Source organism: Coregonus lavaretus (assembly GCF_964263955.1).
Source record: "Coregonus lavaretus genome assembly, chromosome: 24".
Taxonomy (NCBI): Eukaryota; Metazoa; Chordata; class Actinopteri; order Salmoniformes; family Salmonidae; genus Coregonus; species Coregonus lavaretus.
The window spans coordinates 451,779-740,136 of record NC_140011.1 but is presented as its reverse complement, the minus strand read 5'-3'; the positions used below and the strand labels follow the sequence as shown (position 1 = coordinate 740,136).

At 43.6% G+C, this 288,358-nt stretch overlaps 2 protein-coding genes across 5 annotated transcripts in view; both read right to left on the bottom strand.

Annotated features, from left to right (window-relative positions):
- Nucleotides 1–53,869: 53,869 nt before the first annotated feature.
- Nucleotides 53,870–162,979, bottom strand: LOC311100232 (chromodomain-helicase-DNA-binding protein 1-like). Of its 4 annotated transcripts, none has more exons than XM_084141053.1 (37): nt 162,163–162,979; nt 160,334–160,467; nt 126,730–126,925; nt 126,235–126,339; nt 121,518–121,570; nt 121,287–121,433; nt 120,533–120,798; nt 118,430–118,655; nt 116,539–116,639; nt 116,146–116,324; nt 105,840–105,964; nt 98,624–98,840; nt 94,748–94,837; nt 94,209–94,399; nt 93,704–93,892; nt 89,560–89,722; nt 88,722–88,874; nt 88,098–88,169; nt 87,716–87,865; nt 85,603–85,751; nt 84,236–84,332; nt 83,971–84,066; nt 83,063–83,239; nt 80,999–81,159; nt 79,135–79,176; nt 78,903–79,036; nt 78,543–78,681; nt 76,301–76,451; nt 74,971–75,093; nt 71,785–71,919; nt 68,062–68,310; nt 67,711–67,848; nt 66,963–67,141; nt 56,515–56,614; nt 56,300–56,351; nt 55,819–56,077; nt 53,870–55,504 (listed from the first exon to the last, which is right to left on the bottom strand). In XM_084141053.1, the coding sequence occupies exons 2-37, from the start codon at nt 160,384–160,386 to the stop codon at nt 55,171–55,173; spliced, it is 5,391 nt and encodes a 1,796-aa protein (XP_083997179.1). In that variant the 5' UTR covers nt 160,387–160,467; nt 162,163–162,979; the 3' UTR covers nt 53,870–55,170. The 4 variants fall into 4 exon arrangements, with proteins under 4 accessions (XP_083997179.1, XP_083997182.1, XP_083997180.1 ...); XM_084141056.1 differs by having other exon boundaries at nt 67,711–67,845; XM_084141054.1 differs by having other exon boundaries at nt 162,674–162,975.
- Nucleotides 162,980–285,434: 122,455 nt separating this feature from the next.
- LOC311099780 (zinc finger and BTB domain-containing protein 43-like) overlaps nt 285,435–288,358 on the bottom strand; it is a 3,165-nt gene continuing 241 nt past the window's right edge. Inside the window, exon 2 of the mRNA XM_084140526.1 lies at nt 285,435–287,053. Within this exon, the coding sequence (XP_083996652.1) occupies nt 285,619–287,034 (1,416 nt within the window). The 5' untranslated portion in view covers nt 287,035–287,053 and the 3' untranslated portion in view covers nt 285,435–285,618. The remainder of the gene's footprint in view (nt 287,054–288,358) is intronic.

Below are 288,358 nucleotides of genomic sequence, written 5' to 3'. Positions count from 1 at the left end.
GATCTGCATGGAGGAATGGGCCAAAATACCAGCAACAGTGTGTGAAAACCTTGTGAAGACTTACAGAAAACGTTTGACCTGTGTCATTGCCAACAAAGGGTATATAACAAAGTATTGAGAAACTTTTGTTATTGACCAAATACTTATTTTCCACCAGAATTTGCAAATAAATTCATTAAAAATCCTACAATGTGATTTTCTGGATTTTTTTTTCTCATTTTGTCTGTCATAGTTGACTTGTACCTATGATGAAAATTACAGGCCTCTCTCATATTTTTAAGTGGGAGAACTTGCACAATTGGTGGATGACTAAATACTTTTTCCCCCCACTGTACAGGCCTGTCTGAAGTTCGTCAATGAACATCTGAATGATTCAGAGGAGAACTGGGTGAAAGTGTTGTGGTCAGATGAGACCAAAATCGAGCTCTTTGGCATCAACTCAACCCGCCGTGTTTGGAGGAGGAGGAATGCTCCCTATGATCCCAAGAACACCATCCCCACCGTCAAACATGGAGGTGGAAACATTATGCTTTGGGGGTGTATTTCTGCTAAGGGGACAGGACAACTTCACCGCATAAAAGGGACGATGGACGGGGCCATGTACCATCAAATCTTGGGTGAGAACCTCCTTTCCTCAGCCAGAGCATTGAAAATGGGTCGTGGATGGGTATTCCAGCATGACAATGACCCAAAACACACAGCCAAGGCAACAAAGGAGTGGCTCAAGAAGAAGCACATTAAGGTCCTGGAGTGGCCTAGCCAGTCTCCAGACCTTAATCCCATAGAAAATCTGTGGAGGGAGCTGAAGGTTCGAGTTGCCAAAAGTCAGCCTCGAAACCTTAATGACTTGGAGAAGATCTGCAAAGAGGAGTGGGACAAAATCCCTCCTGAGATGTGTGCAAACCTGGTGGCCAACTACAAGAAACGTCTGACCTCTGTGATTGCCAACAAGGGTTTTGCCACCAAGTACTAAGTCATGTTTTGCAGAGGGGTCAAATACTTATTTCCCTCATTAAAATGCAAATCAATTTTTAAAAAAATGGACATGCATTTTTCTGGATTTTGATGTTGTTATTCTGTCTCACACTGTTCAAATAAACCTACCATTAAAATGATAGACTGATCATGTCTTTGTCAGTGGGCAAACGTACAAAATCAGCAGGGGATCAAATACGTTTTTCCCTCACTGTACATATATATACAGTGGGGAGAACAAGTATTTGATACAATGTGGTCTGATGAGACAAAAATAGAGCTTTTTGTCTAAACTCAACTCGCCGTGTTTGGAGAAAGAAGAAGGATGAGTACAACCCCAAGAACACCATCCCAACCGTGAAGCATGGAGGTGGAAACATCATTCTTTGGGGATGCTTTTCTGCAAAGGGGACAGGACGACTGCACCGTATTGAGGGGAGGATGGATGGGGCCATGTATTGCGAGATCTTGGCCAACAACCTCCTTCCCTCAGTAAGCATTGAAGATGGGTCGTGGATGGGTCTTCCAGCATGACAACGACCCGAAACACACAGCCAGGGCAACTAAGGAGTGGCTCCGTAAGAAGCATCTCAAGGTCCTGGAGTGGCCTACCCAGTCTCCAGACCTGAACCCAATAGAACATCTTTGGAGGGAGCTGAAAGTCCGTATTGCCCAGCGACAGCCCCGAAACCTGAAGGATCTGGAGAAGGTCTGTATGGAAGAGTGGGCCAAAACCCCTGCTGCAGTGTGTGCAAACCTGGTCAAGACCTACAGGAAACGTATGATCTCTGTAATTGCAAACAAAGGTTTCTGTACCAAATATTAAGTTCTGCTTTTCTGATGTATCAAATACTTATGTCATGCAATACAATACAATGTGATTTTCTAGATTTTTGTTTTAGATTCCGTCTCTCACAGTTGAAGTGTACCTATGATAAAAATTACAGACCTCTACATGCTTTGTAAGTAGGAAAACCTGCAAAATCGGCAGTGTATCAAATACTTGTTCTCCCCACTGTATATACACTACCAGTCAAATGTTTGGACACACCTACTCATTCAAGGGTTTTTCTTTATTTTTACTAGAATAATAGTGAAGACATCAAAACTATGAAAGAACACATATGGAATCATGTAGTAACCAAAAAAGTGTTAAACAAATAAAAATACATTTGAGATTCTTGCCTTGATGACAGCTTTGCACACTCTTGGCATTCTCTCAACCAGCTTCATGAGGTAGTCAGCTGGAATGCATTCAATTAACAGGTGTGCCTTCTTAAAAGTTAATTTGTGGAATTTCTTTCCTTCTTAATGCATTTGAGACAATCAGTTGTGTTGTGACAAGGTATGGGGGTATACAGAAGATAGCCTTATTTGGTGAAAGAGCAAGTCCATATTATGGCAAGAACAGCTCACATAAGCAAAGAGAAACGACAGTCCATCATTACTTTAAGACATGAAGGTCAGTCAATCTGGAACATTTCAAGAACTTGAAAGTTTCTTCAAGTGCACAGTCGCAAAAACCATCAAGCTCTATGATGAAACTGGCTCTCATGAGGACCGCCACAGGAATGGAAGATCCAGAGTTACCTCTGCTGCAGAGGATAAGTTCGTTAGGGTTACCAGCCTCAGAAATTGCAGCCCAAATAAATGCTTCACAGAGTTCAAGTCACAGACACATCTCAACATCAACAGTTCAGAGGGGACTGTGTGATTCAGGCCTTCATGGTCGAATTGCTACAAAGAAACCACTACTAAAGGATGAATGGACAAATTTGAGATTTTTGGTTCCAACCGCTGTGTCTTTGTGAGACGCGGTGTGGGTGAACGGATGATCACTGCATGTGTAGTTTCCACGATAAAGCATGGAGGAGGTGTTATGGTGTGGGGGTGCTTTGCTGGTGACACTGTCTGTGATTTGTTTAGAATTCAAGACACACTTAACCAGCATGGCTACCACAGCATTCTGCAGCGATACGCCATCCCACCTGGTTTGGGCTTAGTGAGACTATCATTTATTTTTCAACAGGACAATGACCCAACACACCTCCAGGCTGTGCAAGGGCTATTTTACCAAGAAGGAGAGTGATGGAGTGCTGCATCAGATGACCTGGCCTCCACAATCCCGCGACCTCAACCCAATTGAGATGGTTTGGGATGAGTCGGACGGCAGAGTGAAGGAAAAGCAGCCAACAAGTGCTCAGCATATGTGGGAACTCCTTCAAGATGGTTGGAAAAGCATTCCAGGTGAAGCTGGTTGAGAGAATGCCAAGAGTGTGCAAAGCTGTCATCAAGGCGAAGGGTGGCTATTTGAAGAATCTAAAAAATAAAATAGATTTTGATTTGTTTAATACTTTTTGGGTTACTACAGGATTCCATATGTGTTATTTCATAGTTTTGATGTCTTCAATATTATTCAACTTTGTAGAAAATAGTTAAAATAAAGAAAAACCCCTGAATGAGTAGGAACTTTTGACCTGTTAGTGTATATTTTTTAAAGCGGTACTGATTATGCAAGTGAAGTATTTCAGGCCCCAAAAATGTAACAATCCTCTGGGCACAGACGTCTATTCAACATCTATTCAAAGTTGGTTCAATGCAATTTCATTGAAATTACAGTTGAAGTCGGAAGTTTACATACACCTTAGCCAAATACATTTAAACTCAGTTTTTCACAATTCCTGACATTTAATCCTAGTACAAATTCCCTGTCTTAGGTCAGTTAGGATCACCACTTTATTTTAAGAATGTGAAATGTCAGAATAATAGTAGAGAGAATTATTTATTTAAGCTTTTATTTCTTTCATCACATTCCCAGTGGGTCAGAAGTTTACATACACTCAATTAGTATTTGGTAGCATTGCCTTTAAATTGTTTAACTTGGGTCAAACGGTTCGGGTAGCCTTCTACAAGCTTCCGACAATAAGTTGGGTGAATTTTGGCCCATCCCTCCTGACAGAGCTGGTGTAACTGAGCCAGGTTTGTAGGCCTCCTTGCTCGCACATGCTTTTTCAGTTATGCCCACACATTTTCTATAGGATTGAGGTCAGGGCTTTGTGATGGCCACTCCAATACCTTGACTTTGTTGTCCTTAAGCCATTTTGCCACAACTTTGGAAGTCTGCTTGGGGTCATTGTCCATTTGGAAGACTCATTTGCGACCAAGCTTTAACTTCCTGACTGATGTCTTGAGATGTTGCTTCAATATATCCACATCATTTTCCTTCCTCATGATGCCATCTATTTTGTGAAGTGCACCAGTCCCTCCTGCAGCAAAGCACCCCCACAGTATGATGTTGCCACCCCGTGCTTCACGGTTGGGATGATGTTATTTGGCTTGCAAGCGACCCCCTTTTTCCTCCAAACATAATGATGGCCATTATGGCCAAACAGTTATATTTTTGTTTAATCAGACCAAAGGACATTTCTCAAAAAAGTATGATCTTTGTCCCTATGTGCAGTTGCAAACCGTAGTCTGGCTTTTTTGTGGCGGTTTTGGAGCAGTGGCTTCTTCCTTGCTGAGCGGCCTTTCAGGTTATGTCGATATAGGACTCGTTTTACTGTGGATATAGATATTTTTGTAACTGTTTTCTCCAGCATATTCACAAGGTCCTTTGCAGTTGTTTTGGGATTGATTTGCACTTTTCGCACCAAAGTACGTTCATCTCTACGAGACAGAACACTTCTCCTTCCTGAGCAGTATGACGGCTGCGTGGTCCCATGGTGTTTACACTTGCGTACTATTGTTTGTACAGATGAACGTGGTACCTTCAGGTGTTTGGAAATTGCTCCCAAGGATGAATCAGACTTGTGGAGGTCTACAATTATTTTTTTGAGGTCTTGTCTGATTTCTTTTGATTTTCCCATGATGTCAAGCAAAGAGGCACTGAGTTTGAAGGTAGGCCTTGAAATACATCCACAGGGACACCTCCAATTGACTCAAATGATGTAAATTAGCCTATCAGAAGCTTCTAAAGCCATGACATCATTTCCTGGAATTTTCCAAGCTGTTTAAATGCACTGTCAATTTAGTGTATGTAAACTTCTGACCCACTGGAATTGTGATACAGTGAATTATAAGTGAAATAATCTGTCTGTAAACAATTGTTGGAAAAATGACTTGTGTCATGCACAAAGTAGATGTCCTAACCGACTTGCCTAAACTATAGTTTGTTTACAAGAAATGTATGGAGTGGTTGAAAAATTAGTTTTAATGACTCCAACCTAAGTGTATGTAAACTTCCGACTTCAACTGTATGTGGGAACAATGTTGATTCAACCAGTCTAACAACTAATAAACATAATGAAAGTGAAGCATATTGTAAGGATAAGACACTGACCTGTGCAAATGGCGTGACTATCAGGTAATCTCCATGGCTGTAAGAGAGGAAGAGGAGAAGGAGGAAGATGGTTTATTTACAATGTGAAAATATACACAATCATGGCCCTCCTTTCTCATTGGAAAAATAGCAATGTGAAAAATCTCATTCATCTTAAAGTATCACATGCATTTGTCAACACAGATTTAACCATATACGGAGATAGAATTCAATATACAATTATGTTTTTATGTATTTATGATTATATTTTCTGGAAATTTTAAATGTAGATGTTCTATATTGGAATATAGGGTTTGTCTGTGTGACAACGTACAGCAAGGCAGGGGAAAATAAACACTGTCAAACATCATCAAATCATGAGTAAATTAAAAGTCATCCTTTTGCACCAGTTAATGCAGAAGTATCAGATGTGTGGGGAGAGAGGGAGCAGATCCATTGATAAAGCCTGAATGCTGACATCCTGGCTCGGGAAAACATGAAGTGTCTTATGTCTTCAGTTGCTGTGCCATCGAGTGTGCATACAAGTGTGTTTGAAGCACAATCAACTATGAAATAAAACAATCTAATGCACTGTACAAATGAAAACGTGGCAAAAATATCAAATAGAAATTCAGATAATATACTGCAAATCATATCATACCCTTGTTGAGCTGAATCTAACTTTGAATGGCCCTAAATTTGGATTCCTCAGTCCATTATTTATTAGCAGGAGAGTTAGTTAGATCTTCCCTGAGATTCGGCACAGTTCACTTGTCCCAATCTGCCATTGACAACAACTGTCAGTCAGTCAGTCTGTCTGTCTGTCTGTATCTCTCTCTGTCCTCTGTCTGTCCATATTGAAGAGCTGGGGAACTCTGAGGCAATGAAGGACTTGTACTCTCCCAAAGGACAGGGCTAAATCCATCCGCTGACAGAGAGACAAGGACAGTTACAGCCGCTAAGAAACCTATTCTCTCTCCCAGTCATTTCTTTCTATGGCCTTCTATCTTTGCCCTTTCTAAACTCTCCCTGGCTCCCCTACTCCCTCCCTGGCTCTACTCCATCACTATCTCAGCCTTCTGTATCTCTTCAACTCCTTCACTCGTCCCTCAAGTTATTCTACCTGTTTTCTTAACCCTTTTATTCTCAGCAAATCTGGTGTCCACAGTGGGGATCTAAGACCATCCTCTCTCAGCTCTATTGGTTTTTGTTGAACAAAACCAATCTCTCTTCCTTTCTCATCTATTTGTTTCTATACCTATCCCTCTCTACCTCCCTCTTTTTCCTCAGCTCTATAAATTCTATCCCTCTCTGCCAAGTTCTCTCTCTCTCCTTCGCTCTCTCCCCTCAGTAGCTCCTGACTGTCTCTTGATTGCCACAGTAGAGACGTCAGAGCTTCTTGGATTTGTTCAATAGGAGAACCAATTGATTTTCCCCAAATTGTCTTTGGCGTTGTGATCCTTGCTTAGTTGAGAAAAGCATAGTCATATTACTGCTGTGTGGAGCTAAAGTTTGAGTTTAGTTAGAGTATTGGCATAAAAGGTTCTAACAACATGCAAGTTCCACAGCTGTGGTAATGTTCATGGATCATAGATGGGTTAAAAAGTAAACCATTCTTTGTCCAATTCAATCTGACCCAATAAACAGAGGTAGTTTAACTTGGCAACTTGATTATGTTCGAAGCAATAAGACCTGGCTTTAGCCATAATAAGAGTGTGATGTGTATAAACTCTACTAAATCAAAGTCATGATTTATAAGTGGGAGGGAAGGATATGTTTTGCAACAGATAGCATCTCCCCCAGAGAGAGAAACAACCCTGGCGTGTTTCTTGGAGAGTTCTTTGGCTTGTCCAATCATTCGTACAGTATAACACTTTTTTTTCATGAAGACTTTTTCATGCAGATATTACAGATGTGATTTTTTAAACAAAAACTGGACAAGCAGATTTTCATCAATAACAGGTGAGAAGGATGAACACAATATCTTCCCTTGCCACAAGTTTCTCAACAACAAAAGTGTAACTTTTATCAAGCTTTAAGTAACAAGTGAATGGTTGGCCAAGTGCTTGTTCAGTTTAGCATGTTAGGCTGCAATGAATTGGTGGATTCCCATAACACAGCATGCATGCATTCCCTTGCTAACACACTGAAACTGCACACTGAAATTGTCCCAAGCATGGATGTGTGTGTACTCAGAGGAACCACACACAGTGGAGGAATCGGGGGGCAGCTTTGCGATAGCCACCCCAGGAAGGAGTGCTCTTATGTAGGCATTAGTGCAGGTAGAAGCAGGGTGGGGTAAGGGAAGATAGAGGGTAAGGAGGCTTCAGCTCAGTTCAGATAGAGTCAGTGTCCTTCAGTCCTGGTCACGATCCAGACAGGGTATGCAGACTTTTGTTCTAGCTCTGCACTAATACACCTGATTCAACAGTGTTAGGTTAAAACAAAAACCATCATGCCCTGGAGAGCCCAAGGACCAGGAATGAAGAACCCTGCCTCAGAAGGTCAATTCCAAAGGAATGAAATATCACTATCAAAGTGTTCATTGAGCATAGTCACAGAAGTATGTTTTTCCCCCTTAAACAGGAATTTTCCGTATATGTTGCAAAATAAATTGAAAGTAGCCTGGATGTAGTAGACAGACTGTCTGAGCAATCGACAAGGCTGCATGATTTCCAACAATGGCTATGAAGGAATAATACACTGGCACCCAGGTTAGGTTGAAAGCGCCAAATGGCTTAAGGTCATCCATCTTCAACTCCTTCAGGCCACTGGAGACATATCCGTTACATGTCATTATGGCATCACCTGATAGCACAACTAATTCCCTTTTCGCATATCGGGCAGGACTACAGAGCTCCCATGGGCCTTTACATTATGCATACAGGGTTTTGACTTACCACGAATGAGCAAACAAGCCTCCTCTGAGCAAAAAAAACAACAACATTGTACACTGTTGTTCATTTTGTCGAAAAGCCACTGTCACCTTCTCAAATTAATTTGTGCATACCACAATATTCTATATGTTTTAATGTAGTTTTGGTTCTGATAGTGTAATGGCTTTAGATTTAGTGTAACATGTAGCCCCATCTGCTGACACAGACTGATGGCTACACATTCCAATTCTGTGGATGTTTGACGAAGCAAAATTGTGTTTAACATCTGTAGGTATCTTGCATCTTCATGTATATATGAGAATTCTGAATGAATAAATGACCAGTGTACAAAAACATCAAAACGCCTAGCTCTGGTCCACTACTTAGTAGAGGAACGCACACTAACGCGCACAGGACCACAGCAACCAAACGCCTACTACTGGAATGTTCAAACGAGTATATGGAAAGAGGGGTAAACAAATTATCAGGATGGAGTTGGAGTCGGAGGAAGTTTCTAAAACTACTTCTATACATGCCATGCAGTCTTCAGAGCAAATATGAGGCCCAGATTACAGTACTGATCTTGAGTCTAAACCCGTAAACCAGACTTTGATCCATCCATTCGTGCCATGGAAAGGTGCACCACTAGAGGAGGATTTGGGGGGGTGAGGTTTCTAATGTCCAGAATACTAAACCATGTCTATTAATCTCTGGCTGTCAATCCATTTAGGGAGACAGATTTTCTGAATTCTTATTCAATCTGGTTATTTGTTATTGTTTTTTTAAACCATTCTGCGCGTTAAAGATGAGGGTGCGTATGGATACATGTGCACATACTGTGATTGGCTTGTAAAGTGTGAGAAGCAAGGCAGAGACAGGCACAGCATTCGTCCGTAAGAGCATGGTCAGCGCGTGCTGTTAGTGTGGTGGGGCCTAACACTTTAGCAGACGCCTCCGTTATAAGGCCTTCATAACACTGTCGTAAGCATGACATAACATGACATAATGATACCATAATTAAACAAGCCTTTGATGTGGCAGACAACTGAGCTCTTGCCGTGGTCATCAAAACAACGTTGCTTGGGAGAGGTTGCAAACTAGCTAGCTGGCTTACTCTGTGTTTCCCAAAAGGGTCCTTGGGGACCTATAACTATTTCACATATTTTTTCAACTACATTATTAGCACACCTAAATTAGGCATGTTCGTTCTCAAATAGACCAAAAATGTGCAACAGCTGGGGTCCTTGACAAACACGTTGGGTGACATTGGGCTAGATTACCAAGATATAGAGAGCAATAGCAATGGCATCTTTTTGTAGACACTAATGGAGGCTAACCCACCATGGCTCGTCGTTTTTGGGGGGGATAAACGCAGAAAATAAAGTCTGTGGTAAACACAGGTTAGGTGATCTTATACGTTTTGTTCTATGCGATAATCTTCATCAGCTAGCTTCACTTTCTGTGAATTTTTAAGCATTTATGTAATCAAAACAAACGCATAAAACACATAAAGGCTTCATAATTCATAAAGGTCATGTTAAATGACTGATATTATCTCATAGAATCAAACCCCATTCTTTTCCCATTCATTTCCACCATAGGAATGGCTGAACGAACCAGAGGTTAATTTCAGTTTTTAGGACTACTATACAAGCTGGCGAGCACTATAGCACTTGCTAACTAGGTAGCTAGTTTGCTTAAACAACAGTTTGTGTTATGACTGTCAGTAGTAAGGTGAACATGGTACTGATTGTGTCATAACCACGGCAGTGCATTGGCGCTTATGAAGGAGGTGTGAAACCGACTTGACTTCATCCGCAGGGCTGTCACTTACTTTCCACTAATGATGGGCTCAGACCATAGCGAGGTAGGGCCTGGCCTCTGCAGGTGGTTATTCCTATCGATAAGGCACAAAATGTATTTAGTCAGCCACCAATTGTGCAAGTTCTCCCACTTAAAAAGATGAGAGAGGCCTGTAATTTTCATCATAGGTACATGTCAACTATGACAGACAAATTGAGATTTTTTTTCTCCAGAAAATCACATTGTAGGATTTTTAATGAATTTATTTGCACATTATGGTGGAAAATAAGTATTTGGTCACCTACAAACAAGCAAGATTTCTGGCTCTCACAGACCTGTAACTTCTTCTTTAAGATGCTCCTCTGTCCTCCACTCGTTACCTGTATTAATGGCACCTTTTTGAACTTGTTATCAGTATAAAAGACACCTGTCCACAACCTCAAACAGTCACACTCCAAACTCCACTATGGCCAAGACCAAAGAGCTGTCAAAGGACACCAGAAACAAAATTGTAGGCCTGCACCAGGCTGGGAAGACTGAATCTGCAATAGGTAAGCAGCTTGGTTTGAAGAAATCAACTGTGGGAGCAATTATTAGGAAATGGAAGACATACAAGACCACTGATAATCTCCCTCGATCTGGGGCTCCACGCAAGATCTCACCCGTGGGGTCAAAATGATCACAAGAACGGTGAGCAAAAATCCCAGAACCACACGGGGGGACCTTGTCACGATCGTTACATGATGAAGCGGACCAAAGCACACACGAACAAAACAACAAACCAAATGATACATGAAGTCCTAGGTTAACACCAAAACAAACCTTACGGAACAAGATCCCACAATGACTAGTGAAAACAGGCTGCCTAAGTATGGTTCCAAATCAGAGACAACGAGCTACAGCTGCCTCTGATTGGGAACACCCTGGCCAACATAGATCTAAACGATCTAGAATGAAAACATGGAACAACTAAACATAGGAAAATCCACACCCTGGCTCAACATTTAAGAGTCCCCAGAGCCAGGGCGTGACAGTACCCCACCCCCCAAAGGCGCGGACTACGACCGCGCCACACCAACACAAGAGGGTAGGGGCCGGGTGGGCATTCCGCCTCGGAGGCGGATCCGGCTCCGGGCGTGACCACCCCTCTATCTCTACCCCCCCGTAGCGCCCCTGGTCTGGACTAGCCCCGCTGGCCGGAGCTGGACTGGACACCGGTGGAGCGGATTGCTCTGGCTCCGGTGTGGAGCAGCTGACCGGTGCCGGACTAGGCACCGGTGGAACAGGCACGGACCGTGCAGGACTGACGACGCGCACCACTGGCTTGGTGCGGGGAGCAGGAACGGGCCGGACCGGGCTGATGACACGCACCACTGGCTTGGTGCGGGGAGCAGGAACGGGCCGGACCGGGCTGACGACGCGCACCACTGGCTTGGTGCGGGGAGCAGGAACGGGCCGGACCGGGCTGATGACGCGCACCACTGGCTTGGTGCGGGGAGCAGGAACGGGCCGGACCGGGCTGACGACGCGCACCACTGGCTTGGTGCGGGGAGCAGGAACGGGCCGGACCGGGCTGACGATGCGCACCATTGGCCTGGTGCGGGGAGCAGGAACAGGCCGGACCAGGCTGGCGACACGCACCACAGGCTTAGTGCGGGGAGCAGGAACGGGCCTGACCGTACTGGGAACACACACCACTGGCCTTGTGCGGGAATCAGGAACGGGCCGGACCGGACTGGTGACACACACCACTTGCTTGGTGCGAGGAGCGGGACTGGGTTTCGTCATAAACCTCCGCTCCCTCTGCTGCCTAACCAGTTCCTCTCGCCGTGCCTCCACACTCTCCTTCTCCCTCGTGACCAGTGGCCCTCGTAACCTGGCGGCCTCCTCTGCTAACCTGCTGAACCGCTCTATCGCGGCCTCCTGCTGCCTCGTCGTCCACGGCGTGAGCCCCCCCCCCCCCCCCCCCCCCCTAAATTTTTTTTGGGCTTGTCTATCCCCCGTGAACATGGCCTCCATGGCTCTCGCCAGACTCTCACTCTTCTCCTCCCAAGTTCATCCTCTCTCCTCTTCACGCTGCTTGATCCAGTCGTGGTGGGATCTTCTGTCACGATCGTTACATGATGAAGCGGACCAAGGCGCAGCGTGATAAACATACATCTTTTATTGAAGTACACACACGAACAAAACAACAAACCAAACGATACGTGAAGTCCTAGGTTAACACCAAAACAAACCTTACGGAACAAGAACCCACAATGACTAGTGAAAACAGGCTGCCTAAGTATGGTTCCCAATCAGAGACAACGAGCTAAAGCTGCCTCTGATTGGGAACCACCCTGGCCAACATAGATCTAAACTTTAAAAATTTTTAAAAATTTAAATTTAAATTTATCTAAACGATCTAGAATGAAAACATGGAACAACTAAACATAGGAAAATTTAAGAGTCCCCAGAGCCAGGGCGTGACAGACCTAGTGAATGACCTGCAGAGAGCTGGGACCAAAGTAACAAAGCCTACCATCAGTAACACACTACGCTGCCAGGGACTCAAATCCTGCAGTGCCAGACGTGTCCCCCTGCTTAAGCCAGTACATGTCCAGGCCCATCTGAAGTTTGCTAGAGTGCATTTGGATGATCCAGAAGAGGATTGGGAGAATGTCATATGGTCAGATGAAACCAAAATAGAACTTTTTGGTAAAAACTCAACTCGTCGTGTTTGGAGGACAAAGAATGCTGAGTTGCATCCAAAGAACACCATACCTACTGTGAAGCATGGGGGTGGAAACATCATGCTTTGGGGCTGTTTTTCTGCAAAGGGACCAGGACGACTGATCCGTGTAAAGGAAAGAATGAATGGGGCCATGTGTCGTGAGATTTTGAGTGAAAACCTCCTTCCATCAGCAAGGGCATTGAAGATGAAACGTGGCTGGGTCTTTCAGCATGACAATGATCCCAAACACACCGCCCGGGCAACGAAGGAGTGGCTTCGTAAGAAGCATTTCAATAGTTGACATGTACCTATGATGAAAATTACAGGCCTCTCTCATCTTTTTAAGTGGGAGAACTTGCACAATTGGTGGCTGACTAAATACTTTTTTTCCCCACTGTAAGTATTGTATTCGACTGAGCCCGGTGAAGCACAAGGCTAGCTAACCCACTACCTGGACTAGCTAGCGGGTAGCTACTGGTAACTATTAGCAACTGTGGATAGTTGTTTCACGCTTGAGAGTACCTGTAATTATGCCAGCTAGCTGCCTACCATTCAGCAGTTTTTTTAACCTCATTGTCTGAAGCGTTGGCGTTAGGTAGTTAGTAGCTACTGTGCTCGAAATGTAGCTAGCTTGTTAATACCTGGATAGCTAACTAAACAATAGCTGGAACGACCTAGCGAACAGACGCGAACTGGCTCAGTCAATTCAGTGGCTAGCTTTGCACTTGGCTGGCTAACAGTAGCTGCTAGGGGTAAGTTATAACCTACATTTGTGTTTTGTTTTTACTTACTGGTAACCAGAGTCATTCAAGGGAATTCGGGACATGGGTGACTAGTTAACGTTAGCTTGGCCCTCTCTGTGTGTTCGTGCCGTGGGAGGAGTATATATTTTTTTTTTTGGGCAGAGAGCAATGGCTAGCTAGTATGCTAACTATTCTAGCTAACTAACTGGCTGAATAAATTGACGACAGACTCGCTCAAGCTGTCGGGACTAACCCAGAACTTTATACAACGTTAGACACGGACACAAATGATCTGCTTGGCGTGTTGACACACTGGTGGTTTGTTGTGGCCGAGTATTGGTGCTAAACCGTGTTGTTGGAGGCTGGCATGCTAGTTGGCTGTGGCGTCATAGGATTCGGTGCCCTGGACGGTTTTCACAGAAGAATACTGTACCAAGTTAGCTAGCTGAATAAACTAAGTTAGTCTATTCCTAGAAAATATTGAACCTCTGTAGTTTACAACAATTATAGTTTCAGAGGTGGACGTTGGGAGAGTTATATTTGGGTGTTTCAGTGAAACGTAAGTGAGGGAGGCCCCGCTCTCTCGCTTTCCCAGATGTTTAGTTCATTCCATTCAGATCTCCTTTGCATTATTGTAGCCATTTTCTGTAGCCTGTCAACTATGTGTCTGTCTATCCCTGTTCTCTCCTCTCCGCACAGGCTATACAAACGCCTCACACCGCGTGGCTGCTGCCACTCTAACGTGGTGGTCCCTGCACGCACAACCCACGTGGAGTTCCAGCCTCTGGAACTGCCATTCTGCGGCCAGCAAGGCAGAGTTCATCTCAGCCTATGCTACCCTCCAGTCCCTCGACTTCTTGGCGCTGACGGAAACATGGATTACCACAGAAAACACTGCTACTCCTACTGCTCTCTCCTCGTCTGACCATGTGTTCTCGCATACCCCGAGAGCATCTGGTCAGCAGGGTGGTGGCACAGGAATCCTCATCTCTCCCAAGTGGACATTCTCTTTTTCTCCCCTGACCCATCTGTCTATCTCCTCATTTGAATTCCATGCTGTCACAGTCACTAGCCCATTCAAGCTTAACATCCTTGTCATTTATCGCCCTCCAGGTTCCCTTGGAGAGTTCATCAATGAGCTTGACAAGTTCCTTTCCTGAGGATGGCTCACCCCTCACAGTTCTGGGTGACTTTAACCTCCCTACGTCTACCTTTGACTCATTTCTCTTTGCCTCCTTCTTTCCACTCCTCTCCTCTTTTGACCTCACCCTCTCCCCGTCCCCCCCTACTCACAAGGCAGGCAATACGCTTGACCTCATCTTTACTAGATGCTGTTCTTCTACTAATCTCACTGCAACTCCCCTCCAAGTCTCAGACCACTACTTTGTAATCTTTTCTCTCTCGCTCTCCTCCAACACTACTCACTCTGCCCCTACTCAGATGGTAATGTGCCGTTGCGACCTTCGCTCTCTCTCTCCCGCTACTCTCTCTTCCATCCTATCATCTCTTCCCTCTGCTCAATCCTTCTCCCTCCAATCTCCTGATTCTGCCTCCTCAACTCTCCTCTCCTCCCTTTCTGCATCCTTTGACTCTCTATGTCCCCTATCCTCCCGGCCGGCTCGGTCCTCCCCTCCTGCTCCGTGGCTTGACGACTCATTGCGAGCTCACAGAACAGGGCTCCGGGCAGCCGAGTGGAAATGGAGGAAAACTGGACTCCCTGCGGACCTGGCATCTTTTCACTCCCTCCTCTCTACATTTTCTTCCTCTGTTTCTGCTGCTAAAGCCACTTTCTACAACTCTAAATTCCAAGCATCTGCATATAACCCTAGGAAGCTCTTTGCCACCTTCTCCTCCCTGCTGAATCCTCCTCCCCCTCCCCCCTCCTCCCTCTCTGTGGATGACTTCGTCAACCATTTTGAAAAGAAGGTTGACGACATCCGATCCTCGTTTGTTAAGTCAAATGACACCGCTGGTCCTGCTCACACTGCCCTACCCTATGCTTTGACTTCTTTCTCCCCTCTCTCTCCAGATGAAATCTTGCGACTTGTGACGGCCGGCCGCCCAACAACCTGCCCGCTTGACCCTATCCCCTCCTCTCTTCTCCAGACCATTTACGGAGACCTTCTCCCTTACCTCACCTCGCTCATCCTTGACCGCTGGCTATGTCCCTTCCGTCTTCAAGAGAGCGAGAGTTGCACCCTTTCTCAAAAAACCTACACTCGATCCCTCCGATGTCAACAACTACAGACCAGTATCCCTTTCTTTTCTCTCCAAAACTCTTGAGCGTGCCGTCTTTAGCCAACTCTCTTGCTATCTCTCTCAGAATGACCTTTTTGATCCAAACCAGTCAGGTTTCAAGACTGGTCATTCAACTGAGACTGCTCATCTCTGTGTCACGGAGGCTCTCCGCACTGCTAAAGCTAACTATCTCTCCTCTGCTCTCATCCTTCTAGACCTATCTGCTGCCTTTGATACTGTGAACCATCAGATCCTCCTCTCCACCCTCTCCGAGTTGGGCATCTCCGGCGCGGCTCACTCTTGGATTGCGTCCTACCTGACAGGTCGCTCCTACCAGGTGGCATGGAGAGAATCTGTATCCGCACCACGTGCTCTCACCACTGGTGTCCCCCAGGGCTCAGTTCTAGGCCCTCTCCTAATCTCGCCATACATCAAGTCACTTGGCTCTGTCATATCCTCACATGGCCTTTCCTATCATTGCTACGCAGACGACACACAATTAATCTTCTCCTTTCCCCCTTCTGATAACCAGGTGGCGAATCACATCTCTGCATGTCTGGCTGACGGATCACCACCTCAAGCTGAACCTCGGCAAGACAGAGCTGCGCTTCCTCCCGGGGAAGGACTGCCCGTTCCATGATCTCGCCATCACGGTTGACAACTCCGTTGTGTCCTCCTCCCAGAGTTCGAAGAGCCTTGGCGTGACCCTGGACAACACCCTGTCGTTCTCCGCTAACATCAATGCTGTGACTCGATCGTGTAGGTTCATGCTCTACAACATTCGCAGAGTACGACCCTGCCTTACACAGGAAGCGGCACAGGTCCTAATCCAGGCACTTGTCATCTCCCGTCTGGATTACTGCAACTCGCTGTTGGCTGGGCTCCCTGCCTGTGCCATTAAACCCCTACAACTCATCCAGAACACCGCAGCCCGTCTGGTGTTCAACCTTCCTAAGTTCTCTCACGTCACCCCGCTCCTCCGCACACTCCACTGGCTTCCAGTTGAAGCTCGCATCTGCTACAAGACCATGGTGCTTGCCTACGGAGCTGTGAGGGGAACCTCACCTCCGTACCTTCAGGCTCTGATCAGTCCCTACACCCAAACGAGGGCACTACGTTCATCCACCTCTGGCCTGCTGGCTCCCCTACCTCTGCGGAAGCACAGTTCCCACTCAGCCCAGTCAAAACTGTTAACTGCTCTGGCACCCCAATGGTTGAACAAGCTCCCTCACGACGCCAGGACAGCGGAGTCACTCACCACCTTCTGGAGACACTTGAAACCCAACCTCTTTAAGGAATACCTGGGATAGGATACAGTAATCCTTCTACCCTCCCTTACCCCACCCCCCAAGAAATAAATAAATAAAACAATTGTAAAGTGGTTGTCCCACTGGCTATCATAAGGTGAATGCACCAATTTGTAAGTCGCTCTGGATAAGAGCGTCTGCTAAATGACGAAAATGTAAATGTAAACAAAAGATTTACAGTAAGTGTCTTTGAACAGTGTATGGTAGTAGGTGGCAGGTGCACTGGTTTGTGTCAAGAACTGCAACGCTGCTGGGTCGTTCACGCTCAACAGTTTCCCGTGTGTATCAAGAATGGTCCACTACCCAAAGGACATTCAGCCAACTTGACACAACTGTGGGAAGTATTGGAGTCAACATGGACCAGCATCCCTGTGGAACACTTTCATTGAGCTTTTATTTTTATTACTCTTTTTATACTCTCTGTGTACTCCATGTGTATATGACAAATAAACAAATGTGAACTTAGAAGGGAAGGGAGTGGGCAGCCAGAAAAGGCGGGAGGGAAAGATGGCTAGCTTTGGGGTTAGATTGTAAAAAATATTGAAAAGACATAGGCCCTCAAGTTATGTGTCCTCAAATGTTATGTAATCTAAAAATATCACATTAGCTGGTAGAAAAGACTAAATTAATCATAACTAATTCCTTTCTAAAGGTAATACTTTTTTGGCTCATGTCTCTTTATATTAATATAGCCTGTAGCTTCTTATCTGTCATGTCGATGAGTTGTGTTGCTCTGTAAGTCGTACACTTGTATTTTTCTTTACAGTTGAGTTACCCTAGTCATGGCAGTATACAGTAACTTTAGAGCGCAACTGCCCCTAAAAACCAACTTCTCATTGGCATCGATATGAGTAAGAAACATTTATTCTACTGTCCAAATTCACTACAAAGTGTAAATAGGACCATTTTGGTCATAAAGTCAGTTTTGTCCAAAACTGAGTTTTGTGAGACTTGTGGTCGTAACTGCATCACAATGTAAATTAATGTTGGGTTTGTTTCCATCCTGCACACAGCTGGCAGCACACAACTAATAATCAATTCGGCAGCTGCACGCGACATAATCCTGTGGTACACTTGGGTTGACTTTGTTTATCCCTATTGGGCTAGTTAGGGACCATCAGTAAATAACACAATGTGCATGGGACAATATGTTAAAATTCCAATACCTCCAAATTTCAATGACTTAAAAACCTCAAACCAACTATAAATTGTAGACATTCATTTACAGTGGGGAGAACAAGTATTTGATACACTGCAGATGTCGCTGGTTTTCCTACTTACAAAGCATGTAGAGGTCTGTAATATTTATCATAGGTACACTTCAACTGTGAGAGATGGAATCTAAAACAAAAATCCAGAAAATCACATTGTATGATTTTTAAGTAATTCATTTGCATTTTATTTATAGACATAAGTATTTGATACATCAGAAAAGCAGAACTTAATATTTGGTACAGAAACCTTTGTTTGCAATTACAGAGATCATACGTTTCCTGTAGGTCTTGACCAGGTTTGCACACACTGCAGCAGGGATTTTGGCCCACTCCTCCATACAGACCTTCTCCAGATCCTTCAGGTTTTGGGGCTGTCGCTGGGCAATACAGACTTTCAGCTCCCTCCAAAGATTTCTATTGGGTTCAGGTCTGGAGACTGGCTAGGCCACTCCAGGACCTTGAGATGCTTCTTACGGAGCCACTCCTTAGTTGCCCTGGCTGTGTGTTTCGGGTCGTTGTCATGCTGGAAGACCCAGCCACGACCCATCTTCAATGCTCTTACTGAGGGAAGGAGGTTGTTGGCCAAGATCTTGCGATACATGACCCCATCCACCCTCCCCTCAATACGGTGCAGTCGTCCTGTCCCCTTTGCAGAAAAGCATCCCCAAATAATGATGTTTCCACCTCCATGCTTCACGGTTGGGATGGTGTTCTTGGGGTTGTACTCATCCTTCTTCTTCCTCCAAACACGGCGAGTTGAGTTTAGACAAAAAGCTCTATTTTTGTCTCATCAGACCACATTACCTTCTCCCATTCCTCCTCTGGATCATCCAGATGGTCATTGGCAAACTTCAGACGGGCATGGACATGCGCTGGCTTGAGCAGGGGGACCTTGCGTGCGCTGCAGGATTTTAATCCATGACGGCGTAGTGTGTTACTAATGGTTCTTTGAGACTGTGGTCCCAGCTCTCTTCAGGTCATTGACCAGGTCCTGCCGTGTAGTTCTGGGCTGATCCCTCACCTTCCTCATGATCATTGATGCCCCACGAGGTGAGATCTTGCATGGAGCCCCAGACCGAGGGTGATTGACCGTCATCTTGAACTTCTTCCATTTTCTAATAACTGCGCCAACAGTTGTTGCCTTCTCACCAAGCTGCTTGCCTATTGTCCTGTAGCCCATCCCAGCCTTGTGCAGGTCTACAATTTTATCCCTGATGTCCTTACACAGCTCTCTGGTCTTGGCCATTGTGGAGAGGTTGGAGTCTGTTTGATTGAGTGTGTGGACAGGTGTCTTTTATACAGGTAACGAGTTCAAACAGGTGCAGTTAATACAGGTAATGAGTGGAGAACAGGAGGGCTTCTTAAAGAAAAACTAACAGGTCTGTGAGAGCCGGAATTCTTACTGGTTGGTAGGTGATCAAATACTTATGTCATGCAATAAAATGCTAATTAATTACTTAAAAATCATACAATGTGATTTTCTGGATTTTTGTTTTAGATTCCGTCTCTCACAGTTGAAGTGTACCTATGATAAAAATTACAGACGCTTTGTAAGTAGGAAAACCTGCAAAATCGGCAGTGTATCAAATACTTGTTCTCCCCACTGTATATTACAAGCATTTAATGAGACAAAAATTTGTACAACATGGAAATATTGTCCCATTTTACATTGTGTAATTTATTGACAGTCCCTAAACAGCCAGGACATAGGCTATCCAAAGTCAAAGTCAGGTCGCACACCAGCCAGCTGAAGTTAATTGGCAAAATAATTTGGCTAACTCTTCCCACCTGCGAACACACAAACGAGACACCCACATCAAACCACACTCAATCATGGCTGCTAGCATTTCATAATGAACCAAATCTAAATTGAGTTAGTGCAGTCGCCCTTTAAAACAAACTAATGACATGTTGTACCTCTACCTTGCTACCTTGTAGATGAGGAAGAGAACAGATGAGAACAGTAGGCCAGTGGAGCACTTAAAACAACAGCAGCCAGGGGCAACTGATAGGGAAGAGGATGATTTAAGTTAAGTTAAGCTACCGCAGTATCCCCTTGACCATTTTTGGATTGCAAAACTAAAGAGACACACCAGACAAGACAAAGAGATAGCAACAGAAGAATAGGATATGATGGAGAGAGACACACAAGACAAGACACAGAGACAGCAACAGAAGAATGGGATATGATGGAGAGAGACACCAGAAAAAAACTATTGGAACCAAGATTTAAAAAGAACTGATGTTGACACAAGATGGAGGGAAAGTTGGAGCATAACTAACAAAATTACAGTTAGCAAGAATGTACGCTTAATCCAGTATAATGTATAGAAAATTCACAAATTCTACAGCAAAACGGCAGAGTTATGTCTCAAGTGTAAAACTAATAATGACTAAATAATCCATGCTTTCTGGAAATGCCATAAAGTTCGGAAGTTGTGGGCGGAGCTAGAAAGTTGGCTGTCAGAAGTATTACAATGTAAACTTTTTTTTTTTTTTTTTTTTTTTTTTTTTTCGGGGGGATGGATCAGCTTAATATTGCAGATAGATTGTATCTTCTATCAATGTAATTGTCTGCATCACTTCCAATCCCCCATGTTTTTTTTTATTTTTTATATATATATTCCCCTTTATTACTTTTCAACCCCACCATCCCTTCCCCACCTGGAGCAAACTAGTGAACAACAACGCCCAGGCCTCCACCTCTGGTCCATACCCACTATCTACACCTTATGGACAGAGTTAATTTTACAATAATTCTATATCTATATCTATATATATATATATATATATATATATATATATTTATTTATTTTTTTGCTCCTGAACTTCTTCTACTCTCAACCTCTCCGATCATTTTCATGATGTCCATCCGGTTTGCTTCTAAATGCCATATCTTTCTAACTGTGCTCTTTCCCAAAAGCTCCCAACATACAATCTATATACTTATTATGGACACAGTATGCTTACATTATTAGCTATCTTTGTTATTATTTGTTGTTATTTGTTATTAGTCCCATCCTTCAACTCTATTCAATACCTCCCATCTATCTCTTAACACCATCCATATAGGATTTCTATTTGCCATATATATTTCAACCATACTGTGATGTTTTACAAAAGTTCTGAACCTTTCTATTCTCATTGCTTCTACAGATTGTGAATTAAAAATAAACATTTTTGCTAAAAGTATTATTATATTATTGATTGATTGACTATGACTTTTCAGATCACCCAGTAATGCTATCTGCAAGGTTAGTTCCAGGTAAATATTGCAATCCTTTAGCCATTCCTGGACCTGTGTCCAAAAACAAGCTACAAATGGACAGAACCAAAACAAATGATCTAATGATTCTATCTCTTCACAGCAAAATCTGCAGAGCTGGGAAGATTGTATCCCCCATATAAATAACATTCTATTGGTAGCAAGAATTTTATATAATAATTTAAATTGAAAGATTCTAATTTTTGAATCCGGTGTCGTTTTGCGTGTCAGTTCATAAACACTATGCCATGGGATCGGTACGTCAAAGATCTCTTCCCAACTATTTTGCAATCTATATGGGACTGCTGTCAATCCTTTGGTCCTTAAGTGAAACTGATATACTTTTTTATTTATCACAGTTTTCCTTAACCAATTATGTTCTTTAATGCAAGGCCGACAGACAAGTTCCTTACTTTCTCCCCCTTCAACTTTCCTCTTCCACTTTTGCGGTAAGGCTGCAATTATTTGGTTGTAATTTTGGGTAGAGCAGACATTTCCATATGTTTTTGTTAGCTGCATGTGCGACATAACTCCACCAGTCCTACCGATGATATCATTTACGAAGATTATACCTTTTTTTAAACATTCTGTCAAAAAATAAAGGTTTTTTGTCAATTAGTATATTTGAATTTAACCACAATATTTGTTGCATTATTTGTTCTGTCGTTTCTGGAGGATTAAATTGAAATTGCAACCAACTTTCTATGGCTTGTTTTAGAAATAGTGACATTTGGGAGATTATTTCCTTTTCAAATAACTGAAAGTGAGAGGTTGTAATCTGAATAAAGGGAAAAAGGCCTTTCTTGAACAGTGGGTGAGACAATCTTACTAATTTGCTTGAGAACCAGTTCGGATTTAAGTATAACTTTTGGATGACTGAAGATTTTAGTGATAGGTCTAATGCTTTAATATTTAATAATTTCTGTCCTCCGAATTCATATTCATTATATAAATATGCTCTTTTAATTTTGTCTGGCTTGCCGTTCCAAATAAAATTGAATATTTTTTTCTCATATAATTTAAAAAACTGTTTGCTAGGCGTAGGCAAGACCATAAGCAAATAGGTAAAATGGGATAATACTAAAGAGTTAATCAGGGTGATTTTTCCACAAATTGACAGGTATTTTCCTTTCCATGGTAGTAAGATCTTATCTATTTTTGCTAACTTTCTATTAAAATTTATTGAAGTGAGATCATTTATTTCCTTTGGGATATGTATTCCGAGTATATCCACATCACCATCAGACCATTTTATTGGTAAACTACATGGTAATGTAAAAATTGTATTTTTTAGTGATCCAATACGTAATATAGTACATTTGTCATAATTTGGTTTTAATCCAGAGAGGTTAGAAAATGTATCTAGATCCTCTATGAGGCTGTGGAGGGATTCTAGTTGTGGATCTAAAAGAAAACATGAATCATCTGCGTACAATGACACCTTTGTTTTTAAGCCCTGTATTTCTAATCCTCTGATATTATTATTGGATCTGATTTTAATAGCTAACATCTCGATGGCCACAATAAATAGATATGCCGATAGTGGACAACCTTGTTTCACTCCTCTTGACAGTTTGAAACTTTCTGAGAAATAGCCATTATTTACTATTTTACACCTAGGGTTACTATACATGATTTTGACCCATTTTATAAGAGATTCTCCAAAATTGAAATGCTCCAGGCATTTATATATAAATTCCAGTCGAACTTTATCAAATGCCTTTTCGAAGTCTGCTATGAATAGCAGGCCTGGTTTCCCATATTTTCCATAGTGTTCTATTGTTTCCAATACTTGCCTTATATTATCTCCAATGTATCTTCCATGTAAAAAACCTGTCTGATTAGAATGAATAATATCCGACAATACCTTTTTAATTCTATGCGCTATACATTTTGCTAGGATTTTTGCATCACAACACTGAAGTGTAAGGGGCCTCCAATTTTGTAAATGGACTGGATCTTTATATTTTCCACTTGTATCCTGTTTCAGTAATAATGAGATCAGACCTTCTTCTTGAGTGTCAGATAATCTACCACCAGTTTACAATGTAAACTTACTTTTAATCCGTCTGTCTGCATATTTGTGTAGTGAGATACCCGATGGGCTGGACGATTATTTTATCATCACTCATCTTGAAAAAACGTATACAAAAAACTTGGAAGTCAACCAGTCCACCATCATTGACACAATGGAAAAACCTTATGATTTATTATTGAAATATTGAAATAGCATGGGCGACCGAAAAAAACAAATTGGTAGAATTTAAGGCCAAGTTGCAAACAATAATGCAGGCACTAGGGATGGGGGTGTGAGCATGCGGGTCTGGGCAGATGAGATGTTTTCATTGTTTGTGTGTGTCTGTAAGTTGTTGTTCATATGTTTATACATTTGACAAAGGAGACAAACAAGAAACTGAGACAGCAACAGACAAGGCACAGAGAAAGTGACAGAAGAGATGGAGAGAGAACAGAGGTGGGATGAGCACACAGTAGACTGTATCATGCAAGCTGCTCTATAGTTTCTAATTAGTTTTATTTATTTGCACAAATTGTAACAGGTGAAATACAGACAGTGAAAAAGTAAATCATGGTTTACAAAGAATTTGCAGGTGAGGTGAAAAAGCTTGTGAAATTACTATTAAAACAATTGTTTACTTTTACACTTTTTACAACCAGGACAAGAGAGGAGGGTAGACTAAGAGACCGCAACAGACGACACAGAGAAAGCGATGGAGAGAGGAAGATGAGGGATGAGCATACAGTAGACTGTCTCACTTAAAGCAGCGCTATGGATTGTAATTACTGCCCAGTGTGTGCGTGTGTGAACGAGAGAGAGGGTGTTCGGGTGCTGGGATTCTTGAATCATTTTGGCTCATTGAACAGGTCAGAGTCTATGTTTGAAGTTGTTGAGTGGTATGGAGGTTTTTGGCAGTACACCATAGATGTATGTGTTCCAGAGTAAAGAGTGTTCCAGAGTAGAGAGCCCCACAGTAGCTATTGTAATTGAGTACTGTGTCTGCTGTGGCAGGTGGGAAGGTGCAAATTACCTGAAAAATACAGTGGGGGGGAAAAAGTATTTAGTCAGCCACCAATTGTGCAAGTTCTCCCACTTAAAAAGATGAGAGAGGCCTGTAATTTTCATCATAGGTACACGTCAACTATGACAGACAAATAGAGAAAAAAAATCCAGAAAATCACATTGTAGGATTTTTAATGAATTTATTTGCAAATTATGGTGGAAAATAAGTATTTGGTCACCTACAAACAAGCAATGATTTCTGGCTCTCACAGACCTGTAACTTCTTCTTTAAGAGGCTCCTCTGTCCTCCACATGTTACCTGTATTAATGGCACCTGTTTGAACTTGTTATCAGTATAAAAAACACCTGTCCACAACCTCAAACAGTCACACTCCAAACTCCACTATGGCCAAGACCAAAGAGCTGTCAAAGGACACCAGAAACAAAATTGTAGACCTGCACCAGGCTGGGAAGACTGAATCTGCAATAGGTAAGCAGCTTGATTTGAAGAAATCAACTGTGGGAGCAATTATTAGGAAATGGAAGACATACAAGACCACTGATAATCTCCCTCGATCTGGGGCTCCACGCAAGATCTCACCCCGTGGGGTCAAAATGATCACAAGAACGGTGAGCAAAAATCCCAGAACCACACGGGGGGACCTAGTGAATGACCTGCAGAGAGCTGGGACCAAAGTAACAAAGCCTACCATCAGTAACACACTACGCCGCCAGGGACTCAAATCCTGCAGTGCCAGACGTGTCCCCCTGCTTAAGCCAGTACATGTCCAGGCCCATCTGAAGTTTGCTAGAGTGCATTTGGATGAACCAGAAGAGGATTGGGAGAATGTCATATGGTCAGATGAAACCAGAATATAACTTTTTGGTAAAAACTCAACTTGTCGTGTTTGGAGGACAAAGAATGCTGAGTTGCATCCAAAGAACACCATACCTACTGTGAAGCATGGGGGTGGAAACATCATGCTTTGGGGCTGTTTTTCTCCAAAGGGACCAGGACGACTGATCCATGTAAAGGAAAGAATGAATGGGGCCATGTATCGTGAGATTTTGAGTGAAAACCTCCTTCCATCAGCAATGGCATTGAAGATGAAACGTGGCTGGGTCTTTCAGCATGACAATGATCCCAAACACACCGCCCGGGCAATGAAGGAGTGGCTTCGTAAGAAGCATTTCAAGGTCCTGGAGTGGCCTAGCCAGTCTCCAGATCTCAACACCATAGAAAATCTTTGGAGGGAGTTGAAAGTCCGTGTTGCCCAGCGACAGCCCCAAAACATCACTGCTCTAGAGGAGATCTGCATGGAGGAATGGGCCAAAATACCAGCAACAGTATGTGAAAACCTTGTAGAAACTTACAGAAAACGTTTGACCTGTGTCATTGCCAACAAAGGGTATATAACAAAGTATTGAGAAACTTTTGTTATTGACCAAATAATTATTTTCCACCATAACTTGCAAATAAATTCATTAAAAATCCTACAATGTGATTTTCTGGATTTTTTTTCCTAATTTTGTCTGTCATAGTTGACGTGTACCTATGATGACAATTACAGGCCTCTCTCATCTTTTTAAGTGGGAGAACTTGCACAATTGGTGGCTGACTAAATACTTTTTTCCCCACTGTATGTACTCTCTCAATGTTCTAATCTCTTAATGTTAATCTCAAAGTGAACCAAATTCATGCATTTAGCTGTTGAAATGCCTCTTTTTTTTTTTTTGCCGGAGAGGATGCCTCGGGACCCCCTACTGATTTTGGGCTAAGCCACTAATGTCTTCAAATCCTAGAAACACCCCTGGTCATCAACCTATCCTTTTAATCAGTAGGGTGTCCCGGGGCAATCCCCACATCAATGAAAACCAGTTCAATCAAACCTGTACAAAATAAAAACTGGCCTCGACCCTGACACACTGAATAATTATAGGCCCATACCCAACCTCCCTTTCCTTTCTAAGGTGATGGAACGTGCTGTGTTCTCCCAACTACAAAATCACCTCACGTCCTACAAGCTTCTTGACACTTTCCAATCAGGCTTCAGGTAGCAGCACAGCACTGAGACTGCCCTAGTCAGAGTAGCCAACAACCTCCCACTGGCTGCTGATTTGGGGCACATGAGCATCCTGATCCTCTTGGATCTCAGTGCAGCCTTTGACATTGTGAACCACAACATCCTACTTGAAAGACTGGAGCAGTTCATTGGTCTCACTGGCCTGGCCACTGCCTGTTTCAAATCTTAACTCACAAACAGACAACAATTTGTCACCATAGACAGTCTCAAATCCACCTCAACTACTGTTCTGCACGGCTCTGTCCTTGCTGCTATTCTCCATCTACACGCTCCCTGTCAGATTATTCATAACCTTGGACTTAACTCTATGGTGATGACACTAAAATATACTGTACATCAGAACAAAATCTGACACCTCCTTTGCCCTGACCCAACTACACAGCTGCCTTCATACAGTTAGAGCATGGATGCACAACAGCTTTCTCTTAACTGTGAGAAAACCGCTGTCCTTCTAATTGGTTCAGAAACCCTCAACAAAACCCCAACAAAACCCTGTTGAACATTGAGGAGGCCACAGTCAATGCATCTCCCCATGTCAAAACCTAGGTGTTGTCATGGACTCCTATCATTTGAATCCCACATAAATAACACCAGACGTCTGTCCTTCGTCTATCACCAAAACATCGCCAGGATTGTCCCATTCCAGCAGCATACCACCCTGCATCCCACTGATGGCTTGTCTCTGAAGCTAAGCATGGTTGGTCCTGATTGGTCCCTGGATGGGAGACCAGATGCTGCTGGAAGTGGTGTTGGAGGGCCAGTAGGATGCACTCTTTCCTCTGGTCAAAAAAAATATACAGTATAGCCCAATGCCCCAGGTGCCGTCTTTCAGACGGGACGTTAAACGGGTGACCTGACTCGCTGTGGTCACTAAAGAGCCCATGGCACTTATTGTAAGAGTACGGGTGTTAACCCCGGTGTCCTGGCTAAATTCCCAATCTGGCCCTCATACCATCATGGCCACCTAATTATCCCCAGCTTCCAATTGGCTCATTCATCCCCCCTCTCATTTACATTTACATTATAGTCATTTAGCAGACACTCTTATCCAGAGCGACGTACATGAGCAATTAGGGTTAAGTGCCTTGCTTAAGGGCACATCGACAGATTTTTCACCTAGTCGGCTCGGGGATTAGAACCAGCAACCTTTCGGTTACTGGCACAATGCTCTTACCCACTAAGCTACCTGCCGCCCAAGATGGTCACTCTGGCAGAGCTCCAGAGTTCCTCTGTGGAGATGGGAGAATCTTCCATAAGGACAACCATCTCTGCAGCACTCCACCTTTTGGCCAGACGTAAGCCACTCCTCAGTAAAAGGCACGACAGTCCGCTTAGAGTTTGCCAAAAGGTCTCAGACCATGAGAAACAAGATTCTCTAGTCTGATGAAACCAAGATGTAACTCTTTGGCCTGAATGCCAAGCTGTCTGGAGGAAACCTGGCAACATCCCTATGGTGAAGCATGGTGGTGGCAGCATCATGCTGTGGGGATGTTTTTCAGCGGCAGGGACTGGGAGACTAGTCAGGATTGAGGGAAAGATGAACGGAGCAGGGACGGCCTGTTCAATAGGGCGATATGGGCGACGCACTGCCAAACGGGAAAAGGAAGGGATTTTTTTTCTAATCAATTATATCACGGCAACAGTAGTTATCAGTGTTCACGTCTGATCTGCCAGCCACTAAATGTCAAATCAGGCTAAAGTCGTGCTTCAAATGGCCCCGCCCGTTTTTGGGGCGATTTCAGTCAAGTTGAAAATCGCCCAGAAGTCTCTCATAGCCTGTCATGTAAAATCTATTTTTTTCAAATTTCAAAGCTTTCAATACATTCTCTATGGGTATTGCACTTACGCGCTTTCGTCATACGTGACGTAACCATGAACGTAACTAAGACAATAGCGGCTAGCAGCGTCTCTGTTGCGACCTGCAATGTGGCGTTATTTTATGTTTTTAATTTGTAGACTTAGTTTACAAACATTCTGCCAACCATGGATTTCCAGTGGTTGGTTTTGGACTGATCTTGTTGATCGTGTACATACCCGCTACGAACGGACTAAATAATGAAAACGCTGCTGGCAGCGGAATCCCAATACAGCTGGGAGACTTGGCTGGATGACAGAGTCCCGGACAGAGAAGTGGAGCCGGCCGGCTTCACCCTGGTCAGAGCGGACCGCGATCCTGGTAAGAGAGCGACTCTGTACCCCGACATTGAACTGCTTTCTGTGTCATTGCGACCTTACTATCTGCCCCGTGAGTTCCCCCAATTGTTTGTTACCGTTGTGTACTGTTGATAATCACAAGTTTACTGGAGAACTGAGACCAAGTAGAGACTTTGGACAGGGTGGATATGGTATAATAAAGGCAGTTTATTCAGAGGTAAAGATATCTGGAATCGCGTGCACGGACTCGTTCGTCAAACTCTTAGGGAGAAGAGAGCCCCGAAAACATTGTGTGCAGACATTTTATACAATAAATGATGTAGGTTGAATCTAGTAGTTCTGATCTTCTGATTGGTCCTGATGAGTTGGGCGAGGTCCCCTCCACTGTTGCATTGGCTCTGAGTCGGGTTCTCTGTCTTCAAATGTTCAGCCTAAAGAGAGGGGATTTTTGTGTGTGTGTGTGTGTGTGTTTAACAGTGATGATGTGTGTGTGTGTGTGTGTTATCAGTGATGATGTGTGTGTGTGTGTGTGTGTGTGTGTGTCCTCAGAGCAAGAACTCGTGAGTTGGAAGAACTGAGAGACCTATGGCGTGGGTGTTGTCCTTGGCCACCTGCTGACAAGGCTGACAAGATAGGACTCTTTTGTCCATTGTTATAGGATAGGAACAGCATTGATTGAAAACAAACGCCCAACACAAAATGGGTCATGCACAAGATTTTAGTCAGACCAAGCTATAACATTATATATTTACTACGACAGTACATTCAACCAAAAGCTAATATAACAAAGGCATCAGAGATTATTTATAATCTGTCACAGAAACTGGAATCCATCTCCCCAGATCAGTCAATAAATGCTTCTGGTATTGACTTATATGCTGCCCCTGTCTTCATGTTGTTGCTGGACATATCTTTTTTAAAATGTGTGTAGGTCACCTAAATCATCAGAAAAATTGCCCCTCCTGAGAATTTTTTCAGGAGCCGCCACTGGAACGGAGCAAAGTACAGAGAGATCCTTGATGAAAACCTGCTCCAGAGTGTTCTGGACCTCAGACTGGGGCAAAGGTTCACCTTCCAACAGAGCCCGGACTTGAACCCGATCGAACATCTCTGGAGAGACCTGAAAATAGCTGTGCAGCGACGCTCCCCATCCAACCTGACAGAGCTTGAGAGGATCTGCAGAGAAGAATGTGAGAAAACTCCCCAAATACAGGTGTGCCAAGCTTGTAGCAACATACCCAAGAAGACTCAAGGCTGTAATCGCTGCCAAAGGTGCTTCAACAATGTACTGAGTAGCCTCCCGAGAGGCGCAGTGGCTGTGCCACTAGAGATCCTGGTTCGAGTCCAGGCTCTGTCGCAGCCGGCCGTGACCGGGAGACCCATGGGGCGCAGCGTCGTCCAGGTTAGGGGAGGGTTTGGCCGGCAGGGATATTCTTGTCCCATCGCACACTAGCGACTCCTGTGGCGGGCCTCTCCCCTGTAACTATTCCCCAGGTCGTTTCTGTAAACATCTTACCTGGTAAAATAAATAAATAAATCCTCTCCTTCACGATGCTGAAAAACAAATCCATGCATTCATCCTGTCGTTTGGATTACTGCAATAGGTTCCTCTATGGTGTCCCCTCCCACCTAGTTAACAGACTCCAACATGTCCAAAACTCAGCTGCCTGCCTCGTCACATCAACCCAATCCTCCAGGACCTGCATTGGCTTCCCATGAAGGAGAGGATAGACTTCAAATTGCTGCTCCTCACATTCAAGGCCCTACATGACTCTGCCCCCTCCTACCTCTCACAGGTCCTCCATTCCCACTGCCCGGGCCACTCCCTACTCTCTTCTGACTCGGGCATCCTGATGGTCCCCAAGACCAGGCTTCGCACCATGGGCAACAGGGCCTTTGCCTCTGCCCTCTCATGTCAGAGCTGCCGATAGCATTGCTAGTTTTAAAACCAGGCTTAAGGGACACCTGTTTCAAGAGGCTTTTAAAGTGTAGGCCTAATACTATAGATGTTTTAACGGACTTCTCTCTAGCCATTGTAGGCCTTTTGTGTCTATGTGCTGCGCTATGTGTTTTTATTTATTTTAATTTATAATTTTTGGGCACTTTGGGTTTTGAAAAGCGCTTTACAAATAAAATGTACTATTAGTGTGGAAGGGATAGAACACTGGGGGCCACACAGACACTCAGGGTCTGCACTGAGGGTGTGACATTTTAGTCACATCTTTCTCATACATTTCTTTATCAATCCACCCTTTGACTAAATTTCACACACACATTTAAAATACATTCTTGTAAAATGAAACACACAACAAGGCATACAACTTGTTTTGCATATTAAATGAATCACTAGTACAAAACACACTATAAAAATACAATTTGTCTTGCATTGCTACCAAATTTTACTTCCAACCACAACTCACTCTCCTTGTTAGGATTTTCACTATAACTTTCATTGAAAAGATAGTATAGTAAACATAAAACATGGTCTCATTTAATCCAGGTTCATCAGGATTGAAATCTTCTGCATCCTCCACTAGAGCGGGAGGATATAGGTCGTCGTTCCATCGGTCTGAGTAGGGGATGGGCCCATAGCTGGGCTACTGCAGTCACGTTCGTTGAGTACAGGATTGGACCAAGGTGCAGCGTGGAATGCATACATGTTTAATTATAAAGTAAACACACGACAAAACAACAAAAGCAATGTAACGTGAAGCTCACAATGGCTACACACACACAAGCCAAACAAGAGTCAAGATCCCACAACAAAGGTAGGCAAAATGGCTGCCTAAGTCTGATTCCCAATCAGAGACAACGATCGACAGCTGCCTCTGATTGGGAACCACACCCGGCCAACATAGACACACACAAAACCTAACTTAACAGGGGAGGGTCCAGGTGGGCATCTAGCCTCGGTGGCGGCTTCGGCTCCGGCCGTGACGTCCTCTCCCTTACTGCCTCCCCGTTGCACCCCTGGTCCGGTCTGGACCTCGGCGCGATGCTTCCCCGACCCTGGATAGGGGCCGACCTCTGGGCCTGGACCGGCAATCCCCCCGCGATGCACCAAGCCCTGTCTGGACCCTGGTGTGGGAGGCCCCGACTCTGGAGAGGGGTTGACGTCTGGTTCTGGAGTGGAGCCGCTGACCGGAGCTGAACTCGACCCCGGTGGAGCGGACTGCTCTGGCTCTGGACTGAAGCAGGTGACCAGAGCTGGACTGGACCCCGGTGGAGCGGACTGCTCTGGCACTGGAGTGGAGCAGCTGACCGGAGCTGGACTAGGCACCGGTGGAGCGGACTGCTCTGGCACTGGAGTGGAGCAGCTGACCGGAGCTGGACTGGGCACCGGTGGAGCGGACTTCTCTGGCACTGGAGTGGAGCAGCTGTCCGGAGCTGGACTGGACACCGGTGGAGCGGACTGCTCTGGCACCAGCTGTACCGGGCTGGGGACACGCACCACTGGTCTGGTGCGAGGACCAGGTATGGGCCGCACCGGGCTGGGAACACGCACCACTGGTCTGGTGCGAGGAGCAGGCACGGGCCGTGCCGGACTGGAGACGCACACCACTGGTTTGGTGCGAGGAGCAGGCACGGGCCGTACCGGACTGGATACACGCACCACTGGTTTGATGCGAGGAGCAGGTACGGGCCGTACCAGACTGGATGCATGCACCACTGGTTTGGTGCGGGGAGCAGGTACGGGGCGTACCGGGCTGGCGACACGCACCACTGGTTTGGTGCGGGGAGCAGGTACGGGGTGTACCAGGCTGGCGACACGCACCACTGGTTTGGTGCGGGGAGCAGGTACGGGACTGTGGAGGCGTACTGGAGGTCTGGAGTGTAAAGCTGGCACAACCCGTCCTGGCTGGATGCCCACTTTCACACGGCACGTGCGGGGCGCTGGCACAGAACGCACTGGGCTGTGAACGCGCACTGGCGACACAGTGCGTAGGACTGGCGCAGGATATACTGGACCGTGGAGGCGCACTGCCAACACAGTGCGTATCTCCGCATACCTTGGTTCCTCAATGAACACACGCTCCTTTTGTTGCCTGACCAGCTCCTCTCTCCGTGCATCCACTACTTCCTTCTCCCTACGGGCCTCCTGCAGCGCCTCCTCTTGAAGGGAGCTCTCCTGCTCTATCCTCGTTAACATCCCCCGTAATATGGTGGCCTCCTCTCTTAAACTGCTGATCTGCAGGTCTTGGAGGACCTCTAAAATAGCCCTTTCACGGCCTCCTGCTGCTTCGTCGACCACCCCATGTGCCCCCATCCAAAATTTTCTTGGGGCTGTCTCTCGGGCTTCCATCATTGTTGGCGCCGCCGTTGATCCTCTCCTACCTGGGCTTCTACCTTCGCCCAGGGTCCTTTACCCGCAAATATCTCCTCCCAAGACCACATCTTCCCCACCTGTGTCCAGGGTGTTTGCTCCTCCTGGGCACGCTGCTTGGTCCGTTGGTGGTGGGATCTTCTGTCACGTTCGTTGAGTACAGGGTTGGACCAAGGTGCAGCGTGGAATGCATACATGTTTAAATATAAAGTAAACACACGACAAAACAACAAAAGCAACGTAACGTGAAGCTCACAATGGCTACACACACACAAGCCAAACAAGAGTCAAGATCCCACAACGAAGGTAGACAAAATGGCTGCCTAAGTATGATCCCCAATCAGAGACAACGATCGACAGCTGCCTCTGATTGGGAACCACACCCGGCCAACATAGACCTACACATACTAGATCATACACATAGATATACACATAGAAACTCACACCCTGACCAAACCAACGAGAAACAACAAGCATTTACAGGTCAGGGTGTGACAACTGCATTCTCCAATGCCTTGCTCACCAACCCTCTGACACAGGGAATAAGACAACATCCACAAAGAACAAGCATACCCATACAAGCTATAGCTGCACCCAGAATAGTTGGAACAATAGTTTTCCATTTACCAAAAATGTTATCAAACCATCCAGTCATTGATGTATTCACCCCCCAGCTCTCAGCCCATTCTTCACTTAATGCTGTGAGACTGGCCAGTGCTCTAGTTACTGTACCCTCTGGGGCTGTATTGTTGGGGATAAACGTACAACAATGACCTCCCACCATCTTGCAAACTCCCACCCTTCTCTGCTAAAAGCATATCGAGAGCCAACCTATTCTGCCAGGTCATGAGTGAGGTGGCAGATAGTTGGTCTGAGATTCCCTTTACTGCATCCCTTGTCTAATTAACACACCTTTGTTGATTGTAATAGATGTAATTAATCCAGTCAACATTTTTATTAATTGTAACCCACCAGAAAAACGTTGTTGTAAACCCTTCTCCAATTTGATCTGCGATTCGCATTACTTTGGTGTCTATAACATTGATAATCTCCGGGGGTCATGGTGAATTGGGGTGGCTTAACATTCTCTTTTTTAAGAGCAGATATTTTAATATCAGAACAATTAGGTGAGGTTTGGTTTGATCCCAAATCTATCACACAAGAGAACATGGTCTGAGGCATAGGTGCAGTTAAAAGGACTGGCCTACCTGTTGAACAGGCATAGTTTGACCCAACGCCCTAGCTGTGTAGTTCATCCACTTTACTCAGAACTTCTCTTTTGAAATTCCTTCTACTTCTCCTTGGTTCATTTCCTGCATGAGGAAATATTCTACCCTTGGTGGTTTAGTGCTATTTAGGATTCCTTCTGAGGGCCTTCCAAAGGGTGTTAGACTAGTTTTTGATACCTCTCGTTATAACATTGGATCTACCTGCTGTTCTGTCTCAGGGGTGGAAGATTAATTTCTCTCCTGAAAAATGAGCCTCACACATGTATCTTCCCCGACATCATCAACACAGACTCAATAGTTCCTTGCTATGTCATCTTGCATAATTGACTTTACCGTTATCACCAGTTCCGTTTTACATTCATCATGGGTTTGTTTAATTCCCCATTGGTGTGCTGCGTCCATTCCATTCTCATAGTATGTAACCCCAGGTATGTTTAAACACCCTTGCCCAAGGACATGAGCGTTCCCCAGTGCAAATGTATTTACCATACCTTCTAGGACCTAACTTTCTTGTACACGCTCCCTTCTTACCAAAGCCCCCAAAACCTCCTATCTCTTCATGGGAGAAGTCGAATGGTATCTTGAATCCCCCATCTTGTCCTAAACTGACTTTAACTATAAAATAATAATTCCCCCAATAGTCTTTCTTGGTTTCAGTATTTCTACGAGATCGAATTAGTGCCTTGGTATTATTTTGTTCATCATTTCCCTGTTTAGGTTGACCTGGATTAATCCAAAATATGGTTAACACGATGATGCAGCTCAGAGTCCCCCAAAATCCCCAAAGCCGCCACCCCAATCCTGTCCCTGACCCACCTGCCTGGTACTTCCCCATACCCACACCTCTATAAACACTGCACAGTGATGAAAGGTCGGGGTAGGGTTTCTTCGTTAACAGAGTTTACCCCTCTCTTCATGGGAGAAGTCGAATGGTATCTTGAATCCCCCATCTTGTCCTAAACTGACTTTAACTATAAAATAATAATTCCCCCAATAGTCTTTCTTGGTTTCAGTATTTCTACGAGATCGAATTAGTGCCTTGGTATTATTTTGTTCATCATTTCCCTGTTTAGGTTGACCTGGATTAATCCAAAATATGGTTAACACGATGATGCAGCTCAGAGTCCCCCAAAATCCCCAAAGCCGCCACCCCAATCCTGTCCCTGACCCACCTGCCTGGTACTTCCCCATACCCACACCTCTATAAACACTGCACAGTGATGAAAGGTCGGGGTAGGGTTTCTTCGTTAACAGAGTTTACCCCCGAACCCTAGTGGGTCAGTTCTTCTCTTTAACTCTGTGTGTGTTCAACAGTGTTGGTATGTGGGCCTACCTTTTTCCAGTGGGTAACGTGGACCCAAGTGGCTCTCTCAGCTATTCTTATAGCGAAGGCAGTTACCAATAGGACTTGGTATGGTCCCTCCCAGCATGACTGCTTTCAATCCTTTTTCCTCAACGATTGGATCCACACCCAGTCTCCAGGTTGTATACTATGAGTCACCTTCTCCTTTAATTCTCCTGTAGGACACAAATTCTTAGACATACAGGTATGGTTAACGAACAATATTCTCATGTGTTCTGCTAGTGTATTCTCTAGTTCTATGTCTGCCTGTTCTGGTACTGCCAACTGTGGCATTCTGTAAGGTCTTCCAAACACTTTCTCAAAGGAGGACAATCTGTTCTTATCTGGCGTTATTCGGATAGTCATTAGTACGATTGGCAGACATTGTACCCAATTTCTTCCTTTCACTCCGTGATAACTCTATAAAATCAATTTCCAATTGCTGGACTGGATATTTTGCCAGGGGGATATTCCCCCTGGGGTGCTCTCTGTCTATCTTGGTGATTATTCTGTGCAGAGATGACACATCTGGAACCCAAAAATATATTTTTTAGGAATTCGTTATACCATAGGCCACAAAGTGTTACCTAACCTGCTCTACCATCCACCTATTGACACATTGCTTTACCCATGTGTCAATATTTCCGCATATCAAAACAGTGACTTTAATACATTTAATAATTTATCCTTATGCCAGACATTCTCGTAGGATTGCCCCTTTCTTTATAGTATGAAAATGTATTCACTCACCAACTCTAAGTCGCTCCGGATAAGAGCGTCTGCCAAATGGCCAAAATGCAAAATGTAATCAAGAACATAGGAAATATCTGTTTCCCCGTATATTGTTCCTGTCACCCTTCTTAATGTCATATTTCACTCATTTGCCAATATAATCCCTTATTTTGTATAAGAAAGCAGTGATATTTTATTCCAGGCATCTATTAAAGAAATGTTGATACGTTGTCTCCTACTGTCTCTTAACATATACTGTAGGGGTCTTCCGTCAACCTGGGAAATAAAGGGGAAAAAAAACCTCAGAACACATCGGATAACTCCACGTTTCATTAAATTCACTAAACCTATAAATAACAAACCCATAATCACTTTCCGGTAATCTACTGATTTAAACCTGTTGCATTAATTTATTAAAATATAAACCTATTGTTTAATAAATCCAGAACCTACGAAAAATGTTTACTACACCATCAGCCTAATAGTAAAAACGATCTCCCATTGTTCAACGTGAACTGTCTACATAACTCACTGTTGTATAAACAAACTATTCAGACATCCGCTTCACATTACCCTCTGCTTCGTTTACTAAATCCTGGCATTAGTAAATTCTATCCACACACCACCAAAAATGAATAGCAAATTTGCATACACATAACTAGAAAGCATTAATTTAATACCATTCTTGCTTAAACAATGCAATTCAACATTTCTCATCACCCAATTTCTATTACTTTTTTCACACAGGAAATCCTCTACAATCTCTACCCTCATCTAAATGTACCACGGGAATTGAATTGGCTCTCCAATTCAATTTCCAACGATACCTATCCGTGGATGTGCTGTGCTGATTTCCATTCTCAATGTTGACCCAATCAGTCATCCTCTTACCCTTGGACACCCACTGGCCCATGTCTTTCCAGTCCTCTGCTGGCTCCTTTGCTAGGGACACATGTGAATTCCATTTCTCTCTTAACAGTCTCTGACTTTGGGGCCCTAGTTCCACTTCCACTGCTGCGTGTGTGTTGTCATAGTGAAACCATTTTAGTGCTACAGTTCTTTCTGTGGTTTTAAATAGTGCTTCCTCATAGATTGAATCTGGACCTGGGTGTTGGTTATACCAGAGAGTACAATGTAGGTCATCAGGGGACATTTTAGTGGGGCCTGGTACCACATCATCAGCAAGTTCCATTAATGTTCGGGGAATATCAGTTATTCCCCCCCTTAACAAGTCTTGACTATACCAATAACATGGTTCCCCTTCCCCACAAACCACCATATTGTCTCTGACTATGTGTGCTTTCATTCCCCTCTCAGTGGAAACGACGGCCACATTCAATTCAGTCATTACATCACGTCCTAGTAAATTTACCAGACACAACTTAGATATCAGGACGGGTATGGTTGCCTCTCCTCCTGATTGGTCATGTTTTAGGGTTATTGGGGCTGATAACCTTTCAATAAATTCATGACCAGAGGCAGATCGCACTATGATTTTCTCCCCATCAACCCTCACTCCCTCTGGTTTGTCTGCTGAACAGATTGCGGTCCTGCATGCCCCTGTATCACATAGGAATTACATTTTCTTACCCATTACTGTCAATGTCAAATAAGGTTTCTGTTCCTGTTGAAGTGCTAGGTCAATAGTAGCCAATTCAAACACCTCACAACTTGGATCAATGGGCTCCTCAGTCTCCTCCTCACTAGAATCTACTCTCCCTCCCTTGAGGGCTAGTCACGCCTCATCTCCCTCTTCCTCATGCTCAAAGCTGGGGGATGGACGTCTGTTAGGCTTCTCTCTTTTCTCTCCCCGGTTACCCTTCTTGCCCTCTCCTTTATGTTTGCAGTGGAAAAAGTTATGGCCCATCTTGCCACAGTATTTACACGGGCCTCACATTCTTTGGCGAAGTGCCCTCCCTTGTTACAGTTAAAGCACCTATTCCCCCCGCTGTAACCTTCACTTTTTCCTGGGTTTCTACCTTTACCCGCTATCTCCCCCAGAGTGGCCATCAGGTACTCTGCTCCTTTCTGCTCTTTCTTGGCTCTGTCCTGTCTGTTATTCTGCTCATGATGGATTGCATGTCTCCTAACCTCAGGTAGTGGTGTCACTCCCCACCCTATCAAAGTATTTTTAATGGTTCTGCTTATCTCTGGTCTCATTCCACTGAGGAACGCTATCTTTAGTTGCTGATGGTAGGGCGTATCACTCCCCTGTCTCTGGTCTAGCTCGGGTATGCCACTGTTTGCGTTGAACACATCCTTAAGCCTCTCTAAGTATTGGCTAACAGTCTCACTATCCTCTTGTTTACACTCATGTACTTTAGAGAAGTCTGCATGACGATGGTAATGTTCCCTGAGGCTATTACACAATTCAGTTATTTTCCCAACATACTCTCCGTGATTGGCCCATGGCAAAAGTGCCCTCTGGGCATCCCCTGAAAACCACTGCCCTCTAACGGCAGCCCAATCCTTTCTTGGGGTGGGTCATTCCTTCTACCACTCGGGCCACGTCCCTCTGTGTCCATGGCCTGTATACATCTAAGGTTGCTGGGGCCCCTTCATTCCCTGCCAATAGATTAGGTAAGGCTATCATTGGGTACTGGCCCCCTCCTACTCTCTCATCTCCTGACTCATACTGACTCCCTCTTGAGCTCAGCTCCTAACTGGAATTTTGTTGTGGGGTTCAAGTCTCCTCAGGGACCTGGGTCTTCCACCCTTCGGTCCCTTGACCCCCCTATTGTACTCTAGTACTCTAGTTACTTTCTTAGCCTTCTCTTTCTGGCTTTCTGCTTCTTTCTCTTTAACTTATTTTTTCTGTCTCTCACCCTCCTCTCTCTTTCGAGGCTCCGAGAGCCACACCCTGGCCATATCTAGCCCTTCCACTCGCTCTCTCTCTACTCTGCCTTTACACACCCTGTGCATCTGTTTTACCATGGATTCGAGTTTGTCTGCATCCAGACGTCCCTCAAAACCATACCTCTCCCTCCACCTGGTCACGTAATGGAGGTTTCTTTCTCCTATCCCTGGACTTCTTTTCTATATAACAAGTAATTCAAAACAGTTTCACACAACACCTGGAATCACCCCTCCCTGTTTAAGTAGTCTTGACTAGTCCCCCAGAATTATCTCATACTGTTACGGAGGAATTTATCCCCACAATGTAATCTTGACAATTCCTGACAGTCTCATACAACAGGAATGGGTTCTCCCTCTTTTCTAGTGATCTTAACCGTCCAAATTTACTCAATTATATTAACCTTATTTCTCACGCGACCTATTTCAGTCCATTCTTGATATTTATTGACGTTCCCGGACCGTCTCACTATCACCTCTCCCTCGAATAATTATATTATGACTGTTGATAGATTATTAGGTCTCACTAATTGGGTATGTTTTAATAGTCTTCTTACAAACGCCTAAGTATGGTTTATAGATAACTTATACTTAGAATCTCTAATAATTATTTTATCACTTTTAATGAATTGTTTGGTGTCAAATTATTTTACATGTTTTTTAATGAATTATACGTTTTATCGTATATTCCTTCCTTGAAACAATTAATTATCGCGATTAATATATCTATTTCACAAGTCAATAATTATTCCTTCCTTGAAGTTTCACCCCCGTTTTTTTTATTTATCTAGAATACTGGCGCATTGGGTTTTCTCTAGATAAAACGTCTAAAAACGCTGAAGTTGACTTCCTTCCTGTGTACTCTTGTCAATCCTAGATTAGATGCAACACAAGGTCAGTTTATTTTTAGTAATGCCCCCCCCATTTACCTAAGCATATTTGCTATACCACTTGCATTTTTTTTATCTATCTAGAATACTGGCGCATTGGGTTTTCTCTAGATAAACGTCTAAAAACGCAATGGCCAAGACTTACTAGATTTTGATAATCATTCTCTGCCCTTTACAAGAATTACAGATTATTATTGCAAGTTCAGATCTCTTTCCACCAAAATCCAATGAATAAAGATTACTGACCTTATTTTTGCATCTCAATTTTGGTTGGATATCGTCACCGTTTCTGTCGTTTCCAGGTTGTCACCGGCCTGTACTTAAACCCCCAATCTCAGAGGGCAGGTCTTTGTCTATACGGATGTATCATCCACCCGTGCACGGTTTTCGGTGTCCTCCGGAACGACAGAGGACGGTATTGATATCCGGCTCGAAGGACCAAGCTGTTATGAGAATTTTGTTATCTCAATGGTTGAAGTCAACTACTTCTTAAATCTTTGAATAATTCCCAAAAGGTTGTAAATCTCTTAGTTTAAATAAATTAAACAAAGACCCAATTCTGCTCATGGTCAACATATTTATTAATGAGAGTGCTCTGCAACAAAATGGTCGTACAATATTTTTATACGCACACGTCAGAGGAAAAATCCCACCCCGCTGTAGGCGGGCTGTATTTTTCCACTGTACACATCTTGTAAGTTCACACCTGGGTCTAGCTCATGTGATTTTCCTCTGCTCTCCTGACCATCAGGTCTCACACACACACACACGCACACATTCTTATCATAGTCTACTCCTTGCTCGGGCAGGCTGCATTCAGTTATTGCGTCCTCACAATATCCTGAAAGCCTTTTCACTCCCCTTTCCCTGTGTGTTTTGGGAACCAGTCTCCTGTTATTTGGTTTCAATTGTTTTGCACTTCTGCTTGCCTAATTACAAGACACAAATACTCTGTTGCTGGGATATAAACACATTTGATTAACTCTCTAAGCTCTAGTCTACTAATTAGTCATACATTATTAGTTTAACTGAGGGTGTGACATTTTAGTCATCTTACTCACACATTTCTTTATCAAGTTTGGACACACCTACTCATTCAAGGGTTTTTCTTTATTTTTAGTATTTTCTACATTGTAGAATAATAATTAAGACATCAAAACTATGAAATAACACATATGGAATCATGTAGTAACCAAAAAAGTGTTAAACAAATCAAAATATATTTTAGATTTTAGATTCTTCAAAGTAGCCACCCTTTGCCTTGATGACAGCTTTGCACACTCTTGGCATTCTCTCAACCAGCTTCATGAGGAATGCTTTTCCAACAGTCTTGAAGGAGTTCCCACATATCCTGAGCACTTGTTGGCTGCTTTTCCTTCACTCTGCGGTCCAACTCATCCCCAACCATCTCAATTGGGTTAAGGTCGGGTGATTGTGGAGGCCAGGTCATCTGATACAGCACTCCACCACTCTCCTTCTTGGTCAAATAGCCCTTACACAGACTGGAGTTGTGTTTTAGGTCATTGTCCTGTTGAAAAACAAATGATAGTCCCACTAAGCGCAAACCCGATGGGATGGCGTATCGCTTCAGAATGCTGTCGTAGCCATTCTGGTTAAGTGTGCATTGAATTCTAAATAAATCACGACAGTGTCACCAGCAAAGCACCCCCATACCTCCTCCTCCATGCTTCACGGTGGGAACCACACATGCAGAGATCATCCGTTCACCTCCTCTGCGTCTCACAAAGACACAGCGGTTGGAACCAAAAATCTCAAATTTGGACTCATCAAACCTAAGGACAGATTTCCACCGGTCTAATGTCCATTGCTCGTGTTTCTTGGCCCAAGCAAGTCTCTTCTTCTTATTGGTTTACTTTAGTAGTGGTTTCTTTGCAGCAATTTGACCATGAAGGCTTGATTCACGCAGTCTCCGCTGAACAGTTTATGTTGAGATGCATCTGTTACTTGAACTCTGTGAAGCATTTATTTGGGCTGCAAATCTGAGGTGCAGTTTACTCTAATGAACGTATCCTCTGCAGCAGAGGTAACTCTGGGTCTTCCTTTCCTGTGGCGGTCCTTGTGAGAGCCAGTTTCATCACAGTCTTTGATGGTTTTTGCGACTGCACTTGAAGAAACGTTTGAAGTTCTTGAAATGTTCCAGATTGACTGACCTTCATGTGTTAACGTAATGATGGACTGTGTATTTTACCAAATTGGGCTATCTTCTGTATACCACCCCTACCTTGTCACAACACAAGTGATTGGCTCAAATGCATTAAGAAGTAATGAAATTCCATAAATTAACTTTTAACAAGGCACACCTGTTAATTAAAATGCATTCCAGGGGACTACCTTATTATTATTTTGTATTTATTTAACCTTTATTTAACCAGGTAAGCCAGTTGAGAACTAGTTCTCATTTACAACTGCGACCTGGCCAAGATAAAGCAAAGCAGTGCGATAAAAACAACAACAACAAAGAGTTACATATGGAATAAATAAAACGTACACTCAATAACACAATAGAAAATCTATATACAGTGTGTGCAAATGTAGTAAGTTATGGAGGTAAGGCAATAGATAGGCCATAGTGCAAAATAATTACAATTTAGTATTAACACTGGAGTGATAGATGTGCAGAAGATGATGTGCAAATAGAGATACTGGGGTGCAAATGAGCAAAATAAATAACAATGTAAATAACAATATGGGGATGAGGTAGTTGGGTGGGCTAATTTCAGATGGGCTGTGTACAGGTGCAGTGATCGGTATGCTGCTCTGACAACTGATGCTTAAAGTTAGTGAGGGAGATACAGTGGGGAAAAAAGTATTTAGTCAGCCACCAATTGTGCAAGTTCTCCCACTTAAAAAGATGAGAGGCCTGACATTTTCATCATAGGTACACGTCAACTATGACAGACAAATTGAGGAAAAGAAATCCAGAAAATCACATTGTAGGATTTTTAATGAATTTATTTGCAAATTATGGTGGAAAATAAGTATTTGGTCACCTACAAACAAGCAAGATTTCTGGCTCTCACAGACCTGTAACTTCTTCTTTAAGAGGCTCCTCTGTCCTCCACTCGTTACCTGTATTAATGGCACCTGTTTGAACTTGTTATCAGTATAAAAGACACCTGTCCACAACCTCAAACAGTCACACTCCAAACTCCACTATGGCCAAGACCAAAGAGCTGTCAAAGGACACCAGAAACAAAATTGTAGACCTGCACCAGGCTGGGAAGACTGAATCTGCAATAGGTAAGCAGCTTGATTTGAAGAAATCAACTGTGGGAGCAATTATTAGGAAATGGAAGACATACAAGACCACTGATAATCTCCCTCGATCTGGGGCTCCACGCAAGATCTCACCCCGTGGGGTCAAAATGATAACAAGAACGGTGAGCAAAAATCCCAGAACCACACGGGGGGACCTAGTGAATGACCTGCAGAGAGCTGGGACCAAAGTAACAAAGCCTACCATCAGTAACACACTACGCCGCCAGGGACTCAAATCCTGCAGTGCCAGACGTGTCCCCCTGCTTAAGCCAGTACTTGTCCAGGCCCATCTGAAGTTTGCTAGAGTGCATTTGGATGATCCAGAAGAGGATTGGGAGAATGTCATATGGTCAGATGAAACCAAAATAGAACTTTTTGGTAAAAACTCAACTCGTCGTGTTTGGAGGACAAAGAATGCTGAGTTGCATCCAAAGAACACCATACCTACTGTGAAGCATGGGGGTGGAAACATCATGCTTTGGGGCTGTTTTTCTGCAAAGGGACCAGGACGACTGATCCGTGTAAAGGAAAGAATGAATGGGGCCATGTATCGTGAGATTTTGAGTGAAAACCTCCTTCCATCAGCAAGGGCATTGAAGATGAAACGTGGCTGGGTCTTTCAGCATGACAATGATCCCAAACACACCGCCCGGGCAACGAAGGAGTGGCTTCGTAAGAAGCATTTCAAGGTCCTGGAGTGGCCTAGCCAGTCTCCAGATCTCAACCCCATAGAAAATCTTTGGAGGGAGTTGAAAGTCCGTGTTGCCCAGCGACAGCCCCAAAACATCACTGCTCTAGAGGAGATCTGCATGAAGGAATGGGCCAAAATACCAGCAACAGTGTGTGAAAACCTTGTGAAGACTTACAGAAAACATTTGACCTGTGTCATTGCCAACAAAGAGTATATAAAAGTATTGAGAAACTTTTGTTATTGACCAAATACTTATTTTCCACCATAATTTGCAAATAAATTCATTAAAAATCCTACAATGTGATTTTCTGGATTTTTTTTCCTCATTTTGTCTGTCATAGTTGACGTGTACCTATGATGAAAATTACAGGCCTCTCTCATCTTTTTAAGTGGGAGAACTTGCACAATTGGTGGCTGACTAAATACATTTTTCCCCCACTGTAAGTGTCTCCAGCTTCAGAGATTTTTGCATTTCGTTCCAGTCATTTGCAGCAGAGAACTGGAAGGAATGGCGGCCAAAGGAGCTGTTGGCTTTGGGGATGACCAGTGAGATATACCTGCTGGAATGCATACTACGGGTGGGTGTTACTATGGTGACCAATGATCTAAGATAAGGCAGGGATTTGCCTAGAAGTTATTTATAGATGACCTGGAGCCAGTGGGTTTGGCGACGAATATGTAGTGAGGGCCAGCCAACAAGAGCGTACAGGTCACAATGGTGGGTAGTATATTGGGCTTTGGTGACAAAACGGATGGCACTGTGATAGACTACATCCAATTTGCTGAGTAGAGTGTTGGAAGCTATTTTGTAAATGACATCGCCGAAGTCAAGGATCGGTAGGATAGTCCGTTTTACGAGGGCATGTTTAGCAGCATGAGTGAAGAAGGCTTTGTTGTGAAATAGGAAGCCGATTCTAGATTTAACTTTGGATTGGAGATGCTTAATATGAGGCTGGAAGGAGAGTTTACGGTCTAACCAGACACCTAGGTATTTGTAGTTGTCCACATATTCTAAGTCAGACCCGCCGAGAGTAGTGATTCTAGACGGGCGGACGCAAGCAGCGTTCGATTGAAGAGCATGCATTTAGTTTTACTTTTTTTTTAGAAGGAGTGTTGTATGGCATTGAAGCTCGTTTGGAGGTTTGTTAACACAGTGTCCAATGAAGGGCCAGATGTATACAAAATGGTGTCGTCCGCATAGAGGTGGATCCGAGCGTCACCAGCAGCAAGAGCGACATCATTGATATACACAGAGAATAGAGTCGGCCCGAGATTTGAACCCAGTGGCACCCCCATAGAGACTGCCAGAGGTCCAGACAACAGGCCCTCCGATTTGACACATTGAACTCTATCTGAGAAGAAGTTGGTGAACCAGGCGAGGCAGTCATTTGAGAAACCAAGGCTATTTAGTCTGCCAATAAGAAAGCCTTGGCCAGGTCGATGAAGACGGCTGCACAGTACTGTCTTTTATTGATCGCGGTTATTATATTGTTTAGGACCTTGAGTGTGGCTGAGGTGCACCCATGACCAGCTCGGAAAACAGATTGCATAGCGGAGAAGGTACGGTGGGATTCGAAATGGTCAGTGATCTGTTTGTTAACTTGGCTTTCAAATACTTTCTAAAGGCAGGGCAGGATGGATTTTCTAAAGGCAGTGGGGAGAACAAGTATTTGATACACTGCCGATTTTGCAGGGTTTCCTGCTTACAAAGCATGTAGAGGTCTGTAATTGTTATCATAGGTACACTTCAACTGTGAGAGATGGAATCTAAAACAGAAATCCAGAAAAACACATTGTCCGATTTTTAAGTAATTAATTTGCATTTTATTGCATGACATAAGTATTTGATCACCTACCAACCAGTAAGAATTCCGGCTCTCACAGACCTGTTAGTTTTTCTTTAAGAAGCCCTCCTGTTCTCCACTTATTACCTGTATTAACTGCAACTGTTTGAACTCGTTACCTGTATAAAAGACACCTGTCCACACACTCAATCAAACAGACTCCAACCTCTCCACAATGGCCAAGACCAGAGAGCTGTGTAAGGACATCAGGGATACAATTGTAGACCTGCACAAGGCTGGGATGGGCTACAGGACAATAGGCAAGCAGCTTGGTGAGAAGGCAACAACTGTTGGTGCAATTATTAGAAAATGGAAGAAGTTCAAGATGACGGTCAATCACCCTCGGTCTAGGGCTCCATGCAAGATCTCACCTCGTGGGGCATCAATGATCATGAGGAAGGTGTGGGATCAGCCCAAAACTACACGGCAGGACCTGGTCAATGACCTGAAGAGAGCTGGGACCACAGTCTCAAAGAAAACCATTAGTAACACACTACGCCGTCATGGATTAAAATTCTGCAGCGCATGCAAGGTCCCCCTGCTCAAGCCAGCGCATGTCCAGGCCCGTCTGAAGTTTGCCAATGACCATCTGGATGATCCAGAGGAGGAATGGGAGAAGGTCATGTGGTCTGATGAGACAAAAATAGAGCTTTTTGGTCTAAACTCCACTCGCTGTGTTTGGAAGAAGAAGAAGGATGAGTACAACCCCAAGAACACCATCCCAACCGTGAAGCATGGAGGTGGAAACATCATTCTTTGGGGATGCTTTTCTGCAGAGGGGACAGGACGACTGCACCGTATTGAGGGGAGGATGGATGGGGCCATGTATCGCGAGATCTTGGCCAACAACCTCCTTCCCTCAGTAAGAGCATTAAAGATGGGTCGTGGCTGGGTCTTCCAGCATGACAACGACCCGAAACACACAGCCAGGGCAACTAAGGAGTGGCTCCGTAAGAAGCATCTCAAGGTCCTGGAGTGGCCTAGCCAGTCTCCAGACCTGAACCCAATAGATAATCTTTGGAGGGAGCTGAAAGTCCGTATTGCCCAGCGACAGCCCCGAAATCTGAAGGATGTGGAGAAGGTCTGTATGGAGGAGTGGGCCAAGATCCCTGCTGCAGTGTGTGCAAACCTGGTCAAGACCTACAGGAAACGTATGATCTCTTTAATTGCAAACAAAGGTTTCTGTACCAAATATTAAGTTCTGCTTTTCTGATGTATCAAATACTTATGTCATGCAATAAAATGGAAATTAATTACTTAAAAATCATACAATGTGATTTTCTGGATTTTTGTTTTAGATTCCGTCTCTCACAGTTGAAGTGTAGCTATGATAAAAATTACAGACCTCTACATGCTTTGTAAGTAGGAAAACCTGCAAAATCGGCAGTGTATCAAATACTTGTTCTCCCCACTGTAGGTCTGTAACAGTTTGGATCTAGAGTGTCACCCCCTTTTGAAGAGGGGGATGACCGCGGCAGCTTTCCAATCTCTGGGGATCTCAGATGATACGAAAGAGAGGTTGAACAGGCTAGTAATAGGGGTTGCGACAATTTCGGCGACTCATTTTAGAAAGGGTCCAAATTGTCTAGCCCAGCTGATTTGTAGGGGTCCAGATTTAGCAGCTCTTTCAGGACATCAGCTATCTGAATTTGGGTGAAGGAGAAGCGGGGGGGCGCATGGGCAAGTTGCAGCGGAGGGTGCAGAGCTGGTGGCCGGGGTAGGGGTAGCCAGGTGGAAAGCATGGCCAGCCGTAGCAAAATGCTTCTTGAAATTCTTGATTATCGTAGATTTATCGGTGTTGACAGTGTTTCCTAGCCTCAGTGCAGTGGGTAGCTGGGAGGAGGTGCTCTTATTCTCTATGGACTTTACAGTGTCCCAAAACTTTTTGGAGTTAGAGCTACAGGATGCAAATTTCTGTTTGAAAAAGCTAGCCTTTGCTTTCCTAACTGATTGTGTATATTGGTTCCTGACTTCCCTGAGAAGTTGCATATCGCGGGGTCTGTTCGATGCTAATGCAGTACCCCACAGGATGCTGGTCAAGGGCAGTCAAGTCTGGGGTGAACCAGAGGCTATATCTATTCTTAGTTCTGAATTTTTTGAATGGGGCATGCTTATTTAAGATGGAGAGGAAAGTGTTTTAGGGAGCGTTTGACAGTGATGAGGGGTGGTCGGTTGACCGTGGACCCATTACAGATGCAGGCAATGAGGCAGTGATCGCTGAGATCCTGGTTGAAGACAGCGGAGGTGTATTTAGAGGGTAAATTAGTCAGGATGATATCTATGAGGGTGCCCATGTTTACGGATTTAGGGTTGTACCTGGTAGGTTCCTTGATAATTTGTGTGAGATTGAGGGCATCTAGTTTAGATTGTAGGACGGCCGAGGTGTTAAGCATATCCCAGTTTAGGTCACCAAGCAGTACGAACTCTGAGGATAGATGGGGTCAAGCAATTCACATATGGTGTCCAGGGCACAACTGGGGGATGAGGGGGGTCTGTAGCAAGCGGCAACAGTGAGAGACTTATTTCTGGAAAGGTGGATTTTTAGAAGTAGAAGCTCAAACTGTTTGGGCACAGACCTGGATAGTATGATAGAGCTCTGCAGGCTCTCTCTACAGTAGATTGCAACTCCGCCCCCTTTGGCAGTTTTATCTAGACGGAATATGTTATAGATCGGGATGGACATTTCTGAATTTTTGGTGGCCTTCCTAAGCCAAGATTCAGACACTGCTAGAACATCAAGGTTGGCAGAGTGTGCTAACGCAGAGAATAACTCAAACTTGGGGAGGAGGCTTCTGATGTTAACATACAAGAAACCAAGGCTTTTACGGTTACAGAAGTCAACAAATGATAGCGCCTGGGGGGTAGGAGTGATACTGGGGGCTACAGGACCTGGGTTAACCTCTACATCCCCAAAAGAACAGAGGAGGAATAGAATAAGGATACGGCTAAAGGCTTTAAGAACTGGTCTTCTAGTGCGTTGGGTACAGAGAATAAAATGGGCAGATTTCTGGGCGTTGTAGAATAGATTCAGGGCATTATGTACAGACAAGGATATGGAAGGATATGAGTACAGTGGAGGTACACCTAAGCATTGGGTAAGTATGAAAGAGATATGGGGGGTGGGACAAAGGAGCTCTCTGAGGCTGGTTGAGCGGAAGTTGGGGCTCTACAGTGAAATTGTATAATAAGAACAAACCCAAACAGCAATACGCTAGGCATATTGACATGGGAGAGAGGCATAGCGCAATCACATGTGTTATTCGAGAGTGCTAAGACAACAACTGGTAATGGCGACGAAAGTTTGGGCTGAGGCTAAACAGATAAACAGGATGGGGTACCGTGTAAAGGAACAGTCCAGCAGGCATTAGCTGTGTAGCTGAGTGATCATAAGGTCCAGTGAACAGCACTAAGTAAGTCCGGGAGCAGTTCGTAGGCTGCTAAAGCACAGGCGAGCAGGAGGCACAGCTGTTGATTGCGCGTGCTAGCGGGCCGGGGCTAGCAGATGGATCTTCGTGGTCGTCACAACGGAAGCCTGTTGAAACCACATCAGACGATTACGTCGGCAGACCAGTGGTGATGGATCGGCGGGGCTCCGTGTCGACACTAGGAGGTCCCGTCCAGTTGACAGAGAGGTAGATAGCCGGGTGATGGGCCTGGCTTGAGGCAAGCTCAAGGCTAACTGGTACGTCGGGACAGTGGTGATTAGCCAACAACAGCCATTCGGTTGCAGCTAGCTAGTTGCGATGGTCCGGTGTTAAGGTCCAGTGATTCCGGCAGAAAATCCGATATGCTCTGGGTCGATAGCACGCTGTGCAGACTGGCCGATAATTGTCCAGGCTAGAGCTGGCTGGTAGGTAGTGCAGGCCACAGACAGTAGTGAAGACCACTAATGGTGGCTAATAGCAAGTAGCTAGTTAGATTCAGCCGTAGGTTCTTGATTTTGTAAAAATTATAATAGAATCCATTCCACATTGGTGAGGCGGGTTGCAGAAAAGTATATTTTGTTAAAGGATGGAAAGTGAGATAGAGAAATATATACAAAAAGACAAAAAAAACTGGCTATTTACACGAGGACACAACAGAATACATGACCGCACTACTACGCCATCTTGGAATATGAAGCTGGTTGAGAGAATGCCAAGTGTGCAAAGCTGTCATCAAGGCAAAGGGTGGCTATTTGACGAATCTCAAATATAAAATATATTTGGATTTGTTTAACACTTTTTTGGTTACTACATGATTCCATATGTGTAATTTCATAGTTTTGATGTCTTCTCTACTATTCTACAATGTAGAAAAAAGTAAAAATACAAATAAAAACCCTGGAATGAGTAGGTGTGTCCAAACTTTTGACCGGTACTGTATGTAAATAAGGTATTTCTGTTTTTTATTAGTAATACATTTGCTACATTTTCAAAAAACCTGTTTTCGCTTTAGAATAAGGCTGTAACGTAATAAAATGTGGAAAAACGGAAGTGGTCTGAATACTTTCCTAATGCACTGTACATTTAGAAAACAGCCTGTGGCATCGATATGAGTTAGAAACATTTATTAATTGTTTACAAAGTGTAAACATTATAATTTTGGTCAATGTCAGTCTCGTCCAAAAGTTTTGTGAGACTTGTGGTCATCACAATGTAAATGAAGATTGGGTTTGTTTCAATCCTGCCCACATGCCTACAGCTGGCAGCACAAGTAATCATCAATTCGGAGTGTAGCTGCATGCGACCCAATCGTAATGCCCGTGGTTAATTTGGGTTGACTAGTCCCTATGGGGCTAGTTAGGAACCATCGGTAAATTACACAATGTACATGGGACAATATGTTAAAATTCCAATAACTCCAAATTTCAATGACTTAAAATCCTCAAACCAACTATAAATCGTATAAATCCATATACAAATATAGAAAGCATTTAATGAGAAAACTAAAAGGTGTACAATATGAAAATATTCTCATTTACATTATGTAATTTATTGACGGTCCCTAACTAGCCTCGGAGATAGACTATCCAAAGTCAAACCAACTTTGCCACGGTCGCACACCAGCCGGCTGAAGCTAATTGGCTAAATAACTCTTAATAATTGGGCTAACACCTGCGAACACACACAAGAGACACCCACATCAAACCACAACACGTTTTAATTCAGTAATATTAAAGGAAAATGCCTGAACATGTTTTTTAGTCTAGGACCAGTGGTTATGGTATGTCAGTTTATCTACCACTTGGCGAATGACACGGTAACACTCATTGGAACATGTCAAATGTGTCCTATACAAAACAGTCCCTGGTATAAAACTGGTGACTAAATCGGTTTGTGTTATTGACAGTTAATCTCACTATAATCTCAAAGTAATTTAAATGAGCAACACATAATCCATTTCAGATTTGGGCATGAAATTGAAACATGCCAATATCGGCTACATTGACTTCCATAGAATTTTGTTAGAAAATGCTAAAGTTAGCGGTTGATGACAGTAGGTAAACACAAAGTGTGGATTGCATTCCGTCCTTGTCCATAGACAACTCTCATTGTAAGGAAACAAAATACATTTTGCAATTTGGGTGAATGATCTACATTGAACAAAAATATAAAAGCAACATGCAACAATTTCAAAGATTTTACTGAGTTATAGTTGAAATAAATTCATTAGGCCCTAATTTATGGATTTCACATGACTGGGAATACAGATATGCATCTGTTGGTCACAGATACCTTTAAAAAAAAAGTAGGGGTGTGGATCAGAAAACCAGTCAGTATCTGGTGTGACCACCATTTGCCTCATGCAGCGCGACATCTCCTTCACATAGAGTTGATCAGGCTGTTGATTGTGGCCTGTGGCATGTTGCCCAACTCACTCTTCAATGGCTATGCGAAGTTGCTGGATATTGGCGGGAACTGGAACACGCGGTCGTACACGTCGATCCACAGCATCACAAACCTGCTCAATGGGTGACGTGAGTATGCAGGCCATGGAAGAACTGGGACATTTTCAGCTTCCAGGAATTGTGTACAGATCCTTGCGACATGGGGCCATGCATTATCATGCTAAAATATGAGCTGATGGTGGCGGATGAATAGCATGATAATGGGCCTCCAGATCTCGTCACGGTATCTGCAATCAAATTGCATTCAATAAAATGCAATTGTGTTCGTTGTCTGTAGCTTATGCCTGCCCATAACATAACCCCACCGCCACCATGGGGCACTCTGTTGACAACACTGACATCAGCAAAATGCTCGCCCACACGACGCCATACACATTGTCTACCATCTGCCTGGTACAGTTGAAACCGGGATTAATTCGTGACGAGCACACTTTTCCAGTATGCCAGTGGCCATCGAAGGTGAGCATTTGCCCACTGAAGTCGGTTACGACACCGAACTGCAGTCAGGTCAAGACCCTGGTGAGGACGACGAGCACGCAGATGAGCTTCCCTGAGACGGTTTATGACAGTTTGCGCAGAAATTCTTGGGTTGTGCAAACCAACAGTTTCATCAGCTGTCTGGGTGGCTGATCTCAGACGATCCCCACAGGTGAAGAAGCCGGTTGTGGAGGTCCTGGGCTGGCGTGGTTACACGTGGTCTGCGGTTGTGAGGCCGGTTTAATGTACTGCCAAATTCCCTAAAACAACATTGGAGGCGGCTTATGGCAGAGAAATGAACATTAAATTTTCTGGCAACAGCTCTGGTGGACATTCCTGCAGTCAGCATGCCAATTGCATGCTCCCTCAAAACTTGAGACATCTGTGGCATTGTGTGACAAAACTGCTAATTTTAGAGTGGCCTTGTGTAGAGCCCCACAGTGGAGGTGTCATAATACCCATAAAACCTAGCGATCAAACAGGGAAATGCTTCCAATCTTTTTTCCACCATTCATTTTTCCCATAGGGGATTTTAGAAACACTTAAAAGAAGGGCTGTTTTTTGTGTAGGCTTACCCTGCTGTGACGTTTTGATAACCATGTAAATCTCTCTTGGACAAGGTGACTTTTATCAATATATTCAGCTCTATTTACTCTCAGATTCGAAAATGCTAATTAGCATCAAAGTAGACATCATGCAAAAATACAAATCCCTGCAAGCTCCTGAAAGTCATCTCTAGCTGACACCTCTGCTAACAAGTATTGTGTCAATTTAAAACTTGCACAAGACAGTTCACAGAATTGTCCATTTAAAGAAATGTAGCCAATTTATTTTTAGCTAACATTAGATAGTTAATCCAGAGATTCTTACCTTTGCCTCGATTTGGCAGTCTCGTCCAGATCATCATGGCATTTGAAGTTCTTTATGATAGCCACATTAGCAGCTAATTAGCGTTTCATTTTGGGGGGTAAATACAGGCAAATAATGATAAAGTTAACCTTGTCCGAGAGATTTACACAGTTATGAAAACATCACGCCAGGGTAAACCTACACGAAATACAGCCCTTCTTTTAAGTGTTTCTAAAAATTACATATTGTGGTACTCAATTTCCCCCAGCACAAGGTGCAACTGTGTAATGATCATGCCATGTAATCAGCTTTTGATATGCCACATGTCAGGTGGATAGATTATCTTGGCAAAGGAGAAATGCTCACTAACAGGAATGTAAACAAATTTGTGCACCAAATTTTGTGCATATGGTACATTTCTGGGATCCTTTACTTCAGCTCATGAAACATGGTACAAACACTTCACGTTGCGTTTATGTTTTTGTTCAGTGTATTTAAAACCTACAGCCGTGCATCCTAGTGACACAGTAACCACAGCTTTTATGCTTCCCTGGCCAATTGTGTCAAAAGGGTTGAGGAAGAGATGGATTCTGGGTCATAGGTTACAACATGGTAAAACCTGCCGACCACTATTTGTTACCTGAGATTATAGTCTTTAAACCAAAGACAAAGGGGGATATTTGTCTCCAGAATTCTAGTACTGCGACATACGCACCAACAGGAAGACCATGTAGACCACTCCAGATTACGAGTACAGTGATTGAGTTTAATTACTTTATAAACTATATAAAACAATTATCTTAAAAACCAATGCATTTTCAGTGTAAATACATTTTTGAAATATAGAGGAAATCTATGTACAACAGTGTGAACTGTAACAGCATCTTCTGGCTGTTCACCAGAAATACACTTGGCTGCATAGAAGATTTGACATTATTGCCTACATAAAAAGAAAAGAAAATGATTTCTGTAAAAAGACTAGTTTATTTGAGATCTAACAGGCGCTTTTATTTGATAGACCGCTCTCCTGGTTTTCCATGACGTTGTAGTAAAATGTGAGCGCTTTCAACTCGTCGATTCTGACACGTATTCACAACAGAGAATTAACATAAGAGAAACAGAAATAAACTAAGTCGTCCCTCTAGAGGAATAATAGGCTAATGGAATAATTTCCCCAGTTTACCAAAGTTGCATTCTGACTAGCATTTATCATTAAAATTAATTGTCGTATGAAAACTGACTCAATTTAAAACTGACAAAAAAAAAGCCTGAGTTGATGGGGAAAGAGTAGTAATAATAAAGATAAAAAAGCCTGAGAGGAAAAAGCCTATTGAGTTACTATTTTACAGTAGTATAATTCGTGAAAAGGGGACATTTTCAGTTGATCCCAAAAAAAAATCCAGGTTATTTTACAGCAGACAGAAATTAAATAATTCAAGCATGATGAAAAAAAAAAAAACTGATCGGCAAGGTGGGCACAAGAAACACTGTAAACAAGGTACTTTGGAAGGAGAGCCCAAGTCCTTCAGACTGCATTTTGATGAGACCCTAGCATCCACTCTTAGCATGATTTCCAGACAACTACATAATGTTACTTTACCTCTTGATTTAACACTTCTTTAAATAAGCTTGAGAACCACATTAAGAATGAGAGAAAACAAACAGTCAATAGCAGGATCCAGTGTTGTGGTTTGGTGAGATGTGTGGGCAGCTCTCGAGGGTATTTGTGTCTGTTTGAGTATTTTTTTTAAAGGCGTCCATTTTATAAAAATAAGAAAAGAAACTATGCTGCGACACCTATGGCACAGTGCAGCTTTCAACTCTTAAATAAAAAAATATTAAAATGTCTGTCATCCTGCTCCCACCCCTATCGTTCCTGGGATGTGGTGCACTATTGCAGAGTGGACACCACAGGTACGCTGAGCCCACAGATACACAGTGCACAGTACAGCTTTGTTTTCTTCCACATTCCCCATAAGGCATTTCCTGTGTTCAATGTGTGTCTATGGCTGATACTCTCGCCGCTAGGCCAGCTCCTTTGGCCCAGGCCGAAGCTGGCTGTTATGTCTTTCGGCTGCTCCAGATCTGCTCCGGCGTGCTCTTGTGGTCTGATGAGTACTCGAAAGGCGAACGGTGGCCCAGAGGCGAGCGTCCGTCATAGGACGAGCGCTGGTCGCACGGTGAACGGGGCCCGCTGGCCGACGCCCGGTGGTCTATCTGCCAGTCTGAGTGGTAGCGGTAGGAGTCGCCTCGTGATGACGACTTGTGCTCTGAGTATGAGCGGTGTTCGGAATGCGAGTGGTGGTCTGAGTTGAAGCGCTCCTTGCTGTCCATCCGTCTGTCTCGGCCTGACCGGTGCTCGTCCACCTTCCTGTGCTTAGTGTCGTTGTAGTATCTGTCAGAGAGATGGATGGGGGACACCATGAGCAAGACTGACCAGCACAGAAATCCAATATACAGAAATGATTAGTTACCTAGTTATCTGATCCACAATGGGACCAATTTGTTAAGAAACAAGGCATTGAGTTGCGCTAGATTCTAGAACTATAAAAAAATAATTAAAAAAAATCAATCAGTACAACAATAATCCAGTCAGTAAAAATAAAATCAACACAAAATAATGTCCCTTAATTACCACTAATTTCAAATTAACCCCTTACTAGTATGACAAAAAAAAGATACCTTTAAAGACTATATAGGTGGTCTTACCTGCTGTCCTGCCGGTCTGACCGGTAGTGGACTTGGTGGTCTTTGCCGTTGCTGAAGGACAAGTAGGGTCTCTTCCTGGATTCTCCCCCGCTCCCCCACTTCCTGTTGTAGGGGTCCACGGAGGTATGCCTGTCCCGGTTGTCACGGTCCTTGCTGCCGCTGTGCTCGTGGTAGCGTGACGAAGAGTGGTGCCGCTCAGAGCTGTAGCGGTCCCTGCTGCTGTCTTCGTGGTGAGAGTTGTCCTTCAGCCTCTCAATGTCTGGGCCAAGAGGAGAGGAAGAACAGCCAGGGTTAGTAAGGCTACACAGAATTGCTTTTTATCTCATTGTTTATTCATATTTTTACATGTATCCTTCATTTAACCTGGTTAAATTAATCGCATCAACAACAAAAAAAATCAAGAGACCAGTCCAAGATAGCAAACAAACACAAATCAATCCTAAAATAAAGACTGACTAAAAAGACAAGTGAAAGGACATACCTGTGTGTTTAAAGCCATGGGTATTTACAGTGCTAGTGTTCTGGTCAGCTGCCTGTAAAAGAGAAGCCTCATAAACCACTGCCATTAACACTCAATTTGGAAAGATAGGAAATGCAATCTGAATTTGTATCACTTTATTATTTAGCAGACCTTTATGAGGTCAATTGATGCACAAGAACAGTAGCTCATTCGGCAAGGCCCAGTGTTATACATACCTGAGCATTCTCTTGTCTTTTCTTGATTGCGTGCTTATACAATTTATGCAATTTTCTTGCATCAAATTCTGTGAACTTTGAAACAAATATCCACAGGTTTCTAAAAACAAAAAAACAGACATTTAAGTCAACACTCTGGTCCTTGATACAAGGAGCCCCATAAATTATGGTATGCATGCAATCAATGGTAAAGGTACATGTCCAGATCTGTTCAATTGCAAGAGGACATAAATCTACAGTGAGTATGTCACAGATTTATTTGTAGCTTGCCCTGAGCTACATTTCATAACCCCAGTGTTGGAGCCAAATTCCTTTACCTTAAGTCTCACCCAAAAAATAATATGTTGTGCCTAATTCGAATCAGGAAATATTGACTTATTGAATGGGGGGAGAACAAGCATTTGATACACTGCCGATTTTGCAGGTTTTCCTACTTACAAAGCATGTAATATAATAATATAATATAATATGCCATTTAGCAGACGCTTTTATCCAAAGCGACTTAGTCATGCGTGCATATATTTTGTGTATGGGTGGTCCCGGGGATCGAACCCACTACCTTGGCGTTACAAGCGCCGTGCTCTACCAGCTGAGCTACAGAGGACCCCAGGACCATGTAGAGGTCTGTAATTTTTATCATAGGTACACTTCAACTGTGAGAGACGGAATCTAAAACAAAAATCCACAAAATCATATTGTATGATTTTTAAGTAATTAATGTGCATTTTATTGCATGACATAAGTATTTGATACATCAGAAAAGCAGAACTTAATATTTGGTACAGAAACCTTTGTTTGCAATTACAGAGATCATACGTTTCCTGTAGGTCTTGACCAGGTTTGCACACACTGCAGCAGGGATTTTGGTCCACTCCTCCATACAGACCTTCTCCAGATCCTTCAGGTTTCGGGGCTGTCGCTGGGCAATACGGACTTTCAGCTCCCTCCAAAGATGTTCTATTGGGTTCAGGTCTGGAGACTGGCTAGGCCACTCCAGGACCTTGAGATTCTTCTTACAGAGCCACTCCTTAGTTTCCCTGGCTGTGTGTTTCGGGTCGTTGTCATGCTGGAAGACCCAGCCACGACCCATCTTCAATGCTCTTACTGAGGGAAGGAGGTTGTTGGCCAAGATCTCGCGATACATGGCCCCATCCATCCTCCCCTCAATACGGTGCAGTCGTCCTGTCCCCTTTGCAGAAAAGCATCCAAAAAGAATGATGTTTCCACCTCCATGCTTCACGGTTGGGATGGTGTTCTTGGGGTTGTACTCATCCTTCTTCTTCCTCCAAACACGGCGAGTGGAGTTTAGACCAAAAAGCTCTATTTTTGTCTCATCAGACCACATGACATTCTCCCATTACTCCTCTGGATCATCCAGATGGTCATTGGCAAACTTCAGACGGGCCTGGACATGCGCTGGCTTGAGCAGGGGGACCTTGCGTGCGCTGCAGGATTTTAATCCATGATGACATAGTGTGTTACTAATGGTTTTCTTTTAGACTGTGGTCCCAGCTCTCTTCAGGTCATTGACCAGGTCCTGCCGTGTAGTTCTGGGCTGATCCCTCACCTTCCTCATGATCATTGATGCCCCACGAGGTGAGACCTTGCATGGAGCCCCAGACTGAGGGTGATTGACCGTCATCTTGAACTTCTTCCATTTTCTAGTAATTGCGCCAACAGTTGTTGCCTTCTCACCAAGCTGCTTGCCTATTGTCCTGTAGCCCATCCCAGCCTTGTGCAGGTCTACAATTTTATCCCTGATGTCCTTACACAGCTCTCTGGTTTTGGCCATTGTGGAGAGGTTGGAGTCTGTTTGATTGAGTGTGTGGACAGGTGTCTTTTATACAGGTAACGAGTTCAAACAGGTGCAGTTAATACAGGTAATAAGTGGAGAACAGGAGGGCTTCTTAAAGAAAAACTAACAGGTCTGTGAGAGCCAGAATTCTTACTGGTTGGTAGGTGATCAAATACTTATGTCATGCAATAAAATGCAAATTAATTACTTAAAAATCATACAATGTGATTTTCTGGATTTTTGTTTTAGATTCCGTCTCTCACAGTTGAAGTGTACCTATGATAAAAATTAGACCTCTACATGCTTTGTAAGTAGGAAAACCTGCAAAATCGGCAGTGTATCAAATAATTGTTCTCCCCACTGTAAGTATCAATATTACATAATTCATTATGGAGTATGGTTGATGAACTCATGTTTTTGGTTTTCTATTATGGTTATCATGGGTTTTTAAAAGCAATATGGAGCCTCTCCTGGGCACACCCCTTTCCCCCCCATGTTCCCCTAGTAGTATGGCTCAGCCAGGCCTCAAGTGTGGTGGTACCTTACAGTTAATATTTGGAACTAAGAAAGCTGCTACTAGTCTATACCCGTTTGTTAACCCTTTAAATCCGATCGCTTTGGCTTTGGTCATGGATGGAACATAGCCTATGAAATTACCTTTGCTTGTAAAATAAATGTTTGTTTTTATACTATTGGAAGCTTTTGATTCTCCTTTTTTGGTTGCTTTGGAAGCGTATCTGACCGCAGCATCACACACATACCTGTAGCCTTGAGGCAAGTTTAGAATTGGATTACGTATTGCCTTTATATTTGTCAAAAACTATCGCTGGATGGAAAGCCGATTAATGGATTGGAGGTAAAGATTGAATTCGAACAAGGTAAAACAAGCGCTGCTACTCTACTGTATATTCCAAGTGACGCTATTGATTTATGCTATTGAAGCTCTGACTGTTTGATTTGCGCTTCTCACTGTGGAGAGAGGGGAGTGAATTGTGGTTGCTCTTTCTATTGCTCAATATGCTTGATGTGTTGTTGGATGAATTCATGGAACTTTTGAGAATTGGAGCTTGGAATCGCGTGTCTGTTGTTCGATTTGCGCTCGGAGTTGAGAGCTCACTGTGGAGCGGAGAGAAAAGTGGACGCTTTGCTGATTGGCTGTCGTATCGGTGTTGTGATAACGTCATGTGTTGGGCTCATTCATTAAGCTGCGCCGTGCTAAAATGTGTTCATACTGTGCTGACGGATGCAAATCAATGGAATTGAATGGGATTGATGTTCAGTGCTATAACCTGCCTTTACAATGGATCCAATGGAAACTTAAGGATCTAAAAGTGCTAAATTGGGTGCACTTACTAAAAAGATGTATGAGATCACAGCTTATATGGGATGATGGAAATGTTGAATTGGTTTACACAAAGATGTGCACAGGAGTTACATGGTCTCAATGAGTCAATAAAGGCTTTGTTACCTGCTGAGGAGGCAAAACAGGATCAGGTTGAATGGTATGGCCCAAACGCAGCAACACTGGATTATTTTGCAACCACAGTGGACAAATAGATGGAAGAAGCACAACAATGCACAGCGGCTAATAAAACTGATGAGGAGGTCCAGCCAAGAGATAGTTCCTCAAATGTCTCATCAAAATGTGGAAATTGATCACAACACAGCAGGCACTCAGAACAATCCACCACACCTTCTATCAGGCTCAATTTGGAGGCTGAAAAGGCAGCCTGACTGGTTAAAATTGAAGCACTGAAAATTAAACAAGAATTGGAGAAACAGGAGGCTCAAATCAAAGCACAAAAAGAATTGGAGCTAGAAGCTGAAATATTGGCTAACAGTGCTAAGCTGAATGTATGAAGCCACTCAAGGAATGGGAAACAAATCAGAGGAAGGAATGCACAATTACTTTAATTTAATGGGAAGGCCCGAGGATACCTCAGGGAAGGTTACTCAAAGAAAAAAAGGTGCCCACCACCACTCAGGTTGTCACAGGTCTCCATAGCAGACAATCACACACCATGGCTGACCTGGGATCCTCATTGTTCACCACGTCTGTTCATACTGCATAGGGCCAGGGTCAAAGTAGTATGTTGCAACAACGTGCTACCACCACATACCACCTGTTGTAAGACCAAAAGATAGGCCTTCCTCCTCTAGTTGGAAGTGGCAGCTGTCTATCAACCCAGATCAGGGTGGAGCTGACATGGGCAGTATCGTCAACATTATGCAACACCAAAATGATATCACTGAAACACTGGTAAGGCAGCAAAGGTTGTCCTCATTACCACCTCTTAGTGTACCAGTGTTTAAGGGTGACCCACTAGACTACAGGTTATTTGTACGTGCCTTTGAACATGCTATTGAAGATAGGATCAAGAACAGCAAAGACAGGCTGTCCTTTTTGGCATTTCACCATGGGGCAATCCAGAGATCTAGTCTGCATTTGCCAACATATGGAGGGTGACAGAGTATGCAGAGGCCAAACAGCTTCTGAAAAAACTCTTTGGAGATAAGTATAGAATCGCCAAAGCTTACATTGAGAAAGCTCTAAGCTGGTCACCAATCAAGGTTGAAGTTTCAGAATCCCTACAAGCCTTTGTAGTTTCTCTCACTGGATGCTGCAACACTATGGATACTGTTCAACATATGGAGGAAATGGTCAGCCCATCAAATATGAGAGCCATAGTCTCAAAGCTGCCGTATAATATGAAAGAAAAACAGGGAGGGGCGGCTTATGACCTACAGGAGAGAAATGGAAGGAGAGCCAGGTTTGCTGATCTGGTTACCTTTGTTGATCGCCAAGCCAGGATAGCATGTCATCCTGTATTTGTAAACATAACGGAAACCCCCACTGCAGCAGTGATGGGAGGTTCAGGACCTGTGAGTAGGCCAAGTGTTCTGAAAGTGAGAAAGTGGTTTTGGTTTTGCCACCAGCGTCACACCAGCTGTGAAAACAGAGAAGAGCTGGGTTGGCAATAACTCTGGTGTGGCACTCAGGCAGTGTCCATTCTGTCAAAGAGAACTAGGCACGTGCACAGAACTGAACAAGAAGTCACATCAAGAGAAGTTGGACTTTTTGAAGAACAAGGGAGTCTGTTTTGGTTGTCTGACCCCTGGACACATGAGCAAAGGATGCAAAGACTTCCTTGTAAAGTGTGTTCATGTAAACATCCAACCATGTTGCACATCACCTACAAAGAGGTTAACAGCTGCAAAAGCAATGAAAACAGAGAGCAGTGTTACCAGTGCGTTTTTTAAATTGGATGGAGATGCTGGGAGTCACACTTGGGCCGGGGATCCTGATTGCATCCAAGCCATCGTGCCTGTGAGGGTGAAAATGGAAAAAAGTACGAGAACAGTGGAAACATGTCTTTCTAGATTCGGGCAGTACAGCCAAGGAGAGGGCCTATACGCTGTGAAAACCACTGCGCTGGATTGTGAATGGGCCTCTAAAAAAGGGCAATGTCTCCACCTATGGGCAGTCTCATATAATGGCACACATAATCTTTGTCGTAGAGCTGGAAGAGCTGCTTCAGCAACAGGTTTTTAAGCATGGCTTCCCAGAGCGCCACCATGAGGAGCAGCTTGAAATGTCAAGAGAAGACCATCTCTTCATGGAGCGTGTCTCTCAGTCAGCCATGAATGAGGATGCTGAATTTCTTAACAACCACTGTGTGGCAGTACAGCGTGCTCTCAACCTGAAAAGAAAACTCAGCAAGAATCCTCAGTTCTGTGAGGACTACACCAAGTTCATGACAGACAAAGGCTTTGCAGTGAAGGTGCCAAGAGACTCTCAGAATGACAGCAGCAAGAGAGTTTGTTAAATCCCACACCACGGTGTATATCATCCCAAAAAGCACAAGCTAAGGGTGGTATTTGAATGTGGAGCCGCCTATCAAGAGACACCACTGAATGCTCAGCTTCTACAGGGCCCAGACTTGACAAACTGTCTTACTTGTATTTTGTCCTGATTTCGCCAAGAGCCTGTTGCCTCCATGGCAGACATTGAAGCCATGTTCCACCAGGGCAGGATACAGACCTTCTGAATTTTCTCTGGTGGCCAAATGGAGATCTGGAAAAGGAGCTGGAGGAGTACAAAATGGTGATGCATATCTTTGAGGCCATTTCATCTCCAATGTGCCAGTTGTGCTCTGAAGCAATGTGCAAAAGGACCACACAGACAGTTTCAAGTCAGAAGCAGTTCTGAGAAACTTCAACGTGGATGACTGTCTAAAGTCAATGGCAAGTGAGGATGAAGCCTTGACACTTACTCAGGACCTCACAAACTTGTGTGCTAAAGGAGGCTTAAGACTGAACAAATGGATCAGCAACAGTTGAGTTGTTATTGCCTCTATTCCTGAAGAGGAGACAGCAAAGGAGATAAAGGATTTGGACTTGGATCAGGACATGCTACCAGTAGAAAGAGCCCTTGGAGTACACTGCTGCGTTGAATCGGACTCACTAAAGTTCAAAATATTAATGAAGGACAGACCACTTAACAGAAGAGGCCTTCTTTCTATGGTGAGCTCTGTTTATGACCCGCTCGGTATATTGCAAGATCTGTGCAGGATGAAACTTGGATGGGATAAGAGCATCCCTGAAGTTCTGGTTCTAAGATGGTGTAACTGGTTGATGGATCTGAACCAGCTGTCTGACTACGAGGTCAAGAGATGCATCAAACTCAGTGATTTTGGAGAACCAGTTTTCGCTCAAGTCCATCACTTTGCTGATGCCAGTGAGAATGGTTATAGCACTGTCACTTACCTGTTGTTGAATAACAGAGAGCGTTAAGTTCACTGTGCTTTCATCATGGGTAAGGCCAGGGTCGCACCATTAAAAACAGTCACCATACCACGTATGGTGCTCACAGCTGCCACAGTTGCTGTACGTGTGGACAAGATGATGAGAGCAGAGTTGGAGCTATCACTCAAACCATCAGTTCTTTGGACTCACAGCACATCGGTCTTAAAATATGTCAGAAATGATACTGCAAGATTTCACACCTTTGTTGCTAACAGAGCCACTGCCATTAGGGAAGCTTCAGATGTGTCTCAGTGGAGACGTGAATACTTTGCTGAACCCTACTAACTATGCCTCCAGATGTGTCTCAGCAAAAGTCTTCCTGAAAAATGAGACATGGATTTCAGGACCAGACTTCCTAACGCAGCCAGAGTTGGAATGCCAGATCAAACTCTAACCTCATTTCTCACTACTTGGAGTGGCACCGCCTCAGAAGAGTGGTTGCATGGATCCTAAAGGTTAAAAGTGCATTAAAGCGTGTGAGAAAGTGTGTGAGAAAAGAAATAATCTAAGTTTGGGACAAAAAGATGAGGAAAACAAGAATATGATGGAGAAGCAATTGAAGGGCTAGAAAAGAACACTGTTCAAAAGGTCTCTGTGGACAAGCTCATGGATGCAGAAGATCAAATTGTTTGTTTTTGTCAGAGGAGAATGTATTCCATATGAAATGGTAGCTCTGAAGAAAGGCTCAATGGTAAAAAGGAACAGCCATCTTCAAACTGTCTCTAGTGTTCCAAGATGGTCTGATGTGATGAGAGTAGGAGGTAGATTGAGCAGGTCAGCTATGCCAGCACAATCTAAGCACCCAGCTATCCTGCTCCCGTGCACAAAGCGAGGTCGGTGTGGAAGAACTTGACTGGCCTGCACAGAGCCCTGACCTTAACCCCATCGAACACCTTTGGGATGAATTGGAACTCCGACAGCGATCCAGACCTAATCGCACAACATCTTTCCCAGAAGAGAAAAACCTTCCCAGAAGAGTGGAGGGGGGACCAACTCCATATTAATGCCCATGATTGTGGAATGAAATGTTCGATGAGCAGGTGTCCACATACTTTTGGTCATGTAGTGTATGTCTGCTGCTGGAGGCCCCCGCATAGCAAACCACACACCCCTTTTCATCCCCCGTACACCCACATGCATACTGACATTCCTTGGAACACACACATTACTAAAGATATCTATATTTTATTTTCTCCTAATGGACTATTGAACTTTGCCTCCCTCTATGTTTTGACAGTTGTAATTGTTTTGATGGGACTAGGGGCAGAAATGTTGGAGCCAAATTCCCTTACTTTCAGTCTCACTTTAATTGATTAGCCTAATTCGAAATCAGGAAATATTGATTTATTAAATATAAGTATGAATATTGCATTATAAATTATGGAGTATGGTTGTTGAACTCATGTTTTTGGTTTTCTACTATGGCTATCATGGGTATTTAAAAGCAATAATTTAAAAGCAATACGGAGCCTCTCCTGGGCACACCCCTTTCCCCTTTCGTATACATATTTAGTGCTTTGGTAGTATTGCTCAGCCAGGCCTCCGGTATGGCGGTACAATACAGTTTTTGACTGCTAATACTTGGAACTAAGAAAGCTGCTACTAGTCTATACCCTTTTGTTTACCGTTTATATCAGATCGCTTTGGCTTTGATCATGGATGGAACATAGCCTAGGAAATTACCTTTGTTTGGAAAATACATTTGTTTGTTGGTTTTTATACTGTTGAAGCTTTTGATTTTCCTTTTTTGGTTGCTTTTAAAGCGCGTCTGACCGCGGCATCACAAACAGTGGCTTGCGAAACTATTCACCCCCCTTGGCATTTTTCATATTTGTTGCCTTACAACCTGGAATTAAAATGGATTTTTTGGGGGTTTGTATCATTTGAAGATGCAAAATATTTTTTTCTTGTGAAATAAGAAGTAAGACAAAAAACAGAAAACTTCAGCGTGCATAACTACTCACCCCCCCAAAGTCAATACTTTGTAGAGCCACCTTTTGCAGCAATTACAGCTGCAAGTCTCTTGGGGTATGTCTCTATAAGCCTGGCACATCTAGCCACTGGGATTTTGCCCATTCTTCAAGGCAAAACTGCTCCAGCTCCTTCAAGTTGGATGGGTTCCATCGGTGTACAGCAATCTTTAAGTCATACCACAGATTCTCAATTGGATTGAGGTCTGGGCTTTGACTAGGCCATTCCAAGACATTTAAATGTTTCCCCTTAAACCACTCGACTGTTGCTTTAGCAGTTTGCTTAGGGTCATTGTCCTGCTGGAAGGTGAACCTCTGTCCCTGTCTCAAATCTCTCGAAGACTGAAACAGGTATCCCTCAAGAATTTCCCTGTATTTAGCGCCATCCATCATTCCTTCAATTCTGACCAGTTTCCCAGTCCCTGCCGATTAAAAACATCCCCACAGCATGATGCTGTCACCACCATGCCTCACTGTGGGGATGGTGTTCTTGGGGTGATGAGAGGTGTTGGGTTTGTGCCAGACATAGCGTTTTCCTTGATGGCCAAAAAGCTCAATTTTAGTCTCATCTGACCAGAGTACCTTCTTCCATATGTTTGGGGAGTCTCCCACATGCCTTTTGGCAAACACCAAACATGTTTGCTTATCTTTTTCTTTAAGCAATGGCTTTTTTCTGGCCACTCTTCCGCAAAGCCCAGCTCTGTGGAGTGTACGGCTTAAAGTGGTCCTATGGACAGATACTCCAATCGCCGCTGTGGAGCTTTGCAGCTCCTTCAGGGTTATCTTTGGTCTCTTTGTTGCCTCTCTGATTAATGCCCTCCTTGCCTGGTCCGTGAGTTTTGGTGGGCGGCCCTCTCTTGGCAGGTTTGTTGTGGTACCATATTAGTTCCATTTTTTAATAATGGATTTTAAAAATGGTGCATCGTGGGATGTTTAAAGTTTCAGATATTTTTTTATAACCCAACCCTGATCTGTACTTCTCCACAACTTTGTCCCTGACCTGTTTGGATAGCTCCTTGGTCTTCATGAAGCCGCTTGCTTGGTGGTGCCCCTTGCTTAGTGGTGTTGCAGACTCTGGGGCCTTTCAGAACAGGTGTATATATACACTGAGATCATGTGACAGATCATGTGACACTTAGATTGCACACAGGTGGACTTTATTTAACTAATTATGTGACTTCTGAAGGTAATTGGTTGCACAAAATCTTATTTAGGGGCTTCTTAGCAAAGGGGGTGAATACATATGCACGCACCACTTTTCCGTTATTTATTTGGTCGAATTTTTTAAAACAAGTTATTACTTTCATTTAACTTCACCAATTTGGACTATTTTGTGTATATCCATTACATGAAATCCAAATAAAAATCCATTTAAATTACAGGTTGTAATGCAACAAAATAGGAAAAACGCTATGGGGGATGAATACTTTTGCAAGGCACTGTACCTGTAGCCTCAAGGCAAGTTTTGAATTGGATTATGAATTGTCTTTATACCCATAGTAATGAAACGTTACAAAACTTCAAACAGTAAATGAACATTCAGTTAGTTTGCCAATGCCATGCCTGTCCAATTTCCCTAAGGATGTAATGACGTTGTTGTTTGTATTAATAAACCGGGTAGTTTGGATCCTGAATACAACAGCATTCCAGCTGTGTGTATATCAGACAATAACCAAAGGTATGACAAAAATAAATGTCAATATCATGTATTTCAAAGAGGGCTTGATCTCAATCTGCAAATTGATTATAACAAAACTTTGAACGTGCACTCATATCGTGAACTTATATTGTGGACCACAGGAAGAGTAGTTGCTTTAGTAACAACAGCTAATAGGGATTCTAATAAATAAATAAATAAAATATATAGAGCGCCTTACTTTCTCCACTGTTTTATCTGCTCGGGGTTGGAGTACTCCTTGAGACACTCAGTGATGTGGTCTCCGATCTTGATGAGGCACTGGCGCGTGTGCTCCAGCTGCTCGCGTTCCGATAGGCCCTTCTCCGGCCGGTCCAGCTGCTTCAGGGCCGCCTTGACCGGTCGCATCCTCTCCTTGCACTGAGGGACACACAGACAGGATATATACAGTGTTTGGAGGGCCAACATTGGCAAGATGGTATTTGAGTTACCATGACAAATATCAATACAAATACTAGATCAATTGGACAAATTTACAGCATTTTCTGACCATTGGAGTTTTGACTAGCTCCCTATACATTTTGACTAGGGTTTTGACTCGGTTCCTAGACGTTTGGACTCGGTCCCTAGACGTTTGGACTCGGTCCCTAGACGCTTCGACTAGGTCCCTAGTCAGGGCGGCATGTAGCTTAGTGGGTAAGAGCATTGTGCCAGTAACCGAAAGGTCGCTGGTTCTAATCCACGAGCCGACTAGGTGAAAAATCTGTCGATGTGCCCTTAAAAAAGGCACTTAACCCTAATTGCTCCTGTAAGTCGCTGGATAAGAGCGTCTGCTAAATCACTAAAATGTAAATGTAGACGTTTCGACTAGGTCCCTAGACGCTTCGACTTGGATCCTAGACGTCATGACTCATTTGTTGACATTTTGACTCACTGACTGAGTGGACGTTGTGTTTTTGACATAGTTGCGTCACTGACACGTGACTCACCACACTGAAGGTCTTCTGGTCGAGTTCCTCCGACTCTTCTGAGATGGGCACGTTCTCGTCTCCTGCTGTGATGTGGACTGGAGTGTCTGAGGCCTTCTTCACCTTATCTCGTACCTCAGCCTTCACCTCGCACGGCTGCTAACCACAAAATGACAATAAATAAATGACAATCGTAAAGATGAAGATTTTCTACGTAGAGAGACATAACTTATTATAAACCGTGTAATAAGACGCTGTAAAAGCCGTACCTGACTGACTTTAGTGCTTATTTATTTAGTTTCATATTTGCAGTGCAACGAACTGCACGTTTTTCAATCCTTTCTGACTATTCCCAACGTGGCGATGTCTTACCTTCTCCCCTGTGACCTCTTCCTGTTTATGTACTGGCTCCACATGCTTGGTGTCCTTCTTCTCTTTAAGCTCCTTCTCTTTCACCTCCCGGCTCTCCTCCTTCTCCTTTTTAATCTCCCTTTCTTTGGGCTCCCTTTTCTCCTCGGGCGGCGAGGGCACCTTCTCTGGCTCAGGCTTCTCCTCCTCCTCCTTCACCACCATGCGCTCCGCTCGGCCCCTTCTGGGCGGCGACTTCACTGGGACCACCTCCTGGGAGAGAGAGAGAGAGAGATGGTTAGCATAGCTACAGACTGCCTCGATGCATTGAAGGTCCCCTAGAACACTGTGGCCTCCATCATTTTGGAACCACCAAGACTCTTCCTAGAGCTGGCTGCCCGGCCTAACTGAGCAATCGGGGGAGAAGGGCCTTGGTCAGGGAGGTGACCAAGAACCCGATGGTCATTCTGACAGAGCTCCAGAGTTCCTCTGTGGAGATGGTAGAACCTTCAACAAGGTCAACCATCTCTGCGGCACTCTACCAATCAGGCCTTTATGGTAGAGTGGCCAGACAGAAGCCACTCCTCAGTAAAAGGCACATGACAGCCCGCTTAAAGGACTCTCAGACCATGACAATTCTCTGGTCTGATGAAACCAAGATTGAACTCTTTGGACTGAATGCCAAGCGTCACGTCTGGAGGAAACCTGGCACCATCCCTACGGTGAAGCATGGTGGTGGCAGCATCATTCTGTGGGGATGTTTTTCAGCGGCAGGGACTGGGAGACTAGTCAGGATCGAGGGAAAGATGAACGGAGCAAAGTACAGAGAGATCCTTGATGAAAACCTGCTCCAGAGCGCTCAGGACCTCAGACTGGGGCGAAGATTCACCTTCCAACAGGACAACGACCCTAAACACACAGCCAAGACAATGCAGGAGTAGCTTCGGGACAAGTCTATGGATGTCCTTGAACCCGATCGAACATCACTGGATACCTGAAAATAGCTGTGCAGCAACGCTCCCCATCCAACCTGACAGAGCTTGTGAGGATCTGCAGAGAAGAATGGGAGAAACTCCCCAAATTCAAGTGTGCCAAGCTTGTAGAAGACCCAAGAAGACTTGAGGCTGTAATCGCTGCCAAAGGTGCTTCAAAGTACTGAGTAAAGGGTCTGAATATTTATATGTAATATCTAATTTTTTTCCTGCTTTTATTTTTAAACCTGTTTTTGCTTTGTCATTATGGGGTATTGTGTGTAGATTGATGAGGGGAAAAAAACATTTTAATCCATTTTAGAATAAGGCTGTAACGTAACACAATGTGGAAAAAGTCAAGGGGTCTGAATACTTTCCGAATGCACTGTATAAGCTTTCCACAATCATAAGACCCACTAATCACTTAATTATTTGATCAAAATAGTTTAACCTGCTTTTTTGCAATAATCACTGATCTGGCTTTCAAGTCTGTCTATGAAAATGCCATTTATGTTATAAATTTGACCAGAACCATGCATAATGCACATTCACTAATAATGACCAACTCCTTGTAGCAGGCATTATAGAACATTTACACAGGTCTCATAAACAATCTCTCAAGCACAAGCCCACGTGCTAGTGAGTAGCAAGCTAATCTTTATATTTAAAGTCTAGCCAACTTGGATCTATTTGCTAGCTAACGAGGTAGAACAGTTGAATTGTTATGAACACACCCTTCTGTCCGTCTCCAACTGTTTGAACAGCGTGCACCTGTTGAAATCAAGCGGCCTACCTTTTTTCTCCGAATGAGAAAGAGTTGCAAATTCCTTACATAATTGTTTTTTATGCTCTTTGCACATTTATAAAAACACAGACAGCTAGTATAACAGTCTGTGGCTAAAATGCTATTAGCGGTACACGACAGAAACTGAGCATTCATTTTCCAAAATCAATTTTAATTGATCCTCCCGTATTATTAGGGTGTGCTAGTCGCGCAATTTGAGGAGTTGAGACATAAAAAGGGTATAGTTAGAAAGCTTATGTTCTCCTCTGTTACAGTAAAATAATGCCTCAATGTGTTTCGGTGTCCATATGAGCGATTCTGTTGGACCAAATCTCAAATGCAAATAGCGAGTGGCAGGGGCAAGAGCTTTGTGTGTGTGTGTGTGTGTGTGTGTGTGTAAATGGGAAGGTGCACAATCACAGCAGAAGGAGCGAAGGATACGAGACCAAATAGACAACACGAGAACAAGCTGACAAAATGAAGAAAATAAAAAATTAACTAGTTTCTTGCGATACAGGCATTTGTAAAATCTTGCTAAAACATCAATTCAAATTAATCTAATGAATTCGATATATCGCCCAGCCCTAGTTTGAGGTGTTTTTTTTTTAAGGGGTTTTGTCAAATGTATGCTTTGGCCGCAAATACAACTATACGGTGAGTCATCAACATTATTTGGGTATGACTTAACAGAATATTAGCTTTTAGAAGTGAGCTTTTCACTGGACAGTTACTTTAAAAACTGAATTATATAACCATGCTTGTGGGCAAATGGGTTTAGTCAAACTGCCATACAGAGCAGGCAATAACCTTAACGGACAACAGTACTGTAAGGCCCACACCCTAGACAAGGTGATTTTCAGACTGGGCCCATTCATTGAGTTTAGTTGACTGATTACTGAGTTTATTTGATCACTCACTCATTGCTATTTTTATTGTAACAGTCTACACTTGTGTTAAGTGGCACATTTAGATATGTCAAAAAAGGTTATTATTAGTATTATTAGTTATTATTAGCCCAAAAGAAGACAACAGGGAAAGGTAAAGGGATCCCTTGTCTACTATCCACAGCCTTAAGGAGTATTCTATCATAGTCGAAGTAGGGGGAAGTTGCCACTAGACCAGGGGTGTTCAATGTCAATCCTGGAGGGCCAAAACACTTCTGGTGTTCATCCTATCCTTCTAATCAGGGACTGAATCAGACCTGGGAAATCAGGTGAGCGCAATTATCTACCAGGTAGAAACAAAAACCTGAAGTGTTTCGGCCCTCCAGGACCGGAATTGAACAGCCCTCCCCTAGACTCTGATCTTGGGTCAGTTCTGCATTTACCCCACTAATGGTTAAAGTGGCACTCCAGGTATGTCATGACATGGTACGAGTGGGGGGTGAGCCTTTCCTCTTTTGTTCTCTATTGTTACTCAAGCAATGGGGGAGGCCAATGACATCACAAATTCCCATCAGACCAACTCCTTGAATGCTCTACTCCTTGAAGTTTGCAGTTGTGTCTAAAAAGAACACAACTTTTTTTTTTTTACCCTTTAGTGTGTGTACTGCATTTATACTTGGGATATCACTTTTACATTTTACATTTACATTTTAGTCATTTAGCAGACGCTCTTATCCAGAGCATACATTTGCATTTATTTATTTTTCATACTGGCCCCCCGTGGGAATCGAACCCACAACCCTGGCGTTGCAAACGCCATGCTCTACCAACTGAGCTACATCCCTGCCGGCCATTCCCTCCTCTAACCTGGACGACGCTGGGCCAATTGTGCGCCGCCCCATGGGTCTCCCGATCGCAGCCGGCTACGACAGAGCCTGACTCGAACCAGGATCGCTAGTGGCACAGCTAGCAATGCGATGCAGTGCCTTAGACCACTGTGCCAACAGGGAAAGTTCAAAATCACTGGAGGAAGTCCTTAAGGCTAGGATTGGGGGAGGGAAAGCTGATGAATGATCTATAGCTAGGGAAGAATCATTCTCCTACATACCTTTTCCTCCTCAATCTCGTCCTCTGAGGACTTCTCTGAGGGGGGCTCCGAGGACAGACTCTTCACCACTTCGTCCACTTCGGCTGGCTTCACAGCTTTGTTCTTCTTACTCAGTTTCCTTTTCCGCGAGTTGGCCTACAACAACAAAAGGTGAAAACAATCATAATTCTTTGCAACTCATTAAAAAAAACACGTGGGCCCCTTGAAATAGAATGTGTCCTGGGTTTTTGACTTTCCATGCCACACCAGACGCTTTTACTGGTACAAATCAGTTGCGATTTTGTTAATATGTTTAAAGTGTGTGAAAATGATCCTCCTGGTGATTATATTTGCCACAATTGGGAGTTAGATGTGTCTGATAGCCAAAGCCAGTTCAATCATTGGTCCATACAGTGAGAGAAAAAAGTATTTGATCCCCTGCTGATTTTGTACGTTTGCCCACTGACAAAGACATGATCAGTCTATAATTTTAATGGTAGGTTTATTTGAACAGTGAGAGACAGAATAACAACAAAAAAATTACAAAAAAACGCATGTCAAAAATGTTATAAATTGATTTGCATTTTAATGAGGGAAATAAGTATTTGACCCCTCTGCAAAACATGACTTAGTACTTGGTGGCAAAACCCTTGTTGGCAATCACAGAGGTCAGACGTTTCTTGTAGTTGGCCACCAGGTTTGCACACATCTCAGGAGGGATTTTGTCCGACTCCTCTTTGCAGATCTTCTCCAAGTCATTAAGGTTTCGAAGCTGACGTTTGGCAACTCAAACCTTCAGCTCCCTCCACAGATTTTCTATGGGATTAAGGTCTGGAGACTGGCTAGGCCACTCCAGGACCTTAATGTGCTTCTTATTGAGCCACTCCTTTGTTGCCTTGGCCGTGTGTTTTGGGTCATTGTCATGCTGGAATACCCATCCACAACCCATTTTCAATGTCCTGGCTGAGGGAAGGAGGTTCTCACCCAAGATTTGACGGTACATGGCCCCGTCCATCGTCCCTTTGATGCGGTGAAGTTGACCTGTCCCCTTAGCAGAAAAACACCCCCAAAGCATAATGTTTCCACCTGCATGTTTGACGGTGGGGATGGGGTTCTTGGGGTCATAGGCAGCATTCCTCCTCCTCCAAAGACGGCGAGTTGAGTTGATGCCAAAGAGCTCGATTTTCGTCTCATCTGACCACAACACTTTCACCCAGTTCTCCTCTGAATCATCCAGATGTTCATTGGCAAACTTCAGACGGGCCTGTATATGTGCTTTCTTGAGCAGGTGGACCTTGCAGGCACTGCAGGATTTCAGTCCTTCACGGCGTAATGTGTTACCAATTGTTTTCTTGGTGACTATGGTCCCAGCTGCCTTGAGATCATTGACAAGATCCTCCCGTGTAGTTCTGGGCTGATTCCTCACCGTTCTCATGATCATTGCAACTCCACAAGGTGAGATCTTGCATGGAGCCCCAGGCCGAGGGAGATTGACAGTTATTTTGTGTTTCTTCCATCTGCGAATAATCGCACCAACTGTTGTCACCTTCTCACCAAGCTGCTTGGTGATGATCTTGTAGCCCATTCCAGCCTTGTGTAGGTCTACAATCTTGTCCCTGACATCCTTGGAGAGCTCTTTGGTCTTGGCCATGGTGGAGAGTTTGGAATCTGATCGATTGATTGCTTCTGTGGACAGGTGTCTTTTATACAGGTAACAAACTTAGATTAGGAGCACTCCCTTTAAGAGTGTGCTCCTAAACTCAGCTCGTTACCTGTATAAAAGACACCTGGGAGCCAGAAATCTTTCTGATTGAGATGGGGTCAAATACTTATTTTCCTCATTAAAATGCAAATCAATTGATAACATTTTTGACATGCGTTTTTCTTGATTTTTTTTGTTGTTATTCTGTCTCTCACTGTTCAAATAAACCTACCATTAAAATTATAGACCGATCATTTCTTTGTAAGTGGGCAAACGTACAAAATCAGCAGGGGATCAAATACTTTTTCCCCTCACTGTACATAGAATTACATATAGAATCATTAGGAATGATACCGTTACCTTCTTATAAAGCTCCTTTCGGCAGCCAGCAATGCACTAGTATTGACTATTCACGATAGTCTTCATAGAGACACTTGACACGTTGTTTACATCGCAGGATGCCAGTATGAGACCGCAAAGCTGCAGTAAATTTGTCATAACTCACACTGTTTTTGACACCAACTAAAACCGGTTGACATGTTATTACGAGGAACTGGCACTCTGTCACAGAGACCAGGCATGACAAAGAGGCCTACTCTGACCAAATGGCACATTTTGTAAAACTCAGGAGAATCAACAACATTCTTTAGCTAGCCAGGGATTGGTACATCCATTTCTGGACTTAAAGGTAGAGTCAGCAATGCACAAAGTAAAACAGCAATATTGGGCTGACTTCTGCAACAACTAAGAGCGTGAAGCACGAGGCCAAACTTCTTAGCTGTTTTGGTCCTGCAGCTATCACATTGTTGCAGAGTGAAGTGCATCTCTGCATGAGCACAGACACTCAAAGAGCCTCGTCTTACATCGGGCTCATCTACAATATCTGTGATTCATCATATCGCTGAGTCTCAGTTTAACAGCCTTGATATAAAGCCATTGATTGTTGAATATCATAACTTATCAGTGCCTCATTAGTCTAGTACAGTCTTACCCGAACATATAACCTTGTTTACTCCATTGTTTGCAAACAATGTCATTGTAAACAATATATAGGTTCAAACCATGGTTTAAACTATAATTTTGGATCTGAAGGACTGTCAGTATCTCGAGCACTGTTGATGAATTTAAAGAGCTACATTTCCCTCGCCTCATTCCTCAGCTGTTTATCAAAAACAAGTGGCAAAAGCGTTGTGTTTTTCGAATCCCAGACTGTAGCTTTAATTCTGGACTTTTAGATAACAATTTAAGACTTTATTCAACGCTTCAAGACTATCCACATACTAGGATTTCACCAGGAATGCCTACTTTTAAATGTCCCTCAAATGAGTGGTTAAAACTTATCTTATTATAGTGGAACTGTAGGTTCAAAAAAAGAAACACATGGAGGTGGAATCTAATGATATTTGGTGAAACTAAAAATGACACGAGCCAATAGAAAAGGAGATGTACTATAGGACACAGACTTTGCATAGACAACCGTGATCCAGCCAGTCATGGCCACTTACTGTCCCTGTTTGCCTCTGTACTTCCTTTTTGGCCAGGTCCTTGCTCAATAATTTGATGAGGTAGTCCGCTCTCGTCTGCAGTTGCTTGGCCTGTGGCTTCTTGTCAGGGTCGTCTGGCAGGAGCTGGTTCACACGAAGCAACGGATGCGTAAATTAATACAACTATAACAAAGGCAATGACATTTTCAGTTCCCCTATAAAGTGAGACCCTGTGAGCTGGGACGATGAACCAAAAATGACCAACACCGAATGTACCGAGCAATTATTGATGACATTTTACTAATATTGTTAAAGGTCCAATGCAGATGTTTTTATCTCAATATCAAATCATTTCTGGGTAACAATTTTAAAAAAAATCTTGGCAAAGAGCAATTTCTCAAGCAAGAATTTTGCTAGAACTGTCTGGGAGTGGTCTGAGTTGGGAGGGGAAAACTAAAAACGAGCTGTTATTGGCATAGAGGTTTGGAACTCTATCTTATTGGTCTATTATCTAATTTACTGCGTCACCAGGCAGACCAAAACTCCATCCCACCAAAACAGGCAGAGATTTCAGGCGGTCTTTTCAAACAGCTCTTACACTAAAAGGGTACTTTCATAATTTTCACAATTTCACAGTATTATTACAACCTCAGTGTGGAAATACATATAACACACAGGAAAATCACATTTTTGACAGCACTGGGACATTAATTACGATAAGTAGCCTGTTCTAGAGAAATGTGAAATGTAATAAGTCTGCTAATACGGGTGATTGTGAACGGGACAATTAATAGCTACAACATTCAAAGCAGTAGTAGTATTCGTTTTGAACGTAATATAAAAAAGTAGCTGTGGTCCACATAAATGTTAGAAACATTTCGTCAAAGATGGTTTAGTACGAAGATAAGTAGAAACTGCTTCTACAATAGAAATCCCTGATCACGCTTGTAGGCAATGTCATGGCGACGTTAGCTAGCTAAGCTCATGCGCAGAAACACAAATTGGTCTAACGGTCGTGTAGCGCAGAACTGCGCATCTGCATGCCGTCAAATCAAAGGCACTTCTTTGATATAAAATCGTTTTGACGAAAATGAAAACATTTCAGTTTGTCACTTTGACGAGGTTGGAGTAATAACATTGCCTTTAGAAATTGAGAAAATAATTTTTCACTTCTCTCATCAACTTCTCAAACCACAAACCCCAGTCTGGTCTGCCGAGTCTGCTTCGCAAGCGTTCCTGGAAGTCTCACGATGTTGGGCCTCTGGGTTAAGAAATCGTTATCGTGATAATTCAGTCAATTTATTGTGATATGTATTGTAGTCCATATCGCCCAGCTTTTTTTCAGACTCACCTTGTGTGTCAGGTTGAGGTCGGGGTCCATCTTGATCATTTCCCAGCTGCCGTAACCGTACTCGTAGATTCCTATGAGCAGGCTGGAGTCGTCCTCCTTGCCCCAGTCAATGCCAAAGTGTGCTGCCTTGGAGTGAAACGGAATCGTGTACCTACAAAAAGAGAAGAGTTTGGATTCAGTATTCAGTAAGACATAGGAAGTGAGAGTAGGTGTCATTTCGTATCAAGTGGTCCTAAAACTATGCATGCAACAATCATATACAGTGGGGAAAAAAGTATTTAGTCAGCCACCAATTGTGCAAGTTCTCCCACTTTAAAAGATGAAAGAGGCCTGTAATTTTCATCATAGGTACACGTCAACTATGACAGACAAATTGAGAAAAAAAAATCCAGAAATCACATTGTAGGATTTTTTATGAATTTATTTGCAAATTATGGTGGAAAATAAGTATTTGGTCACCTACAAACAAGCAAGATTTCTGGCTCTCACAGACCTGTAACTTCTTATTTAAGAGGCTCCTCTGTCCTCCACTTGTTACCTGTATTAATGGCACCTGTTTGAACATGTTATCTGTATAAAAGACACCTGTCCACAACCTCAAACAGTCACACTCCAAACTCCACTATGGCCAAGACCAAAGAGCTGTCAAAGGACACCAGAAACAAAATTGTAGACCTGCACCAGGCTGGGAAGACTGAATCAGCAATAGGTAAGCAGCTTGGTTTGAAGAAATCAACTGTGGGAGCAATTATTAGGAAATGGAAGACATACAAGCCCACTGATAATCACCCTCGATCTGGGGCTCCACGCAAGATCTCACCCCGTGGGGTCAAAATGATCACAAGAACGGTGAGCAAAAATCCCAGAACCACACGGGGGGACCTAGTGAATGACCTGCAGAGAGCTGGGACCAAAGTAACAAAGCCTACCATCAGTAACACACTACGCCGCCAGGGACTCAAATCCTGCAGTGCCAGACGTGTCCCCCTGCTTAAGCCAGTACATGTCCAGGCCCGTCTGAAGTTTGCTAGAGTGCATTTGGATGATCCAGAAGAGGATTGGGAGAATGTCATATGGTCAGATGAAACCAAAATAGAACTTTTTGGTAAAAACTCAACTCGTCGTGTTTGGAGGACAACGAATGCTGAGTTGCATCCAAAGAACACCATACCTACTGTGAAGCATGGGGGTGGAAACATCATGCTTTGGGGCTGTTTTTCTGCAAAGGGACCAGGACGACTGATCCGTGTAAAGGAAAGAATGAATGGGGCCATGTATAGTGAGATTTTGAGTGAAAACCTCCTTCCATCAGCAAGGGCATTGAAGATGAAACGTGGCTGGGTCTTTCAGCATGACAATGATCCCAAACACACCGCCCGGGCAACGAAGGAGTGGCTTCGTAAGAAGCATTTCAAGGTCCTGGAGTGGCCTAGCCAGTCTCCAGATCTCAACCCCATAGAAAATCTTTGGAGGGAATTGAAAGTCTGTGTTGCCCAGCGACAGCCCCAAAACAGCACTGCTCTAGAGGAGATCTGCATGGAGGAATGGGCCAAAATACCAGCAACAGTGTGTGAAGACCTTGTGAAGACTTACAGAAAACGTTTGACCTGTGTCATTGCCAACAAAGGATATATAACAAAGTATTGAGAAACTTTTGTTATTGACCAAATACTTATTTTCCACCATAATTTGCAAATAAATTCATTAAAAATCATACAATGTGATTTTCTGGATTTATTTTTCTCATTTTGTCTGTCATAGTTGACGTGTACCTATGATGAAAATTACAGGCCTCTCATCTTTTTAAGTGGGAGAACTTGCACAATTGGTGGCTGACTAAATACTTTTTTCCCCCACTGTATTTACATGGAAGTTAAAAGGCAAGTGCAATGTATTTACATGGTAGGTAGAGATTTGTTTTAAAGTGCTTACAACATTCTCAAAGTCATGTCTGTCCTTTTATCAATTAATACATGTTGTGGATTTAGATAGGTCTATGCTACTTATCATGCCCAGGGATTTCAGGCTTCATTGTCTGCTATGTGAGTGTAAATAAACTTAAACTTTTAACTGTTGTGTTGGTTTTAGCAGAGTTAATACAACGTGTGGTAGAGGAGTAAAGTCAGCATTGCTAAATGGCTCCTATTGGCCCTGATCAAAAGGTCTTGCACTAAATAGGGAATAGGGTGCCATTTGGGACGCAAGCCATGTTTGAGGTAAGAGACTGAGTGGCGAGACGGACCTCTTCCTCTCCTCAGGGTCGGCAGGAATGGCTTTGTGGAGCGGCACCAGCTCCCTCTCGTGGGAGATGACCAGCTTGGCGTTCACCTGGACGCCCGAGATCCTGAACGTGGGACCTTTCACTTTCCCTCTTCTGCCCCCTGGTGGCGAGGCAGAGGTTTAATATTGGTGACCAGCGGCACTATAACAACACAACCTGCTCCAACCTGCTCTTGAGCAACTTGAGTGGATTTCAACATTGTTTGAAATAGCAGTAGAGTGAGGAGGATGAATGGGTGGACAGATAGGGATGGCTGGATAGATAGAGACACACAGAGAGACAGACCGACACAGAGACAGACACACAGACAGTGAAAAGTACCTGATGTCTTCTCTGGTCTGCAGGGGTTCTCCCTGAGGGTCTTCAGGCAGCCGTTGTGAACAGTCTCCGCCAGGCGCTTCAGGTCGTACTCAGACTTATCCACCAGCTCGGCATCGCGGGCGATAGCGTCCAATCTGAAGGAGACACACGTTTATTAGTCAGGCGGCATGTTGAGAAGAGTTGTCAAATTCAACGTTTTCTCCTCTCCAAGGCAATGTTTCACTGTTTCTACCTTTCAAGTGGTCCACCAAACTTCTTGTAGCTCTTGATAAATCTATGTAGAAAAAAGAAAGACAAAAAGAGTTGTGAGGTACAGTCTAGGCAACAGGACATTAGTGCATTTTCTACACTGCTCAAAAAAATAAAGGGAACACTTAAACAACACATCCTAGATCTGAATGAATGAAATAATCTTATTAAATACTTTTTTCTTTACATAGTTGAATGTGCTGACAACAAAATCACACAAAAATTATAAATGGAAATCAAATGTATCAACCCATGGAGGTCTGGATTTGGAGTCACCCTCAAAATTAAAGTGTAAAACCACACTACAGGCTGATCCAACTTTGATGTAATGTCCTTAAAACAAGTCAAAATGAGGCTCAGTAGTGTGTGTGGCCTCCACGTGCCTGTATGACCTCCCTACAACGCCTGGGCATGCTCCTGATGAGGTGGCGGATGGTCTCCTGAGGGATCTCCTCCCACACCTGGACTAAAGCATCCGCCAACTCCTGGACAGTCTGTGGTGCAACGTGGCGTTGGTGGATGGAGCGAGACATGATGTCCCAGATGTGCTCAATTGGATTCAGGTCTGGGGAACGGGCGGGCCAGTCCATAGCATCAATGCCTTCCTCTTGCAGGAACTGCTGACACACTCCAGCCACATGAGGTCTAGCATTGTCTTGCATTAGGAGGAACCCAGGGCCAACTGCACCAGCATATGGTCTCACAAGGGGTCTGAGGATCTCATCTCGGTACCTAATGGCAGTCAGGCTACCTCTGGCGAGCACATGGAGGGCTGTGCGGCCCCCCAAAGAAATGCCACCCCACACCATGACTGACCCACCGCCAAACCGGTCATGCTGGAGGATGTTGCAGGCAGCAGAACGTTCTCCACGGCGTCTCCAGACTCTGTCACGTCTGTCACATGTGCTCAGTGTGAACCTGCTTTCATCTGTGAAGAGCACAGGGCGCCAGTGGCGAATTTGCCAATCTTGGTGTTCTCTGGCAAATGCCAAACGTCCTGCACGGTGTTGGGCTGTAAGCACAACCCCCACCTGTAGACGTCGGGCCCTCATACCACCCTCATGGAGTCTGTTTCTGACCGTTTGAGCAGACACATGCACATTTGTGGCCTGCTGGAGGTCATTTTGCAGGGCTCTGGCAGTGCTCCTCCTGCTCCTCCTTGCACAAAGGCGGAGGTAGCGGTCCTGCTGCTGGGTTGTTGCCCTCCTACGGCCTCCTCCACGTCTCCTGATGTACTGGCCTGTCTCCTGGTAGCGCCTCCATGCTCTGGACACTACACTGACAGACACAGCAAACCTTCTTGCCACAGCTCGCATTGATGTGCCATCCTGGATGAGCTGCACTACCTGAGCCACTTGTGTGGGTTGTAGACTCCGTCTCATGCTACCACTAGAGTGAAAGCACCGCCAGCATTCAAAAGTGACCAAAACATCAGCCAGGAAGCAGAGGAACTGAGAAGTGGTCTGTGGTCACCACCTGCAGAACCACTTCTTTATTGGGGGTGTCTTGCTAATTGCCTATAATTTCCACCAGTTGTCTATTCCATTTGCACAACAGCATGTGAAATTTATTGTCAATCAGTGTTGCTTCCTAGTGGACAGTTTGATTTCACAGAAGTGTGATTGACTTGGAGTTACATTGTGTTGTTTAAGTGTTCCCTTTACTTTTTTGAGCAGTGTACATCTCCAAATGAAATCTAATGGGAAAACTTTTTCAGGGACATATTCCCACAGGATAGAAGACATTTAACAACATCACGGGTGTGTCCCAAATGGCACCCTATTCCCATTTAGTGCTATAAAGGGAAAAGGGTGCCATTTGAGATGCATCCCATATATAGTGATTACCTTCGTATCTCAGTGTCGCTGAAGCCCTTGATGTTTTCTCGTGGAATGGTCCGAGGTCGTCCTCGTTTCTTGGGCCTCTTGCGATCCGAGGCGGAGTCGCTGTCGGAGCCTGAGTATTGCCTGTTTCTGCTCCGTCGGCTATCATTGCCGTTAAAGCTGATCTGGATCCATAAAACAAACAAAAATGAATTATTATAATATATATTTTTAACAGTTTTATATACACTACCGGTCAAAATTTTAAGAACACCTACTCATTCAAGGGTTTTTCTTTATTTTTACTATTTTCTACATTGTAGAATAATAGTGAAGACATCAAAACTATGAAATAACATATGGAATCATGTAGTAACCAAACAAGTGTTAAACAAATCAAAATATATGTTATATTTGAGATTCTTCAAATAGCCACCCTTTGCCTTGATGACAGCTTTGCACACTCTTGGCATTCTCTCAACCAGCTTCACCTGGAATGCTTTTTCAACAGTCTTGGAGTTCCCACATATGCTGAGCACTTGTTGGCTGCTTTTCCTTCACTCTGCGGTCCAATTCATCCCAAACCATCTCAATTTGGTTGAGGTCATGGGATTGTAGCACTCCATTACTCTCCTTCTTAGTAAAATAGCCCTTACACAGCCTGGAGGTGTGCCTTGAATTCTAAATAAATCACAGACAGTGTCACCAGCAAAGCAACCCCACACCATAACACCTCCTCCTCCATGCTTTACAGTGGGAAATACACATCTGGAGATCATCCGTTCACCCACACCGCGTCTCACAAAGACACGGCGGTTGGAACCAAAAATCTCAAATTTGGACTCCAGACCAAAGGACACATTTCCACCGGTCTAATGTCCATTGCTCGTGTTTCTTGGCCCAAGCAAGTCTCTTCTTATTGGTGTCCGTTAGTAGTGGTTTCTTTGCAGCAATTTGACCATGAAGGCCTGATTCACACAGTCTCCTCTGAACAGTTGATGTTGAGATGTGTCTGTTACTTGAACTCTGTGAAGCATTTATTTGGGCTGCAATTTCTGAGGCTGGTAACTCTAATGAACTTATCCTCTGCAGCAGAGGTAACTCTGGGTCTTCCTTTCCTGTGGCGGTCCTCATGAGAGCAAGTTTCATCATAGCGCTTGATGTTTTTTGCGACTGCACTTAAAGAAACTTTCAAAGTTCTTGAAATTTTCCGTATTGACTGACTTTCATCGCTTAAAGTAATGGAGTCGTTTCTCTTTGCTTATTTGAGTTGTTCTTGAAATAATATGGATTGGTCTTTTCCCAAATAGGGCTATCTTCTGTATACCCCAGCCTCACAACTGATTCGCTCAAACACATTTAGAAATTCCACAAATTAACTTTTAAGAAGGCACACCTGTTAAATTAAATGCATTCCAGGTGACTACCTCATGAAGTTGGTTGAGAGAATGCCAAATGTGCAAAGCTGTTATCAAGGCAAAGGGTGGCTACTTTGAAGAATCTCAAATATAAAAATATATTCTGATTTGTTTAACACTTTTTTGGTTACTAAATGATTCCATATGTGTTATTTCATTGTTTTGATGTCTTCACTATTATTCTACAATGTAGAAAATAGTAAAAAATAAAAACCCTTGAATGTGTAGGTGTTCTAAAACTTTTGACCGGTAGTGTATATATATATATTTTTGTATTACCATTCAGGAAAACATTTATCAGTTCACTCATAAGAAAAAAAAAGCTATTTTTCAAAACATCCAACCGTGTTTTCTCCCTGAGGGTTTCAATTGGGCCACCCTGTTACACTCACATCATCCACTAACATCGGCAACTGACTGGGATGAGACCGTTTGGCACAACTTATTAATTCAGAAGGCAAAAATGCTAGATACATTGACCTTAGAATATATTGACCTCAGAAAAAACTATTTTAATCAATTGAAAAACCCAATCTCTGCATTGAAGAGAACTGACGTGTGTGTGAGTGACTATCTCAATTGGTCTTTCTGTGATTCCTCACATCCTATCTCCTAGTGACCTTCTCAACTGTATTGGATAAGAAGGTACACGGTCTCTCCCCTCGCTAACCTGTTTGGCACAGTTCCTCATGCGTGGCAGCAGGTAGATCTCCTCCAGCTCCTTCTGCCTCTCCTCCTCCTCCATCTGCCACCGCTGCGCCTCGGGGATGATGTCGTCCCAGCCCCGATGGTGGCGCTCAGAGTCCATGACGATCTCCTCCTCCTCCATCATGGAAAAGTTGGCCACCTGGCAGTGAGGGGTCAAGGTTAGGTCACAGAGGGTCAGCGGATGAATTATTATTTTCTAAACACTCAATGGAGAATCTCCATAAAACTACACTGAGTGTACAAAACATTAGGAACACCTTCCTAATATTGAGTTGCACCCCCTTTTGCACTCAGAACAGCTTCAATTCATTGGGGCGTGGACTCTACAAGGTGTCGAAAGCGTTCCATAGGGATGTTCCAATGCTTCCCACAGTTCTGTCAAGTTGGATGGATGTCGGGCCATTGTTGATACACACGTGAAACTGTTGAGCATGAAAAACCCAGCAGCGTTGCAGTTCAAACTGGTGTGCCTGGAATTTACTACCATACCCTGTTCAAAGGCACTTGAATCTTTTGTCTTGACCATTCACCCTCTGAATGGCACACATACACAATCATGTCTCAATTGTCTCAAGGCTTAAAAATCCTTCTTTAACCTGTCTCCTCCCCTTCATCTATACTGGTTTAAGTGAATTTAACAAGTGACATAAATTTGGGATCACAGCTTTCACCTGGATTTACCTGGTTAGTCTATGTCATGGAAAGTTCCTAATGTTCTGTACAATCAGTGTATATTTTTTGTCCAGTACTAGACTTAAATCAGCGTCCAGGAATCTGGTCCTCAAACACTGTTGAACTTATTCTTCTTGTCATTCTCACTAGTGGTTATTTTGAAGGTTTTACTTGCGATTAACGTGATACACTGTATACCTTGAATTGTGAGAGAAGCTCCTCTCCCACAGTGGAGGGGCCGGGGTCATTCTCTCTGGTCTCGGCTCTCTTCAGGATATCATCGATGTCCATATCCTGCCAGACGGAAACCAAACACTCAGTTTATGAAAAATGAAATCAACCTTATCGATCCGCAGCGGGGAAATTGGATTTGTCACCTTCATCAGACACACAAATGGAATATCATGGTATTGTGTTAGTGCTATCATGACAATTCTAATTTACGATGAGGTGTGTGACAAACCTGAGGCTCCTGCTCCTCCCCCTCCTGCTCTTTGAAGAGCTCCTCAGCACCAAACTTCAAAATGGCCGACAGTTCCTCCTTGTTGAACGGAGTGGCACTGCAAGTGATGGAAGTTCTAAATGAGTATACAGAAAACCTTGCAGGTGTGTGCATGATAATGTGAACACCTCAAAAGGATGGTATGTGTATTTGTAAGTAAGTATCTAAGGCAGGGTTCTCCAACCATGTTCCTGGAGAGCTACCTTCCTGTAGGTTTTCGCTCCAATCCCAGTTGTAACTAATCTGATTAATCTTATCAGCCAGCTAATTATTAGAATCAGGTGCGCTATATTAGGGTTGGAGCGAAAACCTCGCCAGGAACAGGGTTGGAGAGCCCTGATCTAGAGGGTATAGGGTGTTTGTTTGCGAGAGAGACTATAAGCACACTGAGAAAGTGTGTGTTTTTTTATGTAGTTGAGAGTAAGATTCTTCATGGTGGCAGGTGTCTGGTGTAACTGGCTGTAAGCACCTAGAGGTTTGAGAGAGTGTGTGTGTGTGCTTTCGTGTGTGTGTATTTGCGTGTTTGTGTATGTCCTAGTTTGTGTTTCAAGTTTCATTAGTCATATGTACGGGATACATGAGTATGTCAGTATGGGTGTGTGCGTGAGTGAGTGCATGTGTGCTAAGGCACGGACAATCAGAGCACGTGGTCAGTGCAGTTCAAGTGTTCAGCAGTCTGATGGCTTGTAGATAGAAACTGTCTCTGAGCCTGTTGGTATCAGACCTCATGCTCCGAGAACGTCTGCTCAAAGGTGAGTGAGTGAACAGCTCGTGGCTGGGGTATGTGGGGTCCTTGATGAAGCTGCAAGCCTTCCCCAGGCACCGTTTTGAGTAGATGTCCTGGATGGGTGGGAGCACGGTCCCAGTGATGTACTGGGCAGTCTTCACCATCCGCTCGAGGGCCTTGCGGTGGTGGACAGAGCAATTCCCGTACCAGGCCGTGATGCAACCGGTCAGGACGCTCTCGATGGTGCAGCGGTAATATTTGGAGAGGACCCGGGGTGGAATGCCTCTTGACAAGAGTGGTGGTGTTGTTGGTCCATGACAAATCCTCGGTGATGTGGATGCAGAGGACCTTAAACCTGCTGACTCGCTCTACTGCAGTCCTGTTGATGTGGATTGGGGCATGTTCCCTCCTGTGCTTCCTGAAGTCAACAATCAACTCCTTTGTTTTGCTGATGTTGAGGGAGAGGTTGTTGTCCTGGCACCACAATGCCAGTGTATGTATTTGTGTAAGCACCTAGGTTTCACCTAGGTTTGAGAGAGAGTGAGTGTCATTAGTGTTTGCATGTGTGTGTATTTGCGTGAATGTGTGTGTGTGTGTGTACCTGGAGGGAGCGGTGCCGGTGTGGAGGACGGTCTTTCCCGTGGTGTCCATCCTCTGGATGACCAGGTGGTCCAGCACCATCTTCTTCTTGGCCCGCTCAATGATCTCCTCCTCCACCGAGCTCTTGGTCACCAGGCGGTAGATGTTCACCTGAGAGACACACAGCAATGTTTTTTGTTGTGTTGTTACCTACCTTGTGCTGCATCACGCTATCTGCTGCTGCATCGCACCCCCCCGCCACCCCACTCTCCTTTGGAACTTTGAATCTCTGACTATGAAAAGCCAACTGACGTTGAATCTTGCAGTGTTGAAGTGTTGTGCCCTCCACAGCAATTATGGTTATTATCCAACCTTGTTGGTCAACTACGAACGTTAGAACGTCTTGAAAAACAACCTGGCCTTAATTGCCACATGTACTCTTAAATCTATACCAGGTACAGCCAGAAGAGGACTCTGGCCACCCCTTTCGTAGCCACTGTGCTTCTGCATCTGCATTGCTTGCTCTTTGGGGTTACAGGCTGGGTATCTGTGGAGCACATTGTAACAAATACTGATGTAAAAAGGGCTTCATAAAATAAATGTGATTGATTGATTGGATGAAGTTATATCTACAGCGCTGTAATGCTCCTCATTGGTGTATTTGAGATGTGCCCAAGACAACGTTTAATTGAACGATTGTTTAATGCACGATTGTTTAGGATATAGGTTTAATATGAAAAATCCTAGGAGATTCACACCTCTAATCCACCTCTAGATAATGCAATCAAATTCTAGATATTTGATTGCAAATTACCAATAGGACATAGCCTTACAAAACTTTATTCAATACAACTTGGACTCATATGACCATGTATGTTGGTCTGTATTGCCTGCTGTCAATTGGCTAACAATAAAGTTTGACCTTTTTTTTTTTTGTAATTTAGCAGACTTACAGTTAGTGAGTGCATACATTATTATTATTTGTAAAAAAAAATAATCATACCCCCCGTGGGAATCAAACCCACAACCCTGGCGTTGCAAACGCCATGCTCTACCAACTGAGCTACATCCCTGCCGGCTATTCCCTCCCCTATCCTGGACGACGCTGGGCCAATTGTGCGCCGCCCCATGGGTCTCCCGGTCGCGGCCGACTACGACAGAGCCTGGATTCGAACCAGGATCTCTAGTGGCACAGCTAGCACTGCGATGCAGTGCCTTAGACCACTGCGCCACTCGGGAGGCCTTAAACTTGACAAAGTGTGTTGTGCAAAAACATTCACGTGGTAAATTACCAATTACCAATAGCACATAGCTTTAACCCTATCAGTCCAGAGACCCCCAAAAAAATTGGCTTTTCATTTATCTGACTTTCATTTATCTGCATGTCCAGCCCTTAAATTTAGCCTCACAATTAAGTGTTTTACCATTTTCTTTTCAGGACAACCAGGGCTACAAGTAGAACATAAAACAATTTGACAAAAAATAAAGTTCTGCCAAAAACCTGATAAAAATGAATCTATATGAATGCTGTAAGTACAGAAATGGTTTGTGCACTGGGAAATGAATATCCAACTGGTCAGTGACAACTGCATGGTGCTTGGGACAGCAACACTGATCTTTTTACAGTATTATACACTTTGTCCTGGGATTTCCTATGATCTTCTATGTAGACGAACCCCTTACCTTCGAACGACTCTTGTGTAGCTTGTGAGCGTCATAGAGCACATGTGCGTGTTTGTGAGAGCCTCAGCGTTTCATAGACAGCTTTAAATAGTTTGCAGCTCAGAAATGTTTGTAAAAAAGACCCAGCCCCGGGCCCCTTCGGGATCTGCCCTTGTCTCACAAACACCGCTCTAGCTCAGCCCCCGTTAATCACACAGACTAATGGTTGATGTCTACGGGGATGCAGAAATAGACGAATCCAATGGTACAACCCAGAAGTTTGTAGCTAAACACACACTGTTTAAATGGAGTTAGAAGTCCAAAACGTGCCGGCATTTTGGTGGGACTCATTGGGTTAAAAACTATATTCATCGATGCCATGCATTTTGGTTTGTATAAACTACTTTGTCATGGGTAACAATAAAACTTGACTGAAAGTCAACTTGAACTTGAAAAGGTGATTGGTTGCACACCTGTCTCTTCTGGCCAATCCTGTGGGCTCTGGCCTGGGCCTGCAGGTCATTCTGGGGGTTCCAGTCCGAGTCGAAGATGATCACCGTGTCTGCCGATGCCAGGTTGATGCCCAGGCCGCCCGCCCGCGTCGACAACAGGAAGCAGAAATCCTGGGGAGAGGAAGTAAGATGTAATGAAGTGCGGCGTAATTATGGTTAATTCCATAGGTTTCCAATTCTATATTCACCACATCAGTGAACTTGATTGGATTATTGAGTTAAATTAGCACGGTTGGGGTCAAGTCAGTATTCAATTGCGTCAATTCAGGAAGTGAAAACTGGATTGATCCCAACCCTGGCTGTTAGAGCAATAGTAGATATCTATGGGGCATTCCCCACTTACCTCAGAGCCCTCAGCGTTGAAATGGTCCAGCGCTTGTTTCCTCATCTCTCCCTTGATGGAGCCATCCAATCTCTAAAAATACATATTTAGAGTCCTCGTCTCAGAAACAGTTACAGCAAATTCCCTTAATTTTTTTTTAATTGAAAGAGTTTTTGTATTTTGCTTATCTTTAGGGGGTCAAGTATGTTAAAACTTAACAAGCCTAAGTACTGTGCTTAGATAATAACTCGGATGAATCCTGACTAGGATTACTGTTTTTGGTAAGCCATGGTTCCTTTTGCCAATAGAAGATCTGCGCAATAAAATTATGTAGAGAATACAGACAGGTCTTCAGGTAGCAATAAGCCTACACAGCGCTTAAACCCACAACCCCGAAATACCTATAACGAGGGAAGCCTGTATGTGGGAAGGATACGGGGATGGGACTCTCTCAATCCATCTTTCCATGATTCCTCCCATCCTATCTCCTCACTGCCTTCTCAACCGTATTGGAGGTCCCTCCCCTCTAACCTTCATTTCCAATGTGTTTTGAGATGGAGGCAAGGAGAGAGGAAGCCAGGAATCAAGGAAAGACTAACGAGAAAGAGCCTGGGAATGTGGGTTGGGAGTGAGTGAGCTGCTGACCTGGAACAGGAACTGGCGGCTCTTCAGGTACTCGGCCAGGATGTCCAGCATCCGGACCATCTGGGAGAAGATAAGCACGCGGTGGCCCCGCCCCCGTAGACGCACCAGCAGCTTGTCCAGCAACACCAGCTTCCCACTGCTCCGGATCAGGTGCTGCAGTGGGAGAGGGGGATAGAGGAGGGAGAGAGAGAGACAGAGACATAGAGGAAGATAATAGTGTTAATCTACGCTGGACACAAAGCTGTGAAGGGAGCCCAGCAATGTAATCATAATAAAACACTGCTAGGTTTAACTCTGGAAAGAATTCTGCGTACACAGTATGTATTTTCTTAATCACAGCATTTTGGGACAAAACTCATATTTCTAGGTCACAATTAACATCAAAGTGGCCAATACAAGGATAACTATAGTGTCAATAGAGTAAACAAGTATTTGAAACAACAAAATTGGTGGCATGATATAAAACAAGAGTAATACCACCAACAGGTGTTGCCAAAACATTCATTGTGTGATTAAAGCAGAAACACGTGTTCCAAAAACAGAAACTGTTTCAAGCATGGCAATTCTTTAAGGTTGAGGTTTACACAACTAAGTCTTAGGTCTACGATGCTTTTCAGGCATTTTATCTTATTTGGAATAAAATATTAATTAAAATGTCTCCACCGAGCATACATTCTCATCCAGGACTAGGCTTAATCTGCGTCTGGGAAACTGGCCCACAGAGTTACTGTACGTTAATTTCCCCCCTCTCTTCCTCCTAAATCCAGATCTCCCTAATAAAAAGAGGTCGTCTGGCCTCAACGGCACTTCCTGTATAAATAAATGTTAAATAACTCACCTGTAAGGCCTCTTGTTTGGTGTTGAACTCGTTGTCCTCGGGGGGCTTAATAAGGTAGCAGTGGTTGCAGCACTTCTTCAGCTCCATCATGATGTTGAGGAAGCCCGACGTGCTGCCCTTGGTGCCTTTGCTCAGGGCCTTATAGTTCCTCGTCAGGATCCACCTGTTTGACCAAACAAAGGGATAGTAGTTTGTGAATAAAATAATTACCCAATTACATCATGATTCTGCAACAGAAAGTCAAGAAAAATAAAGTTTGGACTACCATTTTGGACTACCATTTGCAATGCTTTTAAATGTATTTACATTTCTTAAATCTGGATTAACTGATTTAGAAAAGGAGCACTCCAAACTAACTTTCAACTAATCTGGGTTTAGTTTATACCCTCACTTAGACTAGATCTAATTTTCACCCAGATTAATTAAAGTCTAGGGCTATTTTAAACCATGTTTGAAAAATAAAATGTTCAAAAGGTTGAGATAAAAAAATATGTTGTCCAAAACTAGGCTTAATCTCTGTCCGGGATAAGAAAACCAATCAATTTCCGCCATATACCCCTTTACAAGGGATATTGAGGTGAGGTGGCTGTCTGGTTTATTTACAGAACGGTGAAGTACACCTTCGATATCTAGCTGTTCGTTCTGCAACATTGCACACTCCCGAAGAAGCCCCCAAAGTCCCAGAGAAATTAAAGGGGTGTGTGAAGGGCGACAGGTAGCCTAGCGGTTAAGAGTGTTGGGCCAGTAACCGAAAAATGGCTGGTTCAAATCTCTGAGGTGAAAAATCTGTCGATGTGCCCTTGAGCAAGGCACTTAACAGTAATTGCTCCTGTAAGTCGCTCTGGATAAAATTGTCCGCCCCCCAGCCTAGCTGCCGACAGTAAAACTGAAGGTTGCTAGTGCAACAGGGAGCCTAGGGGAGCAGGTAGACTGCGAATGACTCAAGCACCTCGAACTGTACAGCCAGAAAGCTGCGGAGGGCCTCAAACCTGGAGCTGCAGCACTCAGAGGGATGCAAACAGGCGCAGAGATGCAAAAAGTTGCAGGGAGAGAGAGAGCGAAAGAGAGAGTGGGCGCCCCTTCTCTCTCTCTCTCTCCGCCTGCCCCCTTCTCTCTCTCTCTCTGCCTGCCCCCCTTCTCTCTCTCTGCCTGTCCCCCCTCTCTCTCTCTCTGCCTGCCCCCCCTTCTCTCTCTCTGCCTGTCCCACCTCTCTCTCTCTCTCTCCGCCTGCCCCCCCTTCTCTCTCTCTCTCTCCGCCTGCCCCCCCTTCTCTCTCTCTTTGCCTGTCCCCCCTCTCTCTCTCCACCTGCCTCCCTGCTCACTCTCAGCCCGTTTACATCCCTGGATAAACAGTGAGAAAGTTGTAAAAACAAAACGACATCTACTACACTTGTAAAATATGTGCAAGTATATACAGTACCAGTCAAAAGTTTGGAGACACCTACTCATTTAAGGGTTTTTCTTTATGTTTACTATTTTCTACATTGTATAATAATAGTGAAGACATCAAAACTATGAAATAACACATGGAATGATGTAGTAACCAAAAAAGTGTTAAACAAATACACATTTGAGATTCTTCAAATAGCCACCCTTTGCCTTGACGACAGCTTTGCACACGCTTGGCATTCTCTCAACCAGTTCATGAGGAATGCTTTTCCAACAGCCTTGAAGGTGTTCCCACATATGCTGAGCACTTGTTGGCTGCTTTTCCTTCACTCTGCGGTCCAACTCATCCCAAACCATCTCAATTGGGTTGAGGTCGGGTGATTTCGGAGGCCAGGTCATCTGATGCAGCACTCCATCACTCTCCTTCTTGGTAAAATAGCCATTACACAGCCTGGAGGTGTGTTTTGGTCATTGTCCTGTTGAAAAACAAATGATAGTCCCACTAAGTGCAAACCAAATGGGATGGCGTATCGCTGCAGAATGCTGTGGTAGCCATGCTGGTTAAGGTTGCCTTGAATTCTAAATAAATCACTGACACGGTCACCAGCAAAGCACCCCCACACCATCACACCTCCTCTATGCTTAACGGTGCGAACCACACGTGCAGAGATCATCCGTTCACCTACTCTGCGTCTCACAAAGACATGGCAGTTGGAACCAAAAATCTCAAATTTGGACTCATCAGACCAAAGGACAGATTTCCACCAGTCTAATGTCAATTGCTCTTGTTTCTTGGCCCAAGCAAGTCTCTTCTTCTTATTGGTGTCCTTTGGTAGTAGTTTCTTTGCAGCAATTCAACCATGAAGGCCTGATTCACACAGTCTCCTCTGAACAGTTGATGTTGAGATTTGTCTGTTACTTGAACTCTGTGAAGCATTTATTTGGGCTGCAATTTCTGAGGCTGGTAACTCTTATTAACTTATCCTCTGCAGCAGAGGTAACTCTGGGTCTTCCTTTTCTGTGGCGGGCCTCATATGAGCCAGTTTCATGATAGCGCTTGATGGTTTTTGCGACAGAAATTTCCCGAATTGACTGACGTTCATGTCTTAAAGTAATGATGGACTGTCGTTTCTCTTTGCTTATTTGAGCTGTTCATGCCATAATATGGACTAGGTATTTTACCAAATAGGGCTATCTTCTGTATACCACCCCTACCTTGTCACAACACAACTGATGGCAAATTTGAAAGATTCATTGTTATGTTAGGTATTTGTTTAATTTAAATGTTTCTCTTTATAATGATGATTGGGACCTGTTAGTGGCAGTAGCGGTGCGTGGGTAAAATCACTGGGGAAACCTGTTAATTCATATGCCTTGCGACCATGATATATAGGCCTAAAGGCTGAGACAATAAGAAGACACAGTGGCAGAATAAATTCAACCACACCATTGTTTTATCACAAAACCAGATAGCAACCTCTGTCCAGTGAAGTCCACAAAGCATATTGCATGTACAGTAATAGACAGTTACATGACCTACAGCATGGTTAATGTTTCCGACATTTTCGGACCACTAAACAACTATTCCAGCACCCTTTCAACTTCATCATCAAATCACCTCTGTTTAGTCTAATAACTAAAAGATACCAAAAACAATTTAGTCCAATCAACATAAGCAAAATATGATGTGGCTATCCATGGTTCGGATTTCTGTGCGTGTGCAAGTAGATAAACATGTTGACAAAACTTGTAGTGAAACGCCAATGCCATCCTCCTCTCTTTCATGTTGACGAAAAGGTCCATCAATGTCATACAGTATACGCTTACATTTTTTGTTGTCCTAGGCTACTTGGCTAAAATGCTTGCTCGCTAGCCTAACTTTGATTCATGGGCAATGTTAGCTAGTTAACATTAGCCTTCTACATCTAGCTACATTTTGAACTTCCATCCTCTCAGGTCAGGGGCACAACAAAGTATGAATTAATTGTTGGATCAGAATCGCTGTTATAATCATTGGCCAGTACGGAAAATTAAGTCAAACCACGTCCAAATCCCTATCTCTATCCATGGCTAATTTAGGAAAGGGCCAATTTGAGCTAGCTGACTAGCTAGCCACCGGAGGACAACAACAACAAGATGCAACAATTCAAGTTTTTCTGTCAATGACGTATGCTCTCAATGGGATTTCACAGGAGTGACGCCAAATCCAAGCTGTCTTCCCTTGACACTTTTTTTGGTGCGCCAGGACCATTCACAGTTGAGCTTGCTCAGTTTAGCTCAATGCTGATTGGCTACATTTTGTATACTTTTTTTGTCAAGGGTCGCCAGATGCTCGTTGGCTTCCCTTGCCTTCAATGCTACGGGCAGCAACATGTCATATTCGTTTGGACCAGACAGCATCAGATAGATGGCCTACACCTAGAGAGACAGAGGGGCGCTGTTTTGCTCGTTATATGCTTTCTCCTGTGAGATACATTCAGCCTCAACGAATTGAAGGAAAATTATGAAACACAGAGAGACAAAAGATAAATAATTTTCTGTTGTTAAATTTTTTTCTTGGTCCATTTTTGGGGGAAGCCTGGCATCCATCAATACACGCCACTGGTTAGTGGGTGTGTTAACGCAATTTCGCTTAAACATTTTAACGTTTACGTTCACACCCCTAACGTTAAGTATCCAATATGACGTAATAGTAGTGCCATTTCTGAATGAGTAGTATCCATCTTTTCTAGGGATAAGTACTGTCTGTTCTTACTTGTAGTATTGTTTCTGGATGGCGCTCATCTCCACTCGGAGGATCTGCTCCACTTTAGCAGGAAGAGACTTCTCCACATCCTTCTTGACTCTACGCAGCAGAAAGGGCTCCAGCTCCTTGTGTAGACTGGTGTAGCCAGAGTCCCTGCCCTTCCCATGCTCCTCCTCAAATATCTCCCACGAGTGGAACCTGAACAGACACATACACGAAGAGACACAGGGATACACACGGGCATGAGCGCAGAGAGACACACACACACACAGAGACACAGATGCACACACACACGCAGGCAGAGACAAGTACACACACAGGCAGAAGACCCGACATCAGCACTGCTCTCTGAGGACCGAAAGCCCCAGAACAAGGACGGAACATATTTCAACTAGGACAGTACCTTGATTCCCAGCCACCACATGAAATTATATAGGACAGTTAGTCTTAACACACACACACACCCCACCCACCCCCCCAACACACACACTGGTGAGGTAGCTAGGTGACCTACTTGTCAGGCATGATGAAGTGCAGCAGGGACCAGAGCTCTTTGAGCGAGTTCTGAAGCGGTGTGCCCGTGATGAGGAGCCTGTGGTTGGACTTGAAGTCCATCATGGTCTTGTATAGCAGCGAGTCATCATTCTTCAGCCGGTGGGCCTCATCCACGCCGATGAAGGCCCACGGCACGTTGCCCAGGAATCCCTGGATAGCGGACAAAAAAGTGTTAACTATACAATGTGGTGCCAATGGCTCATTGGGTTAGTTAGAGCCAGCTTGCTGGCGAAACCAGGGTTGTGAGTTTGATTCCCGCATGGGCAACATACTGTCACAATATTGACAGTAAGTCACTTGGGTACAGTCAGTGCATTTGACTATGTATGTCATTTATACTAAATAAAGATGCCAGAATTCGCAATTAACAACAGCTCAGGATTATTGCGTACATGATTTATTGATGAATGACGTTTATTGTCCTTCAAGAGGAATTTATTTCCACAGCTCACAAGTTACATACAAAGATGCAAGAAATTGCTGCTGCTTCTGGCTTACCTTATCTTTGAGGAGAATTTCATATGTTGTAAGCAGAATGTTTAACTTAAGTCTCTTGTTCTGAACGTGCATCCATTCATGCGTTCGGATCTAAAAACCAAAAGGATTTTGCAATTAAATGGAGTCTCAACTCAAGATAAGTCAAGGACGGGGTCAAAAATTTAATTTAAAAAACCACACTTCATTTTCTCATGTCAAATTCAGCTTAAACCAATAACAGAGAACATATGAAGACAAAATAAACCATAATATGCTAAACGCAGTAAGGACAATTAATCTACACTGAACAAAAATATAAACGCAACATGTAAATTGTTGGTTCCATGGTTCATGAGCTGAAATAAAAGATCCCAGAAATGTTCCATACGCACAAAAAGCTTATTTCTCAAAAATTGTGTGTACACATTTGTTTACATCCCTGTTAGTGAGCATTTCTCCATTGCCAAGATAATTCATCACATCACATCACATGTGTGGCATATTAAGGTGCAATTGTGCAGGGGACAATAAAAGGCACCTCTAAAATGTGCAGTTTTGTCACACAACACAATGCCACAGATGTCTCAAGTTTTGAAGGAGCGTGCAATTGGCATGCTGACAGCAGAAATGTCCACAAGAGCTGTTGCCAGAGAACGGAATGTTCATTTCTCTACCATAAGCCGCCTCCAACGTTGTTTTAGAGAATTTGGCAGTACGTCCAATCGGCCTCACAACCGCAGACCACGTGTAACCACGTCAGCCCAGGAACTCCACATCCGGCTTCATCACCTTAGGGATAGTCTGAGACCAGCCACCCAGACAGCTGATGAAACTGTGGGTTTGCACAACCGAAGAATTTCTGCACAAACTGTCGGAAACAGTGTCGGGGAAGCTCATCTGCAAGCTCGTCGTCTTCACCAGGGTCTTGACCTGACTGGAGTTCGGCATCGTAACAGACTTCAGTGGGCAAATGCTCACCTTCGATGGCCACTGGCACACTGGAGAAGTGTGCTATTCACGGCTGAATCCCGGTTTCAACTGTACCGGGCAGATGGCAGACAGCGTGTATGGTGTCGTTTGGGTGAGCTGTTTGCTGATGTCAGTGTTGTGAACAGAAGTGCCCCATAGTGGCGGTGGGGTTATGGTATGGGCAGGCATAAGCTACGGACAACGAACACAATGCCATTTTATCGATGGCAATTTGAATGCACAGAGATACCGTGACGAGATCCTGAAGCCCATTGTCGTGCCATTGATCCGCCGCCATCACATCATGTTTCAGCATGATAAGGAGTCCCGTGTAGCTCAGTTGGTAGAGCATGGCGCTTGCAACGCCAGGGTTGTGGGTTCGATTCCCACGGGGGGCATGTAAGAAAAATATATGTATGCATTCACTAACTAAGTCGCTCTGGATAAGAGCGTCTGCTAAATGACTAAAATGTAAATGTAAATAATGCACGACCCAATGTCGCAAGAATCTGTACACAATACCTGGAAGCTGAAAATGTCCCAGTTCTTCCATAGCCTGCATACTCAGATATGTCACCCATTGACGATGTTTGGGATGCTCTGGATCGATGTGTACAGCGCATTCGGAAAGTACTCTTCCTAAAGCTGGCCGCCCGGCCAAACTGAGCAATCGGGGGAGAAGGGCCTTGGCCAGGGAGGTGACCAAGAACCCAATGGTCACTGACAGAGCTCCAGAGTTCCTCTCTGGAGATGGGAAAAACCTCCACAAGGACAACCATCTCTGCAGCACACCACTAATCAGGCCTTTATGGTAGAGTACCCAGACGGAAGCCACTCCTCAGTAAAAGGCACAAGACAGCCCGCAGATCTGCAGAAAAGAATGGGAGAAACTCGCCAAATACAGGTGCGCCAAGCTTGTATCATCATAACCAAGAAGACTCGAGGCTGTAATCACTGCCAAAGGTGCTTCAACAAAGTACGGAGTAAAGGGTCTGAATACTTATGTAAATGTAATATTTCTGTTTATTTTTTATTAAGTTGCAAAAATGTATATAAATCTGTTTTTCCTTTGTCATTATGGGGTATTGTGTGTAGATTGATGAGGGAAAAAAATGATTTAATCCATTTTAGAATAAGGCGGTAACGTAACAAAATGTGGAAAAAGTCAAGGGATCTGAATACTTTCCGAATGCACTGTACGACCGCGTATTCCAGTTCCCGCCAATATTCAGCAACTTCGCACAGCCATTGAAGAGCAGTGGGTCAACATTCCACAGGCCACAATCAACAGCCTGATCAACTCTATTCGAAGATGTGTCACGTTGCATGAGGCAAATGGTGGTCACACCAGATACTGACTGGTTTTCTGATCCACGCCCCTACCTTTTTATTAAGGTATCTGAGACCAACAGATGCATATCTGTATTCCCAGTCATGTGAAATCCATAGATTTGGGCCCAATGAATTTATACTGAACAAAAATATAAAACACAATATGCAACAATTTCTACGATTTTACTTAGTTAACAGTTCATATAAGGAAATCAGTCAATTGAAATAAATTCATTACATCGGTTGGTCACAGATCCTTGTGACAATGGGCTGTGCATTATGCTGAAACATGAGGTGATTGCGGCAGATGAATGGCACGACAATGGGCCTCAGGGTATCTTCACGTTATCTCTGTGTTGTCCGTAGCTTATGCCTGCCCATACCGTAACCTCACAGCCACTATGGGGCACTTCTGCTCACAACACTGACATCAGCAAATCGCTCACCCACACGACACCATACAACGCTGTCTGCCATCTGCCCGGTACAGTTGAAACTGGGATTCAGCAGAAGAGCACACATCTCCAGCGTGCCAGTGGCCATCGAAGGTGAGCATTTGCCCACTGAAGTCGGATACGATGTCGAACTGCAGTCAGGTCAAGACCCTGGTGAAGACAACGAGCCTGCAGATGAGCTTCCCTGAGACGCTTTCTGACAGTTTGTGCAGAAATTCTTTGGTTGTGCAAACCCACAGTTTCATCAGCTGTCCGGGTGGTTACACGTGGTCTGCGGTTGTGAGGCCAGTTGGACATACTACCAAATTCTCTAAAACAACGTTGGAGGCGGCTTATGGTAGAGAAATGCTCATTCAATACTCTGGCAACAGCTCTGGTGGACATTCCTGCAGTCAGCATGCCGACTGCACGCGCCCTCAAAACCTGAGACATCTGTGGCATTGTGTTGTGACAAAGCTGCACATTTTAGAGGGGCCTTTTATTGTCCACAGCACAAGATGCACCTGTGTAATGATCATGCTGTTTAATTAGCTTCTTGATATGCCACACGTCAGGTGGATCGATTATCTTGGCAAAGGAGAAATGCTTGCTAACAGGTATGTAAACAAATTTGTGCACAACATTTGAGAGACAAAAGGTTTTTGTGCATATGGACAATTTCTGGGCTCTTATTTCAGCTCATGAAACATGGGACCAACACTTTACATGTTGCGTTTATATTTTTGTTCAGTGTATTCATTTCAATTGACTGATTTACTTTATGAACTGTAACTCAGTAAAATATTTTAAATTGTTGGATGTTGCGTTTTTATATTTGTTCAATGTATATTCGAATTTAAAGCAAAGTGTTATACAACAATGTTTTGTGAGCGCAGGCTCTAAAAGAAGGACGAACTTCTTAAAAGAGACCATTATCATCCTCTCATCAGTTTTGAGTTATTGTATGCATCCCAAATGGCATCCTGTTCGCTATATAGTGCACTACTTTTGACCAGAGCCATACGGGACCTGGTTAAAAGTAGTGCACTATAAAGCTGAAAATAATGCCATTTGGGATGCATCTATTGATGATGGTGTATCGACACCCATAGAATCAGAATACTGTATATCTATCATATCCATCCCTACAGCCATAACCTACCATGCCCCGGCTGCTGATGTCACCCAGGTAGACCACAACGTTCATGAGGGGGGCCCACAGGTGGATCTCCCTCTGCCAGGAGACTAGCGTGGACAGGGGCACCACCAGCAGGAAGGGTCCGTACAGCTGGTGGTCGTGGAACAGGTAGTTGAGGAACGAGATGGTCTGGATTGTCTTGCCCAGGCCCATCTCGTCAGCCAAGATACAACTGTTCCCCCTGGGGAAAGAGGAGAGGAAGGTGAGAGAAGTATTGGGGGCACCGACGGGATTATGAAAAACAGTACTTTGTTAAATATATATACAGTGCATTCGGAAAGTATTCAGACACCTCGACTTTTTCCACATTTTGTTACGGTACAGCCTTTTCTAAAATGGTTAAAAATCTCATCAATCTACACACAATAACCCATAATGACAAAGCGAAAAAACAGTTTTTTTGAAATCTTTGCAATTTGATAAAAAATAAAAATCAGAAATACTTATTTACCACCACAAAACGATGCAGCCACTAAGATTGCACTCAATGAGCTGTATAAGGCCATAAGTAAACAGGAAAATGCTCATCCAGAAGCAGTGCTCCTAGTGGCCGGGGACTTAAATGCAGGGAAACTTAAATCCGTTCTAACTAATTTGTACCAGCATGTTAAATGTGCAACCAGAGAAAAAAAAAAAAAACTCTAGACCACCTTTACTCCACACACAGAGTCGCATACAAAGCTCTCCCTCGCCCTCCATTTGGCAAATCTGACCAGCAAAAACTAAAGCAGGAAGCACCAATGACTCGGTTAATAAGGAAGTGGTCAGATGACGCAGATGCTAAGCTACAGGACTGTTTTGCTAGCACAGACTGGAATATGTTCCGGGATTCTTCCGATAGCATTGAGGAGTACACCACATCAGTCACTGGCTTCATCAATAAGTGCATCGATGACGTCGTCCACACAGTGACCGTACGTACATATCCCAGCCAGAAGGGTAGAGATGCCGCTTTCAATGAGCGGGACTCTAAACCGGACGCTTATAAGAAATCCCGCTATGCCCTCAGACGAACCATCAAACAGGCAAAGTGTCAATACAGGACTAAGATTGAATCGTACTACACCGGCTCTGACACTCGTCGCATGTGCCAGGGCTTGAAAACTATTACAGACTACAAAGGGAAGCACAGCCGCGAGCTGCCCAGTGACACAAGACTTCCAGACGAGATAAATCACTTCTATGCTCGCTTCGAAGCAAGCAACACTGAAGCATGCATCAGCTGTTCCGGATTACTATGTGATCAAGCTCTCTGTAGCCGATGTGAGTAAGACTTTTAAGCAGGTCAACATTCACAAGGCCGCAGGGCCAGACGGATTACCATGACGTGTACTCCGAGCATGCGCTGACCAACTGGCAAGTGTCTTCACTGACATTATCAACATGTCCCTGACTGAGTCTGTAATACCAACATGTTTCAAGCAGACCACCATAGTCCCTGTGCCCAAGAACACTAAGATAACCTGACTAAATGACTACCGACCCGTAGCACTCATGTCTGTAGCCATGAAGTGCTTTAAAAGGCTGGTCATGGCTCATATCAACACCATTATCCCAGAAACCCTAGACCCACTCCAATTTTCATACTGCCCCAACAGATCCACAGATGATGCAATCTCTATTGCACTACACACTGCCCTTTCCCACCTGGACAAGAGGAAAACCTAAGTGAGAATGCTATTCATTGACTACAGCTCAGCATTCACACCATAGTGCCCTCAAAGCTCATCACCAAGCTAAGGACCCTGGGACTAAACACCTTCCTCTCCAACTGGATCCTGGACTTCCTGACGGGCCGCCCCCAGGTGGTAAAGGTAGGTAACAACACATCTGCCTCACTGATCCTCAACACGGGGGCCCCTCAGGGGTGCGTGCTCAGTCCCCTCCTGTAGTCCAACATCATCATTAAGTTTCCGACGACACAACAGTGGTAGGCCTGATCACCGACAATGATGAGACAGCCTATAGGGAGGAGGTCAGAGACCTTGCCATGTGGTGCCAGGATAACAACCTCTCCCTCAACGTGATCAAGACAAAGGAGATTATTGTGGACTACAGGACAAAAAAAGTGAACTGAGCACGCCCCCATTCTCATCGACAGGGCTGTAGCGGAACAGGTTGAGAGCTTCAAGTTCCTTGGTGTCCACATCACCAATAAACTATCATGGTCCAAACACATTAAGACAGTCGTGTAGAGGGCACGACAAAGCCTATTCCCCCTGAAAAGATTTGGCATGGGTCCTCAGATCCTCAAAATGTTATGTTATACAGCTGCACCATCGAGAGCATCCTGACTTGTTGCATCACCGCCTGGCATGGCAACTGCTCAGCCTCCGACCGCAAGGCACTACAGAGGGTAGTGCGTACGGCCCAGTACATCACTGGGGCCAAGCTTCCTGCCATCCAGGACCTCTATACCAGGCGGTGTCAGAGGAAGGCCGTAAAAATTATCAAAGACTTCAGCCACCCTAGTCATAGACTGTTCTCTCTGCTATCGCACGGCAAGCGGTACCGGAGCGCCAAGTCTAGGTCCAAAAGGCTTCTTAACAGCTTCTACCCCAAGCCATAAGACTCCTGAACAGCTAATCATGGCTAACCGGACTACATGCATTGCCCCCCACCCCCTCTTTTACGCTGCTGCTACTCTGTTTATTATTTATGCATAGTCACTTTAACTTTACCCACATGTACATATTACCTCAATTACCTCGACTAACCGGTGCCCCGCACATTGACTCTGTAGCGGTAGCCCCTGTATATAACATCCCTACTGTTATTTTATTTTACTGCTGCTCTTTAATTATTTGCTATTTATTTTTTTCTTAACCTGCACTGTTGGTTAAGGGCTTGTAAGGACGCATTAGACTAATGTCTACAACTGTTGTATTCGGCGCATGTGGCCATTTTATTGTTGATTTTATTTTTCTTATTTACATAAGTATTCAGACATTTTGGTATGAGACTAAGTTCAGCTCAGGTGCATCCTGTTTCCATTGATCATCCTTGAGATGTTTCTACAACTTGATTGGAGTCCACCTGTGTTAAATTCAATTGATTGGACATGATTTGGAAAGGCACACACCTGTCTATATAAGGTCCCACAGTTGACAGTGCATGTCAGAGCAAAAACCAAGCCATGAGGTCGAAGGAATTGCCCGTAGAGCTCAGAGACACGATTGTGTCGAGGCACAGATCTGGGAAAGGTTACCAAAAAATCTCTGCAGCATTGAAGATCCCCAAAAACACAGTGGCCTCCATCATTCTTAAATGGAAGAAGTTTGGAACCACCAAGACTCTTCCTAGAGCTGGCCGCCCAGCAAAACTGAGCAATCAGGGGGAGAAGGGCCTTGGTCAGGGAGGTGACCAAGAACCCGATGGTCACTCTGACAGAGCACAACTGTGGAGATGGAAGAACCTTCCAGAAGGACATCCATCTCTGCAGCGCTCCACCAAATCAGGCCTTTATAGTAGAGTGGCCAGATGGAAACCACTCCTCAGTAAATGGCACATGACAGGCCGCTTGGAGTTTGCCAAAAGGCACCTAAAGGACTCTCAGACCATGAGAAACAAGATTATCTGGTATGATGAAACCAAGATTGAACTCGGCCTGAATGCCAAGCGTCACGTCTGGAGGAAACCTGGCACCAGCCCTACGGTTAAGCTTGGTGGTGGCAGCATCATGCTGTGGGGATGTTTTTCAGCGGCAGGGACTGGGAGACTAGTCAGGATCGAGGCAAAGATGAACGGAGCAAAGTACAAAACCTGCTCCAGAGCGCTCAGGACCTCAGACTGTGGCGAAGGTTCACCTTCCAACAGGACAACACAGGAGTGGCTTCGGGACAAGTCTCCTTGAGTGGCCCAGCCAGAGCCCGGACTTGAACCCGATATTTACATCTCTGGAGAGACCTGAAAATAGCTGTGCAGCAACGCTCCCAACCCAGCTTGAGAGGATCTGCAGAGAAAAATGGGAGAAACTGCCCAAATACAGGTGTGTCACAAAGGTGCTTCAACAAAGTACTGAGTAAAGGGTCTGAATACTTACATTTCTAAAAACCTATTTTTGTTTTGTCATTATGGGGTATTGTGTGTAGATTGATGAGGGGATTTAAAAAAAATTTTTTTGATCCATTTTAGAATAAGGCTGTAACACCACAGGAGGCCCCTCTAAACAGTTCTATGGGCACCATCCTGGCATTTACTACTCTTCCAGCTAGACGTCTTATACTATTTAAGTGGAAGGATTGGTTTCCTCCTACTTTTAACCGTTGGATAAAGGAAGTTATGCAACATCTCAAGCTAGAGAAAATACGCTACTCCATTAGGGGATCTGCAATTACATTTGATAATATCTGTCAACCTTTCTTATCCTTTGTAGAAGACATGGACCCAGCTAATTTCACAACTCCATAAACCAACACAAATTAGATTTCGTATCATTATTTGTACTATTTTGTTTTACTCTCTGTTTTATAATATCTTTGTCTGTTTTTTTACTATTTGATTATATTACTCATTGTATATCATGCCTGCTTTAAGTCTGGTTTTGGGGTGGGGCTCTATTAGAGCATGGGGGGGTTGGGGTAGGTTTGATTTGGTAGGGGATCCGTGTGTGTTCTGCCCTCTACCTGTTCTGTCTGTGTTATCTGTTAATCATAAAAAATGCCAAATAAAAAAACAGTTTAAAAAAATGTGGAGAAAGTCAAGGGGTCTGAATACTTTCCGAATGCACTGTATATGGAAAAATACACATTTTAAAATTTCAACCAATCGATTTTGACCAAGATTTTCTTTAGGCGGGGCCAGCCCTACTACTACAATACCCCGTTCAAAGGCACCTAAATATTGTCTTGACCATTCACCCTCTGAATGGCACACAAACACAATCCATGTCTCAAGGCTTAAAATTCCTTCTTTAACTTGTCTCCTCCCCTTCATCTACACTGATTGAAGTGGATTTAACAAGTGACATCAATAAGGGAACATAGCTTTCACGTGGATTCCCCTGGTCAGTCTATGTCATGGAAAGAACATTGTTCTTAATGTTTTGTACACTCAGTGTGTGTGTATACATACATACAGTGGGGAAAAAAGTATTTAGTCAGCCACCAATTGTGCAAGTTCTCCCACTTAAAAAGATGAGAGAGGCCTGTAATTTTCATCATAGGTACACGTCAACTATGACAGACAAATTGAGAATTATTTTTCCAGAAAATCACATTGTAGGATTTTTAATGAATTTATTTGCAAATTATGGTGGAAAATAAGTATTTGGTCACCTACAAACAAGCAAGATTTCTGGCTCTCACAAACCTGTAACTTCTTCTTTAAGAGGCTCCTCTGTCCTCCACTCGTTACCTGTATTAATGGCAACAGTTTGAACTTGTTATCAGTATAAAAGACACCTGTCCACAACCTCAAACAGTCACACTCCACTATGGCCAAGACCAAAGAGCTGTCAAAGGACACCAGAAACAAAATTGTAGACCTGCACCAGGCTGGGAAGACTGAATATGCAATAGGTAAGCAGCTTGGTTTGAAGAAATCAACTGTGGGAGCAATTATTAGGAAATGGAAGACATACAAGACCACTGATAATCTCCCTCGATCTGGGGCTCTGCGCAAGATCTCACCCCGTGGGGTCAAAATGATCACAAGAACGGTGAGCAAAAATCCCAGAACCACACGGGGGGACCTAGTGAATTACCTGCGGAGAGCTGGGACCAAAGTAACAAAGCCTACCATCAGTAACACACTACGCCGCCAGGGACTCAAATCCTGCAGTGCCAGACGTGTCCCCCTGCTTAAGCCAGTACATGTCCAAGCCCGTCTGAAGTTTGCTAGAGTGCATTTGGATGATCCAGAAGAGGATTGGGAGAATGTCATATGGTCAGATGAAACCAAAATATAACTTTTTGGTAAAAACTCAACTCGTCGTGTTTGGAGGACAAAGAGTGCTGAGTTGCATCCAAATAACACAATACCTACTGTGAAGCATGGGGGTGGAAACATCATGCTTTGGGGCTGTTTTTCTGCAAAGGGACCAGGACGACTGATCCGTGTAAAGGAAAGAATGAATGGGGCCATGTATCGTGAGATTTTGAGTGAAAACCTCCTTCCATCAGCAAGGGCATTGAAGATGAAACGTGGCTGGGTCTTTCAGCATGACAATGATCCCAAACACACCGCCCGGGCAACGAAGGAGTGGCTTCGTAAGAAGCATTTCAAGGTCCTGGAGTGGCCTAGCCAGTCTCCAGACGTCAACCCCATAGAAAATCTTTGGAGGGAGTTGAAAGTCCGTGTTGCCCAGCGACAGCCCCAAAACATCACTGCTCTAGAGGAGATCTGCATGGAGGAATGGGCCAAAATACCAGCAACAGTGTGTGAAAACCTTGTGAAGACTTACAGAAAACATTTGACCTGTGTCATTGCCAACAAAGGGTATATAACAAAGTATTGAGAAACTTTTGTTATTGACCAAATACTTATTTTCCACCATCATTTGCAAATAAATTCATAAAAAATCCTACAATGTGATTTTCTGGATTTTTTTTCCTCATTTTGTCTGTCATAGTTGACGTGTACCTATGATGAAAATTACAGGCCTCGCTCATCTTTTAAAGTGGGAGAACTTGCACAATTGGTGGCTGACTAAATACTTTTTTTCCCCCACTGTACATACATACAGTGCCTTCAGAAAGTATTTAAACCCCTAGACTTATTCCACATTTTGCTGTTACAGCCTGAATTGAAAATGTATTAAAATTAATTTTCTTCTCACCCATCTACACATAACACCCCATAATGACAAAGTGAAAACATGTTCTTAGAATTTTCTTGCACATTCATTGATGTGTGAAATACAGAATTTAATCAATTTTAGAATAAGGCTGTAACCTATACACGGTCAAAGAAACATAAATGTGGAAAATGATGAAGTATTTTTCACCTTCAGTAAACACATTGTGTTAAATTTTTTATCGTCTGGTTTTAGATAGTGAAAAGTTATATCTGAACTAAATTGAGGATGTTTGGGGCTCGAACAGTGGATTTGAATTTGTATGATTTACTTTATTTTTGAAACACCTTCAGTAAACAAATGCTGAATTTAGCAAGAAATTATAATACAATAATTTGGCAAAAATGTATACAACAATGGAAGTTCAAGAAGACTACGACATACTTGCACCAGGAGTGAGCCATCCAGTTCAAGCTGTCCAACTGGTAGTCTCTGAGCTCCAGTCCATCTCCTCCGATATAGGATGGCTGTTTCTTCATGGGCATAAACCTCGGCCTTTGCTTCAACACCTTATGAGACAGGAGAGAGAGATGGAGCGAATGAGAAAGAGTGAAAGACCATGAGTTTGAAGTGCAAAATTCACAATTGAGTTGTTCTCTGTCATTCCAAAAGGGTCTTGGGGCGACTGCTCTAATAAACTACTACCCGATCCCAAGTCCCTACACCTGGGTCTTTGCCAGCTCGTCACAGTTTTTAAAGGGATAGGATAGGTGACTGCAATAGGAAAACATTGCTGATTACGCCCCAATCCATTCAGATCTGCTTCGCAAGGACAGACCATGAAGGGCCTAAGGGAAAGGGACTAAGGATATTTCTCAATTAGTCTTTCGTCGATTCCTCTCTCCTCGTCTCCATCTCAAAGCACATTGGACAAAAAGATCCAATGTCCCTCCGCTCAGACTTTTTCCTTCAATGTATTTTCAGAAGGAGGGGAGGACAGAAGAAGCAAGGAATTGAGGAAAACGCTTAGGGGTCCATTTCGGACAGGTCCTACTATCTTTTCACCATTACATGACCCCTGACCTCTGTCAAAACACAACAGAAACTGGCTCAGACAGGAAATGGGTAGTTAACTAGCTAGTTTCCCCTAGGTACAGATCTAGGATCAGCTTACCCTCCCCTAATCACAACCTTAACCATTAGTGGGGGAAATGCAAAACTGACCCACAATCAGTAGGCCTGGGAATTGCCAGGGACCTCACGATACAATATTGTCACGATACTGAGTGCTGATATGATATGCATAATGATTCTTATGTATTGTGATTCCATACATCGATTTCATTGCGATTCGATGTTCCAAACATTTTGCTCACTATATGTCTGCTGCAGAGGGACAAGATAAAGCCATGAGAAGACGGAGAACTAGCTATAAGATGATAAATAGGACAAATAAGCACCCACCAAATTATTTAAATACCTGTTTTGGCGCAGGTTAAACTAACGTAGCGGGTGTAAAAGAAACGCCTGAGCAGGATGCCCCACATTCTGGTCATGACGAGAGAAAAAAAAACTGTTGGGGGAGTTTCTCTTCTGCACTGTTCAACCAATCCAGTAAATGTGGAGGTGGAGTTAAAGGCAGCGTAGCACTTATTTCTCAAGGCCAGAAACGCATATAAGTGTAACTTAGAGCACCCGAAGAAAACAAACTCTTAAATCAATTTTAATCTATATAATATTATTCTAAAAGTTGGGTTTGAGGTTTTCTCCAAATCAGCTCTAACTTCGTAAAAAATCCCACAAAACCCCGCGGTCCAGGGTCACACAATGACAGAAAAACTTTGCAAAAAGCAGGATACATTTGTGAGAATGAGGCGGGTTGAACTGAATCACTGGACCTTTAACACCGCAACTAGCTAGCTGCAACCAAATGGATGTTGTTGTTGGCTAATCACCACTGTCCCGAAGCTAGCACCAGTTAGCCTTGAGCTAGCCTCGAGCTAGCCTCGAGCAAGGCCCATCTCCCGGCTATCTACCGCTCTGTCAACTGGACGGGACCTCCTAGAGTCGACACGGAGCCCCGCCGATCCATCACGACTGGTCTGCCTACGTAATTGCCTGATGTGATTTCAACAGGCTTCCCGTTGCGACGACCACGAAGATCCATCTGCTAGCCCCGGCCTGCTAGTACACACAATCAACAGCCGTGCCTCCTGCTCGCCTGTGCCGTAGCAGCCGTCGAAATACTCCCGCACTCACCTATTGCTGTTCCCTGGACCTTATGATCACTCAGCTACACAGCTGATGCCTGCTGGACTGTTCCTTTACACGGAACCCCATCCTGTTTATCTGTCCTGTTTATCTGTTTAGCCTCAGCCCAAACTTTCATCGCCATTACCAATTGTTGTCTTAGCTCTCTCGAATAACACGTGATTGCTTTATGCCTCTCTCCCATGTCAATATGCCTTCCCTATTGCTGTTTTGGTTAGTTCTTATTATACAATTTCACAGTAGAGCCCCCAGTCCCGTTCAACCTGCCTCAGATAGCTCTTTTGTCCCACCCCCCACACACGCGGAGACTGGCTCAATCGTTGCCTCCAGTGATGCTCTCTTTCATCGTTACCCAACGCTTAGGTTTACCTCCACTCTACTCATATCCTTCCATATCTTTGTCTGTACAAAATGCCCTGAATCTATTCTACAACGCCCGGAAATCTGCCCCTTTTATTCTCTGTACCCAACGCACTAGAAGACCAGTTCTTAAAGCCTTTAGCCGTATCCTTATTCTACTCCTCCTCTGTTCCTCTGGTGATGTAGAGGTTAACCCAGGCCCTGTAGCCCCCAGTATCACTCCTACTCCCCAGGCGCTATCATTTGTTGACTTCTGTAACCGTAAAAGCCTTGGTTTCTTGCATGTTAACATCAGAAGCTTCCTCCCTAAGTTTGAGTTATTCACTGCGTTAGCACACTCCGCCAACCCTGATGTTCTAGCAGTGTCTGAATCCTGGCTTAGGATGGCCACCAAAAATTCTGAAATGGCCATCCCCAACTAAAACATTTTCCGTCTAGATAGAACTGCCAAAGGGGGCGGAGTTGCAATCTACTGTAGAGATAGAGCTCTGCAGGCTATCATCCTATTCAGGTCTGTGCCCAAACAGTTTGAGCTTCTACTTCTAAAAATCCACCTTTCCAGAAATAAGTCTCTCACTGTTGCCACTTGCTACAGACCCCACTCAGACCCCAGTTGTGCCCTGGACACCATATGTGAATTGCTTGCCCCCCATCTATCCTCAGAGTTCGTACTGCTTGGTGACCTAAATTGTGATATGCTTAACACCCCGGCCGTCCTACAATCTAAACTACACTGCTCAAAAAAATAAAGGGAACACTTAAACAACACATCCTAGATCTGAATGAATGAAATAATCTTATTAAATACTTTTTTCTTTACATAGTTGAATGTGCTGACAACAAAATCACACAAATATTATCAATGGAAATCAAATTTATCAACCCATGGAGGTCTGGATTTGGAGTCACCCTCAAAATTAAAGTGGAAAACCACACTACAGGCTGATCCAACTTTGATGTAATGTCCTTAAAACAAGTCAAAATGAGGCTCAATAGTGTGTGTGGCCTCAACGTGCCTGTATGACCTCCCTACAATGCCTGGGAATGCTCCTGATGAGGTGGCTTTCATCTGTGAAGCAACGCTCCCCATCCAACCTGACAGAGCTTGTGAGGATCTGCAAAGAAGAATGGGAGAAACTCCCCAAATACAGGTGTGCGAAGCTTGTAGCGTCATACCCAAGAAGACTCAAGGCTGTAATCGCAGCCAAAGGTGCTTCAACAAAGTACTGAGTAAAGGGTCTGAGTACTTATGTAACCTGTTTTTGCTTTGTCATTATTTGGTTTGTCATTATGGGGTATTGTGTGTAGATTGATGAGGGGGGAAAAAAACTTTTAATCCATTTTAGAATAAGGCTGTAACGTAACTGTGGGTGGGGACTGTGGGATAGTCTGTACCACCTATTCTTCAAGCTTTTTAAGAACCTCCTTCCAAAAAAGGGAGCACCATGGGACATTCCCATTTAGCATTCAAAAAGGTACCTACTTCACCCTTGCATTTCCAGCATACATTATTTTGCAATAAACCCATTTTATGTAATCTAATAGTAGTACCTATGAACAATCTTGTGTGTAAATTTACCCCTTGTATCCCTGGTACACCACCCTACATCGGAAACAAAAAATTTCCATACATCCTCCTCAATGTCACAATTAAGATCACTCTGCTAAATCAACCTTAAATTCTCACAATTTCCATATTGTGCATTTGAGACTCTTTTATAAAACATAAGCAGTGTGATATTCCTGGTAACATGAAATATTTTTCTAACAAGTTCTCATCTCTCTGGAGGTTTATACTCATAAGAGACCCAAGAAAGCTCCTTAGTTTTTCCAGAAATGTCCCTTATCTGGTAAATTATATTTCTCCTTCAGGTCCTAATAGGACATACGCATTCCTTTCTCATATAGATCCCCTAGTGTATGCAGGCCTTGTCTAAGCCATACCGCCCAGATAAATGAATGTTTTCCTATGTAAACTGATGGGTTGTGCCATATGGAAGAATATTTTTGTTTATACTGGGAAATTCCAAGCATTTTATGAATCTTAACCCATACCTCTTGGGAATGTTGTAGGATTAGGTTTGCCTCTTCAGTTGGCTGTCTCTGAATATTTTTTTGTGATAAGGCCTCAATAGGCTTAAACGGAGCTGTGATAGACCTCTCAATCTGAGTCCATACCAAATGGGAATCATAATTGCCCCAGTGTCTGGCCAATTTGGCTACTTCAAATGATATGTTGTATAGTTCTACATTGGGTAACGCTATTCCTCATTTATCCCTTGGCGCATATAACTTGTTCACATTTATTCTGGGGTTTTGCCCATCCCAAAGATAATCCTTAATCATTTGATTGTACTGCTTAAATAGTAAGGGAGAAATGGTCACAGGGAGCATCATGGAGATATTATTAAACTGTGGTACCACAACCATGTTAACCGTATTTATTTGGCCCCATAAAGTAAGATTAAGCAACCTCCATTTATCAAGATTATTATTTCTTTTTTGTAGTAGTGGCATATTAATTTGCATGATATTCTGTAGTTAGTTGCTCAGTCTTATACCCAGGTATTTAATCCCAGATGGCACCCATGTTAACTGAAATTAAGTAATTGCAACAGGAGGATATACTTTGGATACAGGCATAGCCTCTGACTTCTGCCAATTAATCTTATAACCAGATATTTGTGAGAACATGTCAATTGTGTTCTCTGGCACCTCCCATCACTCCTTTGATTCCTGAATCAGCTCTGATTGCTGCTGCCAAGGGCTCCAAAAATAGAGTAAAAAGGAGAGGTGAGAGAGGACTACCCTGCTGGGTTCCCCTCAACAAATTAAAAAATGAAGAGATCAAATCAAATCAAATTTTATTGGTCACATGCGCCGAATACAACAGGTGCAGACATTACAGTGAAATGCTTACTTACAGCCCTTAACCAACAGTGCATTTATTTTAAACAAAAAAAGTAAGAATAAAACAACAACAAAAAAAGTGTTGAGAAAAAAAGAGCAGAAGTAAAATAAAGTGACAGTAGGGAGGCTATATATACAGTAAAATAAAGTGACAGTAGGGAGGCTATATATACAGGGGGGTACCGTTGCAGAGTCAATGTGCGGAGGCACCGGCTAGTTGAGGTAGTTGAGGTAATATATACATGTGGGTAGAGTTAAAGTGACTATGCATAAATACTTACTTAACAGAGTAGCAGCAGCGTAAAAAGGATGGGGTGGGGGGGCAGTGCAAATAGTCCGGGTAGCCATGATTAGCTGTTCAGGAGTCTTATGGCTTGGGGGTAGAAGCTGTTGAGAAGTCTTTTGGACCTAGACTTGGCACTCCGGTACCGCTTGCCGTGCGGTAGCAGAGAGAACAGTCTATGACTAGGGTGGCTGGAGTCTTTGACAATTTTGAGGGCCTTCCTCTGACACCGCCTGGTATAGAGGTCCTGGATGGCAGGGAGCTTTGCCCCAGTGATGTACTGGGCCGTACGCACTACCCTCTGTAGTGCCTTGCGGTCAGAGGCCAAGCAGTTGCCATACCAGGCGGTGATGCAACCAGTCAGGATGCTCTCGATGGTGCAGCTGTAGAATTTTTTGAGGATCTGAGGACCCATGCCAAATCTTTTTAGTCTCCTGAGGGGGAATAGGCTTTGTCGTGCCCTCTTCACGACTGTCTTGGTGTGTTTGGACCATGATAGTTCGTTGGTGATGTGGACACCAAGGAACTTGAAGCTCTCGACCTGTTCCACTACAGCCCCGTCGATGAGAATGGGGGCGTGCTCAGTCCTCTTTTTTTTCCTGTAGTCCACAATCATCTCCTTTGTCTTGGTCACGTTGAGGGAGAGGTTGTTGTCCTGGCACCACACGGCCAGATCTCTGACCTCCTCCCTATAGGCTGTCTCATCGTTGTCGGTGATCAGGCCTACCACTGTTGTGTCGTCGGCAAACTTAATGATGGTGTTGGAGTCGTGCCTGGCCATGCAGTCATGGGTGAACAGAGAGTACAGGAGGGGACTGAGCACGCACCCCTGAGGGGCCCCCGTGTTGAGGATCAGTGTGGCAGATGTGTTGTTACCTACCCTTACCACCTGGGGGCGGCCCAGGTGGTACCATTTGTGAGGACTGCTGCTCCTGGATTGGAGTATAAATACCTTAACCCACTTGATAAATCCAGGGCCAAAGTCAAACTTTTCAAGGGTATATGTCAAAAAGTCCCCCTCCACCCTATCGAATGCCTTCTCCGCATCTAGGGAAAGGGCTGCCACCTGAGTGTCCTCTTTTTGACTCAGCCACAAGAGGTGAAGCAAACATCTAAGATTGTCTGTGGAGGTTCTACTTTTTACAAATCCCACCTGATCGGTGTGAATAATATGAGGTAAAACCTTCTTCAGCCTCATAGCTAGTATTTTGGAGAGCACCTTACAATCAACTCCGATTAAACTGATAGGGCGAAAACTCCCTGGGTCAGTGGGTCAGTCCCTATATTTCTTGAGAATTAATGAAATTAGTGCCTTATTAAAAGTGTCAGGTAGCTGCTCCAGTTCCAGAGCTTCCGTGTACACCCGTGTTAATATAGGAGCTAATACGTCAATATTCCTCTTATAATACTCAACCGGGAAGCCGTCTAATCCTGGTGACATTCCAGACTTCATTGAGGTGATGGCTGTTCTTATCTCATATTCTAGTATAGGAGCATCCAAATCCTTTATTTGATCTGGGGACACCCCCAGAAGCTCTATAAAAAAATAAATTTAAAAAAAGGCATTCAATTTAGCTGGGTCAAAGTTACATTCAGACTTAGAAAGAGTCAAATAAAAGTCACAAAACACATTGTTAATATATTTTGTACCAGTCAGTACCCTCCCCACTTCCATTTTTGATAGTTGGTATTACAAAACTGGCATCTTTTTGTTTCAATTGTCTAGCCAATAATTTAGAGGTTTTTTTCACCACTTTCTCATGTAATTGAAACTTCAGATCAAAGATATAAGCTTTAGAGGCCTCCCACGCCGTACTAAAGTTATTAGTGGAACAAATGTTTTTTTGGAAAAAAACACGAGGTCTTCATCGAGGGAAACATTTTATGTTTTGTCTTGGAATAAAGACGTATTCATCCTCCATCTAATGCTTTTCTTAGCCATATCAGCCTCAACTGCTATACATAATTACACTGTTGCGTGGTCAGTCAAAGCAATAACCCCTATTTTACAATCTATCACTTCTTTAGTCATACTCTTAGAAATTAGGAAGTAATCTATCCTGGAATGAGATTTATGTTTATGTGAATAAAATGTATATTCCTTCTCTCTAGGATTGACAAGTCTCCATATATCTACCAGACCCCCTTTTTCTCCCCAATTTCGATCTCCTAACGGGCTTGGGAGGCGAAGGTCGAGTCATGCGTATTCCGAAACATGACCAACCAAACCGCGCTTTTTAACACCCACCCGCTTAACCCGGAAGCCAGCCGCACCAATGTGTCGGAGGAAATAAGTAGCTTTATCAAGGATACCATCTTGAACCTGGTTAAAGTCTCCCGCCACCACTGTATTGCCACCAATGATTTCCCCCATAACCTTATGGGAAAAACCCAGCCTTCACCTTGTTTGGTGCACAAATATTACACATATTAACCTTGTTACCATTTACCAGAGCCTCAACACAAATCATTCTTCCTTCCGCATCCTTATGTTGCTTTAATATGACAAAATTCAACTTTTTATGTACCAAAATTGCAACACCATGTTTTTTCCTTGAAAATGAGCTATGAAATAATTGCCCAACCCAATCCCTTTTCAATTTAGCAGCCTCTGAATCAACCAAATGAGTTTCTTGGATAAAAGCTATATCAGCTTGTTGGGATTTGAGATAACAAACATTTCTTCCTCTTAACAGGATTCTGTGAACCGTTGATATTCCATGAAATTATCTTTGTATATTTTTTAGACATTTATCAAACTTTGCATATTGGGGGTTAGAATTATATTGAAAATCAATCATTTTCGGTGCTGTCATGCTGTCACATATTACAACAACCTTTGTTGCGCTATAAACACTTGCATGAGCCATGAACCTAACGACACAATACAAAACACAAAACAGTAACCACCCCACCCCTCTCCCCTTGTTTTCTACATGAAGAGAAAAGCCCTCTCTCACCCTTGTCCCAAGCCACCCACCCAAATTAAAGGAAAGGGGGAAAACAACATTTTCTATGAAACCATATAAAATCAGATCAAAAAATGATTAAAATAATGTCAAGGTTGTTAGTTACATCTACTTAATTTACCGACATCTTTGCTTAAGGGTAGTTTTGACCAGGTAACTTGAATACAGTCACCGGCTAAACCTCCAGTGACAAAAATAGCATTGTAGCTATACAGTCTGTAATAGCCCAATAGCTAAATACTGTAGCTATTAGTTTGCCGAATTGTCATTTCACAGTGTCTTAGCAATAGTGTCACATAAACACTGTCCCATATAGAACTCAACGGCCAATATAGCTATGCCATCCATGCTCTTATTTCTGGTCCTCTGAATTTTTCTTGAGGAATTCCATCGCCTTGCAATAGTCAAAGCTCTATCTTTCCCCCTTACATGTAAAGCGTAGCACAGCTGGGTAGGCGAGTGTGAAACGTACATCCAACTCATGCAGCCTCTTCCTTGTTGCGGTAAAACACCTTTTATCTGCCAGCTCCTTGGTCATATCGGGAAAGAATGATAGCTTGCAGCCCTTCCAAGTCACCTCTCTCTTATCCCGATACATTCCCTTCGCAGCGGCCAGCACACTCTCTCTCTCACTCTCTCTCTCTCTCTCGATCCCTGAGAAAGCAGATGATTGGTCTAGGCGGCTGATTCTCGCGTGGTATTGGTAATAGGGAACGGTGGACTTCTTGAAGCTCGTATTCGTCCAGATCCACCCCCAGAGCCTCCGAGATAATTTGTCTCACGCAATCCCGCGGCTTGCCATCCTCCAGACCCTCCTTGACCCCTAAAAGTCTTAAATTGAGGCGCCTGTCTCGGTTAGCTGCGTCTTGCACACTTCTGTGGAGATCCTCATACAGTTTGGCGTTCTTCTCGGCTTTCCTAATCAGTCGGTTGTTGTCGTCGTCCAGCGTTGGTATCCAACCCTCTGCCTCATCTAGCCTCTGTAATATGACAGATACATCTTCATGAATATCCATCAGATTGCTTGACCTGAGAAACATCTGATTCAAGAATGGTGCTGACTCTACCCATTTCGTCCATGGACTTCTGTAGGGATGATTGCAAGGCCGACAACGCACTGGGTTCTATGTTCTGCCCTTTCAACGTCATGCTTGCTGAAGTGCTAGCAACAGAGCTAGCCCAGTTAGCCGCTGCGCTAGCGATCGTGCTACGTGTAGAAGCTGAATTCAATGCAGACATTGTTGAAAAACTTTGATAAAACAAATAAACGTAACTTTCCCCTCAAAAACATTTATACTAAATTGGCTATTCTATCAGACTGAGGAAATTGGGAGGGTTTTTAATCGGGAGGCTCCTTTCAGACAAACACCTTGCTTCGCAGCATCACATGACTCCCCTTGTGTTACTATTTTTTAAACTCTGCATCATTGGGAAGGGCTCGTAAGCAAGCATTTCACGGTAAAGTATACACCTTTTGTATTCGGCGCATGCGACAAATACAATTTGATTTTATGTCTATTTCTATGGGCACAAGCACTGTCCATGACGAACTGTTCATACCCCTCTTGTTGGCAGAGACAACACTTAGCAGGTTTAAAGATCGTTTCCTGAAATTCTATACATTTTGCCATGGGCTGGAGAGAAATTTGCAGTTTTAAAGCTCATTTCCTGCAATTCTTCACATTTTGCCAATGGGCTAAAAAACCTAGCTAAAAATAATTAGCTGGCTAATGATATGGACAAGTTATAAATAGCTCTAAGGTCGGCAATGACTGACATGAGGAAAACTGCTGATGCACTTCCCAATTTAGAAATTGCAGCTTGTGCATTCAACTATTACATCTTTCAAGAGTTCCTTGGGCCTGACAGTTCCTTGGGAAATACTGCTCTACTGTATCGACTTTGTGCCACATCCCTAATGATCAGTGTCTAGGAGCAACATAACCCTTCTCCTTACCTTGCAATCTCTGGAGGGAATGGACTTGGACTGGTTTCTGCGCATGTAGTCATCTATGCTTTTCTGGTACTTTCTGGAGATGAGGGCTCCGTCCTCCCAGCTGCACTCAGAATACGGCAGGCCCTGCCATTTGCACAGGTAGTCCGGGAAACCTGCCGCCGACTTCTGATTCGAATGCCCTGGGTGAGATCAAATCAAAATACATGTTAAAAAAGTGCAATTCCCAATCAAAACAAAATGTTTTGACGATACTTTAAGAATGTTGTTTATAGAACGACCACAATATTTTAAACTTTGCATGTAGTAGTGTAATCTGCTCTATACATCTCAATTCTACGTCCGAGTCACAAACTATTTACAACGGAAGGAATGCTTAGCAGTAGGACATCTCACCAATTATCCTCTCCACCAGCTGATATTGTGAGTGCAAATCATCCATGAGCTCCTGTTGACAGTTAAAGTACTCCACATCCTCTGGTGAAGAACATTGAATCCTGAGGAGAAGAACAAAATATGGTGAGAAACCATACAGTGAGGGAAAAAAGTATTTGATCCCCTGCTGATTTTGTACGTTTGCCCACTGACAAAGAAATGAGCAGTCTATAATTTTAATGGTAGGTTTATATGAACAGTGAGAGACAGAATAACAACAAAGAAATCCAGAAAAACGCATGTCAAAAATATTATTAAATCGATTTGCATTTTAATTAGGGAAATAAGTATATGACCCCTCTGCAAAACATGACTTAGTACTTGGTGGCAAAACCCTTGTTGGCAATCACAGAGGTCAGACGTTTCTTGTAGTTGGCCACCAGGTTTGCACACATCCCAGGAGGGATTTTGTCCCACTCCTCTTTGCAGATCTTCTCCAAGTCATTAAGGTTTCGAGGCTGACGTTTGGCAACTCGAACCCACAGCTCCCTCCACAGATTTTCAATGGGATTAAGGTCTGGAGATTGGCTAGGCCACTCCAGGACCTTAATGTGCTTCTTCTTGAGCTACTACGTTGTTGCCTTGGCCGTGTGTTTTGGGTCATTGACATGCTGGAATACCCATCCACAACCCATTTTCAATGCCCTGGCTGAGGGAAGGAGGTTCTCACCCAAGATTTGACGGTACATGGCCCCGTCCATCGTCCCTTTGATGCGGTGAAGTTGTCCTGTCCCCTTAGCAGAAAAACACCCCCAAAGCATAATGTTTCCACCTCCCTGTTTGACACTGGGGATGGTGTTCTTGGGGGCATAGGCAGCATTCCTCCTCCTCCAAACACGGCGAGTTGAGGCCAAAGAGCTCCATTTTGGTCTCATCTGACCACAACTTCACCCAGTTCTCCTCTGAATCATTCAGATGTTCATTGGCAAACTTCAGACGGCCCTGTATATGTGCTTTCTTGAGAAAGGGGGACCTTGCGGCCGCTGCAGGATTTCAGTCCTTCACGGCGTAGTGTTTTACCAATTGTTTTCTTGGTGACTATGGTCCCAGCTGCCTTGAGATCATTGACAAGATCCTCCCGTGTAGTTCTGGGCTGATTCCTCACCGTTCTCATGATCATTGCAACTCCACGAGGTGAGATCTTGCATGGAGCCCCGGGCCGAGGGAGATTGACAGTTCTTTTGTGTTTCTTCCATTTGTCACCTTCTCACCAAGCTGCTTGACGATGGTCTTGTAGCCCATTCCAGCCTTGTGTATGTCTACAATCTTGTCCCTGACATCCTTGGAGAGCTCTTTGGTCTTGGCCATGGTGGAGAGTTTGGAATCTGATTGATTGATTGCTTCTGTAGACAGGTGTCTTATACAGGTAAAAAACTGAGATTAGGAGCACTCCCTTTAAGAGTGTGCTCCTAATCTCAGCTAGTTACCTGTATAACAGACACCTGGGAGCCAGAAATCTTTCTGATTGAGAGGGGGTCAAATACTTATTTCCCTCATTAAAAATACAAATCAATGTATAACATTTTTGACATGCGTTTTTCTGGATTTTTTTGTTCTTTATTCTGTCTCTCACTGTTCAAATAAACCTACCATTAAAATTAGACTGATCATTTCTTTGTCAGTTGGCAAACATACAAAATCAGCAGGGGATCAAATACTTTGTTCCCTCACTGTACCTAGTCAAACTCTTATCCCAAAAACACAAAAATGCCTCTTTCACCAATAGCCAAGGCCACCTCACCATCGGACAGTTGACTTCTGATGTTTTTACCTTTTTCATCATTGATTTTCTTTTTTCGTGACTGTGAATACGCTGATGATTGACAAACCAATTAAGCATTTCTTATCTTACCATTTCCGCTTGTCCGATTCCTTCTTCTTGAAGTTATCCAGTTTCTTCATGCCCTTGACGTTCTGCAGCTTGAGCGTCTCCTCCGTCTCCCAGGTGTTGTGGATGTGGGACCAGCCTTTCCACTTTATCAGGTACTGCTGGTCACCCGCCTCCTTGCTGACATTGAAGTTGGCGTTGGGGTCTCCGTCTGCCTCCACTGCGTACACTGTGGTGGTGCCTCCCGTTGCTTTGGGGGGAAAATAATGAGTGTGAGTACAAGTATGGGAGCGGGTAGGGTTCGAATGATACATTCACTGCAATTCACACCTACAGTGGGGAGAACAAGTATTTGATACACTGCCGATTTTGCAGGTTTTCCTACTTACAAAGCATGTAGGGGTCTGTAATTTTTATCATAGGTACACTTCAACTGTGAGTGACAGAATCTAAAACAAAAATCCAGAAAATCACATTGTATGATATTTAAGTAATTCATTTGCATTTTATTGCATGAAATTTGATACATCAGAAAAGCAGAACTTAATATTTGGTACAGAACCCTTTGTTTGCAATTACAGATATCATACGTTTCCTGTAGGTCTTGACCAGGTTTGCACACACTGCAGCAGGGATTTTGGCCCACTCCTCCATACAGACCTTCTCCAGATCCTTCAGATTTCTGGGCTGTCGCTGGGCAATACAGACTCTCAGCTCCCTCCAAAGATTTTCTATTGGGTTCAGGTCTGGAGACTGGCTAGGCCACTCCAGGACCTTGAAACGCTTCTTACGGAGCCACTCCTTAGTTCCCCTGGCTGTGTGTTTCGGGTCGTTGTCATGCTGGAAGAAACAACCATGACCCATCTTCAATGCTCTTACTGAGGGAAGGAGGTTGTTGGTCAAGATCTCGCGATACATGGCCCCATCCATCCTCCCCTCAATACGGTGCAGTCGTCCTGTCCCATTTGCCGAAAAGCATCCCCAAAGAATGATGTTTCCACCTCCATGCTTCACGGTTGGTATGGTGTTCTTGGGGTTGTACTCATCCTTCTTCTTCCACAAACAAGGCGAGTGGAGTTTAGACCAAAAAGCTATATTTTTGTCTCATCAGACCACATGACCTTCTCCCATTCCTCCTCTGGATCATCCAGATGGTCATTGGCAAACTTCAGACGGGCCTAGACATGCACTGGCTTGAGCAGGGGGATTTTAATCCATGACGGCGTAGTGTGTTACTAATGGTTTTCTTTGAGACTGTGGTCCCAGCTCTCTTCAGGTCATTGACCAGGTCCTGTCGTGTAGTTCTGGGCTGATCCCTCACCTTCCTCATGATCATTGATGCCCCACGAGGTGAGATCTTGCATGGAGCCCCAGACCGAGGGTGATTGACCGTCATCTTGAAGTTCTTCCATTTTCTAATAATTGCGCCAACAGTTGTTGCCTTCTCACCAAGTTGCTTGCCTATTGTCCTGTAGCCCATCCCAGCCTTGTGCAGGTCTACAATTTTATCCCTGATGTCCTTACACAGCTCTCTGGTCTTGGCCATTGTGGAGAGGTTGGAGTCTGTTTGATTGAGTGTGTGGACAGGTGTCTTTTATACAGGTAACGAGTTCAAACAGGTGCAGTTAATACAGGTAATGAGTGGAGAACAGGAGGGCTTCTTAAAGAAAAACTAACAGGTCTGTGACAGCCGGAATTCTTACTGGTTGGTAGGTGATCAAATACTTATGTCATGCAATAAAATGCTAATTAATTACTTAAAAATCGTACAATGTGTTTTTCTGGATTTCTGTTTTAGATTCTGTCTCTCACAGTTGAAGTGTAGCTATGATAAAAATTACAGACATGCAGACACTCTACATGCTTTGTAAGTAAGAAAACCTGCAAAATCGGCAGTGTATCAAATACTTGTTCTCCCCACTGTATGTGCCCACGTTAATCTTTGCATGGTTATGGGGGGGGGGGGTGCCCTGACTTGTTATGGCGTGCATGGGCATATCATCAAAATAACAGTTTATATTCATATATTTTTTTGAGGTGACCATGATTTGTTATGGCAGTGCCTGGCCTCGCCAACACCCCTGTAATTTGAACCCGGGTTCCACAATACATAGCTTTGCTCCTTACCTCCTCTCCTCCCTAGCCGCGTCTCCATCACTCGCTCCAGGGTCTCAAACTCATTCTCATCCGGCGGGGGTACGTCCTCCCCGCACACCTCCACCAGGTCGTCTGAGTCTGTCTTCGCCTCGTCGTCCTCCTTGTAGCTGACGTTCTGCGTGGCCTGGCGCCTGGGCCCCTGGTTCGATGACGATTTCTTGCCGTCGTCCGATGACGAGCCCGCCGAGGGCTTTTTCCTCTGCACGTTGCTCTTCTTCTCGTTTCTGGTGTTTGCCCTGAAGGGAGAGAGTGGACGGACGCATGACTTCTGGGCGATTGCTTTGAGAATATTAGAGTTGCACAGTACCAGACAGTGGTGCTCCAACATATGGACCCAACATTTAATTTGATAATGCATTGCAATCCATCAGGGTTCTGGCCAATGGCTGAGAGAGTGTAAACTCTCGTCTCCCATTAGAAAAGGTCATTTAGATCTTTAGTGTCAGTGTGCATTGAGAGTCTAATTGATAAATTGTTGCTGAGCATCCATTCTAAAAGGATTGGTTTGCATACAGAAATAGTTACCATGCTGATACTAGTGCTAAATCAAACTGATCCAAGACAACAATGGACCTAATAGGTATGAGGCGATAAAGGAACTTAAATTGAAAATTGACTATTTCCACATTGAAAGGGTGAAAAGTAGAAGTCTTAATGTGATGATAGAAATAGTCATTATTGTATTGGCATGAAACAGCTTTCAAAGGAAAAACCAAACACTTACTTGGTTGGAGGCTTTCTACTTTTGACTTTGTGACTGGGGTGGTAATTGTCGGACTCTTCGCTGCGCGCCTGTTCCTGTGCTGATGAGTCAGAGCCGGAACCACTCACGGACCCTGATCCAGACCTGGAGGACGATCCAGAACCTGATCTAAAGATGGATGGAGAGAAGCATTATACCAATGAACAGTCAGTCTACAGCGCAATTGATTTTATGTCGGGGAGCACAACTAACTTTCTTCTCTTTCCACCTGATGAGTCATCTGAATTGTCACTGCTGGACGAATCCTGAAAAGCAATGGAAAAACGATTATAAAAACACAAAAAAGTCCCAAAAAACAAATATTGTGCTGGCCTACCTAGGTGAAATATTGTGCGTTATATCCTATACTAGCACAAAATAATGAGTTTCCCAATCAATGAAAACCGTCAAATGAAAGAATGCCCGAGAAAAATTACTACCACCAAACACCAAGCTATAAAACTGAGCGACATTTCATTCCAACTTTTAGATGAAAAATCTCCGGTGTTTACAGAGTTTGAGCCAAATAAGAATACACCTTTGCCAATGAACAGTGATGTACAGTGCCTTGCAAAAGTATTCATCCCCCTTGGCATTTGTCCTATTTTGTTGCATTATAACCTGTACTTTAAATGGATTTTTATTTGGATTTCATGTAATGGACATACACAAAATAGTGCAAATTGGTGAAGTGAAATTAAAAAAATATTTAATATGAAAAAATATTTATTTCTAAAAAATTTATAACGGAAAAGTGGTGCGCGCATATGTATTCACCCTCTTTGCTTTGAAGCCCCTAAATAATATCTGGTGCAACCAATTACCTTCAGAAGTCACATAATTAGTTAAATAAAGTCCACCTGTGTGCAATCTAAGTGTCACATGATCTGTCACATGATCTCAGTATATATACACACCTGTTCTGAAAGGCCCCAGAGTCTGCAACACCACTAAGCAAGAGGCACCACCTAGCAAGCAGCTCCATGAAGACCAAGGAGCTCTCCAAACAGGTCAGGGACAAAGTTGTGGAGAAGTACAGATCAGGGTTGGGTTATAAAAGAATATCCGAAACTTTGAACATCCCACGGAGCACCATTAAATCCATTATTAAAAAAAGGGAAAGAATATGGTACCACAACAAACCTACCAAGAGAGGGCCGCCCACCCAAACTCACGGACCAGGCAAGGAGGGCATTCATCAGAGAGGCAGCAAAGAGACCAAAGATAACCCTGAAGGAGCTGCAAAGCTCCACAGCAGAGATTGGAGTATCTGTCCGTAGGACCACTTTAAGCCATACACTCCACAGAGTTGGGCTTTACGGAAGAGTGGCCAGAACAAAGCCATTGCTTAAAGAAAAAAAATAAGCAAACACTTTTGGTGTTCGCCAAAAGGCATGTGGGAGACTCCCCAAACATATGGAAGAAGGTACTCTGGTCAGATGAGACTAAAATTGAGCTTTTTGGCCATCAAGGAAAACGCTATGTCTGGCGCAAACCCAACACCTCTCATCACCCCGAGAACACAATCCTGGTGGCAGAATCATGCTGTGGGGATGTTTTTCATCGGCAGGGACTGGGAAACTGGTCAGAATTGAAGGATGGCGCTAAATACAGGGAAATTCTTGAGGGAAACCTGTTTCAGTTTTCCAGAGATTTGAGACTCGGACGGATGTTCACCTTCCAGCAGGACAATGACCCTAAGCATACTGCTAAAGCAACACTTGAGTGGTTTAAGGGGAAACATTTAAATGTCTTGGAATCAAAGCGCAGACCTCAATCCAATAGAGAATCTGTGGTATGACTAAGATTGCTGTACACCAGCAGAACCCATCCAACATGAAGGAGCTGGAGTAGTTTTGCCTTGAAGAATGGGCAAAAATCCCAGTGGCTAGATGTGCCAAGCTTATAGAGACATACCCCAAGAGACTTGCAGCTGTAATTGCTCTACAAAGTATTGACTTTGGGGGGGGTGAATAGTTACGCACGCTCAAGTTCAGTTTTTTGTCTTATTTCTTGTTTGTTTCACTTTTTATTTTATTTTGCATCTTCAAAGTGGTAGGCATGTTGTGTAAATCAAATGATACAAACCCCCAGAAAATCAATTTTAATTCCAGGTTGTAAGGCAACAAAATAGGAAAAATGCCAAGGGGGTGAATACTTTCGCAAGCCACTGTAAGTACAGGGCTTGAAATTCAGGGCTGCCCGCTGGCCTGGCAATATCTAATCAAGCTTCATATGGCCCGCTTGGGCCAGAACATTTTCAAACACCAAAACAGAAAATTATGTATATTTATATTTAATCCTTCACAATCTCCCCGACATCTGACACTTCACACTTGTTTTCAACCAGCATTCAGTTTCCAAGCAGAGGCAAGAATGTCAAAGCCTTTCCTCTCGGTCTCGAGTGAGCCACGCCTCAGTACGGCCTGGATACTCGCGCAAGACCTGCATAGTTTAACATCGGCACACACATTCCCCAATCACAGAATAAAAGTTCTCCACCTGCTTTTCAGTCTTTTATATTAGACATCCTACACAGCAATGTCATTATTAGCAAAGAAAGATTTACACAAATCACTTGGTTAAAAAATACAGAAATGTTTTAATCAATATTGTAATAATGCTATTCTGTAGTCTATATAATTGCATAAAAAACAGAGCAATTCTCGAAGCTGTTAATGAGCTATGTCGTTTATTTATTAGCGGAATATCAACTGTCGGGTGGCAAGAGCGCGCAACTTCTCATACAGATGATTGCTGCATGGAAAGAAATGTGTTCTAATAAGCCCAGTCACTGCGCAACATTCCTAAATGCAATCTCGGGAAAAGCCAACAGTTTTAATGGTAATTATTGAAAAGAGCGGGATCCCAGCTTCCAGTGCTGATTTATTTATTTCTCAACTAAAATGTTTCTGCAATTGGCAGAGTGTCTGGCATGACAATAAAAAAAGTTCACGGCCATTCAAGTGCTTAAAACGGTAGGACTATATTCACTTATAAAACACAAGAAATCACATGATTTTATTAGGCTAGTGGCAATGGGAATTTTTTAGGACATTAAATATGCAACAAGCCTGATCTTGTTAATGATTAGCCCATGTAGCCACTATGCTGCATCAGGCTACATGTGATAATGCTTATTGCTAAAATAGCACACCTGCCTGCAATATGGACCAGGTACAGGCCCTAAATATATTACTTTTCATCAATATGTTATTGGGCTCATTTCTGGAGGGAAATATTACATTTTAAATGGTTTCATACAGTGGATATGGAAAGTATTCAGACCCCTTGATTTTTCATTTTAGTCATTTAGCAGACGCTCTTATCCAGAGCGACTTACAGTTAGTGAGTGCATACATAACTATTATTTGTATTTGTTTTATTTCATACTGGCCCCCCGTGGGAATCAAACCCACAACCCTGGCGTTGCAAACGCCATGCTCTACCAACTGAGCTACATCCCTGCCGGCCATTCCCTCCCCTACCCTGGGCCAATTGTGCGCCGCCCCATGGGTCTCCCGGTCGCGACGTTACAGCCTTATTCTAAAATGTTAAAAAAACTAAAACATTTTTCCTCATCAATCTACACACAATAACCCATAGCGACAAAGTGAAAACAGGTTTCTTGAAATTTTTGCAAACGTATTAAAAATAAAACAGAAATACCTTATTTACATAAGTATTCAGACCCTTTGCTATGAGACCCGAAAATTGAGCTCAGGTGCATCCTGTTTCCATTGATCATCCTTGAGATGTTTCTACAACTTGATTGGAGTCCACCTGTGGTAAATTCAATTGATTGGACATGATTTGGAAAGGCACACAATTGTCTATATAAAGGTCCCACAGTTGACAGTGCATGTCAGAGCAAAAACCAAGCCATGAGGTCGAAGGAATTGTCTGTAGCGCTCCGAGACAGGATTATGTCGAGGCACAGATCTGGGGAAGGGTACAAAAACATTTCTGCAGTATTGAAGGTCCCCAAGAACACAGTGGCCTCCATCATTCTTAAATGGAAGAAGTTTGGAAACACCAAGACTCTTCCTAGAGCTGGCCGCCTGGCCAAACTGAACAATCGGGGGAGAAGGGCCTTGGTCAGGGAGGTGACCATGAACCTGATGGTCACTCTGACAGAGCTCCAGAGTTGCTCTGTGGAGATGGGAGAAACCTTCCAGAAGCACGTCACCAATCATGCCTTTATGGTAGAGTGGCCGGACGGAAGCCACTCCTCAGTAAAAGGCTCGACAGCCCGCTTGGAGTTTGCCAAAAGGAACCTAAAGGACACTCAGACCATGACAAACCATGAGATTCTCTGGTCGGATGAAACCAAGATTGAACTCTTTGGCCTGAATGCCAAGTGTCACGTCTGGAGGAAACCTGGCACCATCCTGTCGGTGAAGCATGGTGGTGGCTTTACTCAAAGCCAGTGGCATGTTGTTAGTAAAGATTGAAAAAAAAAAACAGCTAGACAGCTGCCCTGGGGAATTCCTGATTCTACCTGGATTTTGTTTGAGAAGCCTCCATTAAAGAACACCCTCTGTGTTCTGTTAGACAGGTAACTTTATCCACAATATAGCAGGGGGTGTAAAGCCATAACACATACGTTTTTCCAGTAACATACTATGATCAATAATGTAATTGAGAGGGTGGATGGTTTTATTTTTGTTTTCCAAACAATCCGTTTAAATATCAGATCGTATGGTTGGCTACAGGCTATAAAAAGGTACTTGCCCAGACTGCAAATGAAACATGAAATCACCCATGATTGAAATTCTGTGTGCATAACTTGCTTTCATGTGATTTTGGCCCGGGCCAGTAATTTACTCATTCGGGACAGTAGTTTTCACTTGCTACTGGCCTGGTGTGCCACTGGCAAATTTACCTGAATGTCAAGACCGCAAGTAAAATGATTGACAACACCACCCACCGATCCGCTGTTAGAAGAGCTCTGTTGTTGTTGCAGCTGGAGTTGCTGTTTCCTGAGCATAGCGGACCTTTGCACTGCTAGGATACTTGGGTTGGACTTCCAAAACTAGAATTAAGATAGGGCAGAGTTATCCGTAAGTCAACGACAGTTCACCTGTGGACAGTACACAGTTCTAGTTAAATCAGAAATACATAATGGGGCTGTTGACCAAGGTCATATGTATCAATCGTCTCAGAGTAGAAGAACATATTTAGGATATATTTTGTATTTTATATCACAATGAGTACAAGGACAGGAGAGACCTGGTACTGGATCAGCACTCCTACTCAGATGCTTGATACTTACAGCCCGAGATCTAAAATGTTGTTTGAAATGTCCAATCTGAACTCTTTCACTTCAACCTGGCAGTATCACATTGTGCAAACTGCAGTGAATGAATCTAAAAATCACATTTCATGTATGCCAGGGGTTTCAGTTGAATGTCGGTATTCCTACCTCGGCCCCGTCGATCTTGGCTTTGCTTTCCGGTTCGTTCTTCTCCTTGGATTTCTCCGAGTCGGAATCGGACTGGCTGCCAGAATCCGAGCCGCTTCCTGAGCTACTGTCTGAATTACTACTACTGCTGCTGCTGGAACTGGAGCCTGAGCCCGAACCGGAACCTGACCCATGCCCGGACTCATCGTCTGAGTTACTGCAAGCAAACACACAATTTCTCAGACTTACATCAACACGATAACCTATGCTTGAAGTTGACTGAAATAGGTGTCATACCAATTTTGGGTGCCGATACCATTTAGGCAACGTTTTTAAGCCAGTACTTATGCAGTAAGAAATTTGAGGTACTGATACTCCATACTGGTGTGTTCTGGCCCAAGTCTAGCACCGATGATAACACAAAACTAAATGCACAGAACTCTGAGTGAATCCTAGTGCCATGTCTAAAGAAGTTTCATTTTAGATTACTCAGATGTGAGCATAACAGACCTGGGAAGAAAATTAGTTGTATTTTGTAGTTTATTTGTAAAAAATAACTTATTTGTCAAATGGTAGTCGAATATGGAGAATTAACTAAAGGCAATTATTTACTTTGATATTCAAATACAGGTCTCAGAAATACTAATCATATTTGAAGGTATTTCAATATATGCAAGTTATTTGAAAACAAAAACAAATATTTATTTGATGGCAGGTCAAATACTTGAAGTTAGTTTAATTAGTCTAAATATACAGTGCATTCGGAAAGTATTCAGACCCCTTCACATTTTGTTACGTTACAGCCTTATTCTAAAATTGATTAAATAAAAAATGTTCAAGCTTGGCACACTTGTATTTGGGGAGTTTCTCCCATTCTTCTCTGCAGATCCTCTCAAGTTCTGTCGGGTTGGATGGGGACCGTTGTCTTGGCTGTGTGCTTAGGGTCATTGTCCTGTTGGAAGGTGAAACTTCGCCCCAGTCTGAGGTCCTGAGAGCTCTGGAGCAGGTTTTCATCAAGGATCTCTGTACTTTGCTCCGTTCATCTTTCCCACGATCCTGACTACTCTCCCAGTCCCTGCCGCTGAAAAACATCCCCACAGCATGATGCTGCCACCATCATGCTTCACTGTAGGGATGGTGCCAGGTTTCCTCCAGACGTGACGCTTGGCATTCAGTCCAAAGAGTTCAATCTTGGTTTCATCAGGCTGACATGTGCCTTTTACTGAGGAGTGACTTGCGTCTGGCCCCTCTACCATAACGGCCTGATTGGTGGAGTGCTGCAGAGATGGTTGTCCTTCTGGAAGATTCTCCCATCTCCTCCACAGAGGAACTCTGGAGCTCCGTCAGAGTGACCATCGGGTTCTTGGTCACCTCCCTGACCAAGGCCCTTCTCCCCGATTGCTCAGTTTGGCCAGCTCTAGGAAGACTCTTGGTGGTTCCAAACTTCTTCCATTTAAGAATGATGGAGGCCACTGTGTTCTTGGGGACATTCAATGCCGCAGACATTTTTTGGTACCCTTCCCCAGATCTGTGCCTCGACATAATCCTGTCTCGGAGCTCTACGGACAATTCCTTCGCCTCAAGGCTTGGTTTTGCTCTGACATGCACTGTCAACTGTGGGACCTTATATACAGTGAGGGAAAAAAGTAGTTGATCCCCTGCTGATTTTGTACGTTTGCCCACTGACAAAGACATAATCAGTCTATAATTTTAATGGTAGGTTTATTTGAACAGTGAGAGACAAAATAACAACAAAAAAATCCAGAAAAACGCATGTCAAAAATGTTATAAATTGATTTGCATTTTAATGACGGAAATAAGTATTTGACCCCTCTGCAAAACATGACTTAGTACTTGGTGGCAAAACACTTGTTGGCAATCACAGAGGTCATACATTCTCAGGAGGGATTTTGTCCCACTCCTCTTTGCAGATCTTCTCCAAGTAATTAAGGTTTCGAGGCTGACGTTTGGCAACTCGAACCCTCAGCTCCCTCCACAGATTTTCTATGGGATTAAGGTTTGGAGACTGGCTAGGCCACTTTCCCTCACTGTAGAGAGGTGTGTGCCTTTCCAAATCATGTCCAATCAATTGAATTTACCACAGGTGGACTCCAATCAGGTTGTAGAAACATCTGTAGGATGATCATTGGAAAGAGGATGCACCTGAGCTCAATTTCGAGTCTCATAGCAAAGGGTCTGAATACTTATATAAATAAGGTATTTCTGTTTTTCTACAATCCTGTTTTCGCTTTGTCATTATGGGGTATTGTGTGTAGATTGATGAGGACATGTTTTTATTTAATCAATTTTAGAATAAGGCTGTAACGTAATACTTTCCTAATGCACTGTATGATCCTTAGCACATTGTTTGGAGCGCTTTCAGATATAAATCTTAATATATAGCCTACAATTAAATACTTAATAAAGAAAAAAATGTAAACATGCTAATCAAAAAACATCATGCTAATGCTAATTCAAACATGCTTACCGATCAAAATAATGGAAAACAATGACTGTAAAACCCAATAGGATTGTTGTTGTTGGCCAAAACAAAAATCAGATACAGGTCACTTTCAGGCATTAAAGAGGCAATCTGCAGTTGCTACATACATTTTTTGACTTATAAATGAATGACATGTACCACTTGATTCTTGAAGAATGAAACATATAAATGCCTCATGAGCTTAGTTCAACTGCCGTACAACATCAGAAACCAAAATATAAGCTTGTTTTACTCTGTTTGTAAAAAACATTTAGTAAATGTAACACTATGTAGCCTCAAAACATGATTAAAACTATAATGTTGATATCATGGATGGTCAGTCCTTGCATTTGAGTGATTACATTTCTCCAGCCCCATCCCTCAGCTTTTTACCAAAACAGGGGAGGGGAGAACGTTTATTGTTTCTTTAAGCTAGATCTAGGCAATCAGTTTGTGAGGGAAATGGACTCATCTCAAGATTAGAGTAGAACACTTGTGCATTTTCTAAATGACTAAGATATACACCATAATGAGTGAGACATAAGGTAATACAGTAACTTTGTTTTCTACAACAGCAACATTGTTACATAGGACCTTAGAAATTGCTTCATAATTGCTTTAATTATGGAGTTATTACACAAGTAGAATAAGGAAAAGTCACTATTCCTCATGTACAATAGTTAAAAACTCCCAACTCATTGCTATGCAATTAAAATGCAATTGCCCAAGTATTACATAACATGCTAATAAAATATGCTCTAAAAGTAATTACAGTGTTATTACACAGGAACTAATTTCTATGTCACAGAATGCTAACTGTTAAAATATGGCTGTTAAGGGTCTAAGGCAGTGGTCACCAACCAGTCGACCGCGATCGACTGGTTGATCTCCAAGCCATTCCTAGTCGATCACCAAACATTTCTGTGAAAACCCCAATGATAAAGCTTTGCGTTCCATTTTTTTGTATTCATTTAGCGCTGTTGATGGCAGGTGCACTTGATTCAGCAGCCCTAGCGCCGGGAAGGCAAAGTGTTCCCATTTTGAACCATTACATGTGTCTGAAGGTAGAACTCTGCCTACCCAGCAGACCCAGAGATCAAATCAAGTGCACCTATAGGCCTACGCACAGCAAAGTTGATAATGTAGATTTCATAACTTTTAAATCCAAGACTTTTATGAGTAAGTTCATGTTCATGTTTAAGTTACTCAGCACTGTCAACACTTTGTTCAACAGTTTAATAAGCCAAAAAAATTCACGTTTCGATAAGCTTGTGTTATCATTTGCAGCTTGAGTCTTTAATAGAGGAATATTTCACTTTCTCTGGTCATAGGAGTAACATGAATTGGTGCCCGGCAGAAGTAATGCCTTAAGTTTCGCCACCAGCTGGAAGACTGTGTCCCCTTTTCTCAGCAGCGGGAGGGAGAGAGGAGGGACGGTGAGTAGTGTGAGGCAGCCTCACAGCTGCTCCCTCCCCTCAGACTGACCATCAGTTGCAGGCCATCAGTCTGGTAAAAAAAATAAGCAAATGATTATGCTCGCACAGCTGTGCCTCACAAGAAATAATCTACTACCAGTGTGATCATATACCATACATTTTTAAATATAATTTCAAAATGGTCTGAGAAGAACATTGGCAGGGCAGTTCAAGCATAGCCAATATGCAGTGATAATGTATTGGGCCTACAGCCTACTGCACAAACCTCATTGCTACAGAAGTAGTGTTTAAAAAAAAAAATGAAAGTGATCTTGACTCAGAAAAGGTTGGGACCACTCGTATAAGCTAACTAAATATCCCAAAACTGCCTTCTTGAATCAACTACAGCCAAGGTGATGTAAATTTGTATTCTGAGTAAACTATCCCTTTAGAGGTGGTATAGTGTGTTTGAAACAAGAACAATCAGATGGACAAAGAGGTTTGAAGTTGGTTTTCTGAGCATCCAACCTCCTGTTTGCAAATGGCTTTGAATGTCTCCGCAGTATTTTCAGGCATCATAAATTAATTGCAGCTTTCGGCCTTTTCATTTGCATGTTGAAAGAGTGATACAGAAGTTGAGTGTCAGTTATTTATACTCATCTGCAAAAATAATTATTGGTTGATTGGTTTGACTTGATTATCTACACCTGGGGCCTGTTAAGGAGAATGGAAATGTACAGAATGTTCAGATCGATGTCAAACTCATTTTGCCCGAGGGCCGCATACATTCTTCAACGAGGTCCGTGGGGCCGCACTGAAAATGTGTTATATTTCCTCACCGTAAATATTTACAAAAGTAAATTGGTTTTGGAATTTTCTATACTCCCTGACTAGGGGTGTGACGGTACAGTGAGGGAAAAAAGTATTTGATCCCCTGCTGATTTTGTAATTTTGCCCACTGACCAAGACATGATCAGTCTATAATTTTAATGGTAGGTTTATTTGAACAGTTAGAGACAGAATAACAACAACAAAATCCAGAAAAACGCATGTCAAAAATGTTATAAATTGATTTGCATTTTAATGAGGGAAATAAGTATTTGACCCCCTCTCAATCAGAGAGATGTCTGGCTCCCAGGTGTCTTTTATACAGGTAACGAGCTGAGATTAGGAGCACTCTCTTAAAGGAAGTGCTCCTAATCTCAGCTTTTTACCTGTATAAAAGACACCTGTCCACAGAAGCAATCAATCAGATTCCAAACTCTCCACCATGGCCAAGACCAAAGAGCTCTCCAAGGATGTGAGAGACAAGATTGTAGACCTACGCAAGGCTGGAATGGGCTACATGACAGTCGCCAAGCAGCTTGGTGAGAAGGTGACAACAGTTGGTGCGATTATTCGCAAATGGAAGAAACACAAAATAACTGTCAATCTCCCTCGGCCTGGGGCTCCATGCAAGATCTCACCTCGTGGAGTTGCAATGATCATGAGAACGGTGAGGAATCAGCCCAGAACTACACGGGAGGATCTTGTCAATGATCTCAAGGCAGCTGGGACCATAGTCACCAAGAAAACAATTGGTAATACACTACGCCGTGAAGGACTGAAATCTTGCAGCGCCCGCAAGGTCCCCCTGCTCAAGAATGCACATATACATGCCCTTCTGAAGTTTGCCAATGAACATCTGAATGATTCAGAAAAGAACTGGGTGAAAGTGTTGTGGTCAGATGAGACCAAAATCGAGCTCTTTGGCATCAACTCAACTCGCCGTGTTTGGAGGAGGAGGAATGCTACCTATGAAACAAAAGAACACCATCCCCACCGTCAAACATGGAGGTGGAACCATTATGCTTTGGGGGGGGGTTTTCTGCTAAGGGGACAGGACAACTTCACCGCATCAAAGGGACGATGGACAGGGCCATGTAGCATCAAATCTTGGGTGAGAACCTCCTTCCCTCAGCCAGGGCATTGAAAATGGGTTGTGGATGGGTATTCCAGCATGACAATGACCCAAAACACATGGCCAAGGCAACAAAGGAGTAGCTCAAGAAGAAGTACATTAAGGTCCTGGAGTGGCCTAGCCATTCTCCAGACCTTAATCCCATTGAAAATCTGTGGAGGGAGCTGAAGGTTTGAGTTGCCAAACGTCAGCCTTGAAACCTTAATGACTTGGAGAAGATCTGCAAAGAGGAGTGGGACAAAATCCCTCCTGAGATGTGTGCAAACCTGGTGGCCAACTACAAGAAACGTCTGACCTCTGTGATTGCCAACAAGGGTTTTGCCACCAAGTACTAAGTCATGTTTTGCAGAGGGGTAAAACACTTATTTCCCTCATTAAAATGCAAATCAATTTATAACATTTTTGACATGCGTTTTTCTGGATTTGTTTGTTGTTATTCTGTCTCTCACTGTTCAAATAAACCCACCATTAAAATTATGACTGATAATTTCTTTGTCAGTGGGCAAACGTACAAAATCAGCAGGGGATCAAATACTTTTTTCCCACACTGTACATGTACTGTATATGTACTGTATATGTACCGAACCATTCGGTACGGGGACCTCTGTTCAGTCTGCACTGTGAACCTGGATACATTAAAATATATATATATACACACTGAGTAAAATAAACATCAACAACCTGCTCTTTCCATGACAGACTGACCAGGTAAATCCAGGTGAAAGCTATGATCCCTTATTGATGTCACGTGTTAAGTACACTTCAAATCAGTGTAGCTGAAGGGGAGGAGACAGGCTAAAGAAGGATTTTCAAGCCTTGAGACAATTGAGACATGGATTGTGTGTGTGCCATTCAGAGGGTGAATGGGCAAGACAAAATATTTAAGTGCCTTTGAACGGGGCATGGTAGAAGGTGCCAGGCATACAGGTTTGTGTCAAGAACTGCAATGCTGCTGGGTTTTTAATGCTCAGCAGTTTCCCCTGTGTATCAAGAATGGTCCACCACCCAAAGGACATCCAGCCAACTTGACACAACCGTGGGATGCATAGGGCCAGCATCCCTGTGGAACGCTTTCGACACCTTGCATGCCCCAATGATTTGAGGCTGTTCTGAAAGCAAAAGTGCAACTCAATATTAGGAAGGTGTTCCTAACGTTTGGTATACTCAGTGTGTGTGTGGTGTATACAGTGGGGGAAAAAAGTATTTAGTCAGCCACCAATTGTGCAAGTTCTCCCATTTAAAAAGACGAGAGAGTCCTGTAATTTTCATCATAGGTACACGTCACCTATGACAGACAAATTGAGAAAAAAATATCCAGAAAATCACATTGTAGGATTTTTAATGAATTTATTTGCAAATTATGGTGGAAAATAAGTATTTGGTCACCTACAAACAAGCAAGATTTCTGGCTCTCACAGACCTGTACCTTCTTCTTTAAGAGGCTCCTCTGTCCTCCACTCGTTACCTCTATTAATGGCACCTGTTTGAACTTGTTATCAGTATAAAAGACACCTGTCCACAACCTCAAACAGTCACACTCCAAACTCCACTATGGCCAAGACCAAAGAGCTGTCAAAGGACACCAGAAACAAAATTGTAGACCTGCACCAGGCTGGGAAGACTGAATCTGCAATAGGTAAGCAGCTTGGTTTGAAGAAATCAACTGTGGGAGCAATTATTAGGACATGGAAGACGTACAAGACCACTGATAATCTCCCTCGATCTGGGGCTCCACGCAAGATCTCACCCCGTGGGGTCAAAATGATCACAAGAACGGTGAGCAAAAATCCCAGAACCACACGGGGGGACCTAGTCAATGACCTGCAGAGAGCTGGGACCAAAGTAACAAAGCCTACCATCAGTAACATACTACGCCGCCAGGGACTCAAATCCTGCAGTGCCAGACGTGTCCCCCTGCTTAAGCCAGTACATGTCCAGGCCCGTCTGAAGTTTGCTAGAGTGCATTTGGATGATCCAGAAGAGGATTGGGAGAATGTCATATGGTCAGATGAAAGCAAAATAGAATTTTTTGGAAAAAACTCAACTCGTCGTGTTTGGAGGACAAAGAATGTTGAGTTGCATCCAAAGAACACCATATCTACTGTGAAGCATGGGGGTGGAAACATCATGCTTTGGGGCTGTTTTTCTGCAAAGGGACCAGGACGACTGATCCATGTAAAGGAAAGAATGAATGGGGCCATGTATCGTGAGATTTTGAGTGAAAACCTCCTTCCATCAGCAAGGGCATTGAAGATGAAACGTGGCTGGGTCTTTCAGCATGACAATGATCCCAAACACACCGCCCGGGCAACGAAGGAGTGGCTTCGTAAGAAGCATTTCAAGGTCCTGGAGTGGCCTAGCCAGTCTCCAGATATCAACCCCATAGAAAATCTTTGGAGGGAGTTGAAAGTCCGTGTTGCCCAGCGACAGCCCCACAACATCACTGCTCTAGAGGAGATCTGCATGGAGGAATGGGCCAAAATACCAGCAACAGTGTGTGAAAACCTTGTGAAGACTTACAGAAAACGTTTTACCTGTGTCATTGCCAACAAAGGGTATATAACAAAGTATTGAGAAACTTTTGTTATTGACCAAATACTTATTTTCCACCATAATTTGCAAATCAATTCATTAAAAATCCTACAATGTGATTTTCTGGATTTTTTTCCCTCATTTTGTCTGTCATAGTTGACGTGTACCTATGATGAAAATTACAGGCCTCTCTCATCTTTTTAAGTGGGAGAACTTGCACAATTGGTGGCTGACTAAATACTTTTTTTCCCCACTGTATATACACACAGTGCATTCGACAAGTATTCAGACCCCTTGACTTTTTCCACATTTTGTTTCGTTAGGGCCTTATTAAAAAAAATATATATCCTCATCAACCTACACACAACACCCCATAATGACACAGCTAAAACAGGATATTTTTTAATTTTTGCAAACGTATTCAAAATAAAAAACAAATACCTTATTTACATAAGTATTCAGACCCTTTGCTATGAGACTCGAAATTGAGCTCAGGTGCATCCTGTTTCCATTGATCATCCTTGAGAAGTTTCTACAACTTGATTGGAATCCACCTTAAATTGACTGGACATGATTTGGATGGCACACACCTGTCTATATAAAGGTCCCACAGTTGACAGCGCATGTCAGAGCAAAAACCAAGCCATGAGGTCGAAGGAATTGTCCGTAAAGCTCCGAGACAGGATTATGTCGAGGCACAGATATGGGGAAGGGTACAAAAACATTTCTGCAGTATTGAAGGTCCCCAAGAACACAGTGGCCTCCATCATTCTTAAATGGAAGAAGTTTGGAACCACCAAGACTCTTCCTAGAGCTGTCCGCCCGGCCAAACTGAGCATTCGGGGGAGAAGGGCCTTGACAGAACTCCAGAGTTCCTCTGTGGAGATGGGAGTACCTTCCAGAAGGACAACCATCTCTGCAGCACTCCATGGAAGCCACTCTTCAGTAAAAGGCACATGACAGCCCGCTTGAAGTTTGCCAAAAGGAACATAAAGGACTCTCAGACCATGAGAAACAAGATTCTCTGGTCTGATGAAACCAAGATTGAACTCTTTGGCCTGAATGCAAAGCTTCACGTCTGGAGGAAATCTGGCACCACCCCTACCGTGAACATGGTAAATGTACATGTAAATGTACTTGGCGGGTAAGGTGATCCTGATTCTTGAATGATTGCTTTTAAGTGAATCTGCTGCCTGAACATGGCACACATAGGTCTACACAGAGAAGGAGAGCCAGGGACAGAGGTCCAAGGGTCCATGGAGAATTGCTGAGGGCCAGTGAAGAGACAGGGGCCCATGTAGCGAGCAGGGCAAGAGGATCAAACAGGGCCAGGGGAGCGAACAGGAGGAGAGATAGAAGGGGCAGAATTGGGGAAATATCCCTGGCTGACAGGGAGAGGATTGATCATCGTCGTCAAGATAGACGTGCACAGGTGGAGGTTTGTAAGCCACATTACACCATGTCTGATTAGACTAAACCAAATCTAGACCAGATTGTCACCTCTGGTACTCATTAACTTTAGGTGCATCTTGAACAGCTGTTGGAGAGAAAGAGGCATGGTGTCTTGATGATGATGCTGGAGAGAACATTTTTGATGTGGTCCGACTATTCTGTGTATATCAATGACGTTGCTCTTGCTGCTGGTGACGCTCGGATCCACCTCTATGCGGACGACACCATTTTGTATACATCTGGCCCTTCATTGGACACTGTGTTAACAAACCTCCAAACGAGCTTCAACGCCATACAACACTCCTTCTGTAGCCTCCTACTGCTCTTAAACACTAGTAAAACGAAATGCATGCTCTTCAACCGAACGCTGCTTGCACCCGCCCACCCGACTAGAATCACTACTCTCGGCGGGTCTGACCTAGAGTATGTGGCCAACTACAAATACCTAGGTGTCTGGTTAAACTGTAAACTCTCCTTCCAGACTCACATTAAGCATCTTAATCAAAAGTTAGATCTAGAATCGGTTTCCTATTTCGCAACAAAGCCTCCTTCACTCATGCTGCTAAACATGCCCTCGTAAAACTGACTATCCTACCGATCCTTGACTTCGGCAATGTCATTTACAAAATAGCCTCCAACACTCTACTCAGCAAATTGGATGTAGTCTATCACAGTGCCATCCATTTTGTCACCAAAGCACCATATACTACCCACCATTGTGACCTGTACGCTCTTGTTGGCTGGCCCTCACTACATATTCGTCGCCAAACCCACTGGCTCCAGGTCATCTATAAATCACTTCTAGGCAAATCCCTGTCTTATCTTAGCTCACTGGTCACCATAGCAACACCCACCCGTAGTATGCGCTCCAGCAGGTATATCTCACTGGTCATCCCCAAAGCCAACACCTCCTTTGGCTGCCATTCCTTCCAGCTCTCTGCTGCCAATGACTGGAACGAACTGCAAAAATCTCTGAAGCTGGAGACTCTTATTTCCCTCACTAACTTTAGGCGTCAGTTGTCAGAGCAGCTTACCGATCACTGCACCTGTACACAGCCCATCCAACTACCTCATCTCCATATTGTTATTTATTTTGCTCATTTGCACCCCAGTATCTATTTGCACATCATCTTTTGCAAATCTATCATTCCAGTGTTAATACGAAATTAACTATTTTGCACTATGGGCTATTTATTGCCTTACCTCCATAATATACTACATTCGCACACACTGTATATATATTTTCTGTTGTATTTTTGACTTTATGTTTTGTTTACCTCATATGCAACTCTGTGTTGTTGTTTTTAAATCGCACTGCTTTGCTTTATTTTGGCCAGGTCGCAGTTGTAAATGAGAACTTAACTGGTTAAATAAAAGGTGAAATAAAAAATAAAATATCTAATCCAGGCCAACAAGGGAGGTGGAGGTGCCTTTTGGTGCACCTGTGGCAGGTGCTGTGAAATGCCAACTGACATTGAGAAGAAGTGCTGTGGTGGAGGGCCAAACACCTGCATCAGTATAACATCGCACATATACACTTACTGCCTGGAGCCTGGAAACCTGAGGAACATCAGGGTTTGCAGGAATGATCTGTTAGCCCTGGATGAGAGCGAGGAACAGGGAGAAGACCATTCGGAGAACAGGCATGCTGGCTCCCGGCAGTTAATCTGTTGACAGCATGGCACTTTTCGGCACGGTCACAGAATTGTTATTCCAAGCTCCTGCATGTGGCGCATCGGAGATGCTTTCCCTGACCCTAATTGCCAGTATAAAGGATTCGATCTTGGCTGACTGATCTAGAGAATTCTGTCCATGTATTTTTAATTGTTTTGTTTGTTTTTGTGTATGTGTTCGCTAACCCTAACCCACTGTTTAATAAAAACAAATGTTACAGAAAAAGGTTGAAATACTGTAAGTGCAAAATTATTATGAAACAATCATAGAACAAATAATTTGACAGTGTGTAACTATAGACAGAAGACAACATTCTTGAGTGACAAAGTATTCATCAGGTCTATTTACAGGTGGATTGAGTAGATGACTGTACAATACATTATCAATAACATGAGGTTATTTACAATTGCTATTCATAAGCAAATTAGGTTTATTTAATTGCGTAGAGGAGATTGTACAATAACAATGTACAATACTATACTGTATAATGGTGGTTATTTGTAATTGTTATTTACAAGAAACTATAGGAACTAATTGTTAGCTATTGCTATTCAGTGTGTATGTCTGCTTATGCGTGTGTGCATGCAGACATTGGGATTCCAGTCTGTAGAATAGCTGTCCAGATCCTGGGGAGAGGGAGGAAAATATACGTCTAGAAACAACCTGTACGACCCTACCTCACTTTTTAAAAAGACAGTTGTATTTTTTCTCTCATACCAAGCCCTCGGCTGACCCATCTCCAGGATGGGTGGTGGTATGTCAGGGAGAAGGTCAAGATTCCTTGGGTTACTGGCTACACGAGGGATCATCGTTGGCATTCCTACGTTGGATGCCAACATCAGGGGTGTAACTGTAGGGTTTTGGGGTCTTCTTCGCAAGCACTGTCCATCTTCGCTCTTTTTATTTATTTATTACGTTTCTGTAGTAGTTGAGGATATAGAACAGAGAATGGCAAAGAAAGAGTAATTAGTATTACAATATCAAGATACAAGCAATAAAATGTGATGCTGCACTGAACAAGTTCGGGCAGGTTCTGAACATAGATGTATAGAATAGTCTGCATGCCCAGAAAAGGCAGTGAAACAGGAAACACTCACATCTTGTTGCCAGCTTTGTTCCTCAGAGAAGGCCTCTCTCGATGTTTATTGTAGTCCAACACTGCCAGGAGTGTCCTGGCCTCATATATGGGTGGTGTGAAGGTGATCCTCTTACTGGTATATATCAGAATATGATTCTGGACAGCTCTGCAGTTGTCCTGTGAAAAGCGTCACAATTAGCCTTGTGTGTGTCATCTCATCAAACATACACTGAACAAAAATATAAAACACAACATGTAAAGTGTTAGTCCCATGTTTCACGAGCTGAAATAAAAGATCCCAGAAATGTTCCACATGCAAATGTTGTGCACAAACTTGTTTACATCCCTGTTAGTAAGCATTTCAGCATGATACCTTGTGCTGGGGACAATAAAAGGCCACTAAAATGTGCAGTTGTGTCACACAACACAATGCCACAGATTTCAAGTTGAGGGAGCCTGCAATTGGCATGCTGACTGCATGAATGTCCACAAGAGATGTTGCCAGTGAATTGAATATTCATTTCTCTACCATAAGCCACCTCAGTCGTTTTAGAGAATTTGTCTGAACGCCCAGCCGGCCTCACAACAGCAGAACACATGTAACCACGCCAGCTCAGGACCTCCACATCCGGCTTCTTCACCTGCGGGATCGTCAGAGACCAGCCACCTGGACAGCTGATGAAACTCTGGGTTTGCACAACAGAATAATTTCTGCACAGTCAGAAACCGTCTCAGGGAAGCTCATCTGCGTGTTCGTCACCCACGCAAATGTCTTGACCTGACTGCAGTTCGGCGTCGTAACTGACTTCAGTGGGCAAATGCTCAACTTCGATGGCCACTGGCACACTGGAGAAGTGTGCTCTTCACAGATTAATCCCGGTTTCAACTGTCAGAAGGCGTGTATGGCGTTGTGTGGGCGAGCGGTTTGCTGATATCAACGTTGTGAACAGAGTACCCCGCAGTGGGGTTATGGTATGGGCAGGCATAAGCGACAGACAACGAACACAATTGCATTTTACCGATGGCTATTTGAATGCACAGATATACCGTGACAAGATCCTGAGGCCCATTGTTGTGCCATTGAGCCGCTGCCATCACCTCATGTTTCAGCAGGAGTGGGACAACATTCCACAGGCCACAATCAAAAGCATGATCAACTCTATGCGAAGGAGATGTGTTGCGCAGCATAAGGCACATGGTGGTCACACCAGATACTGACTGGTTTTCTGATCCATGCCCCTACCTTTTTTTGCAGGTTTTCCTACTTACAAAGCATGTAGATTTTTATCATAGGTACACTTAAACTGTGAGAGACGGAATCTAAAACAAAAATCCAGAAAATCACATTGTATGATTTTTATGTAATTATTTTGCATTTTATTGCATGACATAAGTATTTGATCACCTACCAACCAGTAAGAATTCCGGCTCTCACAGACCTGTTCGTTTTTCTTTAAGAAGCACTCCTGTTCTCCACTCATTACCTGTATTAACTGCACCTGTTTGAACTCGTTACCTGTATAAAAAGACACCTGTCCACACACTCAAACAGACTCCAACCTCTCCACAATGGCCAAGACCAGAGAGCTGTGTAAGGACATCAGGGATACAATTGTAGACCTGCACAAGGCTGGGATGGGCTACAGGACAATAGGCAAGCAGCTTGGTGAGAAGGCAACAACTGTTGGCGCAATTATTAGAAAATGGAAGAAGTTCAAGATGACGGTCAATCACCCTCGGTCTGGGGCTCCATGCAAGATCTCACCTCGTGGGGCATCAATGATCATGAGGAAGGTGAGAGATCAGCCCAGAACTACAAGGCAGGACCTGGTCAATGATCTGAAGAGAGCTGGGACCACAGTCTCAAAGAAAACCATTAGTAACACACTACGCCGTCATGGATTAAAATCCTGCAGCGCACGCAAGATCCCCCTGCTCAAGCCAGCGCATATCCAGGCCTATCTGATGTTTGCCAATGACCATCTGATGATCCAGAGGAGGAATGGGAGAAAGTAATGTGGTCTGATGAGACAAAAATAGAGCTTTTTGGTCTAAACTCCACTCGCCGTGTTTGGAGGAAGAAGAAGGATGGGTACAACCCCAAGAACACCATCCCAACCGTGAAGCATGGAGGTGGAAACATCATTCTTTGGGGATGCTTTTCTGCAAAGGGGACAGGACGACTGCACCGTATTGAGGGGAGGATGGATGGGGCCATGTATCACGAGGTCTTGGCCAACAACCTCCTTCCCTCAGTAAGAGCATTGAAGATGGGTCGTGGCTGGGTCTTCCAGCATGACAACGACCCGAAACACACAGCCAGGGCAACTAAGGAGTGGCTCTGTAAGAAGCATCTCAAGGTCCTGGAGTGGCCTAGCCAGTCTCCAGACCTGAACCCAATAGAACATCTTTGGAGGGAGCTGAAAGTCTATTGCCCAGCGACAGCCCCGAAACCTGAAGGATCTGGAGAAGGTCTGTATGGAGGAGTGGGCCAAAATCCCTGCTGCAGTGTGTGCAAACCTGGTCAAGACCTACAGGAAACGTATGATCTCTGTAATTGCAAACAAAGGTTTCTGTACCAAATATCAAAGTTCTGCTTTTCTGATGTATCAAATACTTATGTCATGCAATAAAATGCACATTAATTACTTAAAAATCATACAATGTGATTTTCTGGATTTTTGTTTTTTGTTTTTTCTCTCACAGTTGAAGTGTAACTATGATAAAAATTACAGACCTCTACATGCTTTGTAAGTAGGAAAACCTGCAAAATCGGCAGTGTATCAAATACTTGTTCTCCCCACTGTATATATACAGTGAGGGAAAAAAGTATTTGACCCCCTGCTGATTTGGTACGTTTGCCCACTGACAAAGGAATGATCAGTCTATAATTTTAATGGTAGGCTTATTTGAACAGTGAGACAGAGAATAACAACAAAAAAATCCAGAACACATGTCAAAAATGTAATACATTGATTGCATTTTAAATTAGGGAAATAAGTATTTGACCCCCTCTCAATCAGAAAGATTTCTGGCTCCCAGGTCTCTTTTGTACAGGTAACGAGCTGAGATTAGGAGCACACTCTTAAAGGGAGTGCTCCTAATCTCAGTTTGTTACCTGTATAAAAAGACACCTGTCCACAGAAGCAATCAATCAATCAGATTCCAAACTCTCCACCATGGCCAAGACCAAAGAGCTCTCCAAGGATGTCAGGGACAAGATTGTAGACCTACACAAGGCTGAAATGGACTACAAGACCATCGCCAAGCAGCTTGGTGAGAAGGTGACAACAGTTGGTGCGATTATTCACAAATGGAAGAAACACAAAATAACTGTCAATCTCCCTCGGCCTGGGGCTCCATGCAAGATCTCACCTCGTGGAGTTGCAATGACCATGAGAACGGTCAGGAATCAGCCCAGAACTACACGGGAGGATCTTGTCAATGATCTCAAGGCAGCTGGGACCATAGTCACCAAGAAAACAATTGGTAACACACTACGACGTGAAGGACTGAAATCCTGCAGCGGCCGCAAGGTCTCCCTGCTCAAGAAAGCACATATACAGGCCCGTCTGAAGTTTCCCAATGAACATCTGGATGATTCAGAGGAGAACTGGGTGAAAGTGTTGTGGTCAGATGAGACCAAAATGGAGCTCTTTGGCATCAACTCAACTCGCCGTGTTTGGAGGAGGAGGAATGCTGCCTATGCCCCCAAGAACACCATCCCCAGCGTCAAACATGGAGGTGGAAACATTATGCTTTGGGGGTGTTTTTCTGCTAAGGGGACAGGACAACTTCACCGCATCAAAGGGACAATGGACGGGACAATGTACCGTCAAATCTTGGGTGAGAACCTCCTTCCCTCAGCCAGGGCATTGAAAATGGGTCGTGGATGGTTATTCCAGCATGACAATGACCCAAAACACATGGCCAAGGCAACAAAGGAGTGGCTCAAGAAGAAGCACATTAAGGTCCTGGAGTGGCATAGCCATTCTCCAGACCTTAATCCCATTGAAAATCTGTGGAGGGAGCTGAGGGTTCGAGTTGCCAAACGTCAGCCTCAAAACCTTAATGACTTGGAGAAGATCTGCAAAGAGGAGTGGGACAAAATCCCTCCTGAGATGTGTGCAAACCTGTTGGCCAACTACAAGAAACGTCTGACCTCTGTGATTGCCAACAAGGGTTTTGCCACCAAGTACTAAGTCATGTTTTGCAGAGGGGTAAATAAACCTACCATTAAAATTATAGATTGTCTTTGTCAGTGGGCAAACGTACAAAATCAGCAGGGGATCAAATACTTTTTTTCCCCTCACTGTGTGTGTGTGTGTGTGTGTGTGTGTGTGTGTGTGTGTGTGTGTATGTATGTATGTATGTATGTATGTATGTATGTATGTATGTATGTATGTATGTATGTATGTATGTATGTATGTATGTATGTATGTATGTATATATATATATATATATATGACACACACAATTTACAGTCCCTAAAAGCCAGGTATTTGGGGATATCTTCAAGCTACCTCTTGTTGAGCACAATTTGAGCCTGAGTCTTGTGGCCTGCTGAAGCTCTCTCCATCCATGATTTTGTACCAGACTCAGGCAAACTGTCATGCTGACAGCTGCCGAAGGCCCATTCGTGTTCCCCTACAACAGTGAAAACCAGAGGTTCTACAACAGTGAAAACCATTTACCATATGATTAATCCCTGCAATAGCCTGCCATGTGATTAATCCCTGCAATGACATTGCTGAAATGTACGGTCAAGTATGACACCAGCCATTACAAATATAAATCATCCAATAGTTGGATGATTTATAGTGTTTCACTTACAATTAACTCTTCATATGTCCCAGCCTTCTTACAGCACCACCAAAAGTGGTTGATAATGTCCTTACTCCACTGGAGGAGGATGGAGTACCCTGCCTGCTGCCCAGCCTTAGAGACAATGTTTTGAGAAGGGGTTATGATAATTCTCTCAATTAGGCATTTTAGTAGAAACATAAAGTAAAAGATAACAAGCGAAGTGGGGATTGCATAACTTCCTCAATATAAATAACTTTCAGCATAAATATTTTTGCCCAAGTTCTTTGCCCCCATGCCACACATCAAGCGAGTGCTTCACTTCTTTGTATCAGACTGTCTCTGGTTCTGAGGAGAAAAACATGCACATTACTGTGTGTGATGTTTGAGAATTTGAGTCTATGCAATTACACAATTTGAATTCAACTGAGAGATGAAATTATTATTGTTGAATTACTATGAGTTGACACTATTGGAGCCACGTATTATCTGTTGTCTAGTTGTGTTTGGTTATTGTTACATTCAAAATAAACCTAACTTACTCATTAGGGCAGAAATGTGGGTGTGTTCACACCAGTCAGTGAGACCTGGGTCACAAGCTTGTCTCTTGTCCTTATAAAGCCCTCTTTCTCCATTCTGCAGGAGCTCTGCTGGGTTTCCTTTTTGTCGATGGTCACGACGGAGGGGATTTCCTTGGTCTCATTCATCATTGCTGTATAAGAACAGTACTGGGCACAATCGCCAGGACTGTCCATACGACCATCAGCTGAAACACCAAATACGATTTTAAAATGCCTATTGTATGTAATAAGGGTGATTTCACACCAGGAAGGCCAGACAAATGTTTTGGTATGCCAGATTATTTTGGCAAATCTCAGAGACTTCATTAGGAGGAAGTATGTCTGAAATGCTTTTCACATTTGTTTCACAAACCATGAGAAAATCATGAATTTTGAAGATATGACGTTGGCTGGGAGTTCCACTTCCAAACTGTGTGACCATTGGAACATACAGTACCAGTAAAAGGTTTGGACACCTACTCATTCAAGGGTTTTTCTTTATTTTTCATTGTAGAATAATAGTGAAGACATCAAAACTATGAAATAACACATGGAATCCTGCAGTAACCAAAAAGTGTTAAACAAATCAAAATATATTTTATATTGGATATTCAACAAATAGCCAAACTTTGCCTTGATGACAGCTTTGCACAGTCTTGGCAATCTCTCAACCAGCTTCATGAGGCATGCTTTTCCAACAGCCTTGATGTAGTTCCCACATATGCTGAGCACTTGTTGGCTGCTTTTCCTTCACTCTGCCGTCCGACAAATCCCAATCCATCTCAATTAGGTTGAGGTCGGGGGATTATGGAGGCCAGGTCATCTGATGCAGCACTCCATCACTTTCCTTCGTGGTAAAATAGCCCTTACACAGCCTGGAGGTGTGTTGGGTCATTGTCCTGTGGAAAAACAAATTATAGTCCCACTAAGCCCAAACCAGATGGGATGGCGTATCGCTGCAGAATACTGCGGTAGCCATGCTGGTTAAGTCTGCCTTGAATTCTAAATAAATCAGTGTCACCAGCAAAGCACCCCCACACCATAACACCTCCTCCATGCTTTACGGTGGGAATTACACATGCAGAGATCATCCGTTCACCCACACCGCGTCTCACAAAGACACAGCGGTTGGAACCAAAAATCTCCAATTTGGACTCCAGACCAAAGGACAAATTTCCACCGGTCTATTGTCCATTGATCGTGTTTCTTGGCACAAGCAGGACTCTTCTTCTTATTGGTGTCCTTTGGTAGTAGTTTCTTTGCAGCAATTCGACCATGAAGGCCTGATTCACACAGTCTCCTCTGAACAGTTGATGTTGAGATTTGTCTGTTACTTGAACTCTGTGAAGCATTTATTTGGGGTGCAATTTCTGAGGCTGGTAACGCTAATGAACTTATCCTCTGCAGCAGAGGTAACTCTGGGTCTTCCTTTCCTGTGGCGGTCATCATGAGAGGCAGTTTCATCATAGCGCTCGATGGTTTTTGCAACTGCACTTGAAGAAACTTTCAAAGTTCTTGAAATGTTCCGTATTGACTGACCTTCATGTCTTAAAGTAATGATGGACTGTCGTTTCGCTTTGCTTATTTGAGCTGTTCTTGCCATAATATGAACTTGTTCTTTTACCAAATAGGGCCATCTTCTGTATACCACCCCTACCTTGTCACAACACAACTGATCGCCTCAAACGCATTAAGGAAAGAAATTCCACAAATTCACTTTTAACAAGGCACACCTGTTCATTCCAGGTGACTACCTCATGAAGCTGGTTGACGGAATGCCAAGAGCGTGCAAAGCTGTCATCAAGGCAAAGGGTGGCTACTTTGAAGAATCTCAAATATAAAATATATTTTGATTTAACACTTTTTTGGTTACTTCATGATTCCATGTGTTATTTCATAGTTTTAAGGTCTTCACTTTTATTATACAATGTAGAAATTAGTACAAATAAAGAAAAACCCTTGAATGAGTAGGTGTGTCCAAACTTTTGACTGGTAGTGTATCTGAAACAGAAATATAATGTTTTTCCTTGAGGCAATACTAGTGAACATGTCGCTACCAAAGAAAGGAATTTTCACCCATTCTATCACAGTTGCTGTGCCTTTTGATCTAACTCTCACTTCCAAGGGTGCTGTGGCTTTACCAGCCCTCTTCTGGCAGTTAGCAATTGTGAGTCTGAGAAATGTCACCAATTCCTTCAAGTTCAGGTCATATGCAATAGATGCATGTTGTCTAACAATGTCATCTTCGCACAGGACCTGATACTTGTCGGGAATTTGTGACATTTCATCATCCTCCCATGCAAATCCTGTGAGATGATGATGATCAAGCACAACTCATTGAGGCTAAGGACTTGGAGTACATGCACCTCCTTTGCTAAGGCACTGTCAGTTCTACAAACATTGTAGTAAAACAAGCTTATGTTTTGGGTTCTGAAAGGGTACGAAATTTGAACTAAGCACGAGGCATTTCAATAGTACATTTTAATAAGGAAAGCACTCAATCAGTAGGTCTATAATGTAAAAAAAAAAAAAAACCTACCGCACACAAAAAGGAGAGATGTAGTCAGAGCTTTCCTCCGATGTCACTTCCTCATCCGATGGTATCCAACTGTCGTCTGATGACATACTCTTCCATGCCCTCTTCGAATGGCTTCCTGATGTCCTCTACCCAATCAATACTACAAGATATAGCAGAATAATGAAAAGGGTGCATTAGTTGATGATCACATATGGTTCTAATAGCAATTAAAACAGGCCTGTCATTTGTTACAGATTGAAAGACTGTAGTTGCAGGAGACCATTCAGAGTAAAAAAAAAAAAAAGTACAACATAAAGCTACTAAATTGAATGTAATAACACTGTTGAACTAATTCTCATCCACGCTGATGACACTGGCAGTGTCCATCACCAATACTCATTTGGTTCATACTTAAGTGAATAAGAACGATAGTAATCAGTATCCTACGTTGTATCATAGGCCAATAGAATGTATGTTTGAATGAAATGTTCATTTTTGCAAGTTTTCTAAAATGCATTCACGATACCTTACCCGTCATGTATTTATGTAATTTATGACTATATCAGGATCTTCTTTTAAGAAGTTATCCCCACTGTAAAATAATATAACATTGAATAGGTTAGCAATGCATACAAGTAAAAACTAATACAAATATAACTATTATTAGTTCCAAGTCATGCCAACTTACCTGACCGACACAGTCGAGCTTGAAGCAATGCCAATGCTAGACAGAGCATGCACATCGAATGCTCCATATTTGGCAGGGGTGCAGGTGGATGGACCTCTTCGTCCCTTCTGGTAACTATGAGGAAAATATGAAAAGGTATTGCCGCTGCAATATCAACCACATTCTCCAAATTACAGACACTATTTGGCAAAATATCCTGGCATTGTAAATGGATTGCACAATATTTACATAATGTTAGCAAGATAGTGTCTGTAGTAGTAATGTTACACATCACACAAATGGGATGCTCAACGTTTACATAACGTTAGCTAGCTAGCTAGTTAGTAACGTCACACACAACAAATTGACAGTTGATGTAGAAAGCTGTGGTTTCATTGTAGCTAGCTAGCAAAGAATAACTGAGCATAGCATGTCACTTTGTAACAACTTTGTAACCATTTACAACTTTGTTTCAAGAGTGTCACTATTAGAAGTAGACGTTACTGAAATGGTTCGCTTAATTATGTTATTCTGCCAGCTAGTCATTGACGAACACATTAGCTAACGTTAGCTACAAGCAAGAAAGCGGTTGTATGTCAGTGTCAAGCTTACCTGTCCAGTAGAAACAATGCCATTTCGGCATCTCGGATGGGGTTGACTCCAGAGCTCCCGCCACCTTTCAAAACTGCCATTAATGAGCTGTTGTCGCGAGAACAACGATTCAGATATCCTCGCTGTGTATGTCTGACGCAAACATATTCCGTTGATTTGGTATGTCACAGCAACAACTAATAATTAATATAAACAAACTGACTTTGAACTTACACTTACTGAGTCTGGCTTTAACTATCGTATTCAAAGCCCAAGAAATCTAAAAACAAATCTACTGATTACTGTTTCAAAGCCTTGGGCTGTAGTGCCTAAGTTGACTTTGCACAAAGTGGTATGGTGATTTGGACCAGTTTTTAGTAGATTTTTGAACACATCTTGAGGTTGGAAAGAGCTACAGTTAAGCTACTTTAAAACACAATTTCAGGACTAGTCTCTACTACTATGTCTTCATATTTTACACACAGATCAGGGGTAATTCCATAAGGATGAATGGGACATTTTGAAGGCCCATTTACCAAATCAATAACATTTATTTACTTACATTACGGTTTTCTAGCATTAAATGGTTCACAGGGGGACATGGGATGTGCAAATAGACATGAATAGATAAGTCAGTCACGTTACAAGAAAGCGCTTTTGGTGAAAATGTTGTTACATAGAGGCCCTATAGAGTTCTATCCTATCAAGTAGTAGAGGCCCGATCATGGTAGCAGAGAGGAAATGTCAGTATCAGAGGCCCTAAAAGGTATCAAAGAGGCCCTATTTCAGGTTGCATAGAGGCCTTTACAGATCTCTCTCCCCCTGCCTCTAGGTCAGTGAAAGCGAGTGAAGTGCTGTGGAGAGTCAGGGCTCAGCAGTAAAAGGCAGGGAGGAAGAGGAGTTAGAGATGATTGGAGGGATAGCGATGTGGAGGGAGAGACGAAGAAGAAAGTGGACAGAAAGAGGAAGAGCACACCAGAGAAGGGAGCCTACGTTTCCATGGAGTGTGTCTGCCCCAAGTCTCACCATTCACACTTACAGTTTAGTCATTTAGCAGACACTCTTATCCAGAGCGACTTCCAATTAGTGAGTGCATACATTTTTCATACTGGCCCCACTTGTATCGCACAGCTTACTTGGTGCGACTTTTCCATCTCATTTGTTGAATTTGGATGTACCTACATAGCGGCTCAAAAGTGGTGTACCATACCTATGTATGGTACACTGAGGGCGGCATCAGTAGACCAGTGTTGGAGACCCTGCAAAGGACCCTTCCCAAAAATCACAGGTGCTGGTCCCTGAAGGCATTAAAAATGCAGCTTGTTCATTCACTTTGTGATGCTACAGTGGCAGGAAGCGGGAAGCCAAGAGTGTGGCACCAGGGGGTGTGGACCAAGTTGTTACTCATCATTTGAAAGCAGGTCACTGCCTGGTGAAGTTTGAAGAGCACAAGAGGGTGTGTGGTGAGCATCCGGCGTGGACTCAGGGCAAAGACTGGGAGATGTGTAGAAACCTCCTTTGGATGCTCTACGTGTTCTGTGCCACTTTGCAGGATGGGGCCGTGCTTCCAGAAGTTCCATAACATGTTGTAGGCTAAATGCAAACACTTAAGTGACAGTGTGAAATATGAATTTGTTCTACAAATCTTATAGGGAAATTGTGTACTTTTTAAAATTGTGTTTTGTATCTCTGTATCTGTCTTCATTCACTGAATTGCTGTCAAATTAGGCTCCTATTTCCACATTGTGTCAGGCCTAGTCCATACTAAAATCTTATTGAGAGCGGTTACCTACATTTTTAAATAGTCTCTGAATAGTTGTTTACATTGTTACAGAAGTAAGAATCTTTGTAAATCCAATAGCCTACTTTGTGTGGGTGCATTTAGATGTTTTTCTCTGAATCTTTCTCTAATACTTGTTTCATTTACTGAATAGTTGTCAAAGTACTCTTTTTACATTTTGTGCCACATTGTAGGATGGGGCAGTGCTTGAAGAAATGTCATGGCATGTTGTAGGCTAAATGCAAACACTCAAGTGACAGTGTGACATGAATTTGTCCAACAAATCTTATAGGGAAATTGTGTAATGTTTTTAGTTGTCTCTGAACAGTAGTTGTGTTAGTATCTTCTCATTTGTCTAATACTTGTTGCATTCACTGAATTGTTGTCAAAGTAGGCTACTACACTGAGTGTACAAAACATTAAGGACACCTGCTCTTTCCATAACAGGCTGACCAGGTGAAAGCTATGATCCCTTATTGATGTCACTTGTTAAATCCACTTCAGATCAGTGTAGATGAAGGGGAGGAGACCGGTTAAAGATGGATTTTTAAGACTTGAGACATGGATTGTGTGTGTGATATTCAGAAGGCAAATGGGCAAGAAAAAAGATTGAAGTGCCTTTGAACAGAGTATGGTAGTAGGTGCCAGGCGCACCGGTTTGTGTCAAGAATGTCAACGCTGCTGGGTTTTTCACGCTCAACAGTTTCCTGTGTGTATCAAGAATGGTTCACCACCCAAAGCACATCTAGCCAACTTGACACAACTGTGGGAAGCATTGGAGTCAACATGGGCCATCATCCCTATGGAACACTTTCGACACCTTGTAGAGTCCATGCCCAGACGAATTGACGCTGTTCTGAGAGCAAAAGTAAGTAAGTGTTGGTCCCATGTTTCATGAGCTGAAATAAGACTTTGGCAGTAATTTCTTTACATCCCTGTTAGTGAGCATTTCTCCTTTGCCGAGACAATCCATCCTCTGACAGGTGAGGAAAATTAAGAAGCTGATTATACAGTAATTAAAATGTCATTATCATTACACAGGTGCACCTTGTGCTGGGAACAATAAAAGGCTACTCTAAAATGCGCAGTTTCATCACAACACAATGCCACAGATGTCTCAAGTTGAGGGAGCGTGCAATTGGAATGCTGACTGCAGTAATGTCCACCAGAGCTGTTGCCAGAGATTGTAATGTTCATTTCTTTACCATAAGCCGCCTCCAAAATCGTTTTAGAGAATTTGGCAGTACATCCAACCGGCCTCACAACAGCAGACCCCGAGAAACCACGCCAGCCCAGGACCTCCACATCCGGCTTCTTCACCTGCGGGATCTTCAGACCAGCCACCCGGACAACTGATGAAAGTGGGTTTGCACAACCAAATAATTTTTGCATAAACTGTCAGAAACCGTCTCAGGGAAGCTCATCTGCGTGCTCGTATTCCTCACCAGGGTCTTGACCTGAATGCAGTTTGGCATCATAACCGACTTCAGTGGGCAAATGGTCACCTATGATGGCCACTGGCACGATAGAAAAGTGTGCCCTTCATGGCTGAATCCCGGGTTTCAACTGTACCGGGCAGATGGCAGACAGCGTGTTTTTGATGTCAACTTTGTGAACAGAGTGCCCCATGTGGATAGTGGGGTTAAGGTATGGGCAGGCATAAGCTACGGACAACGAACACAATTGCATTTTAAATCGATGACAATTTGCATGCACAGAGATACCGTGACGAGATCCTGAGGCCCATTGTCATGCCACTCATCCGCCGCTATCACCTCATGTTTCAGCATGATAATGCACAGCCCCATGTCACAAGGATCTGTACACAATTCCTGGAAGCTGAAAATGTCCCAGTTCTTCCGTGGCCTGTATACTCACCAGACATGTCACCCATTGAGCATGTTTGGGATGCTTTGAATCGACGTGTACGACAGCGTGTTCCAGTTAACGCCAATATCCAGCAACTTCGGACAGCCATTGAAGAGGAGTGGGCCAACATTCCACAATCAAATGCCTGATCAAATCTATGTGAAGGAGATGTGTTGCGCTGCATAAGGCACATGGTGGTCACACCAGATACTGACTTTTTACTGATCCACGCACCTACCTTTTTTTTTTTTTTTAAAGGCATCTGTGACCAACAGATGCATATCTGTATTCCCAGTCATGTGAAATCCATAGATTATTTATTTCAATTGACTGATTTCTTATATGAACTGTAACTCGGTAAAATCTTTGAAATTGTTGCATGTTGTGTTTATATTTTTGTTCAGTGTAATTAAAAAAATAAGTAATTCGGTGTAAGCAAGACCATAAGTAAATAGGTAAACTGGGATATGACTAAAGAGTTAATCAGGGTGATTTTTCCACAAATATACAGGTATTTTCCTTTCCATGGTGGCAAGACCTATTTTTGCTAACTTTCTATTAAAATGTATTGTAGTGAGATCATTTCTTTCTTTCGGGATATGAATACCCAGTATGTCCACTTCACCGTCAGACCATTTTATTGGTAAACTACACTGTAATGTAAAAGTTGTATATGGTGCACTTACAGTAATTCGGTTGTAATCCAGAGAGGCTAGAAAGATTATCTAGATCCTCTATGAGGCTGTGCAGGGATCCAAATTGCGGATAAAAAATAAAATAATGAATAGTCAACATAAAATGAAAGTCCTGGATTTCTAGCCCCTTGATATTATTGTTGGATGTGATTTTAATAGCTAACATTTCGATGGCCATAAGAGATAGATATGACAAAAATTTAAATAGTCCATGCATTTATATATAAATGGCATATTATTATTATAAATTCCAGTCGTACTTTATCAAAAGGCCTTTTCAAAGTCAGCTATGAATACCAGGCCTGGTTCCCCAGATGTTTCATAGTGTTCTATTGTTTCCAGTATTTGTCTTATATTATACAACGGGTGGGTCTAATCCTGAATGCGGATTGGTTAAAACTGCATTCCAGCCGGTGTCTATTCCACAAGTTACCACCAGCTAAATCTATTACTTTAAAATGCCTATTTACTCTGTTCCATCTGACTGCACAATCCACTGTCTAATCAGCCCAGCCAGGCAATTTATATATTTGATCTCCACTATAAAAAAGCATCTAGACATTATCTCATTTCTTTTAGACTAACATTTAGTCTCAACAGCGGAGATTTGAATAAACCTTGTGGTCTGTCTCTCCGACAATTGCAACATTGTTTCAATATTTAAATTCAATCTCCAGCTGTCCCATAAACATAGTAATGAACATGTAGGGGTCGGGACGAGACAGGCAGAGTTTCTCAGCCAGTCGAAATCATGAATCAGCTGGCATCATTTTTATGGATATATACAAAGAAATGTCAATTGATAAAAAGGTCAAACGAAACAAAGTGCAGCAAATTTGCAGTCTTTCCAGCTTCAGTTTGAAGTGATTGAGTTAGATTTGTTGTTGGCTAGCTCCTCTGAACAACAGTGTCCTGAAAAGTGAGCACATTTTCTATGCCAGGAGAAATCCCACCTCATTAGCACATTGTTATGGATGTATCCAAATAAATGTCACTAGAAAACAGCTTAAACAAATGCAGCTACTTTGCTGTTATTCTGGCTGCACTTTTTGACGTGAGTGTTAGTTAGCCGTAGTTGTCTAGCTAGCAAGCAAGGGATAAGAACGTTGCCAGACAGTATGGCAATGGAACATTTAGAACGAACGACTGGGTCGCGTCCATAGATACAGAACAAAAAGACTGAACGACTGGGTCGCGTCTCTGGCAACCGAAACGATAGAACGAACAACCAGCCGGCTTGGGTAGCAACCCTTGATTTGTGACGGGACTATATCTTGTGGAAGGATGAAATCGTATGAAAAATTCATAAAAATAAAGTTAGTGAAAAAGTCAATCATTATTTGAATATTTGTATTTATTATGGATCTCCATTAGCTGCTGCCAAGGCAAAATTAAGGCAGTTTTACAAGTTTAAAAACATTACATTCATAACAGATTTCACAACACACCAAGTGTGTGCCCTCAGGCCCCTACTCCACTACCACATATCTACAACACAAAATCCATGTGTACGTGTTTGTATAGTGTGTGCGTATGCATGTGTTTGTGCCTATGCTTGTGTTGCTTCACAGTCCCTGCTGTTCAATAAGGTGTATTTGTATATTTTTTTTTTCTACTGCTTGCATCAGTTACCTGATGTGGAATAGAGTTCCATCTAGTCATGGCTCTATGTAGTATAGTGCGCCTCCCATAGTCTGTTCTGGACTTGGGGACTGTGAAGAGACCTCTGGTGGCATGTCTTGTGGGGTATGCATGGGGGTCCGAGATGTGTGCCAGTAGTTCAAACAGACAGCTCGGTGCTTTCAACATGTCAATACCTCTCACAAATACAAGTAGTGATGAAGTCAATCTCTCCTCCACTTTGAGCGAGGGGAGATTGACATGCATATTATTAATGTTTGCGCTCTGTGTACAGTACCAGTCAAAAGTTTGGACACGCCTACTCATTCAAGGATTTTTCTTTATTTTTACATTGTAGAATAAAAGTGAAGACATCAAAACTATGGAATCATGTAATAACCAAAAAAGGGTTAAACAAATGAAAATATATTTTATATTTGAGATTCTTCAAAGTAGCCACCTTTTACCTTGACAGCTTTGCACACTCTTGGCATTCTCTCAACAAGCTTCACCTGGAATGTTTTGAAGGAGTTCCCACATACGGTGAGTCCCAATTTGTAAGTCGCTCTGGATAAGACCGTCTGCTAAATGATGTAAATGTAAAATGTGAGCATCTGTTGGCTGCTTTTCCTTCACTCTGCGGTCTAACTCATCCCAAACTATCTCAATTGGGTTGAGGTCGGGTGATTGTGGAGGCCAGGTCATCTGATGCAGCACTCCATCACTCTCCTTGGTCAAATAGCCCTTACACAGCCTAGAGGTGTGTTGGGTCATTGTCCTGTTGAAAAACAAATGATAATCCCACTAAACGCAAACCAGATGGGATGGCGTAACGCTGCAGAATGCTGTGGTAGCCATGCTAGTTAAGTGTGCCTTGAATTCTAAATAAAATTACTGACATTGTCACCAGCAAAGCACCCCCACACAATCAAACCACCTCCTCCATGCTTCACGGTGGGAACCACACAGGCAGAGATCATCCGTTCACCTACTATGCGTCTCACAAAGACACAGCGGTTGGAACCAAATCTCTCAAATTTGGACTCATCAGACCAAAAGGACAGATTTCCACCAGTCTAATGTCCATTGCTCGTGTTTCTTGGCCCAAGCAAGTCTCTTATTCTTATCAGTGTCATTTTGTAGTGGTTTCTTTGCAGCAATTCGACCATGAAGTCCTGATTCACGCAGTCTCCTCTGAACAGTTGATGTTGAGATGTGTCGGTTACTTGAACTCTGTGAAGCATTTATTTGGGCTGCAATTTCTGAGGCTGGAAACTCTAAATGAACTTATCGTCTGCAGCAGAGGTAACTCTGGGTCTTCCTTTCCTGTGGCGGTCCTCATGAGAGCAAGTTTCATCATAGCGCTTGATGGTTTTTGCGACTGCACTTGAAGAAACTTTAAAAGTTCTTGAAATTTTGCAGATTGACTGACCTTCATGTCTTAAAGTAATGATGGACTGTCATTTCTCTTTGCTTATTTGAGCTGTTCTTGCCATAATATGGACTTGGCCTTTTACCAAATAGGGCTATATTCTGTATACCTACCCTACATTGTCACAACACAACTGATTGGCTCGAGCGCATTAAGGAGGAAAGAAATTCCATAAATTAACTTTTAACAAGGCACACCTATTAATATAAATGCATTCCAGGTGACTATCTCAACGAAGCTGGTTGAGAGAATGCCAAGAGAGTGCAAAGCTGTCATCACGGCAAAGGGTGGCGACATTGAAGAAACTCAAATAGAAAATATATGTTTTGGTTACTACATGATTCCATGTGTTATTTCATAGTTCTGATGTCTTCACTATTATTCTACAATGTAGAAAATTGTAAAAAAATAAAATAAAGAAAAACCCTTGAATGAGTAGGTGTCCAAACTTTTGACTTGTACTGTACATTCAAGGGTCAGCCATTCTGCCCTGTTCTGAGCCAATTGCAATTTTCCTAAGTCCCTTTTTGTGGCACCTGACCACACGACTGAACAGTAGTCCAGGTGCGACCAAACTAGAGCCTGTAGGACCTGCCTTGTTTATAGTGCTTTTAAGAATATAGAGCAGTGATTTTTTATGGACAGACTTCTCCCCATCTGTTGTATCAATATGTTTTGACCATGACAGTTTACAATCCAGGGTTACTCCAAGCAGTTTAGTCACCTCAACTTGCTCTATTTCCACATTATTTATTACAAGATTTAGTTCAGGTTTAGTGAATGATTTGTCCCAAATACAATGCTTTCAGTTTTTGAAATATTTAGGACAACTTAACCCTGTTAAGTTTCACAACGGTTCTGAACCTTTCTATTCTCATTGTTTCTACAGGTTTTGCTTAAAGTATTATTATATTATTGATCGATTGACTATGACTTTTCAGATCACCCAGTCATGCTATCTGCAGGGTTAGCTCCAGGTAAATATTGCAATCTTTTAGCCATTCCTGGACCTGTGTCCAAAAACAAGCTACAAATGGACAGTACCAAAACAAATGATCTAATGATTCTGTCTCTTCGCAGCAAAATGTGCAGAGCTGGGAATGTATCCCCCATATAAATAACATTCTATTGGTAGCAAGAATGTTATATAATAATTTAAATGGAAAAATTATAAGCTTTGAACCCGGCATCGTTTTGCGTATCAGTTCATAAACACTATGCCATGGGATCGGTACGTCAAAAATCTCTTCCCAACTATTTTGCAATCTATATGGGACGGCTGTCAATCCTTTGGTCCTTAAATTAAACTGATATACTTTTTTATTTATCAGTTTTCTTTACCAATTATGTTCTTTAATGCAAGGCCGACAGACAAGTTCCTTACTTTTTCCCCCCTTTCCACTTTCCGCTTCCATTTTTGCAGTAATGCTGCAATTATTTGGTTGTAATTTTGGGTAGAGCAGACATTTCCATATATTTTTGTTAGCTGCTTGTGGGACATAACTCCACCAGTCCTACCTATGATATCATTTACGAAGATTATACATTTTTTAAACATTTTGTCAAAATAAAAAGTTTTTTTATCAATTAATATATTTGAGTTAAACCACAATGTGTTGCATTATTTGTTCTGTCATTTCTGGAGGATTAAATTGAAATTGCAACCAACTTTCTATGGCTTGTTTTAGAAATAGTGATATTTGGGAGATTATTTCATTTTCAAATAACTAAGTGAGAGGTTGTAATCTGAATAAAGGGAAAAATTGTTGTACATTGGGTGAGACAATCTTACTAATTTGCTAGAAAACCAGTTAGGATTTAAGTATAACTTTTGTATGACTGAAGCTTTTAGTGATAGGTCTAATGATTTAATAATTTCTGTCCTCCAAATTCATGTTCATTATATAAATATGCTCTTTTAATTTTGTCTGGCTTGCCGTTCCAAATAAAATTGAATATTTTTTTGTCATATATTTTAAAAAACTGTTGGAAGGCGTAGGCAAGACCATAAGCAAATAGGTAAACTGGGATAATACTAAAGAGTTAATCAGGGTGATTTCCCAACAAATTGACAGGTATTTACCTTTCCATGGTAGCAAGATCTTATCTATTTTTGCTAACTTTCTATTAAAATGTATTGGAGTGAGATCATGTATTTCATTTGGGATATGTATTCCGAGTATATCCACATCACCATCAGACCATTTAATTTGTGGTCCTCTGTAGCTCAGCTGGTAGAGCACGGCGCTTGTAACGCCAAGGTAGTGGGTTCGATCCCCGGGACCACCCATACACAACAACAAAAAAATGTATGCACGCATGACTAAGTCGCTTTGGATAAAAGCGTCTGCTAAATGGCATATTATTATTATATTATATTATAATTTGTTAACTACATGGTAATGTAAATTTTTTATATTTTAGTGATCCAATACGTAATATAGTACATTTGTCATAATTTGGTTGTAATCCAGAGAGGTTAGAAAATGTATCTAGATCCTCTATGAGGCTGGGGAGGGATTCAAGTTGTGGATTTAAAAGAAAACAATCATCAGCGTACAATGACACCTTTGTTTTTAAGCCCTGGATTTCTAATCCCTTGATATTATTGCTGGATCTGATTTTAATAGCTAACATCTCGATGGCCATAATAAATAGATATGCCGATAGTGGACAACCTTGTTTCACTTCTCTTCACAGTTTAAAACTTTCTGAGAAATAACCATTTACTATTTTACACCTAAGGTTACTATACATGATTTTAACCCATTTTATAAGAAATTGTCCAAAATTGAAATGCTCCAGGCATTTATATATAAATCCCAGTCGTACTTTATCAAACACCATTTCGAAGTCTGCTATGAATAGCAGGCCTGGTTTCCCAGATCTTTCATAGGGTTCTCTTGTTTCCAGTACTTGCCTTATATAATCTCAATTTACATAGGAGTGGTTAAAAAATGCTAATAACGGTCCACCCCCCCCAAAAAAAAAAAATTATAATAATAATAATAATAATAATAACGGTCCTCTGAGTATATCAAAAAAGGTTTGACATACCTCGACTGGTATGCTATCCAACCCTGGAGTTTTCCCAGACTTAAAGTCTTTAATTGCATCCAGAATTGCACCCCTATCAACACTTTTTTAACTTTTGGTGCCAACGAGAATGACATAAGAAAGAAGTCAATACAACTAGCTTGATTGAGTCTCCGCCGTGTATGTCTCACTAGATCAGGATAGTTAAGCCTCCATATATCTACTAGTTCTAATGTATCCATGACATTCACGATTTCCTTAAGAGCATGAGGGTGATTGTTTGTAGTGTGATTTCCTTTATGGTCCATTGAGCTATTTAAAACGGTATTATAATCTCCCACCATAATAATAGAGTCTTGCATTGCTTGCAGGGTTGATCATTTATTATATATATTGTCAAAGAAGCGTGGATCATCATTATTTGGTCCGTAAAGGTTAATGAGCTATATCGGTTTATGGTCAAATAACATATTTAAAATAATCCATCTACCTTGCGTATCTGTTTGGACAATTTGCACATTCGGATCGAAATTACTGTTCATTAATATCATCACCCCTTTTGAGTTTCTTTGCCCGTGGGAGAAGTATATCCCCCCCCCCCCCCCATTCCTTTTTCCACACAACTTAATCTAGAATTGTTGAATGAGTTTCCTGTAAACAATAGATATTATATTCCTTCTCTTTGAGCCATGTAAATATTGTTCTTATCTGCTAAGCCATTACAATTATAACTGGCTATACTTATTTCACCTGTTCTAATTATGTTTGCTAACCAGTTTATAATAGCAATAAGGCACCTCTGGGGTTTATGGTGCCTAAGAACTGCCCTTAGCCATGGTATATTGGCCATATACCACACCCCCCTCCTGCAGTATTGCTTAATTAGAAAACAGCCTGTACACTGAATGGATTGACACTGACAAGGACAAACAAGAAAAGCACGACTCAAAAAGCCATGTCATCGTGACAGCATTAAACATTGACCAATAACACTATTGTTTTTTGTAAGTGGATAGCTAAATTCCAGGTTACATCTAGAAGCACATGGTGGTTTCGTTTTATGTTCATATCAACAAGGACACGAAACAAGTTGCACATTCGCTTACAGCTTTCAGTAGGCATTGTTCCAAAACAATGGCTAACTAGTTATCAACATATTGGCTAGTCCACACACACCTTTGCTCTAATATGTGCATCGTGCATAACTGAAGATCCATGTACAGTATTTATAAAGAAGAATCAGTTAGCCTAGTCCTCAATGAAAATCAAATGTGGGGTGTATTCTCTAGGAACCAAATGTAAGCAAACGGCCTGAAACGCAATGGGAGCTAGCTGAACTTGTCCAACAACAAACTTGTTTGTCGCAAAATGTTTTCTATGGTTTGCACTAATGAATACAGCCCTAGACCATTTGGTGGTTACAGCAACTCATATTCCCAAACAGATGAAAAGCCACATTACCTTGATTCTCCACTGCTGTTGTTCGCACTCTCTTCTTCACTTCGCTCAGCCATGTCCGAGTCCCAAATATATACACTTCAGAGAAAAATTTAATGATCCAAGATGCCCTGGTTTACGTGTTGGATGCCGCTCACCTGTAAAATGAGCACAAACTAAGTAAAAATACAATACAATTTTAGAGTGATGCATATTTTGGAGTACAAACTTGCTAGCCATGCTGTCAATAGTGCTCAGAATAACATTTCATTGCTGCATGTGTTTCAGATTCGCAACGTGGTTACAAACTGAGTAACATACAATTTGCCTTACAATTCCGTTCATTGTTTTATCTTAAAGTTGATACCAACGTCTTCTGGTTATGGAGTGACTGCTTGCTAGTGCCCAGGTAGGCTAGGTAGCTCAGCTGGTAGAGCACGGCGCTTGTAACGCCAAGGTAGTGGGTTCGATCCCCGGGACCACCCATACACAAAAATTTATGCACGCATGACTGTAAGTCGCTTTGGATAAAAGCGTCTGCTAAATGGCATATTATTATTATTATTATAGAAGAAAAACGGCATTCTATAAAACCGGTCTGCATGTTATAGGAAACTAGTTACTCATCATTAAAAGAAACGTGTTTGTTTAGCCTAATAAATATGTTAGTGTAGTAGCTAAATTGAACTACAGAGCAAAATAGCTAACTAACGATACATACATTCTGCTGTTTCCATCCCTGTCACGTTAGCTAGATTGCTAGTTCTGAATGAAAAAGTCAGCGGTAAGTTAGCAAGCAGGCGCTTTTCCAACCTCACCGGCCTGTTGTGAGGCCTGCATGGGATGCGAGTTTCACGCGTACTGTCCTGTACAATGCTCCGCACACGCAAGATAGCATGCCTACAAGTATTATCTTCTCGCATACACCGACAACTACAATTGAGCCAATAGCAAACCACGCTCTGTACGTGTGCAGAATACATTTATTTTGGAGATGTTTAACTGCATTTAGTGCATCATTCCAGAAGCTAGCTAGCTGGTTATTGGTGGTACACTTCAGTTCACTGCTGATGGGAACTACCTAGCCGCATAACTAGCTAATATGTACCAAGCCGTCGTGAGCTAGCTAGCTAGATGCAAATCCATATTTTTCTGTAGCCCCTTAAAGTTGTTTGCTAACCTAGCTTCCTAGCGGATGTTCTAGCTAGCTAACGTTAAATAGCAAACGGGAGTAAATACCACTACTAGTTAACTAGTACACTGGCCTGGAAATACAGGAAAAAGCAACTGTAAGCCACGTGAAACATATCTAGTTAGGGACGTTTAGCAAAATATTTTCCACCTGTGGCCAATATTTAGCCAGTTATGCTTTGTTTTCATATGTGGCCTTCTGATTGAGCTAGCTTGCTTACCGTTACTAACTAGCTAACACATTTTAGTAAACAAATAAGCTAACGAGTTACATTAGCTATCAAGGCTAACATACAGCATGGGTAAATTGTTTGTCAGGTTTTTACTTAACCTGTGGCCAACTGTGATTGTACCATTGTTTCTGACAGTGATCTGGCCCATATATTCATATCCCAATTACCTCGAACACAATCACATACCCATCACGTTTTATAATCATCCCCGCCAAGCTAGCTCCCTTTTATCCCATTAATAAACGCTAACTGCTTTCGTGTCTATTTATAATAGTATCTTCTGACGGGGAAGTTTTGTTAAGCGCCGATGCTCGCTCTAACATTAACACGAATCGCTTCCGGTACGGTTTTGGAAACATAAGCAACGTATCTTTCATATCCGTGAGAAATAAATGTTCTAAAAACAAAAAGGTTAAAATTACTACACACCTTTATAGGGTTAGTGTTTCCACACAGGTCATATATCCATGTTACATCGCTTGTTTACGGAAGACAGGAGGCCACCTGTGTTAGTTATCTAGCCTGCTCCGAACACCTGTGTGTAGTTAGGCTTAGCTAACAGGAACGCAGGAGGTAGTGTAGTTCTTCAACTGGAGGCACACGGCTTGTGGATCTGTGCAAAACTGCTACAGTAACTAAGCGGCATATCAATATGTTTCGAAAACCGTCCTGAAAGCGATGATTGAGGTTTCTAAACGTTAACACAGCGTTGGAATTGTAGTTCACATGGAGGCAACAGTGGGCGAATGTAACCGCAGAAAACCCTAGATAGCTATCAAGAGCGTTGTTTTCATCAGTCACTTCCCAAAATCTAGCTAGGTGACATGTTCTTTGCTTTCTATGAAGTTATGACTAAACTAGCTGAGCAATCATATCCATACAGATGCGTCCCTTTTAGCAAAAAAATTAATTAAATCAGGTGTTCAGTATTTTTGGCTACCTTGATAGCTACAGCGAACTGCTACTCTGACTCTGCCGTCCGACTTCTGTGGTCCGTTTCTCTTATTTTCTTTGGCTAGCAGCTAACGATAGCTAGCTCCCAGAGAGCAGCCCCAACCGATCTTACGGGAACTCGAGACAAGTTTATTGATTTCTTCCTCCAGATGCGTAAAATAGGTTTCCCCTTTAATTTTCCGTTGTGAATTCGAAACAAAGTATTGTTTAATCGACTGCGAGTGTAGATAGCATTTCTGCTGAGGGTCCTACTACACAGCCGGCCTCCGCCATGACACCGACGAGTTCACCTGTGTGAAGCTAGTCACAATAAGGATTAAGCCCAATGGTGGAACTTGCTGTTTGTCTTCAAAATAAAAGTCTCTATTGAAACATCCAAACAGATACAACTAGTGGAAAAATGCCATATTTGGACTAGATACGCTAAACAAGGTTGGAATGTTGTTATATAACTTAATACATACAATAATTAATTCGACAAACTAAAAAATAAATAATAATAAAAAGGTAAAATCCCACTGTAGATGTATTAGACTGCATAATTGCATCAGGGGCATACATATGCACTGTACAGGCAAATCTTTTTTTATAACTAACCCAAGATAGACCAGAGCCTGTCGTTTCCAATGGGCACAAATTCATCATAGTGGGCAGAACAAGCAAGGAGCCAAGCATGAGCTAGTGAGATTCTACTTCTTCTTCGATAGGGTTTAATGGTGGTTGGCATCCAATGTTAATGGTACATTACCGCCACCAGCTGGACGGGGTATTGAATAAGAAACTAAAAACACATTGCGGGAAAGGGGGAAAACAACATCATACAAAATATCAAATGAAACACGTCATCTAACAAAACCCATCCCACTTCTTCAATCACAGTCCACTCCAAAATACATCCCTACACAGGTTCAGGTGCCTGTGATGGCGGAACATTCACTGACAGGATTTCTTGCACGGCCTAGGCTATGAAATCACGAAGACCCCAAAAACATTCAGTTGCATTCACAATGATTCCAATTTTCCTAGACTTCTTCTCCGCTTGTGCTGTACAGTTTATGACCATTGCAATAAATAATACAAAGTCCACCTTTTTAACATTTCACTATCCCCCGGTTCAGGAGAAACCTTCACTGGTCGTGGTGGCTCTACTACCATTGCTTCTTCCCCGCCACTCATTCCTTCCAATCTTCTCACCGCCTCCAGATAGGAGACACGCTGGACACTCCTTACCCTTGCCACCTCATTCTCATTCACCCTAACAGGGCACTCCAGGAATTATGGCGCATGTTCACCTCCACAGTTGCAGCATTTCACTTCATCTGGCATATGATATTCTTCCCTTCTGCACACACTTGACACATGACCAAATCTTTTACATTTATGACACTGAAGGGGCTTGTGCACAAAAGCTTGTACAGGGTATCTCATGAATCCTAACTTTATATGAGAAGGGAGACTCTTCATCAAAGAACAGTAGCATGGATTAAGTGAATATCTTTTCTCTATCTACCATACAGGTCAGTCGACATGCACCAACCACTCCATCGATGTCTTCAATAATATCCTCTGCCTGTATTTCTTGCGCCACCCAATAAATAACCCCCTTGATAGGCACACTGCTACAAAGATCCATACAGGAAACATTCCACTCCATTATCTTTTTAGTCTTAAAACATGCTTATTCTGCTCCACAGACACACAAAAAATCAAAATAAGACTAGTGAGATCCTATTGACGTGTTCAAGCATTTATTTGCATATTTCTGTTAGGGAACTGTGGGGGGAAATTAAAAATTAGACATGCTATGCTGTTTTTTACTTAGAGAATTGTCTATTGTTATTTGTTAGTGTTTTGTACTGATACAAACTTGTGACTTAGTCATAAGTCTGGGCGTATAGCTAAGAGCCGTTTGGGTGTGACCGCAGCATGAGACACATCCCGTATTTTACTATCTGCAGGAACTCAGCTGTGTGGAAACATGGAGGAAGGAACAGACAATGGTGTGAGCTGTGGCAACATGAGCTATCTTAATCTGCACAGACAAGCTAATCACCTTTTACACTCTGTTCCCCGCCCCTGTTTCCACACATCTGTTATATGCCACATAGACAAAGAGATTGTACTTTCTATAAAAGCTGAGACCCAACTCTATTCATTGGGCTCTTAACTCTGCACCATTGAGTGATTGTTAACTGCTCCATTTTTGCAAATCTTATAAAGTTGTTGTTTGAAGAATCTACGGTCTCTCTTCCTTTTGGTTAGAATTTCCATGACAAAACGCCAACTCTGCGAAGTGTGCATGTACAATAACTCAATTCGCCCTTGCACTCCTTCTAAACAACACCATTTTTAAAAACTTGGGCAAAGGGTAAGTCTACAAAATGCAGTCCACTCTGTTTGTTACAGATCCTAGTTTTGGAAACAGAAAACTGTATGGAAATCAAATGTTTCATTGATGAGAAAATTTGAAGAATGTTGGCTAAAATCCATCTCGCTCCATCTTCTCCCACTGCCGGCTACTGGGCTTCCTCTCATCACCATATTTGGTAGTGAGTGAAACGCCAACCGGATGCTTCACATTTATACATCCGGTGAAATATCTAGCTCATTGTTCTATCTGGTGTACAGCCTTACCCCATTTCATGGGTGCACACTCCATAGGTATCGGCCTACTAATTTATGAGGTAGTGGAAATGTGGTAATAATTCATGCTCATGGGGAAAATCCTACAGATTCCCATCTTTCAATGAGAAACTCATTTTAATTAGATCAGATAGTTGTGTTGTAACTGTTGCCAAATAATAACAATTACATATTTTGCTAAGAATGTGAGCGTAATGTGATTCCCCTACCGGGTCTCGAACCCAGGCCACCAGTACCAATGACGAACGCCCTAATCACTGTAATCTCTAGGACATGTGCTTATTGGGCCATTATAGTTAGGTCCTGTCCAGAAAGAAACCTACCCCCTCCTCCCTAGGCACTTGTGTAGATCTGAAACAACTTGATATGTGTAAGGCTGTATGCAATAAGGTGAATGCACTTTGAAGTTGCCAACAGACAAAAAGCTATGAATGGATCAGTGATACAGTGGGGAAAAAAAGTATTTAGTCAGCCACCAATTGTGCAAGTTCTCCCACTTAAAAAGATGAGAGAGGCCTGTAACTTTCATCATAGGTACACGTCAACTATGACAGACAAATTGAGAAAAAGAAATCCAGAAAATCACATTGTAGGATTTTTAATGAATTTATTTGCAAATTATGGTGGAAAATAAGTATTTGGTCACCTACAAACAAGCAATATTTCTGGCTCTCACAGACCTGTAACTTCTTCTTTAAGAGGCTCCTCTGTCCTCCACTCGTTACCTGTATTAATGGCACCTGTTTGAACTTGTTATCAGTATAAAAGACACCTGTCCACAACCTCAAACAGTCACACTCCAAACTTCACTATGGCCAAGACCAAAGAGCTGTCAAAGGACACCAGAAACAAAATTGTAGACCTGCACCAGGCTGGGAAGACTGAATCTGCAATAGGTAAGCAGCTTGGTTTGAAGAAATCAACTGTGGGAGCAATTAATTATTAGGAAATGGAAGACATACAAGACCACTGATAATCTCCCTCGATCTGGGGCTCCACGCAAGATCTCACCCCGTGGGGTCAAAATTATCACAAGAACGGTGAGCAAAAATCCCAGAACCCCACGGGGGGACCTAGTGAATGACCTGCAGAGAGCTGGGACCAAAGTAACAAAGCCTACCATCAGTAACACACTACGCCGCCAGGGACTCAAATCCTGCAGTGTCAGACGTGTCCCCCTGCTTAAGCCAGTACATGTCCAGGCCCGTCTGAAGTTTGAAAAAAAAAAAAAAAAAAAAAAAGTTTGCTAGAGTGCATTTGGATGATCCAGAAGAGGATTGGGAGAATGTCATATGGTCAGATGAAACCAAAATATAACTTTATGGTAAAAACTCAACTCGTCGTGTTTGGAGGACAAAGAATGCTGAGTTGCATCCAAAGAACACCATACCTACTGTGAAGCATGGGGGTGGAAACATCATGCTTTGGGGCTGTTTTTCTGCAAAGGGACCAGGACGACTGATCCGTGTAAAGGAAAGAATGAATGGGGCCATGTATCGTGAGATTTTGAGTGAAAACCTCCTTCCATCAGCAAGGGCATTGAAGATGAAACGTGGCTGGGTCTTTCAGCATGACAATGATCCCAAACACACCGCCCGGGCAACGAAGGAGTGGCTTCGTAAGAAGCATTTCAAGGTCCTGGAGTGGCCTAGCCAGTCTCCAGATCTCAACCCCATAGAACATCTTTGGAGGGAGTTGAAAGTCCGTGTTGCCCAGCGACAGCCCCAAAACATCACTGCTCTAGAGGAGATCTGCATGGAGGAATGGGCCAAAATACCAGCAACAGTGTGTGAAAACCTTGTGAAGACTTACAGAAAATGTTTGACCTGTGTCATTGCCAACAAACGGTATATAACAAAGTATTGAGAAACGTTTGTTATTGACCAAATACTTATTTTCCACCATAATTTGCAAATAAATTCATAAAAAATCTTACAATGTGATTTTCTGGATTTTTTTTTCTTCATTTTGTCTGTCATAGTTGACGTGTACCTATGATGAAAATTACAGACCTCTCTCATATTTTAAAGTGGGAGAACTTGCACAATTGGTGGCTGACTAAATACTTTTTTCCCCCACTGTAGGTGTATGGATCAGTGGTTCACCAATCAGGGTCTTGATTGGTTCGGCAACAGTAACATTCTGAGGACAAAGCAACCATGTTCTGTGTATTTTTGTTGGGATGTTGAAGGAATATTCTCCTATCCCACAGAAAACTGGACACATGAATGTTCTTGCAACGTCCCATGACACGTGTCTAGAACATTCATATTGTATATTCTGAGAACATGGTAACCACGTTCAGGGAATGTTCTCCTAACTAACACCAAAACATGCTAAAAAGGTTCTCAGAAGGTTTTTGATAACATAGATAGAATGTTCCCATAGCTAACGGGAAACTGGACACTCAAATATTAGGAGAACATTACGGGTAACATTACAAAAACATTATTGATACACACGGGAAACCGTTGAGCGTGAAAAACCCAGTAGTGTTGCAGTTGTTGACACAAACCGTTGCGCCTCGCACCTACTACCATACCCTGTTGAAAGGCACTTAAATATTTTGTCTTGCCCTTCACCCTCTGAATGGCACACATACACAATCCATGTCTCAGTTGTCTCAAGGCTTAAAAATCCTTCTTTAACCTGTCTCCTCCCCTCTACACTGATTGAAGTGGATTTAACAAGCGACATCAATAAGGGATCATAGCTTTCACCTGTATTCACTTGGTCAGTCTGTCATGGAAAGAGCAGGTGTTCATAATGTTTTGTACAGTAAGTATGCCCTCAGTGCAATTATGCAGTCTAATGCATCCATAGTGGGATTTGAACAGTTTATTGTCAAATTAATTAATTATTGTATTGATTTTTTAGTTATATAACAGCATTTCAGTTTCAGTGGGGTATTCTTATTTTGAAGGCGAACTGCAAATTCCACTATTGTGGCTAATCCTTATTGTGGCTAGCTTCACACAGGTGTCGAGTTCACACTATAGCCACAGATAGAACAATTAGCCAGATGTTTCAACAGATAACTGATAAATCTGAAGCATCCGGTTGGCGTTTCCACTCACCGTCAAATATGATGAAGAGAGGAAGTCCAGTGGCCGGTAGTGGGAGAAGATGGAGCGAGATTGGTTTTGGCCGAAATTCTGCTACATTTCCCATCGATTAAACATTTGATTTTAATAGTTTTCTGTTCCAAAATCTAGAATCTGTCTAACTTTGTAGACTTTACCCTTTGCAAAGTTTAGAAAAATTGCGTTGTTTAGAAGGATAGCAAGGGCGAATTGAGTTTTTGCACACACGCGCTTCACGGAGTAGGCGTTCCCTAACAGAAATACGCAAATGCATGCTAGAACACGCCAATGGGATCTCGCTAGCTCGTGCTTGGCTCTGCACACCTCCTTGCTTGTTCTTCGCATTATGATTAATTTGTTCCCATTGAAAACGACAGGCTGTGGTCTATCTTGGGTTAGTTATAAAATTATTTGCTATAGCGATGTCGAGTGTGGAAACTCCGGGTAGTGACTAAACGACGATGCTTTGCAGTCTCCCTTTAAAAAGGTTGTCACTAGTTAATACAGCCACAGTCTTAAACCCCGCCCATTTCTACAATTTCTCTAATTAAAATCTGATTTTAACCATAACCTTAACCCTAACCTTAACCACACTGCTAACCTAATGCCTAACCCTCACCTTAAATGAAGACCAAAAAGCTCATTTTTGTTTTCATGAGTTGAACGATATAGCCACATTTTACTTTGTGGCTGTGCTATCTAGTGGAACCCCTAAAAACTACAACAGACAATACTGACAATGGACAAAAAGTGACAAAAATGTGAAATATGATTTTATTATAAAACCTCAGAAGTACCTTACCTAGTAGTACAGAGAATAAAATAACATTGGGTTGAGTGCTGATTAGTGGCTAATTGACATCATTCACTGCAATGCTTGCTTCAACCAAGCATTTAGGTCCAGCTTCAAATTACTAATTCCTAATTTACCTATTTGTACAAAAACTTAAAATGACCCTCTACATCTACTTATAATGGACATCATCACCAACATTTGTTATCTTGATGCTGTAACCGTTTCTGGAACACCCACTGTCAGAGGAGAATTACATTATTTGGAAAATCAGGCCTCCTGAAATCAAACAATAAGACAAACAAATGCAAATGAAAATTGTAACACTATAAAGAATGTTAAACATATTTAAATTGTTATTTAATTAAAATGAGTGCAGATTTCTACAGGTTATGGTCAGGGAGATCTAGCAGAATCGCATTAGACACATGGTCAAAATTCAACTGTGGCGGTAATACAACCGGTACTGGTATGATTTTATACGGACCCAAAGAAACTAGCCCAATGGCTGTCAAACCTAATTTGAGACTTGTGGTAAAGAAAATTACAAAAGAAAAGTATAACAGTATAACTGTGGGGCATATTATCTTGGGGCCTCTATCCACTATTGTTATTCAGACAACAGGTCACGTGACATTACCTAGATTTCTTACGCTCCTTCTGCTCCCCTTTGGTTGTATGTCTGTAGCGGCTTTTGTGTACTGTATTGCCCTCTTGACGGAATCTTTAGAAAGTCAATTAACAGTAGTATGAATCACTTTAATGTTCTAGTCATCAATATGGAGTAACAAAGAGTACTGGTACTTTTGGGGAATTAGTAATATATTAATTGAATTTTGGCAATGACTTAAAGTGTACATAGACAAGTTGACAGATGCACTTTTATTGAACCAGGGAGTTAAGCACCACACAAGGCAACTCAGTGCTACAATGTCCTCCAAGAGATTAAATTGAGTTACAATGCTACATTTTTGTAATACAAATATATAAATTGAAGCTATTGCTTTTATGAATGAAGCAGTTCTCTTTTCAAAGGTAGTTATGCAGAGATGTTGTTCAATGTCCAACACTGCCTGCATAGGTTTCAGAACACAGTAACTTTAACACATTTGAGGAATAAAAATAACATAAACATATAGAATGCCATAATATAGTTTCTTGACCAGTGGTAGTTGTCATATGTCCTCTTTTTCTTAGTTTTAAATCCTCAAGCTAAAATAAGCTACTAATTATTATTACTGTGTAATCATTGTGATTTTAAAAAGGGAGTCAACAGTAAACAGTAATGACTGACCAGATGCAGTATTGCAATGAAAAACAGGGTATTATTTGAGATATGGATAATAAATACATACCCAGGGGTGACATTTTTTACAAGGAGCACCGTCATGTGCTCCTAAATTGAAATATGTAGGGGCACACAAAGAAATGTAGGAGGACAATGACAAATATTTCAGGTAATAAAGCAGCAATCCACAGTTGAAACAATACAACATAATCTCCTGGAAAAGCTCTCCCTTTTCCTGTCTTTCTGTGCCAACACGTTTGCATACTACGGAGGCTGCGGGACAGCAAAGAAATCATTACCACCATTATTACCTGGGTGTTTATTTTTCTAAGGGCACTGGTGCTCCCAAAAAAAAAATCCAGGTAGCACAGCAAAAATATTTAGGATAATATGCCCCCAAAATGGGAGCAGTGTAGAGCCCTGGTACCACAGACTAAATCAGAGTGAAATAAAAACAATTACATACAAAATACTAATATTATACTTTCTGCATGTAAGTAAACAGTCCAAAACGTGTATCATATCTGAAGAGATTTGAGCAAAAATAACAACTTCCAATATAAACCAGGAAGCTGAAAGCACTGTAAGAAATAAGTTTGTCATGTTCACATACCTGTGTCTATTCGGCTCTCCTGCCAAATGCAGGTTGACGTTTATTGTCATGAATCTTGCCCTGGAGGCAGAACTGAGTGATTTCCACTAGATGGGCCAGCTGCAAAGTCAAAATTGTCTAGATTGTGAAAAATGAAAATATTTGTTTTGCTTTTTGGTCTTAATTTAAAGTTAGGGTTAGGCATTATGGTTAGCAGCATGGTTATGGTTAGGGTTCAAATGAGATGTTATGAAGTTGTGATGGTGCCAGCTAGTGACCAGAGCTTCATCCAGGACAAGATTCATGACAATAAATGCCAACCTGCATTTCAAACACTGCTGTCAAAGGCCTTAAAGCGGAATTTCACCCTGGGGGAATCCGGGCTTGTTTTCATCATGTCCAAGGCATTTATAGGTCAGTGAGATGGGTTTCACACATACGTGCCCAGGAGGATGGCAGGTCTGGGCTTCACGCGCAGAATGATACACCCTATGACGGCGTCTGGTGTATTGATGGGGTGGGCGAGATCTGAAAATAAATATAGTCCTGCTTTGTGGCATTTCTCAAAGGCTCTATGTGATACTGATCGCTCTATACGTTTTTGTGTGTGTAGATATGGTTGTCCTTGTTTGATAGAGCCATTTGACGTCTTTCAGCGATGTTCCTATCAGCGGATTCATTGCTAAATATACAATCTGAGTGGAAACAGGAGTCTCATAAAATGTCTGTGTCCAGTTGCAGGGGGTCAGTTTGAATTTAGAAAATGCTCAGCTATTAAAATAAATACTTATTTTGCTCCATGAACAATGTGTACACCGCCATCTTGTCCATTTCAAGTCTTCTCTCATTGATTGAGACTGGTGTCTGTCATCATGACATGCAGCACTTTTGGGTGGACACTCACCTGTCTCGATCAATATGAGAGGACTTGAAATGGATAAGAATGGCGGCGTGCATTGTTGGATTAGTTCATGGAGCAAATAATTATTTATTTTAATAACGGAGCATTTTCTAAATTCAAACTGACCCCCTGCAACTGGACACAGACATTTTATGAGACTCCTGTTCCCACGAATCAAGGACGAAGACTGCATCGCCAAGCTAAAGCTGGTTGAAAATTCTCTGTGTTACACCAAACAGTACCTATCCTGTAACTCCCAGTAAAGGATACCAAAAATCTTTGGTTAAATCACATGATCTGTTGTAACAATCTGTAGCTACAGTTCTCTGCACTTTACTACACCTGAGACACACTGAATTGTAGTACTCTGTTCGTACTGTATTTTTTTGTATGTTACTTTTACCGCATAACATTCTTGTTGAATACCCAGTTCTCTTTTTGAGTTGGCATCAGTGGCGGCTCCTGAAAAAATTCTCAGGAGGGGCAATTTTTCTGATGATTTAGGTGACCTACACACATTTAAAAAAAAGATATGTCCAGCAACAACATGAAGACAGGGGCAGCATATAAGTCAATACCAGAAGCATTTATTGACTGATCTCAAAAGTGTTGGCTTACCAGGGTTGGTGGAGCCCTCAGTTTCATCTTTGCCTCGCAAAGCTAACTCAAACACTCCGCAAAACTTCACACACTGGATTAGCCGGCTGAGGATGTGGCGGTTCTTGCTAATGTCGTAGTAAATATATTTGTTATAGTGAATATGGAATATGATATGTTGAGTAAAATGTTGTGCTAAGATCTATTTAGGTCAGGAGCTGGTTATAAGTTCTGTTCCTATCCAATAACAATGGACAAAAGGGTCCTATCTTGTCAGCCTTGTCAGCAGGTGGCCAAGGACAACACCCACGCCATAGGCCTCTCAGTTCTTCCAACTCACGAGTTCTTGCTCTGAGGACACACACACACACAAACACACACACACACACACACACATCATCACTGTTAAACACACACACACCCACACACATCATCACTGTTAAACACACACACACACACACACACACAAAAATCCCCTCTCTTAGGCTGAACATTTGAAGACAGAGAACCCGACTCAGAGCCAATGCAACAGTGACAGTAGCCTGGAGGTGACCTCGCCCAACTCATCAGGACCAATCAGAAGATCAGAACTACTAGATTGAACCTACTTCATTTATTGCATAAAATGTCTGCACACAATGTTTCGGGGCTCTCTTCAGATAATAATAATAATAATAATAATATGCCATTTAGCAGACGCTTTTATCCAAAGCGACTTACAGTCATGCGTGCATACATTTTTACGTATGGGTGGTCCCGGGGATCGAACCCACTACCTTGGCGTTACAAGCACCATGCTCTACCAGCTGAGCTACAGAAAGTGGATACTCATGGATGCGCATTGCAATTGTAAAATGTCAACACAATTGGAGACACCACGTCATTTTTGGAGACATGTTATTGACAGTAAACTATTGTAGATGCGACTGCTAACTAAATAAAACATTTTAGCTGGCTAGCTAATCATCTTAGCTAAATGTGGGGCAAACAATTCAGTTATTTACCGTTAATTTGAGGGATTGGGGTGAAAGAAATCGAGTTACATAGTGATACTTTACGATATACTGTATTGACAATATCGCAATATTTTAGCGCTAGTTGGCTGTACCTGCACCAAAACACCATTATTGTTCCTTCATAGCTTGTTCTCAATCTTTTCACATTGGGAGCCAATTAGTTTTCAGCACTTTTATTTCCATGACTGATCAAAACTCGTTCTCATGGCTTTCTGATCCCTCTGCAACAGACATATGGTGCGCAATAAAATCACAGTATCGAATCGCAATACGTATAGAATCATGAGACTCGCAATGCTGATGCATATATCTTATCGTGAGGTTCCTGGCAATTCCCAGGCCAAGTTCATTTGCCACAACAAATCTCTTCGCTAGCAAACGCGATGTCTTCTCCAAAACGACAATGTGTCTCCAGCAATGTTTACTTTTTTGACGTTCTATGGCATCTCCACTTTCCAAGCATATATGACCACATGTAATATTTTGGTAAGTGATGCAAATAGTGAACTATGTAGGGCCAGGATGTAAAATATATGTAGCTGCAGCAATTTCTCTTATCTGATATGGTAAGTAATGGGGCTTAATGTATAGCTCCCTAAGAGTTTGACGAACGGGTCCGTGAACGCGATTCCAGATATATTTACCTCTGAATAAACTGCCTTTATTACACCATATCCACATCCAGTAAACTTGTGATTATCAACACTAACCTCATCGTTGTGGCGGCGGACAGCTAGCCTGTATCCCTCGTCATCCAGTTGAGTGAGTGGCAATGTCTTTTTTCGTTCGTACCAATTTTTGGAAAATCCTCGGGTGTAGGACTTTCCGCCTTTAGTAGAAACCTGTTGAATTATTAAATTTGGTCTGGGAGGTCCTAATTGTTTCGTTGCCAATTTATCTTAATTTGTTCGCCGACAAAAAGGAACTTCTTTCAAAGACACAATCGAGTTGGACTGAAGCCTAGCCATTTTGATAGTAGTAGTGAATTGATTGAGGCTGCTACCTGGTCTTTTCTTAGTTACGTTCATTCGTGGTTACGTTATGTATGACGAAAGCGCGTAAGTGCAAGCCCACAGACACCCATAGAGAATGTATTGAAAGCTTTGAAATGTGAAAAAAATAGATTTTACATGACAGGCTATGAGAGACTTCTGGGCGATTTTCAACCTGACTGAAATCGCCCAAAAAACGGGCGGGGCCATTTGAAGCACGACTTTAGCCTGATTTGACATTTAGTGGCTGTCAGATCAGACGTGAACACTGATAACTGCTGTTGCCGTGATATAATTTTTTATAAATTTATAAAAAATAAAAAAAATTTATTTTTTATTTTTTATTTTTTATAATTGATTAGAAAAAAAATCCCTTCCTTTTCCCGTTTGGCAGTGCGTCGCCCATATCGCCCTATTGAACAAGCCGTCCCTGGTTGGCATTATTAATTGTACACTCCCTTTTATTTTAGATTTGGACAAATGAACATTATTTGGATCTATCTGAATGTCTAACATCTGTTTGATGCTACAGAGCCCTGTACATATACATGTATTCTGTGAATTCATAAAGCAGGAGGATTGAATGAAAATATCCACATTTATTTTATGGTCCTTTATCTGGCTTCGGTACACTGGCAATGGTGTTTGGCATGGTGGGCTGTGGAAGCAGAGTGCTTGTGGCGAATGGTCTTGTTGTAAGGGATCGGGGGTTGGCTGGGTCTAGACAGAGTCTGACACTTTGTCACGGTTTCGGCCGAGACTGCTCCTCCTGGTTCGGGCAGGCTTCGGCGTTCGCCGTCCCCGGAGTACTAGCTGCCACCGTTGTATGTTTCGTGGTGTGATTGCTTTAGTCTGTCTTGTACACCTGTGTCTGTTTGTGTTCTGATTACGTGTCCTATAAGTTCCCTGTTTTGTATTAGTTAGATTGTGTGTTGTTGTTTGCCTGTCGTGCGGAGCTGCGTGTTTGCGCTCTGTTAGTTTTGTTATTTGTTTTACGCATGTTGCGTAATTCCCTCGCCTCCGTTTGTTTTCGAGGTCGTGTATTGTTTTGTTGCACTTTGGACTGGTAAAGTATTTTTGGACGAATCCTCTGTGTCCTGCGCCTGACTCCTCCACCACATCCACATCGGTTCTTTTGACAGAACAACACACCTTTGACACACTTCCCCGATCTACTGAGAGGGGGAGTCATCAGACTCGATCTGGTTCACCTGAGTTCTGAGCACACCTGTCTGTAATTAGGGTAGGATTTAAGGTGTGCTCAGAAGTTCAGTCGGTGCGAGGTATTGTTCCATTGTGACTTGCTAAGCGTTTTGTTCCGAGAGAGAGAGAGAGTTTGTTGTTTTTGATTACCCGTGTATCCGACCTGTGCCTTGTTGTTTGACTCCCCGAATTGCTTAATCCTCTGCCTGTCTGCCCCAGTGATTACCGTCCTCTGATCCTGTGCCTGTGCCCTCGACTACGACTAAGCCCGCTCCCTTGGTACCTCTGCCTGTCTCTGCCTGGCCCGGTTTTGACCACAGCCCGCCCGACCACGATTAAGCTATTCCCTTGTCTGTACTCTAATAAAGCATCGCTATTCTGCGATTGGATCTTACCACTCTGTCCGAGTATTCATTATAGAATACCTCGCCATTACCATGGATCCAGCGGAATTACAGAGGCGATGGGAGATACAGGAGAAACGGATGGATGAACTCCTGCAGCTACTCAACGCTGGTGCGGCTGAAGGCACCACCCCGAGCACGGTCAGTCCTCGTCATGCACCTCCGATTTCTCTACCGACAAGGTACGACGGGGAACCTGGCAAATGTCAGGGGTTTCTACTCCAGACGTCCCTGTATATGTCGTATAATCGTACTATGTTTCCCGATGACCGTAGCAGGGTGGATTTCATGATTTCTCTGCTAACGGGAAGAGCACTGGATTGGGCTACTGCGCTTTGGGCAGCTGAGGTCCCCGAGTTGAATGCGGAAGTTCAGTTCAAGAGACTGTTCCAAGAGGTGTTCGACCACCCAGTATCTGGGCGTAGTGTGGGAGACCAACTATGCGAACTTCAGCAGGGCTGTCGCACAGTAGCCGACTACGCTTTAGAGTTCCGTACTATAGCAGCCGGTAGCGGATGGAGCGAGACTGCTTTGCTCACCGTTTTCCGAAGAGGGCTGCGCAAAGACGTACAGACTGAGTTGGCTTGTCGAGGAGATATCACTGCGCTACATGAGTTTATCAAAATAGCCATCTCTATTGATAATCTGATAGTGCAACACAAGGTATCCACAGTCCGGGAGCCCTCGATCACTGGTCCTAAGCAATCGACAGAATCTGAGGAGGAACCTATGCAACTGGGACGGTCACCTCTACAAGGTTTGGTGAGACAACAACGTCGGCAAGACGGACTATGCCTGTATTGTGGTCAGTCGGGTCATTTCGTTCGTCAATGTCCGGTACGACCAAACCGTACCCCAGGATATCGCCTCGGAACTGCCAAACCGGTGAGTGAGACTCAAGTTTTGAACATTACATCTAAACAAATGTATGTGCCAGTTACCTTATCTGTCGGAGAGAAAGTGCGCAGGTTGGAAGGACTTATTGATTCCGGAGCGGCTGCCAGCTTTCTGGATATGGGTCTTGCTGAGGAGTTGGGAGTTCAACTTATCCCAATTCAACCTCCCCTGCGAGTCAACGCGCTAGACGGTGAGCCCATGGGCACTGGGTTCATTACGCACCGTACAGAGGTAATCAAGTTACAAGTGGGCTCCATACACCATGAGAACATCATTTTTTTCGTCATCTCCGCTCCACGGGAGCCGCTAGTTCTCGGCCACCCCTGGCTCGTCACCCATGATCCGGTCATCTCCTGGAAATCTGGCGATATCACGGCTTGGAGTGAGGTATGTAGGGCAGAGTGCCTCAATTTACCGTGCAAAATGTCTACTGTGGAGGATGCGCAGGGTGCGGTGTCTACTGTTGTCCCTACAGAATACCAGGATTACGCACAGGTGTTCTCCAAGGAGAGGGCTACCGTGTTACCACCTCATCGGGCCTGGGACTGCGGGATTGATCTGCTATCCGGGGCTACACCTCCTCGTGGAAGAATCTACCCGTTGTCACAGCCGGAACGAGAATCGATGAGCCAGTATATTGATGAGGCGCTACAGCAAGGGGCCATTCGCCCATCTACGTCTCCCGCCGCATCCAGTTTTTTCTTCGTGAAGAAAAAGGATGGCGGACTGCGTCCTTGTATAGACTATCGAGGGTTGAACGATATTACCATCAAAAATCGTTACCCTCTTCCTTTGATTCCAGCAGCCCTCGAACAGGTGGGACAGGCCTCCATGTACAGTAAACTGGACCTCAGGAGTGCGTACAATCTGGTGCGTATTAGAGAAGGGGATGAATGGAAGACCGCCTTCATCACACATCGAGGACACTACGAATATTGTGTCATGCCCTATGGACTTACCAACGCGCCCTCAGTATTCCAGGCGTTCATGAATGACATTTTCAGGGACATGATTGATCGCTTTGTTATAGTGTACATTGATGACATCCTAATATATTCTAACTCTCTGAGTGAACATGTGTCCCATGTACGACAGGTTCTGGATCGGCTCCTACAACATTCTCTGTTCGTGAAGGCAGAAAATAGTGAATTCCATGTCACTACGATTTCCTTCCTTGGGGCCATACTCACTCCCGACGGGGTTAAACTGGATGAATCCAAGGTGCAAGCGGTACAAGACTGGCCTCAACCCCAGACGGTGAAAGAGCTCCAGAGATTCTTAGGGTTTGCCAATTACTATAGACGGTTTGTGCGTAATTTCAGCACAACCGCAGCGCCCCTGTCGGCGATGACCAGCTACAAGGGTCGCGGTCTGAACTGGACGGAGGGGGCAGTGCGTGCGTTTGAGATGTTGAAACAACGCTTTACCACCGCTCCTATTCTATGTCAGCCGGACCCTACCTTACCGTTTATCGTGGAAGTGGACGCTTCGGAGGTTGGAGTTGGAGCCGTGTTATCCCAACGCCAAGGTGAGCCGCCTAAATCACGACCCTGTGCTTTCTTTTCAAGGAAACTGAATTCTGCCGAGCAGAACTATGACGTGGGTAATCGGGAATTACTGGCGGTGAAGTTAGCACTGGAGGAGTGGAGACATTGGTTGGAGGGAGCAGAGCATCCGTTCCAAGTGCTCACGGACCACCGCAACCTGGAGTATCTTCACAGTGCCAAACGACTGAACTCCCGACAGGCAAGGTGGTCTTTATTCTTCAACCGTTTCCGATTCACTGTCTCTTATATCCCCGGGTCCAAGAATGGTAAGGCGGACGCACTTTCCTGACGGTTCGAGCGCGCGGAAAGACCCGTGGAGCCAGAACCTATTCTCCCCATGAGTTGCCGTGCTGGTCCTGTGAGGTGGGCTATTGATGACACTATTCAGGAGAGCTTACAAGCGGAACCAGCCCCTCCAGAAACCCTGGTGTCTAAGGTGTTTGTACCAGCTCCACTTCGACCTCAACTGATGGAATGGTGCCACACGTCGCTGGGATCTGGTCATCCCGGAATCACTCGAACTACACGACTCCTCAGCCGAAAATACTGGTGGGATTCCCTCACAGATGACGTCAGAGACTATGTCTTATCCTGTCCAGTATGTGCTCAGTCCAAGGTACCTCGTGCACTACCGGAGGGTAAGCTGATGCCATTGCCAACTCCTCAACGACCCTGGTCGCACATTGCAATGGACTTTGTTACCGACCTACCAGAATCAGAGGGCCATACTGTGATTCTCGTGGTCATCGATCGTTTCTCCAAGATGTGCCGGTTAGTACCCATGACCCGTTTGCCTAACGCCACTCAGATGGCTGAGACTATGTTTACCCAGGTGTTCCGGCAGTTTGGTGTCCCGGAGGATATTGTTTCCGACCGGGGACCCCAGTTTGTATCCCGGGTATGGAAGGCCTTCTGCGAACGCTTGGGCATCTCGGTTAGCCTAACCTCCGGATATCATCCACAGGCAATGGGCAGACAGAACGGCTCAACCAGGAAATTGGGAAATATCTACGGCAACAATGTTCGCGGCAGCCGCAAGAGTGGAGCCGATTCCTTCCTTGGGTAGAGTATGCTCAGAACTCACTCATTCACACCTCCCTACGCCTAACGCCCTTCCAGTGTGTTCTAGGGTATCAACCACCCCTGTTCCCGTGGGATACCGCATCAGGGATGGTACCGGCTGTGGACGAGTGGTTCCGTCGGAGTGCGCAGGTCTGGGAGACGGCCCATCAACATCTCAGTCAAGCCTCACAACAGCAAAAGACCTACGCCGACCGACGCCGGAGACCTACTCCCACTTATCAACCCGGGCAACGAGTGTGGCTGTCTACCCGAGACCTGCGGTTCCGACGGAGCTGCAAGAAGCTCCAACCCAGGTACATCGGTCCTTTCAAGGTACAGAGACGTATTAACCCTGTCACCTACCGTCTGTTACTCCCTCGACACTACAGGATAAACCCTACGTTCCACGTCTCCCTATTGAAACCTGTCCACTATAGCCCGATGTACCCCCCAATCGCTCAACAACCTACTACACCACCTTTGGAGGAGGAACAGGACACCACCTATACAGTCCACGAGATACTGGAGTCAAGACGGAGACGAGGGGGCATCGAATATCTCGTGGACTGGGAGGGATATGGACCTGAGGAATGGTCCTGGGTCCCTGCTAAGGACATACTGGATCCCGCTCTCAAGGCCACTTTCCACGCTGAACACCCAGATCATCCAGGACCCCGACCCAGAGGAAGACCACCCGGTAGAGGTAGAAGGCCGTCAGGAGCCGGCCCTGGGGAGGGGGATACTGTAAGGGATCGGGGGTTGGCTGGGTCTAGACAGAGTCTGACACTTCCCCGATCTACTGAGAGGGGGAGTCATCAGACTCGATCTGGTTCACCTGAGTTCTGAGCACACCTGTCTGTAATTAGGGTAGGATTTCAGGTGTGCTCAGAAGTTCAGTCGGTGCGAGGTATTGTTCCATTGTGACTTGCTAAGCGTTTTGTTCCGAGAGAGAGAGAGAGTTTGTTGTTTTTGATTACCCGTGTATCCGACCTGTGCCTTGTTGTTTGACTCCCCGAATTGCTTAATCCTCTGCCTGTCTGCCCCAGTGATTACCGTCCTCTGATCCTGTGCCTGTGCCCTCGACTACGACTAAGCCCGCTCCCTTGGTACCTCTGCCTGTCTCTGCCTGGCCCGGTTTTGACCACAGCCCGCCGACCACGATTAAGCTAGTCCCTTGTCTGTACTCTAATAAAGCATCGCTATTCTGCGATTGGATCTTACCACTCTGTCCGAGTATTCATTATACTTGTCCCGTCTGCGGTTTACTGCCAGCTGGATAAGACTGCCGGAAGTGGTGTAGGGCTCGTAGACCGTAATCACGAACTGTTTGGACCTCTTGCAGAAGATTTGCTGGTACTGCACATCTCCTGGAAAGACATGGTTGTGGTGTTACTATTTTACACATTTTGTGGAAGGGGCATAGGGAAACACGCCTTTGTTGGTAAATTTGTCAACCGATTGGGAGCGACTACTGTATTGTTTAGGGACAATGAGCGACATTGGGAGCTGCTTTTGAGAGGAAAGATCAGTCAATAAAGTGAATGGACTGGGGGGCCACAGAAGGTGTGAAAAGTCTTAGGAGGGCAGTTCTTACACAGTATGTATTGTTGTGTATGGGATATTGAGAAATGGCACCTTTAAATGGTTCTCATACATAACAAAACATTTACTGTCTCTAAGTACAACCAAAACCCCATTCCCCATCTCAAAAACCTATCTGTAAACCTCTCCCAGCCCATTGACTGACAGATCATTCTTGTCAATAGTAGCAGGGGATTTTTGTAGATGTGTCTTTGTATTGTGTTTTGAGAATCTGCAGAGAAAAGAATGAGGTGGTTGTCATTACTGTTGTAGTCATGATTTTATACCTTTCAGTGTCCCTTTCTTGTTTTTTTCCCAGAATGCTGTTGTGCTCCATAAGCGCAAGGTGTGTCCCCTACCTCATGATCGTGTACCCAAAACGCTTTGGGGTATTTTTCAGCAGGGCCTGTGGAAGGACTCCAGATAACCTGAGTTTTACAGAAAGGGTTAGAGAAAGAGAAAGGGTAAAAAGAGAAGAGGGGTAGACTAAATTGATGACATGGTCTGGAAGGTACTCTGGTCCTCAGGCTACATCTAACCACCTGTAATCCCATTACACAAACACAAACCATACAAACAGTGGTGGAAAGTACTTAAGTAAAAATACTTTTTTTTAGGTATCTGTACTTTACTATTTATATTTTTGATTACTTGTACTTGACTACATTCCTAAAGAAAATCATGTACTTTTTACTCCACAACACCCAAAAGTACTCGTTACATTTTCAATGCTTAGCAGGACAGGAAAGTGGTAAAATTCACTCACTTATCAAGAGAACATCCCTGGTCATCCCTACTGCCTCTGTCTGATCTGGAGGACTCACTAAACACAAATGCTTCGTTTGTAAATGATGTCTGCGTGTTGTAGTGTGCCCCTGGCTGTCCGTAAATAAATAAAAAACAAGAAAATTGTGCCATCTGATTTTCTTATTATAAGCTATTTGAAATACTTAGATACTTTAGATACTTAAGTATCAAAAGTAAATGTAATTGCAAAAGTATACTTAAGTATATTTAAAACCAAATACTTTTAGACTTTTACTCAAGTAGTATTTTTCTGGGTGACTTTCACTTTTATTTGAGTCATTTTCTCTGAAGGTATCTTTACTTTTATTCAAGTATGACAGTTGGGTACTTTTTTTCACCACTGCACCCAATTAATGTTTATACCATGCTTACTGTAATTTTTGCTATCTTAGCCATCAGCTTGTAAATATTTTTGCCAACTTACCTTCACCTTGTGCAGAGCTAGGGGTTGGAAACAAATGCTGGTGGAATCAGATGATGTACCACCTACAACAAAACACACAACAATACACAATTTAACCACCCCACTAATTTTGTTGATCTCTATTAGACTAGCTAGCTTAGCACACTTAACATGGACATTTAAATATTGTCAGCTTGTTGTTAGCTAGTAAGAGTCACTAAATTGGCAACAAGATTGATAGCCAGCTGAGCAACTAACCAACCACAGACAATTTATACACATTCATCATTACTACCAACACACGGAGAGTGAGTTACAGTATTTATATCAACAATTCTATTTTTAGTAACAGAGTATTTTCCAGACAAAGGTGGAATAAATGGAAACCAGATTGAGTTTCTCTTATTTGCTAACATTAGCTAGCTTACGTTCGCTAACTTTAGTCAAAGATAGAATGAACAGACAAACATGATTACTCTGCTGAAGGTAGCTAACGTTACCAGACTAGCAGTGACTACCATGGCATAGGCTAAATTGATTTACAGTATATATCCAAAAGAGCTAACCTGATTTACCTGATGACTCTGAGTTAAATACAGGACTAACATTAGCTAGCTAATTTACCTAGTCCATCTAAAGTTGTTACCTCTAATCGAGAATCGGCCGATGCCTCTCTGTCCATGTGTGCTTACAAAGGCCAGCCAGAAGGGGTCTCCCACGACCATGCACATTAGCCGTACCACAGCAGTAGACTCAGCTTCAAGCCCACCGCCTGCATCTGTACCTGGAGCAGAGAATTGATCAACAACAGAGCCACGTCATACAGCGTTAGCCAGACCGGGAATCCCAGGATTCCCACGTGCCACTGGGCCCAAACTGCTCCGAGCATGCCCAGCGCCAGCAGTAGGGTGACTCCCTCCAGGGTGCGCATGGAATAGTAGTAATCGAAGCACACCTGGGCAGAAGCAGGGAGCCTGTGGCGTTGGTGCTCTCCCTGGCTGTGTGCAGATGGCTAAACTCACCATAAAAAAATAGAGTCCTCCCACTATGAAGCCCTTGTGAGGGATCATGCCACACAGGCCTGAGACAGGAGCAGCTTCATGATGACAGTCGCCATCCAAGGATCAACTGGGACAGAGGATAATGAGATAGAGAGAATGACAGAAAACAAGGTGACAGATGGTCGAGAGAGGAAGGAAAATAAATATTTACAGAGGAGAGAATTGCCTAAAAGCACAGAGACACAGAGGAGAGGAGTCAATCAGATTTGTTGTCATTTCATCACAATGTCTCATTGAAAGAGGTCAGAAATATTCTGTCTTTAATATCCACAGCGTGAGCGGCAGAGAGCATACGCAGCACAATCTTCTGTACACTCCTGGAAGAGAGGGGAGTCCACAACAGCACCTGAAGGGAGGAATCAGAAGAATGCATTATGTTTGAAAACTAAATATTGGATATTGGCATCTGATGATAGATTATTATCGCAATAAAACTGATCTCACACTAATCAGGTTTCCATGCAACCTTTTAATGCGAGTAAAGTACATGTCGGATAAACAATGTAATGAGAGGCCTGATGGATACAGAACATTTTTCTTTACTCTTTCCAAATGTTGACCAAAAGAAATACGCTACACAAGGTAGGATCTTTTTGTGTCAGTAAAATGAATTATGCGCAAATATTGATATAATAACAATTATATCCAAGTAAACTTGTGATTTGTTGTTGATGTTGTGGATTTAAAAGGATATTTGTCCTCCTCACATATTTTCATACACTCGTCTGGGAAGCATGCAGTTTAATACTACAGATGAAATAAATGATGATGAACTTCACAAGGTAGTGAAAGTGCAAGGTGATGAGCTTGATGCTCCTTTCCAATAAATATCGAGGGTCTTATTCTGGTGACATGATCATCAATGCTAGGCTGCCGTTTGACAAATAAAAATAATCTCGCTCTTTTGTCCATAATAATAATCCTATCATGTAGGCTATATGTGTGCTGTAGCCAACAGCGCGCAGCTGGTGCTGTTGGCTAGAGTGCACGTGCCAATCCCAGAGTGGGCACACTCGCTACATAACACAACATTTTTGGTGAGATCAGTAGAGTTGAAAATGCGATGGAAACCCATTTAACTTGTTTTGTTTTTTCGGTACATGGGAATTTATCCACAAAATATATTTTATGTGAACCACGTCATCACGCACAGACTTTTATCTGCAACAAGTCAATTTGATGGAAACATCTCTGAAGGGAAATTCAGATTTTAGAATATTTGCATGAAAATCTGTCACCAATTGGATGGAAACCTAGCTACTTACACCAACCCTTAGGCAAGGAGCTAGCTATATGATATCACTGACACTGTAAAAACCGCTGAGGAGTCAGCTGCTCCCACTGGCCACAGACGTCCATTCAATGTCTATTCCACATTGGTTCAGCGTCATTTCATTGAAATTACGTGGAAACAGCGTTCATTCAATCAGTGTGGGTCATGAGGACTGTTGAGGATAGGCCTGTCTGTTATGAAATAGAAAACTGTCTGTAGCTATCTGATATAGCCTAGGGCCCTAGGCTTTTACTTTATCCAATTGTATGAAAATATGTGAGGAGGACACATATCCTTTTAAATCACAACATCAGCAACAAATCACAAACAGCCAAGGCCCAGCTAGCTACCGTTAGCAAATATTGTAGCCCAAAGGCCGACAGGTGGCGATCTTGAGTCGTTTCATCTTACCGTCCAAAAGGGAATGTGTGCAGATGGCAATACACTCATATCCCCCATGGACCAGTTCGTATATAAAACATTCTCCTTTCAGGCTGAAAAGGCATCTGTTTCCTTCCTAACTCAATTTAATGGTGAGCAGGCTGAAAAAAACGGGGATAATATGCATACAGGTTTATTAAATATGTTCATAAAATTGTGCAATCTAAATTAATTAATAGTCAAAACAAATTAGATCCCATATTGAAAGGATTTATTTTAACAAATCTTGTAAGTCAATCTTATCTGATTATGTATCACGAAATAGAAGAAAGTACACTTCAATCAATCAATTATACTTTGTAAAGCCCTTTTTACATCAGCAATTGTCACAAAGTGTTTTACAGATATCCAGCCTAAAACCCATAATGAATAGAGGGTGCAAACACTTCAAGACTGTAAGGTCAGATGGCTTTTCATGTTTTAGGAAGTCAAGGTACAGTGGGGAGAACAAGTATTTGATACACTGTAATTTTTATCATAGGTACACTTCAACTGTGAGAGACGGAATCTAAAACAAAAATCCAGAAAATCACATTGTATGATTTTTAAATAATTAATTTGCATTTTATTGCATGACATAAGTATTTGATCACCTACCAACCAGTAAGAATTCCGGCTCTCACAGACCTGTTAGTTTTTCTTTAAGAAGCCCTCCTGTTCTCCACTCATTACCTGTATTAACTGCACCTGTTTGAACTCGTTACCTGTATAAAAGACACCTGTCCACACACTCAATCAAACAGACTCCAACCTCTCCACAATGGCCAAGACCAGAGAGCTGTGTAAGGACATCAGGGATAAAATTGTAGACCTGCACAAGGCTGGGATGGGCTACAGGACAATAGGCAAGCAGCTTGGTGAGAAGGCAACAACTGTTGGCGCAATTATTAGAAAATGGAAGAAGTTCAAGATGACGGTCAATCACCCTCGGTCTGGGGCTCCATGCAAGATCTCACCTCGTGGGGCATCAATGATCATGAGGAAGGTGAGGGATCAGCCCAGAACTACACGGCAGGACCTGGTCAATGACCTGAAGAGAGCTGGGACCACAGTCTCAAAGAAAACCATTAGTAACACACTACGCCGTCATGAATTAAAATCCTGCAGCGTACGCAAGGTCCCCCTGCTCAAACCAGCGCATGTCCAGGCCCGTCTGAAGTTTGCCAATGACCATCTGGATGATCCAGAGGAGGAATGGGAGAAAGTCATGTGGTCTGATGAGACAAAAATATAGCTTTTTGGTCTAAACTCCACTCGCCGTGTTTGGAGGAAGAAGAAGGATGAGTACAACCCCAAGAACACCATCCCAACCATGAAGCATGGAGGTGGAAACATCATTCTTTGGGGATGCTTTTCTGCAAAGGGGACAGGACGACTGCACCATATTGAGGGGAGGATGGATGGGGCCATGTATCGCGAGATCTTGGCCAACAACCTCCTTCCCTCAGTAAGAGCATTGAAGATGGGTCGTGGCTGGGTCTTCCAGCATGACAACGACCCGAAACACACAGCCAGGGCAACTAAGGAGTGGCTCCGTAAGAAGCATCTCAAGGTCCTGGAGTGGTCTAGCCAGTCTCCAGACCTGAACCCAATAGAACATCTGTGGAGGGAGCTGAAAGTCCGTATTTCCCAGCGACAGCCCCGAAACCTGAAGGATCTGGAAAAGGTCTGTATGGAGGAGTGGGCCAAAATCCCTGCTGCAGTGTGTGCAAACCTGGTCAAGACCTACAGGAAACGTATGATCTCTGTAATTGCAAACAAAGGTTTCTGTACCAAATATTAAGTTCTGCTTTTCTGATGTATCAAATACTCATGTCATGCAATAAAATGCAAATTAATTACTTAAAAATCATACAATGTGATTTCCTGGATTTTTGTTTTAGATTCCGTCTCTCACAGTTGAAGTGTACCTATGATAAAAATGACAGACCTCTACATGCTTTGTAAGTAGGAAAACCTGCAAAATCGGCAGTGTATCAAATACTTGTTCTCCCCACTGTATGTGGGTGTGGTGGTAAGGGGCATGGTAGTCAGGGATCAGTCCAGTGCACGCCAGGTAGTCAGCAGAACGGGATAGGCAGCAAGACCGGCTGTATTTGGGACAGGCACAGCCAGGAATCATAACTTCTGCATTTATAATGTAATAAATGCTGATAATGGAATAAATTGCCAATAATATATTAAATATTCTGAACTCATAACGTTTTTGAGCGTAATGTAATAATGATATGACATTATGGGTTTATTACATAAAGTGGGTAAAAAATAAGTTAATAGTGTAATAACTTAAACCAATGATATAATAACCAAAACACACTTTCTTTAATAGCATGCATTCTAAGTGTCACACACTTTAGAAAAACTTAGCATTTGTATCCCATTGCCACAACAGACTTGCGTCCTTACAGAGTGTAGATGGAACCAGACTCATGTCCAGATATCTCTCTCCCTCATTTACACAGACAGAGACAGACAGACTCACTCACGTAACGCGCGTAACTCACTCCATTTGACATATGTTCTGGTCTTGTGTAGATATTACAAGCTTTTTGACTCTCTTACCTGTATATACCTAAGTTTGATGGAGTTCAAATGCCTCAATCTCCCCATGTATGTCTACTGGCAAACATGAGTATCGGCCCTCCAGCATTAGTCAATAGGTTTAATGAACTGTTCAGTTGCATTACTTTAATAACATTTATTAAATCATATAAATAAAAATATCAAGTAATATCAACTCAAATATTTCTTCCTCCAAGCCAAAACTGATTTAAAAAAAACATATTACCTCATTAAATAGTGAAAATGTAACTATGAAATGCCTGTGAGTAAGTTGGAGTATGTGGCAGTAACCTGAAGAATCTCCAGCAGTACACAGAGTGTACGTGAGCACACAAAGAGAAATGGCATCACTGTATTTTTGGTTTTAGCTACTGTAAGTTTGGGATCGTGAGCAGAAAGATTGTGAACTGCTGACCAAATCAAGCAAGAGAGTACCCCTATGAGTTCCAGAGGCAAGCTAAGTTTTTTGGGCTACTGTTGTCCATAGCAAGAACGCTATGCATTTCTCACATATCATTGAAGCGACTTCTTGTTTTGTGGTTATAAACATTAACCACAAGAAGAAGGCAAAGTGATGCGTGTAATTTTTTTTTTTATAGTCTAAAGTTTACTCTGTGTTAGTCAGCACTGTTACTAACCGTTTTTGGGTGTGCACCAGTTCATTTCGTTTACTAGACCATAAACATTAAGCACAACATTATATTTAAAAAAACATTATTTGATTTACTATAATTTGTACAAGACAACATTCTGCTAGCACATTAGGATATACAGTACCAGTCAAAAGTTTGGACACACCTACTCATTCAAGGGATTTTCTTTATTTTTACTATTTTCTACATTGTAGAATAATAGTGAAGACATCAAAACAATGAAATAACACATATGGAATCATTATAGTAACCAAAAAAGTGTTAAACAAAACAAAATATATTTTAGACTTTAGATTCTTCAAAGTAGCCACCCTTTGCCTTGATAACAGCTTTACACACTCTTGGCATTCTCTCAACAAGCTTGACCTGCTTTTCCAACAGTCTTGAAGGAGTTCCCACATTTGCTGAGCACTTGTTGGTTGCTTTTCCTTCACTCTGCGGTCCAACTCATCCCAAACCATCTCAATTGGGTTGAGGTCGGGTGATTGTGGAGGCCAGGTCATTTGATGCAGCACTCCATCACTCTCCTTCTTGGTCAAATAGCCCTTCCAGCCTTGAGGTGTGTTGGGTTATTGTCCTGTTGAAAAACAAATGATAATCCCACTAAGCGCAAACCAGATGGGATGGCGTATCGCTGCAGAATGCTGTGGTAGCCATGCTGGTTAAGTGTGCCTTGAATTCTAAATAAATCACTGACAGTGCACCAGCAAAGCACCCCCACACCATAACACCTCCTCCTCCATGCTTCACGGTGGGAACCACACATGCGGAGATCATTTGTTCATCTACTCTGCGTCTCACAAAGAACTCATCAGACCAAAGGACAGATTCCCACCAGTTTAATGTCCGTTGCTCGTGTTTCTTGGCCCAACCAAGTCTCTTCTTCTTATTGGTGTCCTTTAGTAGTTGTTCCTTTGCAGCAATTCCACAATGAAGGCCTGATTCATGCAGTCTGCTCTGAACAGTTGATGTTGAGAAGTGTCTGTTACTTGAACTCTATGAAGCATTTATTTGGGCTGCAATTTCTGAGGCTGGTAACTCTAATGAACTTATCCTCTGCAGCAGAGGTAACTCTGGGTCTTCCATTCCTGTGGTGGTCCTCATGAGAGCCAGTTTCATCATAGTGCTTGATGGTTTTTGCCACTGCACTTGAAGAAACTTTCAAAGTTCTTGAAATCTTCTGGATTGACTGACCTTAATTTCTTAAAGTAATGATGGACTGTCGTTTTGTCTTTGCTTATTTGAGCTGTTCTTGCAATAATATGGACTTGGTCTTTTACCAAATAGGGCTATCTTCTGTATACCACCCCTACTTTGTCACAACACAACTGATTGGCTCAAATGCATTAAGAAGGAAATAAATTCCACAAATTAACAAGGCACACCTGTTTATTTAAATGCATTCCAGGTGACTACCTCTTACATTTTAGTCATTTAGCAGACGCTCTTATCCAGAGCGACTTACATGAGCAATTAGGGTTAAGTGCCTTGCTCAAGGGCACATCGACAGATTTTTCACCTAGTCGGCTCGGGGATTAGAACCAGCGACCTTTCGGTTACTGGCACAACGCTCTTAACCACTAAGCTACCTGCTTGTTGAGAGAATGCCAAGAGTGTGCAAAGCTGTCATCAAGGCAAAGGGTGGCTACTTTGAAGAATGTAAAATATAAAATATATTTGATTTGTTTAACACTTTTTGGGTTACTACATGATTCCATATGTATTATTTCATAGTTTTGATGTCTTCACTATCATTATACAATGTAGAAAATAGTAAAAATAAAGAAAGACCCTGGAATGAGTAGGTGTGTCCAAACTTTTGACTGGTACAGTATATCTAAACATATATTGACAGGTGCATGTGAGATCACCTACATACATTTACAGTAATTGAGTGAAAGTGTCTGTGTCTGTCTGTCACAGAGTGTGTTTGTTAATATATGTAGTATGTGCCTGTGTGTGTATATAATGATTGGATACTACAATTGTACTGATACAAAAAAAAACATTATTGAAGTCAACAATTATTTTAATTCATTGAAATGTCCAGTGAAAAAACTAACTAATTAGAATCACCAACAAATAATTGTCATTCTTCTGCATGGGATCACATGCATCATTAGTTCACACCATTTTAGTTTCCAATTTAATTTCCATTGCAACCCCTTGGTTCCAGAAACCAACCAGCATATTTTGAGCTTCATTCAGTAGGTTCCCCTTGGCCTGATTCAACCAAGTTCCTGTAGGCTATATCTTAATTACTTTTTTCAATTTCACATTTATCTCACACTTTGTTCAAATTACAACTGGTATAGACCAAAGGCCTGCACATTCTAGCTCTCTAAAACCATGGTTGGATACAATTAACCAATTAATGAATAAAATATCCCAGGAATTATGCTGAAAAACCTATTCTGCTACATCATTTAATTTGACTGACAGATCTGGAACAATGAGAGTACTGCAAATAATAATTATCCTGTCCTGTACCCTTTGGTTTTGTATGGGACTGTCACGACTTCCTCCAAAGCTGCCTCCTCTCCTTGTTCGGGCAGGCTTCGGCGATCGCCGTCACCGACCTTCTAGCCACTGCCGCTCCTCATCTCATCATTCCATTTGTTTTGTCTTGTTTATTACACACACCTGGTTCATATCCCCTCATCAGTACCTGTATAAGTGTTCCCTCTGCCCCCTTGTCTTTGTGTGTGATTGTTTATTGTGGAGGTTAGATTAGCTCGGTGGAGCTCTTTGTATGTTGTATCACCGGGATATTTCACCCGTGTGCCTTGTTGTTTCCAGTGCGCCTAATTTCTGCACTGGAGTGTTTGACACATTGCTGCGTACCGCTGTGTTTTCGGAATAAACCTTTTATTCTGTGATTTACTCTCCAGCGCCTGACTACTTCAAAATCACTCACCACAGGGACATACACACCAATCAATGACAGATGACACCTATGATACAATACAAGGCACTGAAGGGGGATTCAATGTCCCTGTTGCACAGAGATCAAAGACCCAACACATCGCTCTTATTCGACTCTGGAGTAGGCACTTTTACGCTCTGAGTGAGGATTGCCAGGCCATGACGTGCTTGGAAGCTGGTAGCTAGGAAGTCTGCCATCCCAAGCATTGTGAAAAGAGGTCTGGATGATACAAAAGGCTCTGGTGCAAGAAAGCTGAACATACACGAGGGAACAATATTCTGGCATCAGTACAGTTACTGTGCAAGAAGCATTGAACAGGTGGACACAATACCAGCTTCACAAGGCTACCTTTGTGAACAAGCCTATTCCAAAACCCATTAAGGCCAAATAAGTTCAAGAGTGGCATCAGATATACCACCTGGACATGTGGCCATAGAAAGTGAAACATGGCAGGTCAACATTCAGATATATCCTTACAGTTGTGTTGTGGACATGTTCAGTAGATACATGTGGCTAAGACCATTACAATCTAAACAAAGCAAAGATATAGCGAAACACCTGAAGGAGTCGTACAATGAGCATGGCCCACCTAAGATACTGCAGCATGACCAAGGCAAATAATTATAAGGAGCTGTTCAGAAACTGATGGAAACACTTCATGTGAAAACCATTCAGAGTTCCCCTTATCCTCGAAGTCAGGGAAAGGTCGAAAGGAGCCATCACGTCCTAAGAAATAAAATAATGTATGACCTTCAAAACATTCACAGAGGAGGAATCAGTTGGGCAAAGCATTTACCGGTTTACGCCAGGATAATGAATGAGGACCCAAAAGAGGTTTTAGATCGAATGTCTCCGTTTTTCAAGTCTACTTTGGTAGTAAAAGCAACAGGTTTCCCTGTTCCCCTGCTGAGGTAGATGAAGAAGACACTGCACTCACTGGGAATCCACTGCCGTCCCCACATCATTGCTGTTTGTTTGAGGAGAGGCAAAGACATCAGAAAAAGGGCAGAAAAATCCACTTAATGGTGCATGAAGCGTATGATTAAGTCTGTAAGTAATCTGCCCTCTATTTACAGACTGAACAATAATGTGTTGGTCAGGGTGAAGGGCACAGATTACAGAGTCTCTAAAAGACGTGGTATTGCCAGGTTTAGTTGTGAAAATACATTTAAAGTTGTCCAGTAGATCCAGTATATATAGGTCCAGTATAGAATGCCGAGGTGTCGCACTAACACAAAAGTGGTTTTCAGTGACGGATGTGACCAGTGTCACAAGACTACAGGAGAAGCAGTGTCCAAAGTCTCAGCAGAAAGAAAATCTTCGCACTCAGCTGTTATTGCCTTACACGCACGAGGAGAGACTGGAGTCGTTTGAATTGTCAGACCTGACCATCCGACCCAGTCCCAGATGGCAGTTGCCAGTTTGCGGCCATGCCTGACCAACTGGCCACGCTTGAAATTTTGCGATTTGAAGTATTGCTAAGACATGAAATTGTCTCTGATCTTATAAATATGTGGAGGGATCATGGTGTGAATATTTACAAGGAATGGCACTACACCGGACATATGGAGACCACATAACTCTTCAAAGAACGTCTCAGATTTTAAATCTCAATTCCTTGTGGTGTCAACTCTGGGTTTAGACGACTCTTTCATTATCGTGAATAATGATGAGTGAGAAGGATACAGATGAGTCAAACATCACACCCCAAAACATGCTAACTTTTCACTATTACTAGCAACAGGGGAGGTTAGCATGTCTTGGGGGTGTGATGTTTGACCCGTCTGTATCCTTCTCATACACCATTATTCATGATTCATTCAGGATAATCCGTAATCATGATAGCTTCCACATTCATGTGAAAGTGTTTAGAAACAAATTCTATTCTTATTTACAATAAAAGTGACTCCAAAATGACAAAATTCATTATTTACCATTCATTTCTATTGGACACAACATAATCTGAAACACAACCAAAACAAACTGCAAATGCATCCAACAAGTTTGTATAGTCACAAGCTTGATCTATTCAATGAGTTCTAGGAATATGGGACCAAAATACTAAACCTTTGACTACTTTATTGTACATAATGTTAATCAGTCCAAGTACTGGGGGGACAATGTCCAAAAATGTTGTAATTTCTAAATGGTTCATCCGATATGGATGAAAATACCCTCAAATTAAAGCTGACAGTCTATACTTTAACCCCATAGTCATCATTCTTTTGGAGTTCACTGTAAAAATGGTATCCACAAGTTCTTCTGCCTCTGGGGGAAGTAGACAAAGGGCCTCATTGACAAAATCCCAAAGTATTCCTTTAACTGTAACAGTAAACAGCATTTTAGGAGGTGAAGCATTTGTTTGATTATATTGGAGGACGGTAGGCTGTGGGTGTGTATTGGGGGGGATCAATAATATTGTAAATTGAAAGTCTTGATATTACCGCTAGAGTCCGGTTTAGAGCTAGGATTCAGGAATGTGGTTTGGTGCGTAATCAGCTATTACTGAAGCATGACATTTGATATACATGAAGAAAAAAAAAGGTTTTAGGTTGTTATTACATTATTGATTAAAGTTATTACACTATTCATGTTTTACCCACTTCATAATGTAATAACCCATAATGAAATAACAACCTAAAACTATTTTTATTTATTTATTGGCTAATTATTACATTATCAGCATTTATTACATAAATGCAAAAGTTATGTTATTAGCAGCTATTACATTATTTACATTTTATTACATTATCAGTTGCTACAGGGTGTCCTCATGGATAGAGAGAGAGAAATAGGGTGATTAGTGGGAGCAATCAGTCCCAATTAGTTTTATTGATATTCATTATTTATTGAATAATTACACTTAATAATTACACAGACTGTGGCTTTAATAAACCTGTAAACAAAACAATCATTACATTAATTGCACATTGCATCTAGGGTGAAAAAGACATGTATTCTACTCTAAATGTCATTTAACTTTATAATTTCACTTCATAAATGTTTAATCTTTCTTATTAAAACTGTGAATAATGTTCTGTAAACGAGTTCATGCCAACAAATCCAATACATTAAATGCAATACATTGAACTTTTATTCTGCAACTATCAGGTGAGGGGTGAAAAAAGACTGCTGCAACCTGATTTGCTGAACGTGTTACACAACATCCAGGACTAGCATTAGCCACTCTAGCTAGCATGGTGGTGGAAAATGGTGTTTCATAAAGAAAATATTCATATTTTCTCGCCATTAAATGGAGTTTGATGAAACCGACGCCATTGCAGCCTGAATGGAAAATGTTTTCATGTACGAACCGGTCCATGGGGGATACAAGAGTATAGCCGGTTGCACACATTCCCTTTGGACGGTGTCGTGGAAATTCTAATTCAATAATGAGGAGAGACAAGGTCGATCCCCAATCAGGATATTACTTTATTGAACTTATTACTAAGGGGGCAGGTCACACCACACACACAAATGAATAGAGTGAGTGCTCTGCAATAATGAGGCTGGTCGACCCCACACTCTTGAGTGTTGGGCCGAGAGCTCTGACATACAGAGATAAACAGAGGTCTTATATAGTATACCTATTAATGCTTAGTCATGGCTGGTTCCACTACAACTGTCTCAAAGTGTCGAACCAACAGATATCTACTGGATGAGGTGGCCAACTATTCTGAGTCCTCTGTGTTCTCATGTGAGTACTTAGAACCGTTTGTTCTTAGAATAGAGGATAAGGAGAGACTTAGTTCGGAACAGAGATACCTTCTATTGTCAAAGCGACGTGTATGCGGTAGGCGAAGTCAAGAGCAGGACACCGAGCTACTGGCAGATACTTTACTGGATACAGTGCAAATCCAAAGTACAAAAGGCAACCTCATACAGAGAGGAACAATACAACCCGCACACATGGGCAACTGCAGAAAAGACCAAAACAATTACGCACAATACACAATGAGAAACAGAGGGTTATAAAGGGAACACAATAAAACATAATGGGAAACAGGTGTAAACAATAAAGACCAAACAAGACAAACACCGAAACATAGATCGGCAGCAGCTAGTACTCCAGGGACGACGAACGCCGAAGCCTGCCCGAGCAAGGAGGAGGAGCAGCCTCGGCTGAATCCGTGACAGTACCCCCCCCTTGACGCGCGGTACCAGCCGTGCACCGACCCCGGCCTCGGGGACGGCCAGGAGGACGCGGAGCAGGGCAAGTCGGATGACTCTGGTGGAAATCCCTCAACATGGAGGGATCTAGGATGTCCCTCCTAGGGACCCAGCACCGTTCCTCCGGACCGTACCCCTCCCACTCCACGAGATACTGCAGGCCCCCCATCCGATGCCTCGAATCCAAGATGGACAGGACTGAGTACGCCGGAGCCCCCTCGATGTCCAACGGGGGCGAAGGAGCCTCTCGTACCTCACTCTCCTGGAGTGGACCAGCTACTACCGGCCTGAGGAGAGACACATGGAACGAGGGGTTAATGCGGTAATTAATGGGCAATTGTAACCTATAACATACCTTGTTCAATCTCCTCAGGACTTTAAATGGCCCCACAAACCACCGACCCAGCTTCCGGCAGGGCAGGCGAAGGGGCAGGTTTCGGGTCAAGAGCCAGACCCGATCTCCTGGTGCATACACCAGAGCCTCACTGCGGTGGCGATCGGCGCTCGCCTTTTGCCGCCTGATCGCCCGCTGTAGATGGACATGCGCAGCATTCCAGGTTTCTTCCGAGCACCGAAACCACTCGTCCACTGCAGGGGCTTCGATCTGGCTCTGATGCCAAGGTGCCAGGACCGGCTGATAACTTAGCACACACTGAAAAGGCGTAAGGTTAGTTGAGGAGTGGCGGAGTGAGTTTTGGGCTATCTCTGCCCAGGGGATATATCCCGACCACTCCCCCTGCCGGTCCTGGCAATAGGACCTCAGAAACCTACCCACATCCTGGTTCACTCTCTCCACCTGCCCATTACTCTCGGGGTGAAAACCTGAGGTAAGGCTAATCGAGACCCCCAGACGTTCCATAAATGCCCTCCAGACTCTAGAGGTGAATTGGGGACCCTGATCAGACACTATATCCTCAGGTACCCCGTAATGCCGGAAGACGTGTGTAAACAGGGCGTCAGCAGTTTGTAGGGCTGTAGGGAGATCTGGCATAGGAATGAGACGGCAGGCCTTTGAAAACCGATCCACAACGACCAAGATCGTCGTGTTCCCCTGGGAGGGGGGAAGGTCTGTGACAAAATCCACCGAGAGGTGAGACCACGGTCATTGTGGAATGGGTAGGGGTTGTAATTTCCCTCTGGGCAGGTGTCTAGGCGCCTTACACTGGGCGCACACCGAGCAGGAGGAATCATAAACCCTCACGTCCTTAGCTAAAGTGGGCCACCAGTACTTTCCACTAAGGCAGTGCACTGTCCGACCAATACCAGGATGACCAGAGGAAGGTGACATGTGAGCCCAATATATTAATCGATCACGAACCTCGAGCGGCACGTACTTCCGACCCTCTGGACACTGTGGGGGAGTAGGATCGGTACGTAACGCCCGCTCGATGTCTGCATCAACCTCCCATACCACCGGTGCCACCAGACAAGACTCTGAAGTATGGGAGTAGGCTCAATGGACCTACCCTCTGTGTCATATAGTCGGGACAGGGTGTCTGCCTTAGCGTTCTGTGACCCTGGTTTATAGGTGAGCGTAAATACAAATCGGGTGAAAAACATAGCCCACCTAGCCTGGCGAGGGTTCAGCCTCCTCGCCGCCCGGATGTACTCCAGGTTACGATGGTCAGTCAAAATGAGAAAAGGGTGTTTAGCCCCCTCAAGCCAATGCCTCCACACCTTCAGGGCTTGCACCACAGCTAACAGCTCCCTGTCCCCCACATCATAATTGCGCTCCGCCGGACTGAGCTTCTTAGAAAAGAAAGCACAGGGGCGGAGTTTAGGTGGTGTACCCGAGCGCTGAGACAGTACAGCACCGATCCCAGCCTCGGACGCATCCACCTCAACTTGGAACGCCAAAGAGGGATCTGGATGTGCCAGCACTGGAGCCGAGGTAAACAGGTCCTTCAGATGCCTAAAAGCCCTGTCCGCCTCAGCCGACCATTGCAGACGCACCGGACCCCCCTTTAGCAGGGAGGTAATGGGAGCTGCTACCTGCCCAAAGCCCCGGATAAACCTCCAGTAGTAATTGGCAAAACCCAAGAACCGCTGCACCTCCTTCACCGTGGAGGTAGTCTGCCAATTGCGCACGGCTGAAATGCGGTCAATCTCCATCTCCACCCCTGACATGGACAACCGGTGTCCCAGGAAGGAGATGGACTCCTGGAAGAACAGACATTTCTCTGCCTTTGCATACAGGTCATGCTCCAACAGTCTCACCAAGCACCCGACGAACCAGGGTTCGTGCTCTGCTCAGGTAGCGGAGTATATTAGAATGTCATCAATATACACCACTACACCCTGTCCATGCAAGTCCCGGAAAATCTCGTCCACAAATGATTGGAAGACTGAAGGAGCATTCATTAAACCGTATGGCATAACGAGGTACTCAAAGTGACCCGAGGTGGTACTGAATGCTGTCTTCCACTCATCTCCCTCCCTAATGCGCACCAGGTTGTACGCGCTCCTGAGATCCAATTTTGTGAAGAATCGCGCCCCGTGTAATGACTCCGTCATACTAGCAGTCAGAGGGAGAGGATAGCTGTATTTGATGGTGATCTGATTGAGACCACGGTAGTCAATACACGGGCGTAAACCCCCATCTTTCTTCTTCACAAAAAAGAAACTCGGGGACGCAGGGGAAGTGGACGGCCATATGTATCCTTGTCTCAGCGATTCGGCGACGTATGTTTCCATAGCCGCCGTCTCCTCTTGAGACAGAGGATACACATGTCTACGGGGAAGCGCAGCGCCTACTTGGAGGTTTATCGCACAATCCCCCTGTCGATGGGGTGGTAATTGAGTGGCCTTCTTGTTACAGAAGGCGAGAGCCAAATTGGCATATTCAGGTGGAATGTGCATGGTGGGAACTTGGTTCTGACTTTCCACCGTCGTGGCCCCTAAGGAAACACCCACACACCTCCCGACACACTGATCAGACCATCCCTTGAGAGCCCTCTGTTGCCATGAAATGTTGGGGTCATGAGACGTCAACCAGGGAAGCCCCAACACCACGGGAAACGCAGGAGAGTCAATTACATTTACATTTACGTCATTTAGCAGACGCTCTTATCCAGAGCGACTTACAAATAGGTGCATTGACCTTATAGCCAGTGGGATCACCACTTTACAATGTTTTTTTTTTTTTTTTTTTTTTTGGGTTGGGGTTTGGGTTGGGGTAAGGGGGGGGGGGGGGTTAGAAGGATTACTTTATCCTATCCCAGGTATTCCTTAAAGAGGTGGGGTTTCAAATGTCTCCGGAAGGTGGTGAGTGACTCCGCTGTCCTGGCGTCGTGAGGGAGCTTGTTCCACCATTGGGGTGCCAGAGCAGCGAACAGTTTTGACTGGGCTGAGCGGGAACTATGCTTCCGCAGAGGTAGGGGAGCCAGCAGGCCAGAGGTGGATGAACGCAATGCCCTCGTTTGGATGTAGGGACTGATCAGAGCCTGAAGGTACGGAGGTGCCGTTCCCCTCACAGCTCCGTAGGCAAGCACCATGGTCTTGTAGCAGATGCGAGCTTCAACTGGAAGCCAGTGGAGTATGCGGAGGAGCGGGGTGACGTGAGAGAACTTGGGAAGGTTGAACACCAGACGGGCTGCGGCATTCTGGATGAGTTGTAGGGGTTTAATGGCACAGGCAGGGAGCCCAGCCAACAGCGAGTTGCAGTAATCCAGACGGGAGATGACAAGTGCCTGGATTAGGACCTGTGCCGCTTCCTGTGTAAGGCAGGGTCGTACTCTCAGAATGTTGTAGAGCATGAACCTACAGGATCGGGTCACCGCCTTGATGTTAGCGGAGAACGACAGGGTGTTGTCCAGGGTCACGCCAAGGCTCTTCGCACTCTGGGAGGAGGACACAATGGAGTTGTCAACCGTGATGGCGAGATCATGGAACAGGCAGTCCTTCCCCGGGAGGAAGAGCAGCTCTGTCTTGCCAAGGTTCAGCTTGAGGTGGTGATCCGTCATCCATACTTATATGTCTGCCAGACATGCAGAGATGCGATTCGCCACCTGGTTATCAGAAGGGGGAAAGGAGAAGATTAGTTGTGTGTCGTCAGCGTAGCAATGATAGGAGAGGCCATGTGAGGATATGACAGAGCCAAGTGACTGGCCCTCCTGCGTTTTCATCCTGAGAGGCGCCGTGATCTCCCTAATCAACTCAGACCCCAAAGGGCGGCTATCTAGCGCATGAATAGGGAAGGGCACATCCACTGGAACAATAGGAATCCCTAACTTATGGGTGAACTGGCGATCGATAAAATTCCCAGCTGCGCCTGAATCGACTAGCGCCTTATGCTGGGAATGAGGAGAAACCTTGGGAAACACAACTTTAATACACATATGCGCAACAGGGATCTCTGGGTGAGTTGGGCGCCTACTCACCTGGAATGATTCATCAGTGCGCGGCCTACTGCCTCGATTCCGAGGAGACCCTCCCCAGCACCGACCAGCAGCGTGTCCTCTGCGGCCACAGTTGGTGCAGGGGACGGCCTCTCTCCTGGTCTCTCTCCTAGTACCAGCACCTCCGAGCTCCATAGGGGTCAGCTCAGAAGTGCTGGGGGATGGAATGGACGGCCCCGAGTCCGGACATCCGCGGGTAGCCAACAGGGTGTCCAGGCGAATCGACATGTCCACCAGTTGATCGAAGTTTAGGTTGGTGTCCCTGCAGGCCAATTCCCGACGCACATCCTCCCTCAGGCTACATCTGTAGTGGTCGATGAGGGCCCTCTCATTCCATCCCGCGTTGGCAGCCAGCATCCGGAAGTCCAATGCGAACTCCTGCGTGCTCCTCTTCCCCTGTCGGAGGTGGAATAGACACTCACCCGCCGCTTTACCCTCTGGTGGATGATCGAATACTGCCCTGAAGCGGCGGGTGAACTCCGCATAGTTGACAGTAGCTGCGTCTATTCCCCCCCCACTCGGCGTTGGCCCACTCCAGCGCCTTGCCGGACAGACAGGAGATGAGGGCGGACACGCTCTCGTATCCCGAGGGTGCCGGGTGGATGGTTGCCAGGTAGAGTTCCACCTGGAGCAGGAAACCCTGACACCCGGCAGCTGTGCCATCATAAGCCCTCGGGAGCGAGAGCCGAATCTCACTGGACCCCGGAGGTGAAGCGATGGGCATAGCTGATGGTGGTGGCAAACCTCCTCTTTCCCATCGCTCCATGGTGCTCACCACCCGTTCCATGGCGGTGCCAAGAGCCTGGATCATGGCCGCTTGTTGTTCTACACGCTCTTCCATAGATCCAGCTGGCACCGCCGCTCCTGCTGACTCCATGTCTTATGGTGCGTAATTCTGTCAAAGCGACGTGTATGCGGTAGGCGAAGTCAAGAGCAGGACACCGAGCTACTGGCAGATACTTTACTGGATACAGTGCAAATCCAAAGTACAAAAGGCAACCTCATACAGAGAGGAACAATACAACCCGCACACATGGGCAACTGCCGAAAAGACCAAAACAATTACGCACAATACACAATGAGAAACAGAGGGTTATAAAGGGAACACAATAAAACATAATGGGAAACAGGTGTAAACAATAAAGACCAAACAAGACAAACATCGAAACATAGATCGGCAGCAGCTAGTACTCCGGGGACGACGAACGCTGAAGCCTGCCCGAGCAAGGAGGAGGAGCAGCCTCGGCTGAATCCGTGACATCTATCCGAACATGCAAGTTTCAGAGTACAGAGGGTGGGGGTAAGAACACGAGATGTGCACAGCCGTGGTGGATACAGACATCACACGCTGGGTTACAATGGTAATCTTACAGACTGTGGCTTTAATCTTTGGGTATTAGGGATATGCTATTATGGATGTTTCAACATCCATCAATAATTACCCGATCAAATGATTACTTCAATTTACATAGTTTATTAACTTTTTCTAAAGATGGCGCCGGAGGAGATGGCTGCTGTTTTACGGCTCTCTAACCAATAGTGTGTTGTTTGTAATTTATTCTGTACATAATGTTTCTGCCACAGTCTCTTATGACCAAAAAGAGCTTCTGGATATCAGGACAGCGATTACTCACCTCGTATTGGACAAAGGTTTTTTCCTTCAACGAGTCGGACGTGAAGGATATTCTACAGACACCCGACAAGGCCCAAATCCCCATCATTGGCATTAGAAAGAGACAGAGATATCGTGGACGTAGGTCGGGGTGCCTTGTAAGGATCCAACGACGAGCGAGTAAACTGCCTCTTCCATCAATCCTATTAGCCAACGTTCAGTCTTTTGAAAATAAATTGGACAACCTAAGATTAAGGTTATCCTACCAACGGGACATTAAATCCGTAATATCTTATGTTTCACTGAGTCGTGGCTGAACGACGACATGGATAACATACAGCTGGCAGGATATACGCTGCATCGGCAAGATAGAACAGCTACCTCCGGTAAGACAAGGGGTGGCGGTCTGTGTATATTTGTAAACAACAGCTGGTGCACGAAATCTAATATTAAGGAAGTCTCGAGATTTTGTATCTCATGATAAGCTGTAGACCACACTATTTACCCAAGAGAGTTTTCATCTATATTTTTCGTAGCTGTCCATTTACCACCACAAACCGATGCTGTCACTAAGACCGCACTCAATGAGCTGTATAAGGCCATAAGCAAATAGGAAAACGCTCATCCAGAGGCGGCACTCCTAGTGGCCGGGGACTTTGATGCAGGGAAACTTAAATCTGTTTTACCTAATTTCTACCAGCATGTTAAATGTGCAACCAGAGGAAAAACAACTCTAGACCACCTTTATTCCACACACAGACTCCCTCACCCTCCATTTGGCAAATCTGACCATAATTATATCCTCCTGATTCCTGCTTACAAGCAAAAACTAAAGCAGGAAGCACCAGTGACTCGGTCAATAAAGAAGTGGTCAGATGACACATATGCTAAGCTACAGGACTGTTTTGCTAGCACAGACTGGAATATGTTCCGGGATTCTTCCGATGGCATTGAGGAGTACACCCCATCAGTCACTGGCTTCATCAATAAGTGCATTGATGGCGTCGTCCACACAGTGACCGTACGTACATATACCAACCAGAAGGCTAGAGCTGCCGCTTTCAATGAGCGGGACTCTAAACCGGACGCTTATAAGAAATCCCCCTATGCCCTCAGACGAACCATCAAACAGGCAAAGTGTCAATACAGGACTAAGATTGAATCGTACTACACCAGCTCCGACGCTCGTCGGATGTGGCAGGGCTTGCAAACTATTACAGACTACAAAGGAAAACACAGCCACAAGCTGCCCAGTGACACAAGCCTACCAGATGAGCTAAATTACTTCTATGCTTGTTTTGAGGCAAGCAACACTGAAGCATGCATGGGAGCATCAGCTGTTCCGGATGACTGTGTGATCACACTCTCCATAGCCGATGTGAGTAAGACCTTTAAACAGGTCAACATTCACAAGTCCGCAGGGCCAGACGGATTACCAGGACATGTACTCAGAGCATGCGCTGACCAACTGGCAAGTGTCTTCACTGACATTTTCAACCTGTCCCTGACTGTCTGTAATACCAACATGTTTCAAGCAGACCACCATAGTCCCTGTGCACAAGAACACTAAGGTAACCTGCCTAAATGACTACCGACCCGTAGCACTCACGTCTGTAGCCATGAAGTGCTTTGAAAGGCGGGTCATGGCTCACATCAACACCATTATCCCAGAAACCCTAGACCCATTCCAATTTGCAAACCGCCCCAACAGATCCACAGATGATGCAATCTCTATTTGAACACCTAAGTGAAAATGCTATTCATTGACTACAGTTCAGCGTTCAACACTATAGTGCCCTCAAAGCTCATCACTAAGCTAAGGACCCTGGGACTAAACACCTCCCTCTGCAACTGGATCCTGGACTTCCTGACGGGCTGCCCCTAGGTGGTAAGGGTAGGTAACAACATATCGGCCACGCTGATCCTCAACACGGGGGCCCCTCAGGGGTGCATGCTTAGTCCCATCCTGTACTCCCTGTTCACCCATGACTGCAGCCAGGCACGACTCCAGCAGTCGACGACACAGCAGTCGTAGTCCTGATCACCGACAACGATGAGACAGCCTATAGGGAGGAGGTCAGAGACCTGCCCGTGATAACAACCCCTCCCTCAACGTGATCAAGACAAAGGAGATGATTGTGGACTACAGGAAAAAGAGGACCAAAACACTCCACCATAGCTCTCTCGGCCTTTTGCCCCTACATCCACCATTGTGGACCTGCAGTGGGTATCTTCTCTGTCTCCATATCTCGCCTATTATATGTGTTGCTAGGTACATCAAATCTAGTAGATCCCGGGTAATTCACACAAATTAAATTCTCGCCAGTGAAGTGTCTCTGTGTACACTATTTTATTCTCCTGCACGTCTTCCTTGTTTAGGTGTGTCATCACTTCCTTGTTTGGCCATGATTTGGCTATTACCAGCTCATTGCCCTCTACTGTCCCGGGGTAATATTGCTGCTTTCCCCCTTTCTTTTTCTTTTTTCAAGCCAAAGTCTCTTTAGGGAGCATGCGAGCACACTCGTTCGGTTCGGCTAGCCGACAGCCAAACTGAAGCACGCTGACGCCTTAAGCCTACAGCAAAGTCTTTGCCCAGAGGCCTGGAGGGAAACCAAAGTAATTCCGCTACCCAAGAATAGCAAAGCACCCTTTACTGGCTCAAACAGCTGACCGATCAGCCTGTTACCAACTTTAAGTAAACTTTTGTGGGAAAAATTGTGTTTGACCAGATGCAATGCTATTTCACAGTAAACAAATTAGCAACAGACTTATAGCAGACTTATAGCACGCTTATAGGGAACGGCACTCAAAATGTACAGCACTTACACAAATGACTGATGATTAGCTGAAAGAAATTGATAAGCAGGTTTTGGGAACTGTTTTGTTAGACTTCAGTGCAGCTTTTGACAACATCGGTCATAATGTGCTGCTGCTGGTAAAACATACGTGTTATGGCTTTACATCTCCTGCTATATCGTGGATCGAATGTTACCTGTCTAAGAGAACACAGAGGGTGTTCTTTAATGGAAGCCTCTCCAACATAATCCAGGTAAAGTCATGCATTCCTCAGGGCAGCTGTCTAGGCCCCTTACTTTTTTCAATCTTTACTAATGACCTGGCACTGAGTAACGTCTGGTGTCTATGAATGCTAATGACTCAACACTATACACGTCAGCTACCACAGCAAGTGAAATCACTGCAACCCTTAAAGAGCTGCAGTCAGTTTTAGAATGGGTGGCAAGAAATAAGCTAGTGCTAAATATTTCAAAATCTAAAAGCATTATATTTGGGACAAATCATTCACTAAATCCTAAAATAAATCTAGTAATTAATTATGTGGAAATTGACCAAGTCGAGGAGACTAAATTGCTTGTGATGTGGAAAATTATCACTATACTTTATTAAAAATCAAAGTTCTTCCAGAGTTTTTGTATAATCAAGATAGACTTTATTAGAGTAACGTAAGCCGAGATGATCTGCAGAGCACCTCCCCTCTCTCTCTCCGCTCCCCATCTATATAGTCATATTCACACACATTTTAGCTTAAAGCCCCTCCCTCTTGGGTTCCCCTACCATTATCTTCAGTTTCCCTCTCTCTACCACTCCGCCCACTTCCTTAGTCTATGATAGCGGCTAAATTTGACTGTCATTCAGTTTAGAAACAATATTATTCCAATCAATCACGCCCTTGTCATGCAAAAACAATCATGCTCAGTTTTAAACTCTTTTCAACCCCGCTCACCCTGGCTTGACCTGAAGATTGATTGTTGGACATGACAGGTCCACACTCAATCTCTTAAACGTACACAAACCCACACCTCTTCTTCCCTCCCGTCATGCTGTAATTACTCATGATTAGTCTAAACTCTGTTCAACTCTGGCGCCGCTCTTTCCACTTTGTTTGAGGAGAAAGGCAAAAGTCCACAGTCTGGTTTCAGTCTCTGATAAGATAGGACTGCCATGGATTTAGGTAAGAGCGAGCAATTTGAAAGGAACCATTCAAGTTCTTGCCTAGCAACAGAGAATCCTGACAATATTTTCATCACGTCTGTGATTTAACTTTGTTTATCACATAGTTCACTAAAAAATCCCCATCATATTCCCCCCAATGGGACTATCATTAGTCCTAAATCCTTACAAAAGTATATCATGATTAATATAGTAACTAACACAAGAATAATTATGTTTATGCTATCAAACACAGTCCTTGCATTTAATATTATACTTACAATAAACAATGTCAGCATTTCTACTCAAAACATTTCCAATATAAATGTTAGTATCCAACACATTAACATACAACACATACAATACATGCAACATTGTTTTAAACATGATCTCTAGGGCATGTTGAGAGTAGCTTCAACATCTTTAGCTCACATAACTTATTTTCCCATATCATATCAGTAGCATAACAATCAAAATAATCAATATCAATATCTAATCCATTAATTGCAGTGTCAACATCTTTAGTTATTAACATATTAATAACTTATTCAGATCAATCAGTCAGCTTACAACGCATAGTCATAATACAATTAATTACCCCAAACAAATTTAGAATGACAATTCTTACTTATTCACCTTGGTTCCATCACTCAAAGTTAAACCCTCACCTTAGCACCCATTGACACTGGCAGAATGTACATTTATATTAACATACAGTATAATTATCCAAAATTCTAGCATTAGCTTCCTCATAAGGAGAATAACTACAGATCAGTATATTAATGCATTCTTAGTCTAAATTACTATAAATGTAGCAGTGTGTAATACCTCCTTAATCAACCTAACACCTCAAATAACAATCCCTTCCTCCCCTGGCTCTCAATCTTCTGGCGTGTCTTCATTATGTTCTTCAAATAGCTTCATAGTTCATCTTGGATTGCCCATGACAATGTCCCAATTTCAATGTCACACCTGAGCCGCCACACCTCTACCCCCATTCTGTTTTGTCCATTTGCCAACCAGTATACCAGCATCATGAGAGATGTTGTATTTGAACAGATCTCTTTCATTCCCATTCCACATGGACTCCTGTCACACTCTTGAGAGAAAAGGCATAAGAGAAAAGGCAGTTGATTGCTTCGACTGGATGCTGGTTCTGATTCAGGTCTCCTGGTAGAGGTGGTGCTGGACAGGATCGTCTTCAATGCCTTTGTTGCTCCTCTTCAGCCGGGTAGAGGGTTTTTCTTGTTTTTATTGAGGTTCACACCGTTCCTGACCAAATTATCTCTGCTATGCACCAAGACACCATCCGTAGTAACCTAGAGAAAGGACAGATCATAACAGTTTAGTTGAGTTCATTTCCAATCCAAAAAATCCCTATAAGCATTGACTATATGACAAATTATTATGTTTCACCAATTATTTCTAATCCTTGACCCTGCTGCCTGATAGATTTTTATTTGAGGGGTGCCTGCATTCCAAAGGCTCTCTGTATCTAGGTGCCATATAGTTCCACATTCTCCCTTGGATTCTCCCAAATTAAATAACCCAATTGTTTTCTTGTAACACTCATATTGTTGCTCATAGTCTATTTGATATTTCTCTGGTGTTTCACTTTTCCTTGTTTCTATTCTAACGTCTAATTGCTTACACTTCTCTCCCCATTGGTTGATTATAACATTGCTTATATATAGGATTCCCTAAATATGACAGACCATATTGCCTAGCAGAATGTTTTTCTGAGTTCCTTAGATTACCGAAGTTGTGGTTGAACATAGCACAGTCCTACTAACTGTGGGGATTTGGAACTACTGTTGATTATTTTATAGGAGATGTGGTGCATATTATACTATTTTCTTTATTTAATTTTAATGTAGTATATTGTACCCATCTATACCAGTCATTGTTTAACGCCTCCTTCCATTCCCTTTCTTCTGCGTTTGGTGGGGCTCTAAGGGGTTTAGTACATTTTCCCAAGGAATAACTACTTCAACAACCCTTCCCCCTGGAACTGTAACACTAAGTACTACATCAAATTGTTTATCTAAGTCTTGAGCTGTTATCCCTATGTCTATGATCCACCTGTCTTTTTATTTTATTATGTTAATGTCACAGTTACCCCATGTGATTTCCCCATAATCCCTGTGCTGGTTCCTCCCACACCAATAACCCTTTGACCCTCGTACTTTAATAGCGATCCCTTTTTGTATTTTAGTTATGGTTCCTGCTTGTGCAGGAATATACATTTTAATCCTGTCTGTTTCTCTTCTATGTCCTGTTCTTTTACTCTTTACTATTGTCAGTATGCCATTCCCCTTATTCTTAGGGGGACTCATCAAGGGCAGAGAAATCAATGATGGGGATATCTGGTGCGTCATGGATGTCTGGAATATCTTGGAGGTCTGGGATGTCTTGGAGGTCTTGAAGGTCTTGGAGGTCTGGGAGGTCTTGAAGGTCTGTTCCTCCCCTGAGGGAATCAGCAATCTCCTGATTCTCGCCAGCTCCAGTATCCTCAGCTCCCTCATCTCGAGGTCATCGGTTTCCTTGTGGTACCCTGGTACAATGGTTTAGATGATACTAGGTCGATCTCCCCTCTATCCGTACAGCCGTTGGTGTAACCCGGACCATATATGGTCACTTTAGCTCTTAACCTTCTTCCGTCACTAGGGTCTCCAGATGAGCCAGAGTCCCTCTCAATCCATCGACATCGGTCTGTGAAGAGTGTCCTTCTACCAGCCTACCCATAGGGAAGCTCGGAGTTACTGCTGCAAAGACACACAAACACAGACAAACACAAAAGTAAACAATGCTACCCAATGGCAGGGCCATCTTCCTCTCCTGTGGTTGGAACAATCCTACGGTGGGACACATGGATCTAAGTATCTGTCTCTGCCACTTCCACCGTCACTGAGATAGCCAACACCACCTGGTACAGGCCCTCCACCTAGGGTCTTTCCAGCTCTTTCTTCTGTAGTCTTTTACCGCCACATAGACCCCAGGGTGCAGAAAATGCTCCGATTCTCCTGCTCAGTTGGGCAGAGTTGCCTTAACCCATGGAAAGAAAGTCTTAAGAACATTGTTAGGTTAGGTGAGACACAGTATGCTACTGTACCCTGTCTTCTTATCAGTCAGGAGAAGCCTTGAGATTATGAAGTGCACCCTCTTGCAGCTTGTTGCAGTCCACTCATTTCATAGACAGGCCTCCTCTACACTCTGCCTCCTACCACAAATATACTTACACATAAAACATTTTACCTAACCCATAACACATTAATTACTACTGCTCATATACTTAATACAATTAGCATATTCTACCAAAAAGCCCCATGTGACCAGTATTTCCCCCTTTGGACATGTGTTCAAAAACAAAAAAAACAACATTGTCTGTTAAACCAAAATAATAAAGAAATTAAAATGACAACATTTGATAATATCTTAACTTAATTGTATCCCATAAGATTATTAAAGGAATAGAAAAATTAGGTAGCGACAGGTATCCCTCATTCAGAACTCGCTCTCTCACTTGGTTGGAATAATATATATAGGACTATTATTAAATTATAAACTTCTTCATAATTATCAATATTATAAATGACCCTCAACTCAGTATAATAAATTACCTTAAACCCGTCATCCTATGTCACTCGGTTTTCCAGTGTGGGTGATGAAATCACACTAGAAAGTCAGGACAAAGGTCAGAGGTCATTCAAACCCTTCAAAGAAGTGTTTCATTCTATAGTAGACTAATCATTAAAAACAGTCAAAACATGTAATACATGTTGTATCCCACATGTACAGTAAGTCCTTAGTACAGCTCTTTTCAAAATATGTATTTACTTAAAACTCACTCAGTAAATAAAACCCTCAGAAAATTCCATGTGTGTGCCCCTTTAAGATATATCATTTCCAACCCGTGAAAAGAATCCTAAAATAAAAATAAAAACCCTATACAACTAACATTTCATAATAAGTGTGTTGTTTGTGGTTATTTGAAAAACATATAGTAAAACAACAACACCAACAAAAAATAGCCAGGCTTCCTTTATAGTCCCAAGCATCTATTAAAATGTTGTTTGAGGTTTCCTACATTTCCCTTAACATTCAACTGTAGGGGATTTCCATCAATCCCAGAAGAAAGAGTCCCACTCAAGACACATTAGATATTACCACGTTTCATTAAGTGGAATATACTCCTATAAAATAACAAACCCATAACCACTTTCCAGTAATCTAATCATTTCAACCTGTTGCATTGATTTAGTAAAAATATAAATTGTTGTTTAATCAATCCAGAACCTTCAAAAAGTTGGTGCTGTCCCATCAGCGTAATAGTCAAAAATAAATGCTTCTGTAGCTACCCTGATTTGATCCTTCCCACGAGTTCACTGGGCCCTGTGGAGCCTATATCTAAGACTGCTGCCATTCATCTGAGCTGGGGCCATTTCTTTGCCAATTACCCTGTTTGTGGTTGCCTAGGCCACATTTACATTTACATTTACATTTAACTCATTTAGCAGACGCTCTTATCCAGAGTGCATACATTATATATTTTTTATTTTTTCATACTGGCCCCCCCGTGGGAATCGAACCCACAACCCTGGCATTGCAAACGCCATGCTCTACCAACATCCCCTGCCAGCCATTCCCTCCCCTACCCTGGACGACGCTGGGCCAATTGTGCGCTGCCCCATGGGTCTCCCGGTCGCGGCCTGCTACGACAGAGCCTGGATTCGAACCAGGATCTCTAGAGGCACCGCTAGCACTGCGATGCAGTGCCTTAGACCACTGTGCCACTGGTGTTATGCAAACTATAGAATAAAGTAATAAGAATTAGAATTTGTCAAATAAATGTTTTCCATTCAACTATTCAGACTTCTGCTTCAAATGTCCCTTACAGCCCGATACAGTCCAGCAAGTACGACTCTCTTTTACCCGCAAACTAAAACATTGCATCAGTAAAGTCTATTCACAATACACCAATAACGAATAATATATTTGCATTCATATTATTAAAATACATTACTTTCATTTCAGTCTACTCAAACAATTCAAAGTTGAAATTCTACCTTCCCTATTAAATTACTTTCCTTTGTTATCAATTCAAATCATGGCCACAAGCTCTATTGTAATTGCCAGTCCGTTATTAAATGTATGTAACTGTCCTTTCTGATTAGGCTATAGTTAATAAAACAAACACTTGCTATAGTTGACAAGCATACATTTAATTAATATCCATATTCAATTCAATATTCCAAATTACAACCCTATTCACATTAGTTTAAACGTATCAAATCATTTGGCAATGCAAAAAATGACTACCTCGAAATCATCCCACTATTCCTGTTAAATAAGTGAGTCTTTCAATTTGAAACAAGCAAGCTGCTGAATTGTCCAGTCTTACATCACAAAATCAACCCTGACTGTTCTATAATTCAAGTAACCCATAACCATAGTCGAACTACAATCAGAAAACCTAGATTTTAGTCAGTAATGCAGAATCTATGCTTTATTGAAATGACAAGTAAATCCTCCTTTATTCCAATTATAATGGTCTGTAGTCTTACCATCTGGCCCATAACACAATTATCAGAAAATAGCTTAACAGGACAAAGATCCCACAAGCTCGAAGGGAATGAATTAGCAGTCAACGAGTCAAAACTACATTCATTGACTTGGAAACAGATCTAACGAGTTTAATCAAATGGATTACGGTTTTCCCCTACAATATACAAAAATTCCTTTACTATATCACCTCTGCTCCGAACTGATAGATAGTTATTATAATGCTTCATCTTATTTTTATGAAATGATCTATGTACTGTCTCCCACCCCCCACGTACGTCTATGTTTTGGGTGCGCAAGTCAACACCTATCCTTTATTTCATGTATTATTTCATCCAATCTCTAGCAATCCATTACACGCACATAAAATTAATCATATTTTTAATATATTAATTTCAACCAAACCATTCGTATTTCTAATGATTCTTTATTGCCACAAATCAGTTTATCATAATCTAGTCCCAGCGGAACAACAACTTTAACTACCGAGACCCTTCCCCTCAGTCATAGAATCCTCCCAGAATCTTATAGTGTCACGATCGTTGATGAACGGGTCAGACCAAGGCGCAGTGTGATATGCATACATGTTTATTTACACGAATAAACACAGACAAAACAACAAACTAAACGAAACGTGAAGTCCAAGGTACACAAACAACATACCTCACACGGAACAAGATCCCACAACCCACTAGTGCCAATAGGCTGCCTAAGTATGGTCCCCAATCAGAGACAACGAGAGACAGCTGCCTCTGATTGGGAACCACACCGGCCAACATAGATCTAGACATACTAGATCTAAACATAGAAAATACAACATAGAAAAACAAATCAAGGAATATACACACCGTGACTCAACATATAAGCGTCCTCTGAGTCAGGGCGTGACAGAACCCCCCCCCCCCAAAGGTGCGGACTCCGACCGCACAACATAAACATAGCCGGGTAGGGGCCAGGTGGGCTGTCCGCCTCGGAGGCGGATCCGGCTCAGGGCGTGATGACCTCTCACTCTTCGCCTCCCTGTTGCGCCCCTGGTCTGGTCTAGACCTCGGCGCGTTGCTTCCCCTCTCCTTCCTCCCACTATATTCCAAGCCCTGTCTGGACCCTGGTGTGGGAGACCCCGAACCTGGAGAGGGGCTGACGTCTGGGTCTGGACTGGAGCCGCTGACCGGAGCTGGACCGGGCACCGGTGGAGCGGACTGCTCAGGCTCCGGACTGGAGCCCGGTGGAGCGGACTGCTCTGGCTACGGAGTGGAGCAGCTGACCGGAGCTGGGTCAGGCACCGGTGGAGTGGACTGCTCTGGCTCCGGAGTGGAGCCGCTGACCGGAGCTGGACTGAACCCCAGTGAAGCGGATTGCACTGGCTCCGGAGTGGAGCAGCTGACTGGAGCTGAACTGGGCACCGGTGGAGCGGACTGCTCTGGCTCCGGAGTAGAGCAGCTGACCGGTGCCGGACCAGGCACCGGTGGAACAGGCACGGGCCGTGCCGGACTGGACACACCCACCACTGGCTTGGTGCGAGGAGCAGGAACAGGCCGGACCGGGCTGGCGACGCGCACCACTGGCTTGGTGCGAGGGACAGGAACAGGCCGGGCCGGGCTGGCGACGCACACCACTGGCTTGGTGCGAGGGGCAGGAACAGGCTGGGCCGGACTGGCGACGCGCACCACTGGCTTGGTGCGAGGGGCAGGAACAGGCCGGGCCGGGCTGGCGACGCGCACCACTGACTTGGTGCGAGGGGCAGGAACAGGCCGGGCCGGGCTGGCGACGCGCACCACTGGCTTGGTGCGAGGAACAGGAACAGGCCGGGCCGGGCTGGCGACGCGCACCACTGGCTTGGTGCGAGGGGAAGGAACAGGCCGGGCCGGGCTGGCGAAGCGCACCACTGGCTTGGTGCGAGGGGCAGTAACGGGCCGGGCCGTACTGGGAACACGCACCACTGGCTTAGTGCGGGGAGCAGGAACGGGCCGGACCAGACTGGCGACACGCACCACTTTCTTGGTGCGAGGAGCGGGACTGGGTTCCTTTATTAACCCCCGCTCCTTCTGCTGCCTAACCAGCTCCTCTCGCCGTGCCTCTACACCTTCCTTCTGCTCCCTCTGAACCAATGGCCCCCATAATCTGGTGGCCTCCTCTCCTAACCAGCAGATCCGCCCTGTCGTGGCCTCCTGCTGCCTCGTCGTCCACACCGTGTGCCCCCACCAAAACATTTTGGGGGATTGCCTCTCCACCCTGATCAGGGCCTCCGTCTTTCTTGCCAGATCCTCTCTCATCTCCTGCCAAGTCCATCCTCTCTGCTCCTCCTCGGCACACTGCTTGGTCCAGGTCTGGTGGGATCTTCTGTCATGATCGTTGATGAACGGGTCAGACCAAGGCGCAGCGTGATATGCATACATGTTTATTTACACAAATAAACACAGACAAAACAACAAACTAAACTAAACGTGAAGTCCAAGGTACACAAACAACATACCTGACACGGAACAAGATCCCACAACCCACTAGTGCCAATAGGCTGCCTAAGTAGGGTCCCCAATCAGAGACAACGAGCGACAGCTGCCTCTGATTGGGAACCACACCGGCCAACATAGATCTAGACATACTAGATCTAAACATAGAAAATACAACATAGAAAAACACAACAAGGAATATACACACCCTGACTCAACATATAAGCGTCCTCTGAGTCAGGGCGTGACATATAGACTGGTCACTATTCACTGATCTTACAATATTATATGTCAGGCAGTGTTATACGAAACACCAAGATATCGTTATATGATAAGCTTATTATCCAAAATTATATGCAATTATCATACAAACGTCTACATCTCATCATTCAAACTCCAGAGTGTGACTTATTCTCCACATTTATACCATTCTCATCTCACATTCACACAATGTTGTTCTCAAACACACTTAATCACTATTTGTATAACCTACAGGAATATTTTATTCTATCAAAGGGCCCCAATTTGGAATGTTAACCCTATCACAGTTATTATTTTACTGTGGTCAATTTTACCATAACCCTACATGACCTCTAGTTTTTCCAAATATAATGTCCAAAACACTTCCTAAAAGATTGGCCGAAATACAATGTGTAGACGTCATATGATCGCACCCATACACGTGACCTGTTCCTCCAACAGGATTTATCATACCTCTCCTGGTAACGACACACACACCTTCTGATCCCCTCCTAGTATTGTGAATTTTCCACACTCAGTTGATAAATGAATATCCACATACCATTAATTCTCCTCTTCCCAATGCAAGATTGGGCTTGCCCTTTCTCCACCAGCCTTAGAAGCTTCAATCAACCTCAAATGTAGTCCCTTTCCTGACACTCCCTCCACACAAAATAGGCTATTATTTGAAGGATTGCTTATTATTTTCTGATCACTCACACAGATAAGCAGCCACTCGTGCTTAAATGAATCAGACAGAATGACCAGCAGGACAAACAAATGAATCAGACGGATTGAACAAGCAGGTCCAACAAAACAATTGAACCAAACCAATTGATCAAGCTGACCAAATGAGCAACCTGAATAAGACAGATGAAACATACAACTTAATCACCATTGAATTACTCACAGCGGCTCAAGTAAACCATTCACCCACACGAGATGAGCAGACCTACTCTATTTAATACTTTCTCTATAATTTGAAGCCCCAGTGGCTATTTCAGAACTGTTCACCTATTCAGTGTGACCGGCGCTACTTCCAATTTATGGTGTCACCTACACAGGATGACCTACTTTTTTACCCGATTGGACCTGTCTAATTAGTGCATCTCCACACCACAGGATGATGCGTCACCTATCCCCGAGCAGCCTCTAACAATGATAAACAAGTTATAGCGGTAACCGTAGACCCTCTTCATATATATATCACCCACCCCCGAGTAGCCTCTAACAATGATAAACACGTTAGAACGGTAACCGTAGGCACTCTTCACTTACAGTGGGGAGAACAAGTATTTGATACACTGCCGATTTTTGCAGGTTTTCCTACTTACAAAGCATGTAGAGGTCTGTAATTTTTTATCATAGGTACACTTCAACTGTGAGAGACAGAATCAAAAAAAAAAATCCAGAAAATCACATTGTATGATTTTTAAGTAATTCATTTGCATTTTATTGCATGACATAAGTATTTGATACATCAGAAAAGCAGAACTTAATATTTGGTACAAAAACCTTTGTTTGCAATTACAGAGATCATATGCTTCCTGTAGGTCTTGACCAGGTTTGCACAAACTGCAGCAGGGATTTGGCCCACTCCTCCATACAGACCTTCTCCAGATCCTTCAGGTTTCGGGGCTGTCACTGGGCAATACGGACTTTCAGCTCCCTCCAAATATTTTCTATTGGGTTCAGGTCTGGAGACTGGCTAGGCCACTCCAGGACCTTGAGATGCTTCTTACGAAGCCACTCCTTAGTTGCCCTGGCTGTGTGTTTCGGGTCGTTTTCATGCTGGAAGACCCAACCACGACCCATCTTCAATGCTCTTACTGAGGGAAGGAGGTTGTTGGCCAAGACCTCGTGATACATGGCCCCATCCATCCTCCCCTCAATACGGTACAGTCGTCCTGTCCCCTTTGCAGAAAAGTATCCCCAAAGAATGAAGTTTCCACCTCCATGCTTCACGGTTGGGATGGTGTTCTTGGGGTTGTACTCATCCTTCTTCTTCCTCCAAACACGGCGAGTGGAGTTTAGACCAAAAAGCTCTATTTTTGTCTCATCAGACCACATGACCTTCTCCCATTGATGGCGTAGTGTGTTACTAATGGTTTTCTTTGAGACTGTGGTCCCAGCTCTCTTCAGGTCATTGACCAGGTCCTGCCATGTAGTTCTGGGCTGATCCCTCACCTTCCTCATGATCATTGATGCCCCATGAGGTGAGATCTTGCATGGAGCCCCAGACCGAAGGTGATTAACCGTCATCTTGAACTTCTTCCATTTTCTAATAATTGCGCCAACAATTGTTGCCTTCTCACCAAGCTGCTTGCCTATTGTCTTGTAGCCCATCCCAGCCTTTTGCAGGTCTACAATTTTATCCCTGATGTCCTTACACAGCTCTCTGGTCTGTGCCATTGTGGAGAGGTTGGAGTCTGTTTGATTGAGTGTGTGGACAGGTGTATTTTATACAGGTAACAAGTTCAAACAGGTGCAGTTAATACAGGTATTGAGTGGAGAACAGGAGGGCTTCTTGAAGAAAAACTAACAGGTCTGTGAGAGACGGAATTCTTACTGGTTGGTAGGTGATCAAATACTTATGTCATGCAATAAAATGTACCTATGATATAAAGTGTACCTATGATATAAAGTGTACCTATGATATAAATTACAGACCTCTACATGCTTTGTAAGTAGGAAAACCCGCAAAATAGGCAGTGTATCAAATACTTGTTCTCCCCACTGTATGTACAACCTACCCCCGAGCAGCTAATCTTAGCTCTCCAAAGCAGTATCCGTAGGATTGAACTTATTTACACTTATAAACAATAACATTGCATGCATGCTTATTCCTCATTCCAACATAAACTCTGTTACCTTTCCTAAATTTAGTCCTTAATACTGGAGAGACCCCTTCCGTACCTTACCCTCAGATTCAGCTTGATCGAATCACACAGTTTCTATGCTAAAAGTAAGAACGTTGCTTACCTCTATTAAAAAGCAGCCACTGTATTTTTGTGTGTGATTCGTCCAAACTTTCTCCGATGGCGAAGCACTCAATGATCTCTTTCCAGTCCTGCCAGGGTCGCCAATATGATGTGGAAAATTATCACTATACTTTATTAAAAATCAAAGTTCTTCCAGAGTTTTTGTAGAATCAAGATAGACTTTATTACAGAGTAACGTAAGCCGAGATGATCTGCAAAGCACCTCACCTCTCTCTCTCCGCTCCCCGTCTATATAGTCATATTCACACACATTTTAGCTTAATCCCTCTTGGATTCCCCTACAATTATCTTCAGTTTCCCTCTCTCTACCGCTCTGCCCACTTCCTTAGTCTATGATAGCGGCGAAATTTGACTGTCATTCAGTTTAGAAACAATATTATTCCAATCAATCACGCCCTTATCATGCAAAAACAATCATGTTCAGTTTTAAACTCTGTTCAACCCCGGCTCACCCTGGCTTGACCTGAAGATTGATTGTTGGACATGACAGGTCCACACTCAATCTCTCAAACGTACACAAACCCACACCTCTTCTTCCCTCCCGTCATGCTGTAATTACTCATGATTAGTCTAAACTCTGTTCAACTCTGGCGCCGCTCTTTCCACTTTGTTTGAGGAGAAAGGCAAAAGTCCACAGTCTGGTTTCAGTCTCTGATAAGATAGGACTGCCATGGATTTAGGATTTAGATCCTCACTTCACACACACACAAGCCCAGTGAAAGGAACCATTAAAGTTATTGCCTAGCAACAGAGAATCCTGATGAAATGTTCGTCACATCTGTGATTTAACTTTGTTTATCACATAGTTCACTAAAAAATCCCCATCACTTGTTGTAACCCTGGATTGTAAACTGTCATGGTCAAAACATATTGATGCAATGGTAGCTAAGATGGGGAGAGGTCTGTCCATAATAAAGAGCTGCTCTGTTTTCTTGACATCGCTATCAAACAAAACAAGTCCTTCAGGCCCTAGTTTTGTCGCACCTGCACTACTTCCCAGCATATGGTTAAGTGCCACAGAGGGACATTGGCAAATTACAGTTGGCCCAAAACAGAGCAGCATGGCTGGCCCTTAAATGTACACAGAGAGCTAACATCATTAACATGCATGTCAATCTCTCCTGGCTCAAAGTAGAGGAGAGTGACTGCATCAGTACATGTCTTTGTGTGAGGTATTGACATGTTGAAAGCACCGAGCTGTCTGTTTAAACAACTAGCACACAGCTCAGACACTCATGCATACCCCACTAGACATGCCACCAGAGGTCTCTTCACAGTCCCCAAGTCCAGAACAAGTCTACAAGATCTGCGGATCCTTAAAAAGTCTTAAATTCATTTATCTAAATTAAAGGCGTTAAAATGTTTTCAATGGTCTTAAAACATTTGAATAAAATCGAAACACTGCTTGTAGCATGTGTAGTCCTTAACTAACTAGTTAACCATTTAGCTATTAAATGATTTAGTCAAACAGTAAAATGCATTATCTTAATAATTCCTCTAATGAAAGTGTCTGTCCTGCCCATGTGCCTGTTCCGCTGGGGCCTGCTGCAGTTATAATGAGCGAGCCACTTTTCACTGCCTTTACCACTGCGCTCCTGTAAAAATGTATTCTGATTCTAGCTATAAGAAAAACACAGCAAAAATTAACACCCTCCATCTGCGGGTAGATTTTGGCATTGACGCGTGGAAACACTCCAGGATCTACACTGCCCTACCAAGCAAAAAGGCAGTACCTGCTCATAGAGTGGAACTGAGAAAAATGGCTAGAAAGTTATTTAATTGTCCAGACAAATGAATTCTAGGGAGATCATTGGAGATATAGTGAACTGTTATCTTACTATGAGTTAATGTTTTATTCATGTTGACCCTGACTTCTGACATGACCTTTGACCCTTAAACGGCAGTTACCGCCTTCGTCCTTGGCAAGATATGTTACAAATTGCAGGGTAATACCAAAGCAAAGAGCAGTATCTGCCATTTTCATTTCTTAGTTTACTATACTTCTCATTTATGCTATTAATAAAAGAGCAGTGTAATTACTGACAGTGTAACAGAGTTGAAAATGCATCCTTTGTGTGTCTTCCACTAAGATACCAGTTGCATTTACATGGAGATGTAGGTTCTATGTCAGTCACGTTATAATCTGTGTTTTACAAGTAGCCCATGTCTTGTTATAAGAATAAATGTGAAAAGCAGCACTGCAATTGTTTGAATTACATGAAATGATTACCTATCTTGTAATATATAATTATATATTGGAACATGATAGTAGTACGACATAGGGTAATACTAATTATATAAAAATAGGTGGGGGGGGGGGTGGGGGGTGGTATACAGAAGATAGCCCTACTTGGTAAAATACCAAGTCCATATTATGGCAAGAACAGCTCAAATAAGGAAAGAGAAACAACAGTCCATCATTACTTTAAGACATGAAGGACAGTCAATACAGAACATTTCAAGAACTTTGAAAGTTTATTGAAATGCAGTCACAAAAACCATCAAGTGCTATGATGAAACTGGCTCTCATGAAGACCGCCACAGGAATGGAAGACCCAGAGGTACCTCTGCTGCAGAGGATAAGTTCATTAAAGTTACCAGCCTCAGAAATTGCAGCACAAATAAATGCTTCACAGAGTTCAAGTAACAGACAAATCTCAACATCAACTGTTCAGAGGAGACTGTGTGAATCAGGCCTTCATGATCGAATTGCTGCAAAGAAACCACTACTAAAGGACACCAATAAGAAGAAGAGACTTGCTTGGGCCAAGAAACACAAGCAATGGACATTAGACCGGTGAAAATATGTTCTTTGGTCTGGAGTCCAAATTTGAGATTTTTGGTTCCAACCGCCGTGGCTTTGTGAGACGCGGTGTGGGTGAACGGATGATCTCCGCATGTGTATTTCCCACCTTAAAGCATGGAGGAGGAGGTGTTATGGTGTGGGGGTGCTTTGCTGGTGACACTGTCTGTGATTTATTTAGAATTCAAGGCACAATTAACCAGCATGGCTACCACAGCATTCTGCAGCGAAACCCAATCCCATCTGGTTTGGGCTTAGTGGGACTATAATTTCTTTTTCAACAGGACAATGACCCAACACATCTCCAGGCTGTGTAAGGGCTATTTTAACAAGAAGAAGAGTGATGGAGTGCTGCATCAGATTACCTTGCCTCCACAATCCCACAACCTCAACCCAGCTGAGATGGTTTGGTATGAGTCGGATCGCAGAGTGAAGGAAAAGCAGCCAACAAGTGCTCAACATATGTGGGAACTCCTTCAAGGCTGTTGGAAAAGCATTCCAGGTGAAGCTGATTGTGAGAATGCCAAGTGTGCAAAGCTGTCATCAAAGCAAAGGGTGGCTATTTGAAGAATCTCAAATATAAAATATATTTTGATTTGTTACACACATTTTTTGGTGACTACATGATTCCATATGTGTTATTTCATAGTATGGATGTTTTCACTATTATTCTACAATGTAAAAGATTGTAAAAATAAAGAAAAACCCTTGAATGAGTAGGTGTGTCCAAACTTTTGACTGGTATTGTATGTCACAACAGGTCTAAATATGTGTCAAGACATATGTGTGTTATGACCATATTATGACAGGTTGCACAAAAGCCATTAATGCCGATAGAAAGACATTACTACTGCTTTTTTTTGTCATTTAGCAGACACTCTTATCCAGTGCGACTTACAGGAGCAATTAGGGTTAAGTGCCTTGCTCAAGGGCACATCGACAGATTTTTCATCTAGTTGGCTCAGGGATTAGAACCAGTGACCTTTACCACTAAGCTACCTGCCGACCTGTCTCAGAGTAGGAGTGTCTGAGAGTAGGAGTGCTAATCTAGTTCTGTCTTTTAGGTCATAATAATTAAGATTAGATGGACAGTGGGGACCTGATCCTAGATCAGCACTACTACTCTGAGATGCTTTATGAATACGAGCCCGGGACTTACTCGGGGTCAATCAACTTCCAATACAGTAGACTGAACCTCTTGAAGAGGTCACTAGGTGTTACACTAAAGTCACTACAATATAATGACTCTCTAGTCCTGCTTCCCCCACAGCCGCGTTCACCATGATCGGCACGTCCACGCAGCTCTCGGACCAGTGCTCTAAATTCACCATCTCCTCCTTCTGCCACCACCTTGTCCCACTGTGTGACGAAAGGGTGCGGGCCCGCGACACCTCCAGCTGTGCCGGGACGAGTACACAATCACCCGCTCCAACCCGCTCATCCTCATGCCAGCTGGAGTTGCCCAGTATGGATGATTTTCTAATACATATGTTCTAGAATGAAACACCTATATACCTTAAATGCTTATGGATTGAGAACCAGTTGAAGGGTTAAGACAGAGCAGAGACATTTCTGTGCTTTTCATAACTCCCTGCAGCTGGTCTGGGTATGTCAATGACATGTGATGGAGATACAACTCCTCGTGGTGGCTGTGTGGAGATTGGAGTAACAATGGAACTAGTGTTATCATTTGTTTGTGCTTATGACCTGACACATAGCCACATGCACATAATCTCAAGGGCCAGGGAGGATGATAAATGATAAATGCTTAAATGTATGTGGTTGAGAATGGGTTACGGATGACATGTTTAAACCATGTTTAAGTGTTAATTGATATGTTTTATAATGTGTTATGAAATGATAAAGGTAAAACAGAATGAACATGATTGATACTTTGTAGTCCAGATATATGTCTGGATAGTGAATATAGTCAATACAGAGTGTGATTGTTCTTTAATGTACGAATGTACATAATATTTTGAGTCACGCCACTAATAAGATACAGAGGCCCCATTTAGAGAAGCGCAAGTAGCCCTTGTGAGTAGCCAACATGTGATACTGAAAGATGTTATTCATTCACATAGAGAGGAGTAACTATGTATGTTGTATAAGCATGACTATGCAATTGTGTCTGTATAAAATGCGCACCAAGTTGTACCAAGTTGTACGCGCTCCTGAGATCTAATTTAGTGAAGAAACGCGCCCCATGCAAGGACTCAGTCATGGTCGCAATCAGCGGGAGTGGATAACTGTACTTCACCGTGATCTGATTGAGACCACGGTAATCGATGCACGGGCGTAAACCACCATCCTTCTTCTTCACAAAAAAGAAACTCGAGGACGCAGGGGAAGTGGAAGGCCGTATGTATCCTTGTCTCAGAGATTCGTCTATGTAAGTCTCCATAGCTTTCTTCTCCTCCTGAGACAGAGGATACACATGGCTCCGTGGGAGCGCAGCTCCTGCCTGGAGGTCTATCGCACAATCTCCCTGCCTATGGGGTGGCAACCGCGTCGCCCTCGACTTACTAAACGTGATAGCCAAATCCCCATACTCAGGGGGAACGTGCAATGCGGGCACCTGGTTTGGACTCTCCACCGAGGTAGCCCCTACGGAAACGCCCAAACATCGACCCACACACTGGGCAGACCACTCCATCAGAGCCCTCTCCTGCCACGAAATAGATGGGTTATGGATACTCAACCAGGGCATGCCCAGCACCACCGGATACGCAGGCGAGTCAATCAGAAATAGCTGAATCATCTCCTGATGACCCCCCTGCGCACACATCCTAAGTGGCGCAGTGACTTCCCTGATCAAGCCCGCACCCAACGGACGGCTATCTAGGGCATGAACGGGGAAAGGGACATCAACAGGAAGAAGGGGAATCCCTAAGGCTAAACAAAACTTCTTATCAACAAAATTCCCAGCCGCGCCTGAATCTACCAGCGCCTTATGCTGGGAATGAGGTGCTACCTGTGGAAAACTCACAGGTATACAGAAATGTGCAACAGAGAGCTCTGGGTGAGTGGGGCGCCTACTCACCTGGAAGGAATCCCCAGTGCGGGACCTGTCGTCCTCTCCCCTAGGAGGCCATCCCCAGCACCTAGCCGCGGTGTGTCCTCCCCGACCACAGTTGGTGCAGGAGATGGACCCCCTAGTAAGCCGACCCCTCCTCTCTCTAGCGCCAGCGCCCCCGAGCTCCATGGGGCACGGCTCGGAGGCGCTGGAGGGTGAAATGGACGGACCCCCCTCGGGACGTCCGCGGGTAGCTAGCAGGTTATCCAGCCTGATGGACATGTCGACCAACTGGTCGAACGAGAGGCTGGTGTCCCTACAGGCCAGCTCCCGACGGACGTCCTCTCGTAGACTACATCTGTAGTGATCGACGAGAGCCCGATCATTCCACCCTGCATCTGCCGCTAGAGTACGGAATTCGAGGGCGAACTCCTGGGCACTCCTCCTCCCCTGCCGGAGGAAGACCAGACGCTCCCCCGCCGCTTTCCCCTCCGGGGGATGGTCAAACACCGCCCTGAAGCGGTGGGAGAACTCGTCGTATGTGATGGTGTCCGCGTCGATCCTCCTCCACTCCGCGTTGGCCCATTCCAACGCCTTCCCGGAAAGGCAGGAGATCAGGACGGACACGCTCTCATGTCCCGAGGGCGCCGGGTGCACGGTGGCCAGGTACAGCTCCACCTGGAGAAGGAATCCCTGACACCCGGCCGCGGTCCCATCGTAGGCCCTCGGGAGCGAGAGTCGGACTCCTCTGGGTTCCGGTGCGGGAATGGGCTGACTGGCCGATGGTGCTGGCAGGGAGGATGGCGGTGGAGGCGTCCCCCAGCCTCGGATGGTGGTGATCACCTCCTGCAGTGCGGTCCCCATCTGCAGGATCTGGTCACTTTGTTCCCGGACCTTGTCCTCCAGCGTCGCCTGGGCTGCTGCGGCTCCTGCTGATTCCATTCTTCAAGGTGTGTTATTCTGTCACGAATGCTGTAGGTGGGTGTAGTGGTGGAATCAAACGCAGGACACCGAAGTATAGTCCAACAGACTTTAGTCAATTTCCAACAAGGAAAAATACGAACTGACTTGCCCGAAGGCGAAATTACGCACGAAGGCGAACAAAACAAAAGGCGCACTAAACAGGTGCGATAAACGCTCCAACGCAGTGGAGGGAAGCTCAACCGAGCGAAAATGCAAAATACAAGCCCAACACACGACAGACCTAAATCAATAACACACAACACTAGACAAACACAACGAGAAACTTATAGGACACTAATTACGCTAAACGAGAACAGGTGTCACAACAAACAGACAAAAGCAAACGAACATGAAACATACAACGGTGGCAGCTAGTATTCCGGAGACAACGAACGCCGAAGCCTGCCCGAACAAGGAAGAGAGGCAGCCTCGGCCGAAACCGTGACAGATACCACTACCCCAGCCACCAGCTCTGCACCCTCTGCTGCAACTTGCCCATGCCCCCCCCCCCCCCCCCGATACAGGCTCAAAATGGCCAGAAACAAAATAACTTTATTTTGAAACTCGTCAGTCTATTCTTGTTCAACAGTGAAGAGGTGACACCGGGATGCTGACCTTCTAGGCAGAGTTGCAAAGAAAAAGCCATATCTCAGACTGCCCATCTTAATCTTTTCTTTTTATTGGCCAGTCTGGGATATGGCTTTTTCTTTGCAACTCTGCCTAGAAGGTCAGCATCCCGGAGTTGCCTCTTCACTGTTGACGTTGAGACTGGTGTTTTGCGGGTACTATTTAATGAAGCTGCCAGTTGAGGACCTGTGAGGCGTCTGTTTCTCAAACTAGACACTCTAATGTATTTGTCCTCTTGCTCAGTTGTGCACTGGGGCCTCCCACTCCTCTTTCTATTCTGGTTAGAGCCAGTTTGCGCTGTTCTGTGAAGGGAGTGGTACACAGCGTTGTACGAGATCTTCAGTTTCTTGGCAATTTCTCGCATGGATTAGCCTTCATTTCTCCGAACAAGAATAGACTGACGAGTTTCAGAAGAAAGTTATTTTGTTTCTGGCCATTTTGAGCCTGTATCGAACCCACAATTGCTGATGCTCCAGATACTCAACTAGTCTCAAGAACACCAGTTTTATTGCTTCTTTAATCAGCACAACAGTTTTCAGCTGTGCTAACATCATTGCAAAAGGGTTTTCTAATGATCAATTAGCCTTTTAAAATTATACATTTGGATTAGCAAACACAACGTGCCATTAGAACACAGGACTGATGGTTGCTGATAAAGGGCCTCTGTATGCCTATTGTCACGACCGTCTTGAAAGGGAGCAGACCAATACGCAGCGCGTTGAGTGAACATGATGACTTTAATTAGTAAAGCACGTCAATACAAAACAAAAGACGATAGTGAAGTCCAACAGTGACAATGACTGAACTTGGAACAAAAACCCACAAATCCCACAGGAAAACATTCAGATTAAATATGGCTCCCAATCAGAGATAACGAGCCGACAGCTGACACTCGTTACCTCCGATTGGGAGTCATAGACCAAACCTAGAAATGAAGCCAACAGAAAGGCAAACCTAGAAATACACCCAAACCCAACATAACAAAATACACCCTGGCTCAAATACAAAAGTCCCGGAGCCAGAGTGTCACAGTACCCCCCCCTAAAGGTGCGAACTCCGGGCGCACCAGCATACAGTCTAGGGGAGGGTCTGGGTGGGCGTCTGTCCACGGTGGCGGTTCTGGCCCTGGTCGTGGTCCCCACCCCACCTTAGTCACTATCCGCCTCCGTAGCCTCCTCCACATGACCACCCCCCAACTAAACCCCACTGGATTAAGGGGCGGCACCGGACTAACGGGCAGCACCGGACAAAGGGGCAGCACCGGACTAAGGGGCAGTACCGGACTAAGGGGCAGCACCAGGATAAGGGGCAGTACCGGGCTAAGGGACAGCACCGGACTCAATGGCGGATCCTGGCTGGCTGGCTCTGGCGGATCCTGGCTGGACGGCTCTGGCGGATCCTGGCTGGACGGCTCATGGCTGGCTGAAGGATCTGGCTGCTCATGGCCGGCTGACGGATCTGGCTGCTCATGGCTGGCTGACGGATCTGGCTGCTCATGGCTGGCCGACGGATCTGGCTGCTCATGGCTGGCCGACGGATCTGGCTGCTCATGGCTGGCTGAAGGATCTGGCTGCTCATGGCTGGCTGACGGATCTGGCTGCTCATGGCTGGCTGACGGATCTGGCTGCTCATGGCTGGCCGACGGATCTGGCTGCTCATGGCTGGCCGACGGATCTGGCTGCTCATGGCTGGCTGACGGATCTGGCTGCTCATGGCTGGCGGAAGGCTCTGGCTGATCCTGTCTGGCGGAAGGCTCTGGCTGATCCTGTCTGGCAGAAGGCTCTAGCGGCTCCGGTCTGGCGGACGGCTCTGAAGGCTCATGGCAGACGGGCGGCTTATGCAGCGCTTGGCAGACGGACAGTTCAGACGGCGTTGGGCAGACAGGCAGTTCAGGCGCCGTTGGGCAGACGGGCAGTTCAAGCGCCGTTGGGCAGACGGGCAGTTCAGGCGCCGTTGGGCAGATGGGCAGTTCAGGCGCCGTTGGGCAGACGGCCGACTCTGGCCGGCCGAGACGCACTATAGGCCTGGTGCGTGGTGCCGGAACTGGTGGTCCCGGGCTGAGGACACGCATCTCAGGGCTAGTGCGGGGAGTAGCAACAGGGCATGCTGGACCCTGGGGACGCACATAAGGCCTAGTGCGTGGTGCCGGAACTGGTGGTCCCGGGCTGAGGACACGCATCTCAGGGCTAGTGCGGGGAGCAGCAACAGGCCGGACCGGGCTGGCGACGCGCACCGTAGGTTTGGTGCGAGTGGCAGGAACAGGCCGGGTCGGGCTGGCGACGCGCACCGTAGGCTTGGTGCGGGTGGCAGGAACAGGCCGGGCTGGGCTGGCGACGCACACCGTAGACTTGGTGCGGGTGGCAGGAACAGGCCGGACCGGGCTGGCGACGCGCACCGTAGGCTTGGTGCGGGTGGCAGGAACAGGCCGGGCTGGGCTGGCGACGCACACCGTAGACTTGGTGCGGGTGGCAGGAACAGGCCGGACCGGGCTGGCGACGCACACCGTAGACTTGGTGCGGGTGGCAGGAACAGGCCGGGCTGGGCTGGCGACGTACACCGTAGGCTTAGTACGTGGAGCAGGAACCGGCCGGGCTGGACTGGCGACGCACACCGTGGGCTTGATGCGTGGAGTAGGAACAGGCCGGTTCGTACTGGGAACACACACCACTGGCTTTAACTGGGGATCAGGAACGGGCCGGACCGGACTGGTAACACACATCAGTCTCTCACGCCGTGCCGCAACAACTTCCCTTCCTCTACTCGCCAATGGCTCCCGTAATCCGATAGCCTTCTCTCCACATCTCCCTGTGGCAGCCTCCTGCTGCCCAACCGCCCAAGCCATGTGCCCCCCCCCAAAAACTTTTTGGGGTTGCCTCTCGTCCCTCCGACGATGGCCCTGCCGACGCCGTTGCTCCTCTCTCCGTCGCCTCTCCACTGTCTCGCTCCATGGACGGCGATCCATCCCCTCCAGGATTTCCTCCCAAGTCCAGGACCCTTTTCCGTCCAAAATCTCCTCCCATGTCCAGACCCTTTGCTCCTGGACACGCTGCTTGGTCCTTTTGTGGTGGGTTTTTCTGTCACGACCGTCTTGAAAGGGAGCAGACCAATACGCAGCGCGTTGAGTGAACATGATGACTTTAATTAGTAAAGCACGTCAATACAAAACAAAAGACGATAGTGAAGTCCAACAGTGACAATGACTGAACTTGGAACAAAAACCCACAAATCCCACAGGAAAACATTCAGATTAAATATGGCTCCCAATCAGAGATAACGAGCCGACAGCTGACACTCGTTACCTCCGATTGGGAGTCATAGACCAAACCTAGAAATGAAGCCAACAGAAAGGCAAACCTAGAAATACACCCAAACCCAACATAACAAAATACACCCTGGCTCAAATACAAAAGTCCCGGAGCCAGAGTGTCACACCTATGTAGATATTTCACAAAAAAATCAGCAATTTCCAGCTACAATATTCATTTACAACATTAACAATGTCTACACTGTATTTCTGATCAATTTGATGTTATTTTAATGGTCAAAAAAATTGCTTTTCTTTCAAAGAAAATGACATTTCTAAGTGACCCCAAACTTTTGAACGGTAGTGTATGTATTTATATGTATGTATGTATGTGTGTATATATACAGTTTATATATATATGCGAGAGAAGAAAAAAAAAACATATGGGGGATTGGAAGTGATGCAGACAATTACATTGATGGAAGTTACAATCTATCTGCAATATTAAAGATGATCTACCCCCATAAATAAAAAATATCCCCCACAAAAGTCTATTACTGAAAACCATTTGGCATCTGGTGGAATATTTGTTAACAATGTATGTGGATTTGGTACCTCTGCTTGGTAGTCCTGCATGACCTCGTTAACCGTTCTCAGGTTGTGGACAAGCCCCCATTTTTGTTTGTCTGCTTTAAGTACTGGTAGTAGTGGTGTATTACAGTCACTCTGAGTTTTAACCAGTACTCCTGCTTCTATCAGTCCCTCTATTGTAGCTTGAATTCCTGCCTCTGCTTCAGGCTTCATTGGATATTGCTGTTTCCATGGAGGTCTTGTGTTTGCCTTTACTTTAATGCAGATTGGGTTGGCTGATTTTACCAGACCCACATCTGTGTCATGTTTTGACCATATTTGTTCTGGGATCATACTTTCCATTTCTTTCTTTAGCTTTTCTTGCTTTGTCTCTTCCTTGACTACCTGCATTTGTTTTTCTTCGATTACTTCCACTTCTTGTGGTTTCCTCATCATTTCTGCAAAGCAGAGGACTTTTATCAGGTTTTTGTCAGTAGACTGGAAAATCAATGGATTTCTGTATTTTCCCATTGTATACTGTATTTTTCATCATTGGTCCTAGGTCTTTTGCTTGATATCCCTCAGCCACTAGAAGTGTTATGTGAGGTTCTGTTCCTGGTATCTGAAACCAGTTATGTATAATATCAGATCCTGGAGCATCTTGTGCTTCCATTGCTGCCCCTTGTTTCCCTATTATAAAATATTGTGATCTAATGGGGGCCGGTTTACCCCATGCTTTCCTCAACCATAGTTGTTCCAGCAGATTATTTTGATATGGGTCATATTGCAGTGTGCAATGATATCCTGATTTTCGTAACTTCATTTCTGGAGCTTGAGCCCTAATAAACTTTCCCCACTTCTTCATTACCTCTCGTACTGGCTCTTCTATGTTCTCTATCCAGTATACATTTGCTGTTTTTTTCCGAAGTCATCATCATTTGTGGATGTATATCTTCCTGATCTATTATTACTCCCTCTGATGTGCATTTAATTTGGATGCCCATTCTACACAGTGCATCTCTTCCTAATAAGTTAACTGGAGTGTGTTCTGATACTAATATAGTTATGCTGGTAACTTTTCCTCCGGCTTCTAGTTTCACTGGAGCTGTCATAGGTATTAGCTGCGTTTGTCCCGAAAATCCTACTGTCTTTGCATATTTTCCTGACATTGGGAGGTGAGAGGCATAATTTGGAGTTACACATGAGTAAGTTGCTCCAGTATCTATCATCATGGGTGTGCCTCTGTTGTTCACCTGAACCTGCAGCATACAGTGGGGAAAAAAGTATTTAGTCAGCCACCAATTGTGCAAGTTCTCCCACTTAAAAAGATGAGAGAGGCCTGTAATTTTCATCATAGGTACACGTCAACTATGACAGACAAATTGAGGAAAAAAAATCCTGAAAATCACATTGTAGGATTTTTTATGAATTTATTTGCAAATTATGGTGGAAAATAAGTATTTGGTCACCTACAAACAAGCAAGATTTCTGGCTCTCACAGACCTGTAACTTCTTCTTTAAGAGGCTCCTCTGTCCTCCACTCGTTACCTGTATTAATGGCACCTGTTTGAACTTGTTATCAGTATAAAAGACACCTGTCCACAACCTCAAACAGTCACACTCCAAACTCCACTATGGCCAAGACCAAAGAGCTGTCAAAGGACACCAGAAACTAAATTGTAGACCTGCACCAGGCTGGGAAGACTGAATCTGCAATAGGTAAGCAGCTTGGTTTGAAGAAATCAACTGTGGGAGCAATTATTAGGAAATGGAAGACATACAAGACCACTGATAATCTCCCTCGATCTGGTGCTCCACGCAAGATCTTACCCCGTGGGGTCAAAATGATCACAAGAACGGTGAGCAAAAATCCCAGAACCACACGTGGGGACCTAGTGAATGACCTGCAGAGAGCTGGGACCAAAGTAACAAAGCCTACCATCAGTAACACACTACGCCGCCAGGGACTCAAATCCTGCAGTGCAAGACGTGTCCCCCTGCTTAAGCCAGTACATGTCCAGGCCCGTCTGAAGTTTGCTAGAGTGCATTTGGATGATCCAGAAGAGGATTGGGAGAATGTCATATGGTCAGATGAAACCAAAACATAACTTTTTGGTAAAAACTCAACTCGTCGTGTTTGGAGGACAAAGAATGCTGAGTTGCATCCAAAGAACACCATACCTACTGTGAAGCATGGGGGTGGAAACATCATGCTTTGGGGCTGTTTTTCTGCAAAGGGACCAGGACGACTGATCCGTGTAAAGGAAAGAATGAATGGGGCCATGTATCGTGAGATTTTGAGTGAAAACCTCCTTCCATCAGCAAGGGCATTGAAGATGAAACGTGGCTGGGTCTTTCAGCATGACAATGATCCCAAACACCCCGCCCGGGCAATGAAGGAGTGGCTTCATAAAAAGCATTTCAAGGTCCTGGAGTGGCCTAGCCAGTCTCCAGATCTCAACCCCATAGAAAATCTTTGGAGGGAGTTGAAAGTCTGTGTTGCCCAGCGACAGCCCCAAAACATCACTGCTCTAGAAGAGATCTGCATGGAGGAATGGGCCAAAATACCAGCAACAGTGTGTGAAAACCTTGTGAAGACTTACAGAAAACGTTTGACCTGTGTCATTGCCAACAAAGGGTATATAACAAAGTATTGAGAAACTTTTGTTATTGACCAAATACTTATTTTCCACCATAATTTGCAAATAAATTCATAAAAAATCCTACAATGTGATTTTCTGGAATTTCTTTTCTCATTTTGTCTGTCATAGTTGACGTGTACCTATGATGAAAATTACAGGCCTCTCTCATCTTTTTAAGTGGGAGAACTTGCACAATTGGTGGCTGACTAAATACTTTTTTTCCCCACTGTAGGTTCAGCCTGCATAGTTACTGCCACTAGCTGACCCTGCCCTTTAGGATTCCCTGGGCATCCCTAGTATCTCTGATTCGTTCCTCCCCATGGGTTCACTGGGACCTGTGGAACCTGTGTCTGAGACTGCTGCCATGCATCTGAGCTGGTGCCATTTCTTTGCCAATTGCCCTGCTGTGGTTGCCAAGGCAGCCACGTGTTGGTAGGACAATTTGTTCTTGTATGTCTTGATTGATTGCATCCCCAGCAAACACCTGGAGGCCCTCTAGGTCCTTTGTTTTGCTGTGTCTGCTGTTGTGGTCGGTGCCGTTGATTTCTAGGTCTGTTTCCATTGTTTTTCTTTTGCTACTGTCCAGGGGATTGTTGCATTTACACATTTACTACTGGTGTGGCAGGAGCTCTCTGGCCTTGCTGTTGAGGTGGTGGTTGTGGGCCTCCCTGGGTGACAGGTGCCATGGTGCCCCCTTCTGGTCAATGGGGCTTGTGTTTTCTTTTTGTCCTTTCTTGTCAACTCTTTCACCTGCATCTGTGTCAGTTTTCTCTGAATGTCTCTCCCCTGCTCTACCAGTTTCTGTTCGTCCTTCCTGTACTTTTCCACTGCATGGATAACATGGTCGCAGAACTCTTTGAGTGATTTTGATGTTAGTCCCACCACATCTTCCAGTCCGCTCCTGACAGGTGTCGGCATTGCTTCCATCAATGATGTCCTGAACAGTGTTGTCATCAGTGTATCCCCCTCTGGGTCTTTCTCTGTTTCTTGTCGCCATTTTTTCAGCTGGACGTGTAGGTAATTTGCCAGGTTTTCTTTATCCCCCAGTGGTTCCCCTCTAAGTGCTTTAGGATCTATTTTGGTCGGATACTCTGTTCTCAGAATCCTCCATAACAATGGCCTATAAGTGTCAAATGTCTGTCCATCCATTATCACCATTTGCACCGCCTGTCCCAGGCCACACATCTGTATCATGTCCTCCATTTTGGCCACCCCCACCACCCTGGCCAACAATGCCTTCAAGTCTCCCACCGCCAGCAGTTTCTCCATTGTTTGTTCATGCATGTTGGGCAGTCTAATCACCAAGCCTTCCAGGTCCTGAGATCCCCAGGGCACATAATGGCCTTGTGTCGCTTTTATCAAAATAGGGTATTGAGCCTGGTATCTTTCTTTTTTTTATTTTCTCTCTGTCCCTTAATCTTCTTTCTGATTTTTCTATGTGAGCTTGTACTACCTCGCTTAGTTCTGTCACTATGGATTTGTTCCCTGCTTTTTCTTCCTGCTTTTTTAATTGTTTCTCTAGCCCCCTCTGCTCTTGTTCAGAGGCAGCACAATTTTTTTATTCTTCATCTTCATCATCATCCAATTCACTTTGCCCGTCATAATCTCGTCCATTTTCCCCATAGTTTTCCAGTTCTGCTAACATGCCCCTCAGTCCTCCATAGCAGTCCATATCTAGTTTTTGTTCTCTTTTTTTCTATTGGGGTGGAGGCCTGCTGCTTCACATTTCCTCCTTCTAGCTTAACATCTCCTTTTATTTCCACCAGTCCTGTAACCTGAGTGTATTGTCCCCCTTGAATGTATTGTGTGGGTGCGATTACGCAAGCCCTTTTTCCTTCTTTCTCTTTTTCTTTTAATATAATTCTAGCTTTTGCCATGCTTTCTCTCCACCCCTTGCCTTCCTCCCACAACATTTTCTATTTTTCTCTCTTCTTCTTTATTTTCTCCGCTTTATCTCCTGCTTTATAGTTTTTAATTACTGTATCCATTTCCTCACACACTGCCACCTCAAACGTCTATTTTTTTGGCCATTTTGTTGCAATTTTTCTGGTTATTTTTTCCCATTTTCCAGAGATTCTTCCAATCTCTTCTTTATTCAATGAGAACCTTTTCGTTATTACTTTCTTTATTACTTACTGCCATTTCTACTCCTTGTATTCTTGGTCTTCCTGTTGCTAGCCTCACGTTTGGTTCAGTGTCTCTGTTAGGATGTAGTGTCACCAATATTTTACTTACTGTTTTCCTCGTGCCTATTTGTTCCCTTAGTATTGTTACTCGTTTTGGAATAAACCACTGAACTTCTCTTAAAATTACAGACACCTCTAGTTGAGGTTCTCTTATTGTCTTTCCTGTCTGTCCTTTCCCTCTTTCAAAACCTTGCTCTTCCCCTAGTATCAACCAAGGTTCAACTTGTTTATCTATTGGTATTACTAGAAAATATTACCTTTTTTTGACCTGCTAGCTCTTAGAGTGTTTTTAAAATGTTCTGTACTGTCCAATTCCTTCCTACTATCCCAGCCCAATCCATATATTGCCACTCTTCTCTTATTTCTGCTAAATTCTTTGTTTCTGTTAGCGATCTCAGCTGAAAGTTTTTATATTCCTCAGTCAACGGTATCTTTCTCCCTAATATATCTTCATACTCTGCTTCTTTCCAAAAATGCGTTCTTATCTCGTGACTCTCTTAATATTATTTTTGTATTCTTTGTTCCCTTGTCTCATCTCCCATTAAGAAACCACTCTTGCTCTCCTATTTTTAGGTATGTTCCCAGTGGTCTGTTTAACCTTGGCTTATTTGACCACACCCTGTTTTCCCCTATCAGTATACACGTTACTTCCCTCCAAAATGTTCCTCGAGTTCTATTACAGTGATCTATTATTCCCGTATCTAAATTCTTATATCTGTTTTCTCTTTCTGTGTGTACAGTGAGAAAAAAAAGTATTTGATCCCCTGCTGATTTTGTACGTTTGCCCACTGACAAAGATCAGTCTATAATTGTCAAAAATGTTATCAATTGATTTACATTTTAATGAGGGAAATAAGTATTTGACCCCTCTGCAAAACATGACTTAGTACTTGGTGGCAAAACCCTTGTTGGCAATCACAGAGGTCAGACGTTTCTTGTAGTTGGCCACCAGGTTTGCACACATCTCAGGAGGGATTTTGTCCCACTCCTCTTTGCAGATCTTCTCCAAGTCATTAAGGTTTCGAGGCTGTTGTTTGGCAACTCGAACCTTCAGCTCCCTCCACACATTTTCTATGGGATAAGGTCTGGAGACTGGCTAGGCCACTCCAGGACCTTAATGTGCTTCTTCTTGAGCCACTCCTTTGTTGCCTTGGTTGTGTGTTTTGGGTCATTGTCATGCTGGAATACCCATCCACGACCCATTTTCAATGCCCTGGCTGAGGGAAGGAGGTTCTCACCCAAGATTTGACGGTACATGGCCCCGTCCATCGTCCCTTTGATGCGGTGAAGTTGTCCTGTCCCCTTAGCAGAAAAACACCCCCAAATAATTATGTTTCCACCTCCATGTTTGACGGTGGGGATGGTGTTCTTGGGGTCATAGGCAGCATTCCTCCTCCTCCAAACACGGCGAGTTGAGTTGATGCCAAAGAGCTCGATTTTGGTCTCATCTGACCACAACACTTTCACCCAGTTCTCCTCTGAATCATTCAGATGTTCATTGGCAAACTTCAGACGGGCCTGTATATGTGCTTTCTTGAGCAGGGGGACCTTGCGGGCGCTGCAGGATTTCAGTCCTTCACGGCGTAGTTTGTTACCAATTGTTTTCTTGGTGACTATGGTCCCAGCTGCCTTGAGATCATTGACAAGATCCTCCCATGTAGTTCTGGGCTGATTCCTCACCGTTCTCATGATCATTGCAACTCCACGAGGTGAGATCTTGCATGGAGCCCCAGGCCGAGGGAGATTGACAGTTATTTTGTGTTTCTTCCATTTGCGAATAATCGCTCAAACTGTTGTCACCTTCTCACCAAGCTGCTTGGCGATGGTCTTGTAGCCCATTCCAGCCTTGTGTAGGTCTACAATCTTGTCCCTGACATCCTTGGAGAGCTCTTTGGACTTGGCCATGGTGGAGAGTTTGGAATCTGATTGATTGATTGCTTCTGTGGACAGGTGTCTTTTATACAGGTAACAAACTAAAATTAGGAGCACTCCCTTTAAGAGTGTGCTCCTAATCTCAGCTCGTTACCTGTTTAAAAGACACCTGGGAGCCAGAAATCTTTCTGATTGAGAGGGGGTCAAATACTTATTTCCCTCATTAAAATGCAAATCTATTTATAACATTTTTGACATGCGTTTTTCTGGATTTTATTTGTTGTTATTCTGTCTCTCACTGTTAAAATAAACCTACCATTAAAATTATAGACTGATAATTTCTTTGTCAGTGGGCAAACGTACAAAATCAGCAGGGGATCAAATACGTTTTTCTCTCACTGTATGTGTACCTCGAATGTTATTACTTTTACGCTTTCTGTCACTGTATATTCCACTGTTTCAAATCCCCTTATCTGATATCTAAATTCGGTTGGTTCTCGCTGTAGTCGACGTTTTGGCATTTATTTTCTATTTTTCCAGTCCGTTCAGACCTCTAGTTTTTACACAAGCGCGGTATCCACGGTTCTATTTTTCCCGTTCAGATCCCTAGTTATATATTTAATATCCTAGGGCGGTATCCACAGAATCTACCCTGCCCGTTCAGCATCTGGAGATCTACTTTCTTAGTTCTCCAAAGCGGTATCCGCAGGTACCTGCCCATTCAGTCCTCTAGTGCTATATTCCCTTAACACACAGAGCGGTATCCACAGGATCTTTCTTCTGTTAACCTTCATGCATGCTTTTTGTCTTTTTTCTAAAAAACTCGGTGCTTTTTCCTAAATTTAGCCCGTAATTTTGGAGCGACCTCCGATACCTGACTTCCGAATCAGCTGATCCGAACCACACAAAATTCTATACTAATAGTAAGAACTCTGCTTACCTCTTTTTCAGTGGCCACTGTGTTTGTGTAGTTCGTTCAGCCTCCTCCGGTGGCTCAGTACCCGTCTGGTCACTTAAAAATCTCCAATACTGTTCAGGTGGCTGGTCTCAGATGATCCCGTAGGTGAAGAAGCTGGATGTGGAGGTCCTGGGCTGGCGTGGTTACACGTAGTCTGCGGTAGTGAGGACATACTGGCAAATTCTCTAAAACGATGTTGGAGGCGGCTTACGATAGAGAAATGAACATTCAATTATCTGCCAACAGCTCTGGTGGAAATTCCTGCAGTCAGCATGCCAATTGTATGCTCCCTCAAAACTTGAGACATCTGTGGCATTGTGTTGTGTGACAAAACTGCACATTTTAGAGTGGCCTTTTATTGTCCCCAGCACAAGGTGCACCTGTGTAGTGATCATGCTGTTTAATCAGCTTCTTGATATGCCACACCTGTCAGGTGGATGGACTATCTTGGCAAAGGAGTAATGCTCACTAACAGGGATGTAATTTACATGATCAGTCTTAAGTTCGAACCCATTATTAGTAGGCATGTTGTCTTGGCTAAATAAGTCCCTAGGACTGTCTCACCCATTTATTCAGCGCTGGTCTTCTCTTGACTACCTAAAAAGTTGAACTGCATCTTGGAGAACGAACTGTCTCTCTCTCGCGGCGTCCCCTGAGCTCCGCCGCCCGCAGTGTGCCATCCTATGCTCCCAGTCCATATTTTCCAATTCGGACAGGTTAATTTTGATACCCAGGGGGTGGAGTCCTTATGCTGCTTCCCACGCTGAGTTGAATACCTGTATCCCGCTGTCCAGGTGTACTTACAGCTTTGCTAGGTAGGGAGACAGGAACCTGATCTTTTTTTCTTTCAGCTGTCTCTTGATGTCGTTGTATTCTTTTCGCTTCCGTTGTGCCGTTGGGATGTAGTCGTTGTCGAGGGAAATTCTCTTTCTTTTGTAGCGCATGTCCTACTCATTCCATGCTTTTAATAGCACCATCTTGCAGGGGTATTTGCATCGGCCGGCTTCGGTGTCAGGGACCGGTGCGCCCTCTCCAGCTGTAGGTCAAGTTCAGGTGGACATTTTAAGAGTTATTTCAGAAAACCTTCAACCCATTTCAGTTTCTTCAGTCTCAGAATTTTCGTTGATTCTGATTGATCTTCTTGAAAAAGACTCAAGCTGTTTTTTGTTTCTCTCTCGTCAGCAGGTAGTTCAGTAGTCTGCCATTCTCTGTGTCGTTGATCCTGTCCTCTGCCGTGTTTTTTCGCCTGTCCATCCGGGTGACAGCCGGGCCACAGAGATAGATATTTCCTCCAGTTTTCTGTTAATTTTCTCGAAACTTGCATAGATCTTGCAGCATCATCTCCACACCATTAGCACTTGAGCTCATGTAGGTTGGTGATGGTGGCGGTTCTTCAGGATCATCAGGTGTTGGTGAGGGGCTTTGGCATCTGTACTTGCCTACTATTAGGTTTTTGCCTTTTCTCAACTAGTTTTTCCTGTGCTTAGTATTCATATCTGTATTTTCCAATACTTTTTGGGAAGTTTGGTTCGAAAAAATATTAAATTAAGACAATGTTCAATGGTAGGGTTAGTGCTCGTCTAGAAAACTGCCATCGCTTGGGTGACGTCACAGGAAGACCCCGGAGGGCAGTTCTTACACATTATGTATTGTTGTGTATAAGAAATTGAGGAGAAATAGCGCCTTTCAATCGTTCTCATTCACAACAATACATTTACTGTCTCTAAGCACAACCAAAAACCCCTTCCTAATCTCAAAGAGCTATTTGTAAACCTCCTCCAGCCCATTGACTTTGACAGATGATTCTTGTCAATAGTAGCATGGGATTTTTGTAGACGTGTCTTTGTATTGTGTTTTGAGAATCTGCAGAGAGAAGAATAAGGTGGTTGTGTCATTACTGTTGTAGTCTTGATTTTATACCTTTCAGTGTCCCGTCCCTCATGCTCGTTTACCCAAAATACCACCACTTTGGGGTATTTTTCATCAGGGCCTGTGAATGGACTCCAGATAACCTGTGTTTTACAAAGAGAAAAGAGGTAGACTAAATTGATTACATGGTCTGGAAGGTAATCTGTGGTCCTCAGGCTACATCTAACCAACCACCTATAACCCCATAGCACAAATCCATACAAACACTACCCAATTCATGTTTATGCCATGCTTACGGTAAATTGAGCAATCTTAGGCTTCAGCTTGTAAATATTTTTGCCAACTTACCTTCACCTTGTGCACCCCACTAATCGTATTGATCTCTATTCGACTGGCTAGCTTAGCACACCTAACATGGACATTTCAATATTGTCAGCTTGCTGTTAGCGTCACTAAATTGGCAGAAAGATTGCTAGCCAGCTGAGAACCAACTAACCAACCATAGACAATTTATACATATTCATAATTACTACCAACACACCGAGAGTGAGTTAGCTATATCGACAATTCTATTTTTTGTAATGGAATATCTTCCAGACTAGGGTGGAATAGATGGCTACCAGGTTGAGTTACTCTATTTGCTAATGTTAGCTTAGCTTACGTTAGTTAACGTTATTAAAAGACAGAATGAACAGACAAACATGTTTACTCTGCTGAAGGTAGCTAACGTTACCAGACTAGCAGTGACTACCATGGCATAGGCACATTTATTAACAGTATATATCCAAAAGATATCTAGCTACAGGATTTAGCTGATGGCTTTCAGAGTTCAATACAGGACTGTAACGTTAGCTAGCTAATTGACCTAGTCCAGCTAACATTACGTTACCTCTAATCAAGAATCTTCAGTTTTGTTGTGAAGGGAGAAAACGATGGTATCGCATCACTTCTCGGCTGTCATCTCAATGGATTCCCCATCCGTTCAGCCTGAACATCCCTCTGATAATCTTTGGTCACCGTAAGCATCATTCTTGATTGCCACAAACCACTGGCAGCATCAGGGTAAATCTCTGATAGGTAGAACTGTGAAAGATAACTCATTTTAGCACTTGTTTATAATAAGCACAGCCAGACAGAACACCACACGGGCATGATGACAAACGTCAGTTAAAAAAGAAAATTGCCTAGAGAAGTTCAGAAATGAGTGTGTGTCATTCAAAGTAAACAACGCCATCATCCAAGTTAGTGGGTACGGCCCATCTACCTAGCGGGGCGGTACCTTCATTCACTATGAATGATGGACTTTGTGGTTCACTATGAGCAGACGAATACACAGAAAGTCGAAACTTCCCGATTCTACCAGTGAAATGAAAATGTGCTCGTTTGAGCTTGTGGTTTGGATAATGTTGATGTTTATAACTAAAACGTAATGTTGTTAATATAGTCATGACCATATACTGTGGAGCTAAGTTTGCCTTTTTGCCCAACATTTTATTTAATGTGTTCCAAAGCTTTTTACTATAATATAATAATTTATATAATTTATCTTTGTTTCATAGAATAGTTTCTTCTTCTTTTTATTAAGTTTAATCACATGATTTCTCGATTTGCAGTACATTTGCCAATCGGTTGTGCAGCCAGACTGCCTCATCCCTCTCAACCATAAAAATGTTCAATTCCTCATCAATCCACTGGGATTTAACCGTTTTTACAGTCATTTTCTTAATGTGTGCATGCTTATTAATAACTGGAATATGCAATTTCATAAATGTGTCAAGTGCAGTGTTTGGTTGCTCCTCATTACACACTACAGACCAACAAATATTATTTACATCAACAACATAGGAATCACTAAAAAACGTATTGTATGACCTCATACTGTCACAACTGTCTGTGAGATGCGGTAAACGAAGTCAGGCGCAGGACACAGAACTTTCGGATACGTACTTTTCATACGAAAAGGACACAGAAAATAACTCCACGCAGAGAGGAAATAACCCGTTCACAAAATAGACAACCGTAAAGGGGAAAGCAATCACACACAAAGTACAGATGAGAGACAGGGGTAATTATAAGGGAAACAATTAACATAATGATGAACAGGTGTAAACAATACAGACAAAACTAAACAAACACCGATAACATCGAACGGCAGTAGCTAGTACTCCGGGGACGACGAACGCCGAAGCCTGCCCGAGCAAGGAGGAGAAGCAGCCTCGGCAGAATCCGTGACAGTACCCCCCCCTTGACGCGCGGCTCCAGCCGTGCGCCGACCCCGGCCTCGGGGACGGCCAGGAGGACGCGGAGCAGGGCGAGTTGGGTGACTCCGGTGGAACTCTGTCAACAGGGAGGGATCTAGGATGTCCCTCCTAGGGACCCAGCACCGTTCCTCCAGACCGTACCCCTCCCACTCCACGAGATACTGCAGACCCCCCATCCGACGCCTCGAATCCACGATGGAACAGACTGAGTACGCCGGAGCCCCTTCAATGTCTAGTGGGGGCGGAGGGGCCTCTCGTACCTCATTCTCCTGGAGTGGACCAGCTACCACCGGCCTGAGGAGAGACACATGGAACGAGGGGTTAATGCGATAATTAACAGGCAGCTGTAACCTATAGCATACCTTGTTCAATCTCCTCAGGACTTTAAATGGCCCCACAAACCGCCGGCCCAGCTTCCGGCAGAGCAGGTGAAGGGGCAGGTTTCTGGTCGAGAGACAGACCCGATCTCCCGGTGCATAAACCGGACCCTCACTGCGGTAGCGATCGGCGCTCGCCTTTTGCCGTCTGATGGCCCGCTGCAGATGGACGTGCGCAGCATTCCATGTCTCCTCCAAGCGCCGAAACCATTCATCCACCGCAGGAGCCTCGATCTGGCTCTGATGCCAGGGTGCCAGAACCGGCTGATAGCCCAACACACACTGGAAAGGAGTGAGATTAGTGGAGGAGTGGCGGAGTGAGTTTTGGGCTATCTCTGCCCAGGGAATATACCCCGACCACTCCTCCTGCCGGTCCTGGCAGTAGGACCTCAGAAACCTACCCACATCTTGGTTTACTCTCTCCACCTGCCCATTACTCTCAGGGTGAAAACCCGAGGTAAGGCTGATCGAGACCCCCAAACGTTCCATAAACGTCCTCCACACTCTAGAGGTGAACTGGGGACCACGATCAGACACTATATCCTCAGGCACCCCGTAGTGCCGGAAAACGTGAGTAAACAGGGCTTCGGACGTTTGTAGGGCTGTAGGAAGACCTGGCATAGGGATGAGACGGCAGGCCTTAGAAAACCGATCCACAACAACCAAGATCGTGGTATTCCCATGGGAGGGGGGAAGGTCCGTGACAAAATCCACTGACAGGTGAGACCACGGCCGTTGTGGAACGGGGAGAGGTTGTAACTTCCCCCTGGGCAGGTGTCTAGGCGCCTTACACTGGGCGCACACCGAGCAGGAAGAAACGTAAACTCTCACGTCCTTAGCTAAGGTGGGCCACCAGTACTTCCCGCTAAGACAGTGCACCGTCCGACCAATACCAGGATGAACAGAGGAGGGTGACGTGTGAGCCCAATAAATCAGTCGGTCACGGACCTCGAGCAGCACGTACCTCCGTCCCTCTGGACACTCTGGGGGAGAAGGGTCGGTACGTAACGCCCGCTCGATTTCCGTGTCGACCTCCCACACCACCGGTGCCACGAGACAAGACTCCGGTAGTATGGGAGTGGGCTCAATGGACCTCTCCTCTGTGTCATATCGTTGGGACAGGGCGTCTGCCTTAACGTTCTGTGACCCGGGGATATACGTGATTTTAAAGACAAACCGGGCCAGAAACATGGCCCACCTAGCCTGACGAGGGTTCAGTCTCTTTGCTGCCCGGATGTACTCCAGGTTACGATGGTCAGTCAGAATGAGAAAAGGGTGGTTAGCCCCCTCAAGCCAATGTCTCCACACCTTCAGTGCCTGGACCACAGCTATCAGCTCCCTGTCCCCCACGTCATAATTGCGCTCCGCCGAACTGAGCTTCTTAGAATAGAAAGCACAGGGGCAGAGTTTTGGAGGCGTGCCCGAGCGCTGAGACAGTATAGCACCGATCCCCGCCTCGGACGCAGCCACCTCGACTTGGAACGCCAAAGAGGGATCCGGATGTGCCAGCACCGGAGCTGAGGTGAACAGGTCCTTCAAATGACGAAACGCCCTGTCCACCTCAGCCGACCACTGCAAACGCACCGGGCCCCCCTTTAGCAGGGAGGTAATGGGAGCCGCTACCTGTCCAAAACCCCGGATAAACCTCCGGTAGTAATTGGCAAAACCCAAAAACCGCTGCACCTCCTTTACTGTAGTTGGCGTCTGCCAATTACGCACGGCTGATACACGGTCAATCTACATCTCCACCCCTGACGCAGACAACCGGTGTCCCAGGAAGGAGATGGACTCCTGGAAAAACAGACATTTCTCTGCCTTCACATACAGATCTTGCTCCAACAGTCTACCCAGCACCCGACGTACCAGGGACACATGCTCGGTACGTGTAGCGGAGTATATCAGAATGTCATCAATATACACCACTACCCCCTGTCCATGCAAATCCCGGAAAATCTTGTCTACAAATGATTGGAAGACTGAAGGAGCATTCATTAGACCGTATGGCATGACGAGGTACTCATAGTGACCCGAGGTGGTACTGAAGGCTGTTTTCCACTCATCTCCCTCCCGAATGCGCACCAGGTTGTAAGCGCTCCTGAGATCCAATTTTGTGAAGAAGCGCGCCCCGTGTAATGACTCCGTCATACTAGCAATCAGAGGGAGAGGATAGCTGTATTTAATAGTGATCTGATTGAGACCACAGTAATCAATACACGGGCGTAAACCCCCATCCTTCTTCTTCACAAAAAAGAAACTTGAGGACACAGGAGAAGTGGAAGGCCGTATGTATCCCTGTCTCAAGGATTCGGCGACGTATGTCTCCATAGCAGCCGTCTCCTCCTGAGACAGAGGATACACATGGCTGCGAGGGAGCGCCGCGCCAACCTGGAGGTCTATCGCACAATCCCCCTGTCGATGAGGTGGTAATTGAGTCTCCTTCTTCTTACAGAAGGCGCTTGCCAAATCGGCATGCTCAGGAGGAATGTGCATTGTGGGCATTTGGTTCGGACTCTCCACCGTCGTTGCCCCTACGGAAACACCTACACACCGCCCCACACACTGATCAGACCATCCCTTGAGAGCCCTCTGTTGCCATGAAATGTTGGGGTCATGAGATATTAACCAGGGAAATCCCAACACCACTGGAAACACAGGAGAGTCAATTAAATACAACTGTATAGTCTCCTCATGACCCTTCTGCGTTTTCATCTTCAGTGGCGCTGTGACCTCCCTAATCAATCCCGACCCCAAAGGCCGGCTATCTAGGGCATGGATAGGGAAGGGCACATCGACTGGGAATATAGGGATCCCTAACTTATATGAGAAATGGCGATCGATAAAATTCCCAGCTGCGCTTGAATCGACTAGCGCCTTATGCTGGGAGTAAGAAGAAACTTCTGGAAACATCACTTGGATACACATATGAACAGCAGAGAGCTCTGGGTGAGTTGGGACCTTACTCACTGGGAATGACTCATCAGTGCGCTGCCTGCTGCCTCAAATCCGAGGAGACCCTCCCCAGCACCGAACCGCCGTGTGTCCTCGGCGGCCACAGTTGGTGCAGGGGACAGCCTCCTTCCTGGCCTCCCTACTACCAGCACCCCCGAGCTCCATAGGGCTCGGCTCGGAGGTGCTGGGGGATGGAATGGACGGCCCCAGCGCTGGACGTCCGCGGGTAGCCAACAGGGTATCCAAGCGAATCGACATGTCCACCAGCTGATTGAAGCTTAGGTTGGTGTACCTGCAGGCCAGCTCTCGACGAACGTCCTCCCTCAGGCTGCATCTGTAGTGGTCGATGAGGGCCCTCTCATTCCATCCCGAATTGGCAGCCAGAGTCCGGAAGTCCAGTGCGAATTCCTGCGCGCTCCTCCTCCCCTGTCTGAGGTGGAATAGACGCTCACCCGCCGCCTTCCCCTCCGGGGGATGATCAAACACTGCCCTGAAGCGGCGGGTGAACTCCGCATAGTTCACAGTAGCGGCGTCTATCCCTCCCCACTCGGCGTTGGCCCACTCCAGTGCCTTGCCGGACAGACAGGAGATGAGGGCGGACACGCTCTCGTATCCCGAGGGTGCCGGGTGAATGGTTGCCAGGTAAAGTTCCACCTGGAGCAGGAAACCCTGACACCCGGCTGCGGTGCCATCATAAGCCCTCGGGAGCGAGAGCCGAATCCCACTGGACTCCGGATGTGAGACGATAGGAGTAGCCGATGGTGGTGGTATCGTTGGGGAAGGTGTGGGCAAACCTCCTCTCTCCCATCGTCCCAAAGTGTTCATAACGTTATCCATAGCGGCACCAAGATTTTGGAGCATCGCTGCCTGTTGTAGGACGCGCTCCTCGAGTGATCCAGTCGGTGCCGTCGCTCCTGCTGACTCCATGGTAAGGTGTGTGATTCTGTCACGACTGTCTGTGAGATGCGGTAAACGAAGTCAGGCGCAGGACACAGAACTCTCGGATACGTACTTTTAATACGAAAAGGATCCAAAAGGACACAGAAAATAACTCCACACAGGGAGGAAATAACCCGCTCACAAAATAGACAACCGTGAAGGGGAAAACAATCACACACAAAGTACAGATGAGAGACAGGGGTAATTATAAGGGAAACAATTAACATAATGACGAATAGGTGTAAACAATACAGACAAAACTAAACAAACACCGATAACATCGAACGGCAGTAGCTAGTACTCCGGGGACGACGAACGCCGAAGCCTGCCCGAGCAAGGAGGAGGAGCAGCCTCGGCAGAATCCGTGACACATACACTATATTAGGCCCAGCCTTTGGAACTTTGGTTTTCCTAGAAATGGCTACTATACTGTGATCTCTGCATCCGATGGATTTGGATACTGCTTTAAAGCAAATTTCTTTAGCATTAGTAAAGATGTGATCAATATATGTTGATGATTTCATTCCTGTGCTATTTGTAACTCCCCTAGTAGGTTGACTGATTGCCTGAACTAGGTTGCAGGAACTAGTTACAGTTTGAAGCTTTTTCTTGAGTCAATATTTAAATCACCCAGAAAATATACCTCTCTGTTGATATCACATACATTATCAAGCATTTAACACGTTATCCAGATACTGACTGTTAGCACTTGGTGGTCTATAGCAGCTTCCACAAGAATACACTTTAGGTGAGGCAGATGAACCTGTAGCCAATATTTAACATGAGATCCTCACTAAGCTTTACAGGATTGTGGTTCTGAAAATGAATGACAACACCTCCACCTTTTGGCATATAACAATGTATTGCTCCCACAGTATCATCAAAGGTTTTATCTAAGTGAGTTTCAGAGATTGTCAGAATATTAATGTCATCTGTTACTAGCAAATTATTGATTTCATGAACCTTGTTTCTTAAGCTACATATGTTAACGTGGGCTATTTTTAGCACTTTTCTTGCTTGGGTCATTGATAAGTCATTGTCTCAACGCAGCCTTATAATACTGTGCAAGGATCTAGGAACCTACATGATTTGGGTGGATCCCATCCCCCTTATAAAACAAGCTTTGTTTCCAGAATGTATCAAAATTGTCAATAAATGTTATACCCAAAGAGCTGCAATAGTCTCGTAGCCAGTTATAGAGGGCTAAAAGTCTGCTAGATATAATGGGGCGTTTGTTGGTGTCAAGCAGAGACCGAATCAGTACTGAGTACTGAGCTGCCCTTCATAATGTCACATTAATCCCACATGAACTATGATAGACTCAATTTCCAGATGCAGGTTGAAAATGTTTGGGAGCAGCTTATTGATGTCCTGTACTCGTGCTCCTGGATAGCACAACATTTTTGCTCCAGGGACTGAGACATTTCTCACCATTGAACTGCCCAATACAACGGCAAAAGAAGGGGGTGGAGAAGTCCGTCCATTCCTACCCCTCACACAATTCGTGGAACCTCACCCAAGAGAGCATATAGATGGGCTTTTATGTTTTTCTATCGTGCTTAATGTGCAGTAGCCTATATCATATATCTACAGTGCATTCAGAAAGTATTCAGACCCCTTGACTTTTTCCACATTTTGTTATGTTAGTCTTATTCTAAAATGGATTAAATAAATAAAAATCCTCATCAATCTACCCACAATACCCCATAATGACAAATCGAAAACAGTTTTTTTTAGAAATGTTCGCATATTTATTACACATAAAAAACAGTAATACCTTATTTACATAAGTATTCAGACTCTTTGCTATGAGACTCGAAATTGAGCTCAGGTGCATCCTGTTTCCATTGATCATCCTTGAGATGTTTCTACAACTTGATTGGAGCCCACCTGTGGTAAATTCAATTGATTGGACATGATTTGGAAAGGTACACACCTGTCTATGTAAAGGTCCCACAGTTAACAGTGCATGTCAGAGCTAAAACCAAGCCATGAGGTCGAAGGAATTGTCCGTAGAGTTCCGAGACAGGATTGTGTCGAGGCACAGATCTGGGGAAGGGTACCAAAGAATTTCTGCAGCATTGAAGGTCACCAAGAACACACCGGCCTTCATCATTCTTAAATGGAAGACGTTTGAAACCACCAAGACTCTTCCTAGAGCTGGCAGCCCAGCCAAACTGAGCAATCGGGGGAGAAGGGCCTTGGTCAGGGAGGTGACCAAGAACCCAAAGGTCACTTTGACATACAGTACCAGTTAAAAGTTTGGACACACCTACTCATTCAAGGGTTTTTCTTTATTTGTAAAAAATTTTACATTGTAGAATAATAGTGACGACATCAAAACGATGAAATAACACATATGGAATCAGGTAGTAACCAAAAAAGTGTTAACCAAATCAAAATATATATATACTTTTTGAGATTCTTCAAATAGCCACCCTTTACCTTCATGACAGCTTTATGAAACTGTTGGCATTCTCTCAACCAGCTTCACCTTGAATGCTTTTCCAACAGTCTTGAAGGAGTTCCCACATATGCTGAGCACTTGTTGGCTGCTTTTCCTTCACTCTGCCGTCCGACTCATCCCAAACCATCTGAATTGGGTTGAGGTCGGGGGACTGTGGAGGCCAGGTCATCTGATGCAGCACTCCATCCCTCTCCTTCTTTGTCAAATAGCCCTTACACAGCCTGGAGGTGTTTTGGGTCATTGTCCTGTTGTAAAACAAATGATAGTCCCACTAAGCCCAAACCAGATGGGATGGCGTATCACTGCAGAATGCTGTGGTAGCCATGCTGGTTAACTGTGCCTTGAATTCTAAATAAATCACAGACAGTGTCACCAACAAAGCACCCCCACACCATAACACTTCCTCCTCCATGCTTTACGGTGGGAACTACACAAGCGGAGATCATCCGTTCACCCACACCGCGTCTCACAAAGACACGCCGGTTGGAACCAAAAATCTCAAATTTGGACTCCAGACCAAAGGACACATTTCCACCAGTCTAATGTCCATTGCTCGTGTTTCTTGGCCCAAGCAGGTCTCTTCTTCTTATTGGTGTCCTTTAGTAGTGGTTTCTTTGCAGCAATTTGACCACGAATGCCTGATTCACACAGTCCTCTCTGAACAGTTGAAGTTGAGATGTGTATGTTACTTGAACTCTGTGAATCATTTATTTGGGCTGCAATTTCTGAGGCTGGTAACTCTAATGACCTTATCCTCTGCAGAAGAGGTAACTCTGGGTCTTCCATTCCTGTGGTGGTCCTCATGAGAGCTAGTTTCATCATAGTGCTTGATGGTTTTTGCGACTGCACTTGAAGAAACCTTCAAAGTCCTTGTAATGTTCCGATTGACTGACTTTCATGTCTTAAAGTAAGGATGGACTGTTGTTTCTCTTTGCTTATTTGAGCTGTTCTTGCCATAATATGGACTTGGTCTTTTACCAAATAGGGCTATCTTCTGTATACCCCCCCCCCCCCCCCTACCTTGTCACAACACAACTGATTGGCTCAAACGCATTAAGGCGGAAAGAAATTCCACAAATTAACTTTTAAGAAGGCAGACCTGTTAATTGAAATTCCAAGTGACTACTTCATGAAGCTGGTTGAGAGAATGCCAAGAATATGCAAAGCTGTCATCAAGGCAAAGGGTGGCTATTTTGAAGAATCTCAAATATAAAATATATTTTGATTTGTATAACACTTTTTTGATTACTACATGATTCCATATGTGTTATTTCATAGTTTTGATGTCTTCACTATTATTCTACAGTGTAAAAATAAAGAAAAACCCTTGAATGAGTAGGTGTCCAAACTTTTGACTGGTACTGTAACTCCAGAGTTCCTCTGTGGAGATGGGAGAACCTTCCAGTAGGACAACCATCTCTGCAGCACTCCACCAATCAGGCTTTTATCGTAGTGACCATACGGAAGCCTCTCCTCAGTAAAAGGCACCTAAAGACTCTCAGACCATGAGAAACAAGATTCTCTGGTCTGATGAAACCAAGATTGAACTCTTTGGCCTGAATGCTAAGCGTCATGTCTGCAGGAAACCTGGCATCATCCCTACGGTGAAGCATGGTGGTAGCAGGTACTTTATATTAATCAGTAATACAAAATACGCCAAAATGTTTGAAACTCTAGCTGTCACCTTGAGGCTTAATAGGGGGTAAAAAATTATATCCCGAAGGGAAGGCTTTTTTTTTGTTTTAGCTAGCCAGGCTACAAACCAGTTAGCTTTTACCCCACTATCAAGGCTAGATAGCTAGCTAGCCCTACTGGCTCCTGGCCAAATTAGCTAATGTTCTTGATTCAAGTTGTTAAGATAAACAAGCTACTCACTTTAGTGTTATCTTCTTTGTGGTATTTCTTTGTTTCTCCAGGTGTAACTTCGACCACACACCATTTACACCCTCATTTGCAAATTCTAAAATGACAGAACTCCACAGCAGAAAGACGTGATTGTTGTTGCTAGTTTATCAGTTACAGTGCTTTTAGCTTGCGGTTTGCGCACGCCTAATTGTATGGCTGGTGTCTGAAAATAATTGTATGGGTTTAATATTTGTTAAATTATTGAGCATGTCCTCAAAACTCAAATAAGAATCAGAGATTGTCCTTATTTAGCATATCAAAAAGCATATCAAGATCCTGCTATGGACCTCAGTCATGAGCATATGCATTGTATGTGCTAAGAAAATATACTATGCAGGCCTATTGTCAGTATTTGTCATCATATAGAGAAAATAAGATGTCCACATACGCCTATCTCAGGATATCTAATGAGTCAATATCTGGCCATACCATGTATGATTTCCGGAGGGAATCCAAAAATGATTTGTGTATGAACGGAAAATATGGATTATTTGTCACATTACTGAGCATGTGCTGAAAACTCAGAAATGCATCAGAAATCGTCCTTATTTTCAGCATTTCAAAAAGCATATCAAGATCCTGATATGGACCACAGCCAAGATAAGTTTCATATCTTGCATGTGCCGAGAAAACACGTGATGTATACAGTCAGTATTTGTCAACATGAAGCGAGAAAATAGGATGTCACCAGCGGAGGCTTCTCAGAGGAGGAAGGGGAGGACCGTCCTCCTTAGTGAATTTCATAAAAATGTAAATTGTAAAACATTAAAAAAGTTATCCTTTTAAGATAAAACTACACTTAACATAATCACGTCACCAAATAATTTATTAAAACACACTATTTTGCAAAGAAGGTCTACAGTAGCCTCAACAGCACTCTGTAGGGTAGCACCATGGTGTAGCTGGAGGACAGCTAGCTTCCGTCCTCCTCTGGGTACATTGACTTCAACACAAAACCTAGGAGGCTCATGGTTCTCACCTCCTTCCATAGACTTACACGGTAATTATGACAACTTCCGGAGACCGTCCTCCAGACTATCAGAGCTCTTTCAGCATGAATTGACATGTTGTCCACCCAATCAAAAGATCAGAGAATGAATCTATTACTGAAAGAATAAGCTACAGCTAGCTAGCACTGCAGTGTATAAAATGTGGTGAGTAGTTGACTCAAAGAGAGAGAAAGACAATAGTTGAACAGTTTTGAACACATTTCTTCAAAAATGAAGGAGAAGCAAGAGAGAAAGAGAGAGAGAGATTTCGTCATTTCTTTCATTTTCAGTTTCACTTACAGTGGAGAGAACAAGTATTTGATACACTGACGATTTTGCAGGTTTTCCTACTTACAAAGCATGTAGAGGTCTGTAATTTGTATCATAGGTACACTTCAACTGTGAGAGACGGAATCTAAAACAAAAATCCAGAAAATCACATTGTATGATTTTTAAGTAATTAATTTGCATTTTATTGCATGACATAAGTATTTGATCACCTACCAACCAGTAAGAATTCCGGCTCTCACAGACCTGTTCATTTTTCTTTAAGAAGCCCTCCTGTTCTCCACTCATTACCCTTATTAACTGCACCTGTTTGAACTCATTACCTGTATAAAAGACAACTGTCCACACACTCAATCAAACAGACTCCAACCTCTCCACAATGGCCAAGACCAGAGAGCTGTGTAAGGACATCAGGGATAAAATTGTAGACCTGCACAAGGCTGGGATGGGCTACAGGACAATAGGCAAGCAGCTTGGTGTGAAGGCAACAACTGTTGGCGCAATTATAAGAAAATGGAAGAAGTTCAAGATGACGGTCAATCAACCTCGGTCTGGGGCTCCATGCAAGATTTTACCTCGTGGGGCATCAACGATCATGACGAAGGTGAGGGATCAGCCCAGAACTACACGGCAGGACCTGGTCAATGACCTGAAGAGACCTGGGACCACAGAGCTGGGACCACAGTCTCAAAGAAAACCATTAGTAACACACTACGCCGTCATGGATTCAATTCCTGCAGCGCACGCAAGGTCCCCCTGCTCAAGCCAGCGCATGTCCAGGCCCGTCTGAAGTTTGCCAATGACCATCTGGATGATCCAGAGGAGGAATGGGAGAAGGTCATGTGGTCTGATGAGACAAAAATAGAGCTTTTTGGTCTAACCTCCACTCGCCGTGTTTGGAGGAAGAAGAAGGATGAGAACAACCCCAAGAACACCATCCCAACCGTGAAGCATGGAGGTGGAAACATCATTCTTTGGGGATGCTTTTCTGCAAAGGGGACAGGACTACTGCACCGTATTGAGGGGAGGATGGATGGGGCCATGTATCGCGAGATCTTGGCCAACAACCTCCTTCCCTCAGTAAGAGCATTGAAGATGGGTCGTGGCTGGGTCTTCCAGCATGACAACGACCCGAAACACACAGCCAGGGCAACTAAGGAGTGGCTCCGTAAGAAGCATCTCAAGGTCCTGGAGTGGCCTAGCCAGTCTCCAGACCTGAACCCAATAGAAAAGCTTTGGAGGGAGCTGAAAGTCCGTATTGCCCAGCGACAGCCCCGAAACCTGAAGGATCTGGAGAAGGTCTGTATGGAGGAGTGGGCCAAAATCCCTGCTGCAGTGTGTGCAAACCTGGTCAAGACCTACGGGGAACGTCTGATCTCTGTAATTGCAAAAAAAGGTTTCTGTACCAAATATTAAGTTCTGCTTTTCTGATGTATCAAATACTTATGTCATGCAATAAAATGCAAATTAATTACTTAAAAATCATACAATGTGATTTTCTGGATTTTTTTTTTTGATTCTGTCTCTCACAGTTGAAGTGTACCTATGATAATAATTACAGACCTCTACATGCTTTGTAAGTAGGAAAACCTGCAAAATCGGCAGTGTATCAAATACTTGTTCTCCCCACTGTACTTAGCTAGCAAATGCAGCTAGCTAGTTTAGTCTACTGAAACACCCTGCTCAAACAGAGGGATGCTATGTTAGCTAGCTGGCTATGACTTTCCAACACAACACTGGAACTAGGCTTTTGATATTACTAATTTATTGACACCGGGGCCCGCCGGTGTAACTGCTTACTGCCTGTACACTGTAACGTTACTGCATGATTGTAGCGGGTTTACTAACACGTTTGTTTAATTAGCTATGCTGACTACGACATTACTTTAGCTAATATGGTGACAACGATGTAGGCTGTGTGTAGCGGTTTGGCTTGGAAAGGTTTTTAAGTCTGGTCACATACAACTGATGTTTTGTGCATTGAAGTCCACAAGTGAAGGGAAGAGGTGAGAGGAGGAGAGTGTATAGATGCGACAAGGAATACAAAGTGGCTGCTATGAAAGTGAACTGTGTTTACGTGTGATCAGGGGTGTATTAATTCCGCCGATTCTGTTGAAAAACGTTTCTTAAACGGAAGAAAACGGAACAAAATGGGGATAAACATACCCGAATTTGTCCAATAGAAACTCTCGTTTGCAACTGTTGGACTAATGATTACTCCCTAGATGCAGGCAAGAGTGTGCAAGGCGGTATTGAATGTCACTGTCTGTCCATGTGTCACTGTCTGTGACCTCAAATTTGTCTCTCGACCTGTGTGCACCTACGTTGTAAACTTTTATTCATAGGCAACCTCATGGTGGGTATAGGGAAAATTAGAGTATCATGTAGTAGCCTAAACCTATCGCTGTTACATTGAACTGGGTGAATGGAATATGAATGAGTCATCCATTATGCTGTAATAGAAATAAGGCCATGCTCCCCCAAAAAAATCGTCCTCACCATTCTTAAACTGCACTGTCCGCCACTGGATGTCACATATCTCAGGATATTGACTGTCCATATCCGGCCATAGCAAATGTCCATGTGTGATATTTGGAGTAATACCAATATCATATATGTCTGAAAGACACATCTGGATTCAGAATATGTCAATATATGGTGCATATCCACAAAACAAAAATAAATACATTGGAAATCGTCTGTATTCTCTAGGATATCAAAAACATATCATGTAAAGACATGTGGACCCTTTTTGCCCAGTGCAGGCTCAGGAGCCTGAGAGGGGGGAACTTCTTCATTCAGTATTTCCTGTGACACTCCGGTTGTGAAGTCCTGAAGATCCAAAAATATTTTTGCCACCTTGACAATGACTTGATTTTCTATTAGTTTGTACAGTGGAGGATATGGAGAGAAGGTTGGAGAAGCAACAGCTGGACGGAATCATGGTGGAAACAGAAGTACTGGTTGATTCTGATGGCGTGTTGAGCAAGCTCGGGGAGAGAGTGGAAGACTGTGGCAATCAAAAATAGCATACGTTTTAAATGATCATCGGTTTCTTGTTGGAGTGCGATTTGTTAATAGTTATGTATACTTGGGGAGATCCATTTAAGGTCAAAATATGATAAAGGATGCATTAGGAAAGGTAGAATCAGTCAGAGTTACCAGGACTGGTTTTGTTCTGATTTCATGCATCTCAGAAGAGCAGAAGGAGAGAAAGCTTTGTGGCTCCATAAGTTGGCAGCATCTTAAGTGGAGAGCTTTGATTTTCAGAGCAGAGCACTGATTAAAGGTGTGATATCAGCAGGGTTGTCATGTCTGCGGTTTCTCCACAAATTGGACTACTTTGAAAACGATGTCGTAGGTAAAACATTATTGGTTGTGTGTTTTTGGGCTACTTCTAAGTTGCACCATGGCTGCCATTGGCATTTCTCTTTTAAAAAATAAATCAATTTCACTGTAACCTGCTGCTGCTGACTATCAGGCAGTGAGACAGGCTGTTGCTGAGTGACTGGTGCGGAGGGCCGGAGGGCCGGAGGGGTGTGTGTGTGTTGAGAGAGCACTGTAGCATGCAGCTTAGTCCACTATGGCTGAGTCGCATGAGTGAGAGGAGACAGAGCAGTACATGTGTACGTCGTGACAACTTTTGATCAGTTTAGACCTAACGTGGTGAGTGATGAACATTTCTCTGGTCCCTACTGTTGCAGTCATGACACAAGTGGTGCTATGCTGTGAAATCCTCCCACATTTCTAGTTCAACAGCTGTTTTCAGCAACCTATATTTTTTTTATTTTTTTGGTCATATTGGCAGGTTTGCTAGCAATGGAACATAAAGAACGAACAACGGGGTCGCGTCCGTAAATATCAAACTAATCGAATGAAAGACTGGGACACGTCAATAGCAACCAAAAGATGAGAAAGTATGAATTTGCTTATAAAAATCTAAATATCAATGAAAGAAAAGCATTTCAACTAATAGCCTTGGAAGGATCCTCCTTGATTCTGTAAGTAGAATTGTTTTAACTTGTAAACTGTGTTGGTTCTGTCTGTCTGTCATAGTTAGTAAGCTACCCAGTCTGCTTAAATAGTGATTACTACCCATTCACACTGGACGCAGGTCCAGCCACTTCTTTTGTTCTCTGCAGATTACAACTCAATAGGAGGGGGAGTGGCTACACTTGTGCTAGGCAATTAGCTTAGTGTTATTAGCACAACCTCTTTGTTCAGCGGCAGCTGTCCCCAAAACGAAGACTGTCCCTGAAACAAAGACAGTTCTGCCAAGTTGTTCTGCGGGAGTTAGGCGAGGGAGGCCCCACTCTCTCGCTTCCCCAGATGTTTAGTTAATTTCATACCGATCTCTTTTGCATTATTGTAGCCTTTTCTGTAGCATGTCAACTATGTGTCTGTCTATCCCTGTTCTCTCCTCTCTGCACAGGCCATACAAACGCTTCACACTGCATGGCTGCTACCATTCTAATCTGGTGGTCCCTGCGCGCACGACCCACGTGGAGTTCCAGGTCTCCGGCAGCCTCTGGAACTGCCGTTATGTGGCCAACAAAGCAGAGTTAATCCCAGCCTACGCTACCCTCCAGTCTCTCAACTTCTTGGCGCTGCACAGAAAACACTGCTACTCCTACTGCTCTTTCCTCGTCTGATCTTGTGTTCTCGCATACCCCGAGAGCATCTGGTCAGCGCGGCAGTGGCACAGGAATCCTCATCTCTCCCAAGTGGACATTCTCTCTTTTCCCCCTGACCCATCTGTCTATCTCATCATTTGAATTCCATGCTGTCACAGTCACTAGCCCATTCAAGCTTAACATCCTTGTCATTTATCGCCAATGAGCTTTGATAAGTTCCTTTCCTGAGGATGGCTCACCCCTCACAGTTCTGGGTGACTTTAACCTGCCGACGTCTGCCTTCAACTCATTTCTCTCTGCCTCCTTCTTTCCACACCTTTCCTCTTTTGACCTCACCCTCTCACCGTCCCCCCCTACTCACAAGGCAGGCAATACGCTTGACCTCATCTTTACTAGATGCTGTTCTTCTACTAATCTCACTGCAACTCCCCTCCAAGTCTCCGACCACTACTTTGTATCCTTTTCTCTCTCGCTCTTCTCCAACACTACTCACTCCGCCCCAACTCAGATGGTAATGCGCTGTCGCAACCTTCGCTCTCTCTTTCCCGCTACTCTCTCCTCTTCCATCCTATCATCTCTTCCCTCTGCTAAATCCTTCTCCCTCCGGTCTCCTGATTCTGCCTCCTTGACCCTCCTCTCCTCCCTTTCTGCATTCTTTGACTCTCTATGTCCCCTATCCTCCCGGCCGGCTCGGTCCTCCCCTCCTGCTCCGTGGCTTGACGACTCATTGCGAGCTCACAGAACAGGGCTCCAGGCAGCCGAGCGGAAATGGAGGAAAACTAGACTCCATGCGGACCCGTCATCTTTTCACTCCCTCCTTTCTACTTTATTCATCCTCTGTTTCTGCTGCTAAAGCCACTTTCTACCACTCTACATTTTAAGCCTCTGCCTCTAACCCTAGGAAGCTCTTTGCCACCTCATCCCTGCTGAATCCTCCCCCCCCCCCCTCCCTCTCTGTGGATGTCTTCGTCAACCATTTTGAAAAGAAGATTGACGACATCCAATCCTCATTTATTAAGTCAAATGACACCGCTGGTCCTACTCACACTGCCCTACCCTATGCTTTGACTTCTTTCTCCCCTCTCTCTCCAGATGAAATCTTGCGTCTTGTGACAGCCGGCCAACCAACAACCTGCCCGCTTGACCCTATCCCCTCCTCTCTTCTCCAGACCATTTCCGGAGACCTTCTCCCTTACCTCACCTCGCTCATCAACTCATCCTTGACCACTGGCTATGTCCCTTCCGTCTTCAAGAGGGCGAGAGTTGCACCCCTCCTCAAAAAACCTACACTCTATCCCTCCGATGTCAACAACTACAGACCAGTATCCCTTCTTTCTTTTCTCTCCAAAACTCTTGAGCGTGCCATCTCTAGCCAACTCTCTTGCTATCTTTCTCAGAATGACCTTCTTGATCCTAACCAGTCAGGTTTCAAGACTGGTCATTCAACTGAGACTGCTCTTCTCTGTGTCATGGAGGCTCTCCGCACTGCCAATGCTAACTATCTCTCCTCTTATCCTTCTAGACCTATCTGCTGCCTTTGATACTGTGAACCATCAGATCCTCCTCTCCACCCTCTCCGAGTTGGGCATCTCCGGCGCTGCTCACTCTTGGATTGCGTCCTACCTGACAGGTCGCTCCTACCAGGTGGCGTGGCGAGAATCTGTCTCCACACCACGTGCTCTCACCACTGGTGTCCCCCAGGGCTCAGTTCTAGGCCCTCTCCTATTCTCTCTATACACCAAGTCACTTGGCTCTGTCATATCCTCACATGGTCTCTCCTATCATTGCTACGCAGACGACACACAATTCATTTTCTCCTTTCCCCCTTCTGATAACCAGATGGCGAATCGCATCTCTGCATGTCTGGCAAACATATCAGTGTGGATGTCGGATCACCACCTCAAGCTGAACCTCAGCAAGACGGAGCTGCTCTTCCTCCTGGGGAAGGACTGCCCGCTCCATGATTTCGCCATCACGATTGACAACACCATTGTGTCGTCCTCCCAGAGTGCAAAGAACCTTGGCGTGACCCTGGACAACACCCTGTCGTTCTCCGCTAACATCAAAGCGGTGACTCGATCCTGTAGGTTCATGCTCTACAACATTCGCAGAGTACGACCCTACCTTACACAGAAAGCGGCACAGGTCCTAATGCAGGCACTTGTCATCTCCCGTCTGGATTACTGCAACTCGCTGTAGGGTGGGCTCCCTGGCTGTGCCATTAAACCCCTGCAACTTATCCAGAATGCTGCAGCCCATTTGGTGTTCAACCTTCCGTTCTCTCACGTCACCCCGCTCCTCCGCACACTCCACTGGTTTTCAGTTGAAGCTCGCATCTACTACAAAACCATGGTGCTTGCCTACGGAGCTGTGAGGGGAACGGCACCTCCTTACCTTCAGGCTCTGATCAGACCCTACACCCAAACAAGGGCACTACATTCATCCACCTCTGGCCTGCTAGCCCCCCTACCTCTATGGAAGCACAGTTCCCGCTCAGCCCAGTCAAAGCTATTTGCTGCTCTGGCACCCCAATGGTGGAACAAGCTCCCCCACGACGCCAGGACAGCGGAGTCACTGACCACCTTCCGGAGACACTTGAAACCCTACCTCTTTAAGGAATACCTGGAATAGTATAATAGTAATCATTCTACCCCCACTTTACTACCAATGTCTTATGTCTATACTAACACCTAAATTATTTCACCTGCTAGCACTGTCTTGTTTAAAGAAATGTACTTATTGTGATCGAGATGTAGTTGTCCCTGATTGCACTGACTTTGCTCACAGCTGCTTGTTTGAAGAAGTGTACTTACTGTGATCAAGATGTGGTTGTCCCACTGGCTATCCTAAGTTGAATGCACTTATTTGTAAGTCGCTCTGGATAAGAGCGTTTGCTAAATGACTTAAATGTAAATGTAAATGTGTGTTTTCATGTTGTTTTCTTTGGCAACTGTGGTATAAGCGGGATAAACGCCTCCGTTCTGTACATTATGTTGGAAAAATGTACTCCGCAAAGGGACACGGCTCTGCCTCGTCCTGCTGTGTCGTCCATTATTTCCAAGGTAATGTACAGAACGTTGGCGTTTATCCCTTAGCTATACCATGGGTACGACAAAAAAAATACTTTTACACTGTTCTAATGACATTGTTTTAAATACCCTTGCTCCCTTCGGTATCAACGTAGAATTTGATCTGAAGCCATTCTTGTGATTGTGTTTTTGCTATTCATTGTACCTAACAAAAATATAAAAGCAACATGTAAAGTGTTGGTCCCATTTTTCATGAGCTGAAAAAAAAGATCCCAGACATTTTCCATATGCACTAAAAGCTTACAGTATAATAGCAATAAGGCACCCCGGAGTTTGTGGTATATTTCCAATATACCACGGCTAACAGCTGTATCCAGGCACTCCGTGTTGTGTCATGTTTAAGAACAGCCCTTAGCTGTGGTATATTGGCCATATACCATACACCATCATGCCTTATTGCTTAATCATAGCTGTCAAACAAGTTAAATGGAAAATGATCTGGCGAGTTTAATAAGGACAAATTATATTTTATCTTGCGACATATTAAAATTAGTTTGTTACGTCATGTCATAGTTCGCAATAATAATTTTGGGAATGAAAACTGAATTTTGCTTCTAATGTCGTTACAAATTATATCGATATTCCTTCTTAATTGGCTTGAAAAAAGGTTTATTGCATAAATGTCTCAACTTCTCTCTTGCTGTGAAAAAAATGGCGCTTGTTTTCAGGCCTTTTGGGCGGGTTTTGAGTGGGCATTGTGCTGGGAATACTAGCTCACCTGGCAACCCTGGACATCAGGAGTATCGCTGGACATTGAGGCTTCGTGTCTTAAGAAGAAGATTCCAGGACTGGTGGGAGCATGTTGTATGGATGATTTTCTAGTACATATGTTGTAGAATGAAACACCTATATGCCTTAAATGCTTATGGATTGAGAACCAGTTGAAGGGTTAAAACAGAGCAGAGACATTTCTGTGCTTTTCATAACTCCCTGCAGCTGGTCTGGGTATGTCAATGACATGTGATAGAGATACAATTCCTCGTGGTGGCTGTGTGGAGATTGGAGTAACAATGGAACTAGTGTTATCATTTCTTTGTGCTTATGACCTGACACATAGCCACATGCACATAATCTCAAGGGCCAGGGAGGATGGTAAATGATAAATGCTTAAATGTATGTGGTTGAGAATGGGTTATGGATGACATGTTTAAACCATGTTTAAGTATTAATTGATATGTTTTATAATGTGTTATGAAATGATAAAGGTAAAACAGAATGAACATGATTGATACTTTGTACTCCAGATGTATGTCTAGATAGTGAATATAGTCAATACAGAGTGTGATTGTTCTTTAACGTACGTATGTATATACTTTTTTGAGTCACGCCACTAATAAGAGACAGAAGCCCCACTTAGAGAAATGCACGTAGCCTCGTGAGTAGCCAACATGTGATACTGAAAGATGTTATTCATTCACATAGAGAGGAGTAACTATGTATGTTGTATAAGCATGACTATGCATTTGTGTCTGTATAAAAGGAGAGCTCCGGTTCAGGGCAAGCAGTTGTTCCATGGAGCAAGCTCGGCTTTGTTACGCAATAAAGTCTAATTTTTGGATTCACAAGCTCCAGTTTCTTGAGAGATATTTTTGAGTTGACTACTTATGAGTCAAATATTTCTACGACAGTCAGTCCGTTTGATGACGAGTCTGTTTGTTTGGTTACCAAGGCAACTACTGTAGCTAGATCATGTGACACTTAGATTTGACACAGGTGGACTTTATGTAACTAATTATGTGACTTCTGAAGGTAATTGGTTGCACCAGATCTTATTTAGGGGCTTCATAGCAAAGTGGGTGAATACATATGCATGCACCACTTTTCTGTAGAATTCTTTGAAACAGGTGATTTTTTTCATTTCACTTCACCAATTTGGACTATTTTGTGTATGTCCATTACATGACATCCAAATAAAAATCCATTTAAATTACAGGTTGTAATGCAACAAAATAGGAAAAACGCCAAGGGGGATGAAAACTTTTGCAAGGCACTGTATGCTGAGCACTTTTTGGCTGCTTTTCCTTCACACTGTGGTCCGACTCATCCCAAACCATCTCAATTGGGTTGAGGTCGGGGGATTGTGGAGGCCAGGTCATCTGATGCAGCACTCCATCACTCTCCTTCTTGGTCAAATAGCCCTTACACAGCCTGGAGGTGTGTTGGGTCATTGTCCTGTTGAAAAACAAATGATAGTCCCACTAAGCCCAAATCAGATGGGATTGCGTATCACTGCAGAATGCTGTGATAGCCATGCTGGTTAAGTGTGCCTTGAATTCTAAATAAATCACTGACAGTGTCACCAGCAAAGCATCCCCAAACCATAACACCTCCCCTCCATGCTTTACGGTGGGAACTGCACATGCGGAGATAATCCATTCACCCACACCGCGTCTCACAAAGACACAGCAGTTGGAACCAGAAATCTCCAATTTGGACTCCAGACCGAAGGAGACATTTCCACTGGTCTAATGTCCATTGCTCGTGTTTCTTGGCCCAAGCAGGTCTCTTTTTCTTATTGGTGTCCTTTAGTAGTGGTTTCTTTGCAGCAATTCGACCAAGGAGGCCTGATTCACACAGTCCCCTCTGAACAGTTTATGTTGAGATGTTCTTGAAATATTACGGATAGACTGACTTAAAGTAATGATGGACTGTTGTTTCTCTTTGCTTATTTGAGCTGTTCTTGCCATAATATGGACTTGGTCTTTTACCAAATAGGGCCACCTTGTCACAACACAACTGATTGGCTCAAACGCATTAAGAAGGAAAGAAATTCCACAAATCAACTTTTAACAAGGCACACCTGTTAATTGACATGCATTCCAGGTGCCTACCTCATGAAGCTGGTTGAGAAAATGTCAAGAGTGTGCAAAGCTGTCATCAAGGCAAAGGGTGGCAAATATATTTTGATTTGTTCAACACTTTTTTGGTTACTACATGATTCCATATGTGTTATTTCATATTTTTCATGTCTTCACTGTTATTCTACAATGTAAAATTTTTTACAAATAAAGAAAAACCCTTGAATGAGTAGGTGTGTCCAAACTTTTGACTGGTAGTGTAGCTATGGATACAAAATTACAATTTAACCATATTCAGTGGCTAAATAGTGTTTGTTTCAAATTACATTGTTTACAACAAATTGAGTAGAACAACCATATATTTTGTGTTCTGATGGGATATGACAATTGGACTAAGCTCATGAGGCATTTAATATTTTTACATTTACATTTTAGTCATTTAGCAGACGCTCTTATCCAGAGCGACTTACAGTTAGTGAGTGCACACATTTTTCATATATATATTATATTCTTCAAGAATCAATGGGTGTGTGTAAATAATTTATAACAAAAAAAATGATTTAGCAATTACAAATTGACCCTTTAAATACTATAACTTATAAATGTCTCAAGTGCATAGCGCAACCGTCTTACCCTATCATAACCCAAAATATAAGGTTGCATTACTCCATTGTTTATAACAGGAACATAAACCATACATAGCTTCAAAATATGTTCAAAAGCTGTCAACTAACTTGTCTCAGTAGGCTTATGTATAAGTATCACGAATTCCGCCGAGACTGCTCCTTGTCACACCCTGGCTCTGGGACTCTATATGTTGAGCCAGGGTGTGTATATTCTATGTATTGTATTTCTGTGTTGGCCAGTGTGGTTCCCAATCAGTGGCAACGAGTGTCAGCTGTTGCTGGTTGTCTCTGATTGGGAGCCATATTTATAGAGGCTGTTTTCCCACAATAGTTGTGGGATCTTGTTTCCAGTTGGTTTGTTCTAGTTGGTTTGTGTTAGACCGTTGACTGTCACGTTATCGTTTTGTTGTTTTGTTCGAGTGTTTACTCTCTTTATTAAAGATGTTTGCCTGCAACGCTGCGCCTTGGTCTACTCTCTCTGACGTTCGTGACACTCCTCCTCGTTCGGGCAGGCTTCGGCGTTCGTCGTCCCCGGAGTACTAGCTGCTACTGTTTGATGTTATCTATGTTTGTTTGGTTTTGTCTGATTAGTGCACCTGTTCCATATCACGTATTGATTATGTCACCTATAAGTTTCCTTTGGTTTTGTGTGTAGTTGTGTGTTGTTGTCCGCCTGTCCGTTGGTGATTTGATTTTGCTCTCGTGTATTTAGTGTATTGACGCACTGTTTGCGTAATCACTTGTATTTTGTGGATTGACGCACAGTATGCGTAATCGCTCGCCTCCATTGTGTTGAGGCCCGTTATTTTTGTATTGTCGTGTTTTGACAAGTAAAGTCTGTTGGACTAAGCTTCTGTGTCCTGCGCCTGACTCCAACACCACATCCACATCAGCACGTGACAATAAGGCTTGGTCAAATTTAGGGTTAAGGAGCTGTTTTGCAGACACAGATTACACCTAGTCCTGGACCAGAAATAATTTGGTCTGGAAATGTTCCGTTGATCTTGCTTTTTAATCCAGGACTAGGCTTAATCTGTGTCCAGGAAAACCTCCCCATAATGTTTAAATGAGTGGAATGGGATTATGTCTGTGCAGGTCTTGACGCCTTAACACTCTGCCATAAATTAGAGAGGAGGAGAATCTATCTCTGGCCCTCTAGTATGGTGAAAGGAATGTCCTTTGTTTCAGAGACTTTTGCCGCTCCAAAACTTCAACATCCAACAATGAACACTGGGACAATATATTTAAACATCAGAATGTTGGGAATGATGAGAAATGGAATATGGAAAAAGAATGTATATTTTGTGATGTCATTAAAAATCGTATAAAAGCGTTATAACAAAAACATTGTAACTTGAAGAGCTTTTATACTGTGTATATCAGGTCTACATCCTTTACTTTGTGTAGAAAATATCAAGGAGGAAGACAATATTTTCATGAAGATAGAAATTTGATTTTAGCTTTCTAACAACATCATAGTGATGATAATACTTTCTCCTCGTAACTAGCCACGCCCGAGGGCGCTCAGAGAGCGTGTCAGTATGACAGAAACGCCCCTTTTTACCAGAGGTTATAAAAGATTGAATTAAGAATTAACAGACCAGACCAGACGTACACAAGTTGCAGCTTTTGTCTCCATTGGTTATGACCCTGAAAATCAACACGAGGTGAAGATGATTAAGTCGCCTCTCTAACAATCAATGTTACGGCTGAGTAGCTGTTCTAAGTTCTGTATCTAAGAAGGTGAATTTAAGTGGGACCATCCTGTTACTCTCTTCAAACCATCGTCTACTACACTGCTCTCATCACACCACTTGGGATCATCGACACAGCTGATTAGCCGTCCTCAAAAGACCACTTACAGAACGAGTGAAAGTAAACAGACAACTAAGAAGAAAGACATTGTGACCTCTGGTGGACAATTAGAGCCTTACATCTGAGAACGAAGGAGAAGGCCCATCCGAAGGAGAAGGCCCAATCGAACCCTTTCCACGAAGGCCTGGGTCCAACAGCAATACACGACGAAGACCTTCAACAAGTAAATACATGCATTACTTCTTATCCAAAAGGGCTGGCAGTTTGGGGCAAGGTATTAGGATTACTGTGAGAGTAGTTCCCAAATGTATCCAAGTGTTGCTTCTCTTCCTCCCTCGCTTTCTCTCTCTCTTTAACTATCCATCTTTTGGAACAAGTGTCATATTGTGTTAGGGACCTGTCGTCATCGTATTAAGTTTATAATCAAATACCTATACCGTGTGTGTGTATTCTGTGTTATCATTTAGTTTGGTAGTAAATAAATAATCAAATCAATTTGCGTGGTACGGAATGATCAGTAAGACTCGGGTTTGGGCAGATTCATTAGTCTCCAGCTTTCAGAATGAGACTGATAAGAGGTAAATGATTAATAAGTGACTGTTATCGATATCTATATATTATAGAGTTTAATTTGGGAGATGGTAACTTGTTAAACAACTTCTCCCGTGGTGCCCCAACTTCCTAATACATTCCTAATGGTGCATTCACCTTATGATAGCCAGTGGGACAACCACTTTACCATTAAAAAATATATATATATTTAATGTTTTTTGTTGTCTTTTCTTATAGTTTTTCATTTTTGAAATGTCTTTCAAAAATGTTAGTTTTGTTTTTTAGAGTATGTTTTTAAATGTAATTTGTTTAATATATATATATATATATATATATTTTTTTTATGCATTTTTTAATTTTAGTCATTTTTAGTTGTTAATTTAATATATATATATATATTAAATTAACAACTAAAAATGACTAAAATTAAAAAATGCATTAAAAAAAATATATATATATATATATATATTAAACAAATTACATTTAAAAACATACTCTAAAAAACAAAACTAACATTTTTGAAAGACATTTCAAAAATGAAAAACTATATATATATATATATATATATATATATATATATATATATTTTTTTATAAAACAAATTTGTGGGGGGTATTCCTTAAAGAGGTAGGGTTTCAAGTGTCTCCGGAAGGTGGTCAGTGACATCGCGGTCCTGGCGTCGTGAGGGAGCTTGTTCCATCATTGGGGTGCCAGAGCAGTTAACAGTTTTGACTGGGCTGAGCGGGAACTGTGCTTCCGCAGAGGTAGAGGGACCAGCAGGCCAGAGGTGGAAGAATGCAATGCCCTCGTTTGGGTGTAGGGACTGTTCAGAGCCTGAAGGTAAGGAGGTGCCGTTCCCCTCACAGCTCCGTAGGCAAGCACCATGGTCTTGTAGCAGATGCAAGCTTCAACTGGAAGCCAGTGGAGTGTGCAGAGGAGCGGGGTGATGTGAGAGAACTTGGGAAGGTTGAACACCAGACGGGCTGAGTTGTAGAGGTTTAATGGCACAGGCAGGGAGCCCAGCCAACAGCGAGTTGCAGTAATCTAGACGGGAGATGACAAGTGCCTGGATTAGGACCTTTGCCGCTTCCTGTGTAAGGTAGGGTCGTACTCTGCGAATGTTGTAGAGCATGAACCTACAGGATCGAGTCACCGCTTTGATGTTAGCGGAGAACGACAGGGTGTTGTCCAGGGTCACGCCAAGGTTCTTTGCACTCTGGGAGAAGGACACAACAGAGTTGTCAACCGTGATGGCAAGATCATGGAGCGGGCAGTCCTTCCCCGGGAGGAAGAGCAGCTCCGTCTTGCTGAGGTTCAGCTTGAGGTGGTGATCCGACATCCACACTGATATGTCTGCCAGACATGCAGAGATGCGATTCGCCACTTGGTTATCAGAAGGGGGGAAGGAGAAGATTAATTGTGTGTCGTCTGCGTAGCAATGATAGGAGAGACCATGTGAGGATATGACAGAGCCAAGTGACTTAGTGTATAGAGAGAGTAGGAGAGGGCCTAGAACTGAGCCCTGGGGGACACCAGTGGTGAGAGCACGTGGTGCAGAGACAGATTCTCGCCACGCCACCTAGTAGGAGCGACCTGTCAGATAGGACGCAATCCAAGAGTGAGCCACGCCGGAAATGCCCAACTCGGAGAGGGTGGAGAGGAGGATCTGATGGTTCACAGTATCAAAGGCAGCAGATAGGTCTAGAAGGATGAGAGCAGAGGAGAGAGAGTTAGCTTTAGCAGTGCGGAGAGCCTCCGTGACACAGAGAAGAGCAGTCTCAGTTGAATGACCAGTCTTGAAACCTGACTGGTTTGGATCAAGAAGGTCATTCTGAGAGAGATAGCAGGAGAGTTGGCTGTAGACGGCACACTCAAGAGTTTTGGAGAGAAAAGAAAGAAGGGATACTGGTCTGTAGTTGTTGACATTGGAAGGATCGAGTGTAGTTTTTTTGAGGAGGGGTGCAACTCTCGCTTTCTTGAAGATGGAAGGGACATAGTCAGCGGACAAGGATGAGTTGATGAGCGTGGTGAGGTAAGGGAGAAGGTCTCCGGAAATGGTCTGGAGAAGAGAGGAGGGGATAGGGTCAAGCGGGCAGGTTGTTGGGCGGCCGGCCGTCACAAGTCGCAAGATTTCAATTTTCTAATAATAATATGCCATTTAGCAGACGCTTTTATCCAAAGCGACTTGCAGTCATGCGTGCATACATTTTTGTGTATGGGTGGTCCCGGGGTCGAACCCACTACCTTGGCATTACAAGCGCCGTGCTCTACCAGCTGAGCTACAGAGGACAACCTAATGAGTTCATTGTTACATGATTCATTTAATCTAGTAATAATTGAACATAGTATGTAATTATTCGATAAATAACAGTCATCACATTAATGAAAATCATGTCACGACAACAGTTTGCTTCAGAATTCTATAGTATTCTATAGTAAGTACTATAGTAAACTGTAGTATTCATTTATGTGGGGTTGCATGGAGGGACATGTCAATGCAGAATTTTGGCACGTAAGCAAGTCTTTATTCATATTAAAAATCTGATTTATTGAATTTTCCACGTGGTCTACATTAAAGGGCACTTCCTTTAATATAACACTCTCTTAAAATGCAATATTAGTGTCACGATCGTTGACACATGATGAAGCGGACCAAGGCGCAGCGTTGAAGGTGAACATATTATTTATTTAGAATGATCACACGATCAAAACGATAACGTGACGTCTACGGTATAACACAAACCAAATCAGAACAAGATCCCACAAAGAATAGCTGAAAACGAGCAACAGCTGCCTCTGATTGGGAACCACCCTGACCAACATAGATCTATATGATCTAGAACAAAACCCAAAACATAGAAAACACAACATAGAAGCTACCCCGAGAAACTAAACATAGAAAATCCACACCCTGGCTCAAAATTTCAGAGTCCCCAGAGCCAGGGCGTGACAGTACCCCCCCCCCAAAGGCGCGGACTCCGACCGCGCCAACAGAACACCACAGGGGAGGGACCGGGTGGGCACTCCGCCTTGGCGGCGGATCCGGCTCTGGGCATGATCCCCACTCCCTCTCTAACCCCCCACAGTACCCCTGGTCCGGTCTGGCCCTGCTGGCCGGAGCTGGACTGACCACTGGTGGAGCGGCTTGCTCTAGCTCCGACGTGAAGCATCTGACCGGTGCCGGACCAGCCACCGGTGGAACAGGCACGGGCCGTGCCGGACTGACGACGCACACCACTGGCTTGGTGTGGGGAGCAGGAGCGGGCCGAGCCGGGCTGTCGAAGCGCACCCCTGACTTGGTGCGGGGAACAGGCACGGGCCGTGCCGGACTGACGACGCACACCACTGGCTTGGTGTGGGGAGCAGGAGCGGGCCGAGCCGGGCTGTCGAAGCGCACCCCTGACTTGGTGCGGGGAGCAGGAACGGGCCGAGCCGGGCTGACGAAGCGCACCACTGACTTGGTGCGGGGAGCAGGAACGGGCCGCGCCGGGCTGACGAAACGCACCACTGACTTGGTGCGAGTGGCAGGAACAGGCCGGACCGTACTGGGAACACACACCACTGGCCCTACGTGGGGATCAGGAACAGGCCGGACCGGACTGGCAACACACGCCAGTACCTCTCGCCGTGCCTCTACAACCTCCTTCCCCCTGGTGACCAGTGACTCCCGTAACCTGGCGTCCTCCTGCTGCCCCGTCGTCCACGGCGTTAGCCCCCCCCTAAAAAATGTATGGGCTTCACTCCTACCCGTGGCCAAGGCCTCCATCCCTCTTGCCAGACTCGCACTCATCTCCTCCCACGTCCATCCTCTCTCCTCGTCACGCTGCTTGATCCAGTCAAGGTGGGATCTTCTGTCACGCTCGTCTAAGGAGGAGGACCAATGCGCAGCGTTGAAGGTGAACATATTATTTATTTAGAATGATCACACGATCAAAACGATAACGTGACGTCTACGGTATAACACAAACCAAATCAGAACAAGATCCCACAAAGAATAGCTGAAAACAGCCTACTTAAGTATGGCTCCCAATCAGAGACAACGAGCAACAGCTGCCTCTGATTGGGAACCACCCTGACCAACATAGATCTATATGATCTAGAACAAAACCCAAAACATAGAAAACACAACATAGAAGCTACCCCTAGAAACTAAACATAGAAAATCCACACCCTGGCTCAACATTTCAGAGTCCCCAGAGCCAGGGCGTGACAATTAGTGCACAATTTTTACTTAAAATATAAAAGGTATGCAAAAGGCACTCTTTTAATGGAACGACCCATAACGGTCTGTGGCATCCTAGTCTAGTGGTCAATATGGAACCTGAGACTCAGCACGCATTGAAATGAGAAGTGAAAGTGAGTGATTAGTTACAGTGCCTTCAGAAAGTATTCACACCCCTTGACTTTTTCAACATTTTGTTGTGTTACAGCCTGAATTTAAAATGGATTAAGTTGAGATTTTGTGTCACTGGCCTACTCACACTACCCCATAATGTCACTGGCCCACACACAATACCCCATAATGTAAAAATAATAATGTAAAAACATATTTTCACTTTGTCATTATGGAATATTGTGTGTAGAGAAAAAAAGTATATTTAATCAATTTTGAATTCAGGCTGTAACACAACAAAATGTGGAATAAGTCAAGGGGTGTGAATACTTTCTGAAGGCAGTAAAGCATCATACTTTCACAATGATGACATGATCAGTATAAGGATTATGTCATGTGGGTCAACCACACGCGGTAATAGGAAAAGTAATAGGAAATACTTACTACATTCTGGGGTTCTGACAACAACAGTATTGCGATACTCACAAGTATCTTGGAATGGATACAAAACTTGAAGCTGACCTAATTTCTTGAGAAATTTTTTCTAATGTTGCAAACACACAGATTGACATTGCTGCTGACTTTAAAGCCGTGTCGAGTCTGACTGATCTACAAATCACCTTGTTTCATAAATAACTACTATGTCAGTCACAAGTTACCCATGATACATGATTCTCGAACATGGCCAAAGCCTTCTGTTGTCACCCAGAGTCACATTTGTTTATTCCCAAGCTATATCACACAATATTTTACATACAGTGGGTTTTTTAAAGGACCATAGAGTTCAGTGTAATGGAAAATTGTAATTGTTTGTGTCCACATAACTAAGTGTGTGACTAACCTTGTGAAACTGTCCTATTACAGTGGGGGGAAAAAGTATTTAGTCAGCCACCAATTGTGCAAGTTCTCCCACTTAAAAAGATGAGAGAGGCCTGTAATTTTCATCATAGGTACACGTCAACTATGACAGACAAATTGAGATTTTTTTTCTCCAGAAAATCACATTGTAGGATTTTTTATGAATTTATTTGCAAATTATGGTGGAAAATAAGTATTTGGTCACCTACAAACAAGCAAGATTTCTGGCTCTCACAGACCTGTAACTTCTTCTTTAAGAGGCTCCTCTGTCCTCCACTCGTTACATGTATTAATGGCACCTGTTTGAACTTGTTATCAGTATAAAAGACACCTGTCCACAACCTCAAACAGTCACACTCCAAACACCACTATGGCCAAGACCAAAGAGCTGTCAAAGGACACCAGAAACAAAATTGTAGACCTGTACCAGGCTGGGAAGACTGAATCTGCAATAGGTAAGCAGCTTGGTTTGAAGAAATCAACTGTGGGAGCAATTATTAGGAAATGGAAGACATACAAGACCACTGATAATCTCCCTCGATCTGGGGCTCCATGCAAGATCTCACCCCTTGGGGTCAAAATGATCACAAGAACGGTGAGCAAAAATCCCAGAACCACACGGGGGGACCTAGTGAATGACCTGCAGAGAGCTGGGACCAAAGTAACAAAGCCTACCATCAGTAACACACTACGCCGCCAGGGACTCAAATCCTGCAGTGCCAGACGTGTCCCCCTGCTTAAGCCAGTACATGTCCAGGCCCATCTGAAGTTTGCTAGAGTGCATTTGGATGATCCAGAAGAGGATTGGGAGAATGTCATATGGTCAGATGAAACCAAAATATAACTTTTTGGTAAAAACACAACTCGTCGTGTTTGGAGGACAAAGAATGCTGAGTTGCATCCAAAGAACACCATACCTACTGTGAAGCATGGGGGTGGAAACATCATGCTTTGGGGCTGTTTTTCTGCAAAGGGACCAGGACGACTGATCCGTGTAAAGGAAAGAATGAATGGGGCCATGTATCGTGAGATTTTGAGTGAAAACCTCCTTCCATCAGCAAGGGCATTGAAGATGAAACATGGCTGGGTCTTTCAGCATGACAATGATCCCAAACACACCGCCCGGGCAACGAAGGAGTGGCTTCGTAAGAAGCATTTCAAGGTCCTGGAATGGCCTAGCCAGTCTCCAGATCTCAACCCCATAGAAAATCTTTGGAGGGAGTTAAAAGTCCGTGATGCCCAGCGACAGCCCTAAAACATCACTGCTCTAGAGGAGATCTGCATGGAGGAATGGGCCAAAATACCAGCAACAGTGTGTGAAAACCTTGTGAAGACTTACAGAAAACGTTTGACCTGTGTCATTGCCAACAAAGGGTATATAACAAAGTATTGAGAAACTTTTGTTATTGACCAAATACTTATTTTCCACCATAATTTGCAAATAAATTCATAAAAAATCCTACAATGTGATTTTCTGGAAATTATTTTCTCATTTTGTCTGTCATAGTTGACGTGTACCTATGATGAAAATTACAGGCCTCTCTCATCTTTTTGAGTGGGAGAACTTGCACAATTGGTGGCTGACTAAATACTTTTTCTCCCCACTGTTGAATCTCCTGTTCTTGGGAGTATCATCCTGTGTTGCAAACCAGTTTGCACCTACATCCTTGTATAGAAAATGATCATTGAATTAAGAGGAATTGTGCATTCCTAGATGACTTTGCGCTAAGTGATAGATGACTTTGCGCTAAGTGATAGATGACTTTGCGTTGAAGGTGATGTAAGCAAATGGGGTCAGAGTGTTGCCGAGGATGTGTCACAATGGCACCGCTTAACGAGCTGAGATTATCCCGAAGAAGGCAACCTCAGTGCCGTTAAATTGAAATTAGTCAGAGAACAGTTGGAGAAAGTAGGGAAAGGCATGAAAAATAATATACGATGGGATTATTTTAGAAAGTGGGAAGTTGAAGCAGAGACAAGGACAGAGAGAGAGAGGAAAAGGACAGCACATCTCACGCCCGCAAGACTGTTACATTGGCAGAATGTGTTATTAACAATGTCTCATGTTAATCTGAAATGCTGCACTGTCTTAAACCCTGCAACCTTACTCCCCAAACAGTCAGATGGTGATGCACATGACTGCAGTGAGGTGGTTGACCTCTTGTGTAAACCACACCCTGATCTGCCAATTCCTAACAGTGATTTAATCTATTTCGTTGATGGATGTGCTAAACGTTCTTCTTCAGGTGATCGAGTTGCATTTTATGCTGTGTGTACACACCACAGTATTGAGGAGGCAGCCAGACTGCCCTCTCACTTCCCTGCATGGGCAGCAGAGCTGTTTGCTCTTACGCGTGCCTGTATGTTGGGAAAGGGGAAGTCCCTCACAGTGTACACTGACTCTCAGTTCGCTTTTGGTGTCTGACACATTTTCGGAACCATGTGGCAACATCGTGGTTTCCTCACCTCAACTAGTAAACCAATAGCACACCATAACACGGTTAAAGAACTGCAGTACTCCTGCCCTCCACACTTGCAATTTGCTCATTGATCCTGTTTCCCTTGGAAATGCTGCTGCAGACTGTGCAGCGAAAGCGGCTGCCAATTCCTCTACCTCCCCTCTCCTTGTGATGGCATGCATTGACCCTGTCACCTCTCTTTCCTTTAATGATGTCTCTCTGCTACAACAGGGTGCTGATGCAGTGGAAAATAAAGGTTGGCAGCGAACATGCATGCGTGACCCCTCTGATGGTGTCCAGTACTCCCTCAAGTGGCTTTTCCCTACCTTGCGAACTTGTCACATGGTTTGGACCATGTGTCAAAAGGGGGGATGTGTATGTATGTTAATAGATATTGGCATACATTTGGGTATACACATTTTGCTTAATATATTTGTAAACAATGTTCTATTTGTGCAGCCCATAATGTTAGAAGAGCTGCACCTATGCCGATTTCAGCTCACCCCACACCTGAGATGCCTTTCAGTCACTTGATGATGGATTTTATCGAACTCTCTCCTTGTCAAGGGTACAAATATTGTCTAGTGATAGTGGATATGTTTTCTAAATGGATAGAATGGAAATGTTGGAGGAGACTGTTGGAGGAGACTTTTCTCCCATGGGTTACCATCCTCCCACTGGTTTTGATGTACAGTGGGGTAAGAAAGTATTTAGTCAGCCACCAATTGTGCAAGTTCTACCAAATCACATTGTAGGATTTTTTATGAATTTATTTGCAAATTATGGTGGAAAATAAGTATTTGGTCAATAACAAAAGTTTCTCAAAACTTTGTTATATACCCTTTGTTGGCAATGACACAGGTCAAACGTTTTCTGTAAGTCTTCACAAGGTTTTCACACACTGTTGCTGGTATTTTGGCCCATTCCTCCATGCAGATCTCCTCTAGAGCAGTGATGTTTTGGGGCTGTCGCTGGGCAACACAGACTTTCAACTCCCTCCAAAGATTTTCTATGGGGTTGAGATCTGGAGACTGGCTAGGCCACTCCAGGACCTTGAAATGCTTCTTACGAAGCCACTCCTTCGTTGCCCGGGCGGTGTGTTTGGGATCATTGTCATGCTGAAAGACCCAGCCACGTTTCATCTTCAATGCCCTTGCTGATGGAAGGAGGTTTTCACTCAAAATCTCACGATACATGGCCCCATTCATTCTTTCCTTTACACGGATCAGTCGTCCTGGTCCCTTTGCAGAAAAACAGCCCCAAAGCATGATGTTTCCACCTCCATGCTTCACAGTAGGTATGGTGTTCTTTGGATGCAACTCAGCATTCTTTGTCTTCCAAACACGACGAGTTGAGTTTTTACCAAAAAGTTATATTTTGGTATCATCTGACCATATGACATTCTCCCAATCCTCTTCTGGATCATCCAAATGCTCTCTAGCAAACTTCAGACGGGCCTGGACATGTACTGGCTTAAGCAGGGGGACACGTCTGCACTGCAGGATTTGAGTCCCTGGCGGCGTAGTGTGTTACTGATGGTAGGCTTTGTTACTTTGGTCCCAGCTCTCTGCAGGTCATTCACTAGGTCCCCCCCGTGTGGTTCTGGGATTTTTGCTCACCGTTCTTGTGATCATTTTGACCCCACGGGGTGAGATCTTGCTTGGAGCCCCAGATCGAGGGAGATTATCAGTGTATGTCTTCCATTTCCTAATAATTGCTCCCACAGTTGATTTCTTCAAACCAAGCTGTTTACCTATTTCAGATTCAGTCTTCCCAGCCTGGTGCAGGTCTACAATTTTGTTTCTGGTGTCCTTTGACAGCTCTTTGGTCTTGGCCATAGTGGAGTTTGGAGTGTGACTGTTTGAGGTTGTGGACAGGTGTCTTTTATACTGATAACAAGTTCAAACAGGTGCCATTAATACAGGTAACGAGTGGAGGACAGAGGAGCCTCTTAAAGAAGAAGTTACAGGTCTGTGAGAGCCAGAAATCTTGCTTGTTTGTAGGTGACTGTCACGCCCTGGCTCTGGGGACTCTTAAATGTTGAGCCAGGGTGTGGACTTGTTATGTTTAGTTTTCATTGGCTCTGTTCTAGATCGTTCATATCTATGTTGGCCAGGGTGGTTCCCAATCAGAGACAGCTGTAGCTCGTTGTCTCTGATTGGGGACCATACTTAGGCAGCCTTTTGGCACTTTAGTATTGTGGGACCTTGTTCTGTATAGGTTTGTGTTGGTGAACCTTTAGACTTCACGTATCGTTTTGTTGTTTTGTTGTTGGTGTAAAGTACTAATTAAAAGATGTACGCCTATCACGCTGCGCCTTGGTCCGCTGTTTACAACGATGGTGACAGAAGATCCCACCTCGACTGGATCAAGCAGCGTGACGAGGAGAGAGGATGGACCTGGGAGGAGATGAGTGAGAGTCTGGCAAGAGGGATGGAGGCCCTGAGCACGGGGGAGAGACAAGCCCCCAATAAATGTAAGGGGGGGCTCACGCCGTGGACGACGAGGCAGCAGGAGGCCGCGATAGAGCGGTTCAGCCGGTTAGCAGAGGAGGCCGCTAGGTTAAGGGGGTCACTGGTCATGAGGGAGAAGGAGAGTGTGGAGGCACGGCGAGAGGAACTGAGTAGGCAGCAGAGGGAGCGGAGGTTTATGAGGAAACCCAGTCCCGCTCCTCGCACCAAGCAAGTGGTGTGTGTCACCAGTCCGGTCCGGCCCGTTCCTGATTCCCGCACAAGGCCAGTGGTGTGTGTTCCCAGTACGGTCAGGCCCGTTCCTGCTCCCCGCACTAAGCCTGTGGTGCGCGTCGCCAGCCCGGTCCGGCCTGTTCCTGCTCCCCGCACCAAGCCAGTGGTGCGCGTCGCCAGCCCAGTTCGGCCTGTTCCTGCTCCCCGCACCAACTCTGTGGTGCGCGTCGTCAGCCCGGTCCGGCCCATTCCTGCTCCCCGCACCAAGCCAGTGGTGCGTGTCGCCAGCCCGGTTCGGCCTGTTCCTGCTCCCCGCACCAAGCCAGTGGTGCGCGTCGTCAGCCTGGCATGGCCCGTGCCTGTTCCACCGGTGCCTGGTCCGTCACCGGTCAGCTGGGCCAGACCAGACCAGGGGCGCTATGGAGGGGTAGCCGAGGCGGAATGCCCACCCGGCCCCTCCCCTGTTGTGTTTGGTTGGCGCGGTCGCAGTCCGCGCCTTTGGGGGGGGGGGGTACTGTCACACCCTGGCTCTGGGGACTCTTAAATGTTGAGCCAGGGTGTGGATTTGTTATGTTTAGTTTTCATTGGGTCTGTTCTAGATCGTTCATATCTATGTTGGCCAGGGTGGTTCCCAATCAGAGACAGCTGTAGCTCGTTGTCTCTGATTGGGGACAATACTTAGGCAGCCTTTTGGCACTTTAGTATTGTGGGATCTTGTTCTGTATAGGTTTGTGTTGGTGAACCTTTAGACTTCACGTATCGTTTTGTTGTTTTGTTGTTGGTGTAAAGTACTAATTAAAAGATGTACGCCTATCACGCTGCGCCTTGGTCCGCTGTTTACAACGATCGTGACAGTGACCAAATACTTATTTTCCACCATAATTTGCAAATAAATTCATTAAAAATCCTACAATGTGATTTTCTTGATTTTTTTTTCTCAATTTGTCTGTCATAGTTGACGTGTACCTATGATGAAAATGACAGAGCTCTCTCATCTTTTTAAGTGGGAGAACTTGCACAATTGGTGGCTGACTAAATACTTTTTCCCCCCACTGTACATTTGAAGTATTGGGTGATATTGATATTGATGTTTAGAGTGGTACATATCTATGTTGATAGGGAAGTACTTAATTGGTTATTATCATGGGGTTATGATATTTTCATATGATCAGATTTTGGTTGAATTCTTAAAGCATGAATAGTTTAGGGATGTAATGATTTAACAGGGAGTGATAATAGGGTGTTATAATGTGTATGTCATATTAGGAATAATAGGAGAACAAAGTCGGAGTTGAACATTGTATATTTTAACAATCATGGGTTTTTAAGTAATTGGGTCTGAGATGTTACTCATTAGACTATGTAAGTGATAATCACATAGCATTGGATGCTATTATAGTAGATAAAGAGGGAATGTATGTGATTATATGGGGGATACATATTGGACATTAAGATTAGGAAGGTATTGGGAATTTAAATAAAACTATGGGAAATATTAGAGACATATAGGAAGGTATTAGGAGTATGAATAGAGATGTATCAGTCTATATAAATGCAATGACAGAAAGGATAAATTATTCATCTATATGTTATTACAGTTTAGAATACATTGATAATGTTGATTGAGGAATAAGGAATGTTAAGTTGGAAATGTATAAAGTGGATTAAGGTTTACAGGATTGAAGATGTGGAAAGAAGACTATCTCAGTCGATCAGATAATGCCCCAAGTGACCAGAGAAAAGCTTGTGGTTCATCTGTATGAAGATGGATGAAGAAGGTGATATATTCATTTGGTAATGGATCTTTGTATTTGTGGGGATGATGTTATGATGGTCACAATTTATTTTGATGGATGTTTTTCTTGGTAGCATGTATAAGATGATGGGTCAGTTATCTAGCATAGTTTAGGCTCTAGTCAGAGATATATATGTACTACCGATTAGAAATATTGTATTTTATATGAACTGTTGGGGGTTAAGTAATTTTACTTGCCACAAAATAAGAAAAGAAAGTGGATTGTAATGATGTCATGTCATAGTATCGTGAGGACAGAGGTGGAGTTACGAGACAGTTGGTTTGGTTCCACTGAGTCTGCATTCCTTATGTCAAAGGAGATTACTGATGTTTAGGATAGCATGATGGATGGACAGGATATATGACTTGGGGTAAAGAGTAATAACATCAAAGAATGGGAGTGCTCATTGACGATGGCCAGATGGGGTTGAAGAAATGTGTAACAAAGAGTATTAAAGCTGTGAGATTTGTGTGTATGGGCAGTTCGGCTGACAATGGGAGCAAGGCTGTGTCCGTTTGTTGAATGAACCCACGAGCTCGTAATCAAATAAATACTTGGTAAAATCTCCACAGAATGTCTAAGTAAATTCTTGCATCCTCACATCTCAATACTAGAAACTCATCATAACAAACAGGAAACTATAAAGATATGTGCTTATCATCAAGTGCTTCGGAATTCAGACTGTCTACACTGCGCTATGTACTCGCTGTTATTCTCTCTGAGCTCAGAAATAAAATGATCTTGGTTTGACTTTGACTCCAGCAAATCCTTATTTTATCATATCCACCACATCAGTCTGCTTAGTTTTCTTTTTTTGCCATGGAAAACGCAGTACCGTGGTATCGCAATACTGGTATCGAGACAACCCTACATTATTTGAACGTCTCAAAATACACCACCCTGTGGTAGGGTGTCATACTGTAGGTTGTTCAGTTTACACATCATAAGAGAAATAGCCCACAGGTAATATCATATACATATTTAATTTAACCTAGTGAAGTAGAGTTGTCCAAATAACATCACCTATGAAATGTTACACAGGGAGGAAACATTTATTGCTGAAAACATTTGGTTTGTACAAAACATTCAAAGTTCTTCTATAAGAAGAAAATATCAAAAATGGTGACAAGCAAGGTTTAGGAAAGGGTTCTGGAAAAACGTGAGCAACTTTTGTTAGATAGTAAAATCTAAAGACACATTCTAATTTACGTGAGGTAGTTTTAATTTCATCACTAATGTAATGGACACAAGAGCAGAAACATCTTCCCAAACAAGCTCAATTGGTCCTATTGTTTAATCATTGATTATTATCCTCAAAATTAAGTTAGTTTGCTCTTTATTTTCCCAGGACACCTGTAATATAGTCACAAATGTAGCAACTAACTAGTGCAAAATCTCAGACTGTCCACTTTAATTTTCTTTAACAGTACCAAGGCCTATCTTTCCGAGGAATTCATTTTCAATTGATAATTATATTACATTTCCCCAGATGACCCGAAAACCTACATAACTTCTGATAAAAGCAAAGTGAAAGCAAATAGCAAAATTTCAAAAACCATATTTTGGACTGCATACAGTAGACATAGAGTTTCTACTTTGCATTAAATGCACCAATGTTAGCTTTCACATGAAAAATACTAACTGTCACTCTAAAATGATTGTCTTTTGTTTCGTTAGCAGCCGATACAAAAATACCATTTGAATACTAGTAATCAAGAATGCTGAAAAATAATGAGAAGTGACCTATTCCAGACACTTGCAATACCTTGTTAGTCCAGGTTATTTTCACCTTACAGCAGAACAATAACTTAAAACACAAGGCTAAATATACACTGGAGTTGCTTACCAAGACGACATTGAATATTCCTGAATGGCCTAGTTACAGTTTTGACTTAAATCAGCTTGAAAATCTATGGCAAGACTTGAAAATGGATGTCTAGCAATGATCAACAACCAAATTGACAGAGCTTGAATATTTTTTTTTAAGAACAATGTGCAGATATTGTACAATCTAGGTGTGCAAAGCTCTTAGAGACTTACCCAGAAAGACTCACAGCTGTAATCGCTGCCAGGGGTGTGAATACTTATGTAAATGAGATATTTCTGTATTTCATTTTCAATACATTTGCAAACATTTCTAAAATCATGTTTGATCACGGAACATGATCAAGGGATGCTACAGTGTGTAGTATAGTATTCTACACAATACTATAAAATGTAATCACTAATATAAGGATGCAAGAGCAGAAACATCTTCCCAAATAAATTCAGTTGGTCCTATTGTTTAATCATTATGTTTTTTATCCTCAAAATTAAGATAGTTTGCTCTTTATTTTCCAGGGCACCCGTAAAACATAGTCACAAAAGTAGCAACTAGTGCAAAATCTTAGACTGTCCACTTTCATTTTCATTAACAATACCTAGAAAGCTATTGGTGAACAGATTGTGGCATATTCCTCGTTGTGGTGGTTTAAGTACCAATTGTCACTTTTTTTACTATAATTTTCTTTCTTGAAGGATCATTTTAAATTCAAAATCCATTAACCCATGCTGATTTAAAAAATGCAGTTATGAGTAACAATATATCAACAATGTCAAACAGTCATAAATTCTCTAAAAACAATATTTATTAGGCTATATGAGTAGTAAGAAACCACAAACTATATTCAATATGTTGATTATCAGATTTTGTGTAACTACAAACTATGGTACAGTAATCTTTTTGTGCATTTGTAGATTTATTTATACCTACTTCCCAAAAACATAGTAAAATATTTTATGATAAATATGTTGAGGTTTTAGTATATGTAATTGAGGTTTCCAGTTAAACATATCAATTGTTGTTTGGAAATATAACATCAGGCAAATCCTGTTTGAATTGAAATAGTATAAACTGTAAAACCGACCTAGCATCACAAATCTAGCAAGCAAAACAACCTACTTGAACCGCAAAAGTCTTATGACTTATGCCAGGCATAATTTAAAATGAGGTATACTACCTTTCTTGTATTATTTTTCACACAACTCTTCATGTGGCTGACTGAACAAAAGTGTGAAGAGACTAGATAGCAGGTAGCCTACTGGCAAAAAGTCACTAGAAAGGCATGCTCTAGTTCAAACTAGGTTTAAGTGCCTTTAAAGAACACTATTTCCAAAACTGAAATGCATGACTCTTTAACTTAAAGTAACTGTCCAGGGAAAACCTAACTTTTAAAAGTGTATATTCTGTTAACTCATACCCAAATAATGTTGTTGACTTGTCTTATACTCAGACATGTGGCCAAAGCATAAATTGGAGAGAAAGAAACACTTCAAAAACTCCACCTCAAACTTGTATCTCAAACAGACCGTTTCAAAAATGCTTGCTATTTCCTCATAGAAAATGATGTCATCCTGCCTCATTGGCTGAGCTGGCCAATCTGCAGTCAACTTGCATTAATATTTTTATTGACCGGTATATGCCCACACCATTCTGTTGTTGGGGTACGCACACACAACTCCAACACAGAAAAGCTGCTTTTTAACATGCTTATTTACAAATGTTTGGATGGAAAAGTATTTAATTCATATTGTAATTAATGATAGGTCATATTTCATAGAAATCTGGAATCACTGGATGGTTACTTTAAATATGGTCAATATGGCAAAAACGTGTGTGAATATCATAAGTACTATTCCATTGACATAGGTCAATACAACTTATGAGGCTGTTGAGCTAACTTGGGCTATACAGTACATTGGCACACCTCAACAAACACTACTCACCATCATATAACCTACCATAATTTCCTACAACTGTACATGTCAAAGATACACTGTCTCATTTACATGATTCCCCTCCCAAAACCATGAATAAATAAACTATTAATACACAATGATCAGGAGAATCCCTGATTTTCAAGGTGACAGATATGAGAAGTAATCGGAGGATAAACAAGTGAGGTTTCAAAATGGCAACTCCTCAGGGGAATGGCTGGCTAATTGACATGATAAATGGCACTACTCTCCAACATCCAGCCCCGAGGGGGAAAAAACTCCTCATCCACATAGTTAATAAAAGAAAGGCCCATATATGGTTTAAAACCAGTAAATGTAATGGCTTTAGCCAGTGTTCTATTGATGTGTTTATGTGAGAACATTGAGGTAACACGGACCGCACATTGGATGTGTGACCAAACCCATTCCTGCTCCAAAGCCAATTTACAGTGCCTTCAGAATGTATTCACACCCCTCGACTTTTTCAAAATGTTTCTGTGTTACAGCATTAATTAAAAATGGATTGAGATTATTTTGTCACTGGCCTACACACAATACCCCATAATGTAAAAATGGAATAATGTTTTACAAATGAATAAAATTTGAAAAACTGAAATGTCTTCATACGTATTCAACCCCTTTGTGATGGCACGCCTAAATAAGTTCAGGAGTAAACATGTGCTTAACAAGCCACATAATAAGTTACATGGACTCACTCTGTGTGCAATAATAATAATAGTGTTGAACATTATTTTTGAATGACTACCTCATCTCTGTATCCCACAAATACAACTATGGTCCCTCAGTCGAGCAGTGAATTTCAAACACAGATTCCACAACCGGGGAGGTTTTCCAATGATTCGCAAAGAAGGGCACCTATTGGTAGATGGGTACAAATACAAAAAGCAGACATTGAATATCCCTTTGAGCATGGTGAAATTATTAGTTACACTTTGGATGGTGTATCAATACACCTAGTCACTGCAAAGATACAGGCGTCCTTCCTAATTCAGTTGCCGGAGAGAAAGGAAACACTCAGGGATTTCACCATGAGGCCAATGGTGACTTTAAAACAGTTACAGAGTTTAATGGCTGTGATAGGAGAAAACTGAGGATGGATCAACAACTTTGTAGTTACTCCACAATACTAAGCAAATTGACAGAGTGAAAAGAAGGACGCCTGTACAGAATAAAAAATATTCCAAAGCATGCATACTGTTTGCAAAAAGGCACTAAAGTAATTCTGCAAAAAATGTAGTAAAGCAATTAACTTTTTGTCCAGAATACAAAGTGTTACAGTGGGGGAAAAAAGTATTTAGTCAGCCACCAATTGTGCAAGTTCTCCCACTTAAAAAGATGAGAGAGGCCTGTCATTTTCATCATAGGTACACATCAACTATGACAGACAAATTGAGGAAAAAAAATCCAGAAAATCACATTGTAGGATTTTTAATGAATTTATTTGCAGATTATGGTGGAAAATAAGTAGTTGGTCACCTACAAACAAGCAAGATTTCTGTCTCTCACAGACCTGTAACTTCTTCTTTAAGAGGATCCTATGTCCTCCACTCGTTACCTGGATTAATGGCACCTGTTTGAACTTGTTATCAGTATAAAAGACACCTGTCCACAACCTCAAACAGTCACACTCCAAACTCCACTATGGTCAAGACCAAAGAGCTGTCAAAGGACACCAGAAACAAAATTGTAGACCTGCACCAGGCTGGGAAGACTGAATCTGCAATAGGTAAGCAGCTTGGTTTGAAGAAATCAACTGTGGGAGCAATTATTAGGAAATGGAAGACATACAAGACCACTGATAATCTCCATGCAAGATCTCACCCCGTGGGGTCAAAATGATCACAAGAACGGTGAGCATAAATCCCAGAACCACACGGGGGGACCTAGTGAATGACCTGCAGAGAGCTGGGACCAAAGTAACAAAGCCTACCATCAGTAACACACTACTCCGCCAGGGACTCAAATTCTGCATTGCCAGACGTGTCCCCCTGCTTAAGCCAGTACATGTCCAGGCCCGTCTGAAGTTTGGGAGAATGTCATATGGTCAGATGAAACCAAAATATAACTTTTTGGTAAAAACTCAACTCATCGTGTTTGGAGGACAAAGAATGCTGCGTTGCATCCAAAGAACACCATACCTACTGTGAAGCATGGGGGTGGAAACTTCATGCTTTGGGGCAGTTTTTCTGCAAAGGGACCAGGACGACTGATCCGTGTAAAGGAAAGAATGAATGGGGCCATGTATCGTGAGATTTTGAGTGAAAACCTCCTTCCATCAGCAAGGGCATTGAAGATGAAACGTGGCTGGGTCTTTTAGCATGACAATGATCCCAAACACACCTCCCGGGCAACAAAGGAGTGGCTTCGTAAGAAGCATTTCAAGGTCCTGGAATGGCCTAGCCAGTCTCCAGATCTCAACCCCATAGAAAATCTTTGGAGGGAGTTGAAAGTCCGTGTTGCCCAGCGACAGCCCCAAAACATCACTGCTCTAGAGGAGATCTGCATGGAGGAATGGGCCAAAATACCAGCAACAGTGTGTGAAAACTTTGTGAAGACTTACAGAAAACGTTTGACCTGTGTCATTGCCAACAAAGGGTATATAACAAAGTATTGAGAAACTTTTGTTATTGACCAAATACTTATTTTCCACCATAATTTGCAAATAAATTCATAAAAAATCCTACAATGTGATTTTCTGGATTTTTCTTTCTCATTTTGTCTGTCATAGTTGACATGTACTTATGATGAAAATTACAGGCCTCTCTCATCTTTTTAAGTGGGAGAACTTGCACAATTGGTGGCTGACTAAATACTTTTTTTCCCCACTGTATGTTTGGGGCAAATCCAACACAACACATTGCGGAGCACCATTCTCCATATTTTCAATCATAGTGGTGACTGCATCATGTTATGGGTATGCTTGTAATCGTTAAGGACTGGGGAATTTTTCAGGGTAAAAAATAAATGGAATGGTGCTAAGCACAGGCAAAATCCTAAAGGAAAACCTGGTTCAGTCTGCTTTCCACCAGACACTGGGAGATGAATTCACCTTACAGCAGGACAAAAACCTAAAACACAAGGCCAAATCTACACTGGAGTTGCTTACCAAGAAGACAGTGAATGTTCCCGAGTGACCGAGTTACAGTTTTGACTTAAATCAGCTTGAAAATCTGTGGCAAGACCTGATAACGGTTGTCTAGCAATGATCAACAACCAATTTTACAGAGCTTGAATTTTGAAAATAATAATGTGCAAATGTTGCACAATCCAGGTGTGGAAAGCTCTTAGAGACTTACCCAGAAAGACTCACAGCTGTAATCGCTGCCAAAGGTCCTTCTACAAAGTATTGACTCAGGGGTGTGAATACTTATGTAAATGAGCTATTTCTGTATTGTATTTTCAATACATTTGCAAACATTTCTAAAAACATGTTTTAACTTTATCATTATGGGGTATTGTGTGTAGATGGGTGAGAAGAAGAAAAAATTACAATTTAATCAATTTTGAATTCAGGTTGTAACAACAAAATGTGGAATAAGTGAAGGGGTATGAATACTTTCTGAAGGCACTGTACATGTACTCCACGTCTCTCCTGTTAAGTAGCTATAGCAGTCCACACACTGCAAGTTCTGAGGTTCTGATTCCGACTTGGCAGATCTGAGTAGCTGACTATACTGCGAAGCTGGCGTCCCAGGATTCTGATCTTGGATCAGTTCGTATGTGACGGTTGGCTCAGGCCGCTGCTCTGTTGTAAGTCTATAGGGTAAATCCATTTGAATTCAATCACTTTTTGACAGCATCCCTTTTGATTTAAACAACACTTTTCATACATGTTTGCCCATGGAAGAAGTGGTCAGAAAGTGACTTTTTGGACCTGAATGCCAAAACATTCAAAAGATAAAGGTGCTCAAAGTTGACCCATGTCACCATACCATGAGACATCGCTGTCTTCATCACTGATTTTTTAAAATATAAACGGTTGAGTTTGATGTCATTTAAAAGATGACAAAGTGTTGTCAAACTATTTCATGATTTCCAAAAATGTATATGTAACCTTTTCGAGTTCCAAATATCTCTAACGGTCGCCCCAGCGTGAGCTGTTTTATGCACGTGATGTCAGAATGCATTCACTGTTCCAAAATGTGATTGTTAAGCAACAGGACAGTTAACCGGCGCAGCCTGCTAATTATCTATAGGCTGTTTCAACTTGTCAATTTCTAATTATTTTCTAACACGATCTACTGTATATCATGTTGTTGTTTCTACTGTAGCATACAGTATGGAGCATAATGTATTTACAGTTTTATTCAAGTTTTGAAGTACTGGTGACAAATAATGCATTCCGATTATTTCATAGATTGTAATTGTAATGGACACCTATGATGTAAAATACTTTTTTGAAGGTTGTACTGATTACAATGAGCTAATGCTGGTAGAGCACGGCGCTTGTAACGCCAAGGTAGTGGGTTCGATCCCCGGGACCACCCATACACAAAAATGTATGCACGCATGACTGTAAGTCGCTTTGGATAAAAGCGTCTGCTAAATGGCATATTATTATTATTATTATTATATTTGCCAGCTATGTGTGGCGTCATGTTTGTTGACATTATACAATGCATTCTGGGTGTCACGTAAACGTCTGTCAGAGCAAAGATGTTATAATGAGGTGAAGGAATGGTTCACTCATCTTTCGAGTAAACTTACGGAAGTTAATAATCGTAGACGACAACATCAACCCCTTCAACATGCATACTGCAAACAGACCAAACTCATCTTGTCTCTTCTTATCTTTGGTAGACACGAAAAAACAAACATGGTGGCGCGCACAAACTATACATTGTATAGTTTGTAATGAATTGTAAATAGTAATTGCTATTAGCTATTTCATATTGTGGTTTCTGTCAGCCGAGAGTTAGCTAAATATGACCGCTTGTGTTAAGTCAATCTTTCCTCAGTTAGCGCTAGGACTAATGTAGCCTAGATTTTCCAGTTTGGATGACCTTTGTTATGCTGTCACTACTTCTGTGAATGTCTGAACATTGCATTCCAAAAGAAACTACTCACATTCAGGACATAACTTTGTAAGGACTGTATTTGTGCAAAATGTTTCTGTGAAAAAACAGTGTGGCCAACTCAAAAACTGACTGTTGTGTCAATCGAAACTGGACATTCTAATCACACTGGTTTGAGTGTATGCTCCAGGGACCACTGTAGAATGATCACACCTGTTTGTTGGTATGTGTCAAAGGGTTTAAAAAAAAGAAGTCATTTTTAAACATTTAACGTCAATTACCTGAAAACGTGTAAACTCCGATTTATTTTCTTCATATTTGCATATGTTGTAGCTTAGGCCCTTTTTCACATCATCTGAGGTTTTTGTGTTTTGCCCACCAACAGTTAAGACACAACTTGCTCTAGAATACAGGGTTTGGTGTCATTTCAATCATAGAAATAGAATGGACCTATCCCTTCAGACCGCTGGTACACCACTGAAATGTTTATTGAATAGAAATGTTAACTTCTAATTACTACCAGTCTACCACAAAGATGACCGCCGGTCCACCCACCGTTAAATGTCAACTTAAATGTCTATTCTATGATCTATATTTCCAATTATCTATATTATCTATGTTAACGTGTGGCTCAGTTGGTAGAGCATGGCGCTTGCCACGCCAAGGTTGTATTTATATTTTTATTTGTAAAATATTTTTAAAAACTCACTACTGTAAGTCGCTCTGGATAAGAGCGTCTGCTAAATGACGAAAATGTACATTTCTATGATTTCAATAGGTTTCCTCTGGAGGGTTGACAGCATAATTTTAAACAACAGATATTCCCATTCAAGTCAACATTCTCTGATGTGTGGACCTCCAACCATCTTTGTGGTACCGGTTGAAATGTTAAAGTTATTCCTATTTTAGTACATTTACTAGCCAAAACATGATACCCACCCTGTATTCAAGAGCATGTTGTGTCTCAACCAATGGCAGGCACAACAGAAAAACCTTAAAGGATGTAAAATATGGTATAAGCTTCAACATGTGTGAATATGAAAAAAAAGAATCTCCAGAAATTATAAAATAGTTTGACAACCCTGTTTGTAAGCTTTTAAAATTATATAAATCTCCACCGTTTATCTTTTCCAGTGATGAAGACATGGATGTCTCATGGTATGGTGGGGTATGAAAAATGTGTCAACTTTGAGCACCTTTATCTCTTTAATGTTTTGGCATTCAGGTCAAATAATGCACTTTCTGAGCACTTCTACAATGGGCAAATATGTATGGAAGGTTTTGTTCAAATCAAAAGGGGTGGATTAACCATATATCCACCTAAGCTGATTGAACGGTGGTCATCCAAGCAGCTGTGTGTTAATCTGATCCAGGATCAACACATCTGGGCAGCCTGCTCAGTGAAACTGATACGTGACAGTGGGAGATGACGAGGTGAACAGTAGTTGGAAATCTGATCTGGGGTCAGCAGATCTGGGCAGCCTGCTCGTTGACGGCGGGTCGGGCCTGGTGGGCCCTGGTGCAGGAGGACGTGTGTCTGTTGAAGCTGTCCCGCCACATGAAGCGCTTGGCGCACAGGTTGCACTCGTAGGGCTTTACGCCCGTGTGAATCTTCATGTGGCCCACCAGGTGGTGCTTCATCTTGAAGCTCTTACCGCACACGGCGCAGCCATATGGCCGCAAGCCCAGGTGCATGCTCAGGTGCCGGTCCCGTTGGCTCTTGTGGGTGAAGCTCTTGCCACACTGGCAGGGGTACAACTTGTAGACCACTGAGGCAAAGCCTGAGTGGGAGGTCTCTTCCTGGATGCCACTGGGGTTTCCTTCCAAGCCACCGCCGCTCTCTTCACCCCCGGTTGCCCCTCCTAGCAGGTCATCCTTCAGCCCAAGCGGGGTCCCGTCGCCCTTGTCGGTGGAGAAGCCCTCCATGGAGGTACCATAGAAGTCCAGCGGCTCCTCCTCCACGCGCTCCTCCAGCTGAACAGCCGGCTTCTCGTCGATGCTGTTGTCCAGGGAGCTCCTGCTGGCCGAGGCCTGAGAGTGGCTAAGGTTCAGCTGCTCGGGGTCAGTGACCGCGGGGTCCCCGCTAAACAGAGCCCCGCTACCCCCGCAATCCTCACGCCTCTCCGACTTCACATGGACCCATTTCCTGTGGCCCATGATGCTGGGAGGGACGTAGGCTGGTCTGGAGTACTGGTAGTCCCCCTCACCACCCTCCTCGTCATCCCCACCCTGGCTGGCGGTCTCGCTAACTGAGCCATCGTGGTCGACCGGTGGAGAGCAGCTGCCGCCGGGCTGGGTGCTGTTGTTCTCCAGAGCGGGTGGGGAGAAGCTGTTCATCAGGAGCTGATCCATCTCGATCTTGGCAAAGCCCTCCACTGCTCCTCCGCCGGCCTCCAGGCCCATGGAGCCATCCCCAGGGCTGTGGTAGCTGCTGTCCCCAGGGGAAGGCCTGTCCCCAAGCCCACCAGAAGACTTGTGCGCTAATGTGCTAGCGCCGCTTCCTACCACCTCTAACAGCTCAGTGCACTTGTCCACCACGTGCCACATCTGGAGGAAGCTTGCTGCAGTGAGGAAGGCTACCACTTCACCGGCCGGTAGGTGGAGGGTGCCTGTGTAGCAAGAGAGGAGGAGGCGCTCGAACACGCACGGGTTCATGACGTCGGGTAAAACACAGCGGGCACTGTTTTTGAGGAGCACCTGGTCGCAGAAGTAGGGCGAACTGGCGGCCAGGACGGCCCGGTGAGCACGGTACTGGTGGCCCTGGATGACCACGATGATGTCACAGAGCTGGCCCCTCTGCCGTTGCTGGTTGAGCTTCTGCAGCAGGGATCCGGAGAAGTTTGGGAAGTCCACGCGGAGCACGTTTCCCTCGGACTCCATGGCAGCCAGGGTTCTAGATCTAGAACATGTAGAACATCAACAAGTCATTCATTATGTTGAAGTTAAATATGTGGGTTCTAGATCTAGAATATAGAGGTATTGCTGTACATGGGCCTAGTACTTTGCATTGCACTCATGTTTTAACTTTGCGAGCACAGTTTCTGTGATTTGCCTTTCATCACTGACAAAACAGAAAAATCCACTTTCACTCCCACTTAGCTAGGAGATGTGATAAAAACACAATATTTGTGATTAACTATCCATGCCAGTTTAAAAGAAGGTAGACAAATATTAGTAGCTAGAACTTGCTAAAGATGGCCATAAATGTTACATAAGTGGAGGGTACTCACTAACCACTTTCTATCCACAGTTTTCATGTGAGCAAGGTCATACTGTATAAAAAAAATGAATCACGAGAGCTGTGACGGAAACAGGAAGTTTCGGTACAATTTTATAAATGCCTACAGATAATTTGTTCATTCCACACGGTGGGATCTTTTTGTGTCGGTAAAATGTATTATGCGAGAAATGGCGGTGGAAACGCCTTCATGCGCAAATACTGATATAATAACCATCATATTGAAGCAAACTTGGAGTCACGCGATGATATAGTGTGTGGTCCTCCCACTACAACTCGAGAAACCATGCAGTTTATTAGGTTACAGATTAAGTAAATTATGATGAACTTCACAGGGTGCTGAAAGTGCACGCTATGAGCTTGATGGTCCTTTCCAATAAATATCGAGGGTCTTATTCTGGTGACATGATGATCATGCTTGACTGCTGTTTGACAAAAACAAATATTCTTATCTATAATAATCTCATCATGTAGACTAGCCTACCCGCACTATATCTGCGAGCTGTTGGCTAGAGCGCATGTGCCAAGACCAGAGTAGGCACGCTATTTAAGGCAACAGTTTTTGTGACAAATCTATCCATAGAGTTGAAAATGCAATGGAAACACATTTAGATTTGTATTCTGTACATGAAAATGTAATAAAAATTAAATGTTGTGTGCACTACGTCATCACGCACTGATTTTTCTCAACAACAAGTCAGTTTGGTGGAAATACTCCACTTGAAGGAAAATGCTAATATTTTCTTTATGCGGATTTTAGAATATTCGCATGAAAATCTGTCGCCAATCGGATGGAAACCTAGCTAATGATACTCAATGATAGAAGGTGTCACCAACCAAATGCAATTGAATACTCACAATGAAGAAAAAACGTAGGTAAGCCATATAGGTTTTGATTTCAACATCTGCAATCTGCAATCTGTTATGTGCAGATTTGTATTCAGAACACTGCGGGCAAGTGTAAAC

Coding starts and splice junctions, on each gene's coding strand:
- LOC311100232 (XM_084141053.1), bottom strand. CDS start 160,386: ATGGCTGAGCGAAGTGAAGAAGAGAGTGCGAACAACAGCAGTGGAGAA. Junction 98,841..105,839: donor ATGGCTCACTCCTGGTGCAA/GTATGTCGTAGT, acceptor CTCTTTCCCCAG/GGGGAACAGTTGTATCTTGG. Junction 85,752..87,715: donor GGATTGGCCAGAAGAGACAG/GTGTGCAACCAA, acceptor TGTGTCTCTCAG/GTGAACATCTACCGCCTGGT.